Source organism: Larimichthys crocea, chromosome VI (genome assembly GCF_000972845.2).
Source record: "Larimichthys crocea isolate SSNF chromosome VI, L_crocea_2.0, whole genome shotgun sequence".
Lineage (NCBI taxonomy): Eukaryota > Metazoa > Chordata > Actinopteri > Sciaenidae > Larimichthys > Larimichthys crocea.
This window is the reverse complement of record NC_040016.1, coordinates 10,536,906-10,825,263: the sequence shown is the minus strand read 5'-3', so window position 1 is coordinate 10,825,263 and position 288,358 is coordinate 10,536,906. Positions and strand designations below refer to the sequence as shown.

The 288,358-nt window shown below is 40.5% G+C and overlaps 13 protein-coding genes, 3 long non-coding RNA genes and 1 other non-coding gene across 52 annotated transcripts in view; 8 read left to right on the top strand and 9 right to left on the bottom strand.

The window, feature by feature from the left end:
• bap1 (BRCA1 associated deubiquitinase 1) overlaps positions 1-6,314 on the top strand; it is an 8,137-nt gene extending 1,823 nt beyond the window's left edge. For 2 of the 4 annotated variants that reach the window (XM_019262450.2, XM_019262453.2), the window contains exons 5-17: positions 631-750; positions 867-928; positions 1,077-1,219; positions 1,478-1,556; positions 1,695-1,818; positions 2,158-2,293; positions 2,368-2,552; positions 3,252-3,385; positions 3,496-3,959; positions 4,209-4,450; positions 4,646-4,738; positions 4,837-4,909; positions 5,341-6,314. In XM_019262450.2, coding sequence (XP_019117995.1) covers positions 631-750; positions 867-928; positions 1,077-1,219; positions 1,478-1,556; positions 1,695-1,818; positions 2,158-2,293; positions 2,368-2,552; positions 3,252-3,385; positions 3,496-3,959; positions 4,209-4,450; positions 4,646-4,738; positions 4,837-4,909; positions 5,341-5,474 — 1,989 coding nt within the window. In that variant the 3' untranslated portion in view covers positions 5,475-6,314. The remainder of the gene's footprint in view (positions 1-630; positions 751-866; positions 929-1,076; positions 1,220-1,477; positions 1,557-1,694; positions 1,819-2,157; positions 2,294-2,367; positions 2,553-3,251; positions 3,386-3,495; positions 3,960-4,208; positions 4,451-4,645; positions 4,739-4,836; positions 4,910-5,340) is intronic. The other 2 variants (XM_019262452.2, XM_019262451.2) reach the window with 2 other exon arrangements.
• Positions 6,315-8,504: 2,190 nt separating this feature from the next.
• Positions 8,505-70,403, top strand: bsnb (bassoon (presynaptic cytomatrix protein) b). Of its 3 annotated transcripts, none has more exons than XM_027279749.1 (13): positions 8,505-8,851; positions 16,240-16,630; positions 29,128-29,895; positions 51,323-52,126; positions 53,578-59,934; positions 61,774-63,865; positions 64,272-65,176; positions 65,631-65,742; positions 65,834-65,980; positions 66,152-66,205; positions 66,405-66,522; positions 67,011-67,218; positions 67,985-70,403. In XM_027279749.1, exons 1-10 carry the CDS (start codon positions 8,670-8,672, stop codon positions 66,190-66,192), a joined length of 11,799 nt encoding a protein of 3,932 aa, XP_027135550.1. In that variant the 5' UTR covers positions 8,505-8,669; the 3' UTR covers positions 66,193-66,205; positions 66,405-66,522; positions 67,011-67,218; positions 67,985-70,403. The 3 variants fall into 3 exon arrangements, with proteins under 3 accessions (XP_027135550.1, XP_027135548.1, XP_027135551.1); XM_027279747.1 differs by having other exon boundaries at positions 61,771-63,865; XM_027279750.1 differs by having other exon boundaries at positions 8,506-8,851; positions 51,323-51,529; positions 61,771-63,865.
• A 9,450-nt stretch (positions 70,404-79,853) lies between these two features.
• Positions 79,854-114,190, top strand: erc2 (ELKS/RAB6-interacting/CAST family member 2). The gene is made up of 21 exons (XM_027279438.1): positions 79,854-79,971; positions 84,611-85,420; positions 92,445-92,468; positions 94,478-94,912; positions 95,121-95,195; positions 98,138-98,293; positions 99,267-99,434; positions 99,979-100,146; positions 100,968-101,105; positions 101,791-101,931; positions 102,194-102,334; positions 104,028-104,063; positions 106,062-106,264; positions 109,638-109,649; positions 109,905-110,028; positions 110,349-110,509; positions 112,015-112,162; positions 112,640-112,678; positions 113,392-113,840; positions 113,896-114,069; positions 114,184-114,190. The coding sequence occupies exons 2-21, from the start codon at positions 84,746-84,748 to the stop codon at positions 114,188-114,190; spliced, it is 3,474 nt and encodes a 1,157-aa protein (XP_027135239.1). The 5' UTR covers positions 79,854-79,971; positions 84,611-84,745.
• A 384-nt stretch (positions 114,191-114,574) lies between these two features.
• LOC109139304 (uncharacterized) lies at positions 114,575-115,915 on the top strand. The gene is made up of 3 exons (XR_003462495.1): positions 114,575-114,645; positions 114,755-114,928; positions 115,033-115,915. It is a non-coding gene; the product is annotated as an uncharacterized LOC109139304 (long non-coding RNA).
• A 3,295-nt stretch (positions 115,916-119,210) lies between these two features.
• On the bottom strand, positions 119,211-122,753 carry creld1a (cysteine-rich with EGF-like domains 1a). Its single transcript, XM_027279764.1, has 6 exons — positions 122,607-122,753; positions 121,455-121,710; positions 121,274-121,357; positions 120,486-120,581; positions 120,240-120,380; positions 119,211-120,149 (listed from the first exon to the last, which is right to left on the bottom strand). The coding sequence occupies exons 2-6, from the start codon at positions 121,633-121,635 to the stop codon at positions 119,929-119,931; spliced, it is 723 nt and encodes a 240-aa protein (XP_027135565.1). The 5' UTR covers positions 121,636-121,710; positions 122,607-122,753; the 3' UTR covers positions 119,211-119,928.
• Positions 122,754-122,886: 133 nt separating this feature from the next.
• il17rc (interleukin 17 receptor C) lies at positions 122,887-130,254 on the bottom strand. The gene is made up of 15 exons (XM_027279763.1): positions 130,131-130,254; positions 129,569-129,894; positions 129,033-129,256; positions 128,186-128,291; positions 127,992-128,103; positions 127,866-127,907; positions 127,645-127,763; positions 126,665-126,721; positions 126,522-126,582; positions 126,204-126,421; positions 125,917-125,970; positions 125,771-125,822; positions 125,561-125,656; positions 125,182-125,220; positions 122,887-125,084 (listed from the first exon to the last, which is right to left on the bottom strand). The coding sequence occupies exons 2-15, from the start codon at positions 129,662-129,664 to the stop codon at positions 124,384-124,386; spliced, it is 1,977 nt and encodes a 658-aa protein (XP_027135564.1). The 5' UTR covers positions 129,665-129,894; positions 130,131-130,254; the 3' UTR covers positions 122,887-124,383.
• A 1,785-nt stretch (positions 130,255-132,039) lies between these two features.
• Positions 132,040-158,398, bottom strand: itih3b.2 (inter-alpha-trypsin inhibitor heavy chain 3b, tandem duplicate 2). Of its 18 annotated transcripts, none has more exons than XM_027278894.1 (30): positions 158,160-158,391; positions 157,272-157,432; positions 157,036-157,140; positions 155,583-155,745; positions 155,351-155,464; positions 154,887-155,015; positions 154,603-154,719; positions 154,258-154,426; positions 154,060-154,170; positions 153,682-153,863; positions 153,420-153,599; positions 153,211-153,332; positions 152,579-152,763; positions 152,142-152,162; positions 151,719-151,745; positions 150,901-150,909; positions 150,782-150,811; positions 150,382-150,411; positions 148,521-148,541; positions 148,376-148,390; positions 147,357-147,371; positions 146,906-146,914; positions 146,607-146,627; positions 134,973-135,026; positions 134,556-134,621; positions 133,896-134,003; positions 133,166-133,337; positions 132,619-132,767; positions 132,368-132,452; positions 132,040-132,276 (listed from the first exon to the last, which is right to left on the bottom strand). In XM_027278894.1, exons 1-30 carry the CDS (start codon positions 158,229-158,231, stop codon positions 132,162-132,164), a joined length of 2,757 nt encoding a protein of 918 aa, XP_027134695.1. In that variant the 5' UTR covers positions 158,232-158,391; the 3' UTR covers positions 132,040-132,161. The 18 variants fall into 18 exon arrangements, 11 of the variants coding, with proteins under 11 accessions (XP_027134695.1, XP_027134697.1, XP_027134698.1 ...); XM_027278896.1 differs by having other exon boundaries at positions 150,382-150,408; XM_027278897.1 differs by having other exon boundaries at positions 147,357-147,368; positions 150,382-150,408.
• A 691-nt stretch (positions 158,399-159,089) lies between these two features.
• On the bottom strand, positions 159,090-181,970 carry wnk2 (WNK lysine deficient protein kinase 2). 13 transcript variants are annotated; one of them, XM_027278881.1, is made up of 29 exons: positions 180,887-181,970; positions 176,686-176,858; positions 175,995-176,215; positions 175,035-175,192; positions 173,679-173,767; positions 173,228-173,447; positions 172,090-172,357; positions 171,470-171,777; positions 169,970-170,092; positions 169,489-169,521; positions 169,150-169,266; positions 168,547-168,969; positions 167,700-168,365; positions 167,365-167,414; positions 167,107-167,269; positions 166,901-167,017; positions 166,634-166,804; positions 166,446-166,488; positions 166,160-166,321; positions 165,119-165,990; positions 164,346-164,403; positions 164,156-164,220; positions 163,430-164,019; positions 163,114-163,340; positions 162,765-163,022; positions 162,539-162,637; positions 161,731-161,775; positions 161,315-161,637; positions 159,090-161,077 (listed from the first exon to the last, which is right to left on the bottom strand). In XM_027278881.1, exons 1-29 carry the CDS (start codon positions 181,553-181,555, stop codon positions 160,772-160,774), a joined length of 7,017 nt encoding a protein of 2,338 aa, XP_027134682.1. In that variant the 5' UTR covers positions 181,556-181,970; the 3' UTR covers positions 159,090-160,771. The 13 variants fall into 13 exon arrangements, with proteins under 13 accessions (XP_027134682.1, XP_027134683.1, XP_027134684.1 ...); XM_027278882.1 differs by having other exon boundaries at positions 162,563-162,637; XM_027278883.1 differs by having other exon boundaries at positions 162,792-163,022.
• A 2,351-nt stretch (positions 181,971-184,321) lies between these two features.
• Positions 184,322-190,888, top strand: LOC104925126 (ninjurin-1). 2 transcript variants are annotated; one of them, XM_010738677.3, is made up of 3 exons: positions 184,322-184,545; positions 187,714-187,951; positions 188,794-190,888. In XM_010738677.3, exons 1-3 carry the CDS (start codon positions 184,489-184,491, stop codon positions 188,934-188,936), a joined length of 438 nt encoding a protein of 145 aa, XP_010736979.2. In that variant the 5' UTR covers positions 184,322-184,488; the 3' UTR covers positions 188,937-190,888. The 2 variants fall into 2 exon arrangements, with proteins under 2 accessions (XP_010736979.2, XP_027134706.1); XM_027278905.1 differs by lacking the exon at positions 184,322-184,545 and adding an exon at positions 186,101-186,592.
• Positions 190,633-190,760, bottom strand: LOC113745951 (U6atac minor spliceosomal RNA). Its single transcript, XR_003462534.1, has one exon. It is a non-coding gene; the product is annotated as a U6atac minor spliceosomal RNA (small nuclear RNA).
• Positions 190,889-191,514: 626 nt separating the features above from the next.
• card19 (caspase recruitment domain family, member 19) lies at positions 191,515-194,888 on the bottom strand. Its single transcript, XM_010738676.3, has 6 exons — positions 194,820-194,888; positions 194,236-194,375; positions 193,113-193,269; positions 192,935-192,997; positions 192,673-192,738; positions 191,515-192,519 (listed from the first exon to the last, which is right to left on the bottom strand). Exons 1-6 carry the CDS (start codon positions 194,824-194,826, stop codon positions 192,410-192,412), a joined length of 543 nt encoding a protein of 180 aa, XP_010736978.2. The 5' UTR covers positions 194,827-194,888; the 3' UTR covers positions 191,515-192,409.
• Positions 194,889-196,206: 1,318 nt separating this feature from the next.
• Positions 196,207-206,387, bottom strand: LOC104925124 (protein bicaudal D homolog 2-like). Its single transcript, XM_010738675.3, has 8 exons — positions 205,635-206,387; positions 202,218-202,430; positions 201,615-201,767; positions 200,944-201,363; positions 199,664-200,668; positions 199,307-199,458; positions 198,581-198,812; positions 196,207-197,564 (listed from the first exon to the last, which is right to left on the bottom strand). Exons 1-8 carry the CDS (start codon positions 205,872-205,874, stop codon positions 197,562-197,564), a joined length of 2,418 nt encoding a protein of 805 aa, XP_010736977.2. The 5' UTR covers positions 205,875-206,387; the 3' UTR covers positions 196,207-197,561.
• An 823-nt stretch (positions 206,388-207,210) lies between these two features.
• On the top strand, positions 207,211-208,194 carry LOC113745907 (uncharacterized). Its single transcript, XR_003462476.1, has 5 exons — positions 207,211-207,305; positions 207,498-207,529; positions 207,642-207,713; positions 207,884-207,952; positions 208,085-208,194. It is a non-coding gene; the product is annotated as an uncharacterized LOC113745907 (long non-coding RNA).
• A 270-nt stretch (positions 208,195-208,464) lies between these two features.
• LOC113745808 (uncharacterized) lies at positions 208,465-209,087 on the top strand. The gene is made up of 3 exons (XR_003462418.1): positions 208,465-208,529; positions 208,610-208,685; positions 208,840-209,087. It is a non-coding gene; the product is annotated as an uncharacterized LOC113745808 (long non-coding RNA).
• Positions 209,088-209,220: 133 nt separating this feature from the next.
• LOC104925123 (transketolase) lies at positions 209,221-218,423 on the bottom strand. Its single transcript, XM_010738674.3, has 14 exons — positions 218,074-218,423; positions 216,259-216,376; positions 216,051-216,164; positions 215,849-215,946; positions 214,865-215,056; positions 214,580-214,698; positions 214,274-214,470; positions 213,979-214,143; positions 212,785-212,941; positions 212,159-212,289; positions 211,964-212,047; positions 211,780-211,873; positions 211,406-211,528; positions 209,221-210,378 (listed from the first exon to the last, which is right to left on the bottom strand). The coding sequence occupies exons 1-14, from the start codon at positions 218,178-218,180 to the stop codon at positions 210,191-210,193; spliced, it is 1,887 nt and encodes a 628-aa protein (XP_010736976.1). The 5' UTR covers positions 218,181-218,423; the 3' UTR covers positions 209,221-210,190.
• Positions 218,424-226,703: 8,280 nt separating this feature from the next.
• On the top strand, positions 226,704-281,474 carry cacna1da (calcium channel, voltage-dependent, L type, alpha 1D subunit, a). The gene is made up of 46 exons (XM_019262509.2): positions 226,704-227,020; positions 228,971-229,412; positions 230,838-230,943; positions 242,614-242,753; positions 246,300-246,475; positions 246,974-247,126; positions 247,882-248,078; positions 248,484-248,587; positions 250,036-250,205; positions 253,280-253,367; positions 253,735-253,761; positions 254,254-254,414; positions 255,002-255,227; positions 255,330-255,537; positions 255,828-255,948; positions 256,073-256,160; positions 256,276-256,309; positions 256,392-256,549; positions 256,648-256,777; positions 258,121-258,180; positions 259,682-259,788; positions 260,399-260,486; positions 260,606-260,713; positions 260,807-260,859; positions 260,954-261,100; positions 261,252-261,453; positions 261,712-261,870; positions 262,346-262,456; positions 263,149-263,232; positions 268,620-268,748; positions 268,839-268,904; positions 268,993-269,084; positions 269,205-269,364; positions 269,740-269,867; positions 269,976-270,072; positions 270,183-270,285; positions 270,428-270,529; positions 272,173-272,306; positions 273,146-273,262; positions 273,713-274,101; positions 275,467-275,493; positions 276,164-276,292; positions 276,432-276,571; positions 277,565-277,671; positions 277,806-278,123; positions 278,301-281,474. Exons 2-46 carry the CDS (start codon positions 229,117-229,119, stop codon positions 278,604-278,606), a joined length of 6,246 nt encoding a protein of 2,081 aa, XP_019118054.2. The 5' UTR covers positions 226,704-227,020; positions 228,971-229,116; the 3' UTR covers positions 278,607-281,474.
• A 187-nt stretch (positions 281,475-281,661) lies between these two features.
• Positions 281,662-284,291, bottom strand: LOC104925139 (parapinopsin). Its single transcript, XM_010738691.3, has 4 exons — positions 283,961-284,291; positions 283,379-283,707; positions 282,455-282,697; positions 281,662-281,840 (listed from the first exon to the last, which is right to left on the bottom strand). The coding sequence occupies exons 1-4, from the start codon at positions 284,289-284,291 to the stop codon at positions 281,730-281,732; spliced, it is 1,014 nt and encodes a 337-aa protein (XP_010736993.3). The 3' UTR covers positions 281,662-281,729.
• Between the last annotated feature and the right edge of the window lie 4,067 nt (positions 284,292-288,358).

Sequence of the window (288,358 nt, the reverse complement as noted above, 5' to 3'; positions counted from 1 at the left end):
TATTTTGATTTGTAAGCAACTAATCTTTTTTTTTGAAGCCATCAAATGTATAATAGATCTTTTCCTAACTGAGATGTTGTCGATGCTGTGAATATGATGCTCCTGAGCAAATCTCACTCATAGTCAAAATGTAATTTAACATCACTTTTCATAACAGTTTAGTTTTTAAGTGATTCACAGAAAATTCGAGCATATTGTTTTTAACTGACTAATAAACATCTGCACATTTCTTTTTGTGTTTTCACATCATATGATATAGGACATATATATTAACATGTGTTCATTCATTTGCTAACACCAGTTCATCCTTGCGGGTCGTGTAGAGTTGGTGTCGACTTCAGAACTTTTATATTATATCTACATTCTGCTGATGAACCACTGTTCATCAAACTCTGAGACATAAAATGTTTCTGATCTCTGGGGTCTGTTCTGGTAAAATAAAGCTTAAATAAAAATATATACAAAGCCACACATCCGAATATAAAAGAAGAAAGTAGCCTAATAATAAAAGGATGTAGAATCATCTTAACATATATCGAACATGGAAAGAAATTCAACGCTTTTCCTTGTCAAAGCAGATCTTTGTGTGACCTAACTTAGACGTGTTTGTGCTGTCATTTTTCTGTCCAGCTGATACCAAATTCATGTGCCACCCACGCTTTGTTGAGCGTGCTTCTTAACTGCAGTGGTGTTGAGCTTGGCACCACCCTTAGTCGCATGAAGGCTTTCACAAAAGGCTTTAGTCCAGAGGTAAGATGTTTCTCATGTATGTCTGCAGCCTCTGTCCTGGTGTCAGTTGCTCTCTCCCCCCCGTCCTCCCCAACTGTCATGTTTAACTTTGATTTCTTTATGTTTTTGACTTTCAGAGTAAAGGTTACGCAATAGGAAATGCCCCAGAGCTTGCCAGAGCGCATAACAGCCATGCAAGGTAGCAAACATTGAAAATTTTATGTGCCTCTGATTCTATGAAAAGAAAAATTTGTCTCTCTCTGATTTGTCGGCTGTATTATGGGGGAAACATCAGTCTTTTTGCATTCATCAGTTTCTCAAGCTCTCGTTTTTGTGTTTCTATGGAGACCGGAGCCCAGGCACCTGCCGGAGAAACAGAATGGGATCAGTGCAGTGCGTACCATGGAAGCCTTCCACTTTGTCAGCTACGTGCCCATCAAAGACCGCCTCTTTGAGCTTGACGGACTTAAGGCGTACCCCATTGACCATGGTATGACCTAATACTGTCACAGAAATACCAAGTCCTGTTCTTGTCTCGCTGATTTGTAACATTTTGTCTTTAAAGGGTACAATGAAGTACTCTCCTTTTAAATGTTGATCTGAAGGCATTTCTCTGAACTAAAACCTCATCATGGCACATTTGCTATTAATTACTTTCATGTAATTATTGTAACTAACTGTTGTAGTTGTTAATCACGTCATATTTAAGAAAATTGCTACTTAAGTCTAATTTTTGACATTATTTTAGGGCCTTGGGGAGAGGAGGAGGAATGGACCGATAAAGCTCGGCGGGTTATCATGGAGAGGATTGGACTGGCCACTGCCGGGTGAGTCTTGAAGTCAGTGAGCTCGAGCAGCGGTGGTTCACCTTCTACATGTACACGTACACATACACACACACACACACACACACACACACACACACACACAAACATACCCTCAAGGCTTCATTCTCTCTTTTTCAGAGAGCCCTACCATGACATTCGTTTCAACCTGATGGCAGTGGTGCCTGACCGCAGGATGAAGTACGAGTCCAAACTGGAAATTCTAAAGAGAAATCGACAGACGGTTCTGGAGGGTCTGCAGAAGGTCAGGAACTGCCAGAAGACAATTTCAATCCCACAGCTCCTTTAGTGACGGAGCACTTAGTCTGGTTTTTCTCTCGCTCTAGCATTATGTGGTTCGATGATAAATTCATGTGAACAAGAGAGATTAGGTATTAAGATGACAGTGAACTGTAAATTTTTTAACTTTAGATGATTTGTTATAATCTTTTTCTGCAGCGTTTCATAGTTCACACTTGTCTTGAGGTGGTACTCCCATTAACTGTGAGAATATATTGAATTTTTTTGTGGTAGGAATTTCTAAGTCATGTCTGCTGATACAAGTAAATATCTTATGAAATATCCTTTTGTGTGTTGTCTTCAGATGATCCGGCTCACTCAGCCTGAGCTTGTCCACGACAAGAAGGAGAAGGACTCCCCTGACGATAGCACTGCTGCGATCAAGAAAGAGGCAGATGCGGAGCCAGTTACATCCCAGGGGGCTGATCAGGCTTCTTCAGGTACTCTAGTTGGCTTTATTTGCCTCCTCTATCATAAACATTCAGCTGAATAACACTTGCCTCTCGTTTTTTAGATTCAGTAGATGAGCCCAGAGTTCAGCCTAAGGACGCCACTAGCTCCTCGGGAAACACTAAGGTCATGGGAAAACCACCAGTCCCCACAGGAGGAGGTCCACAGCAAGTCACCAGCTCCAACCCCATCGTTCAACGCCTGCCTGCCTTTCTGGACAATCACAACTATGCCAAGTCTCCAATGCAGGTAACAGAAGAAGTTACCTTCACAGTAAAAAGACTCTCGGAAGTGTTTATTTATTTATTTGCGCTCTATAGCATTTACAAAATGCATTATTTAAATATTTATTTACGTTCTACAATACAAATCAACAAAGAGACAAACACACATTATTGTAGTTGCAATAGAAATGTTAAAGTGTGTTGTTTTTTTATTTTATTTGTGGCAGTTTTCATTTTGGATTCTCCTTTTGGAAATACATTTGATCTGTCTAGTCTTGTCAGTACAAGCCAGCCACACTCACCAATTTCCTAGAACAGAGTCAGGTGTTACACTGAGCGTTCTGTGGAAGGATTACTGTTTTAGTCTTGTTGGAGCCGGGGCAGATCACACATTTCTCTCTGTCTGTCTCAGATCTGACATTGAGACAGTTCAATGTGGGTGTTAGTACTCTCTCTCTCTCTCTCTCTCTCTCTCTCTCTTTTGTCAAGTCTTCTATGATTTTCTGTGTCTTTACACTGAGTCACCCCCTCTTGCACATCAGAGGTGTAGAATGCTACCTTAGTGAGGTGGCACTATTCAGAAAAAATACAAACCACACTATGCTGTTAGTTTTCCTGCTGTTAACACAGCCTGAATTTATCTTTGGTAGTGCATAAAATAATTGTAGTGGCTGCAGGAGAAAAAAATCCATTGAGGTTTGTTTAAATTTCTCTGATTTAACAGGAAGAAGAGGATCTTGCTGCTGGAGTTGGTCGCTCTCGAATCCAAGCACCTCCTCAGGCCCCATACTCCGATGATGAAGATGACTATGACGACGATGAGGAAGAAGTAACTGGTTCTGCGGGCACATCTAACAGGTGTTAGCATCATAATGCGTATAAAGAGATAATCTTCTTTTTCTGGTTATGATCTGTCTGAAGGAGGTGTCAGCATTTTTAGTTAGTTATGTTTTGAATTTGTCTTTGAGGTTCAGACGGAAGGCGAGTCTGCGATCGCGAACAGGACGGGTAGGAACCGGAATGGAGAGCCAGATCGCTCTCACTGTATTGGCTGAGAAACTGAAGAAAGAAGCCCAAAGGAAAGATGCCCTGAACACACCCCTCTCTGTACGCACAGAAGGCCGCACTGGGGGCATTTGTATCACATCTGCTTCACAGCCGTCCCCAACGCCCAGCAACGAGAGTACTGACACGGCCTCCGAGATTGGCAGCGCCTTCAACTCCCCGCTGCGCTCACCCGCGCGCTCCCAGGCTGCTACGCGCCCGTCCAGTCCAGTTGCATCCCATCTGTCTCGCGTGCTGTTTGGAGAAGATGAGATGCTGAGGCTAGACTCAAGACATAACCGTGCTGTAAGAGAACTGGGTCCCTCTGTCAGCATTGCCTTGTTACACCTGCAGGACGATGGAGTCATCTTTGCTCTCCCTCCATCTGGTGAGTACAAGAGGTTGTTACTGTCATCCATGTTATTTACAAAGGTGGTTTAAAAGCCTCTGCTGAAGCAAGCATTCCTGTCTGTCGCTTGATATTTACAGAGTGCAGACAGAGCATATTAATCATTTCAGACGGTAGATGTAAACAGTTTGCGGTGACCTTAATGAGAACAACATACACAACCTTTTAATAATAGACTGTCTGCGTCTAGCTACTTCTGATAGATTACTTTTCCCGCTGCCTGTTCAGTAGATTTGGCTGCTGACGGCACAAAGCAGCCTTGTACTCCTGAGAAGACAAAAGACAAAGAGCAAGCAAGACTCGCAGCAGGAGAGAAGGAAGGAGTGAACGAGGGAGGCGAGGGATCATCTATGGAGGTGAAAAAAGAGGAGGACAAAGATGGAGGAGATGTGAAACCTAGCAAGGAAACGCCCAAAGCTGTGGAAACTGCTGCAGACAGCAAGCCTCCCGGGGATAAGTACTCTCCCAAAGTAAGTCGGGAGATTTTCTTGGTGTTGTACTGCTCTGTAGTATGTACCTCGCAATGCATATCAGCCTGCCAACACATTACTCTCACATTTTTTACTTGTGCCTCCAATTAGGGAGCTGTTTCGAAAGCAGTATACTAAAAAAAATATATAATAAACAAACGCACAGAGCGGTTAATCTTATTCTGTTTCTTGCAGGAGTTGCTTGCACTGCTCAAGTGTGTAGAGGCTGACATCGCCAATTATGAGGTGTATCTAAAGGAGGAAGTGGAAAAGAGAAAGAAATACAAAGTAGGTTTTGTTTACTGGGAAGCACTCCAATACATGTGGTGAAATGTTGTTTTTTTTATTGACTTTTAATCAAAATGTTTCGCTTTTCATTCGATCAGATTGATGATCAGAGGAGGACCCATAATTACGATGAGTTCATCTGCACCTTTATATCAATGCTAGCCCAAGAAGGTAAATCTTCACGATTTGTTTCGCCTTTTTAAGCCTCCATCAAAACTATTCCTGCGTTCTCTGTGGTGGATCAATAACATCCAGATGTTTCACACCTCTCTGCTCACATCATACCACGTTTATGGATATTTCTGTGCTGAATGTCTCAGCTAAACTCCAGAGTCAGTAAGAGTCCCGGCAATGATGCAGGGAAAAAGAAATGTTAGAAGTACATAGTTGTGTGTATCCCGGAAACATTAAGTCTTACTAGTTTATTTTAATTAATTCATTTTACCCATTTTTTTAAAATTAAGGGACATATTAAGAGGCATATTTTGCCGTTTTAACCACCACATATATTAAAAAACCCAGTTACATGCTGAAGATCTGTTATCTTGTTCGTATATTTCTAACTTCTCTGCTCCTTCATTCACTCTGGGTGTCTCCTGCAGGCATGTTGGCGAGCCTTGTGGAGCAAAACATTTCCGTGCGCCGCCGACAGGGAGTGAGCATCGGTCGCTTGCACAAACAGAGGAAGCCTGACCGCAGGAAACGCTCCCGACCTTACAAAGCCAAGCGCCAGTGATTTGTAACTTAACTCCCGCGAGCACCGAGCAATCACCATAGAGGAAGAAAAGAAATGGATGCACTCCTGAAACTGTCTCATTAAGGCGGTTTAGTGTTGTATTTTAGTCGGCGCCTCCTCTTCCTTGTGAAATCAACCATGGGTTTGGTTAGTTCTTTTATCATTTCTGTATATATACGTGCAACCATTTTACTCAGCCTGTAAATTTTCTTCTGTCTCGTGCCACTACAATTGACAGATTGTAAATATGAATGCCCCCAGTGATGCAGCCGGATGCTTTTTCATCATCATATTCATGAAAACGTCTTCTCTACATTCTTGTGGTCAGTATAGTTTAGTGTGTCACTAAATATACAACCTGGAAACAAGTCAATATTTTCTCAACTGTATCCCATACTCATGTTTTTATGGTGCCAATGAAGTATTGAATGTTTTGACAATAGAAGGCCACGCGTTTTATTCATCTGTAGCATTTCAGTTACGATCTATCCACTGTTCAAAACATAAAAAAGCATCTTTTAACACATTCTTCATGGACAATTTTAAACTCAAGAAGAAGTCATCATGCGTCGAGATCTTTTTTTTCTTTTCATTTGAATGTCTTTTCAACTATGGGTCTCTTGTTGTGTATGTATGTCTGTTGGGAAAAACAAACAAACAACAAGCTCTTGTGTTATTTTTGTACCTGAAATGAATCTGAAAGTGAGTGAACATTAAGTCGGATGTGTGCGCACTTGTGTGTTTTGTACATATGTAAACGTTAATTGGCTCACCGTTACACTGAGCTCAGTTGTTCTCTGTGCTTGCCAATTCATACTACAATAAAGTTCATGGAAAAAACCTTACTGTAATCCAGATTTCTTTTGTCTGTCGGGGTTTTTAAAGTGATTAGACTACAGTGGTTGTCTGAGGATTACATTGTTTTGTAATGGCACTGAATAGATTGATCTAAGATTCCATCTCATAGTACAACATTACAAATGTTCAACGCAAAGACGTGATGTTGTTAGAAACCTTTGTCTATTTGTTTATTTTCTTAAGGGTATTAAGTGATTTATTATAGTGACAGTTGGTATACCACTAGGGGACCATCTCAGAAACATCTCCTTTACTACGCCGTATAGGGAGAGTCATTCACAATAAAATGGACTTTTGCAGAAGGATTGTGTCATGGCACCACAGCTGTGATGTACATGTGTACTTAGATTTTTTCATTTGTAGTAAAATACTGCACTACAGCTACGGTTTATTTTGCTGAATAAAACAACAAACATTCATTTCAGCCTCCTTGTAACATAACACAGTTTATCACTAGATAAACTGAGCTTGTGAGAACATCAATCATAACATGACTTTTTGATCCTCATCTTGGCAGATAGTCGACTATTTTATTTCATTTCTCACAGTGTCAGTCTTCACCTTAGGGCATGTTTAAGCACTGGTATGATGATCTTGTTATAATGACACTGGCTCTCTGGCAGGCTTGCAAAGTACACACAGTAACCTATGTGGGAGTGGGAACTAAAAAAAAAAAAAAAAAAAAACCCTCCTCCGCCGCACAGCCTGAGCCGAGCAGATGTTTGAGTTGAATAAAACACACTGTAGTGTTATGTCACCACTGTTTGCCTGTAATTTGGTTTAGAGGCACAGGCCGACGTCTGCAGCTGTCTTCAACATACAACCCAATAGCATATTTGGAAAAACATGCCAGAGTTTGCAGTATTCTGTTGTCAACGTTGACATTGTCACCTTTTTAATTTGTATTATTTGTTTCATATTTAGATGAATTCCGAGTCCATCAAAACTTAACTCCATCAGTTAGTCAGGTTTTTTTTTTTAATGGCTATTTCCATTAGCATGTTCTTAAATCTTGTTTTTATCTTTCTTTTGTTAGTCTCTCTCTCTCTCTCTCTCTCTCTCTCTCTCTTCTTATTTTGCCTTTAAGTATAATATGTTCTTGTCTGTCAAAGCACTTTGTAAACTCTGTTTTTAAAGGTGCTATGTAAATAAAGTGATGATTATTATGAAAATGTGCATTACACACAGTAAACATACATTAAAATAAACATATACTACAGTAAACACACATTAAAATGAACATATACTACAGTAAACATACATTAAAGTCAACATACTACAGTAAACATACATTAAAATGAACATTTACTACAGTTAACACACATTAAAATCAACATATACTACAGTAAACACACATACTACAGTAAACATACATTAAAATCAACATACTACAGTAAACACACATTAAAATGAACATCTACTACAGTAAACACACATACTACAGTAAACACACATTAAAATCAACATACTACAGTAAACACACATTAAAATCAACATACTACAGTAAACATATCAGTAAACACACATTAAAATCAACATACTACAGTAAACATATATTAAAATCAACATATACTACAGTAAACACACATACTACAGTAAACACACATTAAAATCAACATATACTACAGTAAACACACATTAAAATGAACATGTGTTCAAGTTAACCTATAACATGCATCTGCATTTAAATTAAACCTGCGTTAAGATAAAATAATAATAATAAAATAAAATAGAAAACTATCTAAAAGTAAAAGGCAATACCTTGCAGTCGGCATATATAGTATATATATATCATAAAAGACTAAGAAAACCAGCTTGGATTTCAGAAGACAGAAGCAGGAATGGCCTTTTGTCTTCAGGTACTTGAACAATTAGCCTAATCCATTATCAAAGTAGTTGCTGATTAATTGTCTGTCAGTTAATTAATCAATTAAGATAGATCATTTTGTAATTAAATGACCAGTATGCCCAAATAGTTTGATACTGTCACATTTCAAACATGCAAGCCAATGACTGGGTCAGGGAGGTCTCGGTGGTCTCCGGTCCTGAGCCACGGGGGGCTCAGAGGTGTTTGCGTGGTGACTTGAGATAAAACCCGAGCGAACGTGAACGCGCACGTACGAGCCACTCGAGCTCCCACCCATTTGCGTCAGCGCGCTCCCTCGCCCTCTCCGTCAGCGCGCGTGCTCCGTGCGGGATGCTGAATTGTAGGTGATGATGGCGGAAGGGGAGCAGCGCTGAGTTTCATCTCAGTTTTTTTTTTTTTTTTATATAAACCACAGCTGTAGGAACCATCTACAACATCGTTTCTCTCCGTCGAGACCCTAACCCGAGGCGATGGGGAACGAGGCCAGCATGGAAGGGGAGGGACAGGCGGGACAGCCCGGCACCGCCGTCCCTGCAGCGGGGGCTCCTCCGGCTTCCATTTCAGCACCACCGGACTCTGGACAGCTCATCAAGCCGAGCAACGGAGCGCCAGCCGGAGGAAGTGGAGCTGCACCCGGGCCGGGGATTAACAGGTAGCCGCGATAGCTAGGACGCTTCTCCGGCAAAGTGTAAGGGAGAAACGAGCCAGGCTGCACGGCGGCGTGGCGTTTACGGCACATCTATACGACGTGCAGCGTAGATATAAGATCAACCGACTGCGTGGAGATAGTCCTCAATGGGTGCTTAATTATTTATTTCAATATCCCTGTCAACACAATTCACCACCCTCTTTTTTTTTTAAGACCTATTTTTTTTTTTGGTAGCAGCACCACCCTACTACTGCACGTCAATTTGGGTCGGAGTCTAATTTAATATGCAAAGCTGTCGATGCACAATCAATAATAACGTAAATGTATGTATCTATACGCCCGTTTTTTTTTTACCGTGACTGTCCTAAAGGCATCACTAGTATTATGAATGAACGAGCGACATGTTCCCTCCACTGCCAAGTAAATATGAATACTCAAGAATAAGGTGTCACAAATATTAATAGCTTCAGATGATAAATAAATGATGTAAAAAAAAAGAAGAAGGAGAAGAGGAAGAAGTGCACCAGATTTCCATCGCTTGGTATTATAAGGTTGATTTATTATTTTTATTTTATTCCCCCTGAACATGCTTCGACACATAAATACAAAGTCATTCTCAGAAATCACCTTCCTCCTGATGAGGAGCATGTCCTGATGACATGACAGTGCTGTCATCACCGTCACTGGCAGCAGCAGCAGCAGCAGCAGCAGCACAGGGCCATAATGTGTAATGCCTTACAGCTGTCTCACTTATCAGATCTCAATCCAAACCTAATATTATGCAGCTTGTGGAAAATATTTGTCACGCCTTCATAAAAAAAATAAATCTTCCTTCTGGAGGAGTGGGTGTTGCATCCTCCAGACGTCGAGCCCAGACACATTAAGTGTTGTGGTAGCCAATATTTACGTTATTTTGCCTATGTAAACCCTGTTGTTTTCTTATAATAAGGCAACATATGTTGATGAAACCCCCCCCCCCAAAAAAATCCAGCCTATATCATTCGTGTTTAATCACATGTAGTAGACTGTAGGTGTGTATTTACTGTGTGGGTGTTTGGGAAGGATGACCCTTCCAACAAGATCTCATATTGTCTTAATTACATAGTTCAACAGTTGTAGTCCTGAATACGCACAAGCCGAGGCACAGCTGCATCTTGGATTTGCCTCACCAGCTTACAGTCTGTACTCTGTACTTGCATTTTAGCCAAGGATGTAAAGATTTTTTTTTTCATGCTACAAACCTTCCATTCAAGGCTTAGGCTTTTTGTCAATGACTTATCGCTCGAGTTTGTGTCATTACATAAAGTGATTGTAAGGTAGGTGTAGATCTATGTTTCTGTTTGGGGCTAAAAAAAGCACTCGCTGTTCACCCTGTGTATTCACTGTGTTGCAGGTCTAAAGGCTCATAGCTCCCATGTAACCTCGTGATTCTTTTATATCTCGATTTTTTTCTCTGGTATCCACCCTGAGGTGTCTCATAAGGCGATGGCAAGTGCTGAGAGACTGAGTGTGCTGAGGGAGAATTGGTCAGAGGGAGAGGGAGAGAGCGAGTATATCATATGGCTGATTGAAATGTTTTTTTTCGTAAGATCACGGCCCTACAGTCAGTCTGAATTTTTGCCTTAATATACTCTTCCGCAAAGAACTTGTGAGCGCGTGTGAAACAATGAGGCGGTGGCTGGGGTTGAGACTAGATAGGAGACTTTCATCTTTAAATAAAATGAAGCTATTCTATTAATATGAATGTGGGCATAATCTACTATATATAACCAGTGAATCCATATAGGTGTTTTTGCTTTATCCCAGAGCATGTTATGTTTTATTCATCGCAGTCAGAGAGCTAAATCTGAGCCCATATATGAGTTCATGAAGCTATGGGAGTCACCCAACCCTTCTGCTTCGCAGAGCACGCCACAGTGGTTGTTTTCTTCTGTAATCATAACAGCTTTGACTAAGTGCACAGTCATCCTGACCTGATGACCATAAATGACAAGCGTTCAGTATTATGAGAAAAACCTTGCCTCGTGTCCGACGCAGGCTCCAGACATGTTGTTTACAACAATGTGCTCAGTGTGCTGCTGCCATATTGTCACATCAGTGTGTAACTGTGTAACGTGTCCCGCTGTACTCGCTCCGTCATGTAATAGCTACTTGATTCAATCTGTCCAACCATATGCCATTGACGTTAGCTCTTTTTAAATAATGTAAGTCAATAAGTAATATCAGTCAGTATGAATCAAATCCAAACAAAGCTACAGTTTGTGAAAAAAACATGAAAATAATGGATACAGTGAAGCCACAGATCAGCGCGCCCTCATGATTCATTTACCGTCAGCGATGAAAGCACTGTTCACGATGTAGCCTATACGCAGTAAATGGTTATCACAACACAAACAAATAATGCAAAAGCACTTCTTATTATTTATGACACTATGACAAGTGTGTGATACAGAAAATAAATGAGACATCGACGGTGTAGCTTTGTTAAGATGTCCAATAGACACAAATATCCGACAGCAAAGCACCATAGTTTATTTAGGGCACACACAAAAATGTTTGTACATTATATATAGGTGGTTAGACTGACTGAACCGGTGCATACTTACCATTATCTAAGACTGTACACTTCGCTGAGGCTAAATTCAGGCTGAAGTCAAACTCTTGCTCAGCTTCCATGTGCCACTTTGTCTGTTTTGGCAGAATGGATGGTTGGAAGCAGACTCATGGGTGCAGTTTGTACCTCGCATGCATTTAAGTCACAGAGCGAAGTATCTGGTTATCAGAAAAGTATAATATCTGTACGATAAAAAAAGACTTTTAACCTGTTTGTCCTTGCCCTCTTTGTAAAAACATGTCAACGTGTTATTTTGTATTAATAGTATGTTATATATACCTTTTTACGTTTGTACAAAATGAGCAAGGACATGTTATTCTTGCTTCTGCCTTTATTCTGATTTGAAAAAATATATTTTTTTTGTTGTGCATTTTTTTCCCCCTTCATATCATAACCCTAAATACCTTCAGAACAGCAGAAAGTGTTGTTAAACAACCGTCTGCATCTTTCAAAGATGGCCACGTATATAGCTTTAGGAAAATACTTTTAGACTTGAATGTATTGGCCGTACACGAGCGGCCATTCATCTGAACGACACTCAAACAATCACCATAAAACAAAATGTAGCTGTAGCACACACTATGCGTACTGTCTTTGGGATCACTGATTAAGGTCTGCTTGTGATTTTGATGTAGTCTGCTTCATGTGACAAGCGTCGTCGCACAGCAGGTGGGAGATTTAAAGCTTCAGCAGTACAGCTCCTGTCTTCACATTTGACCAATCATGAGGAGGAGTATATTGTTTCGACTGTAAGCTCTCCCTCGTCCATGTCACGGCTGCCCATCAATAATTTCTTTTGAGTGTTAAGCTTGTCTGATACAAAATGATGAAATGTTTTCAAATAATTGAAATAAGAAGCGCCATGGCGCATAACACCGCTATCCACCAATAACTGATTTATTGTGAAAATTGTAGCAGCCTTGACTTGAGTTTATTTGTCGCAGTCTCTGTCACAGTTTCGGCTAATTGAAAAAAAAATTGGCTACATTCATTTTCTGTCTGACTCCTTGTCGTTTGATGTGAATGCAACAAAAAGTAGCCTCTTCCTGCTTTGATTTCTGATAGCTAACATGAACCTGCTTCTTTAAAATGATGCATTTGTCGTAATTTTTGGACAGAAACCGGATTAATGTGTGTCAAGCCCTCTTTGTTCTGCTGTAATCCTGGTAATAAGAGCTTATAAAAGCACTTCAACACAGAAAACCTCTTGTTTAACAATCAAGGTGTCCAGCAAGCACAGCATGACAAAATTGAATCTACTCTGCTGAATAATTATTGAGTAGAAACTATTTGCCTCTGGGAAGAAAATCATTACCATTGCCTATTTTACTTCTAAAAAAGTCTGCAGTCTCTGGTATTCCCGAATCCGTGTAAAAAACAGCAGTGCTTGTCTCGTGTGGATGAGCAGACATTTCATGGTGGATTTATCCTCCACTTCATGCCTTTAACATGCATTTATCCATTACAAAACAAACAATGCACTCAAACATGCATTCGAGTGTGATGCATCCACTAGCTTTCTAGTTTGACCTTTAAATATTACTAAATGCACAGCACAAGATAGGTTTCACTCTGAATCCTGAGCTACCTGGTTTCATTTCCAGTGGAGAGAGACATAAATCAATGAGAAACATATAGAATCTCCATAAGAGGGATACTGATACAGATATACTCTGTCAGTCTAAAATTAAATACTCCATCTATCAGATAATTCCCCCTGTTCAATGGGGCACAAGTCAATGTCAGTCTGAGACAACTTGTTTTTTTTAAAGGATAATAGATTTGTACATATCGTATCTGTAAAGTGAACTGTGTTAATTGTTCACTTGCGATGCGTTTTATGTAGGCACTTTGTACCAGCCAATACTTCGATGAATGCTCTCAGAATTAGTATTGTCATTTACAACGTGGTATTGGTGCAGCACTGCTGGAGGATACTGGAGGAATGGGCACGTTTGGCTGCCGAGCTGTTAGTGAACTTACCCTTACTTGATTTGATGTTGAAAGAATCCTTTCCTTATTCCGTACTCAGGCTGGAAATGGATTCGAACGTTGCATTTTAATCAGAGTTCTTGTGTCAGGAGCCAAAGAGCTGTTTGCACAAGGTGACAGGTAAAATATTGAATATTTTGCAGAAGGGCAAATATTTTGTTCATGATATTGTTTTTGTTTTTTTAAATTTGGTATTTTTTTCGAGCAAATTGTTTGCATATCCATCTGTGTGATGGATTGTGTTAAAACCTACGAGCCAGTACATTTACTCTAGTTGGAGACAAAACAAGATTTTTTGTGTCCCACTTGTCCTGTCTGAAAATGTCTGATAAAGTCCACTGTGTACTTTTTAGCACACTCAGAGTACACTTTTAATGGTCCAGTTTGTAACATTTAGCAGTCTCTATTTACAAAACAGGGTCTATTTTTTTAATGCTAGGAAGGAAATTGTGAGGCAAGGGGATCGCAATCAGCAACTACACCACTAGATGCCACTAAATCCCACACACTGGTCCTTTAAATGACATCCACTGGTTCCCTTTAATGTAGATGAGAAGGTCGATACCGCTCTCACGTCTGTACCTAATATCTTGTTTATTTCATCTGTACAAAAAATGAAGTGTACAAATGCCGTGTTGCATCGGGCTAGCTGTTCCTCCTTGTTTCCAGTCTTTGAGTCTGCTAAGCTAAGCTAACCAGCTGTACCTTCATGTTTATCGGATAGACACAAGAGTGGTATCGATCCTTACAACTCTCAGCAAGAGAGATATTTCTCAAAATGTTCAACAATTTCTTTAAGTGCCATTGGGATATTGTCACATGTATTATTGAGGCTGGGTAGACAATCTAACTCTTTCTTTTTGCTTCCTTACAATAGAAAGTTTCACAGGGAGCTCCCATTACAGAAGACTGGCAGCTTACAAACCCTTCACTATCCCCTTTGTGATAAAGAAAAGCAATTTGTAGTGCTTGAAACACAAAGCCACAAGTTGTTCTCTGTGGTTTCCCGTTCGCTGATGGATGAGAATATCTAAAGAAATCTTCTGAAATGATTTCTTCCGGTTTAAACTCGTTTTTTTTTTTTTTGAGTATCATTAAACCCTGCCTGAGGCTTTGCATAAATCATAAGATACTCAACTTTTCTGTGTCTTTGCCATTCAAGTGATAATTATTATGTTAAAATACCTTCCATATCTTGTGAAGACACCAGGTAGATTTACCACTCTGTATCAGTGGTCAGTAGCTTTAGAAATATCCAAAGTCTAGTTTAGCCTCAGAGTGAGAGTGGTAGTCTAGCACACTGTCAGGCCTGTGTTGAATTTCAGCTGGAACAGCCTGGTAATAGTTTGAAAAGTGCAGGTTTTTCCTGATGGGTTCACTTTGGTGAACGCAGGACTCCTGTTTAGAGCTTTGTCGCAGCTCAAGTCATCAACTGTGACTCATAATTGCTAACTTGCTCTATTTTAATTTCTTTATTCCTCCCACTATTCTCTCACTGTGGGTGCAGAGCTACTGCCGAGACTCTTGGAAGGTGACGCGCATGACAAAACAGGGTCTAAGTTGTTATGACAGTGGAAATCCTTCATTCCTATTTAACTACGGGCGCTAAATGCCCAAGGGCCTAAATGAGCAAGAAAAGCAAAAGTTGACAATGCTGTTGTCTGATACATTACCTTTGTTCCACCCTAAACACATCACAGAGACTAGTACAGCTTCAAACATTGAAAACAAGCCACAAGGAGCACTTCACAGAAACTGATAGAGGCAATATAAAATATTCAACATATGCCTCTCTGTTGGCCAATGTTTTGAGTAGTCTGATATCACAGTATGAATAACAATAAAATCTTTTAATGGCATGTGGACCTAGTACATCTCATCTGCTGTGGAGCTCCAAAATATACTATACCACTCAAGAAGAAGTGCTGCTCCTTGTTGAAATTAAGTAGAGATTACTGGTATACAGTAAGCCACACATATTTACAGCGCAGTGTTAAAATGTTACATGGTCTGCAAACCCTCAATCACAAACTCCATCTACTCCTTACTTATTTTACCATTGTTCTTTTCTCTGCTCAAATCAACCCCCTCAGTCTTTCCCTCAGTTACACTTAAACGGTTTCTGTGGTTACGTTTTATAGGGACAAAAGAAAAATGAAGGTGGAAAAACTTTGTGTGTTTGTTCATGTGTGTTAATGTAAGAATAAGAAAGAGTGAGTAGGATTCAAAGGTTTTAGTTGTCACGTACATAAAACATGTGCGGTGTCCTGAACATACCGATTAATTAAGAATCAGAAAAAAGAAATATGATACCAAATAATAAATGTATGTCAAAATGTACATATGGCAACAGTAGACAAACTGTAATTACACATTGTATGTTTGAATGCAAAAAGAAATCTACGACTGCAGCCGTTTGTGCAGATTTTGTTCTGTTCTGTTTCTGTTTTAATTCAATGAATAAATAAAAAACAATAAAAGTTCATTCTTGACTTTGGAAATAGTAGTTTCACAAAGTAAACCTGAGCTCAAGGTCCCTTTTTTATTTTTCTGCCGCTTTCAACCACATCTCACAGCCTTTCCCACAACAGGAGAACAAAGCATGAACAGCTGAACAAAGACAGTGAGATGTGGTTAAAACTCTCTAGATAAACCTAGTAAGTTGACCTTGAGTTAAGACTCTTTATATATTATGTATGTATTCTATAGCCAATGTTTAGTTTAGCTCCTTTTGTCAAATCAGCTCTAATATCCACTTTTGTGTTCTCTTTATCGTCTCTAATAGAGCACCTCCGTCAGACCCAGGACCTAAAGCAGGAGTCCAGAGTGGTCATGGTACTGGGGACAGGTTGGCCTCCCATGTCACCCATCAGCATGGCGCACCTCAAGGAGGACAGGGCCAGGGTCATGTGTCCAGGAAGAGTCTGCAGGTGGATGTGGGCAGCAGCAGAACTGGGAGGTCCCCTTCTGTGTCGCCGGACCGAGGCAGTGTCCCCACTTCCCCTTACTCTGTGCCACAAATTGCACCCATGCCCAGCAGCAAATTGTGCCCCGTCTGCAAAACAACCGACCTGATGGGCACCGGGGATGACAAGCCGAACTTCAACACCTGCACGCAGTGCCACTGCATGGCGTGCAACCAGTGTGGCTTCAACCCCAACCCTCATCTCACAGAGGTAAGCAGAGCTCCTTATATGAAAGGAGAATACCATTTTTTATTATAGGGAAATGTTTCTATTTTTCAGTTCTTCAGGTATAGTATAGATGCTATGCACATGAAGTCACTGCTGTCACTCTGTACTGAGTTGCAGAGTTCTGCAGTGGAACATTCACATGGAAAACAAAAACATCTAAAACAGTGTTAAAATGGTAAAAAAAAAGGTTTTGTGCAATCGACTGCACAAACAGATTCAGAATTAATTCATGCGTACGGTATTATAGACTGTCTGAAGGCTTAAGAGAAGAGGAGGAATGTGGCGGTCGTGTTACGTTAACTTACCAAGCACAGGATCTTCTAACTGAAACATGTTGAAAACCCGTTCACAGACATTACAGATCAGGCTGATGAACCAGGTGTTTTCAAACTCTGTTTAGTGTAGCATCATTTCCTAAATATGAAGCTACATACATAAACATCTATCCATTATCTGTGATTGCTTATCCTCATCAGGGTCACGGTGAGGCTGGAGCCTATCCCAGCTGACTTTAGGTGAAAGGCGGGGTACATTCATAAACATATTAGTCACTATGCAAATTGACTGCTTGGTCCAGTTGCCTCAATTTTTTCAAGATATCCATTTGGTTTCCTTTCCATTTGTATAACAGCTCTACCCATTCATAGCATTGACAACGGGAGGTGGTGGCGAGGGAGGTGGTATTGTGTGAAATGCGTCAGTGCATGCCGTATATATGCGGCGTCTTGATGGAGTATATTAACAGGAATACAAAGTCTCCTATAGCAAGTGAGTAATGGTGGTGATGACTATTGTCATCACGTTGGCTGTGACCTGCTCGCAGGCCGGATTGCACCAACTGAGTGAGACTAAGCGAGGATGTGAATTAGTGGCTGTAGTCGAGAGCTGTGATCATCCTAGTTCTAGCAAACTATTCGCCTTGTTTTATGAAGTGTTTAACGATCAGTCGGACTCATGATCTTTCATCCCTGAAGACCTGGCTTATCACACAATTCTTAGCCGAAGTGCCCTGTCACATATTGGTCACTTATTATTAGGTGTAATGGATCTTAGGCCCTTATCTTGAGAAGTGCTGTGTTCTTTTATAGCTGGTGTTACAAAGTAAACGCACATTGCACTTGAACAAAGCTGTATCCAGCCTTTCTGACAGGCACTGGTGAGCATCCAAAGCTTTTTATAACACCACTGAACACAGCGCATGACATCTCTCCATCATTCACAATCATTCATATGCATCTAAACAGTTATCTCTGCTAACAGGTAGCTGAGAAAGACTATTGCCTTCATCTTAAAATAAAAACACTTGCCTAATTTGAATTAGGCTATGCTTCACTGTTACTGTGAGTCAAGTGTGGCTGTGTCATCTGTCACAAAGTTTCACATTAACTCCAGTGAGTCATGTTGCAAATTGCAGCCAAGATGCACTGTCAGTGAAGCTAGCCTTCAGGCTATCCGAGCAACTGTAGCCTGAATAAATACCAGGATTTAGGGAGTAAAATGTTCAGTTTTTGAACTGTAGACATGTGCATATAAATGTCTTACTTGCATGAGCGCACATTTGTGTGTGTGCGTGAGACGGGGGCTTCTGCAAAAGTTGGAAGGAGGAAGTCGTAGGAGATGGAAGGACTAGGAAGAGATGCATGGAGCAAAGTGGAGACAGACAGTAAAGAATAGATCGTGGCAGGGAGTGAAGGAGAGCATGGCAGTAAAGAGAACTGCGGCGGTGGATGTTAGGGGTATTTTTCAGCTCAGCCTTGGTGAGCTTGTCAGATGCTGACAGGGAGAGAGACACGGAGGGAAAGCGCTCAGCCTCTGGAGACCTGAAGATTTACCCCCCTAACCTACTTAGCATGGATTGGGCTTTTGCCTCGCTGCAGCAGATCTAACACAGCCTTATCAGTGAAACTGATGATGGCCACGGTGCTGCCGATCAAGGTGGCGATAGCAGTGAAGATGGCGATGACTGGAATTACGATGGATGGCGAGGACGGACTACTGGCTTTCCAGAAAAGCTGGAGTGGGAACTCTTGAGCAGGGCATAAAGTGGAGAGAGACTCAGGATATAGAAACTTGTTTTTGTTGATAAATAGAAAGATGTCACCTTTTATTTTAAAACTCATTATTGCAGATCAGGGATTCTGTCTTAAAAAAACAACACAGGCTCAGTCTGGGTTCGTCTTTGTGAGAGATGTGTCTCTGTTTACAAATTGTTGACAGACACTGATTGAACTGTCCCAGATTATAGGGATAATATGAGCAAAATCTGTTATTGAAGAGGATTTCCCCGCAAATTACAGAGAGATGGCTGCTGATTAAAGCGTTGATAACCAAGGGCAATTCCATATTTGGATATGTTAGATTATGCTTATTCACCACAAAATCCCGAATGGTATCTCCAGTCCAGAATCAAAAGAATAAATTAGAGCAGTTTTCAGCAAGAAGCTGCCTTATCAGTTCAGTTTCTCATGGAGATAATCCCTGTTCATGTTGGATTATTTGAGGATAACAATTGACAACAATTGTTGAAATACAAGTCGGAGCTGTGTTAAACAACCTGCTGATGGGAATGCAATTTAGAGAGATGTAAACAGCGAGCAACAAATAGATGCTATATGCCACAGTCTGTTACAAGGCTGTCAATCAAGCTGAGATGCCGCGATTTATTTAGAAACGTCGGCTGAGCGATCATACACATGAGCTTGTGTGTACGTGCGCACATGTGATCATGTAATGACGTAATTGACAGCAAGATCATTTTTAAAAAAAACATTTCTTGGTGTGAAAAAACGGAGGTGTTGGGTTAATAACGTCGTGATGAGGGAAGGAGAAAGCCGGAGGAAGTCAGACAAACGAGACAAAGACAAACTCGGAGACGGAGAGTCAAACAACAGGGAACAAGAGCTCAGAGAGAGTGAAAGTACCACAGACACCCTCCCCTTTCCCCGACAGTTCTCTCCCACCATCATACAGGGGAACATCTGCTTTATAATTGGTCCAATTTCTATTTATAGAGCCTACCCTCCTTCTGTCTGCAAGGATGGCCTGGTCCCGAGAAAGCCACAGCAGAAAAAAAGAGGGAGAGTGTGGTAGCAGGGGGGAAACAGAACAGGAGAGAAAAGCTTCACCATAAATTTACTGCAATAGACAGAGTGTACATACTAACACTATGCAACGCTACATCCCTGAATCTCATAATTCTGGCGCACTTTGGAAAACATAGCCTTGTCTTAATTTATTTGGTGTGTTTCCCTCGTGATGAAGGCACCACCAGTGCCAAAACACCGGTGATGGATCTGAAAAGGTTCTTTGAACAAGACACCTGAAACAACGACTTTTTAATGCTTTTGTTTGAAGAGTGCCTTGAAACTGCCTTTTTCACTTTTAACCAACAATCCCACGAGCCGAAGAACAGTTTTAACAAATGCTCCCACACAAAAGACTGCAGAGGCGCTCTATATATCTCATCCTCCCTGATAAAAAAAAAAAAAAAAAAAAAAAAAAAAAAAAAAATGAGGTAGGTGGCTTCAGTTGACAGTTGCACTAGATAGATTTAGCAACCATACAACAGAATCTATTTTGACTCCAAAACACACATTTCTACATTTTAAAATGTCCTAACACGAGTTAATGTGGACACTTTTATTCAGAAACGTATTAATATGTTGTCATTTAATGTGCTAATCAACCATCTTATACTGACGATGAATTACATGATTACACATCGCTCGTTATCAACCAGTTCCACTCAGCTCTATGGAAAACTTTAGCCTCTTTTCAGCTCATTGTTTTTTGTTTAATGACCCACAACTTAAATGTTTTTTGCTCAGTCCCCTCCATTTCCAGATGTAGCAGGCATCATTTCCACAAAAGAAAAAACCCTCAGATAAACCTACTGTTCTCTCCTTGGCCAGCAACAAATATCCGATGTTAGCGAACATGGTGGAACAGCAGCTCAAGAGGCAAATATTCCCCTCAGGGGTTGATTGAAAACAAAGCTAAAGGCAGAGTGAATATTTGACTTGCATTTGTCCTGTGGCCAGAAACACAACTTCAAATGAATACTAATGCTGTTCTCTGAGTTTGCTAACGAGTTTGCCACAACAAGTTCTATAAGGTGTTATAACCTTACGTCAGTGTTTGTTGTGCTGCCCCCAAGTGTTTAAAAAAAACCCATCACTGCTGCTTTATGGTTGTTCTTCCCGGGTAAATTTAGATCTCTGAGTGCAGCCATAAATAGTTATCCACCAGCACTCTTTTTGTAAAAGAGGTTTTTTTTTTTTTAGCTGTGACTAGTAGATAGTATGAATCACTCTGTTGGTCGGTCAGTCAAATGTTTCCGTCCCCTCTTACCACAAAAAATAACTCTACATGTACAGCTGTGGGATACTTATGCTGAGATACCTCTAGGTTTCACAGTTAGAGACAGGGCTGCTTTAGCTTAGACTTCAATGTTGCCCAGATTCTGATCCCAAGACCCACAATTGATTTTCTCCAGCTGCTACAATAACACCATCATGGGTGAACAAGCTGTCCATAGCGTCATAAGTAAACATGCTGTTATGTTTTCAAAGTGTACTTGAAAGAAACTTTGTAGGTTGTGAGTGTCTCAGGTACAGTATTGATCTTAGTTTGAACTTAAAACTCTTCATGTCTTGCCTCAAAACCGAGAGCACCTTGAATTGTGGTACAGCATACTGTTTGTATAAGTGACCATATTTATCCTCGGCCCTACAAGTAAGAATTAAGTGAAAAATAAATATAAACTAAAATGATGTGGTCATATCATTGAAGGATAAGTCCATTATAGCCAGAGCCTGGTTCTTAATCCCCTCAAATTAATTCAAATATTTGACATTAGTCATCTCTAATCCCCCTCTAACTTTGATTATGTAACCCAAGAGATTCAAAGGCATTCAGATCTGGCAAAGTGGAAGACAATGAGGTTGTTATGTGTATCTCTCACTAATATTGGCTTGAGCGTCACATGTCATGATGGCATGGGTGGCCATGGGTGATGTGGTACTAAGCAGCGCGTGCTGGAAGAATAAAAGAGTTACTAAATATATTCTGAACCGACGTTTAATCATTTTGTTTATGAGACCAGCTGTTCACGTCAAGGGTTTTGCAGGAAAATAGGCAGTTTAATTATTTCTGAGGACAAAGAGGACCAGAGTTTCACTCTTGTTTTCCTACCAACAAGAAAGTAATAGTGAGCGTGACGTTTTTTTTGTGTTAACAATTGAGGCTTCAGAATGAATGACACACGTTAGATTAAAAAGGTTTAAAAGGTTTTTAATCATGTGCATGAGAATGCACATATATTTTCAATACCTGAACAATCCTAGATGACCCCGAATGATTTGGAAATTACATTTATAGGTTTTCTTAACAAGAATTATTAATAAACAATACAAGAATCAAAAAAATAATAATAATCTGTCCCTACAACTTTTAGAAATCTCTAATCCTAAATGAATCATATAAATTTACTTCTTACTAAACATACAATTTATGTTAATAAATAACCACATAGAAAAAGTCGTATTCTGGTGGCAGTGTTTCACACTCTTGTAATTTAAAACCCAGTCTGTGACTGCACCAGGATGTAGTCACAGACTGGTGCTTTAAGTGGACAAACAGTGTGAACTGGGTCAGGAATCCAGCTGAGACACTACATGCTGAATTTTGCATATACCAAAATATTTTGCAATGAGAACTGCCAGAGACTAAATCTGGGACACTGGTTTAATTATTACACTATAGCTCACTGCATTTAAAGTCCCATCTCACTGTAGTCAGCTGAGCTGTGCTCTCCAACAAGGAATAATAATCATCACATCTTGTCTAAATTTAGATGCCGCACCCAAGTTTTTTAGTAGTTAGTAGTCCATTTTCCTCACCTACCTTCTGTAATACAATAAGACAGGCCAGAAGCATTCATAGCTCACTTCTTGCACCATGGTGACAGTAGTTTGTATGCAACTCATGAATTAACCAAACTGTATCTGAGAGTTGTTATTTGACAGTTTAGATTATTTGTGTATCAGAACAGCAGCATCACTATCTTGTGATTTGTTTATTTATATATTTTACGTGTGTGTTTTAGGTCAGAGAAGCTACTTAGCACTCAATTTTTAGGGCATTCTACTATCTTCATCATTAGGGATGTTTTTTTACGTAAGTGATCAGACCAAAATAAAATGTCCAAAACAAAAACAGCTGATATCTGTACTTGTCTCCAAGTAAATTAATTCAGTTTATGTTACTGAGACTGTATCAGAAAAGCATGGTTATGTTAATGTTTAAAATTTCGGGGGGTGTGTATTACTGTTTTGTTGTTGGCAATACACTGTAGTACAAATACAGACTCAAAGGTCTGTGACACCGTCTCAACAAAAACTGAAGCTGCATCTCTTTTGCAAGGATACAGTATTGTATTTCTTTGCATTACACTGTGCAGGTGTTTATTACTTTGTATCCATCTCCTGTATATCAAGATATAATGTTACAGACCACTCTGCACTACCTTAATAACACCATGTCTCCTTCTGTGCCTGACACTGCACCAGCACACCTGGTGAGAGACATCAGTAAACAGCATGAGTAGAAATTTAACAGTGATTTCTCCCTCAAGCACTAATAATTTCTACCATACCGCGAGTAAAACAGCTGGGTTTTTTTTTATTGAGATTGTACTTGTGTAGTTGTTTGTAAGACTGTCTGGTTGTGAGTTGAGCAGAGGCAGAAAGAGACAAATTGACAGAGAGAAGGAGAGAGAGAGAGAGAGCGGGAGAGAAAGAGAGAGGCATTGCGAGGAATTTCAATTTCTTTTGGCCCAATTTGCAAGGAATTGATGAACCGCTGCATTCCAAGCATCCTGAGCCCCAAACTGCAGTGCTCAGCTGCTGTACGTACTGCATGGTGATACCGCATTATGATCTTCGAGACGGAGCTTCTTTCTTTGCCTGCATTCTTGTTCGGTTGAAGTTTGATTCTGTCTCCGAGCGCGCTCCTTACCTAACTTTCCTGGGGAATGATGGAGAGCGTGATGTCTCACACCTGTCAACAATGCAAACTGGAGAAGAAAAAGTAGGAAACTTTCTGCACCTGTGTGATGTATGCAGTGTTACATCTCCTTTTGTGTGACAGTGTGTGTGTGTGTGCGTGTGTGTGTGCGTGTGTGTGTGTGTGTGTGTGTGTGTGTGTGTGTGAAGCAAAAATCCCTTCTAACTTCCCCCTTAGCTCTCATCGTTTTTTCTTCTACTCTTCACACTTTATTTATTTATTTTTATGATTTAGAGGTTGTTGTTGTTTTTTTTTTTTAGGCCAGTGCTGCAAAAATACTTAACTCTGTTACTTAAAGCCACAAGTTGTGATCCACACGTAAACAAATCATCGTCAACTGGACTGTAATGTACTATCAGTTTAACTTACTGACAGGTTATTTATTGTTATAAATGGAGTAACTCTCGACTGCATCTGAGGTATTTTTGTTTCTGATTCACGCAAATTTCATCCGTAAATGCAAGAGGTAACTTGTTGATATTTACAAGCATGATCAGGAAAAAAATCACACAAAATGCTGTTTTTCTCTCTCTTATTCAAACTCTGTAAATATCCCTAAATGTATGCTCAAAAACTGATTTGGTGGGTCTTTAAGTAAAAACTAGCAATATCACAGTAAACAAAAAATGACATGATTAAGGCTAAGTCATAAAATAAACCCCAGATAAATAAAGGCAATCATAGACTAATAAAATAAAGCGATGAAATGCTGTTAAATATGATGCTACTAACAGTTTTAGCAGGAAAAACACTAATAACATTAACAACAATCTGTTCTATTCAAGTGTCCCAGTAAGACACTGAGCATTGACAGTCCCAGGACCCTGCAACTGATTAATTTTATTATTTATACCTGTGTATTCCTACTGTGACATGTCAAAATGACTTCTGTATTGCTGCACATTTTTGTGTTGTATTAACTAAGACATGCATCAAATTTAATAAACTCATGACTTGGATCAAGGTTCGTTCTTGACCTTGAAGAACAGTTGAGAGAAACGCTGGAACAGCTACGAGCTGCAGCTTACTAAGTATCTTTACGAGTATCTTTAGGTTTCTAACTCTAATTGGATTATAAAAAGTTGGGATGAATTGTACATTGAAAACAATAAATCAATTATACAAATAATCTCTAATCAGTCATATTAAATCATCCTTAGTTGGAGCCTTAGTTGATATGATCAATAATAATATCAGCTGTTACTCAAATCGGCCTAAAACTCAAAATGTAAATATGCGTGTGTTACCAAGGATGCTTCGCTCTCATTATTTGATCCATATCCAAGTCTCTGTGGGCCCTTGCTGTTAAAAGGTTCTATTTCTGGCAGCAAGTCATCGTTCTCCATGAAACCATGGTGCTTGGCATCCTGTTGGCAGACGCTGAGTTCTCGCAGAACTGTGGGCTCCGGTCCCGGCTTATGACCTTTGACGTGTGTCATACCATTGAACACACACACATACACACACACACATCTAGCAACCCAAGGCAGGAATTGGATCCATGTATGAAATAAAGACCGGATGAGAGACATCAAAAAATGTATACTTGAGACGGAGATGGAGGAAGAGAGTTAGAGGCAGTGATGTGACGAGAGAGATGCAGATAAGAAGGAGAAGTAAAGATGGGGGAAAGAAGAACAAGATGCAGGGTTGTAACAGAGAAGGAGGGCGGTAGACAGAGTGTGCAGTGCGCTTGTTTTTTTGCTGATACAGATCAGATTTCATAAAGATCCACATGATTGCCTCATAACAAGAGGGACGCGGAGAGGAATGAGAAGGAGAGACGATGGCGGAGGCAAGCATAGACACGATGAAATTGATAAATAGCTGCTTGCCCTCCCCGCAGCTGCTTTCTTTGTTTTTCCGGTTTGTTTTTTTCCCCAATGGGCTTAATATGATTATCCCAACTCTAATTTGGAAAAACAAGGACAATAACAACGATGGAAAGAAGAGCCTCAGCTCGTGAGTCTCCTGACTGGATGAAGAGTCCTGTGCTGGATGGTGTTGTGTTGCTAAAGTGTTGGCTTATTTCACTGCCTACATTACTCTCACTGTCCCCAGAGTTCACCTCTGTTCCCGGCTTCTCAGTTTCTCTGATTGACAGTGAAAACCATGGCCTCATCACTACTTAGACTGGAGACTGGCAGGGGGCCAAGGTTAAGGCTTATCCTGTAACTTACTCTTTCTATACTGACTTACTGAATGATTTGAGGACGGAGGTGGAGTGGAACACTTTACAGCCGTGAACACTTTTGAATGGAAATATTACAAAACATACACAAGTACTTTAGAGATCTTGGTCAGTGGAAAAATATGTTTTTTTTTTTAAGATTATTTTTTTGCCCTTTTATGCCTTTAATGATAGTACAGCTGAAGATAGACAAGAGGCAGGGGGGCAGAGAGAGGGGGAATGACACGCAGTAAATGGCGGGCCAGCTGCAGCGAGGACTATGGCCTCTACACACGGGGCGGCCGCTTAACCCACTACGCTACCGACCGCCCTGAAAAATAAAGAAGAAAAAGAAAATTATATCTTGAATCATTATAACATTGTTTTTGCATGACATTAAAGAGTACCACCTCACCTTTGACCATACCCAACAACACCGCAGTGATCTCACGGCGTCCATGAGTACACCTGTACATCACTGCAACGCCTGATTTAGTGATAATCAGACTGTTTGACTGTTTGCGTTAGCTGATTAGCTGTTAGCCTATTTTTCTTTTTGGGCACTATTTTGTCCTAGTCACGTCATTTTCAGTCAGACCTGGAAGCTAGTTGATGTTTTCGATGATGTAAACCAGCTTACAACAATCCGTCAGTGGTATCTTGTCCACATTTTGTTTTCTGTCGATGCAATTTTATTATTGCAGCTAAGTAGCTAGCTAGTTGTTAAGGGCAAACACAGGCACACACAAGAATACACAATCACAAACACACCTGGAACACTGAAACTAATCTTTGTACAATCAGGATTTGATCCATTCAGGATCTTGGAAAGTCAAGACGACTGTAGGTGTAGGTGGAACCAGGGAAGTCTGGTTAACCAGGTTACTGTACCAACTATACCAATGTGGTCTTACATGTGCTCTGTGAGTCACACCTCAAGGTAATGTCAGGGCACACTGAGCACACCGAGTACATTTCAACATCACTTTATAAATGACGTCTACTGCTAGACCAGAAAAATTAACCTGGTTCCAGACCTCTGCATCAGTGGCCACATCTCGGTTTTCTCAGTAATTCAAATGGCGAATAATTATTAATGAATAATGAGGTGAAACAAAGTGGAAGTTCAGTCTTTTTTTTTATCAGGCTACCGCAAAATTAGACGTTATCAGCTGGGGTTCCAGTTTTAGCAGAGCTTCTTGTTAAAGTAAAAGCCAAAGCACAGCAGTGAGTCAGCGCTTTTCAGTATTTGGAGCAATACTACACTTTAGGTTCAGTGACTCATACTACTGTAGCTAAACTGTGAAGTGACACCTAGCCGACTAGTTTGTATAAAAAATACAGTAACACTGTTCTTAACAGATAATATACGGAGCAGTGCTCTTGGCATTTTGCAGTTAAAACCTAATTAAGAGGTATTACAGCAATTACAAGTGGTTACATGAACACAATTCAGCATACAATCTGCACACAGTCACAATTATTAAAAACAAACATATTTAAAGGACCTTTTAAATATTACTGTCCTTTTGTAGTATTAGTATAAAGGTTGGATCATATACTGCATGTAGAGAGTTTTTGAAATGGCAATATAGTATTGAACTCTAAAATGCAGGCCTTACAAGAATAATCAATCTTATTAGGATCATATACACAAGTTACTCATAGACCATGTGTATGTGTGAGTGTGTACGTGTTATCTGTGTGTTTGTCAGCTTGTGTGAGAATCAATCATGGCCGCAGGCTTGCAGAGACATTTGATTCCACGGGAGAAGTGAAGGGATCTTTCTGCATTTTCAGTCCTGGCTTTGGCAGCTCTCAGAGTACTGAAAACTCTCAGCTGAAGCTGAGCCACAATCTTTACGAATCCACCTTTAAAGGGAATTTTTACCCAAAGGTATAAAAGAAAATGCTTGCGGCCACGCCTTCCACCTCGCTCTTTGCGCCCCGGACCTCCAACTCTCATACGACCTTTTTCTGACTGCATTTATAATGCATTAAGGCATTATGTAATGACCACAAATCCAAGACAGCTACAATAGTGTGGCAGCTGTCAAAACACTGGGATGCCAATTACCAGGTATGGCCATGCGCCATCACTCTGGCGTCTTCCTGACTTTCACCTTCTTATGCGCCTATGCAGAGTAGAAAGAGAACAAGAAAGAAGATAGAAGAAGCAAAGACATAAACGAAATGACAACAGCAGGAGAAACAAGAGGAGAATGGTGGGAGGATTTTAATGAGAAAGGGAACATGTTGTGTAATGGGAGGGAATGGAAGAGAAAGCAAGAAGGGAAGCAGGCATTCTGAAAAGAGGCGAGGAAAGATACAAAATCAGGAGCAGTCATAATTTGTTGAAGATGTCCAGAGTTCACCGCGTTACTTTCCACACATTTGTTTACGGATGAATTATGTTTTCTGATAAATGCCCATGCGGAGGTTGGAGTGACGTTTAAATCCTTCCTCAATGATATATTTTACATCATTTACAGTTATTCATTTCATTCAATCGTTTTCCATACACAGTCTTTCCTATTCAGAGCAGGCTGAAGGCTATCCCTGCATTCACTGGATGAGGGGAAGGAAAAGCAAGCCAGTCCATCACATAAACAGACCAACACACTCATGTTCATATTCACACCCACAGGCAGTTTAAGAGTTTTTAGTTCGTGTTACTCGCATCTCTTTGGACAGTGGAAAGAAAGTGGAGCATCTAGTAGAAACCCAGGGGACTGCAAACACCAACAATCAACTATCTTTTTCTAAACATATCTTGACTCAGTGTATTTGAGTAATTCGCCCATTTTTCTTATCACATTTTTATCAGAGGAATAGTTTGACATTTTGGGGGATTATTCTTACTTGCCTTCTCGTCAAGACTGAGATCAGAAGACCTGAATGGTAATAGTAAGCATAATCTCTTATCTGTACAGTAAATGTAAAGCTATACAATCCAAAAACAGAAGGAAACAGCTACCCTGGCTCTATGCATAGGTTAAAAAGGTCTTTGTGTGATCTGTACAAAAACTCAAGTGTAAAAACAAGTTTTGTTTTTTGGGGGCGGTATGTGATGGACTATATCTTGGCTGGGTGCACAAACCTTCTCATGTAAGATGCAGACATGAAAGTGAATATGTATTTTTCTGATTATGTTAAACTACTTTTTTGATTCCCACCGTCATTTCTGTTCTGAACGATGTAGACTAGTTACATGGAGCTCATGGTCACTCTTTTTCTTTTGCAGGTTCAAGAGTGGCTATGTCTGAACTGTCAGATGCAGAGAGCGCTGGGGATGGACATGACCACACCACGCTCCAAGAGTCAGCAACAGATACACTCTCCTTCTCATGCAGCCAAACCAGAACTTAGCCCTTCAACTCAGCCTGCACCCCAGACACAGACCCCTCCTCAGACGCAGCCTGCAGCGCCTGGCCCTATCAAACAGACTGGTCCAGGTGGCCCAGGTCAACAACAAGTAAAGCTCCCTCCAGGGGCAGTCCCTCTCCCCGGCATGGCCAAGGCCCCGTCCCAGCCTGATCTGTCTCGCAGCTCTCCTGCACACCAACCGCCTAACCCCCGTCAAGACCAGACTCGCAGTGCGGGGAGTTCCCCTTCACGACAGCCCCCACCTCCAGAGCAGACTTTTGGAAAGTTGTTTGGCTTTGGTGCATCTCTTCTTAACCAAGCCAGTACTCTAATATCTGAGACTACCCAACCCCAACCACCACCCCCAAAGCCGGCCCCCAAATCAGGAGGACCTCCCGGTCCAGGGCCTGGGGCAAGTAAACCCTCAGGACCTCAGCCTGCACAACAAGGGCCTCGAGCCCCTGCTCAGCAGCAACAACAGCACGCTCCCCAGGACTCCTCTAAATCAAAAGCTTGTTGTCCTCTCTGCAAGACAAACCTCAACATTGGCAACACAGCAGAACAACCCAACTACAACACTTGCACGCAGTGCCACCAACAAGTGTGCAACATGTGCGGATTCAATCCCACCCCACACATAGTCGAGGTAAGCCTGATGTGTTTGGATGTGACAAAGTGTCATTTGGTCTGCAACGACTTCCAGACCTTAGATTCGCAAAATGAAATGATTTATTGACGTGTTTCTGTGAAAAATGCTGTGTCATAGTGCAGCTGAGCGGGTTCTGTTGTTACCCATTTGGGGGTGTCTGGTTTTGGAGTTAAAAGCTGCATTTTACAGAGCGTCCCTGTGTGCATGAATCAATTATTTGGCTTCAGGTGCTGTCAAATGGCGAACATTGCCCCTATTTGCTCCATCTCTGTGGTTCATCGGTCATGCCCAGTATTTTTTGAGTATATTTCTTTTTTCTTTAACACAGACTATCAAATAACTTTTCTGCAGAAGAATATTTACATTTATATGTTTTATAGCTTGTACACATGATTTATGTAAGCCAGCTTCTCTTTTCTCCTGCCTCCCTGTCTCTCTCTTTGTGTTTCTCAGCCGAGAGGACCTTCTCTCTTCTGCTCTGTCAGGGTCTTTCATGTAGTTAAGCAGAGTGTCCGGTCCAGGCTGTGACTCACCTCATCAGTGTGCACTTTACCCTGAAGCCACACAGAAATATATGACCAATCTACAGGAAACGGAGCCTTATCAAGTTCAATTTAATGGATAATCTTAGTATTGATTAGTCACATCTCGAGGTCAGCTGAGGGTGTATTCCTCCCTTAAGTGCCCCCTTGTCCTCCGTCATTCGGTTGGTAAGAGCAGGGACTTGCAGTGGCTTCCAGAGCCAGGCAATCACAGAGTTTAATTATGCAAATCAAGTCCAATTGAATGATAGCAGTAATAACAGGCTTTCTGCAGAGCGCTGGCTTTTTATGGGCGAGTCTTGTCTTCCCAGGCATCTGGTTGTCACAGGCACTAGCACAGGCCATTCATAGATCGCTATGGAAACACAGAGATAATTTGTTTGTCAGGCGTCCCTTTCATGCTCGGCTGCTAAGATGCTGGTAGTCAGTGTCCCAAAACTTTCAGACTGCTATTTCACGAGAGACCTTGTTTATTAGGTGTGTTGTGTTTCTCCTCTGCTAGTGACTCAATCCAGCATAAGGTGCATTCTCTCCAAACCTGTGAACAGTTTTTGTTGTCATTCCACGCGAGCTGGCAGGTTTGCTAGCACCAGAGTGGGTGAGAACCATTTGGACATGGTGTGAGGCTTTGTACTTTGAATCTAGGTTACTCAGCTTGATTTCCACAGCCTGTTTGGCACATTCTTCCTCCTCATCCACTCCTAATCTCTTCAAACTTTTCTGTTCCTGTTCTTTTCAGTGTTTTCATAAAGTGTCGCCGACAGAATTGCAATCATCCCTGTTTTCATGAGGGTGTGGTTACAACTCCTCAAAGTGCATCAATACCACATGTCACAGGTCTAGGCTGCCTGAGTATAAAATATAAAACTAGCTAGATGTTCTACATTTTTATTATTATCAACAAATACCTGGAAAAAACAAAACAAACAATACGTTAGTCCATCTTGCAGTATTTTCTGAATTCCCTGCATTGTCTGTGGCTCTCAGTTCATTGCTTGTTACTAAATTTAATATTTAAAAACAGGCGAACATGAATATATGATTTTATTTTCTAAAACAGCTGTGCTGTAGTTTTAGTTTTAGGTATAGTAAAGTAAAGTTGTAGAGTTGTCACTCTAGTGAGTATAAATACACCCAGTGCAATAGTGTTGCTCATTCATATGTTTCTTACAGTGTAAGTGGAGCTCTATGGCACAAAGAAACAACCTGCATCAGACTTTACTTGTTAGTAAAGTTTCTTGGTATTGTTAATAGTTAAATAGTTAAAACACAATGAACAGCAGTGGACTTCTCCTTAAAGCCTCGATTTTGTTGTTTTTACAGATTTTAATTTAAACTCAGCAACTCAGTTTTAACTCTTTTTTTTTAAAAAATATTAATCTTAATGATTAATAATGTGGATTATATGTCTCCATCTATCCAAAACTTGCCTTTTTTCCAGCTGCAAGACGAAACAATTTACACTAAACAAAGTCCTCCTGCGTCAGCTGAAGGAAATGCTTCCACTAATAGAAAGTGACAACGCAAATAGGGAGAAAATGCAAATGAGCTGCTGATTATTATTATCTAAAGTAATTAAAGCCATTAAAAAAACAAGAATAAATGGTTTAACTGCAGTGGCTATAAAAGAGTATTTACCCTTTTTCAGGTTTTATTTATTATTTGTTTTACCACGTTGAATGAGATTTTTATACACCAACAAAGGAAAATGCAGCACTAAAAGAAAAAACACAAATGTCTTTACAAATGAAGCTGAATTAATTACAAAGATACAATTCTGAAATTAAATGTTCATCGCCTTTACTATGTCACACCTAAAGCATCACTGTACAGAATTTTCTTTCTGTAACAGACTTTTATAAAAATGATCTTTAGCATTTGGAGATCAGAGAAAAGCAGGGAATACATTTTCGGTCACCCTGTGAGTGACACAATGCAGAATTCATTCAGAAGTAATTAGGCTGAGCTGTATCATATATATATATATATATAAAAAATCGTCAGCCCCTTTTTAATCTGCGATGAGACGGTGAGTGCCAGCGTCTATGCGAGAACGAGTGTAAGAACAGAGGAGGAGAGAAAGCAAAGAGGTGATAGATTGAGAGGGAGGAGGCGGAGGGAGAGAGTGAGAATGAGAGATAATGAGTGAGAGGAAGCCAACTGTTTGTTACGTTGCACAATATTTCACATCAATTAGTGCTGAAAGTCATGTGTGGCTCTGAGTAAATAAGATGTCCTTGTTTTGGGACTGTTTCCTCCCCCATTACTCTTCTCGAGGAGATTAAAACCAACCGTGTGTCATTGTACTCTCCCCAGAGTTTGGATGTAAATAGAACATAAAATATTTTCACAGGAGTGTCTAGCTGCTCAATCTAATTTACAGTATGCTGCATGTCAATCCTTATTCCTGATTCACTCTGTCTTTCTTCCCCTCCTTTCGCTAGCATGGGCTAGTCCAGCCTACTGAAACAGATATAGTCATGCCTTAGCTTTTCCTTGACTGTAAATACAGATGGAGGTGTGTTTGGCACAATGCGTTATGTTTCAGTTCCCAGCAGTCTCACTATAACATTATTCTTCCATTGCCAGTTTTCCCATATGCCTTTTCATTTCATTTCCACGGTTGTGCAGGTGCACTAATCTGACTGTGTGTCTATTATTATGATATAGAAGTGTGCCCTGTTAGAAATGAGGCGCAGACTCTGAGTGGATCATTAGTGAAAGGGCTGAATTTCTCACAGAACTGTAGAAAAAAGTGTAGAGAAACAGAAAACATAGCTCATCAATAATTCACTGAGGGAGAACATTATAAATAGTTCATGCAGTGTGGAGCAGTGAGCGAGCTGTGTTTGATTCCTCGTGTCACAGTGGGTCAGTGTGTGTGTGTTGATGCCTGTGTGTATGCATTGTGCATGCATGTGTGTCAGGGGAGAAATGCATACGTGCAGGTGCATGTTGGCTTTTAATGCAGGCGTCTGTTTGTATGAGGCTCCAGAGCAGATTGTGTTACTGCTGTTCTTAAAATGACAAAAAAACTCTACTTACTCTTTCAGAGCATATATTTGGTCCCTTACATCAAATATATACTTTAACTTTTTTGCCTCTCCAGCCGAAACATGCCTTTTTAACTTCTAAATAAGACTATCCTCCTCTAAAACAGGGGTTTTCAAGGCCAAGGCCCCTGTAGCTGATAGAGATGGAGCAGGGACCTCCTACTGTACTGTATAATACTGTGTTATACATTAAACTCTGCTACAATAATGTGTAGGGCTGCCTATAGTGCCGTGAATACCTTGTAATTTCTTATCATTGTGCGTACAACAATGAGCTATTAGAATAATAGCTCTCAGCTCTCAGTCTCTTTGAAAGTAAATCCAAATATGAGATAATTCTCTGACTATTTTCAGGTTTTTCTCTTTCGTTTGCACTTACCTGTAGCTGCCAAGTCAGCAGCAGTTGTAGCATGGCTGATGTCATGTGCATTAGCCTCGCCAGCTGCACTTTCGCTGACGGTCTGTAAGGTCAAGGGTGTGTTAGAGGGTGCGCTCGAGAAGCTCTAAAATATTCCATTGCGGCTCACAACAAGGTTTGTACACTTGTGATAATAATACAGCCAACTGGCAAATAACAAGCCCTAAAATTCTGAACAAACCTCAATTTAAAAGTCCAGCGTGTGAGATTTAGTGACATCTAGTGGTGTAGTTGTGGACTGCAACTCTCTCATTTCCCCCGTCACTTCCTAACTAGGCCACAGAATGTGCTAAAAACATGGAGGCACAATGTAGAGTCAGTGTTTGGCTTGTCCCTTTCGGGCGACTGCAGGAATAAGGAGCTTTAACATGGAAGAAGCATGATTATACAGTACACACTTAGTTATGCATATCGTATTCTACTGCTGCCATATTCTATAAATAGAGCACCCTAAAGACACTGGGGCATTAATATATCATGTTCTAGTGATGTCAGCAAAGTAACGTTCAGCTGTGACCTATACTGGCTCTGGTCCTCGGTCATAAATATTTGGTCTGCCAGAAACAGCACAGAGCTGAAATGAGGCCAACGTTTAAACAATCCATGTTTGCATCAACATATTTACCGACAGATGACTCATTTTTTTTTTACATTCTGCTACTCACCTACTTATTACGTCACCTTTACCATGCAGTAAAGCATGCAGCACAGTATATGATGACACACACACACACATACACGTACACAAGCATGCTTGCAGTCTCATTCTGTAATATGCTCGGCTGTGACAAAGCAATTACAGTCAGAGACTGTGCAAAGAGAGACCTTTTAACAGTCTGTAACACTGTCTGCAGTAACTATATATCGGCTCACTTTTATGTGCCTAGAATACAAGATGCAGTAAACTATGCAGCTATAACGTGATGAAATGAGAAATGAGCACGTTTGACTTTTTTTTCTTCTTCTTTTTTTCCGCACAAAATGAACCCTTAAAATCGATGTTTAATTGTGGAACATGATGTTGACTCAGCTGAAGAATTGCTCATATCCAACAGCTACTCCGAGCTATGCTCAGATTTAATCTGTATCTTGAGTTACAGCAATTCTGTTAATTTAAAATTTCTTTTAATCAGGACTACAAATTGCCCTTGAGGACACATCGAGGACAGAGTAAACATATGTAGATCATGTAGAATTTGTGAATGTGTCACAGCTCTGCAGGAACACAGTTGCCGCGCTCACACTAGGAGCACACAGTATAGCCGAACATGTCATTCTCAAACATGCTGGAAGTGTTTTCTGAAGGTTGGCACCAGCCCGTGTCTCCCTTAGGAGTCCCATCCAAAGCCAGATGGCTGCCGGCGCCATGCATCCAAGCCTGCCGCGCTCAGCCTGGCTGCTCCCAGAGTGATGATGGTACACCATCACAGATTCACCCACCCACCCGGGCCACAATCAGCTGCTTGTCACCTTTTAACACTTCCATGTTCGCTCGCGCTGCACGTACTACGTGCTTATACAAGCTAGCGCGCACATAGTACTGGTGCAAGAATCCAGACGCCCACGTGCATCTTACACATGCTGCACATGTCAGGATGCATGTAATCACACCCACTGAAGCATGGGAACTAACACAGTACATACACTGTGGACTATAGCATTCTAACAGGTTAATAAAGACTACCAACAATAACACCATTATATAACAACCAAGTTAATAAATGGTGAATTGGATAAATAATACATTTGATTTATGGTACCATTTTAAAATGTTAATGCTAAATTATCTGGCAGCTTTGCAAACACCCACATACTCACTCACAGTATGGACACCCACACACGTCATTGTACCCCACTGTTCTCCCGTTTCAAATATATTAAAAGGGTGTACTCACCTCGCTGTAAAACTGTCAGTATGCCAAAAGCAGGAATATATTCTTGTGAAATAATTCATTGTTGGCCTGTACCTTATTTTATTTCAGCTCTTTCTCAAATGTTTTAGCATTCTCTTACATTGTACAGATGTAGGTGACGTGCCCAGTACATAAAATGTTCCCGTTGACATTCGTTAATGTGTCACTTGTTGTTTCGTTCTCTCTTTTCTCTCCTTGTCTCAGATCAGGATGGATCTACACATGCACCCTCCTTCTCTTTCCACGTTTCAGTGCTCCTCTCCCTCCGTTTTGCATCCCTCTTCCTCCTGTCCACATGCCTTAGTTGGGGGACCGCTTGCTGTTGACACATTGATTGAATTGGCAATTACTTCTGGTTGAATCGCTCGCAGTTGACATTGCAACACGGGTACTGAGCCCTCCTGATTCAGTCTGCGCTCTGTTGATTTAGCAGCAGCACGAGGGCGAGCATTTTAAAACCCCTGCCCATATAATAAAACAGAGTATTTATAAGAGGTCACGCAGACACAAACAAAAACAGACTGAGACGGGTGTGTTTCTCTGTGTGTGTCTGTGTGTCTGCTTGGGGCGGGGGCTCGTAGAGAGTCTTTCTAATCCATGTTGAGGGAGTGTAGTGATCCCCTTGAGTGCGACGCTTAACCCCAGCACATCGTTGTAAAGATCCACCCACACAAATTGTGCCATGTGAGAATACTAAGCCTTATTGGATGATTAAACTGAGACAATGCTGTTTTGTCTGATACATAAATTAGCACTGATGAAGAAAATGCTATGAAGAAAAAAAAGGGTTTCCACCTATAAACCCTGTATGTATAACGAGACGATAAAAGTTCGATTTAAATTACATGAATTTCACCCGAAATCCTCGTGCCACTGTGTATTCACTAACAAACGTCAGCGTGTAACCGCCTTGCAGTAGACAGGAAGACAGGAAGATGATGTGTGAAGTACAGCAACGACTGTTTCCCGTTGAGATTATGTGGCACCCAGCACAGATGGCTCGCTGGTTTGGAGGCTTAAATGCCACTCACTCTCATCTCTGGGACCTTTGTGTTTGGCAGCAGTCTCTGGGCTCAGGCTGAGCTGGAGTTGCGTACACTTTGTTTACCCCTGTATATCACAGACCAGCAGAGGGATCCAGAGCAAAACAGTGTTTCCATCACAGCCTTGTGCTCTTTTAAGATCTTTGAATTTTTTTTTTCTTTCTTCTGATTCCAATGTCAGGGAGTAAAAAAGGGGTCAGAGGAAAATCTACAATGACTAGGATCATTTGACACTGCGATTGCATTGTATGTGCCTTATTCTGCTCAGCGTCTGGGCACCATAAGTGCTCATTTTTCATATCTTTGAGGTCAACCGCAACCTGTTCCAAGCCCTGCCTGCTCCAGCAGCAATATCAGCTCTTGATGAATGACTATCCAAGAACGCAGTAACCAAACTGAAGTTGAATTACTCCTCCAGTCTTTTTCTGTGGTTCTATCTTCAAATGCCCTTCCTCTCCTACCTTGTGAGGGAATGTGCTTTGAAGCCTATGAGGGACCTCAGCATCGGCTTAATCACCTTTTCAGAACTCATCATCTTCAAGGCCCGGTGGCTATGCTAACAAGCTTTAGTGATGCTCCGAGGGGCTCCTGGCAGTGCTGTGTCTATCCTCGCTGTCAGACCCACAGAGGTAGGGCGGAGCAGTCCTCCCACCACCAGCTACTCGGCCATCCTCTCTCAACACAGTCGGCGCTCCCGCTCTGTCTTCTCTGCAGCACCTCAGGCATGAAACTACTTCCCAATGCCCGGCAATAAGAAAGAAGAAGGGTGTTAGTTGAATGTGCACTAGAATGTACTTCGAGTCTGCAAATACTAAAAGGCTTGCAACACAAATGTGAGATTATGGAACAGAGACATGCAGTTGTATGTCAGGGGAACACATTCAGACAGAGGGAGAGCTATAATGAAAGGGAGCAGGAGATTGAGAGACAAAATGAAAGAGATAAAGCTCTCTGATCGCACAGATATTACATTTAACCCCTTGCTAATCTTCTCAGTGCTGCAGCTGTCGGGCAACAATGGAGATGGCCAGATCAGCTAGTGAGGGTCTGGGATGCTGCTCTGTGCAGTGACCTGACAACAATAACAACAATAGCAAAATGAGGACCATTACACTCAGCCGGAGAGGCGCTCTTCCGACTGCCTCCATTAGTGAAGACAGCAGGGCTGCTAGTGCAGTTTAATGCTGGGGGCGTGACACAACAACTGAAGGAAGTGAAATCATTCTTAATGGATTTTACTTGGTCACTGTCAATTACGTGCTTTCTTATAAACGCCTCACTTCACAAACACCGCATATAGCTTTTTGTATCAAATTCATCCTTTAAGCTGGATTAATGTACAAAAAGATGCAGCAGACGTGTCTGATCAATCTACCTTACTTAAAGGCATTTGTAATTTGAGGTGTTGTTGTGCACAGTCAGTGTGTTAGCTATAGTAGACAGCGATCACCGTGTTCCCAGTTTGGAGAAGCAGGCAGAACAAAGAAATAAAGAAAAGCATTGTTAAGGACAGGATCAGCAGAGACATCTGTATTTTCGCACATAAACTATATACTATATCTACTATATATCGTATAGATATCTATATATCTATACCTACAGTATATATCTATTAGTACTTTCTATAAGTAGTTCTATAAGTACAACCACTTAAAAAAACACTGAACTATGCCTTTAATGCACTTTATCTCTCCTCTCAGTTCACCACATGGTCTGCCACCTTTTCCATCCTTCCATTAACAACTCTAATGGGTTAATCCACAGTACAAAGAAGTGAAGTGAACTATTTCCCATGAAAATGTCAGCATCTTAAATGGCTTAAATAGCCCCCGTACAAGTACGAGTTAATGTATTCCTGTATTATCAGCAGTAAGCCATTTTCCCCCCTCTATAGACAAGTTGCTCGCTTGAGGCATCAATGAATGATTTTCAGATCAAGTACGAGACAAGTCCAAAGTGGCGGGCGGTTTATCCTTAAATAAACTTTCTTTCATAATGTCACATTTGTAAAGTTTTTACTGTTTCTTGTGTTGCCCTGATAACATGCAGCCACTGTGCATACTAAGATACTAAGGACAGGACACTGTCAATCAAATCTGTTCAAGCCATACCGACAAAGTCTCAATGAAGCAAATTCATGTTTAACATTTGACATTTTCAAGGCTTCAGAAAAGATTAATCTTCTTTAATACTGGTTACTTTCCTTTCACACATCAGTGTCTCATTAGGTTATATGTTTAAAGACATTTGCAACATTTGTCATGTAAATATTAAATTGAATGTTTGCCTGTAATAAACAACGTGTCTGAACGACTCGTGTAGCATTAGTAGACGTGCATTTTTCTTCAGCTTGACTACACGCTGCACGCTGGTGATAGGTTATAGGCTTGAGTAACTTGTCTAAAAGATGAATGTAAGATACATGAATTGTATTTGCTTGGCTGATTGTTGTAGATTTGCCTTGCAGGAGTATTAGAAACTCATAATAATAAAACAGGGCCGAGGAGACAGCCTGATTAACTTGTCCTGGGGACAGACATATGCGACGAGACACATGACTTGTTTTGGCTTGGCTGCCAACCACAGTGTAAAATATATCTGTTTGGCTGCGACTTGATTAACACTTTGGATAACAGATGTATGTTTAGAGGGCTGACTTTTGTTTTTGCCACTTTCTTATTCTGTTATAGCTTCAGAGGATTTTTTGCAAGGCGCACATCTGACTGTTAAATCTTCCTGCGAGCCCACAGGAGTGAGCAAATTAACCACAGCCTCACCCACCCTCTGTATGATGCTGCAGACAAACTATACGGTTATTGACCAGTGCATACATCTGACTTAATCTCATTCAGCCGCACTGGAATACTGTCTCATTATCTTGCTGACATTAAGCCTGTGTGCTGATTAAAGACTGAAAAGGTGGAGAATGGCGAATGAATCAGGAGATGTGGCTGCACAATCAAGGAGGCAGGTAGTGTAGGAAGGTAAGAGTAACACATCAAAGACTTCTTATTATACTAGACTGCATTAGACAGTTTGACCACAGAGAGGAGCGCATTCACTAAACTAAGCTGAGCTGCGTGCTGCCGCTCTGGGTGCTTTTTAAACAAGATTGCAGAGGGATAAACACCTGCAATTCATCTTGAATAATCAGGCCAAATTAGCAGTGCTGGGCTTAATAGGCTTACCAAAAGAAAAAAAAAAAGGAGAGCTATAAGGAAATACCAGTACAGTTTAAGGTGTCCCTTGAATGCTGTCTTACAAGTCCTGAAGTGTGTGAAGTGCGATATTGGATTGTTCTTGTCCTCTAGGAAAGATTTCACTTCTTTGAGGGATGGAGGAGGTGGATCCTCAGAATCTGCCTTAAAGATTCAGTTATATTTAGACATGGTGGAGGCGATGGATTAGGCTTATTATATACCTTGTTTAATACTTACGGGCTTCATATATGATGGTGATTAGGTAATGTTTAATGTTGTTGTGGATTTCAAAAAACTCCCGCATTTATAGTTTTGTATTGTGTGTTTAATTTCTATTTCCGAATACCAAGACAGATGAGAATCTGTCCTTTTAAGGATGTCTTATAGCTTCCTCTAAATGTAAACCTGCAGAAAGGCTATAAATATAATTCCCCGGTCTGTGTCTGAGCCAGATTCACTTCAAAAAGAAGATGTATGGTTAGAAGCACACTTTCAGCCAAAACGATCTTGTGGGATCACTTGAATGTCTTCTCACAGTGTCTTATTTATGTATCGAGCGACCCCCTACTGAGGCAGGACAGTCTCGCCAAAGTGATCGGCCCCTAAGTGCTGGGGCAAAACAGAAAGGGGACACCTGTTGTTTCTGTTGAAACGGATAGAAACAGACAGAATAAGTAAATAAAGAGCAGAAAACATGACCTGACCCTGTCTTACCCAGCCCCTGGAGGGACAGCAGAGAGACACACACACTTAATGGCAGATGACACACTGTTGTCCTGCAGCGAGACACACAAAACAGTTATTTCATATGTAGACCGCTACTGTTCTAGAAAGCCATTAACCTTCTACTGTAAACACTTTAGCGATGTGTTTGTTTGTGCACATTAGTCACGTACTAATGAAGTATAAGAGGGTTAGCTTTTAAGAACTCGTTGGACAAAGATCTGCAAGTTCTTATATTAATCACTTAAATCTTTTTTTTTTCATTCAGTCAGTCAATTGATCTATCGATTGAATTTGGTTTATGACTTAATACCTACAAAGCTAATGACATTGCAATCAGCCTCAGCTGTACATACTACTTACATACATCCTTATTGCTCATTGCTTTGTACTAGTACAGTGTTACATAGCTCCTAGTCTGGCTATGAACTCTTAGTACTGATAAAATATAGAGAATAAGGAATTTCATCTTCCTCAGTTGTGTTTATTATGTAAAATTGAGGAAGGGTAGAGTTGAGCTGGACACAAGCAGTGACAGATGTGTTGCGCTGTGGCGTTTGCTGTGTTTTGTCAAAAGCATTAAAATAAAGTTTTTTTTAGTATATTCAGCTTGTATTTCTCACTTGGGAGATGCTTGCAAAGCCTCCCACACGAGAGTCTTCATGCTTTAAGTCTGACCTTGTTCAGACTGAGCTGAAATTACTGTAATAAAAATACTTTCCGTAACTAGGCTTGACTTCCTTCCTGCAAGTTGTCCTATTGAACACACCCCTGCTCTGTGACCCTGAGGCAGAGGAAGCCGTAGTATTTATTCAGAGCTACGTAGTGTGAGGTGTTTATTTGGGCCTGCAGAACTCATTGTGACGATCTATCCACTTTATTTGTATATTCATTTCGAATGTACTGGATGGAACTCTATTTGAGTGACTATGGTCGAGTCCTGCTTGCGCAGTGGATGATCCTTCATTTCCTCTCTAATCCACAGGCCTCACCACGTGTCCCCATTGAAGGAGTCCCAGGGGATTAACCTATATACCTGCTGACTCTTACTGACCTGTCACAGCCGTGGTGTGGCATGGCACAGCCTGGCACTCTTCTGTAACATGTGCTTGGTCACGGTTCACACTGCGCACTTGGTAGTCCTAAACCACTGTTCATTCAGACTGTGCATAATAGAAATTGATACGGTGGTTTAAAGGGATCTAATAGGACTTTGATAGAGTAACCTGCTCTGCTGATCTCTGATCTTTATCATGGATATTACTGCATCCAAACAGGATTGAATACAGTGAGTATGGTTATTTGTAGTGAATTTTATTTTTCATTGAATGCTTGACATTTTTGCTTAAAATCCCTCATGTCCATACTTCACATGCAGCGTGTTTCGATGTTCTTATGCTACTTTACTGGTATTAAATGTATCCGTGTCTGTGTGTCTTGGCAGCCAACTGTGCATGACATATTTCCCCACTCACCTTAAACTCACCCCGTTCACACCTGCTTGGCAGCGCACCCCTGTGCACGTGGTAGTTAATAATTCACAGTGACCCTCTGCTCCCCTGACCTTCACTTGTTACAAATTAATTATGATCTCCTCTGTTGTACGCCTCATTAATCTCTGCGAGACAGAAACTTACGGCTCTTTGTTCTTATGTGAGGGTTGACGCGGCCATCGCTTTTGTTGCGCGTTGTCAAAAAGAATTCACGTTTGGGTTTTGATGGGGGAGATGTGAAAGCTATTGTTTGAATTATTCTGGGATAACTCGTGTAAGATGGAGGGTAGACAGAAGTGTGACAGAAGTAAAAGTTTGTGGGAGAGGATTACACATGATGCGTGACAGTGTCGGCGCAAATGTTTAATATCGCCGTGCGCTGCTGTCACGTTTCTTTGCAGAAAGTTTGTAGCTGCCTTTTAACATTACCGCAGTTTTCTTTTGCACTTTGCGATTTCTATTTAGAGCAAAACTACCACTTAGTATGAAGTCATCTCCCTTTCCTTTGTCATAATAAGCACCTCAAATATTAGAGGTATATGACGACACTTAATGACAGCTGACATTTCTTGCTCACAGCTTGTGTTCTGGGTCCTGGCAGAGAAACCATGCGGGGGACAGACTCTTGCTGTGAGTTGACAGACAGTGAGAGCAGAGTACTGACGGTGTGTAGGTTACACACAGTATGTCTTCTTGCATCTGTGTTAAAATATACCTGTGTGTGTGTGTCAGAAGTAAAAAGGGACAGGTGGATGTGACTCTCACCAAGAACTTAGATATTAAAAAAGGCTTGTGTTAAATATGCAGTCGAGGACAAGTGAAATATTTAGCAGGATGCTTGAATCTGTGAGTGTTTGTTCATGTTGTTGTGTGGGTGTGTATGCTCCCACAGGGCTCCATATCGCTCTATGAAATTATGCACTCTCTGGCTCCCTCCATCGGTAGGAAATATTAAAATGTTTCATAATATTCTTGCCTCACCAGCAGTTCTACCTCTCTGGGTCTGTTATCTGTGCACATGTCTTGTAAACATTACATTACCTATATTTCATGTTTTCAACTAAAAAAGATAGAAAGGTCTGTGAGTTGAGCTGTTAAGCAGTATCACCTTTTATTTTAGCACTGTAGTGTAAAAGAGGAGATGTACAGCATAGTTTCTTTAAGGCAGGAGCCCACTGGGGGCATTCATACTGTAGTAGTGATCTCTCCCTGAAGAAAAACTCACTCGTAGCTCCATAGTTGCATTTCAGCTCGAGAGCTGGAGCCACTGGTCCATTAGGAGTTCACATACAAAACTAAATCATTCAAAAGAAAGAAATGAAGACAAATGAGCTACACAAGAACAAACATTTAATTATCTGAAACAAGACATCTACATAATGTCTCAAATTAGCATGTTGTTGTTTTTCACACTGGATCTAATGAGAGGTAGTTTGAACAAATAAATGACTCTACAGTATGTGACAGTGTGCAGACAAAGTGAGCGACTAGCTGGTGAACATACTGAAACCATTTGCTGCTAAAGAGCCAGATATTTCCCTCAGTAGTTTGTGGAGAGGGACTTGCATACGTTGGGTGAATGTAACGAACCAACCGCTGTAAATGTGCCGTAAGCAAACAGTTATAAAACATATAAAACAGTTAGTATAGCTTTAAAGATATAATATGTAAAAATGTCTAAAAACACTATGTTATATATTTTGTTGAGTACTTACATCCAAAATGTTTCCAACAATGTTAAAACCCAGAGACCTGTGTGATTTTATTCATGTCAGTAGTGCATATCTCGGCGTTTCCTTACTTGCTTTTAGATGCTATAACTACAGGCATGGGATACGTCAGAGAGTAAGGAAAGGAAGTCAGCGAATATGATTAAATGTGTAGGGTTAATACAATATCAATATCATGAACAATTTCTGCCTGATTCATAGAGACTGCCTGTCGGATAGATTTTCAATAGCAATGGTGGTTGTTTAACAGACAACATCTCCCATGATCCCCCAGTGCGTTATAGCATCATCAAAGTACGTCTTTTGTCATTGTTTGCATGTAAGAAGCGTCCTAGCGGCAGAAAATTGCATACTGTATGTTTGATAGTTGTGTAGCAGTATTGAATGAATAAACAATCATGGCAATTCCTGTTTTGAGCCACACTCTGGGAGACCATTCTGCAGGGGTTTGCAATTAAATTTTTTCGCTTCCTGTGTGCAAGTTTGCCTGAAGAGAATTGCTTTTTTTGCACATCACCGTTGTTGTTGTTTTTTTACAACTTGAAGATCACCTTTTATAGCCTGAAGTCCATCTGCTACTTGCGTCAGCTTGGTCTTCTTGCTTCATTACATTTTAGCAATTTTTGCCTTAATTGGATCGCTGCAAATTGAGAGAGACAGTAAACATGGATGGATTTTAATTCAGGATGGTACATTCCTTAATCAAATTAAGCTCCATCTGAGGGCTTTTAATTTGTCATTCACATACCTGCTTCTAGCCTTGCTCGTCATTAGTAGTTTGCAGTCTGGATAATTAATATGCTTTCCTTGCTACATAACATATTCTTGGTGAATTTATACCCAACCGCATTTGCATAGACTAGACAGACACACACGCAGTCATGCAAATACTTGCATGTAGACTCTTGGGTTGCTCGGACACATGCACGTGCACACGTGATCAGGGCTGTAACGTTTCAGCAAGCCCCTCTGAGAGTGGAAAAAATCTATGAGAATGGGATCAATCTCTCTAACCTTTTCCTTGTGGTATCCTGCAGTGTTCAATCTCTCATTATTTTGACAGTGAAAGGGCAGCTTTTCTGGCTGGGAGCTGATTGGATGAAGCACCACTATGCCGGTGTTAACACTATCCACCTTTGTTTCTCATAGCAGGTTTAGGTTCACTCACTCAGCTCGGAGATGTGCAACTGCGAAAAATAACTGCTGGAGGAGCTCCACAATGCAAGACATATAACACATATAAGCTGAGAATATATATATTTATAGACTCTGATATTCTATTGCTACAATAACGGATCCAATAAACACATATTCAGCATAAACAATATATAATAATAAATATAATAAAGAGAAAACTAAATAGAACAAACATAAAATAAACACTGACACTGTACCACTGACAAAACTAAGTTTCCAGGGGACACTAAAAACCAATGAACACATCCCGGTCATACAGTCAAAATATATAAATGGAAACATTTAAATTGTTACCTCATTTATATGCAAAGTTTTTTCTTTTTTAAACTTTTCAAGCTGCACATGTGGTGTTGAATTGGTAAAGATGTTTTCTTAATTTGCCTGTTTGTCAGATTGCAGCACGCTGAGCACTCAGCTGAGCAGGATTATTAATATTCACAGACACAGAATTTATAAACAGTAGCTGGGTCATTTAAGGACAAGAACATCAGACGTGGCTTTGGCTTTATGGTAGAGATCATTGAGTTCAGTAAAGTTTAGCTTGCTCTCTTTGTGGTTCTCTTGTACCAGGTCTCAAAAGGTTTCAATCTGAAATGCTAAATGTGCAATATTGAAATTTTAGCTAGAGATGCAGTTAACACATCGATGCTGTAGACTGTCAGAAGGGTTTAGTCCCAGTGTTAAAAAGACGTCAGACTTCATGTAAAAAGACTTCCTTTTCTGTTGACTCATTACATGTTGCAGCTTATAAGAGCAGACACCAAATGCTTTAAATGTAACTGATAGATTACTGTCAGCGTGTAGACTTGTCAGCCGCATCTGAGCTACAGTTCAGGGTAAAGGATAAGTACACCCTCCACTGAGGGGACAAGTTAACCTCCTGCCATTTAATGAGGTTACCAGTTCACTAACGAGATGATCTCACTAACAAACTGCTGCCGTCAGACACACACACACACACACACACACACACACACAAAACAAATCCTTCCAAAACACTAAAATTGAGATATTGAGTGAACGATAAAACACAACAGAACTACAGTTCAGAGCCAGTAAAGTCAGTTATTAATATAAGAAAAACAGTTTTTTTCAAAACAAAGTATTTTCTGTTTGAAGAAAACATTTCATTATCTGTCTCTTTTGTACGTTTAGTTGAAATGTAATTTCCATTTATTGAGCTGCTGAAGCGCTGTTCTTGGACGTACAGTTAAAAAAGTAGAAAGGGATTGCCAGAGTGAATTCATTGCTCTGTTTTCAAGGTGCATTAAAGGCCTGTCTCAGAGGCTCAAGTCTTTTATACGGACCTGATTTTCTCCACACAGTGTGGGTAGAGGTGGGAAGCACGGCCCACATTGCTCACTGCTATACAAGCTAAAGCACTCTACATGAATAATTTGCTACTCCCAGCTCCGGTTTGGCCTTACTCCTCTCTTCCCTTCACCCACGCAGTGATGTTATGCTGATTCAGGAGCAAAGAGGGGAGTTTAGCAGTGCCAAAATGGCAGGGAGAAACCATCTCTGTGGAATATAAATGTATTAGTACACTGTAATACTATAATTAGTATCTCATTTAGGTATCTAATGAAATTCTGCTGCCATGAACCTATCCAAAAAATAGTAAAAGCTAAATTCGATGTGGTTTTGAGGAAGTTGGAAGAGTGAGTACAGACGTCAGAGGTTGGGGAGTATCTTTAGATATGATGATCATGTGATCATGCATGCATGTGAACACACAGCATGTCTGTCTATATGGTAGCATAGCTTCGGTAGTTTATACTGTCGGTTTCAGTGTGCGCGAGCTGCTCGCAAACACACAGACGCTGACATTTCAGAAACATTTTTATTTTTTTTTACATGTGAAAGCATCAGCACAGATGGCTAGTTCTGAGAGTACTGCACCTGTTTATATATAGCTTCTCAGTAGAGCACTTGAGAGAGATGAAAACAAAGCAAGTCTGTCTGTTTGGCATGCCAATGGCTCCATCCACGCTTCGTGGTCTCAGTTGAGACAATAGATTCCTGCAGGATTTGGCCACGCTAAGACAAGTTTCATCTTGAACGGAAAAATAGCATCAGTAAAAATAGCATGTTACACATAGATTTCAAATGTAGCCACCATTATCTGTCTGTTTATACTGTGATATATTACATGAGGCAGATCTTGTATTTAGTGATGAGACTTTGTGGGTGAATTTTTTAAGTAGTAGCCTGCAGTTCTCACAGTCAGCGTGATTTTTACTGTCCTTGAAAGGTTTTTAAACTGGCCAAGTGTTTGTCACGCTCTTATTTTATCTCCTTTTATGCTGAAAAATGTTGTAGCTGCCCACACTATTCCAACATTATCGTGACTGAGCTGCATATTTGCACAGTAGTCGTGATTCAAATGGAATCATGTCTAAACGAGGCAGTTACATAATTGAACACTCGTGTTGCATAAGGGCTGTGATTGGGTCATTGTTAACAGAAAAACAGAATACCCACTGTGCAGCAGCAGTCGATAAATATTAAAAGTTCATTCAGCAAATGTGCCACTGCAGGTGAAAGGAGGCATTGGTGGAGTATCCAGGGTGGTGCAGGGCTGGTGGTGACAGGAATCCCAGTGTGGAGATGTGAGACAAACAAAGCTGGATGTCACATGAGGATGGCAGACAGGGGGTTTCCCGAGGCACAGAGGAAAATCTAAAAGTCAAACATCACAGAGTAGCAGACCGTAGCACTGTCATCACTAGGAAACCTGGACGATCTGGAAGGTTTTATGCAGCATGGGTTGACTGATTAGGTGAAAGTGTCGCAAGCAGGCAGGTGAGAGAACCAGCGGCCACGCCCAAAGACTCACAAACACAGAGGGAAAGGGAGGGGAGGGAGGAGAAAGCACTTGGAAGTAAGGAGACGGATAGCCTCCACTTAACCTTAATCTTTTTTTTTTTATTATTTCAGTATTTTGATGTTTTATAGACTAGACCAGTGCTAAAAGTTCACTTAATATGGGGTGTACATTTTGTCAGGTGGCTTAAAACACAGTAATGTTGGGATGGATTGATAATGATAATTGATAATCTCTGTGTCTGCTGAAGATGTAATATGTCATTCGTTTGTTAACATGAGAATAATAACAACTAGAAAACGCCACAATAGTAATGTAACAAGCTCTATGTCTTTAAAAACTGATAAATATAGATTTGAATCAGACCTGCAACAATGAATGATTAATTGATTAGCTACAATTCTGATGATATAAATAAATTCTGATAAACTCCACAGGTTTGCTCTTGTCAATTGTGCATAACTGTTTGTTTTTACAGACTTCTGTGACTTTAAACTGGATATTTTTGAGTTCAGGACAGACAAAACATGACATTTCAGGATATCACCTTGGTAATACTGTAGCACTCAAGCCCGGACTCGATGTTTTTTCTTTTGTCTTGGACTTTTTGGTATTTACACTTGGTCAAATATTCTCTTTGGTCTCGGCCTAGTCCAACAATATATATATAGTTTGTTTTTCTGAAGTAACTTCCTCCTTCCAAACAGTGACATCTGTGTTGTTTAACAGATGTCTGTTGTTTGTTACATCTTCCATTGGCAGCCCAAGCTAGGAACCGTAATTTATTTTCATATTTTTTTTTTTTCAGCTGTTCACACAGCTGCAAGTGGAGAGAGGGAGGGTGTCTGTGACTTTATAATATCTTGGTAAATAAGTCTGTGTAGTGAATAGAAATGCAATTAAAGGTTTTTTTTGTTTCAACATCAAGTTACACTTAAGCTTTATGTGACTTTTAAGGGCCTGTAATTAAACAGTATTCATTTGATCATACAGTGTGATTACACTGCGCTTGCTTTACGAGGTTAAAGTTTTGTCTTTGGAGAGTGCTGAGTACGATATCATGTGAAATTGCTATACTTAAAGTAAACGATATGCATTAATTTGATCCTACAGCGTTGATACAATGTACTTGCATTTTAATTATTACAAATAATAGTGCAATAAGATCATCTAGATATAGATAATGAACTGTCTTTCTTGCAGCCCAATTATAAACAGATAGATAGGTGGTCTTTGCACCTTGGCCTGTGGAAACATAGACTTTTGTCACTATTTGCTGACATTTACAGACCAAATAATTAATCGAGAACATTGTCAGGGGAAATTGCCTCAAGTGAACCTCCGAAGATTGTGAACAGAAAAATATTTATTTGTGAATCTTTTCATTTTGTTTGTCAAGAAGGTGAACAAACTGTCTGCAGTGACTTATATAAACAGCAGTTTACTTTCAATGTATAGTAATTGCATCACATGGTAAATATTACATCTTTTGTGGCTGTCATCTTCACCACCACCTTCCCTCTTCCACTCACACTCAACATCATTATTTCACCACCACTTTTTCCTTCCTGCTTTTTCCATCCTCCTCCTCATCCTTTTTTCAGCCTCTTCTGTTACATTTTGGCTGTACCTTTGTCTCCTACCACCCACATCAGCATGTGGTTAGCCATTGTTTGTGGATTCTTTTGTATTCACAAATCAGTTTTACTGGACAAACAGCAGAAGAGTCTTTTAAAAGCCTGTATCCATCCTTCATCGTGACCAATGAGAGAAACACTTTTTTTTTCTACAGAAATCCAGGGGACATACAAGGAGCCCTGAAAAGAACAAATCAATCTCTCACTCACACAGAGCATGATCAATTTCTTCACACGGGTAGTAAAAAAGAAGACAGACTGTGTCATACGCCCAGGAGACTTGTCTGTCAAGCACTGGTCTCTGGGATCTCTAGATTAAGATCCCTATCGCACTGTTAGGATGTTCCTTGCTGGCTAAATGATTGTCACTCTCTGTCTATTTCTTTTTGTCTTACTCAGAATGTAGGTCTTTCTCAGTTATTTATATAATTTGGCCACCCAGACATGTCAGACATGTGACAGAGGTGACATAATCCCAGTAACTTACACAAGTACTGATTGTATTTGAGAGTTACAATATGAGGAAAATGTAAAGGCATTTGTAAAAAAAATCATGTTTTTGTAACCTTCTCTGGCATCTTGACTTGTTTGGACTGCAATAAAGGTGTCCTCTGATACAGTCATTGAACACCTGTATTGTTTTTATTTATATATATATATATATATATTTTTTTTTATTATTTGTTGTTATTTGCGCTTTTGAAGTATGACGCCAATAAAGGAAATTATTTACTGGGCAGATGGTAATCAGCAATAGAGATGTTTATGAGGTTATTTGTTTTGTTTTTCGTGTCCGTACGTCTTCCTCTTCAGGCCTCAGGCACAGATGATTATCATAGTAATGGAGGGCTGTGTTACAAACATGGTGCTGCCACCTCTCCCTTCAGCTTTCATAACCTGTAATATAACCATTTCTTTCCATTGAGCAGTTTCATCGATCTGCTGCATTGACCTGAAATTGAATCTGTTTATGTTAATATCCTGTCTTCGATGGGTTTCGTTCTTGATTTTTAGCAGTGTCAGAATCTATAACTACCTCCAAACATAGGGTTTGGTGAGGATGACTGTGAAGGACAAGTCCTCTTCTTGCAGATAGAAGGTTTGCTCCATAAAGGCTCCATAAAAGGTTTAATGACAGTTGCACCCCTCCTAATCTAATAACAGATGTGTTAATTTGTATTCACATAGCACTCTGCCTTCTGTGTACCCTGTTTGAGAGTGCTTAATGTTGTCAAATGATTAAGTCTTCAAGAAGAGATGAAAGGCCTTGTTTGGACAGGCTTTCAAATATTTAGTTGCTCAGCCTATACTTAGTTCTTGGCACTGCATGACCACTGATAACAACTTTCTGATTGAATTTAGCCACATTTATACTTCTCTACCCATCAGTCATCATCAGTAATAATGAAATGTGTTGACACAGTGTCAATATCACATTAAACACCAATGGTGAGCATACTTTGTGTATTTAGACATTTCTGACAATTTTCCTGCTTGTTTTCTTATTGCTGGTACTCGTGGCATTCTGCACTTTAGTATTTTTTGTTGCTGAATAATGTACATGAATAATAGAGTTGCAATAAAATGTGCTTTTGTTTGTTTCATTTCAACATTGCTGATTGCTGTTCTCTTTGTGCTTGATTTTCAGAATAAAGAATGGCTATGCTTGAACTGCCAGACGCAGAGGGCTCTGTCAGGAAGCTTGGGAGATATTCCAGCTCCTGTTCCACAGCCCGTGGGATCCCCCCGGCCACCTGCTACAGCCAATCAACAACCACCTCAGCAGAAAGGGCCCAATCAACTTTCAGGGCCTAGGCCCACAGGTCCTCAACAACAGAAACCAACGGGTCCCCAAGTAAGTGGCCCTGTCCTGCCCTCTTCTGTGAAACAGGCTGGGCCTACACCCCATACCAAGGGGCCCAGCCAAACTACCCCTCAAACCAAGGGGTCTACCCAACCTAAGGGTTCAACTCAACCTCCTTCCCAAACTAAGGGTCCAACACAACCTTCAGCTCAGAGTAAGGCACCACAAACTAAAGGTCCTAGTCAATCACATGCTCAAAGTAAGGGCCCTGTTCAGTCTGCCAATCAAATGAAGGGCCCGAGCCAGGCCAAAGGGCCGACTCAGGCAAAGGGATCTGCTCAGTCTTCTGCTCAGACTAAGGGCCCTTCTCATCCTTCTGGTGCCAAGGCGTCATCCACCCCTGGTAAAGTTGCACCCAACCATGCCAAGGCCTCTCCCAACCAATCAAAAACAGCACCTGCTCAGTCTAAACCCACAGGTAACAACCAGGCCCGCAAACAGCCGCAGAGCCAGGAGAAGACAAAAGTCACATCTAAATCTCTAAAAGAAGATGTCAAGGCCTTGCCAAAGAAGGCATTGTCAGAGACTATCACTTCTCCAAAAGACATGAAGATAACTGAAGATGCACAGAAGTCAAGACACCATGAAGTGAGCTACCTGCAACTTCTTCGCCTTCACCTGTTACTCTTGATTCACCATTATGATTTTTTATTTTTTTTTGCTTCATTGAAGTAATTGTAACCATTTCTCATCATCATCGTCATCACCATTGCCATTGTCATCATCATTTTACTCATCCATTCCATGCCAGTTTTGTCGGCATTATCCTATCTTTATCTCTCTTGTTTTTTAATTCTTCTTGTAACTTCTCGAGTTTTTGTCGTTAACATGATTTAGTTTTTTATTGTTCTTATCCAAGATCCTTCTTCAAAATCACAAGTTTCATCTTATTGATCATGCTCAACACTCATAAACTTATCATCAGTAGTAGTAGTTATCATTTAATGGTAACTAATGTAATAATACTTACTACGTATGTGTTCGTCACACACGTTTATTGAAGGAAATCCTACAAATGCGACTTTCTTCATCATCACAATATCTTTACCACTACCATCTTCACCCTTATCATTCTTGCCATCATTCTTGTCATCATCCGTGTCATCATCCTTGTCATCATCCTTGTCATCATCATCATTCGTCATGATAATCATTGTCATCATCATCAACATCCTTATCATCATTATCATGTTTCAGTGGCATCATCCTCATCTTCAGCCTGTTCCCTCATTTCACCACCTGGTTTTTGTACATGTTATTTTATTTGTATCAAACGCAAGCTTTTCGTTCAATGTGACACTTCGTGATGATATTTTAAGCATTCTAAGCATGTTCGTTATTCTTCAATGGTTCGAAGAATGCAGTGGAGAATGCGTCAAAGATGGAAATCAAGCATGTAATCAAATGACATTTGTCTGTAGATGTTTGTATGTTCAGCTGTCTGTTATATTCACTCTGTGTGTCAGTGTATTTATCCATCTGTGTGTACATAACTTAGAAAGGCAAACTCAACCCAAATTAATAGAATATGATCTTTAGCTTTAATAATCTACAAAATAAGATTATATTCATAAACAAGTTAAAATAAGATTTAACTGATTGTCCTGTTGTGCTTTTCATATATCTAAAGAGTAAAATATGTTTACATATTTTTTTTTAGGATAATGTATAAATGGTGGTTAATTTTCTTAAAATTTCTAAATTTCTAAAATAAAAACATAATAAATATTTGGGTTGATTTTAGCCTTAAGTGTTAATTTATCTGGTTGTTTGATTAAGGGTTTGTTCTTTCCAATGTAATTATTCTCTAATATCTTAGTATTAGCCTGTTTCAACTGCATTAGGTCCAGTGCATTAATTTGACTCCCTATTATCTAAAAGTGCTCATGAACATGTCACTGCTGATGAGTTCAATGAAATAGTGGGATGCAATGTGTGCACTGAGGCTTGTAATAGTTCTTGCCATGAGTTAATTTAGGAAAAGAAGTATGCCCTTTTCTACTTCTGACCTGTCTCCTTCTCTTTCTCTCTTTCTTCAGGATTACAACAAATCAAGTACACACAGTTTAAGTGACACTGGATACTCATCGGATGGGATCTCTAGCTCTCATGGGGAGATTACAGGCCAGATACGGGAAGAAGGAATCAAGCTCAGTGAAAGAGGTGCATCCATTCCTTCAGAAATCACCAAGCTAGAGAGCTCCATGAAGCCTCTACTAGAGTCAAAGACTGCCTCGGACCAGAAGCACAGGCCACATTCGCTGTCTGTTGGACAGGACTACAGTCCGGATGATGATGCCGCAAGGGATGAATCAGAGGATGACCTCAGTTGTAAGCTTCGCCATGATTATGTGGAAGACAGCAGTGAAAGTGGTCTTTCACCATTGCCAGTAAGACAAAAGAAATCACATAAAGATGTAACAGATGAGGAATACATGAGGAGGCAAATAATGGAAATGAGTGCTGATGAAGAGGAGTTGGAAGAACATGGAAACCAGAAGACTAAAAGGGGCCATAAAACCAGTGGAGATCTGAGTAAAGAGAGGCGGCGACTCTCACACCATTCTAATAGTTTTGAGGATGAAACCAAGACATCAGAGGGTGCTTATAATGCAAATGAAGAGGAAGATGTTGTAATGGCTGGAGGCCTTCGCCGTTTTAAGACCATTGAGCTGAATAACACCAATAGCTACAATCGAGAAATGGAGCTCAGCACTGAACATGACCTTAGAGAACCTGAGCTAGAGATGGAGAGTCTTACTGGTTCTCCTGAGGAGCGCTCCAAGGGAGAATATTCCTCCACCCTACCTGCCACCACTCCCAGCTACACCTCTGGAACATCCCCCACATCTGTGTCATCCATGGAAGATGACAGTGACAGCAGCCCCAGTCGTAGGGCAAGACTAGAAGAGGCAAAGCAGCAGAGGAAAGCTCGACATCGGTCCCATGGCCCACTGCTGCCCACTATTGAGGACTCATCTGAAGAGGATGAGCTCAGAGAGGAGGAAGAACTACTTAGAGAACAGGAGCAAATGAGAGATCTGGAGCAACAGAGGATTCGAAGCACTGCTCGAAAAACAAAGAGGGACAAAGAGGAGCTTCGGGCACAGAGACGTAGGGAAAGATCCAAAACACCCCCCAGTAATCTCTCTCCTATTGAGGATGCATCACCAACAGAAGAGCTGAGACAAGCTGCAGAGATGGAGGAGCTTCACAGATCATCATGTTCTGAATACTCACCATCTATGGACTCGGAGGCAGAGGGCTTTGAGATGATTGGTGGAAAACTTTACAAATCAGGAAATGAATATAACCTCCCAACCTTCACATCACTCTACTCCCCAACAGAAAAGACCTCGGCAACATCACCATCAGATAAAACACTAAAAAGTGCAGAGGAGGTCTATGAGGAGATGATGAAGAAAGCACAGCTTATGCAGAGGCAAGGACAAACAGTCCAGCAGAGAGGTGTCTCTCAGCATGACAAACACCATCTTGACACTGGAACCTCCCTAACTCCTGGCTCAAGCCCAACACAGGTTACTGCACCTATGTCCTTCTCCACAACAGGGAGTGATCCAAGAATTCCAGGAATTCATGCAGCACAGCATTTATCAAAAGAAACGCAAAATAGGATGATGACACAGAGTGCCAAAATTGAAGGTGTTGTTGGGGTTGCCACAACCAAAGCCCAAGTCAGTCAGACTGCCACAACTCGACAAGCAGGTAGCACAGTGCCTGGCAGCAACAGAACAGGGTCACAGAGGCCAACACAGGCACCACCTGACCCTGGAGCAACCTCCCTAACCTCTAAAGTCTTTTCCCTTTTTAAAGGTCCCAGTCCCCCAGTTTCCCCTACCACTTCTCCAGCACAAAGCCCAACACATACACCATCTGTAAGACCAGCTGGTGGTAGTGGCAGGCAGCTCCCATCTTTGCCTGGTGGTCCAACTGCAGCATCCCATGTACAGGCACCTCAAAGGGCAAGTTCACCACGTCTTGCACGACAACAGTCCTCCCAAGAGTCACCAGTGATGGTGATCACATTAGCTTCTGATGCAACAAGTCCTGCCAAGCCACACACTGTAAATTCTTCCACTTCCCCTTTGTCATCACCAACACAGGTCAGTTGTAAAACCTTGTATAGCTCCCAGCCACCTTCAACAAGCTCCCCAACATCGCCACAAATGCATCCATCACAGCAGTCTCCTAAACATCCTTCACAGATGGCTCAAAATGTTGATAAAGTAAATGTTGGTATAAGCACCATGACCACAATTGCCAATAGTCGTGGAACTATTTCAAATATTGGACAAACAACAAACACTAGTGTGGTGGATTTGAGAAGGCCAGCTCCAATTATAATGACAGACCAGGGGATGGACCTAACATCCCTAGCCTCTGACACGAGAAGATACTCATTAGGAGCAGATCAGCCATCTGGTCGACAGACATTGGTGCAACCTCTTATTATGAACCTGAATGCACAAGAGCAGCCACAGATATCTTTATCAACACCAACCACAGTTAGCATCACAGTTACGGGTTCTAAGATATCCCAACCCAAGCAACCAGTTGTGTATGGTGATCCTTTGCAAAACCGTGTGGATTTGGGCCAGTGTCTTGTAGGACCTGTGTGTTTAACCCAGAGTAAAACAGCAGTTACTGATCCAACAATTCCCAAAATTGATGCCTGCCTGGAGAATTTGGGTATACAACAGCAACAACTGCAATTGCAGCAGCAGAAGCTCCTGCAGCAGCAACAGCTTCTTGAGCAGCAGCTCCAGCAGCACCAACAACAATCCTCTTTTGCTCGTTACAATTTAGCTAATCAGGTCCAGCCACTGCTACTGAAAAAAGACCTTGTAGTGAGCCAGACAACCAGTTCTCAGGCTGTAGTGACTGCTAGTGCCATTCCTAAAGTATCCCCCATGGCTCCACCATCAGTGTCTGGGACTTCTGCTTCTAATGCTACCCATGAAATCTATAGTGGAGTTGCCTTAGAGCTGAAAAACAAGCCAATAGTGATGAACTTGTCCACAGGTAAGCCCCATGTTATGATGGTGCAACTTGATGAGAGTAACACAGCACAGGGGGGCACAGTGACTCAACTGGTAAAGCGAGAGGAACCTCCTCCCCCTCCTCAGGTCTTGGATCTCACTGGACAGATTAAACCAGAAAACCAGGTGGCTTGTTGTGATGTTGTTTACAAACTGCCCTTTGCTGGTTCCTGTACAGGGTCATTCACTCAAAAGCCTACAACGGTATCCGCAGATAATAATCCTACCACTGAAACCTCTCAAGCAGCCCAACCTCCCCCTCCAACACACTATAATGTCAGCCAACAACAACAGCAACTACAACAACAGCAGCAACAGCAACAACAACAACAACATCAACAACAACAACAACAACAACAACGGCAACAGCAGCAACAACAACTACAACTACAACAACAACAACAACAACAACAGCAGCCTCAAGCTACACAAGGAATGACGGAGGAACATAAACCATATCAACCACCAACAGACCCCTCAGGAAGAATTCAGCCCTCCATGTCTGATACTAATCTGCCTTCTATGAGTGATGCTGGTCACTATCAGAGTAATGTCCAGGGGGGTCTGGCAGTAGATCTTAGCAGCATGAATCAGGCTTATGATGGTGGATACCTTGGCATGGGAGCACAGTATGGATCTTACACAGACTTGCGTTCTCAAGGAGATTCAGCAGGCCCTTCATTACCCCTTCGCCGATATGGCTCCATGTCAAATATCAATTCAGACTATGCCTATGGTTCTCGTGACCTTACAGGGTCACAGGACTCCAATCTGGCTCAGTACAGTGCAACCACTGCCAGGGAAATCAGTCGCATGTGTGCAGCACTAAACTCAGCGGACCAGTTTGGGAGCCGGTATGCAAGTAATCCTGAACTGATACCATATGAAGCTGGAAGGGGTGGAACTTTAGCTAGGCTAAATCTCCACCAAAGCTTTGCGGCAATGAGAGCAAACCTATTGTATGCCCCAGATGGAAGACCAACAGCAAATGGTCAAACCCTAACAAATCTCATAAATGCAAGACAAGCAAGTATACGCGCCATGTATCCTGCAGCTATGAGAGGAGGTGATGGCATGATATATTCCACCATAAACACTCCCATAGCCTCTACATTACCAATTACCACCCAGCCCTCCTCTGTTATGCGTCCCATGCCTAGAGGAATTTACAGACCATACCCTACAGGTGTAACTGCTGTACCATTGGCTAGCCTTACCAGGTTGCCTCAAGTGACTCCCAGAATGCCTCTGTCCACACAGGGACCATATTCCTACCCTCCTCCAAACCAGTACCCCACGCCAGTCACACCATCAGGAAGTGTGTCTGATGTAAACCAGGAAACTCCTATGTACCTTGGAAAGCCTTTAACAACAGTTCCTACACAAACAGCTGCAACCATTCCACCAACTCAACCTGCAGCACACTTAGGACCACAAAGTGTACCAGCAACTGGTATGCAAACCACAGCGGATCAACAAACAGGCCGCACTCAACTTACCTCACAGAGTGTTACATCCCTTTCCCATGGCCAACCTCCAATTGTCCAGGCAGTTCAGGCTCAAATGCAGCCACAACAGTTACCTGCTCAAACTGAACCTTTATCTTTGACTCAAACCCAACCACAAGTTCAATCCATTAGTCAACCTCAACCACAGGGCCAGCCACAGGTTACACCCCACGGTACTGCCCTAGTACCAAGTTCCAAACTTTCTCCTCCTATAGATGGCCAGCAAGGAAAGGAAGATGAGAGACTGAGTCAGCAACAAGAGCACATGCTGCAGCTAGAGCGAGAGCGCGTGGAATTGGAGAAATTACGGCAGCTGCGCCTGCATGAGGAGCTTGAGAGAGATCGTATGGAGCTTCAGCGACACAGAGAAAAAGAACAACTACTTGTACAGCGTGAGATTCAGGAACTGCATACAATCAAACAACAAGTCCTGCAGCAACAGCAAGCAGAGCGGGAGACGCAGCTCATTATGCAAAGAGAACAACTAGCCCAGCAGAGAATGCAGCTTGAACAAATTCAATCTCTGCAGCATCAGCTTCAGCAGCAGTTGGAGGAGCAAAAAAGGCAAAAGACAGCAGCAGTGGAGGCAGCAGCTGCTGCGGCAGCAGAGGCAGCCGCTGCCTCAGCAGCAGTGGCAGCAGCAGCAACATCCTCCCAGGGTACTATACAAGGGGTAGTTGTTGGAGGACAGACCCCTCAAGGGTTCATTATTTGTGACCAGAGTGGAAGAGTTATTCAACAAGATAGACAGAGTGTTCAGTTTTGGCAGGATGGGCAAGTGGTCCAAGCCATGGTGGCTGCTCGACCTATTCATAGTTCTGCCTCTGAAATGTCTTTGAGAAGCAGTGACAAACAGGCTGATCCCAAGCTTATGAAAAAGCAGAATTCCATGCCTCGGCTGAGGGATGGCGCAGAGGAGGACTCTGTGAAGCGTATTACAGACAGCTGTGTGCAAACAGACGATGAAGATGGAGAAGACAGATTCATGAACAGACGTAGGAGAACAAGGCGTATTGCAGACTGCAGTGTGCAGACTGATGAGGAGGATCAGGGAGAATGGGAACAGCAGCCAGTAAGGCGCAGGCGATCACGTGTATCCAAGCACGCTGAATCTAGCGGTGAGGCTAAATCAGAAGGGTCATCTAAAGTGGCTTCTGCAAGTATAGCTATACAGACCACAAATGATTCATCGTGCCAAACAGAGCCCGACCAACTAGGCCGGGTTTCCCCTGCAATCCACATTACTATGGCAGAGACCTCAAAGGTTGACCTATTACATTACATAGCTGCCCCTGAAAGGACACACAAAGGAGAGAGTCTGGCCTGCCAGACAGAACCAGAACCTCAGTCTCACGGTGTGGTTGTCCCTCAGCTGAGTGTCCCTACAACTATTAGTCCGTACTCCACCAGTCTGCATATAGTGGGTGCAAATACATCTGACCCAACCTCTCCTAGACTGCAAGGAGTTGCTAAGTTTGAGAGGAGGAAACCAGATCCACTGGAAATTGGTTATCAGCAACAAAATGAGTCTCCATCCCGCCAGCCCCCCAAATCTCCCCAGGTGCTATACTCCCCTGTATCTCCATTGTCTCCTCATCGCATGCTGGAGACAACATTTGCCTCCCAGGAGAAGCTCAACAAAGCCCATGTTACACCGCAGCAGAAGGCCTTTACTGCGGAGTCACCCCAACGCCACCAGACCCTACCAAGACCCATAAAAAGTGTGCAGCGGTCGATGTCGGATCCCAAGCCTCTCAGCCCCACATCGGAGGACCCTGCTAAGAACAGGTTCTCCCCATATCATCAGCAAGCTTTGTCCAACAGTCAGGTACGAAACCATCACTTTTATCAGTTATCTGAATTTATGAATGCTTACCAAAATAAAAAAGTCGAATATGAAAATATGTATTTCAGGGATATTATTATATTATAATTTTCACCAAATAGTAGAGTAGTTTCTTTAAATAAAGATAAATAAAGCTGCATAAATAGAGGCTAAAAGTAGGGTTTATAAAAATCCACAAATCATTGATATTGCCTTAGGTCCCCTGAAGAGATGTGAGTCTTTTGATCAAATACAACATATGTTTTTGCTGCTGATACACAAGTTTACCATACACATGTATTTACATGGTATAATATTCTGTGTGTTTTTGTAGGAACATTATTAAATGCATTATTCATTAGAAGTCACACTGAAATGATCATAAAATAGCATTTTTGCATTATGGCAATCCAAATAAAATTAGATCGGTTTGTTCCACATGTACAAGAGCCAATTAGCATGTAGGGAAACATAAATAAAGGCCTTTAGTTTTCTAGTAATTGTCAGATCATTGTCTGAAATAAAAAATATAAAATTAAATAAATATATTACATGCTGAATATGCTTTATGTGGACATAGTTGATCGCACAGGATCTGGCATTGAGAAGGTGACAGAATGTTCTCATGAGAGCAGCTGGCCATGCCAGAAAAGCTTTTCCCATCATCCTTTTCTGCTATATCTCCACCCTTATCGTCCCCCCTTTCTACTCTTTTAGTCTGTTTTCCTCTCTCTCTCTCTCTCTCTCTCTCTCTCTCTCTTTTCCTGTCATGTCATCTATATCTAGCAAACCCTGAAGAGTTGCCAAGGGGACATGCAATGTGATGGTGCTTTGCTGTCTTCCTGATTGTTAGCAGCTGGTCATTAGCATTGCTCTGCACTTAGATCAAAATTAGTAAGAGAAGCAAAGATAGAAATCAGATTTCAGGCATTTTACACATTTGCTCTTTTAATCTTTAGTGTTAGTGTTTCATACACGGCTCTCTTGTGGATACTTATAAAATCAGCATGGATCTACCCAACACAGCCATTTTGTAAGTATTAGACAAGCATAGAGGTTTTTTAAGTTGTGTTGATGTTTTAATATTTTACTGTTCTTACCTGCATGTTGAGCAACGTGAAAAGGACCAAAAAATGTGGATACTTGATCAAAGGAGGAACATTTAATATATTTTTGAAAATAATACTTGTCTCTTGGCAGTTGGTAAAAATTAATTTGACGTTTCATGCTTATGTTTACATTTAATTAGATACTCAAACACACTCCTCTTTGTTCAGTATTGTATATATAAAAAAATGTTCAGTCTAGAGTAGATCCTTCATTCAGCAAATTCTTTATGAATTGAAAAAGCACAAATGCTGCTTTGCTGATATATTGGTAATGATACATATTTCATATTTAATTAATTGCAATAAGTTATGTTGTTGTTTAATATCCAAAGTAACATGGTTGAATTGTACCTAAGTGAAACCACTTTGCAATATTATTAAGTAATAGAAGTGCTTTGTTTTGACTGCCACCACTAAATATTACTTATCATTGTTAATCAAGCATAAAATGAAAAATGTCACTTAGTGTCTTTGGAAATTGTGATCAATATAATGAAATCAAATTTTCTTAACTGAACTACTGATGAAGCCAATACTCCTATAGTACAGAGGTTAAATAGCACCAAGTAGTCTGACAACATATCAGGCTACATAGCCTCTCACTTAGATCTAGGGATGAAGGAATATGCAGACCCTCTGTGAGGACCCAGTGTATAGTAATGAGTCTGATTTACATAAACACGTTCTGTTTATAGCTCAGTGTTTGCTGATGTGTCTCTGTCTCTCTTAGCAGATGGCCTCCCTGCAGCAGCAGCAGAACTCTCTGATGAGGAAAGTAAAGAGGACTCTCCCCAGCCCCCCTCCAGAGGAGACTCCTCTCCCCATTGTTACTCCAGCACAAATGTACAGTTCTCCTGGCATGCCCCAGAGGGTCCTACCCAGACCCGCCCAGGGAGTCACCAAGGCCGGCCTGCTTAGTGAACTGAAAGCTGTGGAACAAGAGTCGTCAAAGCTCCGTAAGCAGCAGGCTGAACTGGAGGAAGAAGAGAAAGAGATTGATGCCAAGCTACGTTACTTGGAGCTAGGCATCACCCAACGTAAGGAGACCATGGTGAAGGAGAGGGAGAGGAGAGAGCTGGCCTACCTGAGATGTATGGGTGATGCTCGGGACTACATGTCAGACAGTGAGCTTAATAACCTCAGGATAGCGGCGGCAACAGGAACCTTTGATGCTAATGGTCTGCTGGCGAGGCCCAGCACTGCACCACTGAGTCAATTTACTAACGATGTCAATGCAACCTCCCAGTATCCCTCAACCTCATCCTACATGTCTTATCCATACCCTCAAAGTCAACCATCAACACAGCCGCCATGCTCTGCTTACCAACAGATAGGTTTCCAACCTCCTCAGTACCCTTCATCCTCTGCACCCCAGCCAGGAACATTCCAGCCCCATCCCCCACCAGGCCCTGGCTACCAGAACCAGGGAACCTATTCCTCCCGCATGTATGGCCAGTCTTCCTACCAGACAGACATTGGCATGCAGCAGCATGGTCACCAGGGTTTCATTCCACCTGGTCAGCCTATGCCAGGCCAGAGCCTTCCTTACCCAACCCACAGCTCCTACCAACCTGGTCTCACCTACCAGCCCCAAGCAGAGATCCTTACAGTCCATCAAAGACCACGGCAAACATCCTTGGCTGACCTTGAGCAAAAACTTCCCACCAACTATGAGGTCATCAGCAACCCAGCAGTGTCAGTGGCCACATCAGCTCCAGATACCAACTTTGGCTCAGTCTACAGCAATGCATACGGACAATACCGCCCCCCTGAGCCTGGACTGACTCATGGTGTGGAGAGCCCCACATCTGCTTATGCTTCAGATGGACTCTACACCTCTAACTTGGAGCAGAATATTCCTCGTAACTACGTCATGATTGATGACATCAGTGAGTTGACGAAAGATAATGCTAACCAACCCACTGACGCTCTAGGCCATCCTGTAGGAGGGAGATATCGCAGTGAGAATGGCCCTGCACGTGGGAGTGCCTATGGTAGGCCTGAAGATGAGCCTGTAGATGCTTATGGCAGACCTACGGGCACAGGTTACCAGAGTACAGTGGACAGTCGCACGAGCACCACAGTGAGTGGTGGCTCTTCCTATTACTACGATGATTATAAACACACATCACGGAGCAGCTCTAGTAGCCACAAACTCACACCCAAGAATCTTGCCCCTGCTGTAGTCTCCTCTAAACGTAGTAAGCACAGGAAGCAGGGAATGGAGCAGAAGATTTCTAAATTCTCCCCTATTGAAGAAGCACGGGATGTGGAATCGGACCTCGCCTCTTACACGATGACAACATCAACAGGAGGCAGCTGCACAGTTGTGTCCAGATCCAAGAAGCTTCAGGATGATGGAACTTACGGGATGAAGAAGAATGCATATGACCAGCAGAAATATTACGGCACCAGTCGTGAGGGTCTTGAGGAGGATGACCGCATGTACAGCTCCGGCAGATCCAGGTCTACTGGATATGGTATGGACAAGATTTCCTCCAGAGATGCTACAGGCCACAGAAGTAAATCTTACGAGAGGGATGCCATGGAGCGGTCTCAGAGAAGCAGCCGCAGTGGAAGGCCTCCCATGCGCAGCCAGAATTCAGAAGAGGAGAGCCCACTCAGTCCTGTTGGGAAACCTGTAGGCATGGGAAGAGGCTCCGGCATACCGGATGCCCATGATGTGCGGAATCAGTATGGCTCCAGCCATTCGTTGCCAGATGTGCAAGACCATCACAAGAAGGACCTGCCCAGGAGTCATGTCTATAAACCAGACGACCCTTACCTTGTAGATGACATGCACTGTGCTGTTTCTGACAGTGAAGGTAACTGGTGCTGAATAATTTGTGCTGAATGACATTCATTCCTCTCACCTTTAAAGCATGTTGGAAAGAGACTGCATGTGACATGTGGAACTTTAAAAAGAGCGCCATTGCTTTGCTTGTCATGTTTTTTTTTTGTTTTTTTTTATTGTTCCATCGGATTATTTAAGCCAAAATGCCTGTTTTATATTTCTGTTTTGCACAAATCATCTGTTTTGCATCATTTTTGAGTGTGCTGTGATGTTTTTTTTAAGTTGTTTTTTTTTTCTGTTGGATTTTTCAAATACGTGCATGGATCTGGGATGTGGAGCATGTTTTCCCGGTTATTTTTGCATGGCTTCAATCTGCATGTTACTCCTCTCACCATGTAAAAAAACTGACTGATAATGTTTGTTTTGGTTTCAAAAAGCCTATCATTTGGGCCAAGAGGAGACTGATTGGTTTGAGAAGCCACGGGAGGCCCGTTCTGATCGCTCAAGACATCATGGAACTGGAACTCACTCATCCACGGGTAGGCGTAATAAACACACATACCATGATTATGATGAACCTCCAGAGGAATACGGTCCACAAGATGAGTACAACCAACAACGCCACGCCGCCTCCACATCATCACGGGACCACCGTCACCACGGCAGCAGCTCTGGCAGACACAGCTCTTCACGCCACTCCTCAGAGGATCCCAGGTCCTCCCGTTCTTCTAGGACACACCCCAAAGACACACCTGCCCGCTCTGAAGGTAGAAGCTCATCAACTGCACAAAGAAGGAGCGTCCCAGACTCCCGTTCTGCCCAGGGAAGTCCCCGGAACTCAGGTGACTTCTCTCGAGACTCACCCCCTGCTCATCACCACGGCACTGGAGGACGGAGCCAAAGACCTCAAGGAGATCGCACATCCTCCAGAAGGCAAGAGCCCTCTGCAGCAGGGCCTAAACCACAACCGCAGCAGCAACAACAACCGCAGCAGCAGCATCAGCAGCAGCAGCAACAACAACAGCAACAGCAGCCTGCACAGAGCCATGCTGGGCAGCAGCGGCCAGGTGGTCAGGGTCAGTCTGGGAGACATCCAGGGTCTGAACCACTTGATGGTACCCAGCAGGCCCAGCAGCAGCAACATCACCAGAGTGCACCACAACAGCAGCAGCAGCAGCAGCAACCACTGCCGCACAGCCAGCCCCCTCAGAGCAGCCAGCCTACACCAACCACCGCAGGAGGACCGGCACAGCAGCAGCAGCAGCTCAGATCAGGCCAAACCCCACCACCAGGACGTCAGGCAGGAGTAGGGTCTGCAGCAGGGCAGCCGGCTACCACAGCTGTGAGTAGACCTAAGCCTGGCTTTACTCTACCTACATTTTCCTATTTTATATGTCACTTGAAAAATGTGGTATTTTCATATTAAAATGTTGTCAAGAGGCTAGTTATGATGACAGTTATTTCTAGCTGTAAATACCATTGTTGGATGTTCTATTAAACCTTCAAAAAACACTTTTAAATGTCACAAAGAGAAGCACAGGTTGTTGGTATGGAATGTTTAATGCTTTTGATTTGTAGACTCAAAACAGATACTTCTAGTTGATAGTGAGCACTATATAAAGTACACAGACAGAAATGGGAAGGTAAAGTTAGTATAAAAAGTAATACAATATGAAGTTTTTTTGTTTAGGTACAATAGATTAGACCTGTTTCAAATGTAATCCTATTTAAATTATATCCTAAAATAATGTAGTACTACGTCTCCCTAAATCTATATTTGTCTTAATTAACAACAGGCAAAAGTAGATACTCCACCTCCAGCAGCAGCCACAGGAATGAAACCTACAACAGGAATCCCGACAGGAGCTCAGCCTCCCAAAGTAGCTACACCGCCTCTAACAGGCATCGGTAAGTCTCTGTTTCACCATTACCATGTACCACAGAATGACCATAGGCAGACAACAGGATATGTAATGGTTCTGTTGTTTGTTATTTGAAGGCTCCAAGGCCGCCCCTGTTGGGATTGGTAGCAAACCTGGAGGTATAGGCAGCGCTGCAGCGGGACAGCCACCTGCGGAGGGGGACAATGTTCTCACCAAAATCCTGCAAGGAGGGGCTGCAGAGCAAGCGGGAAAACTGGGAGATGGTACAGTCATGACTAAATGAATGTTTAACAAACTGAAAGTGAAGCTTATCTTTGGGTCTGGCATATTAAAAGTATTAATTAATACAGCACAAATGAAGATACTGGAACGAGTAATCACAGCTCAGGTGGGGTTGTTTTCTCATTTTTGGCTCCTCTTTGTCATTCCTGCAGCTTTAGGCAGCCTTGGGAAGAAGTTCACTTCATTCTGGTGAACAAAAGAGAAGGGTAAGTGAAGAAAGTTGTTTTATGAAAGTCAAAATGTTTCAGTCTAACTTTTAGTTCAGAAACATGGAATGATTCGGGGCTGGATGGGAGACAACAGATGGCAGCCTGCTTATCAACAGAAATTATGAACTGCGTCCTCGCTGTAAATCGTATCGCTTCAGTTGTTTATTTTAAATCAACTGTGCTCTTTTTTCCCCAGGCTATGCAGAGTTGAAATGAGACGGATTGGTAGCTTTGACTTGAAAAACCTATGAAACTGCATTAAATACATTTCACATTACAGAGGAAATAGAGGGAGCGAGATCCTGAGTGCATCAGTGAGTATCTCATTAACACTCTTTTATCCCTGGAGAAATGGATACTTTTTTTTTTCTTTAATCTTTAATTGTGGTTGGGGGCCATTGTCTTTATGATAAATACCGTGTCACCTGCTCCACTAAGCAAGTGAAAACCATGTTACTGTGCTTATATAAAATATAATAATGTGTTTATTCACTTTTGAGACACTTGCACCATGTAAAACAAAAGCAGTAATGTGGCGACTAGTTAAACGATGATTGCTGGTGGTCCATTTTGTCCTTTAGTTTTATTAAGTACACCTACACCCAAAGCTGTGAAAACATATAATTCTGTCACACTGTGGTTAATGGATTAAGTGTTTTATCAGCTGGATATTTACATAGATTAGCATAGCCCATGTCTGCATAATGAGAAGATTCAAGTGAAGTGATGACTGATTAAATGCTGTGATTGTATATTTGGACTGATCCGCTGTACCTTCCCCTTACCCCAAATTCCTGAACAGAGCTGGAATCAAAGGATGCCTTGTCAGCACTGAATTCCCCAGATATGGGCACACGATTGAAGTGAATTAAATAAGGGTGAGCGCTTCGTCAGCACGGTGTTACAAGACATGAGCAGAGGACTGAGGAGGCCTGAAAGTGAGCGGATGCCTTGACAGAACTGCAGTCCCAGACTGATTGTAGAGACGTGGATGCCTCATTGGACCAATGGTGGGTAACTTTAAGCAATTCATATTCATCCATGCGGGTGATTTAGTTTGTTGTTGATTTTCCTTTCGTTGGTTTTGATCCTGTATGGTCAGGTCAGGTAAATAAAGTCACAGTCCGCTTAAACTTTCTGCTGGAGAGGTGAGAGGCCAAGCCAAGTACAACAGAGGTCAGCACTAGAACGGTTTATCTTCTGACTTCACACACGTCCAATAATCTGGGCCAAGCACACTGGGCTATAATTAGCCTGAGAAGGCTAGCTGTGCCTTTGCTTTAATGTCACACACGCAAACCCACACACTGACAAGAGCTCATGCAGACACACAGAATAATGACTCATGTTAAGCATCATCCATTACATGCAAAATGAGCTAATGAACTAATTCTGCCCAATGGAGCAGAACTACAGAGGCGCAAATAAAGTAGATTTCAAAGCACTTTATTTAGCAGCTGTCAAAACACACGCTGTGACTTACACAGCATGAAGCTGTGGCTCATTTAAGTGAAGGTCCATCATTCAGCTATTACGCTGTCTATGTTGACACTTGGATCAGTAGTCAGTGTCCAGTCTCAGGGTTCAGACAGAGATAAACCCGACTCAGTGTTTCTGCAGACCAGTTGGCTTGAGTATCACGGGAAGTAAAGGAAAGTTTTTGGGTTATTTTTAGCTCTATTGCAGCATTAATTTTGTGCATGCATTTTGTCTCGAGAATTCCATATTGTGCATTAAAAAGTAATTTATTTCACATCTTCCTTGTCTTTATTTCAGGAGGACAACAACGGTCAATAATGAGGATGCGGTGAAGTGGAGGAGAGAGGGGGAAGGGGGATCATGAGTCCTGTTTCCTCTCCTCTCCTGCAGAAAACCTCCTGGGATCTGTGTGACAGTAAAAGGCCCGCTAACTAAGGCACCTGGATATCATGGGAGAAATTCAGTGTCTTCAAACAGCTCAATAAAGAAAGCATCACAGCGCCCTCTACAGGGATTTTAATGGAATACCACCCGTGTCTGAGGACTTCACATCTGGCAAGGATGTTTGATTCTGCGTTGATGTCTTCATTTTTTTTTTTCATGCAAAACACACACACAAAAAAAAAAAAGAAGAAAGAAGATTTTCATAGGTTTTCCTGGTACCAAAGAGACCGATCTTAACCCAAAATGACAACACTTACCTGGAGTAGACGAGATGTATCACGGCAATGACAACCAACCCGACGACTTCACCACAATCCTCGAATGCTTGGTTTCTCTAATCTCTACAGTACATTCCAGTATAGGGAATTTGACCCTTTCTTTGAATGTGTTTTTATTTCTCCTCCTTTTGTTTCGATGTCTACAGAATGCATTGTGTAAACGTGGACATGAGAACACACGCACAAATGTTTCAAAAACTGGAAAAAAAAAAGAAAAAAACAAAAAAAAGGAAGCCCATATCAATACTTTTTCACCACCTATGAGATGCCACTAGTCATTAGCTGTAGGTTTTTAGGGAAGGGAATTACTACCAGTGTGCCCACAAGTGTGAGATTCACACAGATGAGAGGACCAAATGAAAGAGTGGCCACGGCTCTTTATTAGCCATCGCAAAGCCATCGTTATAGTCAGTCCCAGAGCTGGCTATAACGCTCTGGGGCTGACTATAAAAAAGGATAAAGTCCCCTCTGTGATTTTATCCTTTCTCTTGATTTGTCTCATCTTTTAGTTTCTTTTCATTTTTGCCTGATATTCACTGAATGGAAGAGCCTTATTCAGTACATGTTTTTACTTGTATACCTCACGTTTTAAAACGTCCATGTCATCATGCATTTCTTTTTACACAACTGTATACTATTGTATGTACATAAAACAAATCAGAGATCTAATTATGTAAATTTATCATTTGTGTATTTATGGAATCACTCTCCAGTGACTTTATTTTATTTTTTTTTGTTGTTGTTGTTCTGTGTTTTTCTTTGGTAAAACTTTATATTTTTCACTTTTTATTTGTTTGAATCTGTTTTCTTGCATCAAATAATTTGCTTGTTGATTTTTAAAAGCAATAGCATGCAGAAAATGGTATATAGCACAATCGTATAAATGTTGTTTCAGTTAGTGACGGGAAATATCAAACACATCTGTCGATAAATAGCCGTAATACAATTTGTCAGAGGGTTTACAACAACAGTACCGTGTCCAGATGTGCATGTTACGTGCAGATGCATAAGAGCATGCAGACAGGTACGGACACACTCACACAGACACTCTCTCTCTCTCTCTCTGTCTCATGCAAACACACAAACACACACACACACACACACACTATATATATATATATACACTTTGCATCCTAGTTACACATCAGAGCCAAGGTTAATTGTGTTCTCCACAGGATATACCTGTTAACCTCCTGCTGATTAATGAGGTTATTATCACCTACACCTACAAGATGATCTCACTAACAAGCTGGGCCCACTGCCTCTATTTGTGCAAAGACACAGAGATACATAAACACAGACACACACACACACACACACACACACGTGCATACAGATATAGATATAGGAGAGGATGAAAGCAATTATCAATTCAAATGTTCTATGCAATGACTCATTTTGAACCTGGAAGTGATTCAGCCTAAAACAGTTTATTATCATCACTGTATTCACAAGAAAACAACAAAATTATGAGCTAAAATAGAAAAAAAAAAGAAAAAAAAAACAGTCCTGAAAATGTTTTTACTTAGCAAGTTGTCTGTATGAATTTGAATATTGAATATTGAACTAGAATTGTTTTTATTTTCGTGGCATGTTTTGACCCCTCACTCCCCACACGGGGGACTTGTTGCCAAAGGGTAAACTGTGTAGACTGTCAGTTTTGAATGTCCACCATCATGTTGCTTTGAAGCATGGGTTTGCTTGGCTTTGTCTGGCTGTTTGTAAGCCCTCATTCAGTTTTTGTGCGTTTTGGCTGACCTGGGCTCCTCAGTGTTTGGCTTGCAGTGACTGTCTGTGCTGCTATAAACCTGTGATACAGATGGTCAGCACTTCTCATTAATACTTGTCAGTGTACATATTGGGTGTCAGTATAACCTGTGGGGTGAATGGAATGCTTCTATCGGATATTTCATTGTTGATTAAACCACTCAGCAGCCAAGCCATTGGAAAGGTGCATGATTAGATCTTTTATTCTTGGAAGTTATACCTGAATTTAAAAAAAAAAAAAAAGGTAAGGCATGATTTCACCAAGGTTTGCCTAACAAACCTTGACTTTCACAGGCCAACGTAGAGAATATTGATGAGTAAAAATGTTCAGCCAGTCATTCACAAATCAGGGCATGTCATTTCGAAAGCACAAGCCTGACTGGTAGCACTTGCTGCTCGATGAATTGCAGAAATATGGAGGTTGCCTAACAGTGCCTCCAAATGAACAGTGTAAGATCTGTACCAAAACAAGAGGTGGAGACGCTCTCTGGTCGATATGAGGTGCATGAGACATAACAGCCTTCAGTGCAGCCGTCTGATTGACAGAAAGGCAGACAGACACACATTCTTATTGTAAATACAAATTCATTCTTCTGTACAGCTTTTGAGTTTTGAGTACGGCTGTCATGTGCATCCCCATGCCGTATTTGCTGCCAACTTTTGTGTATAAAAAGAATATTTATTACCACAATAATGAGGATGATGACGAAAACTAATGATGATGATTATTCTAATTATTGCATAAGCATAGTGTATGTGGCTGACTTGTATTGACTGTTTACAACAGTGGAACAAAACTCGTATTCAGAAACATATCCAGTCTGTGTATAGTTTCTATACATATTGTGCTTGTAAAACAAGAAGAAAAAACCTCCACAGAAACTGCAGAGTAGAATGCCTTTGTCAGACTAATCAGGAGGTCTTCGATTCGATGGATGTGATCTGCGAGGTGACGAGGTTAAAAGGGAAGCGACGGGGATAAAAAATTCAACAAAAAATCTGGAAAATGTCATTCACTGTTGTAAGTGCAATGGGCAAAACGTCAGTTGTGTATCCATTGTGAAACCTTGTGTTCTATTCAGTGTATTCCTGTAAACAGATAGAGTAAAAATTTTGGTGCATCATGTCAAGTAATGTGATTAATGAAAAATATTGACCCTGCAATTTCCAAACAGAGAGAAGAATAAAAAGAAAAGGAATATATTGTGGTTATTGTCTTCAGTGCGTGTGCATGTGTGTGTGTGTGTCGCCTGTTTTTCTTGCGGTACTGATGGAGACACTTGGTAAGTTGTGTAGTAGCTCTGCTGCAGACAGAGGAGAGATCAAGAATAAAAACCTCACAGGCAAACGCGACTGTTCAGATAAGACTAGGCTTTACGCACTGAAGCAGTGATGACTTCCCTTCCCGGTGTGGGTGGTAGGAGCAGCGAGACGGGAAGTGTTTGCCAAAGCTTAGAGAGAGAGATGAGCGTATGCATGTCTGAATATACATGTCTGTTTCAAGAGAGAGAATATGAATAGCTAACTTATATCTTTGTCCTCTATTCTCCAGGCAGGATTCTTAGTCTCATAGGTACAGTGCTGTGTGATATTTTATCACATATTAATGTTATATTTAATTGTTAATTTTATCCTGCCAAAGGTGGAAATTCTTTTTGATTAATAGTTTTATCAATATTCAGTTCAGTACCGACATTTTTGCATGAAAAGTGACTAAAATTATATTGCAACTTCAGATTTGACCATTGCCATTAAGTACAGTATTTACCTTCTGCCACATTATTATAAATACCACGCCAAATTCAGATGACTTAGTCATTCAGTTCACACTATGAGATATGTGGTAAGTCAGTGGCAACTGGACAAAGTCTTCTAAAAGCACCTGAAAACCTCTTTCCAGCTATCGATTCTGGGCAGCGGCTGCCTCTCACAATTTTTATTGCTTTTCGAAACAATCAAACCCAATTTACAGAGCAACTGGCCCGGGGTGTAGAGATGTGAAAGTACGTATGGTTTGAACTTCTCTCCCAAGCTTTTTTTCATTCTTCTTCTTCACAACCACTCATTTTTCTTCAGTACAGTACAACCAAGTGCAAAAGTGCCTTTAAAAGAGGACTCTACCGACTGTTGGCACTGATAAAATGTATCTTTCTTTATTTTTCCATTCCATTTCCTACAATGTTACTCAACCACCAGCAGTCTGAGATTTGAGTTTAGCCTCAAGCTGAGATGATTGGAGCTAGGTTCGGTTAAATGATTCATAAGATCTGTAGACAGTATAAAGAATGGACAACGTATCCATGACGTCACCCGCAGGTTTTTAGGTGTGGTGGCTCTGGTTGTTGCCATCTTGGCAGTCGTACCTCTGCCGTTTCCCAACTAACCTAAAAATGTGGAAAGACGGAGATCTTCTCTAAGAACACTTAACTAACTTATCAGCCAAAGAGGCCACATTGTTAATTATGCATAAGTTTAAGCCTTAATAAAAATCTGAATGGGTGAGTTAAATAGAAATCCATCCTCAGTACAGTTGTCAAAACTATTTTTGTGCCAAGCTGTGAAGTGTAAGGTTGGATATTTTAATATGGGGCCTTACAGGCATGGAGGTTGCCGCTTGGTAAGAGGCCTTTAGCGGTCACACGAGGATTGTTGAGGTCACATGTACATGTGTTACATGATTTGAGGTGTGAAATGTTTAGAAGAACGAAGGTGTAAGTTGATATCACTGTTTTCAGTTACACAGTCTAGACCTGAGGAGCTGGCTCGTCTTGAATGTGCCATGTTTTTTCAGGAGTTGTTTCATCATGTATTCCATGTGGTGATGTGATGCTTATATTATGTTTCTTCTAACCACAGCTTACTGCTTTAACTTATAATTCATTACATCACGCTGACACTGCAGTGTAGCTGTGGTATTAAGTTACCACCAGACAGAGCCCACAGGTTGTGATGTTCCTGTATTGTGCTCGAAAATGTGGCACAGGGATACTCTACTGCACCAAAGGTGAATAGGCCATCAGGTTACTCTGAAACCACATCCCATTTTGCAGCTCTCCTTTCCCACAGAGTCAGGCATCAGTCACGTCTGCAGATCTTGGCTGCCCTCATCTGGTTATACACAGGACTGGAAGAAGCACAGGCCAAATAACTAAGTTTTTAACTTTACATTAAAAAAATGTATGCTTTCTAAAAGTGAAACATTTACTTTATACTTGTAATGAATAAAAGGTATCTCATCAAAAGTAAAAACTACAAATTCTTTCTAAATCTTTTGCAGCTGCAGTCATTTTAGTTGGCAGACTCTTAAAGTCATTATAAATAATATATGTATCAGCACACTGCAAGGCAGGAAAATAATATAACCAAGTTGAATGATGTAAATGCAAAACAGGATGAGGCTTTGCACTAAATGTAAGTGCTGCACCCTTGATGCTAATCCAGAATTTGAAGTGGTCAATTATAATTGCATGGTCTACATATCCAAACACTACACTAAGATGTGAGAGGATTACGCTGAACCTTTCAGCCAATTCTGCTGTTAAAAGCAGGTCACTGGTTTCTTTAATGAGGTCAGTGTTAGAACTACGTTTTGAACGTGAAGCCAAAAAGGAATCTTTTGATTCATGAAAGTGTGAAGCATCTTTATTCAAAGCCAAGATATGAGCAGAATCTTAGAGAGGAGGAAGCATTCATTGGAATTTAAAAGGTCTACGTTCGCCTTTTTTTTCCTTTTTTTTTTAAATGTGAGGCTGAACTGTGAGCAGCAACAAAATGAAAAGTGTCAGTTTCGAGAGAGCAGTTGACCTAGCTGTACCATCCCATAGCCAATCACACCAAATGCTTCTAACAGCAATTTTCCAAGGAAGTGGACTTCATATACGAGATATATCTTTTGATAAAGATGATTGTGGCATAGGTCCACAAAGGTTAAAACACCACTAAAATGTCTTTATGAACTGATATGTCCCATCGATGAGAGGACTGTGAAGCCTTAAGTGCTAAATTTTTGCTCTAATGAGGATTTATCACTGGGCCCTGCAGCAGCCAACTCTACAGCATCTGTGACCAACATATTTACCTCCAGGTCTCTCTAATGGGGCATATTAAACATATATAAAACTGCTGATCCCACCCCTCCTCATACACTGTTGGAGTTTACTTAAGCTGTATTAATTAATATGTATTCTTCTGTTTGCATGTTTTCTTTCGCAGCATTGGTTGTAGAGACTTCTCTGAATGAGCTCTGTCCCATCTCCCACTGCAGGGCAGGTGTATTCTGTATACAGCAGGCTGATTAATGGTTTGTCATTATTGTCCTCAGTTATAGGTCACTCGACCTACACATCCTCTTAATAAGGACATAAATGCAAGTCATTAAACTATAATTGGTATGCTTGCATTCATCCATTTCCTGAAAGCGACGGCGAGAGCCTCAGCCTCTGAGGATTAACCAGTTACTTCCATCAGCAGTAAGCAGTGATCAGTAGACGGGAACATCTTATGAGTCATCCTCAAGTGGTGAGACGTGTGACGATGTAGAGGGAGAGGAAGTGAGGAAGCAAGGGGGTGACCAGAAGCAAGGACCAGTCATCCAACAAATTAATTATTTGTCATTGTTTTACCATATTTGAGCCAGTTTCTTCAAATTCATCTGATTCACATGATGTGATTCATTTCTGATTCACATGAGCTCACCTTTCTTGTCAGTACCCATCTATTTGTAAGACGTACAAAGGTCCTGCGGTAAACCTTTCTGAATAATCTAAAAGCAAATCTTACAAGTGATTGTGGAGACATTTAATGTGACTCTAATGTATTGAAATCCATCGGGCTGCTGTACAAACGGAGCGAGAGAGAAGTGGCTGCTCAGGTTTTGCTCCCTTACCTGTCACTCACAGCCTTAATCCGCTTGCTTGCAGACTACAGACTGCTTAATCAATACACAACCCTTTAATAATGAAACAATCTCTTTCCAGGCCTTTATGCTTTCTAAAGGGTTTGTTTGTGGACCATTGCTCGCTTAGATCAATAACCTTAAATTACTGTCAGAAAAAGACAAATAACCTGATTCACTGGACTTCAGAGGAGAATATGTGCATTTGTCCTACTTTGACCCAATGGAAAAGTGATATTAATTTTTTTTTCAGTATTTCATCCATCCATTTTCCAACTGCTTATTCTCATCTGGGTCATGGGGCCTCTTCAATATTTCAAACAGGTCTTAATTGAAATGATTACTTATCTTTGTTCTTGCATGCTTAATAAAGAATTGCTTTATGTAGTTTTATGTAAGATGATATAAAAGGTATACATGGACAAGATTTATATAATCTTGGTGTTGTTGAGGATGAAATTCATTTTGTATTTTATTGTCCCATGCACAGCAACCTAAGGAGCCTGCTATTTAAAGATAAAAATCATCCATCCATCCATCCATCCATCCATCCATCCATCCATCCATCCATCCACTTATCTGGGATCAGGTCGCGCTGACAGCAGGTTTAGCAGGACATTGCAGACAACCTCTCCCTCTCAGCAAAGTTTTCCGGCTCATCCTGTGGGATCTCGATGCATTCCCAGGCCAGATGGACTATATAATCCCTCCAGAGAGTTCTGCATCTGCCCCAGTGTCTCCCCCCAGTTGGACACGCCTGGAAAACCTCCATCCATACCGATCAGATGCACAAACCACCTCAGCTGGCTCCTTTCGACATGAAGGAGCAGCGTTTCTACTCCCTAGCTCCCTCGGGAAAAAGAAAAGCTACACCTGCCTCAGAAAATGACACGCAAACATGAAGCTAACATGGCCACGATGACATATATCTACTAATTACTGTTAAATTCATTTGAAAATTAATTTACTATAATGGCTTACAGGTTCTCTCTCTTCTCTGGAATATTTCTATATTTTATTTGGACCATTGCCTCCATGATCCTAACTACCTTTCTGTTTGCAAATCGTCCTATCAGCTCACACCATGAAGCAACCATTACAAACCCATACCAGCAAGCAAGCTGAAGTTAGCCAGCTGAAACCACAATATGACAATTTATTTTACATGCTTTGTAGTAATGTCGGTTTTGACTTTGGACTTGGTTTAGGACTTTATGTTTTAGTGGGTGCCAAACCAATGTAGAGAAGTGGAGAGAGAAGGCCCCTGGGCAACGTGTGAAATAAAAATCCAGTTCACATGCTGTCACTGTAAACTGATAAATGGAAGGTCACATTTTTTAAGTTACCTCACAATAAATACAATGGCTCACAATCTCACACATGGTAACAAATGTCACGTGATTTTACTGATTTAAATGTTTTTCAATTTTCATGCTACACTGACTTGTAAAAGGCCGAATGGTGAATTTGTCATTCCTACTCACTATGTGACCAGAGTCAAATCGGAATGGGCACCAGAACTGGATTCAGGCGAGTGGACAATGTAACTGGGCTCAGCAAAGGCAGAGCGACCAAAGAGGACGATGGTGAAAGCTAAGAGGAGTAATTTAGAGAGTGACTTGAGCTTGAGGCTACCAGACAAGAGTAAATCCTGAACACCGACACCAGCTTTTAGTCTTTGGTGAGAGCTTTGTGAAATAGAAGACCTCAAGACAGAGGCTGAGCTCGGCTTCTTGCTGTTGGACTAGTAAGTAATATTAGCTGGCTATGTCTTGTGTTGTTGCACTTAATTGATGTTTGGCTCTTAGCAAAGTTGTCGACTTGATCAGAAGTAATCTAATCCTGACAAATACAAACGTACAAATGTCCATATTTACCACAGTGGTATAGCACTGGGGACATCAAATTAAAACCAATTCTTACACAGTATTTCTTTAGGATGATAAAGTCACCAAATACTACCCTTTGTCTCCATCTGGTGGTTATAAAATGCCACTGGGGCAAGATTTGACTTTGTAAGCAGAAGGAAAGGTCTAATAGGATGACCTTTCACTTCAAGGTCAACTTAAACTCAGCCTCAGCCCGTGCTCAGTAGATTCAGACTGGCAAAAGTGAACACGTGTGATACATATACATTACCTATATGGACAGATTGTTGGTGAAAGGGGAGTCACTGTTTCCACTGTCATCGAGAGGGAATGAAATATAACGCAACACTGCAAAAAAAAGTTCTAAAATGAAATAAAAATGAACTCTAATAAATAAAACAATGTTATTATGAGAATGTTTGAAGAACACCTCCAGGCTTCATAGCATGGTGAACAAGAGTATCTTTTATCCTTTGTGTGTGTAAATTGGACCTTTTGGAGTTGATTTGCGTTAAGAGTTTTCAAGAAATCTATCTAACATCCAACATATTGGTTAATTTACTGTTCATTGGAAGCTCTCTCACCTAAAGTGTATTTTATATATATATATATATATACGGGCATTGATGATTGTAAAGAATGGAGACAAATCAGTAAAAACAGAAATGGGAAATTTCTGGCAGCGCTTCAGCATTGGCTGCATGACTGCTCGGGCACACAGGAACATATTGCAGGTCAAATTATATGAAGATAAAGGAGCCAAGCCTCGACATGGCCTCTAATGCCCTGCAAGGGACAAAAATATCTAACAAACAACCACTCAAATTCTGCCTGTTGCCGGGATCTTACAGTGGAAGCATAAATGGATCATAGAGGAAAGAGATATTCAGTCAACTAGAGCACTAAGGGCTTCTTAGTGTACTCATTTTGCCTGTTCATACAAGCCTGTGTGTGCATGAGAGGGGAAGAAAGAGGGAGACAGAGTCTGTGTGTTTGTGTTCAGGACACAGAAATGCTAATGCCTCTCCTTTGGGCCCTGTCAAGCACACTTAGTGTCAGTGTTTACAATCCAAAATGGGAGAGTGTCCGTGTAATTCCAGGAGGTCTGAAGGCATGAAGACAAGAGCCAGGGGGACATTGTTCTCTTTTGGAAAAGCCTGCAGGGCCTTCTGTTCAAACACTTCTGAAGGACGTACTCACCTCATAGTGAAGTCCCAGTTTGTGACGTTGTGAGTTTAGATCGATTCATACTGCGACAGAAGTTCCTCTGACAGAGTTGCTCACCGAATCCGTGGTTACCCTCAGGCAAATCTGAATTATGATGTTGGCAAAAGAGGAGCCGGTTCATTGTTTTATAAAAGACAACGCAGTATGTCAGAATATACTGGCTGCATCACTCCTCCAGTTGTTTGATTTAAAACCACTAAGACTCCCAGTTCTGTATTGCTTACAGTTCAAACTTGATGGAACAGTTTGACATTTTGGGAAATGTGCTTATTCGCTTTCTTGCCAAGAGTTATGAGACGCCAAGGTCCAGTAAGTTACTGGTCTGGGCCAAAAAATAGTCTGGCACGTAACACCTGTAAAACCACAATGTGTTTTTACATTGTAATTCTTGCACAGATTAAATATAACACTTTAGATTCTGGTAGATGGATTGTGCTGTTTGGACAGAGTCAGGCTAGCTGTTTCCCTCTGCATCTAATCTTTATGCTAACCTATCCTAAGCATGGCTATGGCTTTATATTTAACAGACATGAGAGTAGCATTGATTTTTCCCATCTAACTCTCAGCTTTCAGTCTTCCCATGTGCTACAAACCTACATTTCATCTACTCCCGCACACATTTGATCCACTTTTGTGCAAGCACCGATTGAGTAGATCTGTTTCTTCGGCTCAGCTAATAAGAATGAACTGGATCAGATGTGCAAGAGGAGCAAGAAATGACAGGTGGCAGATGAAGATAAAAGGACTCTGTTGTCCATAGCTGAGACTGTCAAGTGAACAAATCCCCCTTCCCCCGTCTTTGTTAGGATTAGCAGACTACAGTCCCATGCATTACCCCAACCTTTTAACCTATAGCATTAAAGGTCCAATTGTAAGATTTACTACTGGCATTATATGGCAGATATATAAGTTTTTATTAGTCAGTCAAAAATGTTGTTTTCATTTGTTTGTTTCCTTAAAATGAGCCTTTACAGAGTACACCATGTTGTATCGACTAAATCAAAACAAATCAAATCAAATTTTATTTGTATAGCCCAAAGTCACAAAGTACATTTGCCTCAGAGGGCTTTACAATCTGTACAGGGAGTGACACCCTCTGTCCTTAGACCCTCGGTTCGAGTGAGGAAAAACTTGCCCACAAAAACCCTAGTAGGCCAGACAAACCAAATACTGGCTCTAGATAGGGCTTTTTGCATTTGCCGCAACTTTCGTCGCACCATAGTTTCTCCTATACATGCTTTGAAGGGGAAGGTGAGGTGAGGGATATTCAGTGCTATTATATGCCACTACACCAGGGGTGGGGGGTGTAGTTTAAATCAGAACAGCTTGACACAGCATGGGAGAAAGGACAGTCCAACTCCAGCCTCTGTATACTGAAACACACACATATATAATATTGAATTTACACCCACATGTCCTACAGTGTTTCCTCCCATGCACCTGTAAACCTCTGTGAATGAGAGGGGGAAACAAGAGCCATAACAGTGAAGGCTGGAGAGACAGAAGAAAAAAACTACTAACACACATCTTCAGCTAATGTGAGTGGACACGGTCAATTATTCCCATTCAGCACCAAAGATTATGTGAAATTCAGTGCAGGCCGCTCACCGCATCCCATCCGCCCATCCCCTCCTGCCAGCTGCCACTTGCAGTAGTGGTGATGCTGCTCCCCGGAGTGTAGAGGAGGAGAGAGAGCGTGTCCGCTGCCCAATGACAGAGCAGGATGCTGAGAGAGGCTGCTGGGGTGAATGGAGGCGACAAGATGCCGTCTAGAGCGGCGAAGGAGAGGAATTAACATCGATCAAGGTACATTTTATTCCTTTCATTTTAGCACCAGTCTATCCGCGTTTCATTCTAGAGGTGATGACATTAAAAATACGTGAAGTGTCCTTTCGGGTTTTGCGCGTTTTATGACGGGAAAACGCGCACAGGCTGTGTGCGTTTTTTTTTTTTTTTTTTAAAGAGCCGTGCCGTGCTCGTTGATTGCATAGACACAGCCACTCAGTGCTCACTTGATACCGGATCATTTGCATTTTAAAGCCGTGTTGAAACGATGGAGCAAGCGCCGTATTTCAAAATAAAAGGTTTCAGTCGGCTTCCCTACGGTGGTGTTAACACCAATATTTCATTGGTGTAGCAGGTGCTCGACGCACAACCACGCTGGAGCCATCGAAAAATTGTAGGCCCAATGAGCTGTCAATTGCTCGGTCGTGCTTCCTATGCTGCATCAAATGTGATTCAGCCGGTTGAGCAGACATTAGAATAAATATTTTAACTGGAAAAATCTGTGATCAGTCGAGCCTTTTTTTTTTACATTCACTTTAAGTAGGAATAACCAACATTGAGATTGGATGGATGGGTGAACAGGCCATTTTTAAAAAAAGCACATTTACATCTTCTCATCCAATCAACCAACCATTGAAGTCAGTGGGAAGCATGTGGGCGTTGAGACTCTGTAGTAGAATACGTGATGAGGAGGCTGCATGTGTTGCTCCAGTGGAGCTGCAATGCACTGGTGCTTGTTTTAAAACGTGATATCTCTCTATCATCAACCCATTGTAGAGGCTATTTATAGAGAAATGTCACTCCATGCCTGCCTTAGACATGCTCTGACCTCAAATCTCACAATCAAAGATGTCTGGTTTCACCCAGCAGTCTTACTCACTACAGTTTTGTTACATTGCCTGCACGCTGCCTTTCAAAATGTCACGACGAGCCTTATAGAAAGTCTCCACAGACACTCAGCATCACCTGAGGTTTCAAATCTTTGTGTCAGAACATCTGTATCCTCTCCGCTGTTAACGCATCACTGCTGCTCTGAATTGCCAGTGATTATTTCTTCAGTGGACTACACTGGCATTTTTTTGGGTCCTGGTTACTGTAATTGCTCTACTAATATGTGGGCAAGTGTGAGCATGATGTCTAGTCATGAATGAATGAAAGTGACAGCGGAGGCCACGAGGTGCAAATACCTGCAACAGCCTATTCCTGAAAGCCTTAAATGAGGATAAAATGTGATAACACTTTTAGTGTCATTTCGAAAATCAGTAAAAATTAGATGTGTCTTTGTGTTTCTGGAGTATCTGTTGTAAAGTTAACTGTACAGTCGGGGTGGGGTGAAGGATTATAATTGGCATTCTCAGCTGGCATCCCTTGTGGTGCGTCAATATTATCACTGTTTCTGCAATAATTTGATACTCTCTTATTGCAATCTGGTCATTTCCCTCTGCCCAGGATATTGAGAAATGTGCTTCGGTGCCGTGTTAGATCTGTGTGGGTAAAATACGGTAATGTAGATAAGAAATTTGACTTTAGAGCAGCGTTAGAAAAAGAATAAAAGAGTAAGCAGTAACATTAGTAAAATATAGTTAGATTTCTTTGGGTTTTGGACGGTTATAGAAAGAAATATTGAATTTCAGTACACCATCATCTGCCCAGTATTACGGATTGCATAATTTATTGATGAATTAAAAAAAAAGAATCAAGAGATAGGGAAAATGTTCTCTAGCAGCCCTATTTCCTTGATCAAATCATTTGATACCATCAGTTCAGCTCTGGGCAATCAGTCTGTAACATCTCCGACTGTGGCACACCCATGTGATTAGAGTGCATGCCACTGGGTGGACAGAAAACAGACACCTTCCCACGCAACATGCAAGCAAGCAAGTAGCAGTTAGGTGAATGTGAAGGTGATGTTTCATTCTCGGTAGATTTTTGAGTCTTTAGTGTGAAGCATTTTTTCAAGCAGCATCTCTGTGAACATTGCTCCTCACCACGATGCAGTTCTCCTCTGTTTGACGTATGATTTATGAAGTAAATATTTCTTTACTAATATCTAGCAGTAATTGGCAGGAAACATGAGAAGCGAGGGGGAGGACATGCAACAAAGATCCCCAGCTCGAATCAAACTGTGTCAGTTGCGGCCACATGGCACGCATCCCAGATCACTGGCCCACCAGCTTGACACAGTTGGCATAGTTTTTGAAACTTTTCCACGCATCACATTGCGTAGTTTTTTCTGTAAATCCAGACTACGAAGGCAGCAGCATCACTTGCCACTTATTAGAAAGCTTTAATAAGGGAGCTGATTTTTACACAGCAAGGCAAAGATAAGGCTCAGGAAGCGACTCTCAAACAAGCTAGAGAGTCACTGGCTGAGTCATAGATTCAACATGGTGACATGGAGAAAGTCTAAAAAACCATGGCAACACATGCCAAACATAGAAAAACTTCATTAGAGAGGAACTGGAACAGACACTGACTGAATGATGCTTCACAGCGTGTTTTACCTAACCCTACAAACCACAGTACGGCCTCAGAAAATGACCACTGACCACGCCAACAGTCTGACTAAAAACACAAACATTATGAGCCTCACCAGACTCGATATGCAGCAGGTCCATTTACTGATGTTTTGTTGTTTTGCCCATACTGCCCATTGCATGAATACTGTTTCTGCTTCTAAAACATTTACCAACCAGACTGTAGCAGGCTGACCACCGTAGATAAGAGCTGTTTGTTGTTGCATATTTAGAATTTAATTTGCCACTGTTTCTCAGAAGGACTGAAGAAAGAAACGCAGCTATTATTTTACATTGTTTGTAGGCTATGAGTGCAAAATCGCAACACCTGCTTTGTCCAGGCCTTTAAACAAATGGTTGATTTGTTCCATTATTTTACATTTGTACGTTCCCGTCTTATTTCCAGACACCTTTTACTTGTACAACTAACAGATGAGATGATATTGTCTTGTCTGAACTCCTCTGCCATGGTGCAGTAATCACACTCTGGCTGGGTGTTCCCACACAAGATGCTTCAGAGAGCGCCTTAGGGGGGAGACCTGTTGACACGATTGTTTGTGCCGTAATTTGTCATTTCATTTATCCATAAAAGAGTTTTTTTTTTTTTTAGAAAGAAAACTCTAATAAAGCTTGCAAGCTGTCGACACATTCCGCTGCTGAAACGCACGTCATCCACATTTGGTCACATTCTTTTGCCCTCACCTTTTGGGAAACTTATGCCACCGTTATGAGGTGCTTTATCTCTGTTAGCCCAGGCATAGTCGCCATGGAAACTGGGTCTGAGCAGCAAGTGTCACCAGAGGAGAGAAAGTACCGTAGTTGACTTTGATGGTCTAATTTTTTATTTATTTATTTTCTCACAGACGGTCCAATATTTTAAACTCATCATCAGAGTGTCTGTGACATGAATGTCAGTCTTTATTTTACGTTTATTGTTTAACAGCTTTCTTTACTGTACCTTAAAAAAGTATTTTTCGTCGTGTAATTATGACATTATGTATCATCTCAAGCTTTAAATATTTTATAGACTGTGATAAATCTATGGATCTCAAGCTTTAAATATTTTATAGACTGTGATAAATCTATGGTTATAAATGACAGGGTCATTATTACAGTATTAAAAATTCAGGCTTCTTATATCCTTTTCTCTTTTTCTGGAAGGATCTGTAATATTTAAAAAAAGAAAAAAATAATTTAAGCCATTTTAATTAAAATTGTGGCCTGAAAAGCTGTGTGGCATTTTGTGAACAGCATGACATCAGATGTTAGAAAGTCATTGCAACCCTTGTTTCTTTTAATTTGTAAGTTTTACCATATGTGTTTATGAGACAATACAATGGAGCAGAGGATGACTTTATGTCATATACTGTGGGCCTGATTATGTTAGCTGTCTTTTATAATTTATTTCTATTGCATTGAGAGTACTGTATTGAATTGTGCTTGGTTTGGTGCAACACGGGGGTGTATGTTGATTTACTCTCTAACAGCACACAGTGTTGTATTTCTGTGATATGTCCTAACATTTATTACAGTAATAAATAAAGTACTGCCCAAACATCACTGTGTTATGCACAGATAGTTTGAGAGTTGATCACTTAAACTGTTAACTTTCTACCACTAATCTAAAAACTGTGGCATTGGAATAAAAGCTTTTGCAGGAGATGAAAAATGTGGTTATCTCATACATTTCATCATGAATTAATGGCTATCATTATTTACTCTGACACAAAACAATCATTGATTAGAACAGACAAATGTGACATGTATTATTGTGTTTTAATTTGTCTATTATTTAGCTGCTTTATGCAGTGTGTGGCTGTAAAGATGTACTGCCTTAGCATTAATGGGATGTAGATAAATGTCTTGCCAGTAGGAAATAAGGATGATGCTGTGAAATTCCTGTGGGCCATTTGAAATAGGAGCTATAAAATGTGACAGTTTGCTGTCGATGTTGACTAATACAGTCTTAAAGCTAACTTCATCTGTAGCGTCTTGCAGGCCGAATCTGTTTGTTTGAACCTGCTTAGAGGGAAAATGTGCTGTGTATTTTTTGAAAAGTCAATGCATTTCTCTCTGTGCCTTTCATCTGAGGCGTACAAAGAGTTGTTTTTCACCTAACAGGTGCTTCTCTCCTGTTTCCTCAGATCTTACTTCGATGCGCTCCACCTATTAGGGCATGAAATAAGTCACCCATGTGTGGTTCAGAGTGTCAGAGCAGGCTCATTACAGCGCGCTCCTGTTAAGGACCCTCTGGTGGCTACACCGCCGATTCACAGGACATGTACGGCAGTGCCAGAGCTGTAGGCCATATAGAGAGCAGCCCCGCACGGTCCCCGCGCCTGCCAAGGTCCCCCAGACTGGGCCATCGGAGGGCCAACAGTGGGGGCGGGGGTGGTGCGGGGGGCAAGACGCTCTCCATGGAGAACATCCAGTCCCTCAACGCTGCCTACGCTACTTCGGGGCCCATGTACCTGAGCGACCATGAGGGCGTGGGCTCCACTGCCACCTATCCAAAAGGCACTATGACTCTGGGTCGCGCCACCAGCCGGGCCATGTACGGGGGCCGCGTCACAGCTATGGGCAGCAGTCCTAACATTGCTTCAGTGGGACTGCCTCATCATGCTGACCTTCTGTCATACAGTGACCTGGGTTCCCTCTCCATGCTGCACCACCACCACCATCAGGGGGTGCCCTCTGCCTTGCTGAGGCAGGCAGTGCGGGGCAGTGGGGGGGAGCTGCTGGAGATGCAGGCCCAGCTCAGGGATATGCAGAGGGAGAATGAGCTGCTGCGCAGAGAGCTTGATCTGAAAGACAGTAAGTTGGGATCTTCCACCAACAGCATCAAGAGCTTCTGGAGTCCCGAGCTGAAGAAAGAGAGAATTATGAGGAAAGAGGAGGCGGCTCGCACATCAATCCTGAAAGAACAGATGAGAGTCACTCATGAGGAGAACCAGGTGAGCCCTCTTAGTTGTTATAATCCACCTAATTTCACTTGCTAATGGTCTTTGTGTTGTCATTTTTGATCTGTGTGTCTCTGCTTTTGCCATTCTCTTCTCTGCAATAGACCACTGTCATCCTCAGGTCCAAGAATTATTATTGCAGTCAGTCATGTTTTTCAGTACATGTGGAAACCTTTCTGGAAAGAGTTCTTTGTGCGCATAAATATTTAACACACACACTCTCCTCACATAGTACTCGGTACAGAATCAATGTCAGAGAGACCACTTGAGCCACAGGAAATAGAAAAGCCTTTAATCTAGTTGTCTGTAATCTAGTTTTTGAAATCCGAGCTAATATACTGAGCCTTGTACCTCGTATGAAACCATGATCAACAGTTTTGACAGTAAAAAAAACAGCGCTTCCAGTTGTTAAATGATTAATTGGAAAGTATAATGACACTGCCAACAGGTGAAACATCTGTGCACAATCTGGCGGAAACATTAGTTAATTGTAGTTTATGTCCAGAGCTTATTATCAGATTGGCCTTTTGAGATGTCAAGAGGTTGTTTTTTTTTATTTCTTCAATGTGAGGGTGTAGTCATGGCCTAGTTAAATCAGTAACTGACAAGAGTAGGCACAAGGCCCAGAGACGCATGTCAAGGATGCTCATAAACACTCTGCGCCTTACTCTTTCTGTCTTGTGTTCATCTGGCCCTCACTATATTTAAATATAAATATGCAGTCTGTTTTTGGACTAAATGTAGTGATATATGAACTTGCAGCTAATTCTTCTTTACAGGATTACATTATCCTCTGTCTATCCCAATCTTTGGGATATACACTGTGTGTTAGCTGGCTTATGTACAGACAGAACGTTTGAATACAAAGCACTTGGTTTAATTTGATATTTCAGCTGCAAGGAAAAGTGCACGGCACACTGAGCTAGACTGTGGAATAGGTCAGCATATTGCTTGACTGGCTAGATTGAGCTTTACAGCGTTTTTTTTTTTTCTCCTTCTCTCTCCCCCCCCCCTCCCTTTTTTTTTTTCTTTTCGAGGCCGGCTCTGGCATGATGCAGCTAATTGCACAATGCCTCGAGCAACGTAAAGGTTGAGTTTTGCCAGCTGGTTTTGGTCTTTGTGCCAGTCTGTCAGCATTTCTGTCTGTCTGGTAGAGTGATGCTGTCGGACGCTGGGGGGGAGGCAGGAGGCCAGTCATTACTCAAAGAGGCAGACACTGTCCCTCCACCCTTCAAGGTCAATACAGGACACCATTAATATGACCCTTAAATTAGACTTTTTTTTTCGCTTGAATGTGTGTATATGATGATTGTTTTCCGCCTTCTCTGCTTTGACTGGAGTTAAAACAGTTTGCTCCCCCGCAGGGGAATCACCAGCAACTATCAGCAAAATGTGTAGGGACAGTGTTTGTGCCTGTTCAAGGTAAACCAGCACTGCCACTGACAGGACCCAAGCCATTCATCATTTTACTTATTCCTTATGTTCTGTGAGATTAAACAGTCAGCGTGAATCCTTGTATATATTTTTAGCTCGGCTTCACACACTGTAGGAGCTGAATGTGTCCAGCAGAATATAAAAGCTGTGCAGTGTAGGCTTTCATGCTTTTGTGCTCGATACAAAGAGGGGACTTTTTTTTTTTTTTTGGTCCATCAGTGTTCGCTCTGAGTCTGCACTGAATTATATTTATATCCCTCCTGGTAGGGTTCATTAATGAAGTGTGTCGGCTAATAAAAGGCAGATGTGCCTTGTTACTATAATTGGTCTTTTCTATCTTGATTTCTGGGCTGTGAGGCGTCCTTATGTAAGTGTGTACTTACGGTAGAGGCTGATTGAGGAGCAGATTGCCTCATTAATAATGGAGTAATTTCAGGCCAATCATTACATCTGTCTTGTAGCACCCTTTACAATTGCATCAGGTGCCTCAGGCTTCTGTTAGATTGGACTAATGCTGTGCATTATTTATTTTGTGAAAAATAAGTTGTGGGAGTATGTGCTTCTTTTTGTACCACATATTAGGAAAAAGAGGAAAACCTTTCTGGCATTAGTGTTTTTTATCTGTTTTGTAAAATCGCAGAATCCACCGTGGGTGAAATACCAACCATAGCCTTCAGAGCTTTAATCAAGACAGTCAGTGGTCATGACTAGAGGTAATGATTACCTCTGGACTGTTTTGTGGAGTGCATTTTTAATGCTGTCTGCAGCTGGCTCAGGCTGTTGCAACTCTGAACCATTTGACTTGAATTCAGCAGCATTTTTTTTTTGTCACGCCGAAGCTGGACAAGAGCTGCTGGAGGGAAAGTGTGTGAGCGAGAGAGTACCATATCTGACTGAGTCATGACCACTCCTGCTCGGCCGCCCAGTCAGCCCTCATCAATGCAATTCCCAAAATGGAGGCTGAGCTTCCCATATCGCACTGCTCTGCCTGCACGGAGGCTGTGCTTCAGGCATGACATGTATTTTTTATTCTTTACTGCGAGCTGCCGATTGGCACACGCCACTGAGCAATACTAGTTGGGAATGTTGCATCTCAGCTAAGTTGGGTTGTGTATTTAGCATATTGTGACTAAATGTTCATGCTTATGTGCATGTGGGTGCATGTGCACAGATATTACTCGTGTAGATGTGTGCTATAAAGTCTGTGTTGTGCACTGTACACGGTGCATTTTTAATGAGACGTTTTCTTCCTTTTTTAGTTGTGCCAGCTGCTAATGTGTGCAGAGGTTTAGTCATCACCACCAGTCTGTAGTTTGTGTTAGTCACAATTATTTGTTTGCACTTAGGATTCATCAGGTGTGGACAGTACAGAACGAGATGAGTAAAAATCCATGTGTCAGTTGACGACAAACAAGCTCACAGCTGTCATATGCACATGGTGAGCAAAGACGATGTTTTCGGAGATGTCGTGACACAGCAAGCTCATGTGGATCCAGGATGTATCATGTGAACAGTCAAAATAGCCCATGGATACTTCCTGTGGCAGTCACAACCCTCCCCTGAGCACATAAGATGGCTGCTGCTTGATCCAGAGGAGAGTAAGGTGATGAAATGAGGAGTCCTCACTCCTCGCTTCATCTCACCAGGATGAGATATAATGCAGAGAAGCAGGGAACATTTACCGAGTGCAAAGCTGGTAAGATTAAGGTGGGAGAGGAGGATGGAAGAACAAAGCAAAGCGGATAAGACGTGTTACAGTCTGGCGGTGTCTTTTTCTCCAGAACAGCACAGTTTTAGATTAGACCAGAGCCAACAGTGCAAAATCCTTCGTCCATCTTGACAAGTAAAGCGAGAATCCAAAAATGAAGATGTATTCTTCTTTTACGTTTTAGATCTGACATCTTTTTAGTGGCATATATGGCTCAAGAGGTAGTCCCCCAAAGGGACATCCAATGATTTTTTCAGCAGTCTCTGATATTTTATATGCAAAAATAAGATAAAACTGTTTGATGTATATGTTTTGTAACAGATAGGCAAGATACAGTTTACAGGAATGATGAATCTAAGAAGAAAAGTATACTTTTTACTGATGGCTGAGTCTATCAAAGTCTAACAACTCATTCAGAATAATTCTGATCTTGGAACGACTTTCCAGTGTTCTAGCTTTGAGATGTCCAATGTGACATGACCTCAAACAGGAAAAATTAAAAGATAACTTTTAAGAACCACTTTATAAGAACAGTTTTATCATTTAAAATGCATCAATCTTCTGTAGATGATACTTAACCTTTGTATCTGATCTGATAGTTTATTGATTATTGATTGCCTGGTAGACTGACTGTCTGGTTTTCATGCAAAGTCACTGTGAAATTATAGCCTCGCCTCACCATTACCCAGAAGCTGTAGGTGTCATTGAGTATCTGTCGGAAGCAAATGCAGGGTTGTGATTCACAGTGGCGGGCTACAGAGGTTTGGTAAACTCTCTTTCATTTACAAATTTGTAGTCTTCATCACATTTCACGCAGCTCCCCCTAGAGCCGGAAAAGGCTCCATACAACTTATTTCACATATGCATTAGTGCTCCTTAGAGAGTGTCATCTTTTAGTGACTTGATGCTGTAAATGCTGAGATTAAAAAACACTCACTGTGTGTGTGTGTGTGTGTGTGTGTGTCTGTTTGTTTGTGTGTAACGATGACAACCAGTAAATTATAAGAAGGAGGCATGGTGACTGGTCTGTGGCTTCATAAAACTGAATAATGCTCAGTATTACAGCTGGCTGTTCTGTTATATGAGGAGAAGCGTTAATATGTGTGCAGACACATCCTATATTCTTCAGATGATGAAGAGAGCAATATAGATAAAAGATATTAAATGACCTCCTGCACACTGGGTGAACAAATTATTATTCAGTATTCTGAATCCAGTGTTACTTAACTCCCGTGCGCTTTCTCAACTCTCAGATTTCTGCATTCACGCCTCTCTCTACCTTTCTTTTAGCTGAGCGGAGATGAATAAATGCCACGTTGGCTGCCATCGCCGTGGGTGTAATTGTATACTGTCTGCCATCACGACATACAACACAGGGATTAGGAATGTAGTAAGCAGTAGGCTGCTCTGACTCAGCGCTTTGGAGCTGTCCACCTGTCAGATACAAACACCCACTCCCTCTTAACGTACACACACTGTACCACATATAGCTGCTCTATAGGTGCCTGTGTCACCTGGTAAAAGAAGCGTCACAAGCTTTGAGTATCAAGTTATTGTGTTTACGTCCGCATCTCCTTGATGGATTGCCACAAGATTTTGACAAGACATTCACCTTCCTAACACAATGTATCATAATGACTTTGGTGATCCGCTGACATTTCCTGTGGCTCCAAAATGACATTTGTGGTTTTAAAAGAAATGTCTTAACAAATATTGGATGGATTATCCCTAATTTGGTACAGACATTTATGTCGCCCTCAGGATGAATTCTAATAACTTTAATGATCTCAGCTTTTCATCTTTTCGACACCGTCAGGTCAAGATTTCAGTTTGTCCAGTTCTTTGGTTCCTGACCATCTACAAACCTAATGACAGTGACATAACCCTCCGCTGAACTTTGTGTTTAGATGCTGATAAGAAAATGTTACCGTACAACATCAGAGAGCAGATAGCAGACTCTTAATTTTACACTTAATCCACAGTTACTCATGTGACAAAAAAACTACAACCACAGGCTTCTGTATGTGATTAACCTGCATGTAAGCAGATATCACTTGTGGCATTTTTAAGTTTTGGTGTTGGGGGAACAAAATAACCGTAGCTCTCAGAAGGATTTTGTGTTTCTGCACAAAAGGATTTATGACAGGCCGTTACCCCTGGCTGCCTCAGGTGACAGTGAGAGGCGGGAGCAGTGTAGCTCAACATCTCTCCTTGACTCTGTGAAACCTCTGGAAGCTCATTTTTAGGATATGCAGCGAAAGAGAAGCCTTCTCATGAGGCAGGGTGACAACGGCGGCAATATCCGCTGAGTCATGACTGACTTACAGGAACTGGTACAGTTCTGCTGTAGCTGTCCAGGGAATATGGCAGGAATGGCCATATAGTCATTTTAACCCATAGTGCAATTATGCAAATGGATTCACTGGACTGCCTCGTGTAGTTTAGCTCCAAGAGGCAGGGTATTGATCAAGGCAGAGACAGAGAGGACTGATGAGGAAGGCAGAGGGAGCAGTTCGGGTAAGATTACAGAGAGAAGATATGAGAACAGAGAGGAAGTTTAACAGCTTGAAAATTAATTTGTGCCATCATAAATGTTTAAAAAAAAGCAGGTTAGCAGCAGGCCAATATTTGTAGTCATATTGTTTAACTCATTTAAGAAATAATTTCTTATTTTTATTAAATTAATTGAATTTAGTTAAATCTGATTATAGAAACAATGCATTTTTTAATTTCTGGTTGAGAACCGATATTTTAACACATTATTATTATTATTATTTAATTAAGGGTTATTCCAGATCTGATGAATAAAGCTGTTGCAATGATCCTGTCTTAAGGTTTGGACATATTTCCAAATGACGACAGTAGAAATGTCAGCATGTGGCAGCATGTGCATTTAAATTATTGGACTACACTCAGTGTGAAATTGAGAATTTCAGATGTATCATGTGGTTTCTGTTACCGGACCACATTGCACTGACTCACATAAGGGAGTGCGACCAAAACTGTTGAAGATGGCAGCAGTCCTGCAGTCAGCAGAAAATCAGCTCCCTCTGCTAACGCAAACACTGCCCTCCGGTGGCTGGAAGAGCTCACACGCTTCACATTCTTGAAGTCAACAATAAATGTTAGACGGATTAAAATAAGAATTATCGTTTTGACTTTTGGTATTTCTTCTTTAAATATGTTTTAAGATTAATATTCTGCTTTTTATTCTGCTGTGTTAGTGTCAGTGTGATTATTTTCTTGATTAATTGTTTGAGAAAATAGCCATCGCAATTTTCCAGAGCCCAATGTGACATGTTAAATGTATTGTTTTGCGAGAACAACAGTTGAAAACCTAAAGATGTAGAAGAATTTTTAATGTCACATAAGACCAAAATAATAATAATAATTTAAATTTTAGTTGCTGATTAATTTGCTACAGATCATGTTATTGAATAATCAACTAATTGAATGACTGATTTGTTTTAGCTCCTCAATAAATGAATTTCAATGCACTGATCTCATTATCATTATCATGAACATCAGGAGGCTGTTTATGACTAATATTGATACATTCATTGATACTACTACTAATAATAACAAGATCTATCTAATACCTCTAAGTCAGTAAATGTAATATCATGCTGGTTGATTTAAACCATTTTTACAGCCTTTTAAATCGTCATCTCTTTCCAGAAAGGTGATCTCAATAAGTCTCATTTTATCTGCATGTTATGTGATGTTCTGACCGAGGTCTGAACAGACTGATGTGTGGCTCTCATGTTAAATCTCTGGCTGGGTTTGTGTTGATCATCCATCTCTGTTGCATCATGCTCTGACGCTCTGTTTTTACCATACATTTGTTTTTCTGTTCATTCTGCCCATGCTCTGCAGCTGCTGGATGCCAGGAGAACCAAGGTTTGTCCCTATGTTTGCAACACACGCTGTGTGCACAACATAGAGTCACCTTTAGTGTGCTGTGCAGTTTCAGACACCTGGCAATTCCTTTGCACCATTACAACCTCCTTTCCTATGAACCTCCAAAAGGAAGTGACATTTTTCCAGCAGTGCCTCCTTTTCCTGTGAATCATCCTCATATGTTCCCCTATAAACACTGTAAAACTATGACGAGTGATTTGTTTGTTCAATTGTGTCAAACCGAACGTGTCTGGTGTGCCCTCTGTAGTGCCACAAACCCTACAACCCCAGGCTGCCCGTAAAGTGGGTTTTTATTTCAGTGTAAGAATCTGTTTCCTCTAAATCCTGATTGGGCCATTTTCTGGACATTGATTGATTTCTCTCTGGAGATACCTGCTGGAAGAAAAATTCAACAAGCCTTATACCAAGACTTAGTCAATCTGTGACAGAAACTTGGCCCTAACATTGTTCCCCTAAACCCAGAACCAACACCCCTGCACACAGTAAGATTTATTAGGTGTGTGCTTTAATGTATTTTATTCTGGACACACACACACAAATTCACAGATAAGCACACCTTTATTCAACATATAATTGGGCCCTCCATGTCCACCAATGGCAACAGGCCATCTAAATAGGGTAGAGTCTTTTCCTACAGGACGCTTGATTAGCTTGCAGACGCTTTTTTCATTATAACCGGATGTCTCTGAGGTTTGTTTGTATCCAGTGTCAGAGAGCAAAGACCTCTGCTGTGTTGCAGGGAAGGATCCGGGTGGTCTGCTTTGATTAGCAAATTAACAACCCCATTAATTTTTCTCACATTTAAAAAACAAACAACAAAAAAAGCAGCACACTGATTGACTAATAGGTGTGACAGCTGTGGTTTCTTTCAAGCCTTAATATATTTAAAGCAACATTGTGTAGAAATTGGTATTTTTGTGGATACATACTTGTGGATTTGTTATGATTACATAACAGATTTAACGCCTTTGCTAAATGTTAAGCAAGTACAACAACATAAGACATAACAGCCAATATGGCAGCTAATATTACTTGCTCTTGCCAATAATTAAACATCAGTCAGTCCCGGATTACTCTTGTCTGCTTGGTCACTCAACTTCAGTCTCTTTGCCTCTGCCATTAAGTCCATAGAAGCTGTTGAATCCGGTTACATTGCCCACTTGCCCAGCTCTGGTTCTGGCACGACACTGGCTCCATTCCCTGGAAACATTCCCCTGGGTCTGAAAAACTCCTCTTCCTAGTGATCCACACCTGTGGTACAAACCATCACACCCCCCAGTGCTCTGAGCTCACAGTCCAGACAGCACGTCTAACAAACTGAGCTGACGTTAACAGCAGCAACAGCAGCTATAGTTTACAGCAGTTTAACTTTAAATCCCAGAGTTGATGAGGAGCAACCAGAGGACATCAAAAGGGAAGAAGGAAACATTTTCTCAATAAAATACGATGAGGTTTCACTAAAATAAGTTAAATAGTTGGTGGTTTGTGACTTAGTGCATGCACTTCTCAAGAGAATTGTACCTGGAGCACAAGTTACATAGTGCAGAAACAGGCATACAGGGCACACAGTGGGAATGAGACACCATTCACCTGATTAAATGTCAGAAATGATGTTGAAATGATGATGAATGTCAGTGTTATTTTATGGCAGAAAGGTTACACAATGTTGCTTTAAAAAACTGTGAATCCAAGGGACTCAAATTTGATTCCTGTTCCAGAATAAGGAAAAAATATCCTCAAACAAGCCTATCCAAGCGTACTGTCTTCTGACAATATGAGTTTACAGTCTATTTGCTTCTGAAGACAGGTAAGTGACCATGTCTGACCCGCATTTTTCCACAGAACCGTGTGAAACAGCATCTCAGAAGTGTGTTCATATGTGGTTACCTCCATGTGTGGTGTTATCATGAAAACACTTGCATTGCGTTCATTCCCCAAATTAATTTCAATAACGATGTGTTTGTATGCATATGTCTGAACTTCGTCAGCATCTTCAGATGACCATCCAGGCTCTGCAAGACGAGCTGCGCACACAGCGAGACCTGAACCACCTGTTGCAGCAGGAAAGTGGCAACCGCTCGGCCTCTGAGCACTTCACCACTATTGAGCTGACGGAGGAGAACTTCCGTCGGTTACAGGCCGAACATGACAGACAGGCCAAGGAGCTCTTCTTGCTTAGAAAGACCCTAGAGGAGATGGAGCTGAGGATCGAGACCCAGAAACAGACACTGGGTGCCAGAGATGAATCCATCAAAAAGCTGCTGGAGATGCTGCAGAGTAAAGGGCTGCCCCCGGGGCCAGGCAGGGCATCCGAGGAGGAGGAGCAGGAGAGAGCCAGGCGCATTGCTGAGGCAGAGGCCCAGCTCGGACATCTGGAGGTCATTCTTGATCAAAAGGAGAAGGAGAACATTCATCTGCGAGAGGTAGACTATAACTCTGTTGATAATATATGTGGTTCACTGTACAAGGCTTACAATTTACTGTGTATTGCTGCCACTAGAGGGCATTGCTGAGCGTCATATAATCAATATACTCTGTCCTGCTGCTTATATTGTAGCATATCTGTATAAACTGCAGATCACACAAACACTGCTTTACTGGTGCCACATAATGTTTGATCTTTTCTTAAAGGAACTGCACAGAAGAAATCAGCTGCATCAGGATCCGAGCAAGACCAAGGCACTGCAGACCATCATAGAGATGAAAGTAAGAACCTGACTCACAGCAGACTGTCTGACATTAACCACGTGCAACACTTCACACAGTAATTAATACTGCATGGTGTTTGCTTTATTCAGCTACAGTGTTTTTTATGAATTATTTCGGTGAATATGAAAGTTCTTCCAACTATGAAACAAGAAACAAGCTAATTGTGGACGGTCTGTATATAAAAAAAGAATATTAAAGACAGATATTGTGTTTAGAGCTGCAACTATTACTTGATTAATGGATAAATTGATTGACAGAAAAATAATCTGCAAATATTTTGTTGATTTATTGATGGTAAAAATGTTTTTTTATGCATATATGCCGTTTGCTGTTTTTTTTAAATCATATTAAAGTGAATATCTTTGGTTTTTAACTGACAAAAAGACATTTTCAGACATCACCTTTGACTTTGAGAAACTGGGACATTTCATAGACTCAACAATCAATTGATTAATCTTGAAAATAATCTGCAGATCAGCTGATAATGAACCTTTCCATTCATTGCAAACCTAGTTGTATTCATATGTGTTTGAGTCACTGACGTTTATAGGCCTTGTGTTTCAGCGAGCCGCTGCATGTCTAAAAGAGGCCTTCTCTGTTCTGTGTGTTCTACTGAATCTGTTGTTGTCATTGTGATCATCAGCAGCTGAGTAAACACACTGACACATCTCTCTGGCTCTGTCTCACGCACAGACAGAAAGACACGCAGACACATTGTGTATCTGCTCACAAAGCAGTTGTGTAAACATCGAGAATAATCAATATTGCTGTTCAACATTTCAGTTGGCTCGGCTCGCCGTGGAGCTGCGGTATCCGGTCATGCCAGGCTGCATCACACTTGTTTCATGACAAGAAAGTGGCACAATCGGCCCTTCAACATTACAGACTGTCTACAGATTGCAGGGCCATCATTTGAGCTTAGTTGTGTTTTTTGAGCTTTGTTTTAAACTGCGGGGCTTTGTTTAAAATTCCGATGTGTAACATTCAGAAGGAAATTAAATATTATATTATTATAAAAGTGTACGATCACCTAAAAATAAGAATTATTTTGGTTTTGTTACCTTAGAATAACCTGACAGTGGATCCTCCACTACTTCCATAGAGTCACATGGCACCACAATGTTTCGACACTTTTGTCAACATCAAATGATCTGCAAGATATTTGGAATTTGATGTAAGATGATCGTGCAGGATTAGATTAAAATTAAAAATTCAGTGAAGCACTGGAAAAAGGAGGATGTATGTAATGTTTCATGCAACTTTGAAGCTTCAGGGGAAATGTAGTTTAAATATTGAGGCAAACGTGCATTCGAAAATATTTAAGAAGGTCTTGGATTGCAGTTTTTAAGACCACACCCAACACCACCAAATGCTTTGAGCTCAAAGCTTCCTAATTACATTTTACAGACATCCATATTCCACTCTTAAAAGCTGATACTTTAGAATTATTCTTATATTTGTCCAAACATGTCTATTCAGCTGAACACTTGTTGTGCAGCCGGTGTGTACAACAAGTGCCGTAGCGCCGTAGACACCACCAGCCTCACTGCAGAGGCCTGACATCACTTCCTCAAAATAAATCATGACATCATCGCTGAGCTGACACAGCCCCTCTCTCACTCCTCGCTCGGCTGGATCGGCAGTGTGCAGGCCCCAGCCTCCCCTCGGCTTGGTCATGTGACATCTGTGCTCTGAGATCCTGTTCATTTACATAAAGAGCGAGGGGAGACCCGCCTCCTCCTCCTCCTCCTCCTCCTCCTCCTCCTCCTGTGCTGTGCCGGAAGACCCTGCATGTCTCCCCTCTCTCCTCTCTCTCCCCTCTGCTGTGTTGATGCTGATGCTGATGGAAGCACGAATAATCCTCCCTCCCTCTCTCTCCCTTACATCTCTCCCGCCCTTTCCTCCTCACTCACCAGAGACAGTGCACAGTATAGAGCCTGCCTGCTGCTACCATGGAAACAGGTGTGGTTGTTTATGACAGTGAGAGGCCAGTATGCAGGGAGATAGATAGAAAGAGAGACACACAGAGGCAGGGAAAGAGAGACAAAGATCAAGATTTACTGACCAGGTCGGTGTACCAGTGATTACATGTGGATGGAATAAAATCTCCCTCCTTTGAAGGTACGGTGTCTTATGCATTGCCGCGATGTTAGATCATTGATGTTCGTCTCGTAACACGGAGAGGTGAGATGCAACGGCAGGGCGAAGTGCATGCACATGTGCATCGATGTTAACCCCTCAGATCCTTCTCGGATAGTCTGTCATTCCTCATTCCGAAAAACATTACCCATGTTCCTCTGCAGGGAGGCTATGACTGACCCTGCCAACGGCCTCAAGTTCATAAGTTCAGAGCCACTGAAAGAAGGAGAGACACGAAAAGAGAGAGAGACGAAGGCGAAGAAGAAGGAACAAGGTTGCTCTATGCTCTGCTGGAGAGGGAGATGGACCATGGCTAATCTTAAAGACGTTGTATTATTTATTTAAAAAAAAGCCGTGAAGCTGAAGCTGCACTCACAGTCGCAGTCCAGAGACTGGATTCTGCATTGATCTGCAAGCAACTATACGGCAAAAGCTACGGCTTGTTACTTTTCTTCTTTTGCCTCTGCACGTTTCTCTCGGGTCCTGGCTGATCTCTCCGTGCTTGGATGTGTGCTCAATATTTCCCAATGGTGATTAATCCTCTGAGCTGCTGCAAAGAGCTGGGTAGAAAGCTTCTGATTTCACCGACAGATACTGCAGTTGCTCTCTGCCACACCAAAGAGCCTCTTCCAATCTCGCTACATCTCTGTCTTATAGCCTTTCTCTCTCTCTCTCTCTACAAATACAAATCTTTTTTTGTTGTTGTCAGTCTTTCTTTCTGTCTCTTGTTTCTAGTTTTTTTGCAACTTGTACACATGTCAGTCACGGTTTTGAGGTGTGACTCCTCTGTTTGTGTGCAGGACACCAAAATTGCCTCTCTGGAGCGCAACATTCGAGATCTGGAGGATGAGATCCAAATGCTGAAGGCGAACGGCTTATTGAACACAGAGGACAGAGAGGAGGAGATTAAACAGATGGAGGTCTACAAGAACCACTCAAAGTTTATGAAGACCAAGGTACTAATGCATGAAAAGAACAAGATCCTGTGAAAATGTGGCTGAAAAAACAAACACGGCTTTGCTGTTTCGGATTGCAGACAGACCTGTGCGGAGAGGAGAATACTAAACGAAGCTGATGTGTCACTTAAATTAGCTGCTTTAGCGTTTAGTGTCATCAGCAAAGTGTCCTGTTGGCAACTAGCTGAGAGCTGCTTCTCTTTTTTTTTTTTTTTTTTTTTTTGAGAAGAGCTCAGTGAAGACGAATACGAAAAAAAAAAGACACACTCAGCAAGTGCATGATGTGGCATAATAAAATATTGAACTTTTACGTATGAAAGTGAATTACTTTATCGTTCTGCTGCCGACAGACAATTGTGAAACACAGTACATTATGTCCAAAGAGTGATTTGCACGCCTGCACACAAAGTCTGTGTGACAAATTCATTTTATATTAAACCAACTTCACCTGCTTTAGCTTTCTGACCAGTCAGTGTTTCTCTCAGCCCCCGCTCTGTGACGACATGATCACTTGTATTTTTGGCTGCTGCTGCGTGTCAGTAGATACAGCTACACTGTCAAGACACCGCCGCTCCTGTACCTACCTGAGATCTGTAATCGTGTCAGGGTGTATGCGTCTGCTCCACTCTCGGGCTCACATGTCTCTGCGGAGCTTTGACTCTGTGTTTACATACAGCTCCTCATATTATCAACCATGCACAGGCCAGGCCACAGTTTTGTTATTCTATTTTTAGATCTCTTTTCATCAATCATGAATAGAGACGATGTATAATATATGATGAATGCAGGGGAGTCAGTCCCAAATGCATTTTTAATGAGCGAAAAAGCGCGTTGATGAAAATAGTGCAAAAGCTGTTCTGACGGTGTTTTCGGTGGTTTCTCGCCCTTTTTTCTGTGACACACAGAAAATGAGTCGTGATGGTGAAACATTACGTCGCTTATGTAAATGGTTGTATTTGTCACACATCTGTAGATTGACCAGCTGAAGCAGGAGTTGTCAAAGAAGGAGTCGGAGCTGCTGGCTCTGCAGACAAAACTAGAGACCCTCAACAATCAGAACTCAGACTGCAAACAGCATATCGAGGTGCTCAAAGAGTCTCTCACTGCCAAGGAGCAACGTGCTGCCATCCTGCAAACAGAGGTAATGAAAAAGCCTTAATATGTTTGTACACAGAACAACATTTTCATACTCGGAGCCAGACTAAACAAATAAAAACAGGTTCGCCCCAGCCCAGAGGCTTATGACTGTGAATTATATCAACACTTTATTTACTTTGGAACTTGAGACTAACTGAGCTCCGCTTCAGGGCATCGTCAAAGAAACAGTAATGCACAGTGTACTGTCACAGCGCACATTGATGATACAGATCAAAAACATCAGAAAGCAGCACTGATGAATAAATAACTGTGGAAGCATTAAAGCATTATCATGATGACTGAAAATCTTCACCACAGTAATAAACACTCCCTCAGCACTCCCTCAGTATTTTTCTGCATTTGCATGGAGATTAAGTTAAGATGAATAAATACCTGAAAGCCATAACCACATTTTTTGCGTTTAATAACTCCTACAAAGGTTTTTACTCAATTGCGGTCCACATTATGCAAAGCTCTTTTATTTTAAGTAGGCTCAACAACAGTATGCAAGACTTCTCTGAGGTGTTTACGGCTGTGTCGTTCTTCAGGTGGATGCTCTGCGTCTGCGTCTGGAGGAGAAAGAGTCCTTCCTGAACAAGAAAACCAAGCAGCTCCAGGACCTGACAGAGGAGAAGGGCACTCTTGCTGGAGAAATCAGGGATATGAAAGACATGCTAGAGGTCAAAGAAAGGAAGATCAACGTCCTGCAGAAGAAGGTGAAAACACAGAGAGAAATGTTTATGACTATGGAGTGTAGAAAGTGGGGGTCTGTGTAGGTTTACCTGAGATATAGTTTGAAATTTCCTTTGAACGTTGTGTGGAGAGAGAGAGAGAAAGAGACTTGTTGGATTCTTGTGTCCTGGACTAAACCAGCCACTCTGTGAAAACACAGAGTAGAGTGGTTGCTCTCTCCATTAAGTGAGTGAGTCTCTGTTGCTCTCGGGGGGAAAGTGTCCATAGAAAGACAAGCAAGAAGATATTTCTGCCTCACTAACTCTAGTGTGTGTGTGTGTGTGTGTGTGTGTGCTATAAATAATCACAGAGTGTTACTCTCACCCTGACCTGCTCACTCATTCCCTTTGCTTTTTTCTCCTCTCTTGTTCTATCACACCTCCTCTCCCTCATCTGTTCACTTTCATCTCTCTCTCTCTCTTTGTCATCTCTCATGATTTCTAAATCAGTTTTCTCCTGATGTGATTATTTGGGTTTTGTTTCTACTACATATAGACATTTCACTCTCTCTAGCCCTAATGTAAAATTCCTATTTGCTCACATATGGCAGTGTGATTTATACTTCATCCCTTTTCTTTTTTTTGTACTTCACACACTCTTAAATGTCCGACAGTTTTTGATGTATCTCCTCCTGAAATGGAAAACGCTTCGTTGTCAAGCTCCAGCACATTTCAAACTATGAACATGACATTGTCTGTAGAGGGTATTCATCTTTAAAGACTTTTTAAAAATCTCCACATCCAGCTACACCAACTTAAATACCTGTCTAGTTTTTCCATTTATGTTCTCCTCTTCCCTGTGTCAGATTGAAAATCTGCAGGAGCAGCTGCGGGACAAAGACAAGCAGCTGGGCAACCTGAAGGACAGGGTCAAGTCTCTGCAGACCGACTCCAGTAATACAGACACTGCCCTGGCCACCCTGGAGGAAGCGCTGTCAGAGAAGGTGTGGTACAGCACTGTAGCATTAGGGTGGATGTGCTGGTGTGTGTTCCCGGTCGGGGATGCGAACAGCTGCTAAATCATTTTCCCTCTCTGAAAGGTCGTTTTAATGAGAACATACAGTAGGTGTCTGTCCCACTGACACAAATTACATTAGATTTCAGGGCCTGGGAATTTATCAAACTGCTAAAATTGAAATTTTCAACCTCGAGGAGAAGTTATCATTTTGGGAAATTCAATTTTCACTTTCTTGCTGAGAATTAGATGAGAAGATTGATGCAGATACCGCCATGTATGTACAGTAAAGCAGCCCGGGAACCAACAGAGACTGCAGGAAGTTACCCAAAAATCAGTGCGGCACACAACTCCCAATAAAACAGGCTTCGTTTGGTGTGCCATTGTGCTTTCATACATATGTTTACACACATGACTGGTATCAATCTTCTCGTCTAACTCTTGGTAAGGAGGCTTTAAACTTTGTATCTGAGTGCAAAATAAAGCTGACAATCCTTCACTTTTACTTCTAGTTCATGAAATATCTTTAATATATAAAATAATATATAAAATAAGCTTACTCTTACACTTTGCTTTAAGTAAGTCACTTGATAAATATGTACTTTTAAGACTTTTTCTTCTTCAGAGCATTTTTAAGTCTAATTATTTAAATTGTGTGTCCGTGTATGTGTTAGGAGCGGATTATAGAGCGTTTAAAGGACCAAAGGGAGAGAGAAGACAGAGAACGGCTGGAAGAAGTGGAGTCGTATAAGAAGGAGAACAAGGATCTAAAGGAGAAAGTCAACGGCCTGCAGATAGAATTAACAGAGAAAGAGGTCAGTGAGTTTGCATGAAAGAGATTTTCTTTTTTGTATAATGGTGTAAAGATGTGTCCACATGACTGCGTATTATTATTACACATGCTATGCCTTTATGTTTCTCTACTCTGCTGCACTGTACAGCATACTGTGCATTGTACATCTTTCTTCCACTAGGTCTTTATCTGACATATAAACTGCCGCCTAAGGCAATCTGGCCTAGTTAGACCTTCCTGGTTTGAACCTGTGCTAACAGTCTGTGCTGTCTCTCCACCTGCAGTCCAGTCTTATCGATTTGAAGGAGCATGCTTCATCCCTGGCATCTTCTGGCCTCAAGAAGGATTCAAAGCTCAAGTCTCTGGAGATCGCCATCGAGCAGAAAAAAGAGGAGTGTAGTAAGTTGGAGACGCAGTTGCAGAAGGTAGGTGTGCGTCTCACAGTGCGCAATCACTTATATGAGTGCAGAATAACATGCTGAATGTTTATGAAACATGTAATTGCTCATTTTGATTTACATACCAGATTGATATTTTGTGTCTGTCTAGTTTTTATATAACTGTTATGTGGTATAGTATCACAGTCATACTTTTTGTTATACTGGACTCAAAGCTCTAACAGTCTACCAAAAGTTCTGTTGCAGTTAAAGAGGGAGAAATCCACAGTCCTAATTCAGGGCAAAAAAAACCCTCCATAGTTCAGTAGTGCCTACAGTAGATACTACAACAGTCAATAATAGCAAATACATACAAATGTACAACTGTTCAAAGTACATAGAGTAGCTGTTCTTGAGTTTTGGATTCACATAATCTCCATCTGAAATCTATTCTATCTATTATACAACAACTGCAATATCATGTGATGTGATCGAAAGGTCCAAAGCAGCTACTGCACAGCTCCTGTGATACGATTATTTTGCCAACAGCTGTTTTCAAGGTGAAGAAAATACTTTTAGTCTCTGATTTACTTTTATTGTATTATTGTAGTCTCGTTTTTCTTTGCTTCGCTGTCTGATTTAGTTTAGGTGAGAGGACGGAAACAAAAAAGACCGAGCGAAGGATGTTGATAGAAGCAACATAATCTCCATAACTGAATAACCACTAATGGAAATCACAGAGAAGTTACAGGATCTCTGTCGAAATTACAAAGCAAAACTGTCCCCACCTTCCCCTTATAATCCTATAACTACATGGCTACAGAAAGAAAGTATAAACCAACATAATAGATACGAAACAAAATATATTTAAAGCATTATAGAAATACTTACATGTATTTAAAACGTGAAAAATTATATTATTGCTATGAAAAGGATTCATACAGATGAAGAATTTCCATAGATGATTTCAAGAGGTCGAGGATAAAAACTGCCTCGTTTAGTAATGAAACACTTGAATTGCTTATGAATGAATGCTTCACCGTGGAAAGCTTCTCTGCCCTGAATGAAGATTGTAGAGATGTCCCTTGGTAATTGATCTGAACTGAAGAGCTGTATGTCCACTGTGAGTTCAGGGACCACTTGAGTGGAGACTAATAAACAGTTATGTACTTCACAACTAGTGAATCATTCCTCTTACAGTTATGGTTAAATACAGGTTTCTCTGCTTTATATGAAAATCTGTAATCCTTCATCAAACTAATTCCTTGTTTGGGAAAAAAAAGCAAATTCCTGTAAGTATCCCTGTAATCCGGGAACGTGAACGTGCCTCATATAAAACATAGTTAATTAAAATAATGGCTACCATCATGCTTTCACTCCTGCAACAGGCTGCACTGCTTTGTTAGGCCACTGCAGGGAGCAGACAGTCCATTGAATAGCCCCCCACCCCCCCACCTCATCCACCTCCTCCTCCATAATCCACAGACTATCCTCGTGTCTGTTCCTCTGCATTTGTCTGTGATGTGTTGCCCTTAACCTGTAACAACATGTGCTTTACTGAGACTATGTTACTGCTCTGTCAAACATGTATTGTAACATGTCTGATCCTGCTGTTCTCTCCTCTGGCTCAAACTAAATCCTAACACTTACTCTCCTCCTTCCCCCCGGGTTTCCCCCCCTCCTCCCACCCCACCCCCTTCCGCCCGACTCCTCTCCTACAACCCCTCCGTTTGCAATGTAGCAAGCTGAGCAGCTATTCAGTCACATGAACAATCCTGTAAGTTCCTCTCTTGAGCTCTCTGAGGCACATATTGAAAGCATGAGGACACTGATAACGTCTTTGAAACATGCTAGATGGTGATCATGCCAGCCCCCCCGCCCCCCTCAGCACAGGTTCTGCTTTCACCCACTTGACCTACCCAGATGCATGTTGGTCATCGCACTGTACTGATATAATGAGCTTTATGCTGCACTCAGAGTCCTGTGCAACGTACTCATTCTGCAGCTGTTTGTGTTTGTGACACGTGGTGAAACTGGTGCTGCATATACTGTACAGTATTTTCAGTTCACTTTATTTGGTCGGTTAGAGTTACGTTGTATGCGGGATGTTTATTTATTTGTATTTGCTCTTTTAATCGTGGTTATGTAGCTGGTTTATCTGTGATTTGTTTGTTTAATTATGGTGAGATTTTCCTACTCATGAACACACGGCTCTGCACACTAATTTAAAGTCAAGGCTAACTTTTCTGTTATTAAATCTTCAGGACAAATGCTTGAGAACAGGATATCCCAGAGCTTACACCTGTGTTTTGTTAGTACAGAAAGAAGAAAGGCAGCTCACAGTTTTAGTTCTGAAGGCCCACAAAGACTATACTCTATTTAAAGGAAGTCAAAGATGATTATGTAGTGTATGTGCTTTTTATTTATATATTTTTTTGTCTTTAACTCAAATTCATTGCATTTTACGATCCAAGTCAAGCTTCACCTTGTTTTAGGGGATTCCCCGATATCAAGTTTTAAAATTGATGCCAATATTTGATATGGGGCTTTGTAAAAAATGCAGGTGGAGCAGGTTAAGTAGTAATTATCCTGAGATCCTGAAAAAAATACAATATATCACAGAAAGGAAAAAAAACAATACAGCGAGCAATCAGAACAGTTAAACCGTTCATACAACCTTCAATCTTATCGCATCAAAATCCGCATTTATACACAGGCTGTATGGAGCCTAATTTTCATATCTGATGAAGCTCTTTCTTACTTTTTTAATTATTTTCAATCTGCTTCCACATTTGTGGATCTAAAATGACTTAATATATATTTCACGATTTGTATCCCTGAGAAAAATTCTCCTACAAGCTAAATTGTAACATAGCTCCTCATGCTTAAAATATGAAACTTACTGTTTTAGGACATATTTACTTGGTCCCTGTTGCTTCTGTTTCTTCTCCATTCTTTTGACTGACAATCACAAAGACTGTGCAGCTTCGTTGGGTTTGCATGATATGGTCAACCTTGTTGCATGTTGTCACTGTCAGTGTTGCCACGCTTTTCCTTTCGTCTCAGTGTGGTGCGGTTAGCTGTGAGGTTTCAGCCGTGGTTGGAGATCACTGCAGTGTTTGGTGGATGCTCTCTGGCTCTGTATAACTTTTTGCACTCTTCTGCGACCTGTGTTGACATGTGTGGCTGCATATTGTCTCGAGGGTTGATGTGTACCACTGTAATGTACTTCATAGAGAGTTACAAACTGTTGCAATAATGGCGAGATTAGTCTATACTGAGCTCTGATTAGTTTGTGACAGATAACAAATGACAGAGAAGCAGGATTTAGCATTTTACTGCCACTGACTTGTTACTATTTCTGCCTGTTAATGTGTGAACAAACACCAGACACGCAACCACACACGTACACAACCCTGTATTCTGCATATTCACTAAGTGTGAAGTGACTGGGAGTCTCAAAGGGCCGTTAAATGGAGCTAAATAATGGCTCTGTTAAAGCTAATGAGCCAGCACCAATAATGATGCCCTTGTCCACAACATTTTACTCTGCTTTATTCATTCAGAAAGAGAGAGAGAGAGTGAGCAAGGGGGAATAGTTAATATTAGTCACTGATGGACTGCAATGTACTGTATGTATCTCTCTTCCATTGGCAGTAAAACATCCTGTGCTGAGAACTGCATGTTTATTATGACATTAACTGAGTGTATCTTTGGGCGTGTGCATGTGTGCATGTTTGTTTGTTTCTGTCTTTCCCCTGGCGTGTGGATGCAGAAGGCCCATGAAGTGGAGCAGCAGTCCGGCTCCAGGGGGAACCCAGAGTACGTGGACCGAGTGAAACTGCTGGAGAAGGAGGTGAGCTACTACAAAGACGAGGCCAACAAGGCTCAGACGGAGGTGGAGAGGCTCCTGGACATCCTGCGAGAGGTGGAGACGGAAAAAAATGATAAGGACAAGAAGATTGCTGAGTTGGAAAGGTAAATGACTCTGACTGTCTATACAAGTTAGTTGAAGCATTAAAAGACATCTGAACCTTCAGTTTACCTTTATGTAATTACTATTTTGTGTTACATATGTCTATGAAATAATTTGAATATTTGTAGGCTATTTCATCAAAATTGTTACATTATCACATTGTGTTAATTTAGCTTCTGTCCAAAGCAAATGACAGAAAATGTATCGGTTTGTTTATTGTTATTTCTGCATGTGCACAGTATCCATAACCTCAACTCGCTCAGCCTCCAAGTCACCAGGAACACAATAATACAGATGTATGCAGTATAAATACACAATCCAGGATATATAAGAAGACAAGATACAGTAAAGTGAGACACCCACATACAAACAGAAAAAACTGGATTTTAGATTTTTTTATGATTCCTTCTTTCCTCTTCTTCCGTGTGTTGTTACACATCCATATACAGCATATGAAGAGCCAGATTTAGAATGTCTCACCTACCCCGAGTGCTATGTTGCGTGCTATGTCTTGTCTATGTCATGCTCTGTACTGTGTTCTCCATGTTTTAAGTGGACTTCCATGTGTCTTTGTATACATGTGCTGTCATTTTCCTGTCATGTGTGGTGTCATGTGTGTGTGTGTCAGCACGGTGTACTGCTCTGGATCCAGTCTTGGTCTTCTATAATAAACTCAGAAATACACCTTTCCAATGGACAGTAGATGCATCCGCATGTTGGGATACACCAGAAGGCCCTCTGCAAAGGTTGCAACGCTATGTCCGATGTGATATTAGAGCTCAAAGTGCCACTCAGTCACCCGCATAATGGAAGAGGTCAAACTGATTCCAGTTAATGGACCACATAAATAAAAGCTGGTGGCCTCATCAGCTCTTGGCTCACTTCTCAGTGCAGTACGTGGTCCAGAGTCTCTGCACTGGAAAGCAGCTTTTGGTTTTGGTTCAGCTGATGGAGGAGACCATCGACATTCAGCTGGACAGGATTTAAAACTGATGAGTGAAACAAAGATTGGTTGGACCGCATGAGAACCACACACTGTCTGTTCTCCCCTGCCTCGTCTAGACTCCACCGTTTAGTATTTTACCTTCCCAGTTAGTGACATGGTCCATTTCGTTTCAGTGTCATGCTAATTTGTTAGTGGTGTTTGATTAATTGAGTGTTCTTGTCCTTTTTTTTTTTTTTTTGCCACTTTTTTCTTCCCCATTCCTCTTTCTATCTTCCGTTTCCCTCTCTTCACCCTCTGCCATTGATCACTTTCAACCTCCGTCTTGAACCTTTTTGTTTCCAATTACGTTTTTTTTTTAAAATCTCTTTTCCATTTCCCACACAACTCTTTCTCTGTTGTGCCCCCTTCCGACACCAGCCCCCCTCCCTCTGCCCCTCGCCCCACCCCTCGTCCCGGTGGCAGAGCTCCCCCTGACCCGCTCCCTTCTGTGTCCGCTGCTCCCCAGCAGATAGGGGGCATGGTGTGGGATTTCCTGGGAAAGTGAGTGCTCTGCCCTGGCACTTCAGCTCGGCTGCGTGGTTAAAGTCTCCGACTGCAACTGCTGCAACTGCATCTGGTTTCACCTGTGTGTCTGGGTCTGCCTGCAGTCTAAAGGATTCAGATCTTGTATCACAGTGACGGGCTCTGTTTTTAGTCTGTGGTGTTATTGCTTTACCCGTACACATGATACGAAGATCTCTGGATCAATGTTTGCTTTTATTTATTTAATTTTTTTAGCACGTTCTTGCTTTGTGGTTAACTATATGTGCATGTGAAGTTTTAGACTGGCCTGTGTGAGTGAGTGTGCGCAAGAAAGTTTATGCTGCATGACTACTTTTTCAAACTGCATTATAAAAGCTGTCTATCTCTGCACTCTGACAGAATGGGGAATTAAGTCAACAAAGATTTTGCTCTCTGACACATTACCTTCACAAATCGACAGATGAAAGCTCCACGTTGTATTATGAAAAAAAGTTAAAACCTTAAAGTTCAAGGTTTGTAACTCAACCATCTCGGGAGTGCAAAAATTCAAGTCATATCTTTGCAATATATGTCCGTGAGGTCATATATTCTGTGCTTATTGCTTTGATTCCCTGAACTGTAGATGTTATTTTACACTGGGGTCCCTGTTGTGGCCTGTTCTTGTAATGATGCATGATGAAGTCACACAATAAAACCAATCGCACCAAGGACTCAGCAAACCGGCAACCAGAGTTCACAGTGAACACAAGTGTTTTTTTTATAGTTATAACTAATAAACCCCTGTTAATTTCACACTTCTGTATAGATATTTAATAAAAACTAATACTGTAAATACTAAATTATACATAGAATTATTAGCAGTGTGTAGATCTTGGTGTGATTTCCTTGCTTCTTTCATCAGTTTTAGTTGTCTATACTGTACTCTTTGTCCCTCTGTGTCTTTGGTTAAAATATCTATATGCACTAATGTGCACACTAACACACCTGCAGACACACTTTCTTTTTGTCTTTTTCTTGTGTTGGCTGTTTATTGTTGCTTTCTGTTCTCAGAGCTGAGGCCTCCTCCTGCCATGAGCACGCTTCCCTTCTCCACCCATCTGCCCAGTTCACCCTCCGTCACCATCACCCTCTGTAACTCTCAGTCACTCTCGCATCTTCATATTGCCCCAGTACCATCACTCGATAGCCCCTCTCTTTTCTAGTGATCTTTCCCGGTGCCCACATTCCTGCTCTCCCTCCCAACCTTTCCCACCCCACTCTACCTAGCTTGATCTAGCAGATACTAAGGGAAATGATCAGCTTAGTGGCCTGCATGAATAAGAGCTGCTGTGCTCCAGGTCTACACGCGCTCAGTAAGTGAGGTGCTGTAGTTGGTAGAGTCTGGACTGAACCTTCGGTCTTGAAGTGTGTCAACTCAGTCGGGTCTTCTGTCTTGACAACCCTGCATCCATAACTGATTCTCCCACTAGCTCACTCCTTCTCTTGGTCAAACCACTGTTGGCTTTCCCTCGTTTTGCTCGGCACTCAGACCTGTCGTCCTCCCCTCTTCTTTTGCCCGGCTGGTTTTTGCCTGTCTGACTGCATGTCTGCCACTCCCAGGCTTGGCAGCAGATGCACATGGTTCCATATTTTCGGAGAAGGTGCATCCTGCATTAGCTGTGTCAGGCTGCAGAGCAGCGGCTGTCACAGGCTCCTTTGTAATTTCCCACGTTGTTTGACACACTGTGATCTCTTCTTGGTCCTCTACTGTTTTCTTGTGGTTGTTTCTTTATGTTCTGGTTCTAATGTCTCTTTTTTTTTCTTTTTTTTTTTTACTTTTTTCCCTTTGTGTGCTCTCGTCTCCTGCTTCAAATGTCTCCTCCACTTGTTGTGTCATCATCCCTCTCTTTTCCTTTCCCCACCTGCAGTCTAGCTCCCAGGTAAGTACTGTCCCTCCCCCATGTTGCGCACCCATCTCAGCCTATATCCATTCTAACTCTGGTGCTTAAACCTGTGCGTCATCTCAGCAGTGTCATGTTTACATGAAGCTATCAATTCATCCGTGATGACCGTGATCTCATGATTCGTACCATTCAAGATTCATGCAAAATGCACCCGACACTATTGTCTATGTACTTGTTTATGTTTCGTGTTTTTTGTCACAGAAATGTTCTTAAATGTTTGTTGTTTTACAGACAAGGAGGCAAAGACCAGACTAAAAAGGGTCCAAACATCAAACTGGGACCACAGGGGGACAAGAAAGGCTTAGGACAAGACCCTCGTAAGGACGGCTCCATGGACGGTGGCCACCACTTGAAGGTGTAGATTTGCTCTTGAGAAATACAGCTGCCAGTTTATTAGGCAAATCTGTTGTATTACATTATACTGACAGGTGTTTCTCTCATTTTTTCTATCTTATTTATTTCAATGAGGGTAGACTGAATTACTAAATAACACTTCTCTATATAAAGTAAAAGGACGACAGCACCATGAACTATATCCTCAAAATCATACCACTGAATCATTAAAAACATCATGAAGGGAGTGTGTTTTCCAGTGACAAGATATGGTCTAATACTTATCATAAAAAAATACTTATTTATACATTTGGTGTGTGCTCCTGTATAATACTTGTTCAGCTGGAGGAGCTGATGAACACGCTGGAAAGGACGAGGCAGGAGCTGGATTCCACCAAGCAGCGTCTCTCCTCCACACAGCAGTCACTGCAGGAGAGGGACACCCACCTCACCAACATGAGACAGGAGCGTAGGAAACAGCTGGAGGAGATCCTGGACATGAAGTTAGTGCCATCGTGACATTTGGTTTCAATTCAATGGACAATTTCATTTCTCTTGATGTGTTTCTGGCTAAGACATGAATTCATTTCTTCTCATTGTTCCCCATAAACTGTCCAACAAAGGTGAGAAATAGGGCACACAGTTCATAATTCATTTCCTCTATATGTCTGATTGGGTTTATCAATTCTCAGAGTATTATTGAATCTTTAGCACAGAGAATATAAAACATACTGTAGATGTCCATGACACTACCCATAGGTTTCTGAGGAGCCATTGTTAAGTTCAGACTGTGGTGGCTCTGGCTGCCACCATCTTGGTAGTGTTGCCACTAATTCAAAAGTGGGCAAAGACCTGGAGTGTGGATGGAGCTGAGGCAACCTGAATTAAGCCCAGCTGCTCAACCAAGCAACATGCAACAGCATCCATCTGTCAATCAAAGCAGCCAAGCTTTTAATTATGCATAACTTTAAGCCTCAATATAATTTGGCCAAAAAATTCAATCCTAGTCCGGGTGTCACAAATGGGAAATTAGCTATAGAGCCCAAAACCATGTATTGTACCAGGCTGTAAATGTGTTTATTTCTGCTGTGAAGTTGGACATTTTAACTTGGGGTCTTGTTCTGAAGCCAGGCTCAAGTGGCCGCTTTAGGAACTGCAGTTTTTGGCATTTGATGTTGGTTTAGCTTCACAGTCATGGAGGTTGTTGCTTGGTCTTTATGCTAAGCTAACTGTAGCTTCATATTTAAAGGTCCAGTGTGTAACATTAAGGTGTATCTATTAGCGGGAATGGAATACAATATTCATTAGTATGTTTCCATTAGTGTATAATCACCTGAAAACAAGAACCAGAGTGTTTTCGTTGTCTTAAAATGAGCCCTTTATATCTACAGAGAGAGCGGGGTCCTCTTCCATAGAGTCTGCCATGTTGAACCCCATTTTTCTACAGTAGCCCAGAACAGACAAACCAAACCCTGATCTAGATAGAGCCTTTTGCCTTTATGTGAATTTCTAGCCAGAGTTTTTCCTACATGCTTCAAAGGAGAAGGTGAGGCGTGGAAGAGTATTCATTTTGTTGCAATCTGCAACTTCACTACTGGCAGTAAATCATACACACTGGACCTTTAATGGACAAATTGAGATCTGTATCAATGTTCTCATCTAACTAAAGATGAATAAGTGCGTGACAAGTGAGGCTAATTTTACACCATCCTTTATTGGAGTACAAATAAATCAGATTCTTCGAGTGACTTAACTTTTATCATTGATCATCGTCTGGCTCCTGAAGCTGGATCTTGACCTTAAGTAGTTTAATTTGCTCCTAAATAAAATTTGACAGTGATGTGTTTAATTTGAATTGATGGAGTTTGATTTACAGTTTCTTAGTTAAAAGCACTTAATGGAATGCTTTACCTTTATACCATTCATTCAATGTTCTGTAAGTGCTGATGCTATGATGCTGTTTCTTCTTCTTCTTCTTCTTCTTCTTCTTCTTCTTCTTCTTCTTCAGACAAGAAGCTCTGCTGGCAGTCATCAGCGAGAAAGATGCTAATATTGCACTGCTGGAACTGTCTGCCTCCAATAAAAAGAAGACCCAGGAGGAGGTGATGGCCCTCAAGAGGGAGCGGGACAAACTGATGCACCAGCTGAAACAACATGTTAGTACTGCAGCACAATGTCAAGACAAAAATCAGCACTGTAGCTGGTTGCCAAGGCAACGTTAATCAAAATGAAAATATATAGCCGCACAAGGCAACTAGCCATTTTCTCCATTTCATCTGTAGGGAGTGGCACATGCATGGCCACTGATCCTCTTTGCAAGTTTTTGGCATTTTTCCCAAATGCAGTGTCTCATTTCGCAGTATGAGTCAGTTTTTTTTTTTATGTTTTTTTTTTGGGCAAGCCTCAAGTCTCAAATCATTCCACAGAGGTCCAAGTTTTCATTAGCAAATTGCAAGTCAGTTGCAACTCTTTTTCTAGCCATAAACATGACATTTCATCTCAGCTTTGATATTTCTCTCAAATCAAAGCTCTGTTCATTTGCATAACTGACGATGCATATAGGCCTAATAATGTAATATTCAAGGTGTGTTTACCAGGTCAAAAGTTGAGTCTTAAATGTTTTTGCTTTCAAGCCTCAAGTCATGTCAGGTCTTCAAGGAGTCAAGTCTCAAGTAAGTAAAGTCTTGCAGCAGTCGAGTCCAAGTGAAGTCTCAAGTCATTTTTTTTACTTGAGTCTCTCAAATCAAAATCTGAGGTCTGTAGCTCTGGTATAAGTTGTATACCAGGAATGTAAAGCCAGGAGCTTAGGACAGTGGAGACTCCAGGTACTTGTCATTTTTTAGAATTCTGTTTTTGTACTGATATAATGTGTTAATTAGTAAGCTTTAGACGTGCTGGGAGGTCGATTTTGTTACCTTTAGACAGAGGCAGGCTCAATGTTTCTGTTTTTTTATGCAAAGCAAGGCTCATCATTCATTAACATTTAGTGTACTGGTGTGCGTGATGGGCGTGGTATCAATCCTTTTATCGGACAGACAGCAAATGTGCACATTCACCCCAAATTTTTGAAGTTTTCTTTTCACGGCCTGTTTTCTTAACAAAATCACAATGACCTTAAAAATGACTAATAGTGGCTAATATTGAATCAACAGCTGACACAGCCTGAAGTCTGAAAAAAAGAACTGTGTAGACCGTGGTGTTGGTTGCATGGTTATTGTGCTGGATTGTATTACACTGTACAGTGTTCCTGTTTTTTATGACCACCCACATATACTGAAAATATGTGCTTCGTCCAGTCATGCTCATGTTGTTGTTGCTCATTATGAGGAAGTTCTTTTTGATAGCTGCAGATCATTATGCACTTACCAGTTTCCTCTTCCTGCAGACACAAAGCAGAATGAAGCTGATAGCAGACAACTATGAAGATGAGCAATATCATCCACACGGTCCTCACCACCCCCAGCCTCAGCCTCCACATGCTCAGCCTCAGTCCCAGCCCCAGCCCCAGTACCCTCATGCTCCCCACGGACAGCAGACTCCATATCCACACGCCCTACATCCGCAACACCCACAGCACCCGCAGCACTCACAGCACCCGCAACATCCGCAGCACCTGCAGCACGCACAAGCTCCCCCACAGCACCCACACCCCCAGCAGCCCCAACCCCAGTATCCTCACCCTCCTCACCCGCAGCACCCCCAGCAGCACCCTCAGCACTCCCAGCAGCACCCTCAGCACCCCCAGCAGCACCCTCAGCACCCCCAGCCACCTCCCCAGCACCAACAGCACCCACGACCCCCACAGCCCCAACACCCTCACCAACAGCACCCACAGCATCCTCCACAGCACCCACACGGACACCCCCCTCCGCAACACCCTCACCCTCAGCACCCACATGGCCCGCCCCAGCAAGGACCCCACCCCCAACATCCACACCCCCAGCATCCTCAACACCCTCAGCACCCACACCACGCTCAACATCCACGTCACCCGTCGCCGCATCATCGTGGAGGACCAGCCCGAGGACCCCCACACGGCGGTCACCGCCCCGCTCCGGACCAGGTTAGAACCTGAACATTCAACAGTGCTCCCTGCAGATGAAGAATTATGTGTGCAACAGCTAAATGCTAAATATCATTAAAGCCACATATCTTTAATTGTACACTCCCATTTTAGTTTCTAAAGGTTTATTAGAGTAAATTATTTAACAGGGTTCCTAATATACTATATTATATGATTTATAACAGTTTTGTTTCAGAACAAATTATAAAAGGTAGCTAATGTGAATGATATTGTATTGCTGCTGTTCCTACTCAGGGAAAAACGTCTGTAGAAATCCACACACTTCAAACTATAACCCTGTTAAACCTTTGCCTAAAGCAGTACTGTAACTACTTAGCACATTTATACATGCTCTGGTGCTTACGTTTAGTTTCAAACATTATTATTTTTCTCTCACACTGCCTGCTGTTCCAGTTGTGTCATTTGATCAGCAGTTAATCCAGTTTCTGTCTACTTTCTTCCCTTCCTGTATATCGTTGCTGTTTGCCCGTAACACTGTCAACAACAGGATGACGATGAGGGCATTTGGGCATAATCTTTGCTGTGACAACCAAAGCTCTAATGTTGTTTTGAGGGGTGAGGTATATTTAAGACTTTTTCCACTCTTTCCACTGCTATATTTTATAACAACAGAAACAGCTGCATGACGTCTGAATTTTTGCATTTCGTTATCTCTCACATTCAGAGATTCAGTCACTGGAGGAGCACAGCCATGCCATGATGTTGAAACACTACCCGACCAAACATTTATTACCTCCACTCAATCAACACTCAGCAATGGGACCTTTGTTTATTTTCTGGGGAAGAGGAGGGGGCACTCAGGTGTGCAGGTCATGCAGGGAGATTGACAGCTGAGCAGGTACTTAAACACGTTTCATATTAAGACACACATAATGTAGAATAGCACACAAAATAAATGTATTCAGCTTACACTGACGTGGAACATTTTCTTTGTGTGAACAGGAGCAGATGTCATCTACTTCCTCCATACAGGATCACTGAATTGGAAGGAATGAGACAGATGTTGTTGCCGACGGAGAGACAGATGTGCTCTGTGTCAGATTCTTGCTTGGACCGGGCATGTGATCAACATGGCAGCCCTGCATCAAAGGTCACCTCACCTGTCTGTCACCTGCCGGACACTGCACTAGGCCAACATCGCCCTCTTCATTCTCCCAGCAGAGATCTCATGACTGTCTGCCAGCCCAGTATTTGTTCTCCATCCTTCTTCCTTTGATTGATTCAAGATCATGGTTGTCTTGCTGTCTGTTTCACCTGCCTGACTGACTCCTCTGGCTCTGGTTGGCCTCCCTCATCTGACTATGTCATGGTTTCTTGATCCTCACTGCCCTGCTGACACGTCTGGTGACATCTGACCCCTCTACCTGGCTATCATGATCCTCAGTGTGCAGAGTCTCTTCTGTTGTTTAAATCATCTGATTGTGTCAATGAGCTATTTTACCCTTTGTGGCACACAGTGACCTCTTTTTTTTACCTTTATACACGCCCCACCCATCATCCATTTCTACAGAAGCTTATGTTCAGCATTACTTAAAAGCGATGGAGTGGCCCTTCACTTGCTTTTTTTTTTTCGACGAAAAAAAGTATAGCATGTTCCACACATCTGATTTGAATGAGTTTGTTTTTTGTTGTCATTACTTGTTTCAGAAAGGAAGAGCTTAGTTTACTGATAGTATGCCTTTAGCCTTGCCTGCAGCATCGGGGGTTTCCTTGGCTGCATGAGCAGGGCCCTCCAGATCTTGGGCGCGTTTTAGCCTTAAGGCTGTGGCTGCCATTGACGTTTCTCTTCATGTTACCTCATTTTGAGTAGTCAAAAAAAAAAAAAGGAAAAAAAAAGAAAAGAATCAATCTATGCAGTCAACGTAGAGTGAATGAATTTTTATTTCCCCATCCTTACTGAAATTTATCAATCAAAGTGTAATTAAGCATTCAATCAGAGGGGCCAATAGAGTGGTCAGAAAATATTCATCAGCCAGATTATTTTGAGGTTCTGAGACTATGCACCTATGCACCTCTTCCGTGTTGCAGGAATTTTTACTAATGGTGCTTCAGCTGGTGCTCAAACTAATTGGTGTCAGAAGACCTGGTCAAGAGCATCTTTTAGTCCTTTTACAAAGAGGGACTTGATCCCGCAATGGGCTTCATAAACAACTGTAAAAGACTGCTTTGTACATAAGATTTGACCTTTGGGGCTTTGTGAGCCACAATCACTTTAAAACATCACCACACAGAGGTGATTTCCCTGTATGAATACTGCTAATATAAATACCATTATAGACTATGAAGTGAAAGCAATGTTCAATAGATGTTTTCCCTGCAGGTCTATTCGTACCATTGACACCACAGTCTCTGACCTACAGTACGCTCCTGCTCTCCCCTCTCCCTTGTAATTCTCCTCTTCCAGCAGTAGTCTGTGTGACCTCCCCAAAACATAGTGACTTGTTTTTCTCCTTCTCAACAAGGTGGCCTGTGCCTCGTAAAAACTGTACACATATATGATAGATATGCATATATTATACATATAGAGAGAAATCTATAGAGTGTGTCTATACGTGGTCAGAAAATCGTTTCAAACTGATGAGATAATATATGTTTTTTTTTTCTTCATGGTTATTTTTCTAACTGGCTGGAGGTCAGAGAGATGTCTTATTTAGAGTGTTGAGTGGTGTGCTTTTCCTCTGATTTGTACATTGTGAGAAAACCCCTCAGCAGCAAGTAACATTCCCTGTCTGAAAACACAGGACAGCCCAGAAGAAGAAGAAGAAGAAGAAGAAGAAAAAAAGAGCTTTAGAGAGCGTTTATGAGAAATAGAGCAGTGTATCCAAATCTATCTGTAAGATGATTATTACATTCCTTTCTTAATGTGAAAACATTCAGTTGAAGACCACTTGGCCTGTGGTGACAACTTCGAACAGAAAAAAAACTAAGACTTGTCTTGAATTTTGCAGCTCACATAAGTAGCAACGAGATTATGGCTGCTGCAGTCGGCAGTCAGAGACTTGCACTTGTGAGTGAGGACTATCACTATTAACATCCAAGTGGAGGTTTGAGTGACTCTGTCGGGATGCATTTCTTTCGCGTGTTTGTCGTCGTTGTCGTCTTGTAAACAGAAGTGGTGACATATGTGACCGTGACAGCTGATTAAGTAGAAAAAAACCAACACACATTGTTACAGTATAGTGGAAAATTGAATTAGACTGTTACTATCTCCACTCCTTCTCCCTCCCCTCATGGTGCCTGTGTGTCTCCCTTATATGGCCAAGTGTTGATTGTTGTATATAAATGTCTTTCCATCCCCATCTTCCACAAACTGAGGTGATCCACGTGTCATTTTTCTAACGTGTCTGCTTCACACATGAACCTACACAGCTCCCGTCACTGACCAAGAATCAACAGATCGTGTGAAACGTTGGTGTTTGTGTTTACAAATGTTACGAGAAAGATCTTGATTTGGATTTTTTTGTTTTTGTTGTTTTGTTTTTTTAAAAAAGGGAAGACAATGCAAACAGACAGAGGAGCAAAAAAAATCCTCTCACTTCACCATCAGGGGGGCGGAGTACGAATCCTCCATTTTCAGGTCCTTATCTACTGAATACTTGAAGTAGGGGGGTTCTCCTACCATGAAATACCATATATGATTTTACATGGTAGAAAACATGAAACATTTCAATTGTGCCCATGCATGCTGATTTTTACATAATGTGCCAACTGAAAGTGATGATGTAAGGATAATCTCCTGTTCTCTATGCAGAGTGATTTCTCAACCGTTGTCAAAAAAAAAAAAAAGGTTTAGGAGACACAGAGGCTTAGAGGCTGGGGCTGGTTTCCTGGGCTAAGACTAAAGACTAATCCTGGTTGTGAATGACTGACCTCGCACACAGTGTGAGGTGGAGTCAGGAAGTCTGCATCTGTGCCGAGAAGCAGCCGTGTAGAAAGACTTTGAGTTGAAAGGCCTGTAGATTCACCAGTAATTTTCAAAGGCCTTCAAGAAAGAGTATGAAAAGCCTAACATACATTTTCACTTTATTGTTGTATACAGGTTATTTTTCTGTTACGTTGCTAAAAAACTTTGGATTAAACAAATCACTGTGACCAATGCCAGAAACATTTTTGTTTGACAGAACAAATATTGTGTTTACTTTTTTATTATTATTTAAGTTAGCTTTATTTTTTCTATCGTTTCAGCTTATTGAATATGCCAGTTTGAGACTGTACTATTTGTATAAGTAAATGTTTTGAGCTGTACAGTAAAAAAAAACAAACCCTAGGAACAAGTTAAATGTGAGTGTCCAGCATGCTGAATGATTACTTGTGTGAACGTGAGCTAATCTCCCATGAAGCATCATTCCTCACTCATTAATCGCATCTGCATCGTGCATTGTGACGGTGTGATGTTGTGTTTGAGAGTGATGTGTGTCTCACTTACTGTGTCCCATTAGTAGACAGCCTGTGCAGTTTTGTGAGAGTGCAGCATGTTTTTGGGGTTGCTTGTGTAAACGTATTCAGAAAAGAGAGAAATGTATGTGTGTGCGTGTGTGTCTGTGTATGTGCGTGCGTGCATAGCTGCTTTATGAGTATGGGTATGCTTGTGTGTGTAAGTGTGTCTGTGTGTTATGAATGCATAAGAGAAACATCTATTTAAAAAAAAAAACTGAAAAAACTTTATCAGAGGAAGTCCCTAGAAGAAAAAAAAAAAGCGAGACTGAGTCAAAGTTTTGAATGAAGCATGGATACTCTGTACTGTTTTTTGTTTTTTAAACCTAGGAGGCTGTCCTCAGTGCCCCAGTTTGCTATTGTATGTGCTGTATCAGAATATTACTATTGAGTGTTGGCCAGCTTGTTTATATCCATAAAATAAAGGTGACTTTCTTTCTGTCTCTGTTTGTAATTTTGTACTCCGGTATTTTTTTTTAGCACAAATACAATTATAGTATACAACTTAAATGCATCGTATGATACTGTTGTATAGTGCAAACAAGAACCATAGTGATTAAATAGTATATTACAAAAATCGTTGATGAAAGCTTTCAGAAACTTTTAAGTTTCAGTAATGCTATATTACTTTATAAAAATGTGTCATTAACAACAGCTTTGGTAAAAAAAGAGGAATCCTGATCATGTATGTTAGCAATGGACATATTTATTTTGGTGTTCTATGTTACTATATTCTACATTGTACACATTAGTGCAAATACAGTGTTACTGATACAGTATAAGAAGCAGCTCTAATACATGGTCTATGTACACAAACATACTCATTCAAATTAATTTAATGAATCTACAACAGACCCAGCAGACATTTTGACTTGTCAAAACAGGAAATGTACAGGTGGAATTAATAACATTAATGATGGTTGCATCGCATTTACGCGAGGCCAGTTTCCGGTACTTTGTATTGTGCATGCTTTACTCACTGATGTGGCTTACTAGGGCACTTAAGAAAATGGAGCCAGTTACACCTGTGCTTATCCTACTTTGAAAAGTCAAAATGTGAAATGAAAAGGGTAATTTGTAACATCAACTCAATTCACTGATGAAGACTATAAAATACAAGTGTAAAGCTCCAGATAGGGCTGGGAAGTGGACTTTGAATTTACAAGGTTTAAGAATAAAGTTCCACATTTCCAAGGTGGCCATGATAATTTCTCTCACACACATAGAAGTGTGATATTCATAAACATCTTTCTCTATCTCTATAATTTCATCTCGATAACAAATATAGTCCAGTCAATGTGCAAAAAAATCACCTGCTTTGTCTGTACAGTAATTGCACGAGGCCTTGCATTTGTGCATCTGCCATATGAAATACGTAAGTTCTTTTTGCAGCTGTTTTGAGCTTTAACGTCCCTTTAGAAAGCTCTCTAACAAACGGTCTCCCCTGTCAGAAAGCCAGTACCCTGCCATGGCTGCCACTGCTCCCATGAATACAGATGTGTAAACCATATCTCCCTTAGCAGCCAGTGTGGCCAGACCACAAAGTATCACACCAAAAAACATCTGCTGCAGCACCTCCACCTCGTCATCCTGGATATCCTCAAACAGACCTTTCTCCTGAACACCTGCACAGGGAGATGGACAGAAGTGAGGTTAGGTGTCCATGTGATTGTTGGTGCAAACAACCTCCTGTGTGTGTGTGTGATGAGACTCACTAGGTTGCTGCTTCTTCACGCAAACGTCGTCCCTGCGGATGTAGCCTTCAGCACAGTCGCAGTGGAACGAGCCTTCAGTGTTGACACAGATCTCATCCAGACCATGACAGGCAAGCACCCTGTCACTACATTCGTCTATATCTGAGAGTCAGAAAGAGAGGCACATCATATTATACATGCTGCTCCTCAGACGCACATACTGAATGCATGACAATAAAATGAAAATATTCTCTTTTGTCTAATTACCCAAACACTTGAACCCTGTCATTGTGTACCCAGAGGCACATTTCCTGCAGCGTGCTGGTCCACTACCCATACAGCCGACACAGGCCGGGTCGCAGCCTGAGGAAAGAGTGACCACTTAATTTTGCCATTTACAGAGTGCACTGTGTACTCAATTACTGGGAATGAGTGAAAAAGGCCACAAAACAATCTGATTAGATCAGTCAGGGAGTAATATTTCATATTGAAGCTCTCCAATGGAGCTACTTAGCTGGGAACTGCACAGGACTGCAGTTACTACCAAGCTGTTTGATTCTGGAAAACAACATATACTGTACATATTTCCTTGTAAAGACTTGTTGGACTTTATTGTGTTATGTCACTACTGACGGAGCAGAAGACAAAAACATTTGTTTTTATCCCTAATTGTTCCTCATCATCTGTTTTATTTTCCACTGCACCTACATTAAAAAAACAGTAGGAACCGGTAAGTACTTTAGAAAGTAATCAATATGAACTAATTTATGACACTGTAAATTTTACAGTAAAGGTATTATAAAGTGTTACACAATTTTAACAAATGATTGATCAATTAATTAATTAATCCATTAAGCCGTTTATCAGTCAAACATTGTCAATCATTTGCTTCTTTCAGCTGCTTTAGATTTTGGACTGCTGATTGGGCAAATCAAGTTTTAATGATTGGTATTTTCCCACTATTTTCAAACTCTTTTAGGTTTATTTAGACAGTCCTTTCACTTTTATTTAATTTCTATTTTCATTTTGATTGACGTCATGTCTGAACCACTTACCTCGGCACTCAAAAGAACCCTTTGTATTGAAGCAGTAGCTGTTCGCAGGACAGATACCCAACTCAGTGCCACACTCATCAATATCTGAAATGAATTATTATTAAACATCAGTCTGCTCGTCTTACGCCCTTCATGTATATAATGATTTCCAGACTCGTGCACAAAGCTCTGTATACAGTACCTACACAGCTGTTATTATGGAGCGTCCATCCTGCTCTGCATTCCTGACACTGGTCATTTTCTGCCCCTGAACATTTATTGCAGGCGTCTGGACAGCTGTGCACTTGAACCACCAATAGAAAACACAGCCAAGCAGCCTGCAGCAGGTTCCTATGAAGCATCCTTACTCCCATCTTGCCCATTAGGTCCAGAAGATATCATCCAAAATGTCACATCCAGGTTTGTTCAATGATGCTTGCAAGCTGAGGTCATAAGAACTAGAAACAGATAGCAAGATAACAATAATAAAAAGCTTCACACATGAGACAATCCCAAAATAAAACTTATTTTAATAAACCGATTTCTTTGGCAATCGAGGATAAAAGAAGATTTTTGAAGGGATATGACTGTGTGTGGCACTAGGCGTGGAAAGTACAGTACTTTAGATCACTTTAGTATTTGAATTTCATACTTCCACTTCACTACATGTAGCGTGTTGGACATCTCACCTCAGAAACAGCACATAACCTGGAGCATTTTACAATTGATTGTAGCAGCACAGAGCACTTTAGGATATGAGCCAGCTCAGTATGAATGTGATAGTGCTGTTTGTAGACTATGTACAGTATTTTATTTAATTATGTGTGTGTTGTATTTTGTGTTTTGTCTGTTTTTAAGCACTGCATTGAGCCAAATTCCCATCAACCATACTAACATGGCAATAAAGTACTGTAGTGGTATGTGAGAGGGAAACTCCACTACCTTTACCCAGCAGCTACATTTCCATATTAAACTTTGCTTACTGACATATGATCTGTTTACAAAATAGGGTGCATTGTTGTAGATCAAACTACCACAGAACAGTTTAAGTCAGCTCAACCTCAGTCAGCTACACACATAACACTCTGAAACACTCTTTTCCATGTTGAGCACTTAATGGACTTATATCAGAATAGTTTTAAATGATGGTCTTGCTACTGTAAGATGAGATTTATTTTAGTAAATTGCCTTATTATTTCTCAGGTTTATTGACAGAATAAGCTTAATTTATTATGGTAGTTACTTTTATTCTGTTGGTTAATTTAGAACAGAAACTTTACATTGTCTGTCGACACACTAAACATTTCAGTTGACTTTAAAACAACATGTAGACGTGATTTAAGGGTTTCTTTACCTCCACCATGTGCGTCCACAGAGTCTGATCTGAGTCGTCTTCAGACTTTAAACGCAGCAAATACAACCGAGACACGCTTCTAGACAACTCGTGTTTGGATACTATGAATACACATCCTGAGCGGGCGGAGCATACCCAAGCCTCACAGTACCGCCTCGCCGGAATGTAAAGGAAAGATGTAACAAACACTCCTCGGTGTCCTGAAACTGACACTGGATTGCGCCCACAGGGTTCAACACCCTTCACTGTCAGCTGGCCAATCATAACCCGAGAACCGTCATGCACAAAAATAAGTATATTTATTTATAGACATTGACAGACTTACAGCACATGATATAATTGGTATGTAGCATTTTAGGTTCAACGTTTATTATAAACTCTGTTATACTCTGTGTTTTTCTAATGGTGAATAAATCCACAGATAGACCAAAGAAAACAAATGAATAAATCACAATAAGAGTTATCTGTGTAGCCAAATTGTGATAAAAAAACAACAACAACCTATTATTCTGTCTCACAGACCACAATTATTATTGTCGTTGTTAAAAACACTGTTACTCTATGAGACTTGTTCCTTCATAACAATGAACGCAGGCTTCCTAAGGTATTGACCAGCACATCAACTCCTCAACAAATGCAATAAATTATCTTAAAATATAAAATAAAATAAAAAACTTTAAATATAAACTTGACAAACAAATGTTGAATGTTTGTATCTAAATAAACTGTCCTGCAAATTCCTGGGGAACCATACTATATATATACATATATGAATATTTATACTTTCAGGGCCAAATTGATGAACTGAAGAAAAAGTTGTTTTGCATTTTTCTTGAGGCATTTTCTTCCACTTCCACTTTCTTGCACTTTTATCATTGTATGTATACAATATGTCTTTATTATATAGACTGTAATTAAGACTTTATATATCTTTTTATATAACTCTTTATTAGAGCCTCATATAAATACTGTAATGCTGTACTGTAATGTATACTGTAATGTTATATGGCGCAATACTTTTCTTCATCGTGTGAAACTTACATATACATGCCATATCATAGCCAAAGGAAAATGCTCCCACTGACCTTGCTTCCCACAATTACAGTCTTCTGAAGCTTACTCAATATAATATCTTTCACAGTACTTTTATAATGTATAATGTAGGATATGGGCTCTACGACTAATTTACCTCCTCTACATCTAGGACTAGGAAAAACTTATGTAAACGTGAATGTATGAGGTCCTCAGGTATGAATGAGATCGATAACACTGTAAAAAAAAAAAAAGTCATCATGTTTAGATTTTTTTAAAAGAGCTTAAAGCAGTTACTACTAAAACATGCGACTTCTACACTGGTTACTACTCTAAGTTGTACTGATTTTTCAACTCGCCTACCTTACCTATCCCATTAACCAGTGTTTTTACCATTTAATATTTGTTTAGGGTTGGGGTTTTAGTTTAGGGTCTTTGGTTAATATATTGTGGGCTGTAAATGTTGGGGTACATGCTTTTCATTTTATGTAGTCATGTTGTTTTCTCTATGCTCATTTTGTGTTCTCTATGGCTGAGAAGTTTTGACATTGTTGGAGGTTGGAGGCTTCAGATAGGCCCACTGGGTTTTCTGCCTCTGTTTATTGTTATCTTGCCATTTAAAATTTAATATCTCCAGTAAAAATAAACTCCAGGCATTGTCAGTTACCCTCACAGTGTATAAATGTTTATCTCATCCACAGTTTGGATGAACATGTCCTTCGTTTTCACAGAGCAACAATAATATTCAGCATAACATTTCTGTGGATTTTAAAGGCTTTGTCTCCATGTTTTTCTCAGTTCCAACATATTTACGGTTTGATGCCTTCTGCTGGGCTGTTTCATCTTTAGTCTTTGCTCTCCATCCATCTGAGGTACTCCATGTCCACCCTGTCCATGTCCTTTTACTTGACCCACTCCCTGTCGCTCCTACAGCGAGTTCAGTCATGAGAGCCTGGGTCTGAGAGGGAAGCTGGAATAACAGCAGCCCCTGAAGCAGCTCTGGTAGACTCCTCTCAGTGCATAGATGGGAGTCAAATTTCACCAGCAAAAAACGTTCTCCAGCTCTGCCCAACTGCTTGTCTGCTTGGATGAGGCACAGAGATGCCATGAACACATCAGAGTAAGGGGACCCAACCCAAGGTAAACCCTTGTCTTCTCCTTTTGTCTTAACAATCTCCTTTTGCTGATGAGTCCATTCCTCTGCTCTCTCCAAAGCTTTGCTGGTCAAGACGAGCACAACTCGACCGCCTTGGCTGTTTAGATCCAGCAGCTGGGAGTGCAGCCATGGCAGGGGCCCCAGAGTGCACTGCTCCTTCCTGGACCACTGATCCACGGTAACACTGAAGCCCTGTTTGCAGAGCAGGAAGCCAAGCCGACTTATTGACTCCGATACACCATCATCCACATCCGGGGGGCTCAGCAACACCACATGAGACTTTCTGCCAACTTTAGAGAGGAAAAACAAGGGGATGGGTGTCAGACAGTTGGCTTGTTTCATCATCACTTCATGATTTTTCTTTTTATTACAAGTAGAAACACTTACTCTCTACAAATCTGCCATGATGCCAGCTCCAGACCCATTCTGTAAAAGCCAGAAAATGTAATAAGTACAACAGAGGGTCCAGCAGAGATGCACTTATCATTTCAGTACCACAAATAACTGATTCCTTAAACTGTATGTGGGTAAAATGCATGCATGAACAGTGCAGACGTTATGAATAATTCCCAGATCTATTGAGCAAGATTTGGTCTTTGAGAAAAATCAAAAGACTCTTTGTGTGCCTGAGGAAATCCACCATGGATTGGTAACAATACACATTCCAGAAGAGAGAAATTGGACACCACTCTTTCTTCTTCATCAGATTTCTCCTGGTATTCTTACACATTTAACACTTTTAAAAATAAAAACAAATAAAACTTACTCTTGACAAAGTCATGAAGGAGATAGAATAGGAGCACAGTCAAGCAGACCAGTACCATAACACCAACAACCAGGACACTCCAGTGCCACCTGTCAGCTGCAAGCAGCACAAACAAAACACCTTTTATATAAAGAAGTCCAAGATCTCTTTTAGCTAAATATATCATGCTCCAACCAGCATCAATTTCTGTAACTATGAAATGTGACTCACTGTTTTTATAACAGAATGGACCAAGCTCATATCCCATTCCCTTTACGTTCACCTGCACAAGTGGATAAACACAAATGAGTTATTTGAGTTCACAAGCATATTTACAGTATATATGACAGACAGGAGGATGGTTACGAATAGTTTACCATAACACATGGTGAGTGCTGAAGGTCGATGTCCTCAAACACCCCCATTTTCACCTGAAAAGGAAATAATTATAAATCATGGGTCAGTCCTCACAAGCTCATGCTGTGTAGCCATCAAACTGTCAGTACTTCATTTTAAGTTCCAAATACCAAATGTTAGTTTGAAATTTTGGGAAATGTGTGTAAAGATTTTGCACAAAACATCTAGAATATTTCCACGATATGTGATACTGTTAGACAGTATGGTAAAAATGAAGGTCAAAGGCTCAGTATTAAAGTTTTCATACCCAATGTCCCTTCCTGTTTTGTGTCCATGTGCCATTTGTCAGCTGTTGTCTGAATCCCTTCATCTCCTTGCAGCTGCTCACTTTGTGACAGGGCCACACTTCACCCTCAAGCCTGCAGGGGGCAGACAGGTTCCACCACAGCATTGAGAGGCCATCGATCATTTGACCCTGTCTCACAGACACTGACACGTTCTGCCACACGTTCTTTTGCAGGAAATCTGAAATGGACAAACAGGAAAACAGCATATCACTGATAAAGTGTCCACCCTTCACCTCGTAAAAACAAAAAGAAAGCAATGAGACCTTCAGGCTTCTCACTTGTGTTAATGAAGGGGCAGCTTTGAGAGCGCCTCAACCTCTGATCATCCTCCTCCCATGCCTAAAAACACACACATGTCAGTCATGTAGGTCTGTGAAGTCACAGCACTGTTGACATGCTCGCCATTAGTGATGATGTTTACCTGGAAACACATGCAGGGGGTCACAGAATACAGCGGGATGGTCGCCCTGTTCCATTTCTGTCAAGTAACAAACACATCATGGCATTAAAGAAAGTAAACAGTGGTGGAGAGGAGTAGTGGAAGTATGTACATATACTCAAGTACCGTACTTACAGTACATAATTCACATAATTTTGAGGTACTCATACTGCTTTATACTCCACTACATTTCAGAGGAAAATATTAAACTTTATATTTAACTTGATTATTATTACAAAATGTAACCAAAAAATAGATTAGGATATATTATTATAGATTAAGCTTTGAAAAATACCTTTAACATCCTGTAACACCGCTTCCACATAAACCAGTTATAAAGTAAATATAATCCTATGATATAATATAATCTGAAATGGGTTATGATTTTGATTGGTACTTTAAATTGTGTTACTTTATGATGATTTATGAATCATATATTTGATTTTTCTTTGAACTGGTTTGTCACTTGAATGTTTTGTCAACCTGGGAATTTAGAAAATGAGATGTACATTTTCGACAATTTGACATTTTATTAACAAAATGATGAACTGAGTAACACTTAGGCATTACTCAGTAATGAAAATAATCATTGGTTGCAGCCCTACTATTAGACCGCAAACATTTTAAATGTAAAACAAGATCAGGTTATACATTTGATGCGTTGCTATATCAAACTGTCCAGTTTATGACAGTATATAACATAGCATACAGTATATAACTAACATAAAAACCTGCTTATACATTCATGCATAAGAAATTATGCAAAGGGGGCAATTCTGCATAGTGAATGGTTTTAATTTGTTACTTTTACAGAGGCGATATGTCAAATGAATAATTTTATTTTAAATGATTGTAACTCTGCTTTTTACTTGAACAAACATTTATTTGTTTTTCATAAAGACATAAACACATTAAAAAAAAACAATAAACAGTGACTGCCACCAAAATTAGGCCACACTGACCTGACACGTTCCATTGTGCTCATACTGGACGCACATAGATGGGAGGCCCCGATTGCTGTCAGCAGACCGCAGCTCTACCTGATTCATCTCCTGGTTAATTTTACTGCTGAGTTTGGGCACTGAAAGGTCCGAAGGAAACAATAGTTTTATTTCCCCATACAAATGCAAAATGGAAAACCCCAAACTAACACCTGAAAATTATAATCATTATTAGTATTTACCATCACACTCCTCTACACGTTCCTGCAGCTCCTGGGAGCACACTGAAGACAGGGAATACAGTGAGTGTCAAGCAGTGTTGCAATACTGTTAGGAGTAGGACTTCAACAGGAGGTGAAAACTCTTACCTTTATCTAGAGAAGGAGCAACAACTTGAACTCTATGTGACGGTGGATAAGAATAAACAATGACACGACTGCTGAAGGAAACCCCAGCTGGCTTAATAATCACCATAGAGATCTAAAAAAGTCAAACACACACAGTTTATCAGACAAGGTGTCTGGAAGTGAGCATACAGACTTTATACTGCAGTCTACAGTACCTCTGCATAGTTGTGGTGAGTTAAAGCAGTGTGATTAACCGTAAACTCCACCTTCTTGCACGTGGGCATGGTAGGCGCTGTACTGTAACACACTGTCAGAGACGCTGTTGCAACACAGACAGTGGGACAAGGGTGAGGTTAAGAAATTCATTGAGACAGTCATGAATAATCACATTGTAAGAACAGCCCTTAAAACTCACTTACAAACCCACATCTAAAAGACCATAATAGTGTTGTTTTGTGTTTTAACTCATCATATTGTTAAATATATACTTATATTCTACATTGTATATATACGTATATGTTACTGTATCTGTTTTCATTTTACTCCACTAGTTAAAATGGATCACAGTGTACATTTTAGTCTATTATTGTCTTAGTTACGTGATCAACGGATGACAGTGCAGCTTAAAATGTTATTTCCACTGTGGCGTGTGAGTTTCATTGTTATGCTTTCAAACAAACGGTGACATTTAAAAATATAACACACTACTGTGGTCACACATTTCACATGATCCTTTACGCAACTTCCATGTTGGCTCATTCATCATTCCAGTAATCATTGCTCAAACAGCCACAACATACTCCTCAGCAGCTGACTGTCAGAGCTTGGGTGGTGTCCAAAATAGTTTCAAGTCACAATCACCGTATGATGATAATGCAACTTTAATAAAAAATATGAAAGGAAAGTAATTGTTTACTGTGTTGCCTATTACAAGCATAGTACATAGATTACTGGAATTAAATTAAATGAAACCAAGAGCTGTCTGGATGATAGGAAATAATTAAGCTTGAATTTATACCTTTTGATTCGCTATAATCTTCCTCATCGTGCCCAGAGTGGTCTTTTGATTCGCTATAATCTTCCTCATCGTGCCCAGAGTGGTCTTCATCCTCCATGTCTTTATCTGGATGGAAGCTGATTTTTGTGTCTATCACCAGACATAATACACAGGGTGCTGTGTCCTCACAGCACATCTTAAAAGATGGTGTCAGATTTCGGATCTCCACAGCATCATTCCCTCCAAACACTAGAGGCACCTCATCCTTCATGGTACAATCAGAGAGACCCTAAAAGGAGGCAAAATATGAAATGTAAATTGAGAAAGGCATGTTTCTAATGTCTGAATGGTAAATATTTGCTGTTCAGAGGCCTTGGGATACAACAGCTAACATTGTTACGAGCAGGCAGATGGCTATAACACTTTGTCTGTTTTTGATTAAATGTTTGAGAATGCATGCTTAATCAGTGAACAAGGAAATTGAAATGCCAGTGCAGGTCACACCAGCACTAAAAGGAAATTAAAAGTATAATCTGTAAACAAAAACTGCAGCACAGGAAATATCTGCTTCAGTGTATACAAGCACTGGATCCTACATTACCTGTGAGCAAATGACCTCTTGCTTGTCATAACCACTGCAGGCGTACACATGTAGAGTCAGTAGGACACACCGAACTGACCATCCAGGAAGAAACATTTTTCACACACCAACTGAAAGATTTGAGTCCTATAGCATTTTTCTTCACACATCTTCCTCTGGGAACAAGATAAAAACCTTGTTAAACCAGTCCAGTGTCTTTTTCCAAGCCATGACTTCAGACTGGAGATCAACTTGATATCCTGGTTCAAAATGCACACTGACATGGAAGGCAGTGAATCGAGACCAAGTTGTCAGAGCATAACCATGGTTTCACCTTTGGTTATGATCTGTGGAAAAAGGAGAAATAAATCAGCGGCGGTGTATGTGTGTGTTCTGTTGAATGAAACCAGTTTCAGTTTTTTCAGTTTTCTGCTTTTTTACAGACATGCTAATTGGGAGCCGGATAGTCCTTCATACATTTAACAAGCAAACAGCGTGTAAGAGTGTAACAGTACATAAAGGTAACATTAGAGATGATATCAAATTCCACTAGTAATCTCATAGAAATATCTAGGTCACTTACTGTGTTTAGCACTTCTCTCTAAGTAATCCGCTCTGTTTCTGTGTTTTCCCTCTCCGGATTATCCAGATGTACACCTTATTACCAAGAAGTGTTTGAGTCATGTAAAAACTAAACCATAAAGTACGTCACTGTCCTGACTCAGGATTTGCCCCTCCCTCCCTCTCCCTCCCTTGCTTCCCACGTCTCTCTCTCTCTCTCCCTCTCTCTCTGTTTGTCTGTATGGTCTCAGCACAGTGGCTTACATGTCAAAGTGCATAACTATAAAACTTCATTGATTAAAGTGTAACCAGCATGATCAAGATGGTTCAAAGTCCACAACTGTTTTTTAATCCAACAAAGCTCCAGTTTGAACACTGGATTAAACTAACTTCACACACAAAACTTTTAAACACAACAGCCTTTCAAAGCTGGGTTATTCTTTAACTTTTTTGGAGGGATTTTGGTCAAATGAGTTTATCACCACAGCTCATAAGAATCCACATACCTTTGACCTGCACTAAAGATGCAGTGCGAGGGAGGACAATCCCATGCAACACAATGAGACACACGGCCCACAGAGCAGCTGAACTGGTTTGACTACATAATGTTGAACTAAAAAGAAAACACTAACCGGCCTGCCTGCCACTCTCTGGAAATGTGAAAAAAACAACAACCACCTTTTGTGTACTTTGTAAACGATGTTGGAGAGTTACTTTACAAAAGCAAAGCTGGGCAGCATATTTACTTAAACTCTGTATTAACAGAAAGTCTGACAACTCTCTGACTGTGAGGCACTAGCACGTTTCCATTTAGCTAGAATTTATACTTTAAATACTATAAATATTGGATTCTACAATTTTTTTTTCATGCCACAACATTTGACTGATTACTGTAGAGTTAGTTATTTACAGATTAAGATAAGATTACCTGTGTTTGAACTTCCACTGAATAAACAGTAAAGCAGAACTAGTACCAGCTATTTAAGCCACCTCTATTGCATACTGTAAACACAATGCATCACATTTATTTCTGTTTAACTGTAAAAGTTCAGTAAAGTTTTATTTGTCATGTGTTTTAACAACAGTGAGACTTTTCAATACAATATGTGAGGTGTGAGTTAAAGTTGGAGTTGCTTCTATCTAGTCTTCTAACATTAGCTACATTTGAATACATTTTTACATACATGGAAAACACCTCTCTCTCTCTGACCGTAACCCTGGTCACTGAAATGAAAGGAATTTAGAAGAAATATTTGGTTGTTACATCATGTATACGTCATAATCATTTCATTGTAATTGTACAATATGTTTGTGTTGATTTGTTCTGTACACGTGACATCTATTGTACGGGAGAGGGATCCCTCCTCTGTGGCTCTTCCTGAGGTTTCTTCCACCTTTTTTGTGGGCAAGTTTTTCCTCACTCGAACCGAGGGTCTAAGGACAGAGGGTGTCACTCCCTGTACAGATTGTAAAGCCCGCCGAGGCAAATGTACTTTGTGACTTTGGGCTATACAAATAAAATTTGATTTGATTTGATTATGTAACAGCAGAATGCTTTCATTTCTTTCTGTGTGTTTTTTTTTCAACAGACATATACCAGGTTGCAGCTTAGTTTTAATGCAGTGTAAAGTACTAAGATGTTTAGCAGAAAGCAGACACAAGACTGTAGGATTTTTAGTCTGAACTGTGGTGGTAAGTCTCTGCTGCTTAAACCTGCAGCGTTAAAGTTGTGCTAAACCAGGAGTGACCATGTTGCTCTGTATGGTGGTTTGATCAGCAACCATTACTCAGTACTTCTCTTTTAGTAGATACATCACAGATGGTGTGTAGGCATATTCATGTTTGTTTTGAATTACATTATTTCACTTTTAAATAACTGCTCTGCATATAGACCATTTTGAAAGATGAGTTCATACAAGACAACCAAAAGATCTGGGATACTATTTATTTGTTTATTTTAGTTACAACAACTGGGAAGTCGTTTCTATATTGACGTTTGCCTTATTGTTCTTCTTGTTGAAATCTTTGAAAGTGATTCAACATTTTCCCCCAGTTAAAGTTGTGTAACAATGAAATCGTCCAGGGATCCTTGTAGGGCAGACTCAGCAGACATAAGCCAGCAGTCCAGAGCCGGTAGAGAGATAATACTATGGTCAAAGACAATGGATCTACAATAGAGAGATATAATTGTCATATATCTTTTGTGTATCATATAGCATCCATTTTTTGAACCACCCATTAATACAGAGCAAAATGTACCTGGTGACATCGATTTCCTGGTTGTTGATCTTAAGTTTTCTCGAGGGAGTTTGCTGCACCTCCTCATAAACTACTGGTTCTAGAGCTGGACACACAGAGGACAAACAATAAAGTGATGAAATAGTGGAGCAGTTACTTAAATATACACAGTATGAAGTATTTGTGCCTTTTAATGGTGGGTGTAAACTTTGCCTCAATATATTGTTGAACTGAAATTAAGTCATGCAAGCAAATCCAGACATTTCACCCACCTAAAATTCCTGTAATGTTGGTGTCCGATGGCTTTTGTCTTAAAACCGGCCAGTGGAATTCTTCGGCAGCAATCACTTGAATTAAGATGGCCATGCGTAGGTCTCCAACTGAAACATCGATTTCTTTGTCCCGCTTATTCACTGTCAGGCTAGAAAAATATGCACGTTTGTAACTTACTTTTGGACTCTTTTTGATGGGCTTGCAAACCTGCCCAGGTCATTTTATGTACAGTATCTTGATTATACCGCTGTTCAGGTTGAGGAGGTTCAGAGCTACACTGAGTATTACATGAGGTCACCATACTTCATACACCAATAAGAAGTATCAGTAGTAGAAATAGCAGTATAAAGAGTTTATAAGTAGTGTACGGACATGAGAGTGGATTATCTAACTCTTGGCAAGTGTATATCAAAATGCTAAACAATTCCTTCACACATAAAAACTACAAATAACACAGGAAAGTCGCCCTTGTGCATTTTCAGAGAGTGTGTACACACCACTGAGTATCACCACAGCATAATTCCTTCTATTACAATGCAAAGTCACCTTTCAGCAGTGACGACAAAATTGTCTCCAGTGTGGTGTGTTTCTGTCTGCCCATTTCGTACGGTGATTCCTTTGGCGTCAATCTCAACATGGTGCTCAGTCTTGAAGTGGATAACAATCCTTTTGAAGCTTCCACGCATGACTGAATCAAGCTCACCATTCACAGACAGCTCTGGTACAAAAGAACACAAATGCGACCATACTTGAATGGTACACAGTACACAGATCCTTCACTGAAGCAAAAATACCAGTGCAAATCAAAATAGATATATATTTTTTACAAATAAAATTCCAGAAATACAGAAGCATTATCAGCAAATTGTACTTGAAGTAATGAAAGTAAAAGTACTGTGGCTCAGTGATACTCAATATAGGTGTCAGGCGACAAGATGTTGTGAGATGATGATTGGGTTGTGAAATATTGTTATTTTAATGAAACCATCTGAGACGTTTAGAAGGGAAATGTCCCTTTTGTTGATCTGCCAAACGATGTAAAGCAATTCTCTAAAACGTTTTAATGTAGTAACTATATCTGTCAACTAGAAAGAGAGGCGCAAAGTAGCATAAAATACAAGTGCTTCAAAACTGTAGTACAGTACTTCAGTAAACGTTACATTCAACCACTGCAAACAGTGGGAATAATTACAGGTCGATGCATGACTGACACTCCTGAGATCCTGAGAACAACTTTCTTATATACATGAAAGTCAAAAAGAGGAAAATTACTGACCCCTGTTGGGATGGTGGAGTAGTTTAAGGCTGACACTTCCAGGGAGATCAAAGCATAGTGGAAGAGAAGAGTTCACAGTTTTCAGCAAAAACCTGTGCAAAATAGGAGCTGCAGAGGAACACAGCAAAGCAAACACATGAAAATGAACTGCTTTTTCTCTCGATACTAATTTAACTAAGAAAAGATACATCGTAAATGTTTACTAATGATTATACAAATCTTATTTTGCATGTGGTGGTGATCAGTAAACATGCACATGTTTGTCTATGGCGTCACACAACATGTTTGAAGATCATTTAAAGATCTACATTAACTCAGACTCACAAGATTTGAGGAGAATTTCAGCGTAACTCAAATTAACGAATGAGAAACATCGGGTTCTGTCTTAGTTGAGTATATTTGCCATGAACTAATGAATGCTATAAGGCCAGGTACAATTCAAGACTTATCAACTAGCTGTTGTTTCTCTTTTTCCACAAGCCTTGTGTGATGAATACAGGATTGTGACAATGACAATGACAAAATACTAAAAATACTGTTGTATACTAATGTATATTAGGATTACTATATAGACATGTTACACACTTTTTTTTTTAATCTTTAGAAATAGACAGATATAATAGAAATTATACCATGAATTACATCTATGAAATACTGTACCATGAGTTGCTGGCAGAGGGGTGGCGGGAGGAAGCAATGAATGGTCTTCGTGACTCACTCCAACTCCTGTAAATACATTGACACAAAGCCAGGTATACACATTTATATTACAAAGCTTTAGAAGGTCATTGTATTAATTAACATTCATATTCTGACACCTAACCTCAACTTCAAAACAGACCACTAAACATACTGATCAACTAGCTGGTTGTTTTCAAATTGTTTCTCTCTTTTCACAAGCCCTGACAAGCAGTTAAAGTAAGGTCTGTTACAGAAGGACACTCTTTTCCACTCCACAACAAAATACAAATGTGACCTAGTGTGCATTAGGATTACTGTGACGTGTGTTACACACTTGTTTTTTTCATTTTCATACAATAGAAATTATGCCATGAATTACAAATTTGAAATACTTACCATCTTCTGGCAGAATGATGGATTGACCGGGATAAACAGGGGCCATTGTCGCCACTAGAGCAAAGTTCAATACAACAGCATCACCATGTGGTTATTTACATAACATACAGTATTTTGAAGACATAGATTGACATATGCACATCTAACTGACTGTCTTTCACTTTGTGCGTTATGATGCAGATGCTGTAAATTTCTATTATTTTTTCTGCAATTATAAGGACAGATTTAGGATTGTCCAGCCTTGGTGGAGGTATGAAGATGGTTGGTTTATGGTGGATATAGGACACAGTTAAAATACTGTTCATGTTGATTCATTAGTTTGTATTGGTGCAAAACTGTCATGTCAGTGTTTTCGTATCCAGGACCATCATTACTCTCAAAAATCAGTGCACTACTATTGTTCCATTGCACAGCTCATGTTTACACTGAATGTTAAATAATCCCTTGTTCTTAATTATTTAATTGCTGCACGTATGTATATGCTGTAGGCTATATACAGTATATTAATTAAGAGTGCATCTGTCAAGTCAGAACAGTACAAATACTGTTGATGTTGATAAAATTACATTAAATGAATGTTAAATACTAATGTGTTCTTAATTATTTAATTGCAAACTGAGAATTAATTAATTAATTACATTTCATACATAAATGTTTATGTTGAATTTCCCCAAGCACGATAAATAAAATGCTAAGAAATGGCGTCCAGTTATACACCAACATCTGAAATTAGATTTAGAAATACATCCATATACATATAAATATAAAACATACAATACGGAGTATATGCCTGGTAGGCTATAATATTATATATATATATAATATATATATATATATATATATATATAATATATATATATATATTATATATAATTATATATTAATATAATACTATATATTACTACACACACACACACATATATATAGATACACATATATATACACATATATATATTACATAATAATATATATATATTCATACCTCCACCAAGGCTGGACATATAGCCTTGGTATGACATGGTTGGTTCGTACCATAATACAAAATTAAAATATATATCAGAAATAAGAAATAAGAAATATAGAAAAAAGAAGTTTACTTGAAGTTCTTGACCTGCCATGAAAGTGAGGACTTTAACATCTGAAATGAGATTAGAAATACATCCAACATATACATACAAAACATACATAACGTATGTATATACTGTAGGCATAATTATCTATATATTATTCCATTAGAATTATGTACACTTTGCAATAGTGTATTTCAAGTCAGATGAATGTGTAAATGAATTAAATCTAATGTGTTTCTTGATTATTTAATTCCAAACAAATTATAAATTAATACACTGATAGTAATCTGTCATGTCAGAATAGAACAGTGGGCAGAGTTGTATATAGTGTATGGCATACCTTGAGAAACTGTTAAAAAGAAAAAGATAATGAGAAAAATATAGAACAGTTAAAATACTGCTCATGTTGAGTCATTAAGTTGTATTGCTGCAAACTGTATGTCATGTCAGTGTGTCGTAATCCAGGACTGTCCATTAATCATCAATCAGTTTGCTACTATTTTTCATAACCAATTAAATGTTTACTCTGAATGTTAAATATCATTTGCTCTTAAAAACAAATTTAAGTCAGTTATTGTTAATTGAGTGTGCCTGAAAGAGCACACTCTTAAAACCTCTCGGGCTTATTGTGTGGGTTGCCTGAAGGGCTCCCACACTATTGGTATCCTACATCTTTATTTGGTGTGGGTGCCTGGAAGGGCTCCCACACTATTGTTATCCTACATCTTTATTGGTGTGGGTGCCTGAAGGGCTCCACACTATATGTTTATCCTACATCTTTATAATTATTTTTCTTCTTCCCGTACGTTTTTTGTCCCGCTACCACTCCTACAAATTTTGTCCCACAAAATAAAAATTATACCACAGATTCAGCTCATTCATGCCACAGCTGCTATTACTTTTCTCAATTCTACTAGTTAATATTCTACAAATTAATTCAACTTTTTCTGCAAATATTTTCCTATTTAAATGCATTACACAAACTTCAAATCATTCTACAAAACTTCTACAACATTCTACAATTCAAACAAGTTCTACTACTGCTACAGACGTCATTCAAATTTCAAATTGTACACAAATTCTTCAATTTATTAAACTCGTATTTGAACTTTTTTTCAAAATCTTTTACCGTTTTTAAACGATCAAGGCCAAATTTGAGCAGGTTTTTAGTCAAATTTCTGGGTTATAATGGGTGTATTCGAGAACTTTCCAGAGGCTAGAGTGAGTGTGTCATCGCTACAGTGGAGGGGGGAGAAGCAGTGAAATAAAATGGATTTCACTACCCTGGCTCAAATGCCCACTACAGACCGCTTTCTACATAAAACGTAGCAAAATTGTTGTATCACTCACATTCGCCTGCCAAAGCTGTCAGACATATAGTTTTTGGCTCCTGATGGGCTCTTTGATCGACGACTCCCGCCAACAGCCTCATATACTCTCCCATTTAAAAAAGGAGGGAATCTTCTCGATGAAGGCAGAAGTAAACGTTCTCTCTCTTGCTCCTACGGGCACATTTCTTCATTTACGGCACAAAACGAATATGTAAAACGATCAGGAAGGTCTCATCGTGCATCAATTAAGCCGGTTCAATGATTGTAATTTACGGTTTTGGTCAGAAGTCCTTCCTTTTCGAGAGGAGGTCCTCAGCATTTTCTCTCAGTCTCGAACTGACATTCTAACAGTGGCAAACTTCTCCCCTGATTACAGTTGGTCCCTGGTTGCGTGGCAACCTCAGCTGCCTCTGAAGTAAAAGAGGGGAGGGGCCACTAGAAGCCGAGGGGCAGCCATTTTAGCAGTTCTTGGCACAAAATTCAACCATTTCAACCCCCAACAGAATCTTGTACTATTACACTTTTATCACTTTTTTTTTTAGATTCAACGCATTTAGAACATTTCTACACACACACACCACACACACACACACACACACAGTAACACAACACACAGACAGACACACACACAGACACCGCACACACACACAGAGACCTGAGCAGACGCAAGCATGCACACACACACACCCACACACAACAGTAACACAGACACACAAGACAGACACAGACAACACGACATACACACAGAGACACTGGCAGACCTCAGTAAACAAGTGACATTATCGTGTTCAAACATATAAAATCTGCTGATCTAACGATCATACAGGCTAAGCTGCACACCTGGACAGGTGAGTCTCAGGACAGTCTCAGGACAGTCTCTACAAATCCTTCTACACTTTTAAAAGACTTCTCCTTACTAACACACCTCAGTTAAACTACAACAGTTCACCAAGATCTTGTACTATTAGTTTACTAAATTCTACTATTAATATTCTACAAATTAGTAAACTTTTCTACAAATATTTACCATTTCAAATACATTATACAAACTTCAATCTATATACAGACCTACAATTTAAACTACCTCTCCTTCTACTACAGATTTCAGTCAACTACCAGTTTCACCAAGATCTTGTACTATTACTGATTACTCTCTCAATTCTACCTTGTCCATCTGACTTTCGTACAGTGTTACACAACATTGTGTATCACTTCATACTATTCTACTCTTTTCAACCATTTTCAACATTTTTTAAGATATATCCCTTATGGCCTTTTCAAGCTTTATAGTATAGAGACAGCTGAAGAGCGACAGGAATGTGAGGGGGAGAGAGAGTGAAAGAGACGGGAAAAGACATGCAGAAAAAGGTCAGCAGGTGGCCGCTGGGGCCAGCGGCAGCAGAGGGGCACCCACACCGACTTTCCGCAGAAATGCAGTTTTCTAGTTATTATTTTTCTTCTTCGTAGTTTTTTTGTCCGCTCGCTACTCACAAATTTTGTCCCACAAAAATAAAAATTATACAACCATAGATCAGCTCATTCATGCCACAGCTTCTATTAACTTTTCTCAATTCACTATTAATATTCTACAAATTAATTCAACTTTGTTCTGCAAATATTTCCTATTTAAAATGCATTACACAAACTCAAATCATTCTACAAAACTCTACAAACATTCTACAATTTCAACAAGTTCTACTACTAACTACAGACTTCATTCAAATTTCAAATGTACACAAATTCTCAAGTATTAACTCGTATTTAACTTTTTCAAAATCTTTTATCCGTTTGTTTTAAACTATCAAGGCTCCAAATTTGAGCAGGTTTTTAGTCAAATTTCTGGGTTTATAATGGGTGTGTATTGCGAGAACTTTCCAGAGCTAGAGTGAGTGATGTCATCGCTACAGTGGAGAGGGGGGAGAAAAATCAGTGAAAAAATAAAATGGATTTCACTACCCTGGCCTCAAATGCCCCACTACAGACACGATTTCTACATAAAAACGTAGCAAAATTTGTTGTATCACTCACATTCGCCTGCCAAAGCTGTCAGACATATAGTTTTGGCTCCGATGGGCTCTTTGATCGACGACTCCCGCCAACAGCTCTATACTACCCATTTTAAAAAAGGAGGAAATCGTCTCGATGAAGGAGAAGTAACGTTTTCTCTCTCTTGCTCCTACGGGCACATTTCTTCATTTACGACACAAACGAAGATTAAAACGATCAGGAGGTCTCATCGGGCCTGAAGTAAGCCGGTTCAATGATTGGAATTACGGTTTTGGTCAGAAGTCCTTCCTTTTCGAGAGGAGGTCTCAGCATTTTCTCTCAGTCTCTAACTGACATTCTAACAGGTGCAAACTTCTCCCCTGATTAACAGTTGGTCCTGGTTGCTTGGCAACCTCAGGCTGCTTAAGTAAGAGAGGGGAGGGGCCACTAGAAGCCGATGGGCAGCCATTTTAGCAGTTCCTTGGCACTAATTCAACACATTTCACAGAATCTTGTACTATTACACTTTTATTCAACTTTTTTTTTAGATTCAACTCATTTAGAACATTTCTACACACACACACACACACACACACACACACACACGTAACACAGACACACAGACAGACACACACACAGACACACGCACACACACACAGAGACACTGAGCAGACGCAAGCATGCACACACACACACACACACACACACAGTAACACAGACACACAGACAGACAGACACACGCACATACACACAGAGACACTGAGCAGAACGCTCAGTAAACAGATCGACATTATCGGTGTTCAAACAATAAAAATCGGCTGATCACGATCAATACAGGCAAGTGCACACCTGGACAGGTGAGTCTCAGACAGTCTCAGGACAGTCTCTACAACCTTCTACTTTAAAATACTTCTCCTTTACTAACAGACCCAGTTTAAACTACGTTCACCAAGATCGCTTGTACTATTATTTTACTAATTCACTATAATAATTCTACAAATTATTAAACTTTTTCTACAAATATTTACCATTCAAATACATATACAAACTTCAAATCTATACAGACCTACAATTTAAACTACTCTCCTTCTACTACAGAGTTCAGTCCAAACTACACAGTTCACCAAGATCTTGTACTATTACTATTACTCTCTACAATTCTACCTTTTCATCTGACTTTCTACAGTGTTACCACATGTATCACTCATACGATGCTCTCTTGTTCAACCAAGTTCAACAATTTTTTAAGATATATCCCTTATGGCCTTTTCAAGCTTTATAGTATAGAGACAGCTGAAGGCGACAGGAATGTGAGGGGGAAGAGAGAGTGAAAGAGACAGGGAAAGACATGCAGAAAAAGGTCAGCAGGTGGGCCTCTGGGCCAGCGGCAGCAGAGGGCACCCACACCGCACTTTCCGCAGGAAATGCAGTTTTTCTAGTTATTAATTTTTTCTTCTTCCGTAACGTTTTTGTCCCGCTACTACTCTACAAATTTTGTCCCACAAAAAATAAAATTATACCAAGAGTTCAGCTCATTCATGCCACAGCTGCTATTACTTTTTCTTCAATTCTACATTAATATTCTACAAATTATTCAACTTGTTCTGCAAATAGTTTCTATTTAAAATGCATTACACAACTTCAAATCATTCTACAAAACTTCTACAAACATCTACAATTTCAACAAGTTCTACTAAACTACAGACTTCATTCAAATTTCAAATGTACACAAATTCTTCAATTATTAAACTCGTATTTAACTTTTTTCAAAATCTTTTACCGTTTTTAGACTATCAAGGCTCAAATTTGAGCAGGTTTTTAGTCAAATTTCTGGGTTTATAATGGGTGTATTGCGAGAACTTTCCAGAGCTAGAGGGTGAGTGAGTCACGCTACAGTGGAGAGGGGGGAGAAAAATCAGTGAAAAAAAAAATGGATTTCACTACCCTGGCCTCAAATGCCCCCACACAGACACGATTTCTACATAAAAACGTAGCAAAATTTGTTGTACACTCACATTCGCCTGCCAAAGCTGTCAGACATAGGTTTTGGCTCCTGATGGGCCTTTGATCGACTACTCCCGCCACAGCCTCATATACTCCCATTTTAAAAAAGGAGGGAAATCTTCTCGATGAAGGCAGAAGTAACGTTTCTCTCTCTTGCTCCTACGGGCACATTTCTTCATTTACGACACAAAACGAATATGTAAAACGATCAGGAAGGGTCCTCATCGGTGCCTCAAGTTAAGCCGGGTTCAAGTGATTGGAATTACGGTTTTGGTCAGAAGTCCTTCCTTTTCGAGAGGAGGTCTCAGCATTTTCTCTCAGTCTCTAACTGACATTCTAACAGGTGCAAACTTCTCCCCTGATTACAGTGGTTTCCTGGTTTGCTTGGCAACCCAGGCTGCTTGAAAGTAAGAGAGGGGGAGGGGCCACTAGAAGCCGAGGGCAGCCATTTAGCAGTTCTTGGCACTAATTCAACACATTTCAACAGAATCTTGTACTATTACACTTTTATTCAACTTTTTTTTTAGATTCAACTCATTTAGAACATTTCTACACACACACACACACACACACACACACACACACACACAGTAACACAGACACACAGACAGACACACACACAGACACACGCACACACACACAGAGACACTGAGCAGACGCAAGCATGCACACACACACACACACACACAACAGTAACACAGACACACAGACAGACACAGACACACGCACATACACACAGAGACACTGAGCAGACGCTCAGTAAACAGATCGACATTATCGTGTTCAAACAATAAAATCTGCTGATCTACGATCAATACAGGCTAAGCTGCACACCTGGACAGGTTGAAGTCTCAGGACAGTCCTACAATCCTTCTACACTTAAAATACGTCTCCTTACTACAGACCTCAGTTAAACTACACAGTCACCAAGATCTGTACTATTATTTTACTAATTCTACTATTAATATTCTACAAATTATTAAACTTTTTCTAAAATATTTTACCATTTCAAATACAATTACAAAACTTCAAATCTATATACAGACCTAAATTAAACTACCTCTCCTCTACTACAGAGTTCAGTCAAACCACACAGTTCACCAAGATCTTGTACTATTACTTATTACTCCTACAATTCTACCTTTTCATCTGACTTTCTACAGGGTTACACACATTGTATCACTTCATACGATTCTACTCTTTTTCAACCAATTTTCAAAACATTTTTAAGATATATCCCTTATGGCCTTTTCAAGCTTTATAGTATAGAGACAGCTGAAGAGCGACAGAATGTGAGGGGGAGAGAGTGAAAGAGACAGGAAAAAGACATGCAGAAAAGGTCAGCAGGTGGGCCTCTGGGGCCAGCGCAGCAGAGGGCACCCACACCGCACTTTCCGCAGGAAAATGCAGTTTTCCTAGTTCTTAGTAATTCTCCGTCCGTTCTTCCGTTTTTTTTTCGGTTCGCTTCTCTCCCAGAGTTTTTTCGCACGTACACAAAACGGTATCAAAACGACCGGCTCGGCCGGGAATCGATGGCTAAGACTTTTTTCTAAGAGTTTCGGCAAACGGTTTTGCCAAAACCAGAAAACGAAGCCAAAAAATTAATGGGTGTGTATTGCGAGAACTCTCCCAGACCTAGAGGGCGTGATGTCATCGCTAGAGGGGAGAGGGGAGAGAACAATCATGAAAAAATAAAACGGATTTCCACCCCGGCCTCAAATGCCCAGATACAGACATGAACCCCTTAAAATGTAGGAAAATCGAGGTGAACGCAGTGATAACACTGTTTGAAGCTGTCTCCTATATAGTTTTGGCTCCATACAGGCTGATGATCGACTACGACTGCCCCGCCAACAGCCTCATAGACTCCAATGTTAAAAAAGGAGCGAAATTTTCTGGAGAAAGGCAGAAGTAACGTTTTCTCTCTCTTGCTCCTGAGGGCAACATTTCTTCATTTATCGACACAAAACGAATATGGTAAACGATCAGGAAGGTCCATCATCGCCTCAGGTTAAGCCGTTCAATGATTGGAATTACGGTTTGGGCCAAAAGTCCTCCTTTTCGAGAGGAGTTCTCAGCATTTCTCTCAGTCTCTAACGACATTCTAACAGTGCAGATCAGCTGCGTGCTGATTAGGTCCTGGTTGCTTGGCAACCTCAGCCGCGTGAAGGAGAAGAGGGGGGAGGGGCCCAGAAGCCGAGCGGCAGCCATTTTAGTAGTTCTTGGCACTTAATTTGAACTTGTCTGTCTAAATGGCCAGACAGAGACAGCAGAGCAGCTAGCTCGTTAACATGCTAATGAATTACCATTAGCCACTAGGAATTAAATACATGCTAATATTAACATGGTAATGCAACATGGTAATGTTAATTGCTAGTGCATCAGCGTTAACATGCTAATGCTAACTGCTAATGTTAAAATGCAATGCTAACATGCTATGCTAACATGCTAATGTTAACATGCTAATGCTAACATGACATGCTAACATGTATGTTAACTGTTAGCCATCAGCGTTAACATGTTAATGCTAACATGCTAATGCTAACATGCTAATGTTAACTGTTAGCCCATCAGCGCTAACATGCTAATGTTAACATGCGAATGCTAACATGCTAATGTTAACATGCTAATGCTAACTGCTAGCCCATCAGCGTTAACATGCTAATGTTAACATGTTAATGTTATCATGCTAATGTTAATTGTTAGCGCATCACCGTTAAAATGCTAATGCTAACATGCTAATGTTAACATGTTAATGATAACATAGTAATCATAACATGGTAATGCCAACATGTTAATGTTAACATGCTAAAGCTAACATGCCAATGCTAACATGCTAATGTTAACTGTTAGCCCATCAGCGCTAACATGCTAATGGTAACATGCCAATGTTAACTGTTAGCACATCAGCGCAACATGTTAATGCTAACATGCTAATGCTAACGTTTTAGCCCACAGCGCTAACATGCTAATGTGAACATGCAATGTTAACATGCTAATGCTAAAATGCGAATGTTAACATGCTAATGTTAACATGCTAATGTTAACTGTTAGCCCATCAGCGTTAACATGCTAATGCTAACATGCGAATGCTAACATGCTAATGTTAACATGCTAATGTTAACATGCCAATGCTAACTGTTAGCACATCAGTGCTAACATGCTAATGCTAACATGCGAATGCTAACATGCTAATGTTAACTGTTAGCCCATCAGCGCTAACATGCTAATGCTAACATGCGAATGCTAACATGCTAATGTTAACTGTTAGCCCATCAGCGCTAACATGCTAATGCTAAAATGCGAATGTTAACATGCTAATGTTAACATGCTAATGGTAACATGCTAATGCTACTGCTAGTCTTATTGTAACATGCAATGTAAATGCTAACTCTAGAAAATGCTATGTTATTGCTAGCACGTAACGCTAGCTGCTCCGTGGTCTAAATAAACATGTTAAAAATGACTGTTTGAGGTGTGCTTTTTGAATACAGACCCCCAGCAACAGCCCACTCGTCACTCTCAAATTTCTTTCTAGTACTCGAATTGGCTGAGCAGTGTCAGTAATATGGTATGGGGACGACGGGGCCAGAGTCAGGCACACTCAAAATTTCTTTAGAAATTTTTCTAGTTAATTAATTACATTTCATACATAATGCTTATGTTGAATTTCCCCAAGCAAGTAAATAAAATGCTAAGAAATGACGTCCAGTTATACACCAACATCTGAAATTAGATTTAGAAATACATCCATATACATATAAATATAAAACATACATAATGTATGTATATGCTGTAGGCTATAACATACATTACTAATAATGAGTGGTGTATCTGTCATATCAGACTGGGTGCAGAGATGTACATACCAGCTTGTATAAATCTGGTAACTGTTACAAAAAAGAAGAAAGGGAGAAAAAACACAATAAATTACTATTGATGTTGATAATCAGTGTATTGGTGCAAAACTGTTGTCCATTGCATTCCATTATTAATTATGTACACTTTGCAATAGTGTATTTCAAGTCAGATAAATGTTAAATGAATGTTAAATACTAATGCGTTCTTGATTATTAAATTGCAAACAAATTAGAAATGAATACATTGATGGTATATCTGTCATGTCAGAACAGAACAGTGCAGAGTTGTATATAGTGTAGGTAACCTTTAGTAACTGTTAAAAAGAAAAAGATAAGGAGAAAAATATAGGACACAGTTAAAATACTGCTCATGTTAATTCATTAATTTGTATTGCTGCAAAACTGTATGTCATGTCAGTGTTTTCGTATCCAGGACCGTCATTAATCATCAATCAGTTTGCTACTATTATTTCATAACACAATTAATGTTTACTCTGAATGTTAAATAATCATTTGCTCTTAAAAACAAATTATAAGTCAGTTATTGTTAATTAATTAATTACATTTCATACATAAATGCTTATGTTGAATTTCCCCAAGCACGATAATAAAGCATGAAAAAATGATCTGAAAATCATCTGAAATGAGATTTATCAGCATATTCATATACATATAAACAACATATTGTATAGGCATAGCCATTATAGGATTAATTAATGAATAGTGGTATCTTTTATGTCAGAACGAGGTAGAGGTGTACACACTGGTTTGCTTTCTAAAAGAAAAAAGATATGGGAGAAAAATATAGGACACAGTTAAAATACTGTTCATGTTGATTCATCAGTTTGTATTGGTGCAAAACTGTTTGTCATGTCAGGTTTTCGTATCCAGACCGTCATTACCTCAAAAATCAGTGCACTACTATTGTTCCATTGTACAGCTCATGTTTACACTGAATGTTAAATAATCCCTTGTTCTAATTATTTAGGCGCACGTATGTAATGCTGTAGGCTATATACAGTATATATAATTAAGAGTGTCTGTCAAGTCAGAACAGTACAAATACTGTTGATGTTTGATAAAATACATAAATGAATGTTAAATACTATGTGTTCTTAATTATTAATTGCAAACTGAGAATTAATTAATTAATTACATTTCATACATAAATGTTTATGTTGAATTTCCCCAAGCACGAATAATAAATGCTAAGAAATGACGTCCAGTTATACACCAACATCTGAAATTAGATTTAGAAATACATCCATATACATAAAATATAAAAACATACATATGTATGTATGATGCTGTAGGCTAATACATTACATTACTAATTAAGAGTGGTGTATCTGTCATATCAGACTGGTGCAGAGATGTACATACCAGCTTGTATAACTCTGGTAACTGTTACAAAAAAAGAAGAAAGGGAGAAAAAAACACAATAAATTACTATTGATGTTGATTAATCAGTTTGTATTGGTGCAAAACTGTTGTCCATTACATTCCATTATTAATTATGTACACTTTGCAATAGTGTATTTCAAGTCAGATAAATGTTAAATGAATGTTAAATACTAATGTGTCTTGATGATTAATTGCAAACAAATTATAAATGAATACATTGATGGTATATCTGTCATGCAGAACAGAACAGTGCAGAGTTTATATAGTGTAGGACATACCTTTAGTAACTGTTAAAAAGAAAAAGATAATGAGAAAAATATAGGACCACAGTTAAATACTGCTCATGTTGATTCATTAATTTGTATTGCTGCAAAACTGTATGTCATGTCAGTGTTTTCGTATCCAGGACCGTCATTAATCATCAATCAGTTTGCTACCATTGTTTTGTAACACAATTAATGTTTACTCTGAATGTTAAATAATCATTTGCTCTTAAAAACAAATTATAAGTCAGTTATTGTTAATTACATGTCATACACAAATGCTTATGTTGAATTTCCCCAAGCACGATATATAAAGCATGAAAAAATTATCTGAAAATCACTGAAATTAGAATTTATCAGCATATTCATACAATATAAACATACATATGTATAGGCTATACACATTATATGATTAATTAATGAATAGTGTATCTGTCATGTCAGAACGATGTAGAGGTGTACACACCTGGTTGGCCACCTACTCCGAAAAAGAAAAAGATATGGGAGAAAAATATAGGACACAGTTAAAATACTGTTCATGTTGATTCATTAGTTTGCATTGGTGCAAAACGTTTTGTCTGTCAGTGTTTTCATATCCAGGACCGTCCATACTCTGTGAATTAATTAATGATTAATTAATTAATACATTCATACAAAATGTTTAGGTTGAATTCCCCAAGCACATAAATAAAATGCTAAGAATGAGTCCAGTTATATATTAGATTAGAAAAATACTCCATATATAATATATATATATTAGATAGACATAGACTGCAACCTCTAACTGATTGTCTTTCACTTTGTGTGTTATGATGCAGATGCTGTAAATTTCTATTAATTTTTCTGCAATTAGAAGGACAGATTTAGGATTGTCCAGCCTTGGTGGAGGTATGAAGATGGTTGGTTCATACCATAATTACAAAATTAAAAATATATATCAGAAATAAGAAATAAGAAATATAGAAAAAAGAAGTTTACTTGAAGGTTCTTGACCTGCCATGAAACTGAAGTCTCAAATTCAGAAATTAAATATTTAGTATCTTATCTGCACATTTTCTATAAAAAACAAACAAACATTTGTTATACCTAGCTAGTGATCATTAGAAATGCCCAGAAGAATTAACCTCTAAAAGCTCTGGTGTTTTGTCAAAATGCTGATATTGAATATCTGCCTTATGTCATACTGTTAGAGAAGCCACGATCATGAGCATATAAAACGACTACTTGCTTACAAAGAGGATGATATGAAATTCAGATACAAGGTTTTCTGATATGAACAAGATCACTTCTTCATTTTATTTAATCAGTTTGCTACTATTGTTTCATAACACAATTCATGTTTACACTGAATGTTAAATACTAATGTGTTCCTAATTATTTAATTGCAAACTGTGAATTGAAAACAAATTATAAATGAATACATTTATGGTATATCTATCATGTCACAATTGAACAGTGCAGAGGTATATATAGTGTATGGCATACCTTGTCTTAGACGTCCTGTTAAAAAAGAAAAAGATAAGTACAAAGCATACATATACGTATGTATAAGCTGTAGGCTATATACATTACATTACTAATTATTGAGTAGTGTATCTGTCATGTCAGACTGGTGCAGAGGTGTACATACCAGTGTCTCTATGTCTGGTAACTGTTACAAAAAAAAAGAAAGGGAGAAAAAACACAGTAAATTACTATTGATGTTGATTAATCAGTTTGTATTGGTGCAAAACTGTTGTCCACTGCATTCCTTTATTAATCATGTACACTTTGTAATAGTGTATTTCAAGTCAGATGATGTTAAATGAATGTTAAATACTAATGTGTTCTTAATTGTTTAACTGCAAACTGTGAAGTCATTAATTAATTAATTAATTACATTTCATACATAAATGCTTATGTTGAATTTTCCCAAACACGGTATATAAAGCATGAAATTTTTTTTTGAAAATCATCTGAAATTTGATTTTTCAGCATATTCATATACATATAAACATACATATATGTATAGGCTATAGCCATTATATGATTAATTAATGAATAGTGTATCTGTCATGTCAGAACGAAGAAAAAGATATGGGAGAAAAATATAGGACACAGTTAAAATACTGTTCATGTTGATTCATTAGTTTGTATTGGTGCAAAACTGTTTGTCATGTCAGTGTTTTCGTATCTAGGACCGTCATTACCTCTAATGACAAAAAGAAGAAAGGGAGAAAAAAAAAACACAGTAAATTACTATTGATGTTAATTAATTAGTTTGTATTGGTGCAAAACTGTTGTCCATTGCATTCCATTAATAACTAGAAAATTCCCGCAGAAATTTTGAGAGTGACGAGTGGGCTGTTGCCCGGGGGTCTGTATTCAAAAAGCACACCTCAAATAGTCATTTTTAACATGTTTATTCAGACACAGGAGCAGCAATTAGCATTAGCATGTTAGCATTAGCATGTTAGCAAGTAGCATGTATTTAATTCTTAGTGGCTAATGCTAATGCGCTAGCTGCTCTGCTGTCTTTGTCTGTCATTTTAGACAGACAAGTTCAAATTAAGTGCCAATAAAAAATGGACACCACTCGGCTTCTGCCTTTTGGAAATAGCCCCTCCCCCCTCTCCTCTTTCAGGCAGGACCAACTGCCAATCAGCAGAGCAGTTACTGCAGAATGTCAGTTGGAGAGACAGAGACAGAGAGAAAATGCTGAGACCATCTCTCCATCAGGAGAGATCGCTGGCCAAACTGTATTTCCAATCATTGAACCGGCTTAACTTTGAGCATGCTGAGCCCTCTCTGAACGTCTACATAGTTGTTTTGTGTCGATAAAGTGAAGAAATGTGACCTTTACAGCAATTCAGAGAAACGTTACTTCTGCTTTCCTCCAGAAAATTTTCCACCTTTTTAACATGGCAGTCTATGAGGCTGTGGCTGGAGGTTGCTGCCGCATCTTTGCGTCTCCCGCCAAAACGATATATCAGACAGCTTTAGCAGGCAAATGTGAGTGAGACGACAAATTTTCCTACGTTTCTATTCATAAATCATGTCTGTAGTGGGGCATTTGAGGCCACGGTAGTCGAATACATTTTATTTTTTCACTGATTTTTCCCTCTGCTCCTCACTCTAGTGGATGATGTCATCCACTGTAGCACAAACATTCCGCCACATACACACCCATTATAGACCCAGAAATTTGACTAAAAACCTGCTCAACTTTGAGCCTTGATAGTTTAAAAACGATAAAAGTTGTTAATGAGTGTAATGAATCCCTGAAGAGAAGGCAAGCATACCTACGTTTTAAAGTTTAAATGAAGTCTCACTATGCCAGAGCAGTTCATTGTTGAAAATGTTTGTTAAAATTTTTTATTTTTTCTGGCTTTCCCGAATAAATTCGCGAAAAACTCGCAAATCTCTTCAAGACGCATGTTTTGATGTATAATTTGTTGGGGTCCTCTCACCGCTGTGGGCCGCATTAAATGACAAAAAAGAGGTGTACATACCGCCTCCCGGAATTCCGTAGCTACCTCCTGCTAAATAGAAAAAGACATGGGAGGAAAACACAGGACACAGTTAAAATACTGTTGATGGTGATAAAAATTACATTAAATGAATGTTAAATACTAATGTGTAATTATTTAATTGCAAACTGTGAATTAATTAATTAATTACATTTCATACATAAATGTTTATGTTGAATTTCCCCAAGCACGATAAATAAAATGCTAAGAAATTATGTCTAGTTATACACCAACATCTGAAATTAGATTTAGAAATACATCCATATACATATAAATACAAAACATACATATACGTATGTATATGCTGTAGGCTATATACATTACATTACTGATTAATGAGTAGTGTATCTGTCATGTCAGACTGGTGCAGAGGTGTACATACCATATCCCATAACTGGGGGACCTGGGGGACCTGCAAACAAATTATAAATGAATACATTGATGGTATATCTGTCATGCCAGAACAGAACAGTGCAGAGTTGTATATAGTGTATGGCATACCTGGCAAACCTGTTAAAAAGAAAAAGATAATGAGAAAAATATAGGACACAGTTAAAATAATAGTTAAAATTGTATGTTATGTCAGTGTTTTCATATCCAGAACCATCATTACTTTCTATATAACAATGTGCTACCATTGTTTTGTAACACAATTAATGTTTTCTCTGAATGTTAAATAATCATTTGCTCTTAAAAACAAATTATAAGTCAATTACTGTACCCAAGCATGATATATATAAAGCATGAAAAAATTATCTGAAAATGATCTGAAATTAGATTTATCAACATATTCATATACATATAAACATACATATATGTATAGGCTATACACATTATATGATTAATTAATGAATAGTGTATCTGTCATGTCAAAACGGTGTAGAGCTGTACACACCTGGTTGGCCACCTACTCCGAAAAAGAAAAAGATATGGGAGAAAAATATAGAACACAGTTAAAATACTGTCCATGTTTTCTTATCCAGGACCGTCATTACTCTCAAAAATCAGTGCTTTACTATTGTTCCATTGCACAGCTTACGTTTACTCTAAATGTTAAATAATCATTTGCTCTTAAAAACAAATTATAAGTCAATTACTGTTAATTTATTAATTACATTTCATACATAAATGCTTATGTTGAATTTCCCCAAACACGATATATAAAGCGTGAAAAAATGATCTGAAAGTCATCTGAAATTAGACTGATCAACATATTCATATACATATAAACATACATATATGTATAGGCTATAGCCATTATATGATTAATGAATGAATAGTGTATCTGTCATGTCAGAACGGTGGAGAGGTGTACATACTGCCTGCAAAAAGTCTGTAGCCACCTCCTGCGAAATAGAAAAAGACATGGGAGGAAAACACAGGACACAGTTAAAATACTGTTGATGTTAATAAAAAATTACATTAAATGAATGTTAAAAATGTTAAATACTGTGTGTTCTTAATTATTTAATTGCAAACTGTGAAGTAATTAATTAATTAATTACATTTCATATATAAATGCTTATATTGAATTTCCCCAAGCATGATAAATAAAATGCTAAGAGATTATGTCCAGTTACACACCAACATCTGAAATTAGATTTAGAAATACATCCATATAAATACAAAACGTACATATACGTATGTATATGCTGTAGGCTATACAGAATACTGTATACATTACATTACTGAATAATGAGTAGTCTATCTGTCATGTCAGACTGGTGCAGAGGTGTACATACCATGTCCCATAACTTGGGGAGCTGTTACAAAAAAGAAGAAAGGGAGAAAAAAACAAAGTAAATTACTATTGATGTTGATTAATCAGTTTGTATTGGTGCAAAACTGTTGTCCATTGCATTCCATTATTAATTATGTATATAAAGCATGAAAAAGTGATCTGAAAATCACATCAGTCAAAGTCAACATCTCCCACATGCAGAAACTGTCTACAAATCCAAAGTTTCACAAATCTAGGGTCACTATTTAGAAATGACCCTCGGTGACTCAGTCCAGTACACTAAACAGGCCTTACAGAAAAGATATCTACCCACAAGTTATCTTATCAAAGAAGAATTTGTTAGAAAATGTTGTTGTCAGGGCATGAAACCAATGTTCTGTCAGTCTTTACAAATCAAATGCTTATACAAATGCTAAAAAAGTATGTTGATGTTGATACCTCCGCCTCTGGGTCTAACCGGATCTGGTTTTTCCCCTTCTTTTGGTTTGTGGAGCACATCTGTGTTCTCGCCTTGAGGCTTGGTGACCACCATGGATGTGAGTGGGGTTACAAAGCTGTACTTCAGCGACAGCCTCAGGGCCTCTTTCTCCACTTTGTCCTTCTCAGGTCCAGATAACTGCAGTCTGTGTCACATGATAGTTCATGATAGTTTTATCATTCTTGTCAAATTAAGCTCGCTAGGGACAGTTGTTATTTCTGCCCTGTAAGTTGAAAACTAGAAATGAAAAGTCTACTTTTGTTTACTTCTATGTTAAAGCAAAGACCCCTTGTTAAAAATACATTGTTTAAGTCATTGCAAAAGTGCTAAACATTCTCTGGTTTAAGCTTCTTGAATCTGAGGGACTCGCTTTGTTTTACTGAATTATAAATCCAAACTTTTGGGGTTTTAGACTGTTGGTCAGACAAAACAACAAAAGCAATTTAAAGACATCACTGTGGGCTCTGGATAATATTTTCCCTTTCTGTTCAGCCATTAATTGATTGAATGGAAATATGTAGGTTGCATCTCTTCAATAACCAATTGATTACATACAAGAACAAAGAGAAAATATGGTCGACATCACACTCACTCTTTCTCCAGAAGCTGTTTGACTGTGAGGTAGGCCCAAACCCTCTGGATGCGGTTGTCAGACACCGTTTTGGTGGACTCCGTGGTGGCAGTTGGGTCAGAAAACACTATCCTTTGATTTTTCTGTCATGTTTTGTGAGTGTACACACAGACTTTTAAAAAAAACTTTCAGGGGATTTCAGCTGATGTGTAGTGTGGATCAGCCCTTACCGAAATGGCCACAACTTGTGGAATGAAGGTTTCAACGTTGTTGTCAATTAACTGACCAGCCACCACAATCTCAGAACCATTATAATACTGGCTGAAGGTAGTCTGGGTTAGGTTGGTGCTACCGACATAGGTCATTGTCACATCTGTCAACAGAGGAGTGGCCACCTCTTCATAGAAACCCTGTTAACATACATTATGGACACTGTTAGGATACACACACACACACACACAATGTGAGGCAATGCAACTAATTTGAAAATACCTTCAGTTGTAAATCAGCATCTGAGTCTTCATAAATCCGTCGTGCCACACCATTGTTCTGCAGTGACATCTTCTCAAGGAACTCAAAATTGACGTCAAAACCGAAACCAAGACAGTAGAGTGGGAATTTGTCTGCGATAGCCTTTCTTACATTTGACTGTATTGTTTCAAGATTTGTCACCCCTGCAAAGACCCAAGACGTGTAGTTTAAAAAGGTAAGTTGATACACTGTACAATCAAATCAAACATCCTGTGATTAATAGAAGTTACACTGTGTACATGAACATAACTAATGCTAACATTATTTGTGTTATTTTTCATTGTTTTCAATAAAATGTCCATACACGTTCGTGCATGCGTAAATGTGTTTGACTGTAACCTGTGGTTGGGTCTCCATCAGTGAGAAGTATAAGGATAGACGCTGAACCTTCTCTGGGATGTAAGTTAAGCATACGAGCTCCTTCCAACACTGCTGCGTTAATGTCAGTGGCTGAAATAAAGCAAAAATATTTGTCGTTACTGCAGTTCTCTTTCCAATATTCACATCACTTAATAAAACCTTTATTAAAAACCTCACCTCCTCTATCTTGTATAGCCCGTGCAAATGTCCTGGCACTACCCAGGTTTTCTTCAGTAGCCTGAACAAGTTCTCTTTTCCAGTGAAAAATGCTGCTATCAAACGTGATAAGACCAAAGTAGTCATCTTCTGCCAGGTCTTTCAAGATATGGATCAATGCAGTGCGGGTCTGGGCAAAAACAAAATTCATACATTTGAAATTCTATTTAAGTAAGAAACATGTAATAATATGTGTATATATATGTGTGTTCTGAAATCATATACATAAATCATAGACATAATAGACTGACTAAACATTAAAATGCTTCCTATGCTACTGTCACAAACACTTTTTAAAAAATGTACCTGTTGTATTTTCTTGCCGTGCATTGAGCCACTTTGATCAATAATGAAGACAACATTTTTTGGTATGCGGGGAAGATTATATGGAGCAAAGTGATGAACAAAGTACCCATCTGATGTCTTGGGGGGAGTAAGAAGAAGATATGATTGGTTAGACAAGATTGTTGAAAAGATAGCAGTGGATAAAATATACATTACAGAAAGTTTTTTTTTTTGCTCTTTCAGATTATGTACAATGCTAATAGACAACAAAACAAAGTCTTCCAGGAAATCAACTCTTTTTGTACCTTGATGTCTCCCAGTGAGGTGTCCCTGTTGACATCATAAACAATAACCAGATCTCCATTTAAACCCTGATCTCCACAGCCTTGACATGTTTTCTGTTGGTCCTCTGTCGGGTAGAAATACAACCATGCCTGGAAACAGGATGCATCAGGTTTTATAGTCTCTTGATAGACACGGAAGTAAATAATTATTATTTTTTTGGTCGAAAAGAGGAGTCCTCTGCCTTTTGTTGAATTTTATTAGATTCAACTTTATGTCACTGCACAGTGTTGAGCAGTACTGGTACAACAAAATGTAGTTTGCCGTCTAACCGGTTCAAACGGTTGGAAAACTCCATATAGATATACACTATATAAGAATACATGAATTACTCTGAGAGGTGTGCACAAAGGTAAGGAATGAGCCAGAGTGGCACCATATAGGTTTAGAATAAGAGATCATGATTTAGCATTGCCTCATGGCGTACCTGTTTGTCTGCATCTTTTTGTATGGTGGTGGTATTAGCCAGGACACCAGTTGTTAGTCCGCCTTTAACCTCGATGAAATTGATGCCAGCGTTCTCATTAATGTGCACGTCAACCTGGCATTGAGAATGTATTAAAATAAAAGAGTTAGAAGCATTGACCAGGGAAGATGTTATTACCCCAGCATCGTTTTCCTGAATGATCACTGATTAGATACGAACATGTAAGACAAACCTTGAAGTCTTTGACAGGCTGCATGGGTCGAGCATGGATTTGCAGCTCATACTTGCCAAGCCTGCGTTTCAGCAGTTCCTCATATGTCAGCTCAAAGGTGACTTTTTTGTGAGCAGCCACAGTCACAGAGGTCTTAAATTCTTCGAGGGTCCTTCCTACAGAACTGCAACAGAGACGTTAAATCATTGCATTAAATTAGAGGTTACCTCCCCCTTCTTGTGGGTAACCCCTTTAAAAAAGCCTACTTATGCTTATTTTTCCAGTGGGTTTTCCCTCTGATTTCCTCCAATTGCTCTGCCTAAACTCTCTGTGATTCAGAGAGTTTCATGGTGGACAGTAAAGAAACTGCAGTTGTTGTTACCTAGTTAGTTAGTTAGCCATGCTACATGGATTGTGAGCTCAGAGCAGATGGGGAGCACTGCTGGTATGGGCACCAGAAGTGCAGCTGGGCGAGCTGGCAATGTAAATAGGCTCAGCAGAGCATGGCAGAGGTGAAGAGAACCAAGTGGATCTTGACAGAGGAAGCTAAGAAAAGGTTGAGAGTGGCTGAGCAAGAGGCCATCGGACAAGAGTGTTTGGTCATTGAGAGCTTTGTGAAATAAAAAGGCTGCAAGACAGACGCTGAGCTGGGCTTCTTGCTGTTGCAATATTAGCTGGCTTGCTATGCCTTGTGTTACTACATTTGGTTGATGTGTGGCGGTGTTGTAGATGTTGTTGACTCACTATATGGAAGCACTTTGCAATTCCTGGAACAGCCACTAGAGGCTAGCTGCAAAAATGAATCCACCTCCTTAAGGACCCATATTAAAATATCCAACTTCACAGCAACCTGATAAAAACAGTTTGGGTCTCTAAAGCAAATTTCCGTTGTTCATGACAACTATACCGAGGTTGAATTTTTATTTTATTTAAACTCACACATTCAAATTATATTAAGGCTTATAGTAGTAGTACATAATTAAGAGTGTGGCAGCTTACATTGACAGGTAGGTGCCATCACAAGCAGCTGATTTCAGAAACAAGGCTTCATTCAGCCTGCCTCAGCTCCACCCACGATCCATGTCTTTGCCCATTTTTGGATTAGCGGGGAGCCAGCAGAGGCAGGACTGACAAGATGGTGACTGCCAGAGCCACCACACTCTGAGCTTCATGACAGCTCTCCATAAACCCATTGGTGACGTCATGGAAACTACCTCTATTATTAATTATGCAGACTATAATTTTTTTATTATAGTGTAATTATACATTTCAAGGATTTTAGAAACCTTGGGATATGAAAGTAGCCAGTATTTTGCAAGATAAAAAAACTAATTCAGAAAAATAAAATATAATTATACATAATTTTGTGCAATAGATTTTTTTTTTGTTCTCGCTAATCCTAAAGGAAACATCTTCTACAAAGTACAACAAAAATAAAAACACTGGCAAGAAATGAATCCATTGATCATTGTACCTGACAAGTCCGGCGCTTTGGCCCCGGGACACAGCGTGAGTGTATTGCTGCTGAGCTTGTTCCTTGGCTTTCACAACACCATTGTAATCCTGGCCGTCTATATGCCTGAAGAAGAGCATGGAAAAGTCTATTTATATCCATAGCATCAAGTAGCTCATGATTTATTTTCATGATTTCTTTTTTATGTATAATTGTTTATGTGCAAAATGTTCACAGATCATTTTTTCTTCACATACATCCTAAATTTACTGATGAAGGCATTCTTGGGAATCCGGACTTGAAATTCTATTTCTTTTGGCTCGTTCATTCGGTTGGCCACGCGGCTTGTGATGACAGTGGTGGCATAACGACTGGTCACTGTTGAGTTGATATAAAAGTTGTAGATGTCCCAGTCATCCTGAGCAAATATAGGAGATACATTTCACAATTAAAAAAAATGGCTTGGTTTGATCTAGCTGGCTGACATCCAGCTGACCAAAGATCAGATGATAGTGAAAAACAAAGTGCTGGTGGGTGGCACCATTGAAATCTCATTGGTCTAACTGTAGAAACACCCCATTATGGTTATTTTTCATCCAGTGATTTCACATTTGCACACTTCTTTTACTCCTTAACACTGACATTTACCAAATCTTCTAATTTAAGGATTCACATCACAGAGACCAGCTTTTTGTCCCCAAAAAGGGAGTTACGTCCTCGCAATGTAACCATGTTGACAGATCTATACACATTTACACATTAAATACACGATTACAAGTTTTTGTGACTTAAGGGGACCTTGCATTGTTGACTTACAACAATTCCCTGGAGTTTTACCAAGTCTAACAATTTAATGGATCAGTTTAATAGGACTTCACAAGAAGAATAACCCAAGTGCAGACAAACATACAGATGTGAACAATATCAAACAATAATGAAGGTGGATAGTAGCATGTCCTTCAACCTTCATTTTTTTATGTTTACCAGAGGCAAAGTTCAATGTGTTGCAACTGACAGAAAGGTGCTGTTACAAAGATATCAAGCACAATCATCAGATATATGTTAAGCAATCAGTGGTAGGATATAGATATATTCAGTAAATTCAATTTCTTTGGAACATGCTGCTTTAGGTTTTGTGACCTTACCTTGTTTGGTAGTGCGATAACCAAAGCCAGCAGCAGTCCAAAGAGGGTGATTTGCACCACAGCGCTCCCCATGATGGCTTCCACCAGAGTGCAACTCAGGCAGCTAAAACTGTCTTTTAAAACTCAAACTAAACTCAAGGACAGCATGAATGTGTACATAAGTTTTTTCAAAGGGCAAACTCTTCTTTTGCTCTCCTTTTTTCCAACAACTGCACACGTGACAAAAACACACACAAAACAGACCGGCCACCCGCGTAAACTGATTTTCCTTCTCTGCATACTCCTGAGAATCACCCACATAACTAACAAAAAACTGTTGACATTGTGGGTGAGCCAATTTGGCTTTATATATTCAGAGTGCACCAATAATGAAACACATACATACGTGACTATAATTGTGTGTTGTCAAGCAAAAATGAATTTATTATTTCTGTCTTCAAGTATGTACAGCTTTTATGAAGGAGTACTGATCGGACAAGGTCAGGAAATGGTGGGGAAAACAGGTGATACAGCAGGCAAAAGCAACCATACAATAAGCTTTCATTGTAAGAGATCAAAGACAGGAGTTACTGTGTAAAGCACAAAGAAAATAGCTGCATAGGAGATGACTTAAAGGGGAAAATTAAAAAATTAATATGTAATTGTGGATAAGGGCCTTTAAGTTTGTCATAAATGTATTTTAAATTAAAATATTGTCACACTGTGCAAACATGGAAGGATTTTAAAGGGGCACTACTCTTTACTTATAATAGAGAGTCTTTGCCTGTGAAAACTGTTATATAATGTCTTTGGTGGCTCTGTAAAATTTGAATACATTGAGTTGCTTTATGGGAAATGTAGGTTCCAACATTTCTGGAGCTTGACCCAGACTCCAAACTAAAAGTCAGGGCTCTGATGTATCATTGACCATTCTTTTTTGTTTAAATCTGCTTTGTGAGTCACCCAACTGTATGGAAGTGCAATACTAAATAGCTGGATTGAGTGTAAAAAGTCAGAATTGAAGGGGCTACATGTTGGGAAACAGTTGTTTTGTTAAATCCAGTCTGCACTCAACACAAACTGCACTACACAATTTGTCTGCAATGGCTCTCTCAAGTTTTTAAGAACTCATTCCATCCTACCTTTGCAGAATACATAAAAACATCAGAGAGAATTGTGAAAGTTATAAAAGAGGAGTAAGTATTGACAGTGCTGTTTTTGAGGCTGTACTATTGAATTGGCGGAAACTGTGGTAGCGATCTTTGAATTAAGTTAGCCATAATACAATTAGCTGTATGAACCAGATGAACATAATTTAGAAAATCTATGCATTGTACAAAGAACATGTCAAACAGTTGTGGCTTCTCAATAATTTACATTCTTCATGTGCCTCTAAACATCATCATACCGTCAACATTTATCATTTATCATACAACCAACCAACCATACAGTAATCTCTTAAAAACCACAAAGGCAACAATATGTAAAGCTACAGATTGCATTAGTAGAGGTATGGCATGACTATGACTCATATGTTGAGTCCTTCAGCCCTCCTTGTCATATGATTTCAGTGCCAGTTTCATTTTTCTAACAACACCCTCCTGTAACTCACATCAACCTGTGCACATTCAGAATATCGGTGTATTCATGCAGGTGGTGGTGCAGGTGGTAGAGCAAGCCCACAAGAAAACTTCAGTGAACAAGATTTCTTTTATAATCTGTGACATTTTATGAACTGCAACATGATCAGATTATAGTGTCTAATTATGTTTTGTCACTAAATTAAATATGTTTCAATCCACATTCATTATTCAAATCACATAATTTAACTTTGAAGGTGAAAGCATATCTATATATATATAGAACATCTAGTGTCTGCTTTTAAATCTAAATGCTTTTCTTCATAAAATTGAAACTGCAATTCAAGGCACTCTCACAGGTGTTTTGTTCACCTGAAGATAAAGTTCAAGTTCATTCAAATCTCTTAAGGATATTTCAAGCGCTTGTGCTGGAAGCATTTCATTGATGATGAATGAAACCTATCCTTGGACTGAAAGAGCAGAGTAAAGCAACTGATCCTAATGACCAGGATGTCAAGTCTTCACAGTGATGGCATGATAATGGCTAATACGGTGTTGCTTTAAGACACATATCTGCAGCACCAGCCTATGGGTTATCTAATGTTGACTGTACAAACACAGGAGCTATGTACAGACTAACAAGAATTCATATATACACACGGCAGCCTATAAATAGGAGTGATATGAGTAAAACAAACATGAACTATTTATATAAACACAGCATGAATGAACAGTACATTATGTACATTCAGTTGGTGATAAGGTACATACATAAGCAATGACAAAAATCTGCACTTTTAAGCCTGATTGGCTAATTATACATCTTTTAATGTACTGCTACCATTACACTGCACTCAAGGATTATGTACTGCAATGTGGACATGAGGTATGTTGATGCAAATGAAACAAATAACATGAAACCCAAGAAAGAGTATGTACATATGGTTAAATTCATGCTGGTTAAATATATACAGTATATGCACATAAAATTGACTAGACCTATCATGAGATTTCTTTTTGGTAACAGAATTGGAAGACACAATGCTACTCAAATTAGAGAGTCCTAGCTTTAGGGTCGGACGGCTGATACGATGGAGCTGAAATGGGGCTGGGGGCATCCTGGGCTGAGGGCACAGCAGGAAAGACAAAGACCCCTGAATGAGAAGGGGGAAGGGGGAAGAGGAACCCAGGCCACTGGGTAACAGAAAGAGGTGAGGCCTTGCACGTAGCAGGAGAGTGTAGCAGATAACTGTGGTGGGGCCCTGTGGAGGGGCTGGTCATCATTGTTGACCCGGGGCTGTCTGACCATGTTAGGGGAAGACTGCAGGCCTCTGGACCTGAGGCTGTCCATGATGATACCTAAAAGGGTTACATAATGTACAGATATTGAACTCCACTGCAATGATTCACTGTATTTCAGCTGTACAATAGGGTACATAGGGTACATCAGCTCTAAAATTTAATTTAAGGCGTTTTCATTATTTTAGTCATGTGTAGTGCCCATTTGTGGGTTCTGATTGGAAAGCCAATGCAACTCCTCCACATCAGGGCATTATTATCTTAACAAATTGGTAGAAAACAAGCATTAAAACTCACATCTGAAGCATCAGCCAGTTGTCCATGTGTTCGAGGCACAACCTGATCCCAAAGCTGCTGCCCGCTGATACTCAGAGAGTTAGTGCGCGGCCTGTGGGTGACAATAAGAACCTCCTGGGCCCAGTCGTCCATCAGCCGTTGCAAGTCTTCAGGCAGGTTGTTTTCATAGGCACTCATGGATACGCTAGTGTATGTGCCTGTCTTGTTGTTGCTGTTATTGGCCTGAGCTTGGGCCAGTCCTATTACTGGCTGATGAGAAGGAGGCGTTGCACCGGTAGGTGGCTGCTGTGATTGATTGAAAGGCCCTGGCCCAGCTCCAGACCCTGAGAGGACAGATGTTTATTGAGCTGATTATACTGATATAAACTAACATTACTCTGACTGAATTCAATTGAGACACTGTAATTTGTACGTACTGCTGCCACGCTCTTTGCCGAGACACAATCGCTTCAGTGTTGACCCTGTGAGACAAAAAAAAAAAAGGCTTTAATCACAAATGATCATTTCCATTTGCTGGCAATAATGTTGAATAACAAGATGCAAGTGCAAAACAAAGCTGCTGAATACTTCCACAAAACAAAGGACCAAACTTAACCCAAACTAACAAACGGATAAACAAAACAAGTCAGTTCCCTGAAACAAGGCAATCCATTCATTAGCAAAATCATGCAAGCAGTCCATGTCATTGTGCAGTGTTAGAGTGCTAGATAGAAGGATATAAGAAAGAGGAGAGAGAGAGGTTGAAAAGAAACAGAAGTAGATTGGGGTGTGGCATGTAGCCCATTGTCTAGTAATGCAGGGTGGATAAAAAAATAAAAATGTGTATGTTGTAAGGTGGTTAAATAGCACAAGCATCAGTAGGAGACTTGAAATGTAAGATAATGTCCATTACTATTAAAACGAAGCTTGATTATTCAAACCTCAAACTTCTGAAACAAGGCGACTCAAATTTCTTGGTCTTGCGTTTAAAAAATACATTCAGTCCAATCCTTTAAAAACTAATTTTACTCTCCAGGGGTTTGAATAAGCAATATACTTCTGTGCAAGCAAAAATCCAAGATAAAAGTGATACAAGGACGAAGCAAAAAAAAAAAAAATCCAACAGTGTTGCAGATTAGTCTGGCAAAAATAGAAACAAAAGACACCGGTGAGCTAAAAGAGGAGAAATCGAAAATATGAAAAACAAAAAAAGTGAAGTTATGCCGGAAGAGAGGAGATACAAACAGATAGACAAAGACACAGGCCCACTGAGAAATCTAGCTCGTGGCTTGCTACTCGATTTATAGGTCACTCTCTCAGACGTTTGAGGGTAATTAGACCAGCCTGTAGAGGAGTATAATCAGAGAGGGAAGAAGACACCAGCATAAGAAGAGCACAAAAACATCCAACCATATTAAACAAAACACCATAAACAAGTGTTTGCTATTGATTGTCTAATAAAGATGATTACAATTTAGTATACGTTGCTGGCGGTCACCTTGTCCAGGTGGAGCTTGTGTGTTGGTGCCATCTCCATGAAGTCCGGCGTAAATATTATCAGAAGACAAAGAGCCCTTGAGGGAACAGGGCTGCTGAGTCTGCACTGGCTCTGAGGTTGAGCTAGGAAGGTGGCTGGTGCATGACCGTGCCCTGCCATGAGTGGGAAAAGACCCTTTGGCTGGAGAGCCATTTAAACTCACTGTGGGCTCACCTGTACCTGTAGCAGCACCTGAACACACACAGTCACAACAATGACACACTCCTTTCTCCTGCTGTAGATATTCAACGTATAATGCCAGATGTTCTTAAAAGTTACTCACTGGATTTGCTGGAGTCACTACTTTTGGTTGTGACATTTCTAAACTGTTGAACCAGGGGGCTGAGAAGTTTGCCAGGCTTCAGTCTGTGCTTGCTGGACCTCTTTCTACGGCCGGCATGTGGTGCAATGAGTCCCAGGCCAGGAGGAGGTGGTTTGCCAAGCCGTCGATACAGCAGCTCCACTTCCCCCCGTTGATTGGCCTGCAGCTCAGATATCTCCCTCAGATGTCTGAGGGGATGGAGGCAGGAATATAGTGGTCACTGGTCACAAGCTAAAACTAAATAACACGCAATAACTAAACCACTTGCTATACTCACTTCTCCCTGAGTCTCTGTAGTTCCTTTTTCATGTCTGAGTCTTCCATCTCTGAGTCATTATCGCTGCTGCCATAGGCTGAGCCATGCACGCCTCCATGCCTACTTGGTGAGTCAGAGCTCTGCACACTGCTGCTGCGCCCTGAGCGACGGAGGAAGGCCACTGCCCTCTTCATGAGGTCACTTCCTCTGCGCTCGGTGCGAGTATGTTGGGACGGAGTGGCCGGAGCCAGTTTTGCAGGGCTGCTCTCGGCCCCCGAGTCCGACGAGAGGAAACGAGCATGGACCGTGATATCCACAGGGACAGAGGGTGAGGTCAGATTGTGAGGCAGGGAGCTCCGCTTGGCCATGGTGGGAGGTGTGTCCAGGTAGAAATCAGGCGGGGCAGAGTAGCGGCTGTGACGTGTCCTTTGTGTAATGTCATCTTCAGTGCTCACCACAGAGAAACGGCCAATCGTGGTGGAGGCAGTCATGGCCTCCGCCTGAACGTGGTCCACGCTGTATCCTACAGGGTGTGCGGGTGAGGCAGCACTGCTCCAGCTCCTTTGCTTCACATCCCGTCTGTTGGCCACTTCAGGAGGAACAGAGATTATCTGCCAAAAGCAAGGGACAAACTGGTTATGCACGGGGCATCAGGTAAAGCTTCTTTAATAACAAATCAAGCTGAACTAATCTAAAAGACAATTCTGCTTTCCCCTTAAAAGTAAGAAACGTCTCCCCTTTCTGTACCTTAAATCTGCCTCTTGTTCCGGAGCAGGATGCAGAGTGAGGAAGGTGTCTTCTTGACAAGGAAGCTGCAAACATTTTCAGAACAATGAACACAGTGGCACTGCAGTGATGAACTAACAGTGAAACATAAGTTTAGTTAGAAGTTAATGATGCCAGTCTTGTTAGATTGATTAGGGTCTGCTGTACATACCACACACGGCTGAGTCACTCAGTGTGCTCAAACTATCCATTCTCTCTGGAATTTGAGGCTAATAGAGGTGACAGGATGAAAGATGAACAAAACAGAGACATGGGAAAACTACAATACAAACCATTAATCATTGTCTTATTATATAGCTGTTAATATTAAAACCTAAAAGGTTGAGGAATGTCGACAATGATAATGTATGTGTAATTATGTGTACTACAGATATAAACGTTCTTGCCATATAAGAACATTTTAAAAAGAAAGAAAAAGATGCAATTTTCTGGCAAGATTAAGTTATGTGAGTCCTTCCCCATATGCAAATCGTTTGTTTTAATATAATGCACTACAGTTTCAGATGTACGCCTAAATATGTTGACTGTGCCTTCACTTGAAAATTGATTGGCAGATCTAAACTAACATTAGACAACGACTAAATATGAATTATTGACATTTTTCTGATGCTATAAAATGTTTGTTTACACCAAAAATAAAGAAAACAAAAAAAACCCAAAAACAACAATAAAATAAAAATACACGCAAACAATTTGAAATACACATTATTCACACATCTTCGACTTAATACACATAAAACATTTCATTTAGTAGCTTTGCATGATAGCACACACACTCTTCCACAGCAGATTTTTACAAAATACTAACTGGGAATTATTTTTTCAGCTGCTGTTTCCAAGGACACGATTTTTTTTTTATTCAACTGCACCTAATTTATATATCAAATGTATCTAGTTTAAAAAGTTATTGATTATTGTACTCACCAGCTGTTCTCCTGCTCTGTAGCGTCCCTCACCCATCGGCCCTGGTGTGCTGTTTCCTGATCCTCCTGTGGCGCTGTCTGGACCAGGAGGAGACTGGATGTACTCGGTGCCGGAGCCCGGGGTCTCTGCTGTACTGCCTGATGGATACATGGGAGCATATTCCTGGTAGAGCAAGTTCCTTAATTTTTCATCCAGTGTTTTTATGGTGCTGTCCACAAATCCCCCACGGCCCAGCCGTCCTTCGCCATCTGACTCACCAGGCCCTGCACCATGCTGGGATGGTGCAGGGCTCTGGGGAAGTGAGGGCACTTTGGTCCCTCCCACGCTGGAAAAGGGCTGGTGGAGCACCACAGGCTGCTGTGGGCGATCACTCCGCGCTGCAGAGGTGTAGGAAACAGACAGCGGTTCTTTGGCTGAACCTGGCTCCTGAAGTGGAAGTGGGGTGAGAGGAGAACCCGCCTGTAAACCGCTCACATCCAGAGACAGGGGCATAACCAGAGGGCAGCAGGGTACCTCGTCAGCTATTGAAACAGGACATGTTATGTCGGGCATCTGATGAGCTGCATGGATCGGGGAACTGGATCCCAAAGGGGACCCTTGTGACTCCTCAACCGGGAAAGACGTATGTGGGGATGACGGGGGCAAAGTTTGAGCTCTGGCTGGCTGGGACTGGTGAACAGTCGGCTGCGCCAAACTCCCTGGAGGCTCCGCTGATGACACTGACTGAAGGGTCGGGGGAGCAGACACAGGAGGTGACAGACTAGCGAAGAGGAGAGGGTCTGTGTTGGACATTATTGGAGGGCTACAGAATCCATACACATCATAGGTGAAGCCTCCACTTCCACCAGACATTGTGGAGGACGACCCCTCTTCTGCAGGAGAAAAAAACACGAAAACGAGAGAAACTTTTAACTTTTCCTGAAGTGATAATCGCACACAAGAGCTGTAGGATGTCTTTTATCCAGCTGCCACAGGGTAGTGCTATTGTTCCATGAAGATGTCAAATTTTGTGCTGAAAGTGCTCTGCAGAAAGAAAGTCACCTCTGGATGCAGACGGCCTTGCAGTGCCACCGTCAGCTGGCTGGGTATTGGCTGAACTCCCAGGAGACTGCGTAGTTGTGCCATCAGATGGTGTCTCCTGGCTGGATGTGGGCGTCTCCTCTACCGGGCAGATTATGAACCATCTCTTCCCTGTATGAAGAACTGCAACCCAACAGTTCAAACAATTAAAACCTGTCTTCTTATAAGTCAGTGTAACATATGCAGAAAAAAAGATTTACTAGGCATGCGGATGATTACATTTTTTTGAAGGAGATAATTATTTTACCATTCTGCTGATAGACAGGCTGGGGTGCTCCAGGCTGCTGACTCTGTGGAGACAAATGAGAGCTAAGTCTGTGTGCTACTTACTATGCTGTATTTATTTCTCTATAACCATGTCCATGTTTCTGTCCATCTCTAAATTTATGTATAATCATGTGTAGTGTATATGTGTAGACTTCACCCGCCCCTTACCTCTCCTACCAGACCTTCAGAAATTTGGCCTTGTTGAGGGCTACAACTCAAGGTGGATGCTCTTTCACCCTCTGTGTCTTCATTCAGCATGTCTTCAGCTTTATCCACAATGTCCTTTAGCTGGTCAATGAAGACCTCCTTCTCTAACATCAGGATAAAGCCATTCTCTACCTGTAGGCATACAGTTTTGAAGATGTTGGAGATGATGTCATAAATATAGATATTTGACAATGGATAGACAAAAACTGCTACACTGATTACACTAACCATGTAAGTAGCTATTTCCTCCGGGGCATCTCCATCCAGATCAAATTTAAATGTCACCATTTTGTGATTGTGAGTCTCCAGCTGGCATTCCACCATTTTATCACCAGTGTTGGAAACCTGTGGGGACAAGGGTTACACATTTAACAATGAAACAGGTTACACTTTTAAGAAAAAAAATGTTAACTTCGAATTACCCCATGACTCACATTAAGCATGCTCAGTTTGGGTTTGCTGGTCTTTTCTTGACGGGAACGTGTGCGGGCAGACTTGCGGTGGTGTTTCCTGGGTTTTCCGTCCCCCTTCCCTCCACTAGCCAGGCTGTCATAGCCATCGCTTGTTTCCTTACCAGATGCCACATCAGAGTTGAGACTATAAAAACAAGTTTACAGTACTTACTTACTCAAGTTATAAAGTCAAAGAGAATCTGTAAAGAGTTTAAAGTCACCGAAAAACAAGGCACGCACCTGTCATAGGTATAACTGGGTAAAGATACTGGTTTGTCCTGATACACATCCTGAAAACAAAACAATTCGAAAAGAATGGATCATTCGTCATATGTTTTTTTATGTTAATGTGTGCTTTTAGCTTCTGCCCTTGTGGGGTTGTTTTAGTCTCAGCTGGAGAGACTGGTTTCAAGATGGGATGGAGGTATAAAACTGATGTGAATGTAATTTGAAGAGCATCTTGTGGTTTGAATATTATTCCTGAGTAACAATTAGATGTCAATAATGAAGGCACATGTACATTTTTAAGAACATCCATTTGTGTGAAAATGTGCTGATTCTGGATTCATCCCTACCTCTACACAGGGCTCCTGTTGAAAGGAGCTGGATGCAGATGTCTGCTCGAGGTTTTGCTGAGTTGTGGCCAGGCTGGAACACTCAGACACTGAGGCTGCTGTCTGGATGCCAGCAGGCTGCAGAACTGGAGCTGGGACTGAAGCTGCGACAGGAGTTGGAGCATGAGCAGCGGCTGCAGATTCAACTGAGGCTGGCAGTGTGATAGGGATCGGGGCAGAGGATAAACCTGGGACTAAGAGTTTAGGTTTATCAACTGCGGAAGTTGCGTCTGAGCTTGTAGATGAGCTTTTTGGTGGTTCAAAAGTGGGGCCTGATGCAGAGACTGGTGCTTGAACTGGGGCTGAGGCTAGAGCTTGCACTGAAGTTGGGTCTTTGACATGGGTTGAAGCTGGAGTTTGAGGCATGGCTACAGCTTGAGCTGGGACTGGTGGTTGGTTTTGTGCTGCGACCAGAGCTGGAGTTTGTGCTGGGGCTTGAGTTTCGACTTGGACTGAGATTGAGGCTGGGGCTGGGACTGGAGCTGTAGGGGCTACAGTTAAGTCTAGGCCAGGTGCAGTAGTCTCTGTATCTACTCCACTTCCCCAGAGGTGAGCAGGTAAGACAGGGTGGACCGAAGACAAAAGATGAACATCTCCCAAATTCCCCTGTGGTGCAATCGCCTGTACCTGGAAAAAATAGCACATTTAGGGAATTGTTCATCAGTTAATACAAACATTGTTCACCTCTAAATTCCCCTATAAGCATGCCTTGCATGCATTATACCAACAATTAAGACACACTGCCAGCTTAGTACTACAGATTTCTCATGACTCGACCATTACAGTGAAAACTGAGTCACATATTCACCTGGACAGGCTGCTCAGCCAGTTCCTGCTCAGGGTAGGGGGCGGGGTATGGGGTGGGTTGTACCTGGGAGAGAGGTAATGGATGGGTGGTATGGAAGCTACTAAGGTTTGTCTGAGATGTGATAAGGCCGCCCTGCTGCTGGGACACTGCAGGGGACATGCCCATGGCAAAAAGTGGAGTAGGGAGTGCCACATTGGGCACGTGCTGAGGTGTTGACAGAGGGGTCTGAGGGGTGCCGAGAGTAGGCATAGAGGGAAAGGCAGCATGAGGGGTCAGAGGAAGGGAGGGATGGTGGGGTGAAGGTGAGTAGTGGGAGCTAGACACAGGAGGGCCACTGCTGGTGTAGGCACATGGCAGAGGACCTAAAGGGAAGGGAGGGGGCTTGATGCCCCCTGTTTGAACAACGGGATATGGTGAGGGAAACTGGGAAAGAAAAAGGGAAAATGATAAAATGAAACAAAGACAACCAGTTGATAGAGAAAGCATACACACAGGCCCTTTATGTATTACCCTGTAACTTATATTCACTTTTTAAGGATGTTTGTACCAAATTCTGTCTCGACCTTAGTCTGATCTTGTGTTTCTAACACTGCCACGACGCACCTGTGTGCTGATCTGTAGGGGCAGGAGTGGGGGAGGAGCACTGGAGACTGACTGTGGAAAACTGGAGGATATGTCAGGAGGACTCAGGTGAGATGTAGGCTGGTCACCAGACAAAAGCTAAGGAAGGAAATCAAACATTTGTTTTTCACTTTGACTGGAGAGTAAGTTTTTTTGTGACGCACATACAAACTAATTCTGAATAAAGACTGGTCTAAAAGCTCCACTTTAATAAAAGTGAGCTGCAGGGTAGGTAGACTTCAATCGGGATTTAATTATTCTCTGTGGTTTGTAGTGTATGCACTATAGCCTGCAGTGTGTTATAAGAGATTATGGCTCTACCTGGGGTAGGACGGCAGCTGGTTGGAGATGGCACTAAAGGGAGGAAAGACAAATGGGAAGGAAACACAAACCACATGAAAAGCCATTCACATACACACACATATGTATATAGATATATAGTACATGCTGACACAAATAAAAGGGAATCAGAGGCACTTTTACCCACCTCACGAACATATGCCCTACATATAGTGTGTTTTTTAGATGGCTGGTGCCTCTAAATTGCGCATACCCAGATCAAAATAAGCAATTTTGGATGTCAAATAAGCAATATAAATGATTAATAGTCACTGGGAACAATAACAATATGCTCATTAGTTTAGATCAACCAGCAATCCAAAACACACTCAAATGAACCTTGTTAGGCAGCTCTGCGCCGGCTGCAAAGGGGGTGACTTTAAAACTCTTGACACCTAATTCTGCTTTTTGTGTCTCACTACAGCTTCTGCCAGGGCCTGTCGCAGTTAGGTGCAAGCAGTACCTGCTCCTGGCTGGGTTGGGCAGTAAGCTGTGGCTGTAGAGTGGGGGCTGCAGCTGGGAAGCTCTGTGCTGTCTGTCTACTCTGGTGCACAATAGGGGCTGGTGTAGCTGGAGCAGAAACTGTCTGTCAGACACACATAAAACACATAAAAAGAGATCGAAATTATTGGATCCCGGTTTTAGGTACATGTTTGTATGTTTTCTTTACTGAATCAAGATTAACATGTGCAGTGTGTCAAAGCAGGGGCAAGAACACGAGTGCAAAAGGGAAGTTATAGCGTTCTTGTTTCATCGGCCATATTGCTTAAATTGTGCCGGCACATTATCTCATACACTACCTTGTTCTTCTGCTATGTTTTAATACAACCAGACTCCAAAATTTAAACCCTTATTTGCAATTAGGCGGGAACCGGAAACGGAAAAGCCAAAGGAGTGAAGCAGCTGGCAGAATCGTGAAAGATACAGCAGGCTGCTGCTATGGCAGGATTTAGCCTACATGAAACCTCCTTCTCTAACCTACCAGTTGATCCGGTCTGCCTTGACTGTCATGTGGTGAAAACAGCGGATTCCTGTCCATGTTTGGGCTAGAGAAGAGTGGGACATCCAGGCTGTGCCTTTTGTCCATATGCCCAACTACAGAGGAGGTATTAACCCCAACCTCCCTGTGGCTGTGCATTGGATGATTAGCTGAGAGCGTGGGGGAACTGATCCTCCGACTGACGATGTGTTGGAGACATTGGTTGAGAAGAGTGAGATCTCCACCTTCATACAAACTCCGTGGGAACACAACTTGCGAGGGCGGGGAAAGATGTGAAGGTGAAGTCACTAGGTTTGTTTGACTTTTTGATAGTGGGTTGAGTGAGGTTGAGGCTAAAAGAGGAGGTAGAGTGACTGGAGAAGATGTGGATGAGCGTGGGCTAGAGTTAAAGTGGGGGGATGGAGAGAAAGACTGTATACGTGTGTGTCCCAGAGATCTGCATCCCTTTGTCCTATCTCCTAAGAGGAGAGACATGCAAGCTTTGCAGAGGTGGTGTGGGCTGTGTGGGACACTCAGACAGAGCTCTGAGGGAGGTTGTAAATTCAGGGGAAGGAGAGGTGAATTGAAATGACTTGCTGAGTCATGATGAGAGTGTTGATTTGGGGGCAAGAGAGGAGATAATAATGGCGGATTCTGGGCAGCGTTAGAGGATAGGTGGTCTGAGTTCTCTTTGCTATTTGTTGAAGCCACACACTGTGACGGACACATACAAGGGCTCGGAGAGTGCGTCCTACACCGTAACATCTCAACCAGGGAGGCGCTTGCACGCCTAAAACACACCGTGCTCTCATTGATGGGCAGGTTGACATGGCATACAAAGGGATCACTGTTATGACGCTGAACAGGTATCATTCAAAGAAATAAAAAAAAAATGAAATAAAATGTTATTTCAGACAAACAACTCAGAAAACAAAATGAAGGATTTAAGAAAGTTGCCACAGAAATAAGAAATGTTTCACTCACTGTTTGAGACTGATAGGACCCCTGGTGCAGTTGTGGAGCAGGTTGTTGATAAGCCCCAAGATGCAGCTGACCTGTGGTTTGCTGGTAGGCTCCCTGGTGTAATTGAGTGGATGTTTGTGTGTAGTTTTCTTGTGAGGCCTGTGCTGTGGGTTGCTGGTAGGGCCCCTGGTGCAGTTGAGGGTCAACCTGTGCAGGAGGACTGTAGATCATCTGTGCTGTGGAAACGGGCTCTGGAAGCGACTGATAGGGGCTATTTTGCTGATTATTTAGATCATCCAATTGCATGGTAGAGCTCGGTCCACTTTCAGCTGTAAAAACAGAGTGAATAAAAGATTCGAATTCACCACGATGCCCGGCAGGAAGGACAGACACTGAGGAAGGGCAGAGGGAGAAGTGTAGCATCTTATTAAAATTCAAAACCTGGGTGACGATGTCTCATTGATGACTAATAGGTGTTACTCAGATGCTGCAGTTACACTTTCTCTGTTTCTTACATTCACAAATACCAACTTAACCAAGTCATAGTCAGGGAAATTTCATGTTAACCATGGTGATTTATTAACAGAGACCAAGTTTAGTTTATGCTGTATTCATGTATGTGTCAAATTGCAGGTTCTCACATGTGGTAGAACTGGTGGCTGGCACGGTGCAGATCAGGGTCTGCTGCTCCACCTCCTGGTCCTCATAATCCGTTGTAACTAATGTGGCCGCCTGTTGTACACCGGTACCGGGCACCTGCAGCAGGTTCTGCTGTGTCTTCTTCACAGCTGGCTCACCATTTCCTGGCGAGACAGTCCGCTCCCTCCTCCATTTGATGAGAGCCACGCGGTCACGGATGGACTTCCCTACTATCTTCACATCACAGTCTAGGAAAAAACCTGATTCCACCTATTGGACACACATGTAACATGAGTAAGTCATGGTTGTAATTCAACACCTTGTGTAAATAAATCAACAAATCTATAATCTGTTCTTCCCCTGAACTTGAATGGCCTTTTCATGACTTTTCAGAAGCTTGTAAGAGCAAAGATCAGCTGATCAGTTGCTCTGGTTCCAATCAAAAAAGTGCAATACATGCCCCAAGCTTATCATTACAGACATGACCACTAACTCACTCCCAGGTACATTACACTTAATTACAACGGCCCAAGGTTGTAAAGATGGCATGCATTACTACAAGACACTTGGTCCATGTATAGGAATCTATGTAGTGGAATGATATTGCATAGGTAATAATATATCAATATATCAAATGCACCTCATTGCGTTACCTCATTGTGAATCATTGTTCTTATCACAGGCAAAATGAGAAACTGTGCTCAAATCACCATCCATTCTATCAAATTTTGTTAGTAGGCAGTTGGTTGTGCCGATTTTACCAGTGAGAGCGGCAGTATTTGTTGCTATGGTTACCTGCAGCGGCAATATTCCTTACGTACTGAATGAGAACTATTTTTGAAGTGTCAATGGATTTTTTTACACTTGCCAGCCAATCAGAAATGAGCGTTTTCCAAAGTCTACGGCCGACTGAATGAAGCCGGCTTGTGGAACACAGACCGCAGTCTGTCCTGTGCCAACAAAAGCCAAGGTCAAAGGACAGCGGAGACATCCAAAACACTCTAAAGAAAATGGGCTCAATCTGGTCTTTGGGTCTAGTCTCAGACCACAAATTGCTAAGAACCTAAAAATGAGAATAAAATTAACAGCTAAAGGTAAAGAAAAAAAAAGCCAAACTCTACAACAATTGTTAATATTTACCATTTCCTGGGCAACGACCTCTGGTACCTCGCTCACCAAGTCAAAAGTAAACTCAATGGCACCAGTGTCCTTGTACTTTCCCTTCAGCTTTTTAGGATCCTCAACCCACAGCTTCAGAGCAATAGATGATTTCTTTCCATCGTCCTCTTCATTGATCTCCACTCTCACGCCTGTATCCTCTGCAAAGAATGCATGATTCAGGAGGTCCTTGATGGAGTACCTGTAGGAAATACATAAACACCAGATAATGACCTGCACTTAAAGGTCACTATGACAGTAAAACCTAATGATGTGCAACACACAAAAACATCAACTCTGCTAGAGCCAAATACTGGCGTTAACGTCACTCCGGAGGAACAAAAACAAAACAACACGATAAGGGTCAACGTCTGCCTACATACGAAATGCGTCACACGCACAGAGACACTGTCCAAGGTGCTGGTTGACTTACCTTTCTTCCCATCTGTGACAGATACATTCCCCAATTATTTCCTTAATTTCTGGATCACTGACTTTACTGTAGCTGGCAGGTTTCACGCCCTGCAAAAAAAAAACCCAGCATTAACATGTGTCAAATCAACAACTGATACACTTAAAACAGCAGTACATAACAGAAGAAGTAAATACTGTCTACAGTGTCAAAAAACATGAATTACAGACTCCTTTAACCTCCCTGATTCAACTCTGGGGATTAAAAAGCTGCTATTGTATAAGAGGAAATTAGTGCTGGGACACTATTAGGGTCATTTATAAAATAAAAATACCAAACATTTGTTTGTTAAAGCAAGACTATGTAACCACCAAAAGAAGAAATAGCACATTCTTCTTACAAGTTAAATTCCTGAGAAATGTAATGCTGCTACAGCCTTACTTGGTCTGGTATGACCAGAAGCTTTGGTGGCTAACAGTAGTTTAGCCATAGTTCAGCATCATTCCACTGTCACTTGCGATTGCTGTCCAACAAGAATAACACAATTTCACTTGAACAAAAGTTCAAAGAAAGAACAAATATTTGCCTCATTCTTCTATTCATCAGTACAAACTGAATGCTGGTTGTGTTTTGGCTGCTGCAGATATATACTTGAATATTTAAGGAATTACTTTTTCTTTGTCTAAATGTGGTGAGCATGTTTATGGTTCAGTTTAGTATGTCTTGGTTGTTGTGTTTTTTTCTGTTTCCTTGCAGAGTTTGTGTGTGGCGGGGGGTGTGGCTGGCTACTCCTGTTGGCAGCAGAGGACACACCTGTATTCACTCAGCCCATTTCCTCCTCCTGCTCCTCCTGCTCGCTCACAGATTATCCCATGCCCTCACTCTGCATGCCGTTCACCGGCGCTCCGCTTCAGAAGATATCCTTCTGCCAGCCTGATCCCTGCCTCATCAGCCTGCCTTGTCTAGTTTTTTTGGTTCGTGTAATTAAAGTATTTTCAGTTCCACACACCACTGTGTATGTGTGTGTGTGTGTGTGTGTGTCTCTGCTCTGGGGTCCAGAACTTAACAGGGCAGGTGTCATCAGTTTTACATTTTAATTACTGAGTGATTTATCAGTTTATTAAAGAGAATATTATTCATTTATAGTAAAAACAATCATTAGTTGCAACCTTTTTCCCAGAAATAAACACTAATAAACAATCATTAGTTGCAACCTTTTTCCCAGAAATAAACACTAATATAACTGATTTACTTAAAAAAAAACAATTAACATTGCTTTAAAACAGTCAGAAGATATAAGAATTAAGAATAAATGCGTGGTAAATACCGAAACTAAAAGAAATAGCTGTAATAGCAGAGCTTTAAATGTGAACTCACACTAGTGACTTTGCGGTAGATCTGAGCAGCATTCTGACACTCAGAGTAGGGGTATTCTGAGGTCGCCATCTCCAGCATACACATCCCAAAGGCGTAGACATCCACAGCCTCATCATAGTGCTCCTCGTACATCTCTGGGGCCATGAACTCTGGAGTGCCTGGAAAGTAATGCAAGTGAGAGAGATCATTTCTAAACTTGCTTCATCCTATTTCAGAGGGATCAATATCAGTCGTGAACTCAGCTGCTTAATCACGATTCCGGGAACTGTCTAATTACGCAGTGACAGAAAATTAACAAATGTTCAATGTTCTGTACAACAACAAAAATAGAGGCTTATTTGCTGTCCTATGGTATTTCCTATGTAACAAAAACATTTACAAAGATTGTGTACATGATCTAGTCACTGTAACATTTAATAAGATAACATTTTGGTTTGTAGTTTAATAAAAATCTAAGCCAGTATGATTTGGATTAACTGAGTTTTAAAAAACATAAATGAATCATGATTTAGAGTCATAATCAATATTTCTGTATTATCACTCGTTTTGGTTTTTGACAGGTCATAGCTTTACTCTTTTTGAATTCTCACATCTTTCGTCAGTGTTGGTTTTTGACGCAGCATCTGTTTTCAGTGAAAAGGCTTTAAAAACCTACTGTCTAGCACCAAAACACACACCGACAAAGTGACTAGTTGGTGGACATTGTGGAGCAGCTAACTAGTCAGATATTCTCCTCTGGAGTTGGTGAAGACTAAAACAGAGCTAAAAGGACAGTGAATCTCGGACTTCTATTCATCAGGGTACCAGAACCACAATTCCAAGTTCATGGTAATGTTGCCCTGTATCTGCTGGAAATGTAAATAAGCCGTAAAAGGTAAATTGTCAGTGTTGTGTTCACAGTCCCAGAGTACTCAGAAAATAAGAGTTCAGTAAAACCTTGCCAACTAGCTGATGACTAACCAATAACACTTTTAGCAAAGGAGGCCCTCTTCAGTGTTGCCAGGCCCAGGTCTCCTATTTTGACAGATCCTGTAGGACCAGTGATGAAGATGTTGTCACACTTAAGGTCTCTGTGGATGATTGGAGGAGTCCTTGTGTGGAGGAAGTGGAGGCCTTTGAGAATCTGCCTGCACCAGCTCCTAAGAACTTTAGGCTTCATCACCTTAAAACGCTTCAGATACCTGTGTGAGGATAAACATACAATGATAGAGATGTTGCTTTTAAGAACACATTCGATGGTTACATTAGTTACGATGATAAAACTGTCTGTCATTGCTGTCCTTAAGCAAGTTTTAAGCAAGAAAAATAATGCAAAAATTCATTCATTATTCATTTCTTATTTTTGTTTTTTTTTATCTTGGAGTTTCAGTCTCTATGATGGTCTAGCATTAGATTTACTGGAATGGTGTCATTCTTGAAACTTGATACAACATGATGTAGACAGTCTAATGGTCATTACTGTAAGGTTGTTTTAAACTGACTAATAGAAGCAGCAATAAAAGACCAATCTGCATCTTATCTTCAGTGATTTACAGTCAGGTAGAAGGCTGGAAAGGACACACGTGAGATAAAATGGGGAGCAAACCAAGATATCTCAAACATATAAGATAAAAATAATTATAGACAATGATTTTCTTTTATACTTTCTTACGTTTTTAGTGTCCCTGAGGTCATTAGCTCTGTCACCAGAACGATGCACTTCTTCCCTTTAACCGGAGATTCCCAGAAGTCATAAAATCGCACAATGTTGGGGTGCTGGAGAGCCTTTAACATCTCTGCCTCCTCTTTAAACCTTTGTCTTTCAGCTTTAGACAGTTTCCGTTCCTGTGGGAAAATGGAAAAAGATTTCATTAAGTTTTAAAAATGAGAAATAGTGAATTCCAAGTTCACCCCTATTATTTCTTTCCCAATATTCTCGAGCCTTATCAGAGGAGAAGCTCCAGCGATGGTCAATTTGTCCAAATTTAACAAGTTTGAGGGAGGGTGGAGGAGGAAGGAGGGGCTGAATCATCACCATTTTCTTATGTAAAATGTGAGACATGAAATACATTTCAACCTGCTGTGCTGTAAATAGTCTTCAGGAATGGAACTCTTAGAATTGCGTGTAGCTCGTGTTTAGAGTGAATACAGCTTTGGTATTTTGAGAGGGTAAACATGGGGGTCTGAACCATTTACTCTTTACATCACCACTGTGTATAAAACACACTACGCTAAAACAGCCCACAAATATGAGTGGAATCCCGACTACATTTTCAGGATGTAAGGGCCTTTACTTAATCTGGTGTTGTGATACAGAGACGGACACATCTGTCATGACAGATAAACAAAAGATTAATTCGTGTTTTTAATCAGTAAATGTCAAATGTGCCGCTGGTGAAAAATGGAATGAAAAAAAAAAAGACTAAAAGATTAAGACTTTATGACGGTAAGCCCAAAACATCAAGAAAAACAAAAATGTTTGAAATAGTTACTGAGTATCGTCTTCAGAGTTTAAATCTTACATCTTTGGTGTACAAGCCTGAGTGAATCTGTGTATACTGGATCAATATTTTGGCCCCTGCCTTCCCTGAACTGTTGTATAAATAGTAAAACAGCTGACAGCGAACATCCTCTACATTTCTGTTTCTCTCCAGTCAGCATGACAGATACAACCCAAAAGCTTCAGCCACGACAAATGCTACATGACCTCCAGATTTTCTCTCTTGCTGTCTTGATGTACTCCTTTTAACGGTAACGATGAGGGTGCGTTTAGTATTTTAAATGAACCCAATAACCTCCTGTGCATCTCTTGCCATTGATTATTGACTGATGCTGGGGAATCAGATTTCATTCATAGCCCATAGTGACCTATGCAGTGCGCCGCCTGATGCGTCTTAGATTACGTGCAGCATTGTGAAGGATACACCTCCGACTTTAGCTACCTTCATAATGCTGATTCTTAATAAAAACAAATATATTACAATCTGTCTCGGTCTAACTGTCCTCATTGCCCAATTTTCTAAGGCATTCCACGTACAGATTATTAATGATTCCTTGCAGAGAGAAGATGTAAGCAGGGTGTGGCACTAACAGCACATAATCTGCTTTACCGACACTTCATTTTGTACAATAAAAACTGAATAAGAGAATACATTAGCAGTATCAATATTCATATCTACTGTAACCGAGTGTGGAGTGGTGAGAACACAGTGCCGCAATTAATTTAAATATAGAACTCTTGTTTTGCTGTGTATCAAATACTACTCGTCTCGCATGCTGTCCTTAGCTGAACCCACCCTTTCCCTCTCTCCTCGCTCTGCCTTGGTGCAGAGGGCTGCATCAGCAGGATTCACTCTCCAGACACATCTGTGTGGTAATACCACTGGGTTATAAATCCATGTTTAGTATTCATTACTAAGCGATCAAACAAGACAAATAATAACGTACAACAGTGAGACTCTCTCAGCAGGTGTTTGATCATCATTTACGGGATAAAGAAGTAGCAAGACGAGCAGGCTGGTTTGTTCGACACCCAGGCACCAGCTCTTCTTCAAATCTGATTTATAAATCTTTCTGTGAGTACAGTATGTATAGTTTTTTGCTGTCTCACTCTTAGTTCTACACACACAGTACACAGAGATTAAAGGCACACTGAGTTACAGTGGCCATTTGTGAGTGAGGCACAGAGGCTCTGAAGGGCAAGGCCTCACCTCCTGGGACAGAATGGTTGAATCATCACTAAGAACCTGCTCAGACGCAATACACACACACACTGCAAATACACTTCCTGTATACAAAGTAAAGTACTTTTCCTCCTTAAACCTCAGTTAATAATGTAGCAGTGTCTGAAAAACTTTACACTATAAATCCCTTGAAAACTAGAGTTAATCTTCGACTCCAATATGAGCAATAGCCTACTGAGTATTACTTGATGCGGCGTTACTTAACAGAACCAAGGCTAAAACGTAGGAGAAAACCAGGAGACGATGCATTACCTTGTGCACAATCAATCGGGGGGCTCACCTTGTTAATTCCTGTGAAGGACTGATTGCAATTTCACATCCAAATGAGCCTCATTACACATATATTGTGGTGCTACCATTAACAAAACAAGAAACTTCAGTTTCCTTGTCCCAACGCAATCTAGATTTTAGATGTTGCCAGCAAGAGCTGTGAGATAAGCTGATAACGTGACAGTGATTTAATTCTATGTCTGAACCAGATTGAGTTGGGCTGTAATCTTTATTACTTATTCCTTCGGGTCTGATGGGGTGAACCAGGAATTCTGCAAGACTAGGAAGACAAAAAAAAAAAAAGCATCATCTCTCGTTCGCACTGAAGCCGCAATAAACCTATAAAACCATGCTGCAGGGCTGCGTGTCGAGGTCACAAACGTTATTCTCATTATGATAATTTAATGTAAATTAAATTTTCATGAAATGTAATGCTGAGGTGCTGACTCAGTCTTGAACCAGCTAACTACTACTAAATATATACAAGCACCAGCCAGTGCATTGACTGGAACAACTCCACAACAAAGCAGCTAATCAAATTATTTTCTGGAAAAAGGGTACCAGAAAGATATTTAGATATTCATAAGAAAGGCAACAACATATAAAACATAAATATGAATTCTTAGGACAACATCAATCGTCGATAACTGTTAAACAGTGGCTGCTATCGTCTTAAAAAGGACAGACGCTTGTTTTGTTGAAACCTAAGCCGGTATGTGTCAGCAGTATATTGTGTTTTAAACCAGGTGTACCTCTGTTGTGTTGACGAATACGGTGAAGGTATATATGTGCTCTGGACACACTACAAAAGCTTAGCACATCTTGAACCCGGAGAGGGCAACCACTGTCCACATGTCTGTCTACAGGCTAATCTGCATATCACATGGATATAGCATCTAAACTGAGCATTAGATTACCACATACACAGATTAGTGGTACAGTAAGCTCTCGTCGCTATGAAACTATGTGTTTATAATAGCACCGTGCTAACTTTCTAACTTATTACAAGTGTGCACAGTTCGCCTGCTGACGCTGTGCATCAGGGCTGAATACTGTTGGGATGCAAGAGCAGAATGACTTCAGCACAAAGGAGGGTATGGGTGAAATGATGACAATGGTCAGGCTGAGAATGATGAGAGGGACAGTTGGTGTGAGCACTGGAAAAAAATAAAAAAAGCTACATGACTGACAGACAGTCTGACAGTCTCTTCCTTCTCATTCAGCCCTGTAACAAAACTCTGAATGATACTTTTCTACAGTTCCGCGGTGACAATGAGTATTTCAGTGATCTCACTGACAAAAATAAATAAATAAAAAATGAGATACAGAATGGAGTAATATAGTACATAATCTGGGTGCTGTGCGGCATTACACCTCAGCACTACGAGATTATAAAAACAATAGAGCAGAACTGTTCCCTTGATTTGAAAGATCCTATAATCAATAAGAAAATGCATCTAGTAAAAGACTGTTACCCTGTTCCTGAATGTCAAGTGGGAAGAACCAAAATAATCAAGGAATAATCCATATCCACTGGTGGTTGTTAAAGCACCTACATGCAAGTGTAAAGTGCCTTCATTAACAACATTTTACCTGAGAAACCCTGTGAGTTTATATGATCTGGTACTTTTCTAGGTGTTGTGTACACATCTCACTGCTTCAACACAAAATGCATAAAGTTTTATAGTAGTTAACTAGTCCTTTATATACTGCGGCACATAATACACCCATAAAAACCCAAATGTTGGCATTCTGTGCCCTAACAAAGGATTTTTTTTTTTACACTACACTCAGTGATATAGATCCCATGTAACAGGCCTAGTTTTGGGGGGATTACTGTTGAATGATTAGTGAACCCACCTGGAGTTCACACCATGCCACTTCGACCCACGTGTCGGTGTCAAGACCTTTATATACGGTCTTGAAGGACCCTCTCCCCAGCTCAATGTCAAACTTGAGGAAGCGCCCTCCAGGTGAGGTGGACACAGCCTTCGTCCCTGGTTCCTCTTCGTTCTCGTCACTTAATGCTTTACCTGTGACATCCGAGGGCACGACCTCTGCCTTTGGCTCGGCTTCAGTCCTGTCTCCCTTCTCCTCGTCGGCGCTCACGCTCTCTGTGGCGCTGTCCTTCAGCTCCACCTGGCTCTCCGTGCTTGAAGTCTCCCCGAGGCCCAGCCGGGTTCCTTGCAGAACCCGGGTCCGACTCCGATCAACGATGGTCCGCAGGTCAATAGTGAGCACCGGGGTGTTGTTGACACATTCCGGCGTATCCACCGGGTGCTCCTCGGAGTCTGTCACCCACAAGCTCCGCCGGATGAACCTCTGGCGTATCATCCCCTGGTAGTCTGTGGAGGGGTATGCGCTTGGGTCACTGGCGCCTCGTAGGGCTGCGTTTTGGATGTTGTGGTCTGTCCCATTCTCATAAACAGGCCTGCGGGCATTTGCATTAATGTCCGAGTCTAGATTGGGTGCTGAGAAAAATGTGGATCCCAGTGGTGGATCTTTTCTTGAATCGTCCACCGAATCCATCCCGGTAACTTGTTAAACACTTACCGGAGACATTGTGTGGGGATGATGATGAGCACGCTGCTCTCCCGGTGGTGCTGGTGGTGGTAGAGTTTGCTTCCTACCTGCAACACTCGCATGCAGTGACGCAGTTCTCCAGCTCGGGGTGTATGTGGCCTTACGCCTCGCTTTTGTTTAGGACTCACAACATCCCCGCAAAATGTCCAGCCCGGTGGGTGCGCGCATTGCTCCTTTTGCCTCCACCTCACGCCCCGGTCCACCTTGCTGCAATACAGCACAGAGAGATATTCAAGTTAAGCCTGATGTCATTGCCAGTCCAACCTATGAGCTCACAAAAAACAGTTTCCTCCACATTTCTTTAAGGTCCCATCTCCAGCGCATATTATATTATAAAAAAAAATGTGATTTTGCGGATCAAACCACTCGCCTCCAGCGGACAGGCAGAGATGTTTAGGCTGTGCCGCGCACTAATCCCCCCCAAAGACACATCACGGGACGACCGAGTGCGCAGCTGTCATCTCCTGTAAAGACTCAGCGACTCGGACTCTGGTTGATGCAAATAAATCGCAGGTGTTCCGGGGTGAAAATCGGAATAAGTTCCGAGAAGTGTGACCTCAGCATCTCTGCATTGTTCCTTTAACTATCCGCACTTTTTTTTCACCCCCTCCTCTCCATGCTGTTGTCCTGTGCAGGATGGATAGGAGCGCTTATCAGATTATGCCCCACTGCGGCACAGTTTTCCCCCTCCTCAGGTTGGGAGCGCACGGCTCTCCGTCCAGCTGACACGGCCGTGTTGTCTTTTTAAAAAAATGTAATCTTTGAAATAAAAGTAGAATATTTCACGGCACATCCCACGCCCCTAGCAACAACACGTATCCAATAACTCGGCACGCTTTTAGGCGGCACCCTCACAGCCTCCCCTGACACAGGCTGTGTGGACCACACCACACTGTCCGCCCTCATCGTGACGCGTTCAGCCTCCAATGGGAAGATGTCTGTGAAAGCCTACCAACCAAAAGGGACGCTGCTATGAATTATGGGCCATCAGATTAGACGCCACATCTTAATATTACCGGATACTCATCCACATGTACCGGTACAGAGAGGGTGAGGTATGACTCTCTCTGTACTTAGTAGTAGTACTTCAAATGTAGGTGTTGCATGTTGTGCGCATGTTACATAACTCCAAGAAAAAATACATAAATAAAATGACTTACTAGGGGAAACATAATAATTCCAAAATAATAACGATGAGTTACTAGAGAACAGACAGAGATATTCTATATTAATGAATCCTGGAGTAATTATTAGGTCATGAATATCTGTGAATCGATTATTATCGATCATCATTTTCTTCATGAGTCGTTCCTGATGAACTCTGAACCAGCTGGTGAACAGGACAGAACAACCACCCATGGATTACTAATTATCTGCATGTACATTACTGTAAAGTGAAACATCATACTGAGTTATTGATTGCTGAATCATCACAAAGCGAGGGGATCAATATAGATCGACACTTTTTTAAATGCCTTTTTTTTTTACATAAACCGATTTGACTGTATATTCAATATACATATATATACAGAACAATATATATACACACATCATTAAAGATGCAGGTTAAGACCTGATTAATGTAATTAGTGGAATATAAGAATATAAATATAAGGAAAAAAACACTGATCATCTTTCTGTCACTTTCCATTGATATAACAGAAAATATATAGTTCAATTAATTAAATTACATTTCCTAAAACAGCAACATTCTTAAATCTACATCTTTGCTATCATCCAAATTTCCTCAAGGGTAAATGTATTTAGTAAGTTATGGTAGTTTACCAAATAAAAAGTGTAGTATAAATAACATGAAGTAAATATGTGGAATAAACACAGCTGCTGTTTTTAGATTTATAGCTAACACAAAGGTCAGAGGTGGAGGTCAGGTCATTCTCTGCTATCACTTAGGCTCAACTCATTCATCTTTTCTTGGTTTGTTTTATACCACAGAATCATAAAATTGAGGGAAACAAGATATGAAGAACAAGAACCGAAAGGTCAAAAATCTGCACTTAAGGCTTTCACAAGTATTCTTTTTCTCCACAACCTGAAGGGGCAGTTTGAAATTTTATGGGATCGAGCTGAAAGCTGAAAGGACAAAATTGCCCTGATCACCACAGAAACCGTGGAAATAAAAGGAACCAGTTGGTGTGTGTGTGTGTGGGTGTGGTCAGGCTTTTATAGAGGGCTGGTTTACAATGAGAAACTTGCCATCCTGTCCACTGGGTCTCTTTTTGTGGTGACAATAGACCACATTTGTCTATGAGACTTTTTCAGTGACCGTGCTGCTGTCCTGCACAGCCATTTATGCTTAAATTACATATAATCTTAAAGGATATCATAATTACAGTTTAAATAATAGGTTTGGTGCACCGTTGCCACTCATGTAAGCTTTCCCTCTGAAGTATGATACAGAAATAAAGTAAAGTAAAAAATAAAAGTACGGTCATGTCATAATGCACTAAAACTGATAATAAACTTTTAGTTGATGAGTTTAGTCAGCACAAGCTTGGTTGAGCCTCCAACAATAAAACACAGGGTGGCAGTAAAGAGCCATGTTGTCAATGAACAGCTAAAATAAAAACACTGCATAGTACATAACCATTGCACCAGGTTTAAGTCCAAACGTGGGAAATAACCCTTTAACCGTGTGTTTAATGATCTGCCCTGCACTGCTCACACTTCTTCTAGCAGCCCGCGGCTGTCTGAGGTCAGCCGCCCTCTCATGTTTGGAGGGCGGTAGTCCGGATATCCCCCTGTCGTCGTCACAGCAAGCTTTTATAAACAGTGCCTGTCTCTACCGCCTGGATCACTGTCTTTCTGCGGATCCCGCAGACTATTACTATAACAGGATACAGCGCGGTTATTATAACAAGATGCCGAGGGAAAACTTTGAAATGACCGAGGATGCTGCCACAAACGGCGACACGGAGGTACGTGAAGGCAACACTACACTGGCATTACAAAGGGCTCAGTAACATTGAACCACCTCTAACATCCAGGTCAGGCTCAGTCATGGGTACATTCCCAGTCATGGGTTATATTCCCACAGAGAAATCCACTAAGACGCGCCGCGCACAGCGCAAATCGATGGAGTTTTTCATCCATCTGTCATCTTTCCAGACATCTCTATGTTGTCCGATGTTAGAGACTGTGGATTCATTTGGATTTCGTTTAGCGGCAGCAGCAGCAGCTGATCTCCGGATTAGCTCTAATTTCTGAGCTCATTCAAACGTTTCACTAGTTCACAGACTGAGCTCTTCACTTCGTCTCTCTCTCTCTATTATCTACAAAAGTATCAGTTTACGCGTAATGACCATGTGGCTGCAAGTCTTAACTACAATCATCGCTCTGTTAAGGAATCTAGGAGGGTCCACTCAGCCCAATCTGCTTTATGATGTCACATCATGGTTTAGGACTGAATGAAAACACAATCCTAATCCTAATCTTACACCGTCTGTATGGTATTAATAGAGCCTATCCAAAAGACCTGGCAGTGCATCCAGATTGCATCACCTGTTTACACTTGTTTGTTTGATCAAAACTTTATCAATGGGAAATAGATCAAAAGTCATAACGTGTGCCACTGCAGTGAACTTCCTCCACTGAGGAAAACATACAATGAGTTACTATAGTCAGTTGCTGCAGTTCCTGTCAGAACATTTTTTTCGTTATGTTACATTAATGTAACTTCCCATGTCATAACAGTCTGTGTTCAGGGTCGAATGATACTGGAGTTTTGGAAACAATGCTGATATTAGGGAGTAGAAAAATCTTTATATGAATAATTTATTCGCACTAATGCCTCAAATGCGGTTATCAGTCACACTGTCAAAGTTATGTGTCGGATGCAGGATATTTTACAGTTTAATAATAAGCTTTATTTGTCCAAAAGCAAACAGTAAACTTAAAATATATACAATAATTATGAATAGATGTATACTTAAACACACACACAAATAGAACATGATTAATAGGTCTAAAGTAGCACAAGCATCTTTTTTTTTTTCAAAAAAGAGAAAGAATATATAGAGAAAAACAAATAAACTCACACATATCAGCACATACAGGACGTTATATATGCTGACACAGATATGACTGACCAATATCGGCTGATGGCTACATCGATATTATTAGTGTATATTCACAATAGTCCTTTGATTGTCAGTTTTGAAGTGTCCTTTGTGGGGTCAGTGTATTGTACTTGTTATTACTGGAGTAGTCAAATGACAAAATTAATCTATATAATTTTAATTGTTGTTGTTTAATTGGTGAAGTCAGTGTATTACATGTTTAACTGCTCTCTCTTTTATATAATTTTAAATAAAGTATGCTTGGCATTTTGATTGTCAGCTGGACAACAATTGAAACAGATTAATACACACACACACACACACACACACACACACACACATATATATATATATATATATTAATCTGTTCTATAATTGCAGACATACTTGTTTCTGAGATTTTATAACCTTCAGTGGTAGAAAAACTATCAGTGGGCATTTGGAATCGTTGTAGTTAAAGTTAAAGTTATGCAAACTATGTCTCATAACAGTTAGTACGAGTAATTTCTTGTTTCGTGGTAGCAACCTTTCCAGATAAATTAAGCAAAAATAGTTTCAGCAAGATGACGAGGCAAAAACACGTCCCAGAAGGCTCAGCACAAAAGAAAAAAGGGAAATTGAAGAGAGAACACCACTCTTTGGAAAGCATGGGGTGCAAAGGGAGGGAAATAGAAAGCGCTTATAAAAGCTGAAATGAAGTTACAAAGTGAGACATGTTATGTGTGACAGCTAGTGGCTCTCACACCTGTGTGCTGGTCTACCACAGGAGCAGCATTTTCCTCTGTGGCCTAGCAGGTTTTCAGAGGTGAAGAGAGAGGACTGCTGAGCTGGACCTCATGATGCTGCCAATTTGGGCACAAGGGCGGCATTGTTGGACGTCTACACCAATACTACACCCAGATGACATGTAATGTTTATAATGCAGCTTTAAATCAACCTCTTAGCAAATACTCACTTCAGTGTTTTATGTGGTCTCCCACAAACAGGAAGGACAAAACCACTGCCTGGGTAGTGTTAGTGGCACATTGAATTTTTTCCACAACACAATATATATTTTGTTTGTTTTGTTTAAGAAATAATTTAAAAAATAATCAAATGTAATTGTTAAAACAACAAGTTGACCTTACTTTTTCAAAAAGTATGCAAACGTGTTGCTTTAAAAAAAATTAAGCAGTCTTGGGTGTTGGTTAGCTCGGTGAGTAGAGCATCGTCTCCATGTACAAAGGTTCAGTCCTTGCTGCAGCGGCCCAGGGTTCGAAATCCGACTTGTCACCATGTCATTCCCCATCTCTGTCTCTCCCCCCACATTCCTGTCACTCTTCAGTTATCTCTATAAAATAAAAGCTTGAAAAAGCCAAAAAAAATCTTTAAAAAATTAAGTAATCGAGTTAGAAAACTTAATAGCCATACTTTTCCAGTGTATCTGGGTGGAGGTCATTGTGACAATCGTGTTTGTTTTTTTTTAAACGGATGTGCCCTGACAAATTAGTTTCGACCTCTTGACTGAAACTATTTCAGTGACCTGAGTCATGGAAGTTCCTGTTTGAATACAATTACTTTCACTTCCATTCCATATTTTACATGAAAAACAAAAATCTTGTGATTGCACAAATCTGCGTCTTAGTTCGGCTGTCATGCTGATCAGTTCTGTTTTGACATGAATTTCCTAAGAAGATGAAAAATTACTTTCCAGTCACATCTTTACATAAAATCCAATATGATGACAGCAGCGGCAGAATGTTTTAATTTTTTTCCATATTAAGAAAGCAGGTGCTTTTAGTGTTACACTGGTAGGAGTGGTGATTTCTGTCACGGCAGTACACTGACAGAGCGTTTAAAGATGCCTCAGAGATTACATCAACAAAAAATGTCCAACTGACATCTGCTGTGTACAATATTTAATCCTAATGGAAACTAAACATAATATAGGCATTAATGACGGATCAGTCGAGATAAATATGACCTTGCTTGTCTAAGTATCGTCACTCATGTTCTCTGATGTCATTGTTTGTGTTTGTTTGTATTCAGGTCCCGCTGCGTGGCCACTCGAGGAGGCGAGAGACACCTCTGAACATGAACCATTATGCCAATAAGAAGAGTGCAGCAGAGAGTATGCTGGACGTGGCTCTACTGATGGCTAATGCCTCCCAGCTGAAGGCTGTGATGGAGCAAGGGCCAAACTTCACCTTCTATGTGCCCCTTATTACTCTAATAAGCATCTCCCTCATCCTACAAATACTGGTGGGAGTTATGCTCATCTTTATAGGTATGTTTGGGCTTAGTTTATATTTGACAAGCAGGCTATATATGGCCTCTACTTCATTTATCCAGACTAGCTTTATATGGCAGCTCAGCAGTATCAGTGAAGTTACAGTTTCCATACAGTGTGACACATGAAGTAGCACATGGTCACACCCATACCCACATGCACACAGTCCGCTATGGGTTTGCATGTATAACTTCAGTGTCATTCATATTATGGAAACAGTACTCAGTGTGGTGTTACACATATTGTGTTCTCATGCGGAGTTATTTTATAATAAGCTTTAAAAATTTTATGCACATTATTGCACAAGCTCAAAGTCTTATTCACGCTTATTCTGGGGCTTGTAAATCTGGATGCAAACTCTTTTTTTGCCCCCCATTTGAAATTGACTAACTGACTATAGACTGAGTCTCGCAGTATAGAAGTCCACTTCCTATAGCTTGGTGTGCTCCCTCCTTCCCCTCCTGACTGCATCCTTATCTTATACGAACAGAGAACTGTTGTGTTCGACAGCTGAGTTTAGGGAAGCCACAGCAGAGAGAAACATCTGCTGTCAGCTTTTTTTTCAGTTTGAAAGAGGTCATAGGAGATTTATCAATGGATTTCTAAGAAATGTCTCTTCTGTCTAAAACATGTTCCCTTTTCAGCTCATGAGGCACCAATAGATGAAGAAACAGGCAGATTGTGTTAATTAATACCCCTTTACTCAGTAATGATTACTTCAATGCTGACTCCACAGGAAACTCTGTGATGCCCCCTTGTGGGGAGAGGAAGTAATTCCTACTGATGTAGCAAAACTCAGTAATAATTTCATGTTTCATTTCTTCTTCTTCTTTTGTCAGTGAAGTGGAATCTGAATGACGAGAGCATGCACTATAGGCTGAACATCATGGAAAACGTGGCCACAGCCTTTGTCTTTATCATAGTCGTGGTCAACGTCTTCATCACAGCTTTTGGTGTCCAGCAGCCCATCAAAAGTTCTTGATGCCCCCCTTCACGACTCTGAACGCCTGCTGATCAACTTAGCAACGATGGACCTCCACGTTATTTGTAGAAACAGCCAGGATATTTATTTGCTCACCAAATTAAATGGCATGCAGGTGTATTTGCCGTTCTGTAATTCAACCTCCCAGGTTTATCACTTGATAGCTCCCAGGTTTATCACTTGATACACTGAAGATCAAATGACATGTGTGTGTGTGTGTGTGTGTGTGTGTGTGTGTGAGTGTAAGAGGGGTTCACTTCTCTAAGCATGGCTATGGACAAACGTGTGGTCAGTTTTTATTACATGTGGCTATTCACCACTTTGTTACCTCTGATAATGCTCAGGTTACTGATGCAAATAAAAATATTGCCTTTAAAACAGACATATCAGGAGTCATCACTGTGAATGATCCCTGGAAAAAACAAAACAAAAAACATTGTGCCGTTGTTTTGAAGTATCACTACAGATTTATCCAAATGAAGTTCTTAATATTTAGTTCTTCAGGACCATCTAAGCCTCTTGCTACTCAAGAGGCATTACATGATATAACAGCTTTATCGTAGGCGCAGAAGTTCTGTTTACAGTGTTAAACACATTAACCAATGAGTGAAGTGGACCTTTATATGCTATATGTTCCTTTAAATGCTATATGAAATATGATGTGTAACATTTATCTCTGTGTATTAGTTCATGTGTACCAGTGTTTGTGGACTGAACTGTATGTGTGCATGTGGTTATTTTTAGTTTTTTTTTTTAATGACTTCTACTTTTTTTAAAGGACCAAACATTTTCACAGCTTTTACTATATGCTCTTAACATAGTAGCCCTTTTTTGATTAGACACTGTGATTTTAAATGCAATTTATAAGTAAAAACTTACAAAAGAAAGATTATTGTCCTGTTTATTCTCATCATGTGTAGTTTATTTATTTTATAAAGACAAAAGTCTCAACCTTACAAATTCTAGCAGTTCTAATTTTAAGGCTTTTTTTTTTTACACAAAACAATACACACAGAATGTGACAAACTTGTCAGGCACTGGACATCCATGAGTAGACATTAATCGACAACCATCAGAAATGAAATATAAATATTACCTTTTAGAATAATGTTACAAAATTGTTCAGTACAAAGAACAACAACAAACTCATGCAAGCTGCATAAATGTTTGGCTTCTGATATCCTGAAGTTTAACTGCAATAACACAATGAAACATAGTTTAATAAAGCACCATCATGATAGTTACTGTTATGTTCTCTGTTATTTATCTTAATGAAACAGCCTGAGAAATAGTATAAACTGTATCTGCCTGTTATTTTAGGGTAAATTAATTTACTTCCAGACTTTGTATTTAAAAAAAAATATGGAACTATAGGCAAGAAGGCACAGTGGGAACAAACAAATATCCACATTATAGGATGCAATGTTTATATAGCTGGGGGTGGGATTTATAAATGTGCTTTTACTTTCACTTACAAACAAGTCTAACACATCTGTGAGGCAGACAGCAGACCGGGATACTACAGGGAAATTAGGAATTTCCATTCCGCCCACCCAGCGGAAACAAGGACTTGGGAAAATACCTAGGCACGTTTCCTGTCATAAAATACACGATCAAGAACAGCAGGCGTGGTTTGAGCCAAGAAAATATATAAGATAGGAGATAACATGATTCAGTTTAGAGGAAATACAAACACAAAAAAACTTGGTTAGAGATGCCACGAAGTAGGTGGCAATGCCTTAACCGTATATGTGTTGAAGGCCACAAGGGCCAATTCCATCCTTGTCAAGGGGAGTGCTAACCTTCTCTCCTTTCATACAACACAACCACAGCACGGGACACACCTCCTTATAAACCCCTACCGCCCGCCACGGTGTGTCACTCACGGTGCCACATCCTGGTTTATAAATATTACATCTCCCAAACACAGCTCTTGTGTGTGTGTGTCTTTTAAAAGTGAATAATCGGCGTCGTCGCTTCATTAAAACGATCATTTTCGACGTTTTTATGTGTTTTTTTGGTTCGTTGTACCTCTACCCACAAGTCACCGCGCTGGTAGGGGGCGGGATATCGTTGCGTCGACGCAATCACGTGATCGCTCAAACTCACGTAAACTGAACTAAACTCGACATCTCCGCGTTATTTCTGCATCAGGTCACATTAATAATTAATAACAGGCTGCTTTTTTGTTGTTGTCTTAATGTGAGCTGCAGAGTTTAGACTGTTTGAAGAAGCTCTTATAAAAAACCGACACTATGTTTGGGCATGTTATTCACTTTTGACCACAAGACGGCGCTTATGTTTGGCCTCAGTATCTTTCTCTCTTGACTCAGTTTGGTGGTGTACACTGAAGAGTATCTTTAGAGCAGGGGTCTTCAACCTTTTTGAGCCCACTGACCCCCTTTGGACAGAACAGAGACCCCCACATGTGTCACATTTTAAGCCTGGCTTATAATAACTTTTATATGTACTTTATTCACCTTTTATTTCACCTTATTAACCTATTTATATGCTGGGTTATTAGTCTATATTTGTTTATGATTGATAAAACATTCAGGCCTAATGGAATAATTAAAAAATAATATGTAAATAGTAATAGTTTTTGTCAAAAGTAGCTTTTTTATTGCATATTAATGTGTAATTCTTTGTATATTTTTTAATTCTCACAAATTATTTTGGTGAAAATTGTCAATTATTATAACAAAAATGGGCGAACCCCCTGTAGTACCTCTGCAGACCCTCCTAGGGGTCACGGACCCCTGGTTGAAGACCCCTGCTTCAGAGGCTTGACATCAGTGGTAACTGAGCAGAAAAGGCAGCATCATTCATCATTTCTAAAAAATAAATGTACAAGGCTTAGCACACTGTGATGAAAAACACGGAGTGCTGTTTGAACCAAAATAAAAAGTTTAAATATAAAAAAAAAGGCTGGTCTCTTACACCAAAGTGAAAGCAAGCATATAAAATGTGTTCAAGAATAATTATTATATGGACGCAAATTGTACTGATGAATTGGAGGCTCTCCTTTATGTAGTAATGAAAGATGTAGGCTGATCCTATGTAGTTAAGAATGTACCTCCAAGTGTTAATATTTAGTCATTAAAATGCCTTATTTTGTCACTAATGTAGTGAATGTTTCATTTGTAATTGGTTTGTAAAAGGTGCTTTATGCCACATTTAAAGACTGTGGCGAAAAATATCTCATCATCAACTAATTTAATTTGCTTCTTCTTGATTTGCACATCCCTGAAATGTATTCAATCCCTTTAACCCGCTTAAATAGTATATCAATATATAAAGAGCAAAGTGTCAAATGTAGCTCTGAACTTTCGCATTTTAGATCATAAGCAAAGTATTAACTGTATAGAAATTTAGTATTCAACTCTTGAAAAGATCATTTGTGCCGTGCTTTGGTACAAGTAGCATTCATTAGAGCAGTACTACTGAAGCACCTGGTGTGAAGGAGTCACCCTTTACTTCATAAAGCTTTCTTCAGTGTACCATATGAGGACCTCCTGAGCTTTTTTCTTTAAACCCAGAGCAGCCATCCCGAGGGCCCGGCTACCTCCTGTCACTTTTGCTTCTGCAGAACAAAGATAGATTCTTAGTAACACTGAATCAACAGCATTAATTTGAATTATATAGACATATATAGATATATATATACATATACAAGAATGGCGATATGTGATGATGTTAAGTGACTTTAAAAAAACTGAAAAGCTATTGTACTCACCACTGTAGTAATAGAGTAAAGCCATTCCAACTGCAACACTGAAACAGCCCAGAAAGAAAATGGGACCTGGAAAGAGGTAAACAATGTAAATGTAATTAATGATCTGGTGTGATTGTCAGTGCTAAATAATTACCTAACACACTGTTAGCCTGGAAAGAGTTTCAGTCTCACTGACTATTCCTGATGTAGCTTGAACATGCAACATCGCACTCACGTTGACACATTTCTTAACATGAACTTTTTAAATGTCAAGAAATCTCACCTCTGTCGTTCAGAACATGTTTCTGATGGTAGACACGTGGATGTTTGAGTGGGTCCAGGTAATCTGGATACAGGAGAGATACATTGAGGAATATACATCTAAATGTGTAATATCCAAACTGTAATAAATATTTCATCGTGCATGTGCATATGCAGAGGCAGTTTTTTAAAGGACTAACCTCTGAGGCGGAGCCGTGTGGGCAAGCTGTAGTATACTTCCTCTACATGCAAGTGAAGAGCTCTGTAAAACTCCCTGCATGCTTCCTCTCCTTTCCCCTGCAGGTGTGTCAGGAGCTCACCCACTCGAACACTTGTGGGCACATCCAAGTTTCGAAACTGGATTTTAAAAAAAACAACAACAGTTATTTAAATATTTTTTCGAGCTCCAAAGCCAAATCTCCACAGCTATAGGTGTTAATTCCTTTTCGGATTGAGATTTTGCATAAACAGTCACTTTAATACACCAGTTATAATTGGTGAGTATAACACACACTCACAGGCTACTTTATTAGATCCAATACACACACTTCTGCCATAAATTCTGAGTTCATATGCCTTATAACTTGTACATTTTTGCTGACAGTTATTAACAGACGTGTTCGTAAGGCTAGTGACGTTGTGGGGGTGCAGATGGACTCGCTGACTGTGGTGTTGGAAAGGAGGATGCCGTCTAAGTAGTGGACTATCTTGGACTATGACTCCCACCCACTCCATGAGGTGCTGGACAGACTCAGGAGCACCTTCAGTCAGAGACTGCTGGCACCAAGATGCTCCACAGAGAGACACAAGAAGTCTTTCCTACCTGTGAGCATCAGTCTCTGCAACTCCTCCCTCAAAATATCAGACACTCCAAGTCAAGTCCAGTAGCTGTCGAACTGGCTTGTGCAATACATAAGTGCAATTTCTCATGCATGCATACTGCACTTTAAACAATCAGTGTATTCTCTGTACAGTCTCTCAAAGACTAAATTCTTTTATACAGTTTTAGATTTATATATCGTATAGTGCACTGTTACTTGGCTTTTATTTTACTGTCACTAGTTTTATTTAACTGTTATTTATACATGTGTGTATAGTGTTAAAATATGATATCGTATAGGTGTATGGTGTTAAAGTTTTGTGTTCTTGCTATTACTTACTATCTCACTTACCGTGTGGGGATTAATAAAGTATTTCTGATCTGATTCTGACTGAGGTACTGGGTGATGATGTTGTGCTGGAGTGCAAAGGTAATGCATGTCAAATCTCCATGCAGTCAGTGTGGTTTTGCATGTGACCTACACTTTGTGCATGAGGACTTACTCTGGTGGCCTCCTTGTCAGTGAGGATCTGCGGGTAGATCCTGTTGAGCTGCAGGATGAGTTTGTCCACCAGCTCCGTGTCCAGTCTCCGCTCAGCTTTGAGGAAGGCACTGTCCTCTAACAGCTGCTCGTGAAAACTGTCTGTCCACGTTAACAGAGAGAAGTTTTTCTTTCTTTTTTTTGTAAATGACTTGTCAACAAAACTTTTGCACACACTGTCTGATAACAGGCAGTGGACAGTAACATACACATACAAGCGGAAAACTAACATTAAGTCCAGTCTTATTTTGTAAGGAGTGTGGGTGCATGAAGGATCGGGAATGTTTATTTAACTTGCATGTTGACGATTAATCGTAAATCTCTCTGCAGTGTCAGACGTGTTAAGAAACTTTCCAACAGGACTTGAGACGCTACACTGTCATTGGCAAAGCGAGGCGACTCTTTTTCACTTTTTCACGCCGTAAGCGCTTTTGGTAAATGTTCGTGACTTGGAGCCAGTGTGAAGACACCCAAGAGGAGTAGTAAAAATAGTAAAAACTAGTAAAAAATGCACGTTATTTTTATTAGTGAAAGAAAGACACGAACCTCCCATTGTGGAGTCCCCTCTGTCCTTTGTTTGGACACGCCCTCTTACGTCACCACGCAGGCAGGGAGTGGTTTACGTCAACGTCTTCGAAAGAGGAAAAAAACAAAAACAATTCCATTTTACCGGAAGTGGAAATTAATGTAATTTTATACAGATGTTTATTTATTTATTCGATTAAAATTACCTTTTTATACTAAGGGTACAAATATATAAAAAATAATGTAACTATAAATCTGTTTTATTAATGGCCACATTGCACATATTTAAAAAATAGCTTTGCAGATTTAACAGAGTATCTTTTAAGACTAAACAACAAACAAGTGTATGCACATACTGTAAAATGAACAGCTCAACAGTTCCTTCAACAGTTATATTTCTTGTACTTGTTGATTTATATGATTTGCTGCTGCTGTGCATGTGTCTATCTCTATCACAGGTTCCATTGCTACTGTAATCATTTTATCATTCATTGTAATTCATTGTCATTTTATCAGTCATTGTAATTGTACAATATGTTTGTGTTGATTTGTTCCGTACACGTGACATCTATTGCACGTCTGTCCGTCCTGGGAGAGGGATCCCTCCTCTGTGGCTCTTCCTGAGGTTTCTTCCACCTTTTTTGTGGGCAAGTTTTTCCTCACTCGAACCGAGGGTCTAAGGACAGAGGGTGTCACTCCCTGTACAGATTGTAAAGCCCTCTGAGGCAAATGTACTTTGTGACTTTGGGCTATACAAATAAAATCTGATTTGATTTGATATGTACATAATGTCACTATTATTGTTCAACATAGGTCTATATTTACTGCCTTGCTTATTTACTGTTTTTCTATGCACAGTACTGCACCTTGTATTCAGTTGCTGAATAATTTGTGTTTCAGAGGTGATCATATTGTGGAGGGGCGTGGTGCATCAGCTGCAGGGGAGAGAGCTCAGGAGAGCAGGTGATTAGCACACCTGCATCCAGTTGTCCAATCACTCTCCCCTTTTTAAAGTACACCCACAGTAGGGTTAGGGTTAGGTGCTGGACCTGGGAGATGAGAGCAGACATACAAGGAGTCGGTAGCAAGAGACAAGGGTGAAGCCTGCGAACGACTCTGGAAGTGGCATCAGTCAACGACGTTAGATTGTTAAATCTTGGGCAACTGGACTTGGTTGTAGATCTATGAAGATGTTTCACTTCTCATCCAAGAGGTTTTGCTAAGTTCTTCTCCAGTTGCCCCAGATTTAACTCTTCTTGAACAAAGAGGACCTGAAAGAGGATCTTCATAGAACTCATGACTGACAAGTCTCAAACATTTTGAGAGATATAAAGTTCTCAACAGTGAAAGAATAATTATTGTAAAAAAATGTTGGAATGATGAAAAAAATAAATAAAACACCCAAACATGTTGTGAAAGTTAAGATTTATTTCTTCACCAGTCATAACCGTTAGCAGACAGACAGTAGCACACAGTCATGAACCTTGCTAGTGTTTTACCACAAGTTCAGTTTTGTCGATATTCTAATCGATACTCTGACCAGCCACCTCCACTCAAGTTTCCACTTCTGAAACAAAAACAGATGATGACATCCTGCAGTCTGAACAGCGTCAAATAAATACAATTGCAGTTATAGTAAAAACATATAAAAATCAATTAGGACCAAGTATGTGAGCAACAATGTGTAACATATTTCCACAAAGAATAAACATTTAGTTGTTTTTTTTCCTTGCCATATCTGCAAATTGCACTTGTATAAACAAAACACAAAATGGCACTGCAGGCTGTTTGCAGACAATTAATTTCAGCTTTACAAAAACCTGTATTAAACAATGACATTAAAAACTCTCCTTCATGAATAAAGTTTATGAATACTATCATACATCTGACCTTAACTTAGAAATCTTTAAATAAGCGTTTGCATTAATACTCTTCTTTAGTCATAATAAACATACTTGAGTTTGTAACAGCTTTGCCGTGTCTACAAAGGAGGAGCCCAATTATACAAAATCTAGTAAGGACCCTGAATTTGAAGCTCCACATTTGCAGAATCATATTGTGAAAAGAAAAAAAGAAAAATCTTGATAACCTTGGCAGCTTGTTACTCTGGACTGTCAGAAAGGCACATCTAAACCTAAGGCCAAAAGAAAAACAACTAAGGCAGGAAAGCTTATTTGTCTCTTGTTCGTTTTCAGCCAGTGAGTTCTGGTTCAAAAAGAAAATACACATAATGGCTGGTTTCATTACTATGAAATAAATAGGGATAAAAACATGTTGAAGCACTTGAAAATCTGTCAGACAAACATGCATATCCAATAAAAACACTGTATAATACTTGAGACAATTAGCATGATTTTTTAGAAATAAAAGGGAAATCACCTAAGAGCAGATAAGTAAGTCAAAAAGTGCTCAGTCAGGCTAACGCAGGCAATGAGTGATCAGCAAAAACCCATCTTGATTTTTCCTCTGGTTCAGTAATAATAGTGGTGCATATTGTCGGAAGACTGAAGAACTGCAGTGGGCAGCCGATGCGATGAGTCATTCTGCAGTCAAAATGTTCGACAGAATTTTACATACTTGTTTTGGCGCTCTAAAACAAGGCCCCTGGCACATACTGTTGGTAATGTTCCTGTATTATAGCGATAACATGATCTGGACCATGATTTGAAAGTGAAGGAACCAGGAGCACAGCTGTCTGGCAACTGTCTCACACACACACACACACCCTGTCGGACCTCCTTAAGGACACTTGGCATGACAGAATTACTGCAAATGGAAAGATAAAACAGAGGAAAATCTCGTTAAATTGATTGCTCATGGATTGGTTAATTTCAAGATCCACTTCATTAGTGAGATGAAGTTCATTAATGAAGTTAGCAGTGAGGAAAGTTAGATGCCTGCAGGAAGCAGAAGGCTGAGGCGTGGCATGCATGCATGCATCTAAAGGAAATGTCCTTCAAACTGTTTAATATTAAAGTTATGTTGGCACACAAGAGTGAGGTAAAACATTTAATTATTTTGATACAGAAAAATAGAAAATACAGGAAAATTTTATCTTATTTGTAACAGGAAAAACAGGATTTTCAAAGTAAAACCTGTATAAATGCATTTTTTGCCTTTTGTTTTTATCTTTGGTATTCAGTCTACGTTAAGAAATGTTCCAAGTGAAATAAGGAGGTAGATAATATTTATAGTAACAGTGAAACATGAATGAAAACCTGGTACTTTCCATGACAAATTATACCTGCTTATAGATCTAAAAGCAAATTTGAAATGGCTGCAGTCTGGAGGCGGCTGAATTAAAATTAGAAAGTTGGTTTCCAGTTTCATGTGGTTACAATATGTGGCCAAATAATGATTATAAATATCACAGCGCATATCACAAGTCCTGTGCTTCGTGCTTCTGTGTGCCAACACATTAATTTTACCATGAAAAACAACAACTTAAAATACAATTGCTTTGATGCTAGGAAATGACTACAGCAGAGCCTGCTCAACCAGTCTAATGTTGTAATCACCGCCATGTACTGTTAATTGCACAAAAGTCTTAAATAATGATAATATCTGTAGGCCATATAATGTGTTAGATGTACAACAGCTACAAAAACAGAGAACTTGATGTTAGAAAAAATGAGAGCATGAAAAGTCTTAGAGATGCAAATCTTGCAAAAGTATAGATACAGAATCTTATAAAGGTCACATAAAAGCTTGCAGAAAGGCCCAGGGCCTCTGCTGATGCTTTGTGACTCAGAATTAGTGCTGCAGTACAGCCTGGGACTTACATGATGGTTGGAAGAGGCTCCCTTGCCCTTTGTTTTGCCCTTGCCTCCCACTGCTGTGGCACTATTGCGACGTGCCTGCTCGTGGTCAAACTCCAAGTCCTCCAGGCGCTGCGTCAAGGCCAGTTTCTGCTGGATGGCCATACGCAACAGAGAATTCAGGGTCTTCTTCTCGTCCTCAGCAGCAGCCAGCTGCCTCTGCATGTCATCCAGCTGGGTCACGTACTCGTCACACCTGAGAGAAAGAGAGGAGGAGAAAACAAAAACAACAACAGAGGGGGAAGGGGGGGAAGGAAGAAAGATACACATTATTCCCAGCAGGTGGAGCAATTTGCTTTGAAGTGCTGCTGCCGTCACATGTTTTCTCCATTCCCCAGACAGCATTTTCCAGATGGGAGGACGAGGTCTCTGAAAGCTGACTCGCACACAAGTATTACATCAGACTGTTCCCACAATGCTTTGTGTCTTTATCACACACATATTAAGATAGACACACAAAACAGTTGTGCAGAATAAACCCTAAAAGTTTAGAATTTTTCAGAAAACATGTTGAAAATAGACAAAATTAGCAGCATACATATTTCTTCCAACAGTAGAATAGATGCATTGTGGTGTAAGCCCATTATACGTGGTAAGACCACCTGGCCGACAGACTGGCCAAACGATGGTTCACTTCATGTTCATGATTCATTTCATGAAATGTAAACCGGCGATTATCTATAATCATACCTTGTGGCGAACATGGCTCGAAGAGAGGAGAACGTAGCAGCGTCCTCTTTCAGAGCTTTGAGTTCATTGCGGAGCTTCATCATTGTGTCGGTCACCATGGTCTTCTCACTGTCGTACTTACTCTTCAGGTTGGCCAGAGCAACCTCAGCCGTCTGAAAGAAGGGAATAAAAATCGTATAGTATCATTGATTTCTTGTACTTTTCATAAATAAACATCCCTGGTTATTTTTAGCAGAAGCAGATCCTCCTTCTGTTGTACTTCAGTCTGAGAAACAATGAACATCCTTCCTCTCTGAAACATACACAGCAGGCATGCAGCTCGTATATGTACAGACACACTCAGAGCGGCCGTCTGACCTGTTTATTAGCCTTGAGTACAGCTCGGAGAGTGGCGATCTGTTCCCTTTTGGTGCTAAGCAGGGACTTCAGTTTGAGGATCTCTCCCATGCAAGCCTCTTTGTCCTTGTCTGCCACCGTGCTCAGCTCCAGATTGGCAAGTCTCTGACGCGACAGCTCCGTGGTGCGGTCCACTGCCTGCTGCAGATGGCGGATCTGGTCCCTGATGATGGCTACGAGGTTATAGATGTTCATTGGTTCTGGCCGGTGCTCTGGTGCCGGAGCTGAGAAAACTGCGGCGCTGCTAGAGTTTGACTTTTTAAGTTCAGTCTCAGAGATCAGCCCGTTAGTGATAAGTACGGAAGACTGGTGCTCCTTCCCTTCCTGTCCCCTTCTCACTATGGCCTTGCCTTCCTTGTAGTAGTCGAGCATGACGCGGTTAGGGGTCTCGTTGTTGCACATACACACGTGGTTGTAGAGATTGGCAAGCTCTTCGCTGAAAGCTATGAGCTCATCCTGGGCCACATTAAGGCTGCCAAGTGATTCTCCTGCAGCCTCGCTGACCAGACGGAGCTCCTTCTCTAGACGAGCCACTTCTGCTTTATCTGCTTGGCTGATCTTCTCCAAGGACGCCAAACTTGACCTCAACTCCTGAACGTCGCTCTCCAGACGCGCTCGCTCGTCTTCGTACTGGCTTCGACACTCCTCGTACTTTGCCTTCAGAGTCTTCAGCTCCTGCCTCAACTCGCCGGCTTCGGACACGGCCACGGTGTATTTACACTGCAGGATCTCAGGTCCGTTAATGTCCAGCTCGTAGTAGTCTCCGTCGTCGTGGCTGTCCCGGTCTTTTTCACTGTCGAGGGCAGACTGGCGCTCCTTACTGGCCTGAAGTTTCCTCATGGCGCTGAGGTTCTCGGTCAGCCTGTTGACCGTCTCCTTTTGCTCTGACACAGTCCCATAGGCTTGTTCCAGTTGCTTCTGGCTCTCCTGGAGAGAGTTGATCAGGGCCACTTTCTCCCGCTCCACCTAACATAAAAACAAAATCGTTAGCTGGCCAACTTCAGAGCATGTGATCCAAAAATTCTAAGACTGTATAGTTTCGGTCTTCAAATTAAGTTAAAATGGGAAAAGAAATATGCGAGGCATGTTTTGAAGCTTAACCAACTATGTTGCAGAAATGTCTTTCAAAGTGTCAGATACAGATTCAGTTTCATTTTAAATGTTGAAAACATGAGATCAGGCAATGCACAATACAGCAAGTAATGGTACTGGATGGTCAAAGAGCATCATATGGATTTTACCTGCACAAGTTGTTGTTTAAGCTTCTGGATCTCAGAGATGTTGAGCTCACTCAGCAGGTCGTCCACGAGGCTCGGAGCCGGTTTGAGAGCGTCTCCTGTCTTGCCCAGGCCGTTTTCGAAACCTCTGATCAGATCGTCATTGTCGGGCTCCGTGGCATTAGAGGGATCGTCGTGTTTTAGGTTGTCGATGGAGATGTTGAAAGAGCTGTTGTACACAGATCCGCCGATGGTCATGTAGTGGGAGAGCTCCTTGCGCAGGGTGGCCTTCTGCTCGCGCTCCGTTTTAATGGTTTCCAAGGCCTCCGTCAGCTGTCGCTCAGCGATTTCTCTCAGGCGCATGGCCTCCTCCAGCTGGCTGTGTAGGCACTCGGAGTCTTCCTCCAGACGACGGATCTCGTGCTTTAGACCTTCAAATTCCACCTTAGCAGATGGTCAAAAATATAAATAAGGGTGTCAATAATTGTATTCAGTTCACTGTAGTTTTGCTGTCCAAAATTACCATAAAATATTATCCAGTGACTATTAAACAAAAACTTAAATGTAAAATTTTGAGTAAATGCTAAGAAAGGAAAGAAAGTATCATTTGATTTTTTAAACTTACAGCAAACTTCCACCCAGTTCAAGACTTGCAACAAAGTGAGTATCAGGTACCATCTTCTTCTCTGTCTCACCTGGTTCTGTCTCAGCACAGACACTTGCTTCTGAAGAGAGATGTTCTCCTCCTCCAGCTCGCTGTAGTCCTGCAGCAGACGAGCCTCCCGCACCTTATACTCTCGGATGTCGTCGCGCAGCTGACCGCGCTGCAGCTCCGCCAGCTCCGAGTTCTGCAACGCGGGAGGAGAAGGGCCGTTACGGCAGGTTGCATGAGGATAAACTCTAATTACTCTAATCACAATAAATGTTCAGCATCATTGATTGAGTAAAAATTCACCCGGGCAGTGCCAGCTGAACATCATTCACGTCCTACAACCATCAGCATGTTTCACATACCACAGGGGGCGAGACTTTGCCAGGTGGATGTAATGACGCGAGGAAGACGCGGTCCACATGCCAATCCGTGCTACAGGGAGTCATGGCATAGGACATCCTTTGTGTCAGCCACACCGAACAATTACATCATCTTCCCTGCTGGTTTCTCTGCAGTCCTGCTCACTGACCCTCCCCCAACACAAGCAACTTAAACTCTCTCAGAACTCACCCTTACGACCAGTGCTGGTCTCCAACTAAGCTTCCAACTGTGACATAAACTTTGTGTGTTTAATTAAAATGATCACCTCTCTCATCTCCAGGGCGATCGAGGACAGCCGTTCGTTTTCAGCTTGCACGCTGGTGAAGGAGGCTTTGGCCTGTCGGAGCTCATTCTGCAACTCTAGGACCTTCTGCTGGTACAAAGCCTCCTTACTGGCAGACTCCAGGATCAGCGACTCTTCCCTGCTTTCCCCATCTGCTGCCACCTTCTTGTGGGTTGAGTAAGCCTGCCCAAAGGCCTGGAGACAATTAGGAAGAATACACATTAGGGCAAACTGCTTTGATCAAGGATTAAAAAGACAACCTGTTTTAAGATACACAGAGAGAATGGCAAGTACGACCAGAATAACCGCTGATGATAAGATAAGTGGTCTCTTATCCAAACAGTGTTTATTCCAAACATACCAGGGGGGGTTTTATTTGCTGCATTTATTACTGGCTGTTCCTCTTGTGTTACAGAGGACCATTCACTCACAAGTGCTGTGTCACCCTGCTGCTAGGGTTGGGTTGTATTTCATCAAATGCTAATAGAGCACGGAAAGGCATTTTTTGCTTACTGATTATATCTGAAATGTATGAAATGTGTCACAAGCTGGAGACAACTGCAGGCTGCTGTCTTCCAATTCACCTTCAGGGAACGAAAACAGAGCTCAGCGGTCGTTCAGTCAGTCTATCTTGGAAATCTGACATGAAACTGCTGTTAAAAGTTAAAAATATCCTCATTTAATCTATTTCAGTAATATTATTTCTATATGCCATAGACTGATTTGATTTGTGTTTTGACTGCTATTTTCCACATTTGACTATGATCAACAAGACCCGATAAAATAAAACCAAACCTGAGCAAAATTATTTAATATCTGCAAATGTCTTCATACTAGTCCCAAGCCATGCATCATCTGGATTAAAGTCTGCTTCCTTACTTCATTCCCAACCATTCCCAAAGAGGTTGTTTGAAACGATATGCAGATTGGGAATGAGCAATGCCTGATACTTCAGCTCAGGGGGGGGAGAAAAAAAACGCTGATGGATGGGCAGTCAGAAACGACCGCAATCTGATCATATTTATCTATCAAATTAAAACTTTATGTGTTAAATCTTTAAAGTCAAAAAGTCAGTCAATTGTTATTCTTACTAAACCTAATCACAACCTAATCCTAACTGTGATCATTAGCAAGTTCTTTATTGACATTTAATCTGACTGAATTTTAGTTTCTGAATGACTGGAATACATAAAAACATAAAGTACAACAAAAAAGGTCAGATGCTTTTGTTAATGACATATTTGTCCTATTAGACCCTGATAACAACAACAAAACTCCATAAGATGCTGGGGGGGAACTGATGATACAAACACACTCTCGGGCCTGGTGTAGGTCTTTCTACAGCAGAGAGGAGGGTCTAATTGTGGTCATGACTGCACTTAATGTACAGATACCAAGCAAAGTGTACAGGCTTAAGTTAACAGTACTAACAGAGTCATGACAACACATGAATCACAGGATGAACAGGCTGATTCATTCAGTTGTGTAGACAATAAATAAATAAATAAATAAAATCGGAATTTTAAAAAAAGGAGGTCAGGAGAAATATAATAAAAACAGCAACAGAAAATAAAAGGCCCCTAAATTAGGTTGAGTGCTGATGAATCATAAGTTTTCCTCCATCAACCTCAACCCTGCTAAAGAGAGAAGCAACAGTCATGAGATACCAAGAGAATGACAAACTAACAATGAGTCATTTAGTGACTGGACTGCGATCTACGCCGTGAATAATGTAATGAGGACAGAAAACACCGTCAGCATCAACATACAACTGAGAAGTCATTGAAAGATCCAGGAAGTCAGTTCCTCATTTTGACTAAAGTGTAATTTATAACAGTTTCTTACAACTATTAATTATTACTAATCATTATTAAATCATTTCTCAAGCAAAATGCCAGACGTTCTCTGATCGCAGCATCTTTAATGCTTTTCTTTATATCAGATATGATAGTATCCTGATTACATTTAAGGCTTAGACTGCTTGTTGAATAAAGCAAGCGACTACATGGCCTCAGCCTGTGGAAAATTCATTCATCATGGCATTTCATGGCAGACTCTGTGGAAAAAGGACCTGCAGCATTTGTAGATATAAAAGTATCAATCTAACGTAACAATTCTTAATTTCAGGTTATCGTACACAAACAACTTAAAATATTGGTTAGGAATATTAGATTTATTTTGTAAATGGAGCCACCCAATTCTTACACTGGACCTTTAAATGATAAAACAAGCGTGAACCTGCAATCTGTATGAATGTAGTAATGTGTAATGATGTACACAGCTAAGACAAAGACTGACAGTGCAGTTATGTGTACGTATTATGACGCAGCTGTGGCCTTCTGACACACACACACCTCACAATGAAATATCCTAATACACTAAGTTATTAAGAGTGAGCAATATAGTCAATAATGACAGGAGACCACAAATGCTGACTGCTGAAGCCAATGTGGAAGTGTCTTAGGATGCAGTTCCTCTTAAGGTTGATAAAACCGCTCCAAGGGCTGAAGGGAAAAACCCAACTTCTTCTGCTGAAGTCAAAATTTCCCACAGGTTAGGGATCTCAGTAGCTAATGTCACTTCTCACATGTGTGGCTGTGGGAATAATTGGTTTATTAAAGAAGATAACGAGGTAAAAACGTATGATATCGTACATTTTATCCTCTCACAATCACGATGCGGTGGTCCAGACTCTTCTACATCCACCAATTTAACAATTCCTGGCTCCAAAACACTGTCAAGAGATGGCATCGTGTGGTAATGGGTGATGCTGCAGACTACCACATTTGAGGCTTGAGTGAGAATTAAATGACTCCACAGGTGGGAGAGATTTTGTTCACGACAGCTTGCCTTACAGTCATAACATTTGGACTAGGTCAGGCAGCTGTGTTCGGAGATGATGACGGATGAAAACCTCCTGAATCAAGATCAGAACATGTTGACGAATCCAAAATAGTAGCTAGTAAGGACAAAAAAATTGAAGGGAGAGATATTATTGTTCCCTGGATTCCAGTTTTGGCTGAGGTTGGCCACATTACTTATGTAAATATACTACTGCAGCTGCTGATGTCTGATTTAAGGCCTCTGCATACCAAGATCAAGTACAGGCATGTGGCCAAACATATCAACTTTTATCCTTCAATAAAGAAGAAAACAGTCAAACAGCATTTAGTATGTGGTCACAACATCACATATGCATGGTGCTTTTATGTTATGGCTGAGCTTCAGAGGGAGCAGACCCATGATTGACAGCTCGCAGAACTTATGGTGGTTCTGATTATAGACTGACACGTTCAAAACCCGTCGGAAAACACAGTGCTGTACCAAAATGGTTAATGTGACACGCTGGTATAATTTTTTTTTAAAGTGTCTGGCTGCGTGGCTATGACCTCGGGTTACCTCCTTCAGCTGATCCAGCTCATGTCGGACCGTCTCGTATTCCGTTTCCAACTCATCAAATCTCTGCTTGAGCTGCTGTTTCTCCTCCAGCACCGCCAGCCCGTACTCGGCCGCCTGGATCTTCTCGTGGGTCGTTTCACGGAGCTCCCGGGTGAGACGCTCGACCTCGGCTTGGAGCCACTGCGGCCCGGCTTCTGTCACCAGTACCGCGTCGGCATACTCCTGCTCGTCCATAGACATCTTTGGTGAAAGCCGCCGACTCACAACTGTAACGGGACCCAGCCCTGTGCTTTTAGCAGCAGGAGCAGAAAAACCACCAAGACCACAAAAATCACTGCCGTCTTTGTTTGAACCGCATTGTCGGGACTCAAACGGCGTTTATCTCCCTTTGCCTGTTCCCACCACACACTTCGACACCGCTCGACACCCCAAACGACACTTTTGTCATTCTCCAGGAGTTTCTTCCTCAGGCTGCCAGAGGAAACTTGAGTTGAGATCATCGATTGGAAAAAAAGAAGCTACTCCTGGCTCCTGAACGACATTCAAATGTGCCTAACCGGGAAGGGAAATGTAGTTTTAAGTGTAACGTCAATATCGCAACGTCTGCGTACTTCAGAAGGCACGTTGACTTCAAGTACCAGAGTGCATTGCGCGGGCTTGGACGGCGTTCGGCGAACTGACTGAAGATGTCAACACTGCACTCTAGCGACGGAATTATGAAACTACAATTATACACAGGAGACAGATACTATTTATTAAAGACATAATTCAATAAATTAATGCTTTGCTTCTTATTTCCCCTGTGTTCTCTATCCGCTTTGTGTCATGTCTGTCTGTCACCTGCCTAATAACTAACACACCTGCATTCACCAATCAATATGCACAGATTTAAAAAACGGGCTCAGGACTCGCTACAGTCAGAGCCCGTTTCTAGTCCATGACCTGTTCCCAACCCTGTTTTTGCCAAGCCTCAGGGTTTGTTTTTTTTTACCTGTCACTCCCTCGGCCAGGTGCAGTCTCTTCATCCTCTCTGCTTTGTATTGTTTTTGCAACCTCCTTATCACCACACCCCTAACCAGCCAGATCTCTAAGAGCCGGGTAATTCACTTCCCTGCTACACTGTTTTCCGATTAAAACGATATATAATGCAGGAAACAGACTAGAACCAACTAATATTAGTTTTTTTTTTTTTTCAATTACCAGAAGAACAGTTATCAGGATAGTTTATTTATGTACGGTCATTAAGCTGTAGTCTAATTTAAATGTAAATGTACTTCCACCAAAACAAGCAGCACTTTTAACTTTTACTCCTCAAATTAATGACTTCTTTTTTAAATATACATACTTGCCTTATAAAACTAATAAAACTGTGTTTATTCGTTGTTTGCATCAATAATGTCTGTGTAAAATTAAATTGTTGATTTTTTGTTTCAATCTAACTGTCAAACTCTTGTCCCATTGTCTTTGAGCCTCCACACACTGTATAAGTTTAAAGACCTAATGACAGGCTGTCAAAGTACATGAATGTGAAAGCAAAACAGCCTTATCTGGGACTTCCCTTCAGTCTGGCCACAGCTTGACAGAGTGGTTTATCTGGTTGACGAGGCTGTCTTCTAGATTTTAGTGTTGCTGAACTTGCCAAGAGAATTTACCCGAAACTCCACTTCAATGGTATGTACACTTATTTTTCTTTCACCTGATGTCAATCCATTCTCTAATGTGTTTTTATCAGTCTATTTCCTGTCTTTCTTTGAGTCTCCCACTGTCTCTGGGCACCTCTAGCAACCAACCTGCTTTGTGTTTATGCATCAACCTGTTTATGCTGATCTCTACCAAGAGATCACGGGAGTGTTTCTTTTTCAGGAACATGGAATGGATTGGACTTTACCAACACTGTATGTAGGCATACATTATAGTCCAATTTTTAAAGTGGAGGGTTGTGGCACAAAATAAAATACATTTTTTATTTAGAAGATATTTCTTAATTCTAATATATTCTTTTTCCAGACAAATATTACCATTTTTATTCAATCTGCTTTGGTCTTGGGTGGGGAGCAGCACTCTATAGGCCATTTTGTTGTAAGTAGACACGACGTATCATTCTATTTTTTAAATTTACACTTTGTTGGAATAATGTACTTTTCCAGTGATCCAACTTATCAACAGAGCTACCTGTTTTTATTTGGTATAGCCTATTGTGTTTCAAGCTTACATCATGTACTTTGAGACTATTTGTGTTTGTTTTCTAGCACCGATGATTCCATCAGTTTTCGGCATGTTCTTCACCATAGTGTTTGAGATTATAGGCATACTATCTGGTAAGATGATCTTTGTTTAAGAGCTGACACGGTTTAGATTTTTTTTTTCTTTTTAAATGCTCCACTAATCTTTATGGTTTCCTGAACTACAGTGACAATAACAATGTTCATTTTGCATTTTTTTCCTGTCAGACCTGCCAGCCCATACTAAGAAATGTAAAGGCCCTCCCTATTGCAGAGAAGGTAGATATACTTATTTGCTGACTTAGTTCTGATTTGTACCAGAAATGTATTGATAAATGATTAAACTTACTAAATGTCTAAAACACACGTTAAGTTGATTTTTAATGTTTGGTTCATTAATATGCAACAGCGTATGCATGATTTATAGAGTCATTTTAGAATAATGTGAATATTCATTATCAACAATCACTCATTAAAGTGAGTACACATGACTACAATTACAATTAATACATACTATATGATAAAACGATGACATTAAATTTTGATTATAAATCAGTACCCACATTCAAACCTGTTCTTTAACATTTCCTCTCTCCCTTTAACTCTTTAGATGTTTACTGGGGATTTGTTTTTGCACTTTTCGTGGCCATCTTGAACCTAAACTCGTACCACGGTAAAGCCACATCAATATACAGCACATGGAAACCTTGGAAAAATAATATATATGTGATCGCATGTTGTGTTTTATTCCAGTCTACACAATGTCTTATGGATGTGGAATCATTATGTTTGCACTTAGAGGAGCAAAACGGAAATACAGTTCTCTAAGGTAGGTAGGCAACAGAATTGACTGAACTTTTGTGCATTATTCTGATAGATAACAACATTTGTAGTGTTATCACAGTTGGAATTCAGTGTCTTTAAAAGTTTTAACGTAAGGGTATTTGTATGATGTAATAAAATGATTTGTCTCTTTTGAACAGGAAGCTGAGAAAGAGGCGATCCAGGTGAAATTACGGGCAGTGACATCCAGTGTGTTATCCACACGGTGTTACAGCACGAGTTAGTTTTCATGAAATGAACTTTAGACACAGATATGGTCAATTCTTCCAGGAAGTTAGCAAATGACGCCACCGAAACAATGTGCCAGTTTCATGACGAGGTTTTTTGTTAACCATTACCAGCTCAGACGTAATTAGCTATCACAGAGATTACAATAAAAAAAATGAAACAAAGTGATGCAGATATTTGCTGCAAGAATCTTTGTCAGTAATCATGGTTTTGTATCACTTATTTACTGCTTGAATGGAAAGTCGACGTTCACGCAAGTACAATTATAAAAGAACTATTGTAAACACTCAAAGTCAAATGCAGAGGGCTTTATTACATGAAAGTAAGGTACATACAAAATTTCAAGTAACAAAGAAAGTGTTTGTTCTTGGGTACACAAGTCAGTTGTAACTCTAGTTACAGTCAACAATATTCTCTGATCTCCAGCATCTGAAGGGCCTTCTGCCCCTCCACCCTATAGAAAAATGAAGGTGATGCTACTGATCACTTATTGATTACTGCTCATTATCACTGCTGGTACGGTCCAGTTGTGCAGCTAGCACAAATGAACGTTGAGGTGTGTAGGTTGATGGTGAATTTTTTAAATCAATAACCAAAATCACAGTGCTGAAGAGAAATTATACAACTTTTGAAACCACAAAAATGTCTGAAGATGATGACAATGATTTGGTGGTTTTGAGTGACTGCTTGTTATGACCTTCATACATTTGTTTGATTTTTTTTTCTCTCTACTACCTTCTACAAACAACATCTTTCTGACACTGTTGTCATGATAAACACTTATTCGAAAACAATGCCCCACCCAGTTTATTGAGCCAATCAAACATATCAAACATTTCTAGTTGAATGATGTTAATCAAAAACTTTTTTTTAAAAAAACACATGAGAGCGTCACATAGTACTCATGCGGAACATGTAATAATGCATTGTTTTGTATGGTGAGCATCCAACAACAACAAAGTCAGTTATGGCCACAATTATCTGATGACTGAGCTGTGAGTTTAGACATGAGGATATGTGTGTTTTAATCTATGTATCTCTGTCCTTGTATGAAATGTGATGGATGCATGAAAGAAAGGAAAATGTGAAACTCTACTTCAAAGTGTACAGCACAAAATCACACTACTTCAGTTTACACTTAGGGGCATTTACGGTGAAGGAATTTAAAGAGATGGGTGTCATGTGAATCAAAAACATACTTGACTTGTTAGTTTTCATCTGTAGGGGGTGTGAGCAGATAGGGTGGGTGGGGCAGGTAGAAAGTTATTTGGCATTGGTAGAGCTGCTGAGCATCTTGCGGATGGCCAGGGTGATGGCGTCACGGTCGATGCCATAGATCTTGAGCAGCTCGTGAGGTTTGCCACTGCGAGGAACGTGGGACACAGCAAGACGATGCAGACTGAAGCCAGACTCATTGACCATAGCTGAGGACACTGCCTCCCCAAGGCCACCTGTGGAGCAAGAATTCATGACATGAGCGAGTTGAAGAAGCAGGGCAAGATTTGTTCCCACCACTGGTGGAGGAAGTATTTAGATTTACTTTAAGTGAAAGTAAAAGTACCACACTGTAAAATTAAAATGATTAAAAACCTAACTTAAGTGAAAATATTTAAGTATTTATTCTGAACAAAATGTACTTAAATACAATCAAAAGTACTTTTTATGCAAAAAGTTCCTGTCAGTGCTTTTTTATTATATGTGATGTTGTTGATTATTCTTTCTGCTGTATTAATGTCTTAATATTGCATTAGACTGCTGTAGATGTTGCTGTTGCTGCTGTTATGATTGAGCTCATTTGAACCACTAAACTAGTTAAATTAGCTTAAGATATAAGATCATTTTATCAACCAATAAAGGAACACTTGACAAACTTCACTTTAGTTTATGGCCAACTTGGATAGGAAGGGTATTAAAAAAATAAGGCTGTGTATAAGCCACCAAAGTGTAGCTATACAGTAAATAGAGAGGACAAGAAAACATTTTAAACTGGTTAAATCGAAACCGGTGAACCTAAATATGCACTATACCACTATTTGTCTTAGTCCAGATATAAAATAAAAGATACCCTGACATCAGACTTAATGCAGTTGCCAAATATCTTTTGTCTGGTCAAGTCCATGCCATCACCAATCCTGTTTCCTCTTAACAGACACAGGGCATGGCTGTCTGTGCTATCTAGGTCACAGAAGGCCCCATGGGCACATGCTCGGTTAAAGAAATCTGACAGCACTCTGCCTCTCTGGCTCTCGCACTTAGAAAATGCACCACAATACCAATACCTTGTCTGCAATGAGGGCACCCAGCAGTCATCCCCCCCCTCAGCCAATGAGCAAATGCCACCACATTGCATCTCTGTTGCTGAACCAACAGAAACATGCCACCACAAAACACTCGAGGATATGGACCAATGACAGAGCTGCAGCTACATTATGCTGAGATGCTCGTTGGCGCTAGGTTTGGTAGTGGTCATTGCGATACCTTCGTAGTAGTGGTCTTCTACGGTCAGGATTCGTCCCCTGGTGGCACGCGTGTGGTCGATGATGGTTTTAACATCCAGTGGTTTGATTGTGAAGGGGTCGATGACCCTGACGGAGATCCTCTCTGTAAATTCAGTTAATCCGATTGAAAAATACATTATATAACATAACACCATTCATTACATCACTGCTACTAATGCATGCAATTCATATAATGGTTCTCAGGCCAGGACGTCCTTGTAAATCCTGGTTTTAATCAGTATAAAACACAATGACAAAGTGAAAAGTCTAAAAAGATCTGATGGATTTTACAGCCATTTATTTAAACAAATATTATATTCCACCCTTCTTATGATCTAACACAGTGTACTGTACCTTTCTTTAAATGTTCAGCTGCAGTCAGGGCCTCGTGCAAAGCCACTCCAGCTGCCACCACAGTCACCTGGTCGTCTTTGCTCTGGTACACCACCTGGCAAAGGGAACGGTATTACCCTTCAGTCATGACAGTGACTAGTGTACTCATTTCGTATTTTCCCCCACACTGTCTTAACAGTCTCACCTTAGCCTGTCCAACATGGAAGTCCTCATTGCTGTTATAGATCATGGGATTGTCTTGGCGGCTGGTTCGGATGTAGCAAACACCCTTCATAAAGATAAATATGACAGTCACCACTGGGGCATTTTGACAACAAATGTACTTTTTAGCTAATAAATAAATGTTCCACAAATACGACTGAATTTAGGGTTTTGGTACCTTTGTGCTTGCAGCCAGCTCCACAGCCTTCTCTGTAGACACACCGTCACAGGGATAGAAAATGGTCGCTGTGGGAAGAGCCCTGAACATAGCCATGTCCTCTAGCCCCATGACAGAGGGGCCTTCCTCTCCTGTAATGTGTACATTTATAGTTGATTACATATGTTTCGACATTCGGAAAACCCTCAAAAGTTATTGACTGGTCAGGTGAGCTGATGCATGCAGACCCAAGGACAGAAAGCCAGACTTTGCATGCAGTGTACCTGCACTAACAGAGGGACACTGGGTTCCCTGCTGACAGCTTCCAGGGCAGACAAGAAGGGAGAAAAGGGGAGGATTGAGTACAAACTGTAAGGCCAAAGGGAGGAAATGGATAGGGAAAACACAGGATTAGAGGGAAAGAGAGAGAGGATTGCAACAACTGCACAGAACACACAAGGAGATCATTCTTTTATACATTTATATATATATACATACACCATTAGGGTTGCTGTGAATGGTCTGAGAAAGTGAAGTGTCTGGCTTCAGTGTGGGGAAATATAGGTGAATTCTGTGAAGGTGTGGTTGGAGGAAGGTGTGTGATAGGGGTTGTGGTATACATGGCTCATTAGCAGCAGTTTACTAACCGGTGGACAGGCCACAGTGGGAGCCACACAGGTTGATGTTGCTTTCTGAGATGGCTGCCATGCGGAGCTGGTCATAGGCACGGGTGAAAAAGGAAGCAAGAGTGCTGGCAAACACAACATTCCTCTCACGTGCAGCACATCCCATGGCAACACTGACCTGGAAAAGAGATTTATAATTTCTTAGTACCGAAAGATCTAACCTATAGACACAGGTCACACACACCTGATCCCAAAAAGATCGCCCAGAGGGTCAAGTATCGGTGGTACAAACCGTATTTTGAAAACCTCTTTGAACCAAAGACCACAGTAAGTAGAGAGTCAGTGAGAAGAGTTTTCTCTTAAGTCCTGGGACTTATTTTCTCATATGGGTGGAATCAAAGGCATACCTCTTCTCACAAACAATTTCCTCTGTCTTCTCTCCCTAATGCCACAACTTCTTTATCTTGCTTCGTCAAAAACACCATCTAAGCATCCATGAAAGTGCAAATCAGAGAAAACAAACTACTTCTTTAAAGGCTGCACTTCGAATAGCAGTTATTAAACTAAGAAAAGGATGTCATTAAAACAAAATGTATATAATTAAAATAAATTTATAGTAAATCAAGTGGTTAGTTTTGTAGTTTAGTAATTTACTTATTTAAAATACAGTGACTTTTCACCCAGTTTCTGAAAACCACAGAAATGCTGCCATTCAACTTTTGACTTTTCTCATGCGTTCAGCCAGATGGTTCCACCCTCGGCACTGATTAATATTTTACTTCTGAATACACTTGTCACGACTGCTTATCATCATACACATGACTTGACCTACATGGGAGTTGGCTGCTGCGGCTGCCATCACAGTGCAAGGAATTAATGTCTGATCACTTCACTACTCCAAATTATTAATCTAAGATCAGATTAAATAATGACGGAGACAAAGGAAGGATACCGCCACTGTGGTGTTGTCTGCAGCAGCCACATTGGACATAAGGAGGCAAATGGGTCGTGTCTTTGTCCATGCTTACATTATGGATGGACAAGTCATGCATAATTAAATAAGGCAGGTTCAGACAGAAGAAAGAGCAATTTACTCAAGACAATCCCCACATTAAAGAAATAGGGGGAGGGTTTTGTTTGTTTTTTAATAAGCTTTTAAAAATAAGAGCATGTAGACTTTTAGACTTAATTCTATAGATTGAAGAGCTATCATACCATGTTCTGCTGAGCGATGTAGCACTCCACAAAGCGGTTTGGATGCTCATTCTTGAAGATCTCTGAGTAGGTGAGGTTGTTGGTGTCTCCATCCAGGGCCACAACACGTTCATTGTAGCGGCCTAACTTGGCCAACGCTATCCCATATGCCTTCCTTGTGGCAATCTTTAACAAAGTTCATTAACAAAGGTTGTTAATTCATAAAGAATTCAGTAATTTTCCTCTGTGGTTTCAGTGGACGTTGTGTGGACACGCTTGTAAATAGAAGCTGAGCATGTCTGCACAGGTGACAAACCTTTTCTCCAGCCTTGTAGTTGGGTGCGCTCGGCATCCTGATATTCCTCAGGCTGACAGGTGGGGAGTCCTCCGTGGGAGCAGGAGGATACAGGTGCTTGCTGCTGTTCATGATGCGGCTTTGCAGATCCTTCATAACCATCTCGGCCATGTCTTTGGGCAGAGGTTTGGCATGCCACCCTAACTTATCCTCTGCGGCTGAAATTGGATTTGAACACCTTTTTTATGGACGTGTTAGGTTGGAAAACTGTTACTGTTTGCCTCTAAATATAGTATCCACTGTGAGTGGACAGCGATAGACAATTACCTGGGATGCCTTTGCCCTTGATGGTTTTGGCAATGATGGCAGTGGGTTGATGGCGTGGCTGGCTCAGAGCCTTGCAAAGCTCCTCCACACTGTGTCCATCCACAATGATGGCATGCCAGCTATACACAAAGACATCAAGGCCGCACATTAAAACACACTTGGTATAGTGTGTATGTTTCATATGGGTAGATGGCATGAACACACACCAGGACACTATTCACTAATAGTTAAACATCAGACAATGTTAGCCTCAAGTACAATATTGTCAGTTTTATGCACAATTACCCGAAAGCTTCACAGCGTTTCTGATATTTCTCAACGTGATGCTGCAGGGGTGAAGAGTCACTTTGGCCCAAGCGGTTGATGTCCATGATGGCCACCAGGTTGTCAAGTTGGTAGTAGGAGGCGAACGACATGGCCTCCCAGACAGCACCCTCTGACATCTCACCATCCCCCATCAGGCAGTACACACGATAACTGAGGTGAAGAACATGGGTGAGATGAGGGTGGGGTGTGGTGCTTTCAAGAAGAGGAAAAATCTCACGCAAATGTTCTTTGACAATTTTCCAGTCAGATTGATTCTCTTTCCATTATCTGACAGTTGGGTTGGTAACCAGCTGTGACATGATAAAAGCTTCCTGAGGCCCCTAAAGGCGTGGCTGCTGATTTTCACACCTGCCTCTGAAACAAGTCTTCGATAAGAATCCCACAGAGCCACTGAAATAGGACTGATTATCATCTTAAAAAAAAAATTGTTAATATAAATAAAGAATACAAAATATTAACCAGATGTACAGTATATATATAGTATATTTTTTTTCAAGAGTGGGGGTATCATTGCGATGGAAACTGAATCAATTTGTGATGATAAATTAGAACAATAGACTAAAAAACAAATTCATGGATGAAAGCACAATGCCTGAATTTAAATCCGAGATTAAATCTGCATGGATGGTAAAAAATAACTGAGATATAACTGCTGGGCCTGTGATTATTAGAGCAGAAAAATCATGAGAGCAGAGCATGTAACTGCAGTGCACGCCCACAGAATCTGGAAAATCCCAAGCACTCAAATGATGCTGCAGACCTAAGATACAAGAAAAACCTCAAATCACACACCATAATGTTGTGAATATTGCCATTGTATGTTAAATGCAGTCACTATCAGGATCTCAAATGCACCTAATCAAGAAAAGCAAAATGCTTAAATGGTCAGACTTGTTTTGTTTTTCTTCTTGTGTGTGTGTGTCCACATGTATGAAACATTACCTGGACTTGTCAAAGTACTTCCCAGTGTAAGCCATTCCACAGGCCACACCAAGACCCTGTCCCAAGGAGCCAGTGGCCAGATCCACAAATTGCTGCTTCTGAAATACACACAACAAACAAATACACAATAAAGTAACAGATGGTACACTGTTTGTGTGCTCCACGAGATGATTCCTAATGTGTGGGACAATATAAAGCTTACAGGGGTTTGGTGGCCCTCCAGGGTAGAGTCAACATGGCACAAACTGAGCAGTTCACTCTCCTTCAGGAAGCCTGCTTCAACCCACATGGAGTACAGGGCTGGAGCAGCATGACCCTGTGAAAGAAAAGACAATCACGACATTTAGACACATCCAAATATCTGACAAGAAGGTCTCCTGTCCAGACCAGTAGGACTGACTGACTCTCACCTTGGACAGGACGAAGCGGTCATTGTTAAAGTTCCTTGGGTCATCATAGCGGTACTTCATGGTGTGGAAGAAAAGCACCGACATGATTTCTGCCACACTGCAGCATGATGTGGGATGTCTGCACGGCAGGAGGAGACAGTGCTTTTACCCATATGTGGGACATGAGTACATGCACATGCACACAGGGATGTACAGTAACCACAAAGACACAAGACTGCTTCAGTATTATCATGTGGTATTAAGAGCATAAAATCCAGGTTACTATGAATACTACTTTGCACATTATTCCAGCTGGAAAGTGAAGCTACTATTATTGTAGAGTTGTGTTTATAGATGCAGCACAGGTAATCATGTTATAAAATCATACAGATATGTAAAATTACAAAAATATAAAATGATTAAATATCACCATTATGAGTAGAATAAAAAGTTGGATATGTGGGTGGTTGTATAGATTTTTAGATTCACAGTGTAGACCGAAACAGAGAACCAAAATAGTGTTGAAAATGCATTCAGTTACACTGTGTGAATACAGCATGCAAAGGCCCTCACTAGATAGGGAACTGATTTTTAAATCATACCATTAGAATAAAAAATTGTTTTGCTTTTATAAACAATAATTACACAGAACCATTCCAGCTTTACACTTAATCACCAAGAACTCTATCTTACAGGTTCCATAGCAGTGGATTATTTTTTATTGGTGAGGCCCTGATATTAATGCCTGGTTATTGGTCTTTCCCACATATAAAGGTATTAGAGTATTTTGGCCAATAATGTGCAAATATGACACATCCAAAAGTTCTTAATGCCTTAACCAAGCCATTAGGTTGATGGTGCTTCAGTGTTTCTCTTTGTTCCCTTCCATGCCTGTTAGACAATGGGTCTATGATCACCCTCTTGATTGTTCAGGTAGAGAGACAAACAGAAAATAATTATTCTTCTTATCTGTACAGACATTTCTTTCAGATTTTCAGGACAATGCAAAAACAACCTTTAACATAGCCATAAGAGGACATGATATACAAGTTCATCAATATCACTTCTAAATGCTGCTCCTGTAGGAACCACACAATACTCAAGTCTATCTCTGTCTGTGTGTATACAAGCCACCAGGCTTTGGTAATAGTCTATGCCCAATAGAGGCATAGATTCACTGCACTTGCACTTGCATACATTTTTGATTTACCTCAGAAATCAAATATAATATTTATCCTACAAAATGCAAATAACTTTGAAATAACCTAAATGCAACAAAGACTGTACAGATTCAGTCATTCCCCAGAATATGGAAACCCAATCATGTGAAAAGATTTAATTATTCACTTTTGACGTCAGCTGTCATTGGAGTGTCTTACGGTTGTGCAGTTTAACACAAAAATTTTAAAGGATATGCGGATTCACTGAAATCCATAAATCCATTTATGAACCTTAAAAGTTCTAAAAATCTGAATAAAGCACACTGTGAAATGTAAAATATATTAATCGTATTGATTTAAATAATAAAGAATTCAGAGCACAACTTGTCAAAATACAATTGTGGATGTTCAAATTCATCTGTCACTGGACCAAAGGAGGAGAACAAAGGCTGGAGAAAGAACATGCTGTACCTTTGGCCCTTCGATTGGATCCATGTCTGAGTGTGTGCATCTGTACATGCATGTATGTAGCCCAAGGACTGTTGGTGTTCATCCATGCATGTTACAAAGAACTATTATGTTTGCATTATGTTTTGCACACATTTTACATTTTTGCATTGTGCATCGCATTCACAGTGTCAGAGCTCATGTCTGAGAGTCATTGGAGGCAACTCACCCGCTGCCCGCTGCAGTTGTTGCCTTGATGGAGTTGATCCGGAGGCGGTTGGCGATGTTCCTCAGTGCCTGCACTGTCTGCTGGTCAGGTTTGTGATAATCCTCCATGATGGCAAAATGTCAAGTTCCTCAGCACCAGAAAAGTGGACCAACTAAGATCCTGTGTTGAGTTTGTGTGTTTTAAATGTTTGTGTGTGAGAGTGAGGGTTGCAAAAGAGCAGCACCTGTATGTGTGTGTGTGTGTGTGTGTGTGAGAGAGAGAAAGAGAGTGATGGAGGCAGAGAGAAAGAGAGAGAGGAATGGTGGAGAAGCTGGATTTATTCTGTCAGGCATGCAGAAACATAGATGCACAAGGACATACACACACACAGACACACACTGCACACAGACACAGACACACACACACACACACACACACACACAGAGGAGAGGAGGGGGAATCCAGTGACGTGAGTTGGGTGTTACTGCTCAAATCCAGTGGAATTCATTTCATTGGCTACTGTGTGTCTGGAATGGTGGAGGTGTGTCACAGCTATAGATGTGCCTTAGTTTGTGTGTGTGTGTGTGTGTGTGTGCGTGTGTGTGTTTGCATGTAAGGAGGGGCTGGATAATTGGAGATAGGAGGGGGGACATCGGAAGCATCTCACTCTGATTCACTTTGGCTTTACTGTCTAAACTAATCATTCAGATCTTGACGGTTGGTTCTTTGTTATTTACACACCGCCCCATTCTTATTGCCAAAGTCTTATTGCCAATGTTTGAACAGGAAATTTAACATGAAATAAAGATGATGGATGTGAGTGACAAATGGAAAATTAACAAAAAGAAGAAAAAAATTAGGACAGTAAAAGAAAGAATGTGTGAGAGATAAGAGAGCAACTGAATTTGATTTTGTCAGCGCTCGTTGCTTCCACCAAATCAGCATTCATAAAAAATAACATTAATGTATATTTCACAAAAAACAAAAAAGGCAACAAAATACAGGAGAAAGCAAAAATAAACTAGGAATAGTATATAGTGCGCCTTGCAGGCACCAGATATTGATGAACATCTCTGCATAATAATAATAATTGTAATCAACTGTCTGTCTGGCTTTGACCATCATCCTAATGAAAACTGTTCCATTGTCAATATACAAGATAGTCAAGAGAGAAAGATCCTGTATATTATTTTATTCTATATTTTGTTTGTTTATTGTAATATACTATGCAATAACATAAGTATATTGTCTAGTGTGAGGTCTATATAGTGGATAGTTTACTGCAGCAACGGTCCTTTCTCTCTCCTTCCGAATTAATATGTTGTTAAACCTCGATTGCATGGCAACAAACTACTTTTTTGGGCCTCAAACATGCTTTCCAGTTTTTTTAAATAATAAAAAATAATAATAATATCATCAGACCTGTCTGTACCCAATGAAATGAGGGGCTGAAGTGGAAGTGGCCTTTTGTCTGGGGGTAGATCAATCCTTTGAGGAAACAAAGCCACATGAGACAGTGCCACCAATTGGTAAATCAGTAAAGTATCACTTTTTTTTAACATATTTACATTTTTGTATTTTTATTGTACTTGTTGTTTTTGTTCATATAGTAAATTGTGCAGCTTTGACCACTTTTGTTCAAACAATATTATGCTAAAGTGTTGAGATGTTCTCAGACGCATAATTATGAAGACAGTCAATGTTTTGATTTTACTGAACGATTCAATCAAAGTGTTGCTTTCACTCACAATTCATGTGTAAAAAAAAAAGCTGACATTTATCAATGAATTCATTCGAGAAATAATATTTTGCACAAACATGCACGCTCCCGATACAGCTGAAGAAATATCTTTATGGAGAGAGTTGGCCCGCCATCTAGAGGAAAATGCTTGATGGTACATTTGACCTGTTTCCACTGGTCACCAGCTGAAAAGAATCAATAAGATATCAACCAAATTAAAACCTGTACATTGTTCTGCCTGAGGCCTTTTGGTAAATTTGGTAAATAAAGAAATAAAATACAAACTGTCCATGAATGACAAAAATATTTTAAAACAGATTAGAGCTGTTTCAGTCTACAGCTGCTGATGTGGTACAGTCCAGAATCTTCCACTATACAGAGGAGAGGGGTAGTATCAAAATCATTGTACAATGTCATTCATGCTGGTGAGCAGTGAACAAATTTGAAATGAACACATTCCACATTGTTTAAGTGTCTTTTATCTATTTTTATTAAAACTACGATAGAACAATTAGACAATCCGGTCTGTTGCTTGACAGGAAAGGTCACAGTAGATCAGTGAGACATTACATGGAAATATTAGCAAGACATGATCCTGCAAGTGTCGCAGGATCATTTGTTGTGTTTCATTACTCCATTTTGGATGTTCTTTCATTCCAGGCCAGTTGTATTCCTAACATTAAACACCAGAGGACACTGTCTGTCCAGAAATGTAGGATGATAGCCTCCATAAAAGATGGTTTATAGGATAGTTTCATCCACTTTATTAGCCAATAATTTAAATACAAATCATTAGAATCATAACATATTTATTCAGAAGTGAGAAAATGATTAAATCAATAAATACTGAGTTAGTTTTTGAAGTCAAACGTATTTTTAAATCATCACCTTATGGAATGAAACCGAATGTGGATAAATGTAAAGTTTTGGGTAACAGTGAGATTGGACGGCAACAAATATAAGTGTCAAGTGAATTTATGTGATCATGGCAAGGCATGGCAATGAGTGTCATTGCTGCAAATCATCAACCTCTCCTGTGCCTCATTTATTTTCCTCTGCACCTCTTCAGCCGTGTGATCATCTCTGTGGATTCCTGCCCTTTGCTGGAGCTGGAGAGGTCACGTCCCAGCACCTCCACTCTCACAGTCATGATGATGCCATCTCTCAAGCTCCCCCACTGCTCTTCTGGTTCCACCGACATTGTCCTTCTCCCAGTTCCCAGCAAACTCCTCTGGGCTCCTGGGTCCTGTCAGAAAAGCTTTTCCTCACAGAGCCCCACAGGTGCCAGCCAATCATAGCCTGGGAAGAAGACGCCACGTGATGATGTGCAACCAATGTCAGACACCCACAACTGCACACTTCCTGGAGGGAAAGTACATTCAGAGAGCATGAATGTTTCTATTTTTAATCTCTCTGGCAGAAAAAGAGGAGCAATGCAACCACTTTTGAAACAATGCCTTAATATAACACGGAGCATGTGTGTGGCTCTTTCAACACATTGCAGAGTTCAGGTAAACAGAAATGTACTCGGCACTGTTGGGCTTGAATAATTAGCGTGATTCTAGAGGCGGCACAAATGCAGATACATGATACACACGCACATATGCATGCCTACATGTGTGCACATGCACTCAGGCATGCTGACATGTGCACACACACACAAATGAACTCTGAATATTCTCACACTCATATGCATAGAATTTTACACACACATCTATGATTCTTGGTACGTTGCTTTAATGCCAGTCGCTCCTTCAGGCTTGAGCCATTTCCACTCTGCTCTTATCACTCCATTTCCTTAAATCGCTCTGCAGTCACCGTGATGACACAGTGCTTGCCCTTCTAACTGAAAGCTGTCTGTCACCCAAAGGCCCCACCTTCTGACAGTGCATGACACAAGAGCGCATAAGACTTATGATTGAGTTATCAACAGAGCATTCAGCCATACACAGCTGTTCCCTCTGAAAGCACGGGTCTAGGGTGGAATGAGGGCCACACATGGCCATGGCATAAAAGGTGGAATCAGTAAGGTAAGGCAAAGTGGATAAAGGGACCATCCGAAGAAGAGAGAGATGTGAAGATTGGGATGGAGCGATTTAGATAAGCAAAGAGAGTAGATGGAGAGAATGAGGAGAGAGAGGAGGAAGATTCAGAGAGAAGAGAAGAGAAGAGTGTGCGAGCAGGGGTTAAGGCTGAGCGTGTGTTGTGGGCTCAGCAGTGAAGTTGACGATGCACTGGGAGAACAGCTGCGCTGCAGGGCTTTCAGGCTCCATCACTACTGCTCTCCTTCAAGCAGCTCCACCAACACACACTCCCTCACACACACACACACACACGCACAGCTCTCATACAACATTCTAACCAGGTTTTATATGCCTGATCAGGCATCGTGCTAATATTCAAACTCGTATCCCAGACCTTCATTACCACTATACAACTGAAATATGATTTCAGATATACATCACTAGAAAGAAAGTAGCAGTTTTTCAGCTTATGAGCACATGAGTGAAGCACTCACTTAGGTTTATTGCAATCTGATTTATTTTTTTTAAAAAGAGGGGAGGGAGAGGGGAAGAGGGACGGTGGGGCTGAGGGATAAACGGCAGAGAGAAAGCTAAGTGCTTTTACAAAGAGATAAAACATAACAGCTGTTTGCTGTAAATTGCATGTGTAAACTAAACAGATTTTTATTGAGTCAACACATCATAATCCTTTTAGAGGTTGGCCAAACACAACATTTATGCAGGACCTTCAACACAGCAGAGTTAAGAGCCAAAGAGCTGCTTTGTACATAAATTATATTTGTCTGATGTGCTTATGCACCATTTACAACAAACTGTTTATCCTCACAGAGACTTTAAAATAACACAGGAACTACTAAAAACAGCTCACGGGGAAATTAAGATGATAATGTTCCTCTATCTGGTAGTGTGAAACCAGAAAGGTTTAAAATTAGTGATGTCCAGTGATTCAGTTTTAAAAGTGAATCACCACGTTTGAATAATATTAACTTTGGTCGGGAGAGCTTGGTGGCACAGAGAGAAGCAGATCAAATCTGAGGTGGGGGCAGACTGCTGTACCGAGCCAAATGGCATCAGAGGACCGTAGGGACCACTGCACCCTCTGCCTATGTTTTTACTCTATTTTCAGTGAAAATGAACTGCATTGCGCTTTCCTACTGGGGACTACTGACTGGGTCTGTGTGTGTTTGAAGGGTAAGAGAGACATAGAGTTTGAACACAGAAAACACAATACAGATACATGAACACCAGCTATTCCAGGTGAAGGAACGCTGAAACATGTAACTGTTATTGCTACCACCCGATACAGAAGTCTTTGTAGGGAAGTCATGAGCACAAAGGAAACCAGGTCAAGAACAACAGGAGGGAAAAGGAACATTTCTTAAGGGTGAGGTTGGAAAAGAACCAGCAGTGATGTGTTTCCTAATGAAGTAGTGCTAGTAGTACTACTAATACTACGTTTAAATCAGGATACACATTCTAGATGTGGACTTAAACTTAAATTTGTGATTTCTCCTTAGATATAAAACACAAAGAAACCAGGCTGTGCATATTAAACAAATGAGACATGATGTGTTCATAGTGAACTTTAGAGGCGCATATAGCATATAGCTTGCTGTTTCCCCCTATTTACAGTGTTTATGCTAAGATATGCTAATCACCTGCCGGCTCCAGCTTCACATTTACTGCACAGAAATGAGAGTGGCATCCAGCTTTTCATCTAACTCTTTGCCAAACAATTCCTTTAACACCAAATAATCAAATCAGAGAGGAAATAATATTCTGTTGTGTCAGAAACTGCATTTCTTTTTTATTCAATAAAAGCAAAAGAGCAAGATCAACCGATACAATGCGGAAACCCTGAGATAAATACACATGATTATATATATATAAATGAATTATTTTTTTTTTCAGTGTGTGTTAGCGAAGGGGCCAATTGTAATCACTGTTCTATTTGAAAGGATATTTCCTGAGGTGTGTTTCTTATTTGCCCACTCGCAAATTACATAACCAACAAGTGCCAATTCATTTTTAATAAATTGATTGCCTTTTAAGTACTAAATGTATTAGAAAATGTGATCAAAAGCCATCTGACACAATATCCAGCAACACACTGGCACGCACACACACACACACACACACACCTCATGCATAGGTGAATAATTGAAGACGATTCTAGAAGAAACCATTATCCTGGGCAGACAGGTAAGTTGATCCGGTGAGCTTCGTCCCTGCCTCCTCCACTCAGTTGTTCTCCAACTTTCTTCACCAAACGCTGCTGCAGTTCACTCACTGACCAGCCCGCCAGAGGAGAAGAAGAAGAAGATGAGTGTTTTCTGCTCTTTGTTGTCAGCTGGGACATGTAAGTGAAGCAGAGGCTTCGGCTCAGCTGTTCTACTCTGGCAGGTAAGAATTTCACAACACTGACAATAATAGCTCAGTAATACTGGACTGAAGTAGTAGTACAAACTGTGGAGCAAACTTAGACATTTTACTATATCATGTTCTGTTTTTTCGCTGTAGTATGGTTGTAGATATTGGATGAAAGCATTTTATAGGAAAGTAAACTACTTCTCAGTTCAAACCGTGTATTAAAGTCCTTTAACTTATAAAAGAGTTTCTGTTTTGTCAGTTTTACTAAAGAGGCTTGATAACATAACAAGTGGATTTTTAAAGGGTCTTCTGCGGGTCATGGCTATCATTTGGTCATTAGTTTTTCATAAGGGTGGGATTAATGTGTAGCTGTGTGTGTGACAGATGTACAAGTGCTTTGTGAGGCTATTGAATTTGCCAGACTTCCTTTTTATATATAATAAGCAGCTTGGTTTTATGTTAGGGCAGTATTGTCTCGTACTGGCTAGAGAGGTTCTTACAGATATTAACAGTAATGACAGTTATTTGTTCAGTATTGTATGGAAAGCACTTTTAAAATTGTAGTCCCGAAGAGAAAAAGCTGCTATAACACAAAATATATGATTTCTGAATGTATAAGAGTCTCAAATTAAAGATACAGTATAGTATAATACAACAGAAGTAAAGGGACAGGGTTGTATTTATTTAGTAACATCTGAAATATTCCAGAATTGTCTTTACCAAGTACGGCTGTAACGGGAGAGAGGTATGTGTGTTACAGCTAGATCAGGCAGGGTGGTGTTGACTTACTTTCCCATCATGAACACTGGAGGCAAATGGGAAATGTAGTTCAAAGGGGAGCACGTCGAAGGAGGGCAACAAATTGTCAGAGGAAACGACACATTTTCACCGACTGCAGAGCAGCAGGCAAGACAGTATCTCTTGTGACTCCTTGCGTGTTTTAAATAGAGAATACCGACTTCTGCCCTCCAACAGGCGATTTAGGTGATGTGTTTTATACATGTAAGTTTTATATCTGTTTTATTCTATGCGTATATTTCTTAAAATGAACTGCCCAATGGAAACAAAATGAATTTCAGAGTTAGGTGACAATGAACTCGTAGTTTAGCTGGTATACTAGTGCCGTGCCACTGCAGAGATGATCCTTCATCTCAACTTGTAGGCCATACATTCTTACTACCTTTAAATTATTCATCACATTGTCTATGGAGCCAACTGCAACAGGTTTCTCTGACTCTCGTGTGAAGTGTGAGTGGATTGATAAATGGAAAGCCTGCTGAGGAAGTACACTTTGCTTCCATCAGGGAGTGTAAATTGCTGTGGCCCCACTCCGCTCACATACTCTCTGCCAGTAAGGACTGACCACCAGTATCTCCCAGTCCTGTCAGTGACTTCAGCAATGACAGGACTCTTTATTTTTACTGCTGTTATAAGTTAAACAAGCAATGGCTGTGTTCATAGAAGTGGGGTGACAATACATAATTATTATGTTTAACTATTTTGGAGGCACAGTGGGCCTGAAGAACAGAGCATTTATGAATATGATTACCAATATTTAATAAGAATTGAACTGATGATTGTTTGTTGTTTTTAACAGAACTCAGACGTCTGAAAGTTGCATTCATATTTTAAGCAGAAAGAGTATTCACATGAAAACAAAACAAAGGGCTAATTAGTGACAGTACACTGCGTGTGTGCTGTTACATGTATTAGTCCAGCGCTGTTTGTGGTTGAGTGCGGCCATCAAAATGGAACCTGGGACCTTCTGGCGGTGCAATTATTCTTATTTGCCTCTAAATTATAGTCTGAACATTAGGAGTGGTGTTGCTGCTGCACTGATTGCCATAATTTCAGCCATATTTGCTGCCACACAAGGCATCCTTTCTAAAAACAGGTTTAGACCTAATATTTAACAAATAATTCACTAATGCTCCATAGATTAGTTCCAACAACAAGAATGACTTGTTGAGTTGCCAGTATATGAAAATCCTTTAGATCATTTCACCACTTATTCTCCAGAGAATCCATTTATGACTGTAGATTTGATGATTAACACCTTTACTAATGACCTTGCAACATTTCAACATGCTTGGTGGCTTATTAGAAAGTGAGTATTAATGAATTACCAACATTACAAATAAGAAAAAGCTGCTGATGGGAATTGACACAACTTTTTTTTCTTATTTATTTACATTAACATAAGCTACAATCTATACGCTCTCCATAAAGGGTTATAGAAAGTAGTACTCAATATATTTATTATGATAAAGTAAGTCTGTCTTTCACTATTTCACAAACACAGGCTCACACTAATTTGAGTCATCTCAGAGCAGTTGACCTTCACGTGATTAATGGATGCTGCATGTGGCCCCCTTGTTTGAAAAGTGTCCCCTTGAAAGAACCAGGAGCAGGTAACATTTGGGACATGTCCTGGCACCTATTTGATGTGAGCAGAGTTTCTGTTGTGCAGCAGCAGCAGCAGCAGCAGCAGCAGCAGCAGCAGAGTCTGGGCCAGAAGGAGGAGAGCTTGCTCTCTGATGATGTGCACTCGTTTCAGTGTTCACTGGCGCCGTGACGATAAGCAAGGCAGCGGACGGAGGATGCTCTGTTGTCTGGTGCGCACTCTCCTGTCTCTCCAGCTCTATCACCATGGAAGAGCTTAATTAATGCACAGGCTTTATGTGTCCCTCCTGCTCCCGGAGCTGATGAATTTATTAAACCGCCGTTTGAGACGCGGGACCTGCGTTTTTTTTTCGCCCTCCGAAGCACCGGAGCCGTGTTACCGAGCGGGGGAGAAGACGACCGCGGCTGAATTATAAAGTCTTCAGGAGAGGTACAGCACACTGAAGTTAGCCTCTTAGCATGGCTGCGTTTTTTTTCCTGCATGCATGCAGGCAATGATGATGATGATGATGCCCCTTTTTTTTTTTTACCCTTTATTATAAGAGGACAGCAGTTATTAATGGCCACTTTCCTCTAGACGCGGTCATGTTGCGTGGATTCAGAGGGGGGAGAGATTGTCATAAACAATAAATAGAATTTGTAACAGAGCATGATCAGGGCTTGGACCTTTTCTACAAACTGAGTCATGTGGACTGTCCACTATATTAGCCCCTGAGTGTAAGAGCATCACTGATTGAGGTTTGTTGTAATAACGTTGGCAGCTGTTTCTGCTGAGCAGATCATCTGACGGCTGCTCAATTTTCACTACGAGCGGCTGTCATTATATATATATATATATATTATTTATTTTTTGGAGAGAGGGGGGGAGGTTTCATTATATCCTACCACGGTGGTGTCCAAGGAGAAACGTGAGGACGCTTGATGCTGATTTTTTTTGTGTGTGTCTTTTTGTCACGAATCGCTCACAGTGTTTGTTTTTTTTATTTTTTTAACGACGTTGTCGATGCAGCAGTGAATATTAATACTCCGAAATAAGCGCATTTGAATACGCATTGTTCATGCACACTGAAGGTTTGCACTAGCCACTGCTACGTGGAGGCAGCATCCTAGCACAAAGGGGGGGGGGGGGGGGGGGGGGGATTTAAAAGCAGGCAGACTGAATGCACCACCAAGATGTGCAGTGTTACATCACAATAACATTCATGTCACATATATTTTTTTTCTTCTTTCTTTTTCTTTCTATACAATATGAAGATGGATTCTTCTTCTTGGAGCATCACTGCAATGTGACCTTTTCTGTTTCTTCCTCTGCGGGGGCCTGCTCGCAGTTCAAGGACTTATACAACTGATGTGACCAAGTGATGTCTGAGAGTGGCAGCTCTGAATTCACAGCTTGATTTCTGTGTGTATGTGTGGCTATATATATATATGTGTGTGTGTGTGTGTGTGTGTGTGTGTGTGTGTTTTGGCTTGAGCTGTCATCTGCCTTCATGTTTTCTTTTCCTCAAAGAATATGTTCAGGAGATTTTTGGATCGTTGTACTATATTTAGACTCTTGATATGCAACATCAGAGCCAGGCCAACCTGCCATATTCCTTGTAGTTTTAGAGGAGCTCAGGTTCACTTAACACATTTCATTAGTTTCACTGTTAATACAACGGGATGTATTTGACATCTGATGCCGTTTGGAGGGAACACAAATAGCTTATTTATCCTTCAAGAGACAAGCAGTTCTTGTCACCTTCGACACTATCGTATAGAAGATTGTGTCTTCAGTGTGTGTCTTCCCTCTCATAATGTAAATTGTGTTCTCATACGATGCACCTCTACAGCACAGATGGCTGCGAAAGACATATTTCGATTTAGCTCCACCGTCAAGAAGAAATCTGAAAGTTGAAAGTTTGAGCTTGACAAAGAAAAGACTTTATTTATATCGCACGTTTCATACCCAGCTTTGCACAAAGTTTAAGAAGAAAGGGATAATAATGATGATAGCCATCACAACATGCCTAAAGGGAGACTCACATATAGATTATTCACTTCCAAACAATGTATCGCATATGATTGTAAGGCAACAGAAACTTCTAAGGTCTTCAGGAAACCTATTGAAGGGTCCAGGGGCATTGATCTGACTCTGAACAAGATGACCTGAGAGTATCTTTAAGTAGGTCTAACATATATGGTGTGCCAAGGTCACTGAGAGGTTTATTAACAGGCTGCAAAACCTTAAAGTCTATTCTAGTACATTATTCACACCAAGGAAGTGATTTGAGGACAGGTGTAATGTGCTCTGCTCTGCGCTTAAAAGCAACATCCATTATTCTCTTATTGTTAGCAAAGTGTAAAATGTACTGATGGCATCTCTCTTCTCTCTCCTCAGAGGCAAATTATGCCAGCAGCACCAGAGTCGCTCCCCCTGGTGACGTGCCAGCTCATTGGTCAGACTGCTCTGCCCTTTTTTAGCCTCCCTGTCTACCCTGGCAGATCCATGCTGCTGGATGCTCCTCACAGAGCCACGCCCACACCATGAGCGCCAACGGGCCCGCCCCAGACCCAGCCCCAGTGGCCCCAGAGGCCCCTCCCGCCTCCACCCCTGCCCCTGCTGCGGCCCCAGCCCCTGCGGCACCACCCGCTCCACCCGTCCTGCCTGCCCCAGCGTCCACTACCATCCCGGTAGGTGCGTTGGCACAGAAGAAGCGGCAGCAGTATGCCAAAAGCAAGAAACAGGGCAGTAACGCCAACAGCAGGCCACCGAGGGCTCTGTTCTGCCTCAACCTCAACAACCCCGTACGCAGGGCCTGCATCAGCCTGGTGGAGTGGAAGTATCCTTTACAGTGGCTTTATGCAGTGGTAGGAACCCATCTGAGGTTTGAGATTTGAAGATCATCACTTGTTCAGAGAGCTAAAATGATTAGTTGATCAATGGAAAATAAATTAGCGACTATTTTGATGAACGATTAATTACATTTGAAGATGCCAGCTTTGGTGAAGGGCGCATGTCCCACTATTTTCTATCATTGAATAAAATAGAATGATTATGGATGGATGGGTTAGTTATAACTGCCACAATATTCGATAATGAAAATGATTATAAGTCGCAGGCCTACTTGTTAGTAATAGTAAAGTAATCAGACACAGGCCACTTAAAAATGACAAAAAAGGAGAAACAAAATCTTCTCTTTTTTCAGACTGTTTTTGCAGTGTATTATTTATATCTGTAATAGATACATCAGTTAGAAAATAATCTGAAACAAAAAATTAGGTGAAAGTCAATAAAACACAAGGTAAGGTAACATGGCAAGATGTGTAGAGAAAAGGGACGCCACAGCTGTGTGACAGCCTGGTGGGTTTGTTTCTGCGTAAGCAGACGCTGTCATCATAAAAACCACCAGACGGTTGTTAAATGTGTGTGAATCACAAAGATACATTCGTCTTTGTGTGTTTCTTAAAAAAACAAACAAACAAAAAAAACTATTTGGATTTACTACCGGTATTCTTTGGGAAATGTAAAGTCTCAATTTGTTCTGCATTGACAGTGCACAACCAGTGTGTGTTTTCTGTTCAGTGATCAAAAGAGTGTGAAGACTGAATTCAAGATATTTGTTTTAGTTTCTACATTATGATATTTAATTTATTTATTGTCTCTTAGTTTTTAGTAGCTTCTGAGTTACGCTCTGGTGAATCTGCAGATTCAGATTTGGTTTGTAGGAGAAGAGGCAGTGATAACATCAGTGCAATACAGATGTTCCCAACCTTTTCGACTTTTGATCCTTTAAAACAAAGCTTTGTCTACTTTTGCACCACTTTCACCAGTTGCATATGTCGATTAAAACCTTATTCACTCTATAGAGATTTAGAGATCTAAAGAAACAAACTTATCCAGTAATTAACAAATCATATTGTGACCTTTTAATGTATCCTATTAACCCTTGAACAGTCAGGTTTGGAACTAGTAATCTAGTGCACGTTGCAATTATGTTAGACCAAAGATAACAAAACCAAAACCATACAGATCATTTATGGCTTTGTTCTGCCATTTAAAACTCAATTAACCTATAATCTGACTCAGGATCAGGGACCTCTGATGTCTTTGAACTAGTTTTCACATCTACCTAACAAGTTACAAACAGCGTAGAAGTTTTATTTTCACAGCGTGGGATTTGACAAGTAATTCTAACCATATTATTTATAATTTCTTGCTATGTTGCATCATTTTCTCCCGTGTTTTCCTTAACTTCTTTTCTCAGGCCATTTGATATCTTTATATTAATTGCTATTTTTGCCAACTGTATGGCCTTAGCTGTCTATGTCCCCTTCCCTGAAGATGATTCTAACTCCACAAACCATGACCTGGTGAGTAGATTACGTCCTTATAATCCATTTAATCGGTAACTGTTGGTGCTTCTGCTGACGCTCAGTGGATGCATCAAAGACAGGCTGCTCTTGCTCTGCATAGTCCTTAAATTGACTCTGTGAGGTAACATGGTCAAAACCTCTTACAGTCTTGGCTTGAGCTAAGGGTTGTTGTCCGTAAAAAAAAGGATGAATAAATTCTTTGTTATGAATATGAAATATGATTTTATTATGTTACTATGAGAGTAAGAATGAAAGATCATCTCTTTGTGTGTCTGCTGCTGTTGTCTGCTTTCTTTGTTCAGCAGTTTAAAGATCAATCTAAAAGGCTTCATTAATTACTTCATAATCCTCATTCAGTTGACAAAGTTTGATTGTATCGCTCCTCTGAGATGAAGATACAGTGAGAGATTTTGCAGCAAATAGTAAGATGTTGCATGCAGATTGTGCCTTCAGTATATTGCTTTATCATGCAGATTTGAAATATCTGCTGTGCCTACACAGAGAAACACTTTGACAACTACCCTCATTGGTGCTTTATCATGTCATAGTTTCCCTGTACAGAGGTTTTATTCAGCTTTCTATTTTTAGATTTTTTCTCGTCATTGCACCACTCTGTGCACCTTGTGCATTTATGTCTGTGTGATGAATTATGGGTGATGTAGTGTTGTAAGCATTGTTCCACAGCTGAGGATGAGTGCACCCTCCAAAAGCCAGACAAACACGCACGAATGTGGTCCTTACATGAGCACAATTTAGCTGTAGTGTTCCATGATTCATGAGCACCTTATACAGCTTCTCTGCAGACATTTGAATGTCTAATTCTCAGCTTCCTCTGAGTGCAGGAACATGTCAGAGAAAGGTTACCAGCCTGTTGTAAAAGAACGGTGGAAGTGTCTATTTTACTGAACCCGCTGCGCAAAGAGAAGCTACAGCTATAGCTAAAAGTGTGTCTGGACTACTTTAGAGAAGTAAGGTGTACTGCTTCTCAGTTTGACCTCCTGGAGGGTGACCTCAGGGTGTTTGTTTACACAGCGGTGGTGCATCACAGGAAAGTGGGCCATCTGGGATGTTACAGCGTCTGATACAGTTACAGTACATACAGTACAGTATGTTATCAGGGTTAGTTTGGGAGTGAAGTTTGAAAGAGTTAGGCTGTCCTAATAGTTGACTGGAGGAAAATGGGCACACTTACATAACAAATATGGAACAAGAATCAGGAGAATGATGTGAGGCTGGTTGGACTCTTAAGAAGGCATTTCCGAAGCGCCTGTGCCATTTTTTTTTTACAGCAACAGAAGTTCTTATATATCCGAGTCTGTAAACTCTTTTTCTAAATGTATTTTTATGTTTCTGTGCAGAGCTATTTTGATGCTTTAGGCTGCTGCTGGTACAAAATCATTACTGTTAAACTAAGTGTTTCTCAATAAATGTGGCCTTTATTGTAAAACCAGAGGTGCTGATATTGACAGCTGTAGATTGCTGATGTTACCACAAGTACGTTTCATTGTTGCATTTTATTCTGTTTACTGATTTTAAATTAAGGAACATGGATATCAGCATGTTGATGTTGTCTGCTACTTTTCTCAGTTTGTGGGTCAGAATCAGTGTCAGGAAAGAAAAGAAGTCACATTGGCGTATTTCTACAAAATGTTGCAATGCACCAAATAAATATTTTACTACAGAGCATGAATGTGAGGTTTATTTATGTGTTAAAAAAAGAAGATACTTTCACAGCTCTCGGTGGCAGATGCCCTTTAGTAATGTGTGCCTAAGACTGATAATGGACCATGTGTATAATGTTGGCAGGTGCTTATTTCATACTTGTAACTTTTTCCATAACCTCTGAAGCTCAGGTCTTGGTATAGATTTGCAAAGCAACCGTTATTGACCTAAGTGAAATGCTGTCAGGATGTTCATATGTTCAGAGCTCTGCTGCATCTTCTCATGCGTTTAGATCACACCCAAGGGTGTCTGGCAGAGAGAAAAGTCTAGGAATGTTTTAATATTCACTTTAATAATGACCAAATGCATATTCCATCTCATCTCAGCCTTTAAAATATAAACCAACCCTGTTAGAGGCATCGCTGTGTAATATTTCTCACTCTTTTCTAATGGACCCGATGCAGCTCCCCTCTAAACACAAGTGTCAGATTAGATTAATAGATGCAGCCATTAAGAATGAACCAGAATGCTACATTTTGAGCACCGCCTCTCAGGTGGTCCAGGACTGAGCGGCATCATTGATGCAGCTTCATGCGTCATGAACGAGATCATTAAGTTGAGATGAGAAGACGTGCTGATGATTACATATAAAACGATTTATCATAAAGTGGCTTCCTTTCAGTATAGTCAGGACAAAGCTTAACTTCTTGAAAATGCAGAACTGCCTTCTCTGTGCTTATATGGATTATTCTCTAACTGCACTATATTATGTTTTTGCTGATCCTGATCCTGATCCTTGTCCAGTGCTACAGACAGCGTTACATTGCTTGCACAGGACTTTGGTTTAATTCTGCAGTGTCAACATTAAATCAGATACCAGAGGGTGAATAATGCATTCTTTCCCTTTTCAGCAGAGGTTGAACAATAGAATACTTTGTAGGGCAGGTGTGCCAGCTTGGCCTTGTTGTTCTACAGAACTCCCGCTGTAGTCGCAGGAGGAGCGCTACAGAGAAAAATGCTGAGCTAGTTTTGCTATAGCAGCCAGCAGGTAAAGCTGTAGTGAAGATTGCCATTTCACACCGCTCCGCTCTGCAGCCTCACGGGTGGATTGAAGGCCGATATGAAAACTGAGATGGGTTGCTGAGAAGCCTGATGTGTAAAGCCAGGATCAAATTATATTGCTTTTTACCCTGTGACACATTCAAAAGTGGTGTAACTTTAAACACAAACAGATACTGAATCCTTGCAACACAGACAAGCTGTCTTCGATGCTTGTGAGTGTGTTCACTCACACAAGGTACAAATACTGGATCTGTGCATCTGCTTGTGCTACACTGTATGCACACAGTGCCTAGGTGGTGCAGAGCTGCCGTGAGTTAGAACAGGGCAATGCTGCAAAGTCATAGAGGCCTTAATAGCATGATTCTGCCCGTCTTGTTAGTAAGGCCTGGTTAAATGCAGCAGCTCATTATAAATAGAAAGCAATTTCCTCCTCAGGCGGAACGCAGGGCAAAAGATTGGGGTCCTTCTACCACCAGGAGGCACAAGTGAGTAACATGTAGCGAGCGCACACATATCCGCACAAAAGCTGTCACTTAGTTTCTATTTAGCTCACTTTTTGTTTTTTATTGCTCCTCCTTTCTTGAGTCATTTCACCTGCAATAGTATGAAGCGCACACACCATGCATCCTGCACGTGTCTTCTCCGCACCCACCTTGTCTAGGGGACAGACAAATTGTCTGCAACCCTCCTGCCTTTGCTTTAAGGTCATTTCTGACTTATCTATCTGAGACTCAACACCCCAGGCAGCTCCTGCTGAAGGTAGCCGAGCAAAACAATGACCTTTTCTTGGTGGATATGATTCATACATCTCATCCTTCGTAAGCCAACACGCAGCGAATTGCGTCTGGTATCATGTAGTGTTTGCCCCGTACCACTGTCATTGCATAACTCCGCATAGCTATTTATTTTAGTGGGGACAAAAGGACGCAACATGTGAAGACAGTAGTGTCTGCTCACTTGAGAGGTCGTTTCGAGACCAGCAGAGAAATTACAGTTTTGAATCAGCTTGACATTTGGATGCTGTTGCAATTGAGAAGATGAGCATTTTAAAAAACATTTAGCCAAATCAACGATTAAAGAAAATCTACGGGTATTGTTGTTCATGGAACAGGAAGACAGAGGGGCTGATGAACACAAACATACATGCTGTACACGTTGGTTTTATTGAGTACCTTTATTTAATATCTGATAGTTATGAAAAAAACGATTTCCTTTGTTGTTGACATGGGAGATCATTGTGCACAACTGCCTCCGCTGTTTAATTTAACAAGTTAAATTAGTTTACAGTAATGATAGTTACATGCTCACCATCTCCCAGTAATGTAACATTACTGTGATTTCTACTATGGCACACAATCAGACAACACAGCTCATTTCATTACAGTATGTAGTGCTCCATGGGCTCCGTGCCAGTCAAACAGTGCATATTGTTACATTGTTATATAATGGAAAGTTCCTAATGTTGCTGTTTGCCACAGTCGTGTACGTGCGTGATGGATGAAGCAGTTGGCTGTGCCTGTGTGTGTGTGTGTGCGTGTGTGTGTGTAATGGCTGGCACAAGTGGCAACGTCTGGACTGTGGACTCCCATAGAGATGATGGTAGAAGTATGTGTTTAGTCACTTAACGTAGCTGCTCATTTGTGGCTCACACTAGCTCTGTCCCTGCTTGTTATCTTGAATGTGTATTTCTGCATGTGTGTGCAAGTGTGAGAGTGTGTTTGTTTGTCTGTGTGTACGTGTGTGTGTGTACGTGTGTGTGTGAGGGAGGGAGGGAGAGGCAGAGAAAGGGAGAGTAAAGAGGGAGTCAGAGCTTTGTGTGTGTGAAAGTGCAGCCATGATAAAGTACAACAGCAGAGCGTGTTAACAGTGCGTGCGTCAAACAGGCCTTCTTAAAGGGAAACGGCAGGCAAATTATGAATGAATTAATTTGTTTCTCAGGCTGTAAATAACACAGTCACCACCAAATACAATAGGTGGCTTTTTTATTTGGGAGTTTGTTCCACAGAAGAGGAGCTTGATAGATGAAAGCTCTGGCTCCCAGTCTACTTTTGGAGACTATAGGAACCACAAGGAACCCAGCATCCTGAGAGCGCAGTGTTCTACAGGGGTAGTAAGGTACTATGAGCTCTTTTAGATATGATGGTGCCTGACCATGAAGAGCTTTGTATGTAAGCAGCAGGATTTTAAATATAGGAGAGATGTGATCTCTGATCTTGGTTCCTGTCAGAACACGTGCAGCAGCATTGTGAATTAACTAAATAGTCCTAAGAGACTAAATGGAGCAGCCTGATAACAAAGAGTTACAATAGTCCAGATAGATAGATAGACTGTAGGATGAATGCACTTCATTTTTCACTGCAATGCTAATGTTATATAACAGCATTTTTCTGGTTAACATAATTGCACATTCTGACATATTTGGACTTTAGATTTGTGAGTTTCAAGACAGGAAAATTACAGTTGCAACTCGTAACCTGTCAGTTTAAAGATAAATAACATTGTAATTTGTAAGAAAAGGGTTAGTGAAGGTCGATACATTGTATAAATGACAGGAAATGACAAAAGAGTGAAAAACCAGAGGTGAAGATCACGACTCACTTTGATACTTTTGCTCCGCTCAGTTTTGTTGTCACCGACGATGTAATTTGTTCACTTTTGTTCCCTAAGGCTGAATCACTGTTTATATGCACTTTAGTAGCTACCAGTTCAGTAGTATGTTCAGTCTGTGTGTTCAGTACAAATCCTATACCTATACAAGCACGAATATATCAGCAGAGTGCACCTATTATTTATTATTTGTGAGTTATACTTGTTTCGGGGGCTTTTGCAGTCTTTTCAAGGGTTTTCAATGAGGAAATAATTCACCTATAAGAGGCTGACAAAAATGACTGATTTGTTCACTTATAATAGTGATTTAAGAGTATTTGTTGGTACATGAGATGAACACCTCATATAAAGTTGGACTTCAGTGTTGTCTTGTGTTTCCTTTGGTTTGAAAAATAACTGGTTTCTTGGTTAGATCAATACATGGTGTTAAAACATACATTGGTTTTATCATATATAACAATTAAAAACAAAACACATACACATACCTCACACTTATTTAAATTTACTTTGCTGACTTTTCCGAAATGTGCGCATGTGTGTGTGTGTGTGTGTGTGCGCGCATGCTTGGGCTTGTGTGTATGAGGGAGACTGAAGTCGACAGAGTGAGAGAGACGAATTTAACGTGCGAGGCGTGATAACTGAAGATGACACAAAATGGGAAGAGACTGAACAATGGAGAGAGGTCGCAAACCCAGACAGAGACATGGAGACACCTGTACAGTTTTGTCTTCCCTGATAGTCTTTATCAATCACGTCATGCTGATAATAATGTCACATCAGTACAGATACCGTTACTGATTGATTTTTTAAATATTCAACTGAAGCTCTGTCCACTGCCTGCTTGACCCAAAGCTATGAAATCGCAATAAAACTGAAGAGCTGGACTGATTGATTAACAAGCAACAGAGAACATATTTCAGGGATCTTACTTTCATTTCCTGAGTTCAGCCTTCAGTTTTGGTTTCCATGACAGCTGCTGTCATATGGGCACACATCTGCAAGCACTTGTCTGTTCGCCAAGGATCACTAACGTTCACAGACCTGCAAATGAACCACAAAGAAACAAACAAGAAGAGGGTGAGCCCGTCTTTACATTTGACATTTGCATTATATGTGTTTATGTGTGTGTCCATATTTGTGAGGAGTGACAGGAATGCGTGGGCTTGACTGAATAAGAATGTGTATTTATTCCTCATCCGGTGTTGCAGCATTCAGGTTGCAGATTTACTATTTGTCACATGCATACACAGGCGCAATGAAACAACATCAGGGGAAGTTTTGACGGTTTTGCTAATGAGTTCAGCCCAAACGTCACTATCTGAATTCTGAAAACCTCTTTACAACCTCAGCAGATTGAAGCCTTTTGGCTGACAGGCTCTGCAGAGGTTGTACGCTGCCTTTAAAATATTGTGACTATTACTGTGCTGAGCTGTTACTGTCTAAAGCAAACCCTCTGGTCTCTTGACAGCTGCAGCATTTTACCTCTTCGAGCCAACGACTACATTGGCGTTGTGTCAACCGCGCGACTTTAGGGCAAAACCAAACTTATGTAACAAATATTCAGTGCTATATTTTCTTATCTTTGCAGAGACCTTCACTCGGTAGTGTGGGTATTCTTATGACGACCTGCACTTGAAGTGTTTTCCTGCCTGCCCCCACAGTACTGCACATACACACACACGCACCCATAAATTTGTGTGTACACATACCACCACATGGGCCCAGCTATATAGAGCAATAAAGAAGAGATTGTGCGGCGCATTATGGGGGTTTTCTTTGTAATACAGTTGCTGGATTTCAGTTTAATGCAATTAGAAAGAAGACATTTTGTCACTGCTGTTGTTAAAGAACTTGTTAAACAGTAAAAGCAATGTAGAGACACGAGGATGACACAGTCTACGTTTTCTTGTAGAAAAATATCAGGAAAGTAAGAATGAACTGTGATAAAATGTCAAATTTAAAACGACTGTTCCAGCATCAGCTGGTAATGCAACACGCTTTATTCAAACATAAACACAAAAACCCCATGCGTAACACATATAAGAACATGCATGTCAATATAGGCTGCACACTTAAGACCCCCACCGCCCCCCCCCGGCTTGGTTGGATGGCACTGACTGATCCATACAGACAGGAGAAGGAAAGAGAGATGGAGAGAGCGAGGGGGAGGGAGGTGTAGCAGTGATGTGGAAAGTCCTACATAATATATTCTCTTTATGTGCAGAATCCGATGCAAGATGACATTCTAACGTTTCTGTGACACTCAGAGGAAATCTGCTCTCAAACCGTCCCCACTGCAGAGTTGTGGTTGGTTTACGGTCATGTATTGGCTGCTGTGTTGTCTCTTTCTGCTGCGTATGTGCTGTATGTTTACTCTCCACTGCACTATATATATGGCTTACGCTGCTATTGGTATTATTGCTTGCAGTTTGTCGTGTTTGCTCTGCTTGTGAGTGCTCTGGTTGCACACAGATATCAAACATGCGTGATGTCACTCTGACTCATGTGACTGTGGGCTCGTTGCCACATGCTCAGATGCGGTTTTTCATACACGCACATGTAGTAACACTCAGGTGGTCATGTGATCAGAAGTACATTTAATAGACAGCACAGTTTATTTGGTAGAGAATTCATATTATAGCAGCAAAAATGTGTTTTTTTTAATGTATTAGTTTTTAGAAATTGAATCTGCATTAATTGCTTTGAGTCATTTATCTTAAGAAAGAGTGCCAACATTTTCTGGTCTCAGCTTTTTTAGCCGTCTACACTTCAGAAAGTGAATATCTTTGGGGTTTGGACGGTTGGTTTGCACTAAATAAGACAGTATTACATTAAAATTGGCTTAATATTATAGTTGTGTTAACTAGCAGCTGTGTTGACGAGCAACCTTGACCCTACAATGATCACTGTTGGAATTTATTTCCATTCTTTTATGACACATTTCTCTTCTCTATTCTAATGTCATGCCAGTGATGGAATATGGATATATTTTATGGCCACAGGCCTCCTTCCAGTTTCTTCGTGCCTTCATTACTTCAATAAAGCATTGAGATTTATTACAGACATTCAGTGAAGTTGACTGCCCTGCCTGGTTGACTTGTAATTTATTGGTTATTTTATAACTAACTGGAATCAGGGGGAGTAGCTACTGTAGCTCTGTCCAAAGATGAAGGTGAAAATCACACTGCCAGCAACGCTCATACTCATGCTTTGTTTTGTAAAGATTAAATTAACATATATAACATTTTAGCTGTTTCCCCCTGCTTCCAGTCTTTATGCTAAGCTAAGATTACGACAGGTTATAAGCATATAAATGCCAAACCCTTTAAATCTTTTATTCTGTTTGTCTCTCTTCAGGAAGATTCAATTTGACGCAGGCTTTATTTACATATTAAATGATAATGCTTGAAAGATGGTGCTGTAATTTCAAGACAAGCTGTTTTATTGTGTTTTTTATGACTCCATTTCCACTTTTTATTATTAAGAACAAAATCTAATTGGTGATTTTCTGCGTGTAGATACACAGAGCCTCATGATCACTGTGCACAAGCCCATCTGAATTCATAATAGGTTTTACATTGCCGCTGTCCGCACTGGCTCGGTCATATGGCAAGTTATGTGGAAGAATGCATGGTTCAGCGGGTTAGCATCCTTTGTCATATGGTGATCTGAGCTGTGGGAGTCTGTGAGATGAACCGAGTTGTGCCTGTAGACATGACCACTCACCCTGTGGAGGGCTTGTACGGCTCTGGGAATTGAGGGGAACATGCATTATGCCGTGTGGTATCTTTTATTATGTTTATTATGTGAAGTAAGCATGCATTTTAGGACATAAACATGTGGCCTGTAAGTGTAAGCGAATAGCAGTAAGTGAACATATTAATTGCTGATCATTTACATATACTGCATGAGACAAACGAGCATACTACAGTAAGTCTCTTTACAGCACAAATAAACTAAGATGAGTCAGAGATATTTATGGTCATCCCCAAAGGCCTCTTTCCTCACTCTCTTTCTCTGTCTCTCTCTCTCTCTCTATTACTGCTCGCAGTTTAACGTGTTGATGATTGAATAAATTGCTGGTTAATTGAGAGGGGATGGTGATCATTTGCTATTATATTTAACATGCTTTCACAAACCAGGAAGTGGTAATTTGCATAAATTTACTGTGCGTTGGGGAGATAAAACCTGCACTGACAACATACTGCATGCTGGTTTTAGTGTTTTTACAATTATGACTTAATTACTACTGTGGATTTATATTTTTCATTCTGCATTCACTGAGAAAATGCATCCACATCACGGTATTTTATACTCTGCAGAAGACAAATTAAAAAAAAAACATGCTGAATATTTTTTCCTCTTTGTACTTATTGTCCATCACTTTCCTACCATCCTTGTAAGAATGGTTCTGATCTCGCTGCTCCGCGTGGCCCGGAGCTTGCTCTGTCAAAGAGGCAGCAGCTGTAAGCTTAACACAACCTTTTACTTCACTAACAAAAAGGGCCCATGTCTCTTATTGTGGGCTAAGTGCTTCTCACAATCTGCAGTAAACTGTTGGGAAAACGAGCCCCCACAGCCCACAGCGCTCTTGCGTTTATGGTGTCCACAGAGAACACAGAGCACGGGATTACGGACTCCCTCGGGCGGAAGAGGTTATTATGTATAAAATAATATACATGTATGTGTGTGGATTTTAGCTTTTGTCTGTATTGTGTAGTATAAGAACCCAGCGGACATCTCGTGCGAAAAGTTAAAGAGTGTTGCATTGACAGACAGATATGAATACCAGCCTGTGTGCGGCGTTTTTTTTACATTGACCTGCCTCATGCATAAAGGATGAAAAGGGCCTCTCTCTCTGGTTTCATATCTCCAGGGATGTCCCAGGACTGTCCTAAATAGCTGAGTCACCATGTGGTGTGTCCACCTCCAGCGTTTCACACATTTCACTTCCCTAACATGCACATAGCACCTTTATCTAGCGACTGTATGTGTGCCTCTGTTGTCCGCTTACCGACCTCAACCTTGATGTTCCCGTGTTCTGTTTGTCTTTGAAACAACCAGAGAAAGGCACAGCGCTGAGTTACATCACTGGTTCTAATCTCTACATGTCCTCTAAAAACATTCAGTCTTTTTCAGTCAAAGTGTGTTTGTCCCTTTTTCAACCTCTCTCATACATTCATGCATCGGTGAACAAGAGATCTCTGACTGTTCAGTTTAGTGAATCAGTCTTTTTTACCCATTCTGTGCCGTTTTCTCCTTATTTGTGCCTTTGCCCTTTTTTTTCTTACAAAAACGGCGCAGTGCTGAGTTGCAAAAGATTACTAGGTGACTGTGCCTGTGCAAAGCCGAGCTACTTTTCTTTTTTTTTACCTTACTCTCACATATTATCAATTAATATTCCAAGCAGATGATACTTATTTTTGGATTAAGAGCTGACTAGTTATTCAGAAGGTACATGCCTGTCAACTTTATTCTTTGTGACGTATTAGCAGAATGTTCAGTCTTTTGAAGTAACATAACACTTCATAAAGCCATAAACCATAAAGACAAACTGCTTCTGGCCTTTTCAGTCTTGATTTGAGGTTAAAAACACTGTTCTTCTTACCTTTTTTTTCAACCTAGATTGAAACTCCAAATGTTTTTCTACGCCTAGCACAAATTTCTCATATTGTCATGGTTTTCATAGTCTCTCTGTGAATATGTGCTGAGACAAGTGTTGGAAGTGTGAGAACCGGATCAGATCAGAATGAGGTCAAGGTAAGAGTTCGCTGCTCTGGTTAAAGGATGTTCAACGCAGTTCGACTGAATGAGTATTTTTACCGCTTGACTTTCAAATGTTAAAGAAAATCAACATGTGACGCTGGTGAACTTTTCTGAGGTTTGTTTTTTTACATTCTAATGTATCTATATCATATTTTGTTGTGTTTTGAACAAATAGGTATTGGAATGCTTTAGATTATGACCTGCAGTGTACACCCACATAGGTGAAGGGGAAGAAGATACCATACATTTCTAATATTATGGGGTACAGTATAACATAGTACACACTGTACATTGTGGGCAGTAATCTAAAATGACCAAATAAAGTATTGGACTTTACTCTCTCTTACTCTTTACTCCATTGTACACATTCATCAGCACCAGAGAGCTGACTTGAAATGTTCAGATACATTTTCAGCATCAGATTAATTTCTTTAATTTGTTTGTATCTGTGCGTATTGTCCACAATACACATTAATATAATGCTCACACTGCTTGTTTTATAATAATATATCGTATCTACTTTCTGTTAAATATATGTTGTTCTTTTCTTTCCTCTGTGTGTGTCTGCAGGAAACAGTTGAGTATGCCTTCCTCATCATTTTCACAATTGAGACCTTTCTGAAGATTATCGCTTATGGTCTGGTGATGCACCAAAACGCATATGTGCGAAACGGTTGGAACATGCTGGATTTCGTCATTGTCGTCATAGGGTAAGTCCTCCGGTTCATGGTACCTTATCATTGAACATACTCTATAATACGTTTAATTAAACCTATCACCTGCTCATGCAAGCTCGTCCAAACGTGTCCTTTTACAGACCACGTCATGGGGTTTTGTTATTTTAGTTTGCACTTCAATCTCAGTTTGACAGTTTCTGAGAGCGGCAATCAGTGTTAAAGTTAAAGTTGCTTAAGCTTCTGCTACAAGCGGCCAAGTGCTAATAGAGACCCTCATACACCCACAGTATATGACCCAGAAAAGACAGAGAGAATAAATCAGAGCTTTACCACCACTGGAGTGAGTCACCATCTCTCCATACTTCATCTCTTCTCCCATTTTCCCCTCGTCTCTCCTCTCACTGACAGTCTTTCTCTCAAACTCTCCCATCCTGCTCTGCTTTGTCTTTGCAACTCTTTCTTCTACTTCCCCCTTCAGTTTTGATCCCTTAAATGCTTCATGCTTTACCCTTCCCCATCTCACTCTGCCCTCATTCCTATCTCCTGTGCACTCTCCTCTGGTTATCTTCATCCTTATTGCAGCTTCTCTTTTCTCTATTTTCCTTCCTCTCTCTCTCTCTCTCTCTCTCTCTCTCTCTCTCTCTCTCTGTCTGTCTCTCCTCTAACACACACAGTCCAGTGGGTAGCTGGGTCAGATCTCTGTCTGTGTGCAGCATGAAGGCTTGATCTGCCATGCAGTCAAACGCAAAGACGGCTGCTCCTGCTACGAAGAGTGACTGTTGCTGCTAAATCACTGAACTGCCACGCCAAAACAATGCTGGCAGTATCAGATGTCAAAACACAGCTGTGTCAGGATGGCTCTGAAATATAAATTCATGTCGAAGGTCAAAGTTCTGTTCACTTCACAACCGGCTTCAATGCAACTGTGTGTCTTGTAGATTAAAGTGGGGCATGAGAGGTTAGATCATAATTGCTCAAAGACTCAGCCTGGCTTTATTGAAAGCTCTTTGTTCAATCATGCCCTTCATAGAGATGAAAGTGTTGAAAGAAAATACTGAAGGCTTGTAAGGTATGTTGTTGAAAAACCATGAAAAAGATCATCATATTACAAAGGACGTGGGCGCTTTGCAATAAACATAGAGGTAACAGTAAGGTTGTGTAAAAACATTTAGTAAATCTTGAGGGTAGTTAGACATGAACAATTATAAGATAGGAAACTTCTATGTTAAAAGCTCTGAAACTACACATAATGTATTCTTAAAGCAGCACTAAGCACTGAGCGTGCATTCAGACAAGATTAATAGCTTTTTATTTCTCTGATTAACCAGCTTTATCAAGGCCGGCGCTCACTTACTGTTATTGTTACTGTATGTCTGTCGACCAAAGCGCTCTCTCTCTCTCTCTCTTTCGCAAACCAAATCAAATTAAAGACACAGAGAGACATTTCAGGCTGTCTGTGGAGGTTTGACCTATCACAGCGTCTGATTGGCAGCCGGAGTGTGACGTCGGGCTCCGTTTTTTTTGTTGGATCTGGGTCATTTTTATAGATTTGGATGTAAATTTAATGTGTTTTTATACAGGACAGAAAAGTTTAAATTTAAGTTTAAGTTAGTTTATAAAATGATTGTAAAGAATATTCAATTCAAAATTTAAAACAGATTTAATAATCCCGCTGGGAGCAAGTTGTTTGAAGCAGCAACACAGAAACACAGAATCATACAAACATACAGATAAAAATACAAGGGAGCTAAATGAGGAAGAGTCAATAAATATATCAAATCAAATCAAATCAAATCAAATCAGATTTTATTTGTATAGCCCAAAGTCACAAAGTACATTTGCCTCAGAGGGCTTTACAATCTGTACAGGGAGTGACACCCTCTGTCCTTAGACCCTCAGTTCGAGTGAGGAAAAACCTGCCCACATAAAACTCTTTATATAATTATAATCAATCATAGAAATAAGAATACTTGATTTGTAGTAATTGTGCTAATAAATTTAGCACTACTTGAATCACTTTTTATGAAAGCGACTCTCAGGTAGACTCAGTAAAAGATGTCGATGTGTGAAGCACATGACTGGATGAGTAATGAAACCCCGGGAACAGGCGGTCAGTCTTACAGCTGTGACTCAGTATAACGTAAGCCTGAGCGGACTGCGCTTATAGGCCCTCAGAACTCCTTCCAGCCTCGATCGGCAGCTTCATTCACCGACTTTAGTCCACAGCTTTGATGTGATGTGTCGAGATGATTTCCCCTCTTGGCTAGGTGAGGGATGTCTAACTGACTGTAATAAAATGTCCTCTCTCGTGGTGAGAGATTCATTTACTACGGATTTCTCTTTGTGAATACAGTAGAAAACATTCATTTATCTGCTGTTTACATGTGTGCTGTTTGTTTACTTGAGACGGAGGGAGTGAGGTGACCAGACCTGACTTAATAGCGAAAAGAAAGGTTTTAAAGCATACTGTCAACATTTTGAACCTACCAGTCTCTTAACATTAACCGTGAATTGTGTTTAATATACTGTATGTGTGGTCTTATTAACTGTATCCTGGTGATATCAGTATGTTTTGTAGGTGGCACATATTACATTGTAGTTCCACAGCGAAATTATACATTGAGGGATCAAGAACAGTAAAATATAAACCCTCTCATCCCAGGGAGAGTAAGAAGGGTGGTATGTTTTAGAAAGGTTTATGACAGAACCTGTTTAGAGTCAGTGGCATTATTAAAAAATAATCAAATCAGGATGTTTCATTTACTGTTAAAGGTGTTTTCATGTGTAATGTGTAGTCCTGACTGACATTACTGATGTGCAAGAGAACAATGGCGTGTGTGTGAAGTCCATTTTTGAAGTAAACGAGTTATTGTTTAAATTAAATGTTCAGTAACATAAATTAGTACTCACATATAGGCGAATACACTATACATTCATCATTATCTGGTGCTTGTTTTTAGAACTAAGCGTCCACCACAGAACCACAACTTAACCACTTTAATGTACTATAATATTTTACTGTTAATAAAATTAGTTGAGTTTTGAAAGATGAAGTGCATAAAAGTACCAAGAGAAAATTTATTCATGATTTGGAAAACAACAATAAAATGACACGAAACACTACAACATAATAATATCTATGTGTTCTTTTCAGTGCTTGGCGTTGTTTCTCATCAAGACATTTACATACTTTATATGAAAACTTTGCAGTCGGACAAAATCTGCTAATCTTGCTCTTGATTGATTAATAAGTTGTGTTTTCTAAAAAAATAAATTCTTGTTCCATTTGTCTAACAGTCTAAATCCCCAAAGATATTCAGTTTGCTTTCATATATGACAAATAAAGGTTGCAGATACTCACATTTGGAGGTTAGAACTGCTGAATGTTTTACATTTCCTTCCTTGAAAATGAACTAAATCAATGAATCGACCATCAAAATAGTTGCAGATTATTTGAAGAATTGACTAATCATTTCAGCTGTGCTAATATTGGAACATACAACATCACAGTTCACATGTTGCACAGTGTGTTTTCCCTGATAAACTAAGACGTGAGGTTCTTTCTTTGTTTTCTGACAGACTCTTCAGTGTTGTCTTGGAGCTTTTGACCAAAGAGGAGAAGTCAGATGGCGCCGAAGTTGAAATTGAACATCCGTCAATGCACGGGCATGGGGGTAAACCAGGTGGATTTGATGTTAAAGCCCTTCGAGCCTTCCGAGTGCTGCGACCCCTGCGGCTGGTCTCAGGAGTACCCAGTACGTAGTGAGGACTGCTGAGCTGCACATGAAAACATACAGACAACCCCTGTAAACCCAGTGTAACCTTCCCCGAGGACAAAACATCTATTGAACATCCACATCAGTGCCCTAGAGACGCGAGCTGTGGGTGTAATAAAACCAAACAAACTCAGAGTAAACACGTCTGACACATTTTTGAAGTATATGTGGTTCTGTAGTACTGTTATCTGAAATATATACTGAAACTGGATCACAACTGTAGAAATGTTTTTTTCCTGCTTGAGGGAAAAAAAATTCTACAGTAGGCCACATCTGTTATTGACAGTGTTTAATTTTTAATTTATTTATTTTATATTTAAATCATCATCATGCCATCATGACTTATAAGCTTTCAACAGAAACTGGTGCCAACTGACACTTGCAGCTGTATTTTCTCACTCCATGCATCATGTACACACCTGCGAGTACAGCTAGGCATCATATAACGTATGTATAATTATTTTCCTCCTTTCTTAGGTTTACAGGTGGTGTTGAACTCCATCATTAAAGCCATGGTCCCTCTCCTTCACATTGCTCTTCTGGTCTTGTTTGTCATCATCATCTATGCTATTATTGGATTGGAGCTTTTCATCGGTAAAATGCACGCAACCTGCTATATTCCTGCGACAGGTAACACCCTCTTGATTGTCTGTTACATGTAATAACGAATCCACTTTCTGATCTTATACATCTTGGACAGACTTCTGTAACAAGCAACTATTTTATATTCAAAGGAGTCCTCTTTTAAAGCTACTGTACATTATTTATTGTTATTGTTATTGAATTCTCAACAAATATCAAGATGCATGACGTGACATAACCTGAGTAATGTTTAATCTGACAGCGTGTTGGCCCATCTTAACAGGTATAAACAATTCATCAAGACAGATTGAAATCGCTTTGTCTCAAATGGGAACCAAAACAACATCAGTGTATTTCTAGTTTCAACTTCATGGCAAAAAGGACACAAGGTCCTTGTCACTGTTTTCAGATCACCTGGTGGCCACTGGCCAGGTTTTTCTCTCTTGCTGCTTAGGCACTTAAAAAAAAAATCAGTGTTCAGTGTTTTTTGCCCTGCCTCGTCCATTACACCGTTCTGCATGTTAATTCAAGTAATGCCGATTGATGTTTGAATGAATGTTTTCCTCAAGAAGTGCAGCTTTCTCACATGAGAATGGAGGTGGTTACATTACGCCTGTTTATAATCCGGATCAACCTTTCTTTTTCTTTCCTTATAGAGATATAACAGGGCTTTTTATGTCTTTACTTAGATAGAAAAACTAAAGAAACTGTAAAGAAAGTAGAAGAAATTTGTAGGCCAGATATAACGGTAAATTGTAACCATGATGGGGCCCTTGTGTTCTGATGATACATTCTCTCTGTAGGTATGATAGCAGAGGAGGAACCAGCTCCATGTGCGATCTCAGGGCACGGGCGCCAATGCCCCATCAATGGCAGCATGTGCAGGGAGGGCTGGCACGGTCCCAACGGTGGCATCACTAACTTTGACAACTTCCTGTTTGCTATGCTCACAGTGTTTCAGTGCATCACCATGGAGGGCTGGACAGACGTGCTGTACTGGGTGAGTGCTCTCGCTCTCTGCCCTCCCAGTTCAATATCCCGTTACTGTCACACGCCTTTAGCTTAAACGTCCACTCAGATCAGACACGCGACAGTAATGTGAGTGACACTGTGATGATGAAGCTGCTGATAATTTCCAGAGGCAGCTCTTATCACCCTCATATGATTGATTGACTAAATGATTGAACGCATTCAACACCTGACAATAACAACATCATGCTATCTTGGCACTTGAAATATTCGAGATCTCTTTTCATCTGGTGAAATTTGAATCTAACTTTTCCTCTGCTCTTTTGTTCTGACAGTTTTCTACCTTTAACAGTTGATTTCACTCTTTTCTTTCTCTCTTCCCACTCCTCCTCTTCTTCTGTGGTGGTGATGGTGGTGGTGATGCTTGTGCCTCCAGATGAATGATGCTATGGGCTTTGAGCTTCCATGGGTGTACTTTGTCAGTCTTGTGATCTTCGGCTCCTTTTTCGTACTTAACCTGGTTTTGGGTGTGTTGAGCGGGTAAGCACCTTCCTCTTTTCAAACGGAGACCTTCTGCCTTATTTCAGGCCGGAGACTCTCTGTTCTTGTATGTGTTTCTGTCTGTTAACTGGCTACCTTTGGCTCCTGTAGGTCAATGACGCCATTGGATGGGAAACACCTTGGATTTATTTTGTTAGCCTGATCATACTGGGCTCCTTTTTCGTGTTAAACCTTGTGTTGGGTGTGCTAAGTGGGTAAGAGGCAACTTGTGCAGTGGTTTTGGCCTGCAGTGTGCAAAGCATGTATGCAATGATTTGTAAAATTACTTATTATGTAGTGTTAGCATAAAAATAAGTATATTTGCTGCAGACTCTTGTGCTGTAAGCCACTCAAAATGCACAGATCCTGGCAATTTTTATTCCAACCTATGATTGGCTATTATGTGTTAGGCCCTCAATATGAATGTATATTCTCTCTTCTCTGACCTCTGTTGACGTCAAACTATCACGTCCTTTCCACGGCAACTGCAAAGTGAGCGTTTCCTCCCCCACCCCGTCGTCAACCCACCCAACCTCCTGAGAGAGAAATTAATCTTATTCCTCGCCCTTCACTCCCTCTGCGCTCCTAAGCTCTCTCAAACCCCCAGTTTGCTTTCCCAGCTCTGTGGAGTGGGGGTGGGGTATTACAGTAGAATTAACTCTGGATGGTTGACCAGCCAGCAAAGCCTGATTTAAAAAAAAAAAAAGCCAATAAGGTTAACACAATCATCAACTTAGACACGTGTGCGGTCCTGTCAGCTGCTTAAAATAGGTCTAATTTATTATCTGCATCAACTTTCAAAGTGCAGTTTTACAAATGCCACTTTGCCAAGTTTCTTCCTCGTTTTTTACGTTTGACTTTTTTTCATTATCACAGCTGAAATACATATTTTTCTCAGTAATGACAATATCCCGACCACGGTATGAATATATTTACCTCCTGCCTTTCTCAGTACACATTGTAGTTTCCACAGTTGTAAATAATCTATGAATTTAGATGCTGTGCTAATGTTGCATGTCTCCTGAAATCATCTGTCTAGCTAAATTGCCTTTTGTGTATGATTAAGATGCTCGCCTGAAGCTGATAAGCTACTGTACTGACGGGGTCTAAATATAGAGCTCTTGTCTTTCAAAGGTGTACATCTCCCTCCAGTGGCTAGGGTTCACAAGGCACTGAGAGGAGACTGTGATTGAAGAGAATATATAGGAAATATATATCCAAGATTCTTTCATTTATTGTTGTGAACGTCCTATTCTTATAGATGATTTCGTATTATTTTTATTTTATGTGGAAAAATCTTTTTGTCGTTTGCTGTGAAATAAGTGTGTGTGTGTGTGTGTGTGTGTGTATCTTTACCCAAGTTATGTATATATTTCTGATCATTCATACACTCCTGTGTATTTGTATGTGTCTGCGTGTTTCGTCCATGTGCGTTTCTATAAAACCAGAGAGTTCTCCAAGGAGAGAGAGAAGGCCAAAGCTCGTGGAGACTTCCAGAAGCTGCGCGAGAAGCAGCAGCTGGAGGAGGATCTGAAGGGTTATCTGGACTGGATCACTCAGGCTGAAGACATCGACCCCGACAACGAGGATGAGGCCGAAGAGGGCAGCAAACGCAACCGTAAGCACCTTCTCCCAACCCCCCTCCGTCATGCAGTAGTGCTGCGCTGGCATCACATGCACCCGTCGATACAGCAAACTGATCGAACCTGCCACATTAAGAAGAATATCCAGCAGTGTGCATTATTGTTGGCTTGAGGGGGTGTGATTTTTGCAACTATAATTAGGCCTATATTTATATAATCAGGATGTTAAAGAGTGAACAGAAATCTCTAATGTGTCATAGTGTGTGAGTGAAAACAATGAAACAAAACAGAGGATTAGCTGTAATTCATATTTATCCCCACTCTGTTTGAATTCGTGTGTCGGTTTGGGTGTAACACGCTCTATTTTTCTTATCGCCCCAGAAAACTGCTCAATCACAAGACATTACTTTATCTAGCACAGATACGCAGGGTATTAATTAGGTAAAAAGCTCACAATCAGAAACATCAATCCACCAGAGAGGAGAGAAATTCAACTTTCTTCACCAACAGTAGCATCAATAGTCGCGTAACGCAATTCATGCAAACCTTCTGTGGGTCTGTTTATCCTTTTAAAAAGTCATTTTCTAGGAATTATAGGAAATCGCTAACTGAAGCAGAAGTAGATGAAGCAGTTTAATCAAAAGTGGCTGCAAGTTCGAAGTCAGTTACACCAGCGGAAACGCTGAATACTCCTTGGTGATTGACATTTAAAGGTATAATTTGATTGATGATGTGATTTTCCCTTCATAATGCAAAATTTGTGCTATAAGAGACTTTCTTGGCCATGCGCCGAAGCAATGCACACACAGACCCTTTGATACATCTCTGCACATGCAGTATGTACAACATATGAAAGGTGTTTGAAGAAGAGAACATTCACAACATTTTTATCTGTCACTGATGGAACTGGAGCACACTGTGAGCCCCACTAGAGCGTATCTGAGAAGGGAAAATGAAAAAATAAATATATTACTTGAGCAGTAGAAAAAACTCTTAATCCAAATCCTCTTTATATAAGCAGCACACATGATGCATAACAGAGAAACTGCGACTGCTTCACCTTATAGTTTGAGCGTAGGATCTCGGTTTTTCGACTCTGTCTGCTCATCACGATCTCCCCTCATTTTTGATACACTGTGTCCATTTATTTTTGCCTCTCCCACCTGTGTCTTTTCCTCTTGTTATATTTGTCTAAAGTTAGATATTTGGTCTGCAGTTTTCATTACAGCAAACATTTACCATAAAGTGAAAGACTCCTGTGTTACGTGGAGGCAGGTCCATGCTGCTTTTCTTCAACATCCATCCTGGCTTTTGGTGTCTGTCGATGATACAGGAGCCCCTACTAACATGTTAACATGCAAATGCTTTAGTTTGCACCCTAACATGTTAGTACAGGACCTCGTCACCTGCGGGCGCTTCCAGTGACTAACAGCTCTCCATGTTGTTCTTCTGCCCTCCTCAGTGTCTGCAGCCAGTGTGGCTCCTGCTGCTCTTGTCGTTGTTGGATATTGATATTTTGAATACTGTTGTTGTCCTGTGGTGCTTGTCTGCTCTGACCCATTTTGATAGCAGTCCATTCTCGCCCTCCCCCTCCATGTCCCTCTGCTGTGCCGTTGTGTCTGAATGCATGGACTTGCATGCATTACACATGAAGGGGTGACTCTGGCTGACCTTACTGAGAAGAAGAAAGGAAGGTTTGGGTGGTTCAGCCAGTCGTCCGACACTCATGGTAAATCCTGTGGTTTCCCTCCAGTGTTCTCTAGCTCTTGCGAATGTGTATGCGTGTGTGTGTGTGTGCACCTGATAATGTGTGTCAGACCAAATGAACAAACAGTTCATTTAACTTAACATTGGTTTGGAACTTGAAAATACACAAAGTACCATATAAAAGATAAACTAATGTGCCTTGGATCGTCAAAGGTTTACCATTTGTTGTGGTGTTCAATCACCATCCTGCTGCTGCCTTGTGCTCCATCTTTGGAGCAAAGAATAAAAAATAAAATCAATCAAGAATCATTGATTTGTTCTTCGCAAATATTCCATTAGGAAATGAATTAACAAGGTAAACAGCAGAGGCCTGAAAATTCCAGTCGGAGCTTCTTACGTGACTGCTGAGTGAGTCTGTGTGTGTGTTGATGTGTGCAACCTATTGTATTACCTCATCACTTTGTGCTTTACTATTGTGTTTAACCTGTTGTGTCAGCCTTTTTCAGTTTTTTCCTTTTTCCCCTCCCTCTTTTGTTCTTTTTTAACGGACTACTAGTTCTAAATAAAGAAAGCCTATCATTTACCCGTTAAACGAGACTAATATGGAATAGAAATGCAGCCGGGTTTTATAGCCGGGCTCGCCCCATTTCCTCCCCATGTCCCATTTCAAAAGCAGGAGCTCAGTATGAATATAAGAAACAGGGCTAAACCCAGATCACTACTCCAGCAGTCAGCACTATTTTCAGAGCTGAGAGCTGTCCGACCACTCAGGAATCAAAGCCAACACGTCTGCATAAGCTAAGCAGCAGCGGCACACACCGCGCTCCCTCGTACGAGTTAAAGCACCGAGACGTTTCACACAGTTAATCATCATCTATCTGCACAGACACGCTTTTCTGCAGTACTTTGAGTGTAGCATTTCAGAGACAGCTTTAAGAACTCTGTCCTCCTCGGCCCGCTCCCTTCTTCCCCCTTTCCTCATTGTCTGCATCAGTCAGCCCTCGCAGAGCAGCTGTCCACTCTCCCGTCCCATGTCAGCTCTATTTCAGCACTTGGTAAATGATGCTAATGATGACAGTGATGCACCGCCACAGTGCTTAGATCCTTTTAGGTGAAAAATACAACTATTATTTGAAATCGTGAATTAATTGTGATGCACTAAGATGTCTTTTTCGCAGTGTAATCCTTTTTATATCTTTGCTGATTTAAAAAACATGTTCCTTTAGTGTATCTTTGTTTGGAAGAATCGCCTGATGTAATGCAAGCAGTCTCCATTTTATCTCTTTTCACACTTCTTCCCCCTGGGATGCGCTGCACTGTGTTTCATCTGAAGAATCTTGTGCCACTGCAAAGTGCATATGATTATATTTTTTGTAAATGTCTGCTTTGCTTGCTGCTGCAGCGAGCGTTCCGGCCAGCGAAACAGAATCTGTGAACACGGAGAATCAAAACGAGGAGGATGAAAAGACGCCGTGCTGCGGACCTCTTTGGTGAGAACGAATGGCACAACAAACCTTTTCAAAAAGCAAGAACACTGTGACTACTTTAAATTCAAGTACATCGGATTGCGGCCCTTTTCTGGTGTGACCATTGCTTTAGAGTTCAGTCCATCAATTTCTCACTTCACACACTGCTGTTGCCACATCTAATCCTCTAAGTGCTACTGTCTTTATGTTTTGATTTGTGGTTAAAGCAAACAACTTACTTACATGTTTATATTGTCTTCCTACCCTGTAATGCTACTGACTTCTGCAGATTTATGTTGATATTATCAATTAAACCTACTAACTAGTCAATGCTCTATCAAACCCATGCTACAATATGCATTTGTAAACTCTGATCAATTCTTTTTTTCAGTCAGAAAATTTCAAAGTCCAAGTTCAGGTCAGTATATTTGTGGGTCTGTGTCTCTGCATGATGCATATAGCTAATTACCATAGGCTTTGTGCCTGCATTAGATTATATATTTTTTTTATTTGTAAGTGCTTGGCTTTCATTTTACTGTATTTTAATGAGACTTTACTGGGGAAGATAAATCAACAGCTTTTATAAAGTCAGCATGTACCATAAAGTATTTTTAGAGAATAGTCTTACGCAGTATTTTTCAGCTCATTTACTGCACAGTATGACTTGCAAAAAATATATTGATGCAGTTCCCCCGTGGCTGTTCCCCCTCACTTGCCTGTATTCTTATTATTAAAAGAAACAAACAGTCGTGATTTCCTTAAAAAACACAGAGGAGATGTATTTTTTTGGTATTGTTTAGAACACAATAATCTATGTGACCAGATGTTATATTCTTCTAAATCTATTTAAAGGCCAGTTGAGTCACATTAGCGTTATTCCTCGCGCTGACGTAGATTTCTCCTCCTGCAGTCGGCGCTGGCGCCGCTGGAACAGGCTCTGCCGCAGGAATTGCCGGCTGGCTGTCAAATCGGTGACTTTCTACTGGCTGGTCATCATCCTGGTGTTCCTCAACACTCTCACCATATCATCAGAGCATTACAACCAGCCTTTGTGGCTGACACAAGTCCAAGGTGTGAACGGCAGTGACAGTACACGTCAAAGTCTGAATATAAAAAATGTATTACCTCATTTCACCTCACGTCTCTTTTTATTGGTTAGTGAGATATCTCAGGATATCAAGGATTACCTGAACATTTTTAGCAGCAGATACTCTTAACTGATAAGTTTGGTTAGCTCTGACCACCGACAGTTGTATTTCTGCTTCACTGAGCAGTGGTCGGTACGTCACAAACTATGCCCCACGCCTCCAAGTACCAAAAGTTACTACTACTAGTTACTAGTACTCATGATGCAGAATGGCCCAGAATTTCAGAGTAATATACAGTATATCATATAACTTGATAATAGTTATTGATGCATTAATGCACAGACTTGTAAATGTAAAGGTGGTTTCACTATTAACTCATAATAATATTTCATAATTTATTTGTTGATTCATATTTTGTTTAATCTAAATCTAAAATAATAACTAAAGCATCACGTAAAGGAAGAAAAGTAAAAAGTACAATACTCAAAATAAAACATAAAAAAAAATGTAAACATTTTAGTTAAATAAAGGTAACATTTTTAATGTTTATTCTTTTTCTCCGTGTTTCAGATGTGGCCAACAAAGTGTTGCTAGCCCTGTTCACATGTGAAATGTTGGTGAAGATGTACAGCCTCGGACTACAGGCCTATTTTGTTTCGCTGTTCAACCGTTTTGACTGCTTCGTGGTGTGCGGAGGAATCACTGAAACCATTCTGGTCGAGCTGGAAATCATGTCTCCCCTCGGTATCTCTGTGTTCCGCTGCGTCCGCCTGCTGAGGATCTTCAAGGTCACACGGTAAGACTGTTAACAAACTGTGTGTGTGTGTGTGTGTGTGTGTGTGGTATTCAATGAATCACCTGTCTCTCCTTCCCTCTACTCCTTCATTTCTCTTTATAGTCACTGGCAGTCTCTAAGCAACCTGGTGGCATCTCTGCTCAACTCCATGAAGTCCATCGCTTCCCTGCTACTGCTGCTCTTCCTCTTCATCATCATCTTCTCCCTGCTGGGCATGCAGGTGTTTGGTGGAAAGTTCAACTTTGACGAGACCCAGACCAAGAGGAGCACATTTGACAACTTTCCCCAAGCCCTTCTCACTGTGTTTCAGGTATTTACAGTTTGATCTGCAGTTCATATTACGACATTCAGCCATCATCCAGTGGTGAATTTGAAAAAGACGAAGTTATAATAAAATACAGCATGTTACATTGTCCATACATTTGTTTCAGGTTGCTCACTCATGCCATCCTAACTGTTAACTGTTGTAATGGGTGTACTGTGGCCACACAGCAGGAATTAAAGGGGGTTGTACATGTGAAAAATGTCTATAATCATAAAATAAATGTATTAAATATATAAATATATATATTTATATATAAATATTACAATTGATTTTAGATCCTGACTGGAGAAGACTGGAATGCTGTTATGTATGATGGGATCATGGCGTACGGAGGCCCTTCCTCTTCAGGAATGGTCGTGTGTTTTTACTTCATCATCCTCTTCATCTGTGGAAACTGTATCCTCTGTCACTGCTAAAACAGTAAATCCATACATGAACCTACCTTCTTTTCTTGATCTATATAATATATAAAGCAGTGCGTTTACAGGACGAGTTGCCCTTTACTGAACACTTTGCTCAGATATCCTCCTGAATGTCTTCTTGGCTATCGCTGTGGACAACTTGGCCGATGCAGAGTCTCTCAACACAGATGAGGGAGACAAGAAAGGGTGACAGCTTGATTTCCCTGTGACAAATATGATTGTAAACGTTAGAGCATGAAATGCTCACGTGCACGCTCAAATTCTACTCTATCACTTATAACACTCTCTCTGTTCATTACAGGGACAAAAAGGACGATGAGAAAGATGATGAAAAGGTACCCATATTTGTCGTACACTCGCTTATCTTCACAGTTTGAGAAGTCATACACACTAACACACTATCTGCTTGTCTGTAAGGAGGAAGAGGAGGAAATTGATGACACTGGGCCGGAGGAGGAGGAGGATCCAGAAGTTCCATCAGGGCCTCGGCCTGTCATCTCTGAGCTGGTAAAGAAGGAAAAGATCACTCCTATCCCCGAGGGAAGCGCCTTCTTCATCTTCAGCAGCACAAACCCGTACGAACACACTTTGCACATATGGACACACACATACGGGTTGTGCCTCATGTCACGCTGATGTTCTCTGGTCGTGTTGTATTTTCTTCGTCCTCCAGGATTCGTGTGTTTTGCCACCAACTCATCAATCATCACATATTCACCAACCTTATCCTGGTGTTCATCATGCTCAGCTCTGCCTCACTTGCTGCTGAGGATCCTATCCGAAACTTCTCAGCTCGCAATATTGTAAGTCCACTAACCTTAATAGAAAAACGCATTTGACGCTTCTAACTAGCAAGGATAAGTAGGCGGAGGGGCATTATTTACACTTTGCTGTGTAGTTTAGCATTTGTGTCATAATTATTTGGCCCTTTAAATGACCATACTGGTTGTTTTGCATGTTTTAGCCCATTTATAATAACTTGCATACTTTACATTATTACTGACAATTTTCCAAAGCATACAACCCCTGAGTTTATCTTAATAACTCCATTGTCTGAGGAGGATTTAAGGTCAGTACACATCACAATAAATGAAGTAACAAACAAAGAATTCATTTCATTTTTTAAAAGACATGTCAATGATCAAGTTTTACTGGCATGAAAATGATATTTATGTATTGTGTTTGTGATTCTGAACTCTACCGATCTGCCTATAAAGATTTTTGTCATTTCTCTGTTGTTCTTTACGATAAAGAGAGAGAAAATCTTGAGAGTTCATTTTCCTTTTACAACATCTATGTCATCTATCCTGTCCTTGACAACTCAATTCAAAAAGATTACTTGCAGGCTGTTTTCTAAAACATAGATTCAAGTGCAATTACCAGGACGAATACTGTTTCTGTCAGGACACTAGGATAAATGCTTGAAAAATATGGGGTTTACAATGTTAATGGTGATACCTGGTGACCCTGCGCATGCTGGTCTGTTCCAGTGTTCATGATTTAAGGGCTGGGTGCTCAACAGCAACCTTTGAAATCCTAGGATCTACAGCACGTAATATTTTTGACAGTGTCGTTTGTCTCTTGGAATTCTTTTTCCAGCAACATAGCATATGGATGCAATGCCTTTAGTAGCTGACTCATACAGCACAGATGTCAGCGTGTCCTTAAATGTTTAAAAATGTTGCCTGGGTTAACTCATTGAGGACAAAACTTAAAAAAAAGAAAGGCAAAAAGAAAGGCTGTGATTGTGTCACAGTGCACACTTCTTAAGTTATATTAAATGAACCTCCCTCTCTATCTGGAAGGGTTGAACTTATGGTACACTTTGTTTGGCATTAATTAACAATATGCAATTTATATTTTATGAGCTAAAACAGGCAAAAACACTGGTACAGTCCTGTAAATCAATCCAGGGGATTGTTGTGTTCTCTCTTCATTGTACTGATTTTAGTTCAGATTTAGCTTTAGTTTATGATATATGCTGCAAAAGAAATGATGGAGTTGCATGTAATTCAAATTTGCTGTGTTTACTAACAAACTCTTTCCAGAAAAAAGCTTCAAGTCTTTGTTTTTCTTCATTCATCTTGTTTACATATGATGGCACGATGAACTTGTCTTTGTTAAACATCTATGTTGCTTTTTGCAGATACTTGGTTACTTTGACTATGCTTTCACGGCTATCTTTACTGTTGAGATCGTTTTGAAGGTAAATGCCCTGTGTCCCCTGTCTGTGCTGTGACTAACCTAACCCCAATAACATTCCAAACGTCTCATTGCCTTCCAGGTCCTAGGCTATGCAGATTATGTCTTCACTAGTATGTTTACATTTGAGATCGTATTGAAGGTAACCCCTTAAATGACAACGAGAGCCTTGCTGCATTCTCTCCTTGTGTGTCACCTGCCGCTCAGTACAACCTGGCTTGTTTGTTTCCTTTCTCTTATTTACTTTTTTCTTCATGGCACCTCTTTTAAAAACAAAAAGAAAAGCAAAAACTAAATATTGGGAGTTGCTTCTTTGCACACACCAACACAAACACAAGATTTGTTCAAATTATGCTAATCAAAGAACTCATGTTGGGGGAAGGAAACATCGCATCAGCATTACATTACACTTACATGGGTGTCACGTCATTCGGGCAGTCATCGCTGAAATGATTTTGATGATGCAGATATGTAGAACAATGATGCAACCCTTTTGTGCAATGCAACACATTTGAATGGGCTGTTCAGACATTGTCAACACATTGGCTGAAGTTGAGTTTGAGGTCATCTTCAGGGAGGTGTTCGAGGACATAAAGTCAACTCCAGTCAACGCTTAACTTCATGCCTCTCGTACTGACTGCTCCTCAGATTATCTATAAAAGAGGGGGCAAAACCAACCATGTTCCTGCCAAGCATGGTTCAGTCTGCTTTCCCTGGCCGAGTGCATAGAAATGTGGCGCTGTGCCTGGAGCCGTTTGTGGCAAAAAAAACCTGCCAAGTCAATCAATGTTTTACTGCAAATTCTCCAATGCTCCTGGTTAGCACCCGCCTCTGCCCATCTCTCTGCGAGTTTCCTCATTTACATGCACTCGGAAAAATGAATCCTTTTATTATTTGAAGAAGAGTTATTTTGGCTGTGTTTTTTTTCTCCTGCTGAACTCTAGAGTTTTAAACTGGGAGCTGCTTCCCTTTATTCTGAACTATTAAAGAACATAATAGAATGTGCTTTAACATGACGGTCCACATGAATGTGACAGTAAGGCCATTTCTACTTTCCAATCACTATTACTAGAGCTTTTGCAGGTGGTAAATAACCCAGGCATCATGGCAACAAAATGCATGTTTTATTGCCTCATCCCATAGTAGATTGTGAAATGAATGACTTACTACTACATTCATGTATTTAAGGGCTGTAGGGGTGGCGACGGTAGATTTAGCCTCCTCTTTCACTGCTCTGAGCTCGCCACCCCAAATCAGAGTGATCCAAAAGAGTGTGGCGATGTGTGTGTGTGAGCGTGTGCAAGGTGGAGAGTGCTGTATGTGAGCATATGTTTCTTCTATTTAACATGTTTGTACTGTATGTGTGTGGGTGTGTTTCCTCTGACGTGTGGAGTGTAACTCTCTATTTGTGTGTGTGTGTGTGTGTCTTGTGTGCATTGGATGATATAAATGTTTTTTTTCTTTGTTGTCATTTGCTCCTCTAACTTCTTCTGTCTTCTCCTCAGATGATGACATACGGAGCCTTCCTCCATAAAGGAGCATTCTGTAGGAATTACTTCAACCTCCTGGACATTTTGGTGGTGGGGGTTTCCCTCATCTCCTTTGGCATCCAGTGAGTACACACAAAGAGCACAATTTTAACCCTTTTTGAGCAAATAGTTTCAGGAATAATGGAGACACAGGAAGTCAGCTGGGAACTAAAAAAAAAAAAAGTCCCTTTTGAGCATTCCCGTTTGTGTGAAACATGAAAATGAGGCACATGAGCCTCATAAAAATGAACGTGGCATTTGAGAAACAACAATACAGTCATTGTGTGACTCCGATGTTTGAATGGATGTAATGAATGGATGCAAAGGAGACATTCAGAGGTGGAAAATGAGATTGAAACCCCCAGAACATCTGGTCCAATTGTAGACAATCTGCTGAGTGCATTGTGGTTATTTATATTTGGTTTAGTACTGAACAGTTCACTCTCTGTTCTCCTGATCACTGCTGCTTCTTTATCTTTCTTTCTTTCCAGTAAACATTACATCAAATGACTCACCCATGTCCTAGCATTAATCCGAGTAGCATCCAGTGTTTCCTTACTGTGTGAATAAAGCAGTAAAGAAGTTGTAGCAGCCTCTTTAATCCCATGCAGCACCAAGAACTATGGAAAAAAAAACTAGTTCCTGGTAGAATATCTTGAACTGACGCTACACCTGTTTGTTTTCATTGTTCAGGTCCTCGGCCATCTCAGTGGTGAAGATTCTTAGGGTCCTTCGTGTGCTTCGACCCCTTAGGGCCATCAACCGAGCCAAAGGCCTGAAGGTGAGACCTCATCATGGCGTCATTATGCAGCTTGTCCACAGTACTAATCACAGTCTTAGACTCTACTGTTCAGTTTGGATGCCACAATGTCTAAAAACGTGTATGCCTCTGTCTTACAGCACGTCGTGCAGTGTGTGTTTGTGGCCATCAGAACTATTGGTAACATCATGATCGTCACCACTCTGCTACAGTTCATGTTCGCTTGTATTGGGGTGCAGTTATTTAAGGTCTGAGGTTGAAATAAAAACCAGTATTACAGGCGTCGCCAGAGTTTTAAAATATGTGCCACTGACGTGAAAATGTTTGGTTTTCATCCATAGGGAAAGTTTTATCGCTGCACGGATGAAGCCAAGTCGAGCCCAGAAGAGTGCAAGTTAGTTTTACTCATATTCTTTCTTCACAGATAATTACTTGCAGGTATCATCCTAGTTTCAACCTTAACCTCCATGCGACATGTCATTGCATAGGGGCACCTACATCCTGTATAAAGATGGAGATGTGAACCAGCCAGCTATCCACAAACGACTGTGGCACAACAGCGACTTCAACTTTGACAACGTCCTCATGGCTATGATGGCTCTGTTCACTGTGTCCACCTTTGAAGGCTGGCCTGCGTAAGAATCAAATGTTTTGATAAATGATAACAATAGAAGTCAGATTTCAGTATTATGAACAGCATCTAAAAAGTTGAAAAAAAAATCTCACAGAAGACAATGGTGCTTAGAGAAGGTGGATTACATGCTCGCTGTTATCTTCTCTTCTCAGGTTACTGTATAAGGCAATCGACTCCAACAGGGAGAACCTTGGGCCCATTTACAACTACCGTGTGGAGATTTCCATCTTTTTCATCATCTACATCATCATCATAGCTTTCTTTATGATGAACATCTTTGTAGGTTTTGTGATCGTCACATTTCAGGAACAAGGAGAGAAAGAGTACAAAAACTGTGAACTGGACAAAAACCAGGTCAGAGTCAGCAGGTTCACAAAATGTCTGTGTGTGTGTGTGTGTGTTGATGCAGTGTGTTTGTGTGTGTCAGGTCCCAAGATAACTTAGGGAGAACTTAAAATGTGCTGCTAAAATGTTGAACACTAGAAAAGCTGGAGATTTATTTGTAGAGTGAGGAGACTTTATGACGCAGTAACACTAATTGTGGCTCATATAAATAGTCTGGGTTAGATTAAAACGAGAGTATCAAGTTTATTTTTACATTTTTCTGCACAGCGTCAGTGTGTGGAGTATGCTCTCAAGGCTCGTCCACTGCGGCGGTACATCCCTAAGAACCCGTATCAGTACAAGTTCTGGTATGTGGTGAACTCGACTGGATTTGAGTACATCATGTTTGTGCTCATCATGCTCAACACACTATGCCTGGCTGTACAGGTGAGAAGTCACACTGTATTTACACTACTACAATTAAAACTACTACCATCTAATATATTAACAGGTCATAGGTATTTTGTTTGTTTTTGTTTGAAAGCAGTCCTTGTCCAGGTACTATGTTTGCTTTTTGTTTTTACTTTGGCACCATCTACTGGTAATATATAATGACACTGTGGCAGATCTAGGGACAAGAATATGAATATACTGTAAACAATGCAGATGGTTTAATTTTTTGTCCAACATAAATCATCAGACTCATTTGAAGGGCCCTGTAATCACACAAAGAATATACACTTAGTAGCTTCATAGCCTTCAAATACCATTTCTTATTTTCAAACTATTTCTTATGCAGATGTAGCATTTGGGTTTTTTGGCCTCTCATCAAAGTCTTTGTTTTGTCTATAATTAATAAAGCACAAATTATAGCAAGCTCCCTTTATTTAAAAAAAAAAAATCCCTCTTTGTCTTTCTCCAGCACTACGGCCAGTCTGCGACCTTTAACTATGTAATGGACATCCTCAATATGGTCTTCACTACTGTCTTCACTGTGGAAATGGTTATCAAACTCATCGCTTATAAACCCAGGGTGAGTCTTCTTCACAAACAACGACGTCGACCAGAGTTCATATACACACAAACTCTACTTTAACATACCGTATTATTGATACAGTTTTATTTTTTAAAGGTGCGCTGTCAAGAGTTAAATGAGACGATCGATAACATCCACATATCTGTCTGTTGAATATGAGCTAACCATGGAGGGCTGTAGCTTAATATTTGGTAGACAGATATGACAGTGGTATCAATGCTGTTATCTAATTTCTGGAAGAAATAAACAGATTTGGATGTTGAATTGTTCAAAAAAAGGAGCGGTGGGTTCAGTCAGTGAATGTTTTTTTTCATTTTCCCCTCAACCGCACTGCCCGCCCAACAGCTGTGTGTTCAGAAGAAGGACAGGATGCTAGTAAGAGACAGAGTGTGGGGTGGAGTGCTGACTTTTGTACCAAAATAGCCGCTCACTGTTTGTCAAGTTCTTGGCAGCAGTGTTTTTGCATGTATTAGTATTAACATCACTTTGGTGCAGGTCCTCAACCTCAATCTGTATAAATCAATGCACTATAATCATGAACCCCTCAGCTGAAGTAGCCAGCAGGGGTTCTTGTGTGTTTTAAATGACCAGAATAAGTCTATATAAATTGCAGTCTAAGAATAAAGACTTTTTTTTTTTTGTGCTGATCTCACGCCCAACTTGCCCACCCCTCGCACCACCTCACTCAGGGCTATTTTGGGGATGCCTGGAATGTGTTCGACGCCCTGGTTGTGATTGGCAGCATTGTAGATATTGTTCTCAGTGAGATCGATGTAAGTAAGCTCGGCTGTAACAAGTCCCGCTGCTCTCTGACCTCTCTCTCCTGTTCCGGCCACCTTGGCTCACACTGAAGGTTTCCATGGCAGGACTTAAATTTCTGGCTTTTTGTCTGATCACTCTTAATACTTTATCTCCTTTTTCTCTCCTTTTGTCCTTCCATGACCCTGCCATTTCATCAAATCCTTCTGGCTCATTCCTTTTTCTTTTTCTTTACGCTTCACTCTTCTCTGATCATCCTTCTCCTTCTCTCCATGGTCTCTCTCTTTCATTCCCATCTTTACCCTCACATTTAACTCCACGCATTAACAGCACTATTTCGCTGATGCTTGGAACACATTTGATGCCTTAATTGTTGTTGGTAGCGTCGTCGATATCGCTATCACTGAAGTTAATGTAAGTACTACTTTTTTCTGCCTCTCAAGTTGAACTGAAGCATTTCAGGAAAGCCACATGGCAACTGTCTGAATTATTTGTTGAAACTTGATTGGGCTGTGGTTCCCAACCATTTTTTCCCACCACTTATTTTAGAGCCCTTCAAAAACTTTAAAATGTTATCGGCTAGACTCCAGTAAGAGCTTCTATAGTCCTCATGATACCTAGCAGGCCACAACTTTACATTGTTATTTGGAGTTGTTAATGTGCCATTGGCTTATTCTGTAAAGCTTCAGTTTGACCTCTATTTATGTCCTGTTGTTGTTAATACTACATCCACAGTACACTGAGTTAATCGACAAACAAATCTTCTTGAAGCTTCTGCTAAATGTTTTATCGTCAATGTGTTGCAGTACTGTTTGTTTCAGGATTCATGCTGATTGTTAAACCCTCGGACTTGGCAGTGTATATACGTGTCAAAAACAGGAGTCTCTCACATTTCTCTGTGAACCGAGGCCTGTGTTTGGTTCAGAGCAGGATGATTCATGATGTGGTTGTCTAATTCTTACTCTTGTTTATTTTGTTTCCATAGAAACTTGTAGAGGCAAGTATGGCAATGAACGAAAATGTTTTCTGTGTGTAACCTGTTGTGTATAACAACTTTATCTTCGAGACCCCTTTACAGTAGATTCAATCCTAAATTGGTCAATTAATGTTTTATTAAATCAAAAAAAATTATTTTTTTGTAATTTTGTAATACAGTATCACATATTTAATTTTAATTGAACGCTTATTTCAGTATTGATCAAAGTCAGTCAGTCAGTCGCTTTGAAAATTCATGTCAAGGATCTATAAAATAGTGGATTTTTACATTTACCGACTACAAAATTCTCTCCTCTTTTTAACTTGGCTCTTCACAAAAACACCTAAAACAAAAGACTAAATGTCTGTGATCTACTTTGCTGTGCTGTGCGTTGAGTTTAACTGCTATAAAAACGGTAGAGAGCTTCAGATTCGAAGTCCACGTTACGAAACAAACACCAGGAATGCTCTTAGACCAAGTTTCTGAGGAATAGTTATGGTGATGGTGGTGCTTGTTAGAGGTGCAGTGTACCAAAGACTCACCGCTCAACCTGCGCCCCCGTCCCTCTCCTCCTGAGTGCTCTCGTGTCTGAGCTGCAGTGCTGTTTTTCTGGAGTTATATTTCATGTTTTCTGTGTTTTTCTCAGTTCGTGTTTCAAAATGTGTGTCTGCATGAGTGTATAAACAAGCACTAACTTTGTTTAAAACATATGGTGGTGGTTATTATTATTGTTATGCATGTGTGTTTTACATGTGTACAGTGTGTACCTTAAGGTGTGTTGTATGTGTGTATGTATGTATGAATGTATGTGTGTTGCGAATGTTGGGGACTTGATGTTGATTTCACAAGTGGCTTTTTTAGTCGTTCTTGTGAGGTACCTTTCATCCATCATTTATTTGTGGTATGCATGGCATGTGGTTGTTGCTGTTTGTGTCATACAGCAACTGACTAGATCAGATGTAGAATTTCTTTTCCATTTAATCATTTAAAATAGCTGATCTTTCATTACTTTTAATTAACTTTTAATTTAATGATTTGTGCTACTTGCTTGCCATTCCAGTCATGAGCTGTGTGATTGTTTAATTTCTTACCTGGCCACTGCGGCTTCTCTAAATGCATGTTGAGAAGTGTCGATCACGTCATTCCACTAATATCCTTTCCATGTCCCGCCTCTCACAGATGCTTGGCCCCGTGACCCCGCCGGTCAGTTTTTTTTCCATAGAGCCTTGTAAAGTTTTCCCTTTCTCTCTCTCCATACCCCTCGATCTTTACCTCCAGACAGAATGGCCCTGGAGCTCAGAGCTTGGAAACGTCCTACACAACATTAAGGACAATTTTAATATATAGAATCTGTGTAACTCAATCAACACTCAAAAAAAAGCATGAAAATCATGATGAGGTTTTTAAGAAAAAGTAAAAAAAATACGTATTTTACTTTCCTTAAGGTTGTGTAGTTGTGCAGCGTCACAGGTGGTTGATTAAATGCATCAATATTAGGTAAAACAGATAAGTCATGTGGTGAACTCCATAGAAATAGAAGCTTTTTAAGCAACTGACACTTACATCAGGCTTCAGTTACAGTCTTCAAATTAAAGTCTAAGCATCCTTTCACAGTACTGTTCTCAGGTAAGAATTCATCAGCGGATCAGAAAATGCTAAACTAGTTCCTAATTTTATACGTTTACAGTGATGGTGGTTTAATGCAGCTGAGATTGAGGTTCTTTGATGATCTTGTGTTTGTGTCTCTGTGAGTGATTGTCTCTGTGTTTTGTTCTGTCTTCCTGTAGTGAGCTCTTAAAGCTCAGAATGGAGCTCATGTGTAGCGCAGGTGTGTAGACTCCAGTCAGGTGCATGAACACTCCAACAGTAACTCTCTACTCTCTCCCTCTTTACGCCTCTCTCCCTCTTCCTATTTGAGTATGACTCAATCTGTCTGGCTTTATTTTCTATCCAAGTATTGGTCTCTCTGGTTTCCTCCTGCCTCCCTCCCTCTCTGTCTTTTTTCCTTCCTTTCCTGTCGTTCATTCACCTCTTTCTGCACCGGACTGTGAGAGCGCCCTGCTATGGCAGTTTTGTTGCAGGGCACTACTGACATGCATGAGTTGCTGCATTGCTATGAGTTCACCAATGGCTCGTCATCACCCAATTGTCTTGCGTGTGTGTGCAGTGCTTCCCCAGCAACGTGGCAATGCTGAACGCATGCTCCATCAACGCTGTGGCCAGGATTACCTAAAGAACCTCCTCAAGCTAATTCTACATTTTTTTTTTTATTATTATTTATGCTCATTCTGCACCTCATACTGACGGTTTGTCAAGTATCGTGCTGAGGGATTTGAATGAAGCCATATCTGTCTGGAGTATCTCTTTGTTTTCAGTGCTGAGCCTTCTGATATGAGTGCTGAGTTAATCTCATTCTTTTTGCAAAAAAATCACATTACCATTATACAGGTTCTGTCTAACCACCACCACTATGATTGATGTTTTCTATTTTATTTTGCACCTGGAATTCCTCTGTGTACAAATGCTCACGGAATACTGCTGATATTCAATAATTTATTGTTAATGACATGACTTGCAGACGACAACTGTGTATGGGTGTGGATCCGTGTGAGCGACTATCAAATTATTTTATTATGCTCAGCCCTCTCAAACATTTTCATTTCAGCCACAGAACAAAAACATTGTTTTTCAAAATACTTGTTTTACATTAAATCATCGCAACCAGATGAGAGTGAGACTGTCTTACTCCACACAATGTATGATTTTTCATATGTTGACGTGTGCTTGTCTAAATGAAGTCTGAAGTCTAAATGTTGATATGCAGGACAAAACAATAATTAGCTATGAGTCGAGGCTCTGTGAGAATAGCAGCCGGCGCTTTTTACCATGACATGAATTCATAACATTTGTTATGTCAGCCAGTTGACTTCTCATTAACATTGTCTGAAGCTCAGCAAAGACATCTCAACCATACGATCCATTTAATCCCATCAGTAATGTCCATCACACCGGGGGAGTGATAAAGTTGTGTGTCAGTCTTACATGTTACTAAGTAATTAAGTAACTTCATGTTGTTTGTCAGTCTGACATGTAAGTGTTAAGTCCTATGTAGAGAATGTTGAGCTGCAAACCTGTTGTGTGGCAGTCTTTTAAAGTGTTAAGATAATGTCTGTCATCATATTAAGTGTACATAGACAGTGATACATGAATGTCTGTCTCTGTCATAGCGAAACAATAAGACTTAAGTTTTGTCCCGTCAATGAGAAGAGTAGTGACTTTGTTCTGTCTACGTCTTAATCGAGACTTTTCAAATGTAATGTTTACGTGTTTGGCCCAGTGTGTGTGAGACCTGCAGGCTCTGTGCAAGTCATTAATACAGGTCTTTGATTTTAAAGCCAACGGAGACTCCTCAGGTGGATGAGATGGGGGTAAGATGCTCCGCCCCCCCTTCTCCCCCCCCCACCCCTTCAGGGCCATGTTTTGATCTGCATTTCTTTCTTTAGTATTTTTCGGTTTACAACATCTCCTATTATCTATTGCTTCTTTCTGTTTCGTTTATTTTCTCATATTAAGGTTTTCATTCTTTACATTTTTTAACTTCTTTTTTGGTCTCATTTGTTTTGTTTGTTCATTTGCATATATCCTAAAAAAAAACAAAAAACAACTGCTTTTCATTTTCCTAAGTGGAGTTATTTCTAAGGAAAGTGTGTCACTCAAACGTGACACTGTGTGTCCTGTTAGGCGGGAGCGGTTTTGGGCCGCTCCTCACGTTTGTACTGTTGACACTGCTACATGGTCTCTGCCACCATTCTTGCGTGGGGTAGTGACCCATGGATGAACCCTGGGATCAGGTCACCCAGCTCTGACCTGTGAACCTCCTGGCTGACCCTGTTCGGGTTGGCCCCACTGTGACTCCGCATGCAGTGACTCTGGACTGAGGGTGCCATGCTTGTGCAGATGTGTCCTGTCAAGTATGGCAAGGTTTTTTCCAGCATGCTTGCCTCCTTGCTTCTTCCCCTGTAGGTCTGTACAGTGACAGGGCGACTGACAGTGCTTTGGACGCAGACCATAAGAAACATATCAGCTGCAGCTACACTGCTTTAGAGGCTCTTGCTATATTATGTTTCAACCATAAATTGTCTAACATCTACAGCCTTGTATATGCTGTATAAAGAAACTACACTTTGAACGTCTAATAGGTGTCGCCACTACACCAGAAAACCAATCCATGCTCAAATTTAATGATCTAAACGTGCAGTTTTTCATGACGCAAAGATGCAGTGCTGCTTTCTCAGCCCATATGTATCTGGCCCTGGGGTCTCAATTCAGACCTCATCATACTGTAAAGCACAGCCAGATGCTCTGTGTTCACTACATACACACTGCTACCCTCCTATCCTCTGACTCTAAACTGTTTCTCCACAGAACACAGAGGACAGCGCTCGCATCTCCATCACCTTCTTTCGTCTGTTTCGAGTCATGCGGCTGGTCAAGCTCCTCAGCAGAGGGGAAGGGATTCGCACCCTGCTTTGGACTTTCATCAAATCCTTCCAGGTGAGGCGTGGTACAGTTATCTGATGAGTAACTGAAGGAGACATAGTCATCCATATTAATCTACTTTCTTTCCTCTCTTTTTGCCTGAAGGCTCTGCCATATGTTGCTCTTCTGATAGCCATGCTGTTCTTCATCTACGCGGTCATCGGCATGCAGGTTGGTAACTTCATTTGGCAGAAAATAGTTTCCTGTCTTACCCGAGTTGGTTACAGTTAAATTTATGTGAGCAATATTTGTGCTTCAGGTGTTTGGGAAGGTTGCCATGGTGGATGGGACACAAATCAACAGAAACAACAACTTCCAAACGTTCCCTCAGGCGGTGCTCCTTCTCTTCAGGTGTGTAGGGGTTAGCAGTCAGGGGTGATCCGGAAACTGATTCACTGTGACTTTAAGTTTTTTTGTAGGTTACTTGTTGAGTGATTTATTTAGTGTCTGTCACGTCTGTCTATCTCCTAGATGTGCCACCGGAGAGGCATGGCAGGATATCATGTTGGCCTGTATGCCAGGGAAACTTTGTGACCCAGAGTCCGACTACAACCCCGGGGAGGAGATGACGTGTGGCAGTGGATTTGCAATAATTTACTTCATCACTTTCTACATGCTCTGCGCCTTTCTGGTACACAGAAACGTGAAACAGTGTCTGGCTTACTTGTAGTTAGTTATTTAACAGTGCATTGCTGTTAAATAACTCAGTAATAATCTGTGCAGTCAACAAAGTAGTGACCATTAATGCCACAACGATGTATTGTCAGTTTAATTTTGTTTAATTGATCTAGTATGTAACTAATGGAATATCATATATGACATTAACAATTCAGAGCCATTTATAAAGTGACTGATAGACAGCATTTAGGCTTTTATGTTGTGGTTTAGGGTTAGGGTTTATTTTATTTTATCCTGAGAAGTTCAGAAGCTGGTAACCCGTGATTGTGCTATGCATATAGTGACACTAAGCAAACGTATGTAAGAGAATTTTCTTATGTCCCTCCAGATCATCAATTTGTTTGTGGCCGTCATCATGGACAATTTTGATTATCTAACACGTGATTGGTCCATTCTTGGTCCCCATCACCTCGATGAATTCAAGAGAATTTGGTCAGAGTACGACCCAGAGGCAAAGTATGTGCTTTTATTACTTACAGTGTCTGAAAGCGTTTCACATTCATGTTTCTGTGCAGTCATTTAGTAAGTACACTGCTGCTTACATTTGTTTTTGTTCTTATCCAGAGGGAGAATTAAACATCTGGATGTTGTGACACTTCTTCGTCGTATCCAGCCTCCTCTTGGCTTTGGCAAACTGTGTCCTCACAGAGTCGCCTGCAAGGTGTCTGCTCCTCCCATTTTTATTATCTCATTTATAAAATGCAAACAGAAATAACATTTAACCAGCCTGTTCTACTGTGTTAAAGGCCTCTATCTGCTCTCTTCTTTCAGAGGCTGGTAGCCATGAACATGCCTCTGAACAGCGATGGCACAGTCATGTTTAATGCCACTTTGTTTGCGTTGGTGCGCACTGCTCTGAAGATCAAGACAGAAGGTATGAACCTCATTTTGCGCCTAAAATATGCATGCAATACTGAGTATTCTCTGTCACCTGTAATTATGAATGTGCATGGATTTAAAATGGCTGTGAACTGGAGTGCCGGTTTCTCAGGGACGTTTGTTCCCCTGTGGTGCAGGTAATCTAGAGCAGGCCAACGAAGAGCTGCGAGCCGTCATCAAGAAAATCTGGAAGAGAACCAGCATGAAGCTGCTGGATCAAGTGGTGCCCCCCGCTGGTGGTTAGTGGAATCGGCTTGTGTCTGTCCCTCCAGCTCGTAGTCCTTCTGTTACAGTTTGACACACAAACTATGCTAGAGCAGCTTGCACAAAATCACACACACACCATATGCTGCCCACACGCTGTTTGCATAAAATTACAGGAAGCTCCAAACTGCTCTTTCATAACTATATCTTTAAATAAATAAAAACCCACACACACACATAAATTCTCACACACAAGTAAAGCTGTTTTGTGCTGTTTATGCTCTGCTCATGTTCTCCTGGTTGCCCCCTCAGCAGTGTGTTTCTTATCCATGTGTGTCGCCTCCCTCCTACCCTGGATGCTGATGGAGGCTACTGACTGTCCGCTGGGCTTTGGGCTTGCATGGCCTTGTAGACCACTGTGCAAGTGCATGCTCTGTCTTTCTCACTAATCTCTCTGTCTCTTTCCTTCTTTATCTGTCTCTCTTTATCTGTCCTTTTCTCACCGCTTGAGCTTCAACAGCTTATTCTTCTCACACTTTTATATCTCTGTATCCAAAACTCTGAAGCACTTCAGAATATTCTGAAGCAGTTCTGTTTTAGGGTGGTGGCATGGAACTAGTGTTGCCTCTCTCCGATCTCTGTCCCCAGCGCGCTTGTTCAAAGTGATTCAGACCCCTGCTTCAGAATGATTCTCACACTTTCTTTTCACACTTTTCAAATAATATATGAAACAAAATCCAATGGGGCAAAAGTACATGCAAAAACATACCCATACAAAGTACAAACCCGGGCTAGCACACATCATTTAAAGCATTCATGAGCACAAACAGGTAAATTCACGCAAACATACTGACATGTATGATGCATACTGTAGATCTGCTTGCTTGCATGTGCTAAAGTAGAAAATTTAATGCCATTTGCTGACATTTTATTAAATAATTTGGTTCATACACTCCTATATCCCAACAAAAAAACACACATTAAAATTAAAAAGTGTCTCAGAGGTAAAGTAATGGACATTGTTTGAGATAAATGTTATCTAAACATTGAAAAGTCTTTCTTTTGCAGCCTGTATGTCACACTGGTAACTGAAAAATCTCAGTAGTTTGTAGTCATACTCACTCACTCACTCACTTGTCGTCATTTGGTTATTTGTGGTCTGTTTGACCTTAATTTTGTTCATTCTGTCAGAGAAGTTACAGTAATTACTACTCTCAGATTCACGTTGATGTTGTGGGTGTTTGAAGATCAATTCACCCAATTGAATTGATCCAATCTAAAATCAAACATATACATATATATATATTTATATATAATGTAGATGATGAAAGCTCTTCAGATGTAAAAAAAAAATACACAAACACAACATTTTGGGTTTTGTAGCAGATATTTGATTTTCTGTTCTTTTTGAAACACAGCAAAGGATCTCAGGCGGTGCATTGAGGTACAGTATATACACCATCAAGATGGATGTATATAATTTGGATATAAATTATTTTTTGATTGATTGGGATGAAAGAGTGCCTCACTTGTCTGTAGTCCTAAGGTGATGGACCCCACATTTTTTTTTAAGAAGACGAGGACGAGGGAGGGGAAGAGACTCTCCTTTCCTCTCCCAGGGTACATGTGTGTAGTGATCTGCTGACACAGGAAGCATTTGTGTGGTCTGTTCACTCAGATGATGAGGTAACCGTGGGGAAGTTCTATGCCACCTTCCTGATACAGGACTACTTTAGGAAATTCAAGAAACGTAAAGAGGAAGGCCTGGTGGGTGCTCACCCCTCCCAGAACAACACAGCTATTGCTCTACAGGTGAGTCTCACAATGTTTGTGTGTTATCTTTGAGAGAGAGAGAGAGATTGTTTGACACTGTGTGAAAACATGGATTTATGAGCATTGTAATGTTGTTGAGTCAAGTCTGTATAACGTGTCTCTGTGCATTTCATTCAAATATCACTAAGTGTGCTAATGTTATGGTTTGTGATCCAGCAGGACGTTCATGATGTTGGTGTACAGTATGAATCTGTGATTTATATGTTTCCAATGTGTTACTCGTGTCTCTGTGTCTCTAAATCTCATAGATGTTGATGTTAAGCGTGTGTCATTGTCTCCAGCCATCATTTCACGTGTTTTCTGTGCATCACAATTCACTCATCCACTCATGAAATTCACTTGCAAAGCTCGTTGCCATTTCTGTTACCTTATGAGGTACGATATATGGCTTCAATATCTTCCCATATATCTTCTATCAAACAGTAAACATGGTTTGGTTAATTTATGATAACATTTTTGAATATGTCGTGCTAATTTAGTAAAGTACACCTACAAAGAAAAAGGAAAGGACGAAAAGTAACTCTTTACTACACTCACTCATGTGAGACAAAGCACAGCTGGATGCTACACAAGACATTTCAGATAAGTAATACTCACAGCAGGATGCATTCAGGAGAGCACATTTGTCTGTCTGTGTGTTCTCATCTCTCACAGTCTGTCAGTACTGTAAATGTCAGGTGTTGCACATTCCAGCGCAGGTGTGTGTATGCCCAGTGTGTGTGGTGGTTGTGAATGTATGATCTCAGATTTTCCTACTGTGAGTTATAAGATGAAGCTGCCCGCTGTAGCGTTTAGCCCTCTTATTGTCATGGTTACAGGCTGGCCTTCGCACCCTGCATGATATTGGGCCCGAAATTCGCCGAGCGATATCATGTGATCTGCAGGATGACGAACTAGTAGACTTTATTCCAGAGGAAGACGAGGAAATTTATAGGGTAACTAATTTAATTTTACATGACAGGAGGAATGTTTGTGGCAAAATTTAAATATTGTGCTTTTTAATTTACTAATTGGTGTGTTTTATGGTAATATACATATAAATAAGCTATTTATAAAATGTATTCAGAGTATAATAATAATAATAATAATAATAATAATAAGCTAAATATGTAGTAGATATACTGTATGTATATTTTGCTACAGTATGTAGCTTTTTGTTCATTTGCTTCCTTTGTTTTTCCTCCATTTCAATTCAAACAAACTACAAACAATGCATTCATTTTGCTCACATCATGCACCATGAAACCAGCTTCTGAACTTCTTTTTGCTCATACAATTTCTGAAAAGAAAATCAGCCCGCAGACTTAACATCAATAGCACATTTGTTCTGCTGCTTTGTAAGAAGTAGAAGCCCTGGTGGTTTTACTTTGAGCGTTCCTTCACAGCGCAACGGTGGACTCTTTGGTAACCATCTCATGAACGGTGGTCATCGGCGATCCAATGGCCATCAGACCAACGCCACACAACGACCTCTACAGGTGCAGCCTCCACCTCACTACGCCCATATGGAGCAGCCAGTGGGACGCCTGTCTCGAGCCAACGCAATGTCCCACCCCAACCATCATCATCACCACCACCACCATCATCACCGCCACCACAACTCCTATGGAAAGTCTCCCAAGTCCACCAACATCAACCTCAACAATGCCAACGTGTCCAGTCTGCCTAACGGAGGTCACCATCGTTACTATGAACATGCACCTCCCAATGGCTACCCAGGTCTTCGCACCTCCTACTACGACTACGACAAGCCCCGGACACCCCAGGGTCAAAGGTATCCACACAATGATCATCAGCCTTTTGATCTGCTGCAGAAATATGTGTACTCCGTGTCCCAGAGCACGTTTTGTTTGGTTGTGTGTCCTGTGTGTCTGAACTTACATGTGAATTAAACATGTAAAGGCACATCGCGTCAAGATATTTCCAACGTAGCCACAATAGAGTTTTGTAAAACATATTGCTGTGCAGGTAAGGCTGAACATTCATATAGAGAGAAATATTGTTATTGAACACATATCAGATTCATAGGTAGGTAATGATGGATTCATGTTCAATGAAAAAAAAAACATTTAATGCAGAGAACAGTGAAACTAGAAAAGAAAATTATTTAGTTTATATATATTATATATATATATATATATATATATACTGTATATAATATATTTATTTATACATATCTTGCTGCTTGTCAGTCCGCCTCTCTCTCTCCACCTGCCTGTCACCTTTCAGCTGTCTCTATCCAATAAATTCCTTCATTTAGATAGATTACTATACAGAGACATAACATTTAATTAAACCACCCTGGTTGTGTTTTTTCAGTTTTCTCATAACTTCCTTACAGAATTTAATCAAAGAATTTAGAATACATAGACAATCACACAACGATAACATCCGACAGTAAGTTTAAGAGTTTCTAGATATGAATTATGGATGGTGTAAGGCTGAAACTCCAATACTGTAGATAGATAAAAACAGTTCAACAATAAAAGTATTTCCTGTTCCACTGTTCTCCTTTCAAGCAGCTATCTTAGGGTGTATGACAAAAAACAACAAAAAAACATTGGTATTAGTTTCTCTGCTTTGAGTGCTTGCTGCAACAAGAGGTCCTGTGGACATTATCTGTTACATAGGTACTTTTCCCCGCAGGCAGGACCCAGCTTCTTATCAAACTTTCCCATTTCACAAACCTATATTGTAAACCCTTCACTCCATAATGGATCACAGGCCTACTTTCATACTGACAGTTAATTTCATAAGTGACCAATAGCACACTTATCTCCTTGATTACTCATGCTTTGTTTCGTGAGCCGCTCCCGTATTGTATTGTTTTTCTTTTGTACCCTATAAGTTTGGCGGACAATTTCATTGCTGTCACTTCACAAAAGATTAATGATTTTTGTTTGGCTCTTAACTTAAAAATATAAAATGAAATTGTCAACAAACACTGGAGTCAGTGTCCACCATCCCACCCTCTCTTCCTCATACATATATATGAGAATGCTGTATATGACTCATATACTGTATGATATACTTATATATATGTCATGCTTTCTCCGGCTTTTTCTCTGTGTTCTCTCCTCCCTTTCTCCTTCCTAACCAAAATGCTTTCTCTCAACCATCCCTCTGCTTTCTTGGACAGAAGGCGCTACTATGAGACGTATGTTAGGTATGTTGTTTTTCTAGGTTTGGCTCCAGCAGTATGCCTCAACAGCAAAACAAGGACTTTTTTTTTATGTTCATTTGTTTAATTTTGACTTGGATTGGTGAATGGTTGCATCCCTGCTAAGTCAATGTTATGTGCTATATGCTGGCCAATCATTTGTCAGGTTATCAGCTGCCTCTGTTATGATGCAGTTGCGTCAGCGATTTTAAGCAAAAGGAGGAATAACGTAAATGTCAGTGGCCAGCATATCGCTGAGAGCAGCCCTGCTTTATGCATGTGTCAAAGTGACGTGTTTGCTTTGAAGAAGGACCCAGATGCTCGGAAGCAAGGAAGTGTATGAGAATGTTTTTAAAACGGCTTGTCATTGCTAGCTCTACACTTAATTCACTCGGTTCCTAACCCTACGAGATCTATGTTTTAATTCACCTAATGAAGGGCCTCAAAGTGTATGGGATGTTTAGATAACAGAGTGATGCTCTTCAGCCTGAAACTTGCTGCCTGTTGTCTTGGTTTGGCTGCAGTTTTTCATATTTAGTTCATATTAGGGTGGTCAGTTGCATCGCTGCCCCCTGGAGGCTTGCGTCTGCATGGCAGTGCATGGCCCTATTTCAGTAAACCCGCTAAACAGCAGCAGTGTGCATGCTCTGACCCCTGTGCCCTAACCTCTCATCAGGTCCCATGGAGTGGATGGACGACACCCCACCATCCGCAGGGAGGAGGAGTTTGATGAAGATCGTTTCTCTGGGGAGTATTACAGCGGAGAGGAGTTTTATGAAGACGACAGTATGTTGTCAGGGGAAAGGTATTACTCTTTCTGACTGTCTTTTGAACTTTGCTATCAATCTTATCTGAACCGCAAGCTTTATCAAAATGAATGTGTTTTGGGGTAGAGTGTGCCAAACAATACTTTCCCACATGCTTTTTATTCTGTGTGTTGACAGGTATCAGAATAGTGACACAGAGTACGAGACTCCCAAAGGTTACCATCACCCAGACAGTTACTATGACGATGACGAGCAGCCTCTCTACCGCGATTCACGGAGGTCACCAAAGAGACGGCTGCTTCCTGCCACACCTCAAGGTATCTTACCCTCTTCCTGCAGTAACTCATGCTGAAAAATACAATAAATCCTGTTGTGTCAGATTCAAACCATGTAGGATCCATACTTTGTTAGAGAGTGGGAAATCTCAAGTTGAAACGTGTTTCCTATCCGGTATGCATACAGCATCACCAATACCTAGGGTTGCAGTTTCAAAGTTGGAAACTTTCCATGGGAGTTAATGGGAATTTAAGGGAATAAACAGGATTAAACTGGGAATTTACCCAATTGAAGGTTGGCCGTTAACAGGGATCTTAAATATAGTTGGGGAAAATATATATTTTGGCATGATCTTGACTAAAACAACCAGATTTCATGCAAGTACACTTGAATATCTATGCTATTTCTCAATCACATGCACACAGTACACTGTTTACTGCAGGGCTATTGAGGCCACGCAGTAGATACAGTAGATAGCTAGCTGATCAGTTAGATGATAAATAAGCTATAGCTGGCATCATTTCAATTTTTTATTATGATGCTATCTTACCCCCAATTACTAAATTACCACAATTTTTAGTTAATTCCCATTGATTCCCATAAACTAAAGTTTCTGATTTGGAATATTTCCAAAATTTCCATGGAAAGTTGCTGGAAATTTACCAGAAAATGCCACCCCTTTGCAACCCTACCAGTACCACACACAACAATAACTATGATTTCTTCATCAACCATAATATATAAAGAATCATATCAACAAATAGATACATACATCGTTTATTTGTTAATTTATTGTTTTTGTCTGTTTTCTGTGATGTTGCATTAATTTGTGTACACAAAAAAACAACAACAGGTTGTAGACTATAAACCAACTCTGGATAAAATAAGCTATAAAGCAGGTTTGGTTGGTCACTGACTCACTCTGTTTTTTTATCCACTCACCCAGTTTCATATTCCTTGAATGTTCGTCAGTGTTGCACGCTGTCAAAGTTTTCTGCATGAGGTCACTCAGTGGTGCACTCCTACTTGTTCAGGTAACAGGAGGCCTTCCTTCAACTTTGAGTGTCTGCGGAGACAAAGTAGCCAGGACGAGCTTCCACATCAGCGTACTGCTCTACCCCTGCACCTTATGCAGCACCAGGTAACACAGGCACAAGTCTCACACGTTTGCTCACTGTCTCACATCAGTAGTTGTAGTTAGGAGCAGAGCAGTACTAGAACTGCCAGTTGTGCGAATGTGTATAATGTTTGTACCATGTGTCTCTCCTGACTCAGGTTATGGCTGTAGCAGGCCTGGACTCCAGCAGAGCCCACCGCCTCTCCCCGACCCGTTCCACCCGGTCCTGGGCCACTCCCCCTGCCACCCCGGCCAGTAAAGACCAGTCGCCATATTACACCCCTCTCATCCGTGTGGACCACCCACACAGGGAGAGCATTGCTAGCAGCCAAGTGTCTGTGCGCAAGAGCTCCTGGTACACAGATGACCCAGAGTTCACCCAGAGGACATATTCACCTGTACACCTGCAGGTGCCACCTGAGTACCATAACCAGTACCACCAGAAGAGAGGCAGCGCCACTAGTCTTGTGGAAGCGGTGAGTTTGAGGCTTGGGCAGGATGGTAAGGAGAGGAGATGTGTGCCTTACCAAATCATTTGATCTCACAGGCACACTTTTACATTCATGCTGCACAACAAGATGTGACAAGCAAGATAAGTAAAACAAGTTTGCACAAACCAGAGTAACATATTTTTTTTGTCCTCTGTTGAGCAGGTTTTGATATCAGAAGGGCTTGGGAGATACGCCAAGGACCCCAAGTTCGTCGCTGCCACAAAGCATGAGATAGCAGATGCATGTGAGATGACGATAGATGAGATGGAGAGTGCAGCCAGTCACTTGCTGAACGGAGGGATGGCCCCAGGCGTCAATGGGGTCAACGTGTTCCCCATTCTGACTCCAAGGGACTATGAACTGCAGGACACTGCAGCCAGCTACAGTGACGAAGAGCCAGAGACAGAACCGAGAGCTCCTTACGAGGAGGACCTGGCAGACGAGATGATCTGTATCACAACTTTATAGCAGTGGCTGGAGAAATCTGCAATTTTAGGACCTTGTCAGACTAAATCAATGAAAATTTAAAAAGAAATGCATCTGTTGGCTCTGACCAAAAGAAGTGCCTTTTACATTGAAGAGAAAAGGCATAAAAGCAGAAGAGAGACACATTAGTCCCGTTCATTTAATTGCTCTCCACCTGCCAGCAAAGGAGGTCACAGCACAGAGCCAGATACCATCGCTGCTGAGCACAGAGGGACTGACTGCACCCTCCTGACCTGGAGGTGACATACAGGTTCAGCCTGCAGCCAACCAGAGATGAGGACGTTGATGCCAGTGAAAGACGGACCAATTGGCAAAAGGTGTGAGATACTCACTAGGGCGGGTCTCTAAGGGTGATGACAATCAGATGTACGATGTCATTACCTCGGTCACTTTATTAAGGTTTGGCATATCATGCAAGTTTTCAATGCAAGCATAGAAAGGCATATCTCGTCCCGTAGTTGTTAGTCAAACTTGATCCCTTTGTTGTTAGAAAAGACCGTTTAATGATTGCTACAGCTGAGTCAAAAAGTGAAGAGCACCAGTAGAGTCGTACCAGATTATGCAGGAACTAACTGTCCTACTTATAGCATCATTCAACTTGAGATATGTACTTTTGAAGCGACAAAAGCATTTGTGATAAATGCACTAGCAGGCAGGTTATTTTAACATTTTAGAATAGCCTGATTAATATTTCATAGTTGATATGCTGTAAATTGTATTATATAACAAAAGAAACTTTGTAAAGAGATATTCTATATTTTGTAATTATGTATCATTTAAAAGATCAGCAATATGGACCCTTGTGACTCCTGTTATGCTATAAAAGCAGACTTGCGTTATTTTATTAGGTACAATATTCTGATATTCGTTTGCCTTTTATTTCTTTGCTAATATGCACCATTTATTTTGCCTATAAAAACAGCATTTTTAAGAGGTTCTGCTTGTGTGACAACACTACTGCACAAGATATGCAAATGGCTTTGATTTCTTAGCATAGGAGTACATGTGTTACTTCATTAAACCAACACCAGTTGCATAAGGTTAAGCCCCCTTTAAAGGAGCATTTTTAGAAGGCAAGCCTCAAGGATCCAGTGCTGAAATTTTATACAGATGTAATGAGCATTTGTTTGCATATTTTGTGCAGGGCATGCACAAGAATTTAAAATGCATAGTGCATTAACAATGCTGCTTTTTTAGTTGGTTTCAGAGTCAAACCTAGGTTTCGTCTGCCCCTACTGAAATGCCTTTTTGCTGCTGAAAGAAAGAAAAATGATAGATGGTAATAACAGGGATAAATTTCACATTTCTCATAGCTTGTGCTGGGATTTTCCATGACATACTCTCTCGTTGATCATGGTGTAATTCCATTAAACCTTTGTACTGAATCTTGGCAATCACATCTTAGCCTTCATGTAGTGTGTGAGGCCTCAGAGCCTGTGGTGGCAGGAGACACATGCACACATCCAAAGGTTAGAAAACAGTCCAACAGTGTTTTTGTAAGTGGAAGGGAAGAGGGTGTCCTGGTGTCAGGATGCTGGAGAGAGGCTAAGCAATACTAACCCCCCGCCCCTTTCTCTCTCAGCCGGCCTGGTTCCTGCATACAGTATACCTCGTTAGGCAACGGTGACAACATATCATTGTCTCAACTTATCTGTCTGTCACAGTGTCCCACAATGGAGTCTTTGAAAGAGATTTGGTAGGATTGAACCTGGACTTTGTGTTTTTCCAATAATCATATTTATTAATGAGACTAAGAGGGAAAAACAAACCCTGGATGCATTTATCAGTTATCATTTATTGTTCTATTACAATATGGCCACTGGACTAAATAAGCTGAAGTGGGCTTTTTCAGGCATTACCATGGAGAGTTTGAATAAGCACCAAGGATATTTAGGGTTAATGTGATCTGTTGTTCATGAGTGTTTGATTTGTAGGTGAGTGCGTACTGTACTCTAATTCAACCGAATACTGTCATGAAAATGTAGGTTTTCCATTTTGTGTGCACATTGAAAGGGCTCTTTGAATTGTTTGTGAGTAAAAAAAAAAAAAATGTGTTCTAGTCCTTTTGTTGATGACTGTCATATAAAAGGACCAATGCACATAACAGGCACATTGTACTATTCGTAGCAATTACAGTACTGATGAACTGAAGATATGCATTATTTTGTAAACACTTTTAAAAGTTGTGTTAAACTAAAGATGAAAAGAACTTACTTTTACCTCATGTCAGGGATTCCTGAAAAAAGAAAATAATGATTTGGTTCAGTCTATACCAATGGTATTTAAATATTAGCACATAGCTGTTTGTCTTTGCACAAGTAACTGTATAGTGCTTTTGTTTCTCCTTTTTCTAAACAGATTTGTGTATTAAGGTGAGACAATTTTGTACTTTTTGTGACTGTGTGTATGGTTTAGTGGAATCTATATTTGTCATTTACACCTCACCTTACAATGCTGGGAATGAAAGAGTATTAAAAAATATTTTCAAGGTGCACTGTTTCTCTGTTCGCGGGTAGGGAAAAAAAATAAAGTGGTAAAGTACCAGTTTACAGAGAAACATATTGATTTGAACGTTTCTATTAGTTTTCTTCATATTGTTATGATTATAATTACTATTACAACTATTCATGTTCGGAAAGCTGTATTAAAATAGAAGATAATGTAAAATATGTACAAAAGTATGAAAAGACCCATGGTAATGTTCTCTACTTGAAAGTCTTGATATTTGCTCCTTAATGTTTTTATTCAGTAAACATAATTTCTCTTAGTAGCAAATGCTTTATTATAACCTTCTAGGTTTTGTATCAATACATTTTTTTTGTATTTTTCATTTTAATTTAGCCTTGACTTTATTTGAAATGGATACTGATATTTTATTTTCTATTGATCATCATTGAATAAACTTATGCTGAATTACTGTTCTCATTTATTTGTATTCTGCTTTCACCACCACAAGTCTTTACCAATGACATTATAGAAATTCATATGTGCTGTAAAATTACAGTGATACAGTCACAGTTGTAGAAAAACACATTGTTTCACCGACGACGTTGCAGGTGACTATCATACACAATTTCACTTTTCATGGATGATTGCAGGTTTGTTTCAGGTTGGAGACACTTTGTTGTTTGAACTCTCTATAGTCATCTCTGATGTCTCATCCTCCTCGAAGGGACCTCTCCAGCACAGCAGGAAGGGTACTGTGTATTTACGAAACTGCAGAAAACAAAACGAATGAGCCAGTGCATAAAATGTTCAGCCAAGATTAATTATACTGTACCGTAATAAACATTCAGACATCATGCAGCAGTTTTTGTGAGGTGCATTCCTACAAACAAAAAGCCAAATCATATAAATCTGTTGACAAATACTATACATTAATAAACAATTAAAATGTCCTTATATCTGCTTACAACTCTATAATGCTTAGAATGCGAAATAGGGGGTCAGTAAAGTATTTCAATTATTCAGGGGACTCAAAAATGTTTTAGAACACAGTAATGTAATACATTTATTAGTCTTGAAAAATATGAATTAAAAAATGGCAATTAAAGGAGAGACTTTGTGTATTAAAATGTTTTTCACAATAAAACAGAAATTGTTATTGTTACGTTTAAAATTAGTTGGTTTAATTACTTAATTGCTTAATTTTTACTTCCAGTTGTAGCATAAAAACGCATTCCTGTACTTAATATCTGTCCTAAGACAAGATCTGTCAATACCACTAGGTGGTGCTGATGTTGAGTTGATGCTCAGCAAGATTTTTTCCTGCAATTTCTTCATCACATCTGCCTAAATTCAGTCATCATCAGTATATGGTGTCACAGTACCTGTTTGTTGAGGTAGATGTAGATGATAGGATTGTACACGGTGCTGCTCTTGGCCAGATAAACCGGCACCGTGCCCACCAACGGGTGAATCTCCACATCAGGGTTGTAAACCACCAGCATGGACAGACCAGCATAAGGCAACCAGCTGATTAGAAATGTCAGGACCATCAGGACCACCATGAAAGCTACCTTCATCTCTCCTTTAGCTACTGCACCATCTTCCAAACAGGCCATCTTCGATACCTGTAACAAAGAGCGTAAAAGTCAAAGAGTCCATTGGCCCATTTGTACCACATGACTGCAAAGTCTCTGGCTTGATGCTGACATGTGCTACTATTGAATGTCACAACTCTTAATTCTTCCTTATTATGTCTCCTGCATGCCCAGTGCATCATAGGACAAATGGGAAACTACAAATCAGAAAACTACGATGTAGGTGCCTAGAATTACCGGCCGGTCCATACTGGACTCTTGCTTATCTGATTAATATGAATGGATGTATTAGTCTGCTGTAACAGATTCATCCTGAAGAATACTGATGTAACTACTGAGCAGGATTTTACTGTTGTTGCTGGTGGAGGTGGAGCTAATTTTAAAAATCTAATTGGAGTAGGTAGTTTAAGCCAGTAGTTCCCGACCTTAAGTCCAGGTCATCCAAAGAGTTAAAATATAAATTGAAGGTATCTTGAGATGATTATGATCATTTTAAGAATTTTAACTTTTTCCACCTAACACACTTCAGCTCGTAGACATTTAAATTTCGAGTGCACCATTACTGCTTTTCTTTGTAAGAATGGGAGCTACAGGTTTAATCTGTAACATGTCACTATATTTTATACGTGTATGTTTTGTGATGTAAAAGACGTAAAAGAAAATGTGCAAGTGTTTCAACTACCACTGCCTATGAAGAAGCCAAATGCTCACCCGGTGTAATGTCCACATGAGCTTTGTGTAGGATGCCAAGATAACTGTAAAGGGAACAGCAAAGCACACTGCAAAGTAAGCCAGGATGTAGGAGACATGATGGGGGTCGCGGGTGTGCCAGTCTGGTGCACAGGACGTCCCTACACCCTCCAGCTCATACCTGCCCCAGCCAAAAAGGGGAGGTAAGTTCCATGTGAGGGACCATAGCCAGGATAAGGCAATACCTCCAACAGCATGCTTTTTTTCAAAGATTATCAGCCCCAAGGGCTTACTTACAACAAACATCCTCTCCACGGCGATCAGAGCAACAGTGCACAGAGATGTGATGCCTGCGGACAAGTAAGGGAAAGCAAAGTCAGGGATGGAGATGTAAATGAATATTGTTCTATGAATACATGAAAATGATGTGAAGGAGGAAGTGTGTCATCCTATTAAATGTTTGAAGTGAAAATGCATTGATAAAATAACAAACAACACCACATTTTACATAAGAGAAGATATTCATCTTGTACTGTGATTCTGTAAGAACAAGAGAAGTTGAAAACACTGCATATCCTATACTGTGCTGCTCTTTTCACTCACCACACAAGGACACTGCAAAACCCTCCATCACACAGCCTGTTCTTCCCAGGGAGAAATACCCCTGGGCGTTGTTGACCACAGCCAGTACCCCTCCAGTCATGGCTGTGCCCAGGTCAGCCACAGCCATGTTCACCAGAGCGTAGTTGAGCGGCTGCCTCAGCTGCTTGTGCATGAGGGACACAATGATCACTGTAGCGTTGAGTACTATGGCCGGACCGGTGAAAATGGCCATAATGATGGAGAGAATGATGAAGCCAGTGCGTGACAGAGGAGGTTCCCCATGTGGACCCAGGTATGAGGAAGCATTTGGGGGGAAAACAGATGGTTGCATGGATGCAAATCCTTAAAAAATAGTCAGGTTGTTTCTTCTAGTCCTGGTGCTTCTAGATGTTCAATATCTCACTGCCCTAGTGTGACGGCTGAGAGTAGATGCCCAGAGTCTAAGAATAGGTCCTCCAGATCTGGACTTACCAAAGAGTAATTCCTCTAAATGATGATCCTTGAGCCCTTTCCTTTTGCTTGATTATAAAGGTATTTAAAGAGGATGACTCCACAGTGCTTCTCACCAGGATCAGTCCACTGATGCAGGAGACAATAAACTCTCTGACCACTCCTACACACAGAGGGAGAGGAGCTATGTCACAACTATAGTAACTACAGCAAAGATTGATGAGGGCTGATGATCTCTCTCTGGATCATTCTATAACATTTGTCTTCCCCTTCTCTCTCCCTCTTGTTTTCTGTACACAAAGGGGTCAGTGAAAGTTTAGCCAGTATGAGTAAAAATTCAACTTATTTTCATGCACTCATGTAGAAACAAGCAAAGAATTACAGAATCAGAATACTTGATTAAAATGAGAATAAATAGGTAAATATTTGTTGCCAATAAAATAATAGTGATTCTCTATTATGCTAATAAGTGTGATGATCTTGTGTTGTGGACAAGCTGCAGGCGAGACAAGGAACAGCTTATATTTTCCTACATTTTCAACACAAACATGGAGAATGGCTGCGAGATTAAACAATTTAAACCTGTCAAACATAATTGTACATTGGAATTAGACTAGACATTTGCAGCTTAGATGGGAGAAGCTTAGTTTGGCCAAGCGGTGGTGTTAAACAGATCAACTTTCAATCTCCCTGCAATCATTTTGAATGACACCTTGATGTTTTGTTGTATGGATGCATCGGCGTGTCTGTCATAGTCATGCAGCTTAAACACATCGTTGCAAACTTTTATCTGATCATGAGGCTTGCACAACTGCATACCTTATTATAGTTGATAGTTTTGGTTTGGCAGTCAAGTAGGGATTAAAATGACATATATCAAACCCAGTATACAGCTTGTGCACCTAATTTGAGATTATTCAGCCCTCGCAATATTGCAGCATTTCAACAACGTGACAACAAATACCGCATTCAATACATCTGACACATCTCTGCAAAAGACGGAACATTATGTGAACTTGTTGCGAGGTGTTTTGGTGTGTATGGATAGCCTTCCTTTTTCTATGTATACAGATACCAGATGTCGGTCACCTTAAGACAAGTACCTGTTCCTTCAGCGAGATAATCCCACTGTTTTTCTGGTAACTGGTTAAGCTTTTATTTATGTTCACAGTGTTATGTGCTGCCTTGACTCAGGGTCACTATGACGAGTTTAAGTGTCTAGTAAAAATGTTAAAACACTGAGTCAGATTGATGCTGAGTAACACGCAATAACAACAAAAAAGATACAGGTACTTTTGATGTTCGAAGTCTGAACTAAGTGACTACAGTGTTTTACTGCTGCATGAATAATTCTCATATTTAACAGGATATAATCTTTTGGAGCAGTGATGAAGACATATGAAGGCATTAAAACTTTACAGATACTTGACTATAACAATGAGTCTGCATATAAATAAGGCAAGTTATCAATATATAATCTTTTTACAGTCACAGTTCACTGAATGAAAATAAGTTGACTTTTGTAGGTGGTTTAAATCGACTTACCCCACACTGCTGAGGGCATGAGGTGAGGTTAAGATTAAGATTAAGAGGTTCAAGACAACAGGTGCCCTGTGTGTAACCTTCTAAGAGGGTTATGTCCAATCAAATCAAGACAGAGATTAAAACTGTTTGGGTTGAGAGTTCAACAGCAGTCTGGGTCTGATTATACAGCTTTATGTCTGGAACAAAACCTTTCACTTTGATTTATTTAGACCCAAAGATAAGACATTATTTGTGTGACCAAATTATCCAACTAAAGGTTTACTAACTAGCTTTTTCCAGGGATGTCAGAGGTCTGAATCATTTCCCTCCAGTTTTTTCCCACCAGTTGAAATCACTGCAAAAAACAAATCAGCGGGCTTTGCATTGTTTTGTAAAACTGCCATTCAGGTGAAACTCTCTGAGCCAATATGGACAAGAACTAAGCAAAGTGCTATTGGATTAAATTGTGTAAACTATCAACCTAAAAAATGCATTATCTTGTTTGACCACAGACACATATGCTGCACTGCAGACTACATTCAGCACCATGGAGAGCACCTGAAGGCCAGAGTCTGTAATATGTCTTCAAACTCTGTTTCACTTGATGAAGCACGTCAAATAAAACAGAGATTATTCTTCCTCCAAAGTGCAACTCCACGTCCACTTGAAACATGTTTTACTCCTTGTTGCTTCAACAACAGAAATCTGTTCATCTCTCCACATTCATCTGCTGAAGGGCTTTAAATCACTCATGTATGATATGGAAACATGAAACCTCCGGGCGCTCACATGAGGATGGACTTTTTTTGTCGAAGTCGAAAAACATCTTGTGTCCTGTAGGTAAACTTTTGAAGTGGAACGAAATGCATGTTCCTATATTGTGGATGTTTCCAATTAGGGAGAATGATACAAGACGAATGTGTAAAAAAAACAACAACATGGCAGACACAAAGTGGAGTATTTTATTGGTCTTAAACCAAGCCTGGAGGAGATCATTAAAACTGCTGGATGCACTGAAATAAACACAAGCACACAAAACAGAAAATCATGCAACAACGTTCACCATATCAAACCATTGTACTCTGGTGAATGAACTACACTTGTATTCCCTAATGTGTTTATTTGACCTACTGCAGGTGTGTGGGTGGAGGTCATGACATTATTTAAGAGATCCAATCAAATGGAGAGGGCGGTTTGTTTCCTCGTGCGTAAAAGCTACACGTGAGACATGGTGCAACGACCTGGGAGCAGGTGATACACCCCCTTTGCTCAAGGACACTTCAGCAGGACTTCTATAGGACCTTCTGCGGTATCGTGACAGTGAACTGATTTTTTATTCGCTGTCGATAGTTAATTAAAGCATCCGGGGAGGAGAAGGAGACCGGATAATATTGTCCGTCATCCAACATGCAGGCACCTTATCGGCACGTCCCAGACAGTACAGGCTCCTCACAACTTTGATGTACGATGCAATTACTAAACTAATAAAAGCCTCAAGTCGAAACACGGTTCCCGTGATGGTGGTGGTGGTGGTGGAGGAGGAGGGTGGTGGAGAGGTGGTGCATCAACCCGCCTGCTGCCTTGACAACATTATCGCCTCCTAATCAGCAGTTTAAAGCAGTCTACAGGACGACGGATCCGCTCTTGTTTTATAGTAATCACCCATGAATATGGCGCGCCAAATAAAACAGGAGTTTAGTACTTGTTCTCTCTCTACCTCACCACACCTCAGCTCCTGAGATCATCTCCAGGGCCCACGTGGAAAAGTTGCTGGTGAGTGACATGACGTCATTGGTCAAAGTGATTAAATTATTAGACTTCGGCCAATCACAGACGCGCAAAGTTAACATCAGATTTTGCTCCACTAACATGTATCTCTCTAATGTTTTGTAGTAATTTCATGATCTGAACTCAGTGTCCCAAAACCCAAATGACTCCCAACTGATTTTTTTCTTTCTTTCTTTCTTGTATTGTGCTGCTGGCAGTGCGGAAGCCTTCATCAAATATCTGCAGTCTCATTATCGCCCACAGAGCCATCTTATGTCAGAAATCTGTGCTCATTATATGAACCTTTGTGCTCTGAAGGAGACATTTATTATGCACTACATGTTCATTTACATTAACACAACACGCGCTTTCATTTGGGTTCTGTGTGCGCAGCATTTGGGGGTTGGAGACAATCAAGCGTGTGCAGTATAATGCAGCGTCAGCGTTAAATGCAACAACTTTAGAGCAGTAGGACGTGAGAGGAGTCAGAGAGCAAAGTTCAGTATTTTGAATTTTAATCGTTGAGCAGATGAATTGTATTGTTCTCTTTAGTCCTGTGGGCGATACACCTGTTCATGCTGCTCTTCTCAGCTGGAAATTAAAATTAAAGAAATAAAGGAACCCCCTCCTCGTCTCCAGGAGGCATTTTCTGCAGAC

What these genes read in the sequence shown, in the direction of transcription:
- bsnb (XM_027279747.1), top strand. Translation starts at nt 8,670, where the DNA reads ATGGGGAACGAGGCCAGCATGGAAGGGGAGGGACAGGCGGGACAGCCC. An exon ending in CCCGGGCCGGGGATTAACAG is followed by an intron (nt 8,852 to 16,239) that starts GTAGCCGCGATA and finishes CGTCTCTAATAG; the next exon opens with AGCACCTCCGTCAGACCCAG. An exon ending in AGAAGTCAAGACACCATGAA is followed by an intron (nt 52,127 to 53,577) that starts GTGAGCTACCTG and finishes CTCTTTCTTCAG; the next exon opens with GATTACAACAAATCAAGTAC.
- card19 (XM_010738676.3), bottom strand. An exon ending in CTGACAAGGAGGCCACCAGA is followed by an intron (nt 193,270 to 194,235) that starts GTAAGTCCTCAT and finishes TTTAAAATCCAG; the next exon opens with TTTCGAAACTTGGATGTGCC. An exon ending in ACATGTTCTGAACGACAGAG is followed by an intron (nt 192,739 to 192,934) that starts GTGAGATTTCTT and finishes ACCTCTTTCCAG; the next exon opens with GTCCCATTTTCTTTCTGGGC.
- LOC104925124 (XM_010738675.3), bottom strand. Translation starts at nt 205,874, where the DNA reads ATGTCTATGGACGAGCAGGAGTATGCCGACGCGGTACTGGTGACAGAA. An exon ending in TTAAACAACAACTTGTGCAG is followed by an intron (nt 200,669 to 200,943) that starts GTAAAATCCATA and finishes TTTTTATGTTAG; the next exon opens with GTGGAGCGGGAGAAAGTGGC. An exon ending in TACTCAAGGCTAATAAACAG is followed by an intron (nt 199,459 to 199,663) that starts GTCAGACGGCCG and finishes CCCTTCTTTCAG; the next exon opens with ACGGCTGAGGTTGCTCTGGC.
- cacna1da (XM_019262509.2), top strand. Translation starts at nt 229,117, where the DNA reads ATGAGCGCCAACGGGCCCGCCCCAGACCCAGCCCCAGTGGCCCCAGAG. An exon ending in ACTCCACAAACCATGACCTG is followed by an intron (nt 230,944 to 242,613) that starts GTGAGTAGATTA and finishes GTGTGTCTGCAG; the next exon opens with GAAACAGTTGAGTATGCCTT. An exon ending in ACGCGGTCATCGGCATGCAG is followed by an intron (nt 268,905 to 268,992) that starts GTTGGTAACTTC and finishes TTTGTGCTTCAG; the next exon opens with GTGTTTGGGAAGGTTGCCAT.
- itih3b.2 (XM_027278894.1), bottom strand. Translation starts at nt 158,231, where the DNA reads ATGGGGAGCGCTGTGGTGCAAATCACCCTCTTTGGACTGCTGCTGGCT. An exon ending in TTCATCAGTAAATTTAGGAT is followed by an intron (nt 157,141 to 157,271) that starts GTATGTGAAGAA and finishes GCTCTTCTTCAG; the next exon opens with GCATATAGACGGCCAGGATT. An exon ending in TGATGGAGACCCAACCACAG is followed by an intron (nt 153,864 to 154,059) that starts GTTACAGTCAAA and finishes GGGTCTTTGCAG; the next exon opens with GGGTGACAAATCTTGAAACA.
- LOC104925126 (XM_010738677.3), top strand. Translation starts at nt 184,489, where the DNA reads ATGCCGAGGGAAAACTTTGAAATGACCGAGGATGCTGCCACAAACGGC. An exon ending in CCACAAACGGCGACACGGAG is followed by an intron (nt 184,546 to 187,713) that starts GTACGTGAAGGC and finishes GTTTGTATTCAG; the next exon opens with GTCCCGCTGCGTGGCCACTC. An exon ending in AGTTATGCTCATCTTTATAG is followed by an intron (nt 187,952 to 188,793) that starts GTATGTTTGGGC and finishes TTCTTTTGTCAG; the next exon opens with TGAAGTGGAATCTGAATGAC.
- wnk2 (XM_027278881.1), bottom strand. Translation starts at nt 181,555, where the DNA reads ATGGATTCGGTGGACGATTCAAGAAAAGATCCACCACTGGGATCCACA. An exon ending in CCCAACCCAGCCAGGAGCAG is followed by an intron (nt 169,522 to 169,969) that starts GTACTGCTTGCA and finishes TCCTCCCTTTAG; the next exon opens with TGCCATCTCCAACCAGCTGC. An exon ending in CAGCTGCCGTCCTACCCCAG is followed by an intron (nt 169,267 to 169,488) that starts GTAGAGCCATAA and finishes TTCCTTCCTTAG; the next exon opens with CTTTTGTCTGGTGACCAGCC.
- LOC104925139 (XM_010738691.3), bottom strand. Translation starts at nt 284,291, where the DNA reads ATGCAACCATCTGTTTTCCCCCCAAATGCTTCCTCATACCTGGGTCCA. An exon ending in TTTTGCAGTGTCCTTGTGTG is followed by an intron (nt 283,708 to 283,960) that starts GTGAGTGAAAAG and finishes ACTTGTCCGCAG; the next exon opens with GCATCACATCTCTGTGCACT. An exon ending in TCATGTGGACATTACACCGG is followed by an intron (nt 282,698 to 283,378) that starts GTGAGCATTTGG and finishes TCTTTGTTACAG; the next exon opens with GTATCGAAGATGGCCTGTTT.
- il17rc (XM_027279763.1), bottom strand. Translation starts at nt 129,664, where the DNA reads ATGTTTCTTCCTGGATGGTCAGTTCGGTGTGTCCTACTGACTCTACAT. An exon ending in AGCACTCACCATGTGTTATG is followed by an intron (nt 125,823 to 125,916) that starts GTAAACTATTCG and finishes CCACTTGTGCAG; the next exon opens with GTGAACGTAAAGGGAATGGG. An exon ending in TCATGGCAGATTTGTAGAGA is followed by an intron (nt 125,085 to 125,181) that starts GTAAGTGTTTCT and finishes TCCTCTCTAAAG; the next exon opens with TTGGCAGAAAGTCTCATGTG.
- LOC104925123 (XM_010738674.3), bottom strand. Translation starts at nt 218,180, where the DNA reads ATGGAGGATTATCACAAACCTGACCAGCAGACAGTGCAGGCACTGAGG. An exon ending in ACTACAAGGCTGGAGAAAAG is followed by an intron (nt 214,144 to 214,273) that starts GTTTGTCACCTG and finishes ACTTTGTTAAAG; the next exon opens with ATTGCCACAAGGAAGGCATA. An exon ending in TCCATGTTGGACAGGCTAAG is followed by an intron (nt 211,874 to 211,963) that starts GTGAGACTGTTA and finishes TCCCTTTGCCAG; the next exon opens with GTGGTGTACCAGAGCAAAGA.
- creld1a (XM_027279764.1), bottom strand. Translation starts at nt 121,635, where the DNA reads ATGGGCAAGATGGGAGTAAGGATGCTTCATAGGAACCTGCTGCAGGCT. An exon ending in GGGTTCTTTTGAGTGCCGAG is followed by an intron (nt 120,582 to 121,273) that starts GTAAGTGGTTCA and finishes CTCTTTCCTCAG; the next exon opens with GCTGCGACCCGGCCTGTGTC. An exon ending in GACAGGGTTCAAGTGTTTGG is followed by an intron (nt 120,381 to 120,485) that starts GTAATTAGACAA and finishes TCTGACTCTCAG; the next exon opens with ATATAGACGAATGTAGTGAC.
- erc2 (XM_027279438.1), top strand. Translation starts at nt 84,746, where the DNA reads ATGTACGGCAGTGCCAGAGCTGTAGGCCATATAGAGAGCAGCCCCGCA. An exon ending in TGGATGCCAGGAGAACCAAG is followed by an intron (nt 92,469 to 94,477) that starts GTTTGTCCCTAT and finishes GAACTTCGTCAG; the next exon opens with CATCTTCAGATGACCATCCA. An exon ending in CCTCACCAACAGCACCCACA is followed by an intron (nt 113,841 to 113,895) that starts GCATCCTCCACA and finishes CCTCACCCTCAG; the next exon opens with CACCCACATGGCCCGCCCCA.